Source organism: Bos indicus, chromosome 11 (assembly GCF_029378745.1).
Source record: "Bos indicus isolate NIAB-ARS_2022 breed Sahiwal x Tharparkar chromosome 11, NIAB-ARS_B.indTharparkar_mat_pri_1.0, whole genome shotgun sequence".
Taxonomy (NCBI): Eukaryota; Metazoa; Chordata; class Mammalia; order Artiodactyla; family Bovidae; genus Bos; species Bos indicus.
This window is the reverse complement of record NC_091770.1, coordinates 30,635,297-30,923,654: the sequence shown is the minus strand read 5'-3', so window position 1 is coordinate 30,923,654 and position 288,358 is coordinate 30,635,297. Positions and strand designations below refer to the sequence as shown.

Genomic DNA, 288,358 nt, shown 5'->3' with positions numbered 1-288,358 from the left:
AATTTTTAAATGAAGAACAAAACCAAGAAAAGCAAATGGCAATGAAGAACAGTGTTGCCGTGGAGAAAATGAAAACTGTGATAGAAATCTAAAACACCTAATAAAGCAATTGTTCTAGTAAACGGGAGTACAAAGCACAGATGCAAGAGCTCAGGGAATGCACAGCCCAAGAAAGAGAGATTAAGTATGGACTGGCAGTATTTGGGAATGAAGTAGAACAAATAGAAATAAAGCAATCACAGAAAGAAAGGCAAAATCATAAGGAACACCAGGGAACCATATGAGACAGAAAAGAGAGACAGGAAAAGTAGAAGCTTAAAAGGACTTGAGAGAAGATGACTGATCTAAAGAATAGCCAGAGTATGCATAATTATAATGGCAAGAAATAAAATGTAAATAATGGAAAAAATAAAAATTTAGAGACTGAATATACAAATAAACAATATTCAGACACATATCGGAGAAGGCAGTGGCACCCCACTCCAGTACTCTTGCCTGGAAAATCCCATGGATGGAGGAGCCTGGAAGACTGCAGTCCATGGGGTTGCTAGGAGTTGGACACAACTGAGCGACTTCACTTTGAATTTTCACTTTCATGCACTGGGGAAGAAAATGGCAACCCACTCCAGTATTCTTGCCTGGAGAATCCCAGGGACGGGGGAGTCTGGTGGGCTGCCGTCTATGGGGTCACACAGAGTTGGACACAACTAAAGTGTCTTAGCAGACACATATAAGAAAACAACTATGATTTACTCTCTGCAGCCCAGGATACTAAACAATTTTCCTCTTAACAAGTAGCCCAAAATGGCCAGGACCTGATCAATACTGCCAACTTCCTTAATTTTGCCCATGCTTCCAATTAGAAATAATCAGAGAAAACCAAAAATGCTCCCCTAGTCACATAGGTCACCCCACTTATAGTTAAACTACCTAAAGTTTCCCCATGCCCAAACCTTCCTCCAATCAGGGAGCATACCTGAAGTCTACCCTTTTTTCACCATAAAGCTTCCCCACTCCTCTGCCTACTTTGAGTTTTTGTCAAACACAATAGACATTTATTGACTTCCTTGTATAGCAAACTCTGAATAAATAGCCTTTGCTTGTTGTATAATTTTTTTAAAACCTGAATCTACCTATTGAGAGGTACACCATACATTAGAGATAAGTGATGCTGAATGGTGAATACTAAGACATATCCTAATAAATATTTCACTTTTAAAAACCGACCAGGTCTCCCGGGACTCCTAGGCATAGGTGTCTTTCTGTCCAGCCTCCATGACCTTCAGTGAATTCCAAAGATCAGGTTCAAATAGCTGCTGATCCAGGGAAGAGAGGGGATGCAGAGAAAGGGAGGAGCAGCCAAGAATCAAGAGTGTAGCCTTAGGGCAGGGTCCTGGTTCTGCCTCAAGGGATAACAATGTCTTTGAGCTCTTTATAGAACCAAGACCCCCAACAAATGGAATTAGCATTCTTCATTCCAGAGAAGACCCCTATTCTGAGGCCAGATTAAAGGAATCAGAGAAACTCATCAAGAGATTACCTGAGACTAGATTAAAAGAGTGCCGGCCCTGCACATACACTAATCTTATCAGCAACCCCACTCTTGAACAATTACTATAAAACTCTTTACCAAATCCTCCTGTGTTGGGACACACAATCTGGAAGGCAAGAGCCTGCTGTGTCCCTCTTTGTCCGGCAAAGCAATAAACCTATTCTTTTCTACTTCACCCAAAATTCTGTCTCTAAGATTCAGTTTGGCACTGATGCAAGAGGCTGAATTTTCAGCACCAATATCAAAGATGAAGAAGGACCCTTTAGGGTGGCTAGACAAAAAGAGTCACAAAATTCAAATGGAAAAACAGTTTGGCCTTGGATCTTTTCACAGCAAGTTCAGTTGTTGGGGGAGTTGGGGGTGCAAAAAAAAAAATAAGAGTGGTGTAACACCTATGAAATCCTTAAAAAAAAAAGAGAGACACTCAAAGATCTTTAAGTTTAAATAAAATTGTGATTTACATTTAAATAAAACAAGTAGAATAATTTGCATAAGCCTTTTTTAAGGAATTTAGTAGAAGCTAAACTTTATCCAACCAAGAGCTTACTGAAAAAATGATGGCAAAGGACTGGTGAATAGCAGTTTCCTCTGTTTAAATGCATCGCTAAGACAAATGTGAGTATACTGTTAACAGAACAAAAGGTAAATCTTATATGTCCTGACAATGTGGAATTGTAACAAAAACTGATAGAAGGAGGAAGAAAGAAGATGCGAGTTAGGTAGATATTGATATAATTATTCTGCTGAGAATAAAGGAAAGGAATGCAAACTAGTATAGCCACTATGGAGAACAGTGTGGAGATTCCTTAAAAAACTGGAAATAGAACGGCCATACAACCCAGCAATCCCACTGCTGGGCACACACACTGAGGAAACCAGAACTGAAAGAGAAGCGTGTACCCCAGTGGTCATTGCAGCACTGTTTACAATAGCTAGGACATGGACGCAACCTAGATGTCCATCAGCTGATGAATGGATAAGAAAGCTGTGGTACATATACACAATGGACTATTCCTCAGCTATTAAAAAGAACACATTTGAGTCAGTTCTAATGAGGTGGATGAAACTAGAGCCTATTACACAGAGTGAAGTAAGCCAGAAAGAAAAGCACCAACACAGTATATTAACACATATATATGGAATTTAGAAAGATGGTAATGACAACCCTATATGCAAGACAGCAAAAGAGATACAGATGTAAAGAACAGATTTTTGGACTCTGTGGGACAAGGCGCAGGTGGGATGGTTTGGGAGAACAGCACTGAAACATATATATTACCATATGTGAAATAGATCACCAGTCCAAGTTCAGTGCATGAAACAGGGCACTCAAAGCCAGTACATTAGGACAACCCAGAGGGATGGGGAAGGGGGTGGGAGAAGGGTTCAGGATGGGGGACACATGTACACCCATGGCTGATTCATGTCAATGTATGGAAAAAACCACCACAATATTGTAAAGTAATTAGCCTCCAATTAAATAAATTTTTTTAAAGTGACAAAGACCAAATTGTACAGAAGAGTACAAACAATAAAAGACAACATAAATGTAAATAGTATCAGGAGGTGGAGCAGGAGAAAAAAGGAAAAGATAATACATTAATTCTACCCATTGGCCATCAGAAAATTAATGGCTCCTATATAAAGAATAGACAGTGGAGGTATTTTATATTTATCCTATCAATAAATGTGAACAGGTGAAAATTATATTTTTAGAGAAAAATACATTCAGATTGGATCACAACATATAGTTCAAGTTTATTTGAATATAGAGGCATTATATATTGGGGCTTCCCTGGTGTCTCAGACAGTAAGAATCTGCCTGAAATGTGGGAGATCTGGGTTCGATCCCTGGGTCAATAAGATCTCCTGGAGAAGGGAATGGCTACCCATTCCAGTATTCTTGCCTGGAGAATCCCATGGACAGAGGAGCCTGGCGGGCTGCAGTCTACGGGGTCACAAAGAGTAGAACACGACTGAGTGACTAACACACACATACTAGGCAAATGCATTGCAGGAGAGCAAACTTTGCCCCCAAAATGTGTCATTGGTATAATATTTAAAGCTGCTCATCTTCTAAGAAATAGCAAACATGGGAAGAACTCTGAAAACCAAGCAGAAGTTATACTTTTGTAAGAAACATTTACATTTTTAAGGAAAGTCTCCATTTTCAGGGGTGTCTCCTTGGCTGCACTAAGAAGAAAACGGAAAGTGTTAGTCACTCAATAATATCCAACTCTCTGTGACCCCATGAACTGTAGCCTGCCAGGTTCCTCTATCCATGGAATTCTCCAGGCAAGAATACTGGAGTGGGCTGCCATTCCCTTCTCCAGGGGATCTTCCCCACCTAGGGTAGTAAGAAGAGCTTGACAGAACCTCTAGAAACTCTTACCAATGGAGACAGCAATGACTTACACCTGCATAGACCCTGTCCCTTGTTCATTGTGCTTCTCTTGTAACCTGGAATAACTGACTCTCCCTACTCTCAACACTCACTTTTTCCTTTAGCTGAGGATGGTATTTAAGGGGAAGGCTTTGGTTACACCGGCAAGATACTCAGGTTCTCTGAGTCCCTGTTTATGTTATTAAACTGAGTCTGCGTATATGTTATTAAACTCTTGTTTGATCTCCTATTAATTTGTCTTATGTAAATCTCACTCTTAGAGCAGCCAGAAGAACCTAGAAGGGTAAAGGAAAGTTTATTCCTCCCCTGCTGCTGCTAAGTCACTTCAGTTGTGTCCAACTCTGTGCGACCCCACAGACGGTAGCCCACCAGGCTCCTCTGTCCCTGGGATTCTCCAGGCAAGAATATTGGAGTGGGTTGCCATTTCCTTCTCCAATGCATGCATGCATGCTAAGTTGCTTCAGTCATGTCTGACTGTGTGACCCCATAGACGGCAGCTCACCAGGCTCCTCTGTCCACAGGATTTTCTAGGCAAGAATACTAGAGTGGGTTGCCATTTCCTTCTCCCTCTTCCTCCCCAAGAGCATATAAAATTGTTTTTTAAAAAGATCTGAACATTATACAAAGTTGGATTAAGGCAAAAAAAAAAAAGTATTTAACAAAGCAAAGAAGGATATTTTATAATGCCAAAGGGTGAAAATCTCAAAAAAGATAAAGCAGTATGAACATATATGAACTCTAGAGTAATACTCATAAAACAAATTCTCCAGGATATTCAAACAGAAGTAGAGAACAGACACATCAGCCTTAGGATACTCTAGTCTCAGTCCATGATAAATACGGGGAAAAAAATAAGGTTATAAAAGACTTAACATAATAAAGTAAATATGACTGATTATTTAAGTAGGAAATTGAGGATGATACAAAGGAATGGAAAGATATTCATGTTCTTGGATTAAAAGAATTAATATTGTTAAAATGACCATACTACCCAAAGCAATCTACAGATCTAATGCAATCACTATCAAAATACCCATGACATTTTTCAAAGGAGTAGAATAAATACTCCTAAAACTTATATGGAAACACAAGAGACCCTATGTTGCCAAAGCAATCTTGACAAAAAAAAAAAAAAAAAGAACAAAGCTGAAGGTATACACTCTGACTTCAGACTATACTACAAAGTAATCAGAACATCATGGTACTGGGGGGGAAGAAAACAGACACAAAGATCAGTGGTACAGAATAAAGAGCCAAGAAAAAAACCCACACAATCACAGTGAAGTAGTCTTCAACAAAAGAGGCAAGAATATACAACAGAGAAAAGACAGTCTCTTTAATAAGTGGTGCTGAGAAAACTGGACAGCTATATGTAAAAGAATGAAATTAGAACATTTTTTCACACCATACACAAGAGGAAACTCAAAATGCATTAAAGACCTAAATGTTAAGACCTGAAACCATAAAATTTCGAGAAAAGAACATAGGCAGAACACTCTGACATAAATCACGGCATTATTTTTTGGGGCTCTGTCTCCTAAGGCTAAAGAAACAAAAGCAAAAAAAAAAAAAAACGGGACCTAATTAAACATAAATACTTTTGCACATCAAAGGAAGCCATCAACAAAACAAAAAGACAATCTACTTAATGGAAGAAAATGTTTGCAAATGATATGGCCAATAAGGGGTTAACATCCATATTTGTAAACAGCTCATACAACTCAATATTTTTTTAAAAATCTAATTGGCCAACAGGCATAGGGAAAAATGCTCAACAGTGCAAATTATTAGAGAAATGCAAATCAAAACCACAATGAGATATCAACTCACACCTCTCAAAAAGGCTATCATCAAAAAGTCTACAAATGCTGGTAAGAATGTGAAGAAAACTACACTGTTGGTGTAAATATAAGTAGGAGCAGCCACAATGGAAAACAGTATGGAGGTTCCTCAAAAAACTAAAAATAGAACTACCATATGATTCTGCAATTCTACTCCTAGGTATTAGCCACTGAAAATGAAAACACTAGTTTTTACACCCCAATGTTCAAAGCAGCCTTATTTACAATAGCCAAGATATGGAATCAGTCTAAGTTTCTATCAAAACATGAGTGGATAAAGAAGATAACAGTGTATAAATATATCCAATGCAATATTACCTATGGAAAAAATGAAATTCTGCCGTCTGCAACAATATGGATGGACCTATAGGGTATTATGCTAAGTGAAATTAAAAAAAAAAAGAAATAATCTTATCACTCATGTGTGGAATATAAAAAATGAAACAAATAAGTGTATGTAATAAAAAAGAAGCAGACTCACAGATACAGAGAAGGAGCTAGTGGTAACCTGTGGGGAGAGGGATAGAATAGGGGCAAGCTAAGGTTAGGGAATTATGAGACACAAACTACAATGTATAAAATAAATTAACAACAAGGCTATATTGTAGAGGACAGGGAAATATATTACATTATTTTGTAATATCTTTAAATAGAGTGTAATCTATAAATATATTGAGTCACTAAGTTGTATATGTGAAACTAATATTGTAAATCAATTATACTTCAATAGAATTTTTAAAGAATGTACAAGAATGTTTATAGCAGTATTACTCATAATAGCCAAACAATGGATGCATTTTGATGTATTCACACAATGTCAAAATCAGTGAATTACAGCTACATGCAACAACATATATGAATCTCATACTTGAATCTTCCTTAGTCAAATACAAAAATATAAATACACATGATTCTATTTATAAAAAAACAAGCAAAATTAATTTAAGGTATTAGAACAGTGGTTGCTTTAAGGAATTCAGAGAGGGGAGTGGTCAGGGGCAAATATAAAAGGTATTCCTGGGATACTGGCTACATGAATGCTTACTTTTAATAACTTACTTGAGCTACAATCTTTTGAAGTAGCATTTTTCAACATGCTTGTTACACTTCAATTTTTAAAGATGATATCAAGGTAAAAATTCAGTCAAAAGTATTTTTACCTTTTAAAGTATCTTTATTTCTATCGTGCTATGCCACTAGAATGGTGGAGCTTGTTACAGCAGCTAAAACTACCCTAATACTGAATCTTAGATGTTACCAACATTCATTTTATAGATAAGAGAACTGTGGCCTAGAAAACTAAGGGATTTACCCAATATCAGAGCTAGTAATGGCACCCCACTCCAGTACTCTTGCCTGGAAAATCCCATGGATGGAGGAGCCTGGTAGGCTGCAGTCTATGGGGTTGCTGAGAGTCAGACATGATTGAGCGACTTCACTTTCACTTTTCACTTTCATGCATTGGAGAAGGAAATGGCACCCCACTCCAGTGTTCTTGCCTGGAGGATCCCAGGGACGGAGGAGCCTGGTGGGCTGCCGTCTATGGGGTCGCACAGAGTCGGACACGACTGAAGTGACTTAGCAGCAGCAGCAGAGCTGGTAAGTGATAAGCCCTGACCTCTGTTAGGCTTCAAATCTAGCATGTCATCTTTCTTTTTTCCTTCTGCACTATGTCTCACTGCCTCAATTAATGTACACACTAGTTAACACTCTCATCCCACTTGGCTTCCAATTAAGCCAATTAAGTAATAGGAAGTGATATGCATTCATTCAGCAAACAATTTCATATGATAGTGCCTACCCTAAAATTTTTCCTTAAATTACCTGAGTATCTTCCTGCAAGTCTTAGTAAGTCTGACAAACAGCACACTTTGAAAAATAATATTTTTCCCAAGACCAAAAACTTCATTAGTTTTTGAATCTCAGGTGCTTGGCTATCCAAAAACCATATATTTACACACACACATATGTATATAGTTTTATATAGTAATTTTGTTCACTTATTAGCATAAAAATAGGCTAGATTATTGTGATTAAGCCAAATTATTACCTATAATGTGTCTAAAAAGTGGTATGAAAGAAAGATCTCTTTGAAACAAACATGGCTGGACCAAAAAAAAAAGTGTGAACAAAGAAAATCTTATGTTTTAGCTGCCAAGAAAAGCAAACAATATACAATCTTAAGAACCTGTAAACTGACCCTGGTAACATTGCTGGGTATTTCTCTCCCAGTGAAAATCTCAGCCAGACCTAGTCAGATCTAGGTTTTTAGGTTAAGTGAGACACCCACTGGAGGCAAGAAAGAAACCAGCCCACTCACCATGTTCCCTAGCTGAGCTATGGGAGCCAGGTGCAGAGTCATCCAGGTGAGAGCTGGTTTTACCACAAGGAAAACTCAGCGGAACAGGTTTGTGACGTAATGATGAAGCCAGACTTCCCTACCTCCACTTTTGGTCACTTTCTGTTTCCTTATATCTTGCTGTTATGGACTGAATTCTAACCCTAAAATCCATAGGCTAAAGCCCTAACCCCCAGTGTGACCATATTTGGAGATATGGCATTTAGGGAGGTAACGAAAGTTTAGAAAGGCCATGAGGGTTGTGCCCTGATCCAATAGGACAAGTGTCCCTGGAAGAGGAGGAAGAGCAATCGAGATCTGTCTTTCCCTCCATATGCACAGAGAAAAGGCCAGATGAGGACAGCTGTCTGCAAGCCTCAAGGGAGCTCTCACCAGAAATCAAATCAACTGGCAATTGAGTGATAAACATGGACTCCTAACCTCCTGAACTGTGAGAAGGTAAATATCTGTTGTCTAAGTCACCCAGCTTATGGTATTTTGTTATAGCAGCCTGAGCAGGCTAATACACTTACCAATTGGACAACCGTGATGCTGCCAGATCATCTCCAGACAAAACCCTCCCTTGGTGGCATTGACATTTTCAGAGGGAGTGCTTAGAGACCCCAAAGGCTTCAGTGTCCACAAAGCTTGATCCCTAAAGTGAAATTCCAGGCACCAGGATACATCTTGCAGGGAGTTAGGTGCAGGAAATGAATTGGCAAGTTTGGATGGGGACAGATCAGAGAACCTTAAATGTCCAGCTAAGCATAGAATTTATTTCAGAGACAATGACGAGTCACTCCAAGTTTTTGAGAAGGATGTATCATGACCAAAGCTTCATTTCAGGGCGGTAATGCTGCCAGCAGTGCAAAAGATTTTTATTATTACTATTAATTTCAGTGACTTTTATAATAGCTAGCATTTATTGAGCACTTAGTCTTTGCCAAGCATTCTATATGCATTGCTTCTATTTAATTAAATGTGAAAAAGACTTTGAAATGGACCAAAAACATCAGTGGATTTTTTTCAATAGAAAACTGGGCATGAGCTGGGTTATGATTTTCTTTTAGCTATTCTACAACTCTGTGAGATGTTAAAACTGATAACAATGCAAATAAATTTGTCAGTTGAAATGCAAATGAAATGTGCCCAGTGGAATACAACTGATTACTGCCTTCTGGATAAACTCAGTTTGCACCTATTTTTAAATTCATCTCAGCAATCTTTATTGCCTATATTATGTATGATTCTTTGAATTCTCCTTTAAGCCAGTGGTATCATCTTACTGCTTCCCTTTTAAATTAACAAGTTATGTACAGTCTTCAACACATGTTCATTTTATATTTGGATGTCATGATTTTACTTTTTAATGATTCTTACAATAACTGTATGAAATTGGTACCCTTATTATCACCAGCTTATAAAGAACCTGAGGCCTCAAGAAGGAAAGTAACCTTCTGAAGGCACACGGTGACCTAAAACTAGGATTGGGATGGAAAATATTTGTCTTACCTGACCAAATTACCATCCTCATCCCCAATGCCTAGAGCCTGACTCTGAAGTCCCCCCCTTCACCTCTCTGTTGAGTGAGAAGCCCCCCTCCTACATCACATAGTTTCACCATCTACAATATTCCCACCATCAGCTGAGCCATCCGACCAAGTAATCTCTATAAACCAGTAACAGGAAAGTAGTAACAAGAATTCATGTTCTGTAACTGGAACTGGAAGACAGAATCTCCATCTTTTCTGTATATCGTATCAGTCACCACCTATTGGGCATATGTAGATGGAGGATGGCCATGGGACAGCATGAACGGACAGCAGAGGTGACCATTTACTCTGTCTGCTAATAAACTACCATGATCCATCACCATAACCAGAAGCTCCACTTCTCTGATTCTAATAATGGCACTGGGAGCATTGAAGATATTGTCCATGATGGTGATGCTTAATTACTCACTCTCACGTATCCCCAATGCCATGGATTTATGAGAGAAGTACTGTCAGCCTTACAAAATGAAATCATGTAATAATGATAATTTCCTAAAAGTATATAATACTGTGTGTTTAAGCCTTTTCATATCTATTATTATGAAATAGCCTTAGGAAATAGGCCAAATTTATAATAGCATTTTCATTTCATAGATGAAGAGATTAAGTTCCATACAGCTGAGGTGATTTACTCAAAGTCAGCCAGTAATATATTGCAAAAATGGGATTCCTTTTCTTAATCCAGATGAGCTCTCTCTTCACTATCCCAAACTTTCCTCATCTTTCTTCCCCCTCTCACTCACACTCTCTCTCTCTCTCTCTCACACACACACACACACACACACACCTGGGCTCACATGCACACAATATTCACCTTAGCCGTGTCAGCAGGCCAGTACACCAGCTGCTCCTCCCCCCAACCCTGCAGCTCTAGGTTAATCCCTCCTCCTCCTCTGGGGCTTAATTTACGTGTCCCTTCTTCCATCATCCTGAACTAGACTGGACTTGTTCCCATGCTACCCTTCACTTCCCTGTGAGAGCATCTGTCACACTACAATGTAATTGCCTCCTTACTTGTCTGTCACTGTGGCACGCTGAAGATGATCAATAAATGCCTATCCGCTATTGAAAAGAATCCAGATATTGCCTCAGAACAGATGGAAAATCAGGTTAGACCCAGGTCTTCCCTAGAAGTCAGATGTAAACCAACAGCTGTGCTCAGACCTGGCTGTTAGTGAAGCTGAGCAGGCAAGTCTTCTGAATTTCTAACAGGCTATGTTTTCTAAAAGAAACAAGAGAGTTCCCCCTCAGGGCCAGCATTTCCCTAGGTCCAAATGTATTCCCAAAGAGCAAATTAAGCTCTTCAGAAAACTGTTTTCCACATTGCAGCTACCCAAAGAGCCACTTATACCTTCAGGGAAGACACACGATAAACATTTTGTCCCCAGCTGTGTCACCAGTGAAACGGAATGAGTCAGGCCTCCTGCCTTGGCTTGGAGGGAATATAAATTTGACCTGAATTCTCTCTTCGGCTTCTGATATCTGGCTTCTCTCAGACTATCTCCCAGTCTTCAGTAAAAATAGCTATTAAAAATATTTATTGAACTCTTCCTAGATGCTAAGCACTGTTCTCAGCACTTGAGATTTGCCAACTCATTTAATCCTCACAACAATCACATGGGGCAAGTACCATTATTATCCCCAGTTTATAAATGAGGAAGCTGAGGCACAGAACGACTAAAAAAAATCCTACCAAGGTCACACAGGTAGTAAGTAGTAGAACTGGGATTCAGTGCCAAGCAGTCTGGCCTTAATGACCTGAAGGACCAGTTCAGGCCCTACCATGTTCTCCAAGAGGCCTACCTGACCACCCCAGGCCAGAGTTAAATCTTGCTTCTCCTCTAAAGTCCTACAGCAACAATTTATTTGGCAATTAATTCCCCATCTGGTATTCTTGTATGGAAGTCAAGGTCTAAAGATGGTGTCCCTTTCCTTCCCTCAGGTCCAGATGAAAGTCTTCCCCTTGTATAGTATGCTATGCATCACAAAGGGGATAGAGGGCTCAGAAGGTCAAGGGAAGATGGGTTGGATATGCAAAAGGAGAGCTTAGCATTACTAGTTAAGAGGATACTTGTCACCCAGCAGAAGAGGCTGGGAATATTCTTAAAGGAAAATATCTGCAAGATCACTCATCAACTCTTAGAGGAGGGAGGGCTCTAATGTTTCTCATTGACTCAAAAAAGCAAAACAAAATGTACCATGTCCTCTATTAGACAGGACAGGAGACCTGGAGCCCTGGAGGCCCGCAAGGAGGCAGTGCCACAAGAGGTTAAGCTCCAGGCTTTGGAGCCTGCTTCCTCATCTCAGTTGACAAACGCTTTGTAATTAATGATGTGGGGATGACAATCTCTATCCTATTAGGCCAATTCTTTTGCAGAAATCAATAGTCTGTCAGAGGAAATCCTTTTGGGCAGAGACTGTTTAATCATCTTCATTACCATCATCATTATCGTCATGATAACAGTTATTGAATTCTTATGTGCAAGGCACTGTATATGCATTATCACAGCTCATCCTCCCATCAGTAGAAAATGTTTACTAAATATTGGATGGCACAGACTGATCCTTCACATTCAACCAAGCTAGTGCCTGTCCTCAGATGGTTTAATTTCAGGTCCTCAACAGAAGATCCACCGAAAATACAACAACAAAACCTCTGATATGAACAATATTGAAAAGCAAGGTTTCTACATAAATGGTTGGTAGGATTTATTATGGCCTAAGGAGTGGGTGTGAATCCTTCCTCCACTACTCAGTAGCTCTGTGACTACAAGCAAGTTACCAGATCTTTCTGAGTATTTCCCCAAACATAAAATAGAATAGAATATCTCACCAGAGCTGTGATGATAGAAGGATACAATGGCTGAGAGTGCCTAACACAGTACACCCCCAGCATACTATGCCAAGGAGCTTATCACCTGTGTTCTGGGAGTTTTACAGTCTCAGGTCTTACGTTCAAGTCTTTAATCCATTTTGAGTTAATTTTTGTTTATGGTCTAATATAGTGGCCCAGTTTTATTCTTTGCATCTGTCCAATTTTCCCAACATCATATATTGAAGAGGCTGTTCTTTCCCCCACTGTGTATCCCTTTCCCCCATTATGTATTTCCCCACTGTATATCCTTTGTCAGAAATTGGCCATATATGAGTGAGTTTATTTCTGGGGTCTCTCTTCTGTTCCACTGATCTGAGTGTCTGTTTTCATGCCAGTACCATACTGTGTTAATTACTATAGCTTTGTAGCATACTTTAAAATCAGGGAGTGTGATGACTCCAGCTTGTTCTTCTTTCTCAAGTCTGCTTTGGCTATTCAGGGTCTTTTATGATTCCATACAAATTTTAGGTTTGTTCTATTTCTGCGAAAAGTGCCATAGGAATTGCGATAGGGATTGCATTGAATATGTAGATTGCTTTGGGTGGCATGGGCATTTTTAAAAATCAATTCTTCCAATACACGACCATGGAATATTTTTCCATTTATATGTATCTTCAATTTCTTTCATTAATGTCTTATAGTTTTCAACATACAAGTCTTTCACTTTCTTGGTTAAATTTATTCCCAGGTATTTTTTTCTTTCTGATGCAATTGTAAACAGAATTGTTTTAGCTTCTCTGATAGTGCATAGAAATGCAACATATTTTTGTTCATTGATTCTGCATCCTGCAACTTTACTAAATTTGTTTATTCTAAGAGGTTTTTCATGGAGTCTTCCGGTTTTTCTACACATATCATTTGCAAATAGTGAAAACTTTACTTCTTCCTTTCCAATTTGTGATTCCTCTTATTGCTTTTTCTTGCCTAATTCCTTGGGAGTATTTCCAGCATGAAATAACTTCCAACTTTTATTTTCCCTTGGACCTGCATTAGTTACTCAGTTCTTAAGCCTTTGGGGGAGGGGAGCAGGGGGAGGTAGAAAGTAGAAGAAAGAGATAGCTTTCTGATAATTATTCTTTTCCTTGTGTTCCCAAATACTTGGTTTGGGCATGTATGGCTGAAAATGGTAGGTTCTGAAACTGTACCAGTTCTCTCAAGACAAATCTTGCCTGAATTCCAAGGCAAAGACTGGTCTTTTTAATTGTTCTCCCTTGAAGCATTTTCCCTTCCTCGTTGCCGAAATAAAACTCATGCTTGCAGGCCCAGTTAAAATTCTGCTTTCCATGGAGCATTCCCTGACCAACCCTTGTACCCTGACCAATACTTCTCTGAACACCTGGCTCTTACTCATTATGCCATTCAGCTCAAAGGTACTCTACTGGACTTTTGACATGACCTTGACAAGCTTGCCTCCTACTGATATTTAACTCTTCAAGTGGGACCTTTCTTCACTGTTCTACTCTGCCTCTGACCACATATAGAGCTTACACTACCTGTATATTTTACTGTTAACCATCTTGGACAATGAATTTGTAGAAATGTCTGCTCCATCACTACCCCTACCATCTATTTAAGTAATCAAAGCTTACGGCTTTCTTGTCTAGTCTGTATGTGGTGGCACACCTAGGGGGCTGCACCCTGGGGAAAGAGGACCCTCTCCCACAACACACACACCCAAAGACCACAAACAAAGGGGAAGTTGCTGGCAGCTGAAAAGCTTTTGCCTCCAACTGCCTTCTAGTCTCCAGGGTGAGAATTATTCAGCTGGTTTGGGTGAACAACTAACTCTAAGTCAAGATAAAACTCCAGCCTTCTGGAGTGTGAAGAGCTAATAAATCCTTAGTGAATAAGATTTTCTAAATGGAGCTTCTTTTATGAGGCAATTTGTGAACATTCTGGCTTTTTTCTACTGGAGCAGCAAACTGCAACTACAAAAATTAAGATGGTACATGGGGCTGGGAGTGCAGGGCCAGGAAAGATAAGGACTCAAATATGGTTCCAAACAGGACTTCTCGGTTTAGTGAGGCTCGTTCTCACTGTCCCTTGCTCATTAATCCAGGCTGCTTTTAGGGAAGCACAATCCCAAGACAGAACCACCTGCACTCCAATGGAACAAGACAGCATGACATCGTGCTAAAACCATGGGAGCGTGGATATTATTAATCCTGTGATTGGTTAACAACTTCAAGGTCTGTCCCCAAGAAAGATTCTCCCACTACTTGGGTTGCCTGTAGAGTGTTGTGTGTGTGTGTGTGTGTATTTGGGATGAGGTTAAGGGAGCAGTGACAAGAAGGCTTGTTGCTGTTTTTGCTGGTTCATTTTGGTGAATAAAATATAGGGCACTTTAATTATTTGAGAGTTCAGATTATTTAAAATGTTTTCAAATAACTCATCTGGCAATAGTTCTTTGTGCCAAAGTAGAAACAGACATGAGGAGGGAAGGGGCAAAAAGGCGTATAGACATGAGGCCAATAACATAGTGAGTTCAGAAGGAGTTGAATATTTCTGAGTACCAGCTACTATCTGTCTGGAGGTTTCCACAATGTAATTTCACAAGAGGAATTGTTAAAGTTGTATGCCATGTGGCTTACAAGGATTTTTCTCAATTAATCTCATTGCTATTACTCCCCTGTTACAAATGGGAAAACCAAGGCCAGGAAAAAACCACCTGCTCAACATTATACAATTTGCAATTTAAATAGAGATGCAAACCAAGGTCACCTCACCCCAGGGACAGAGTTCCTAACCCCTATGTGGTGCTGATTTCCACTGCAAGGAGCCAAGAGACCACCAGAGCATGGCAGTTCTAAAGGTGTCTCCTCAGAGCTCTGCCCTGAGGTCCTCGCTCAGAGTGGAGCTCTCACAAGGTGACGTGTCTGCAATGCAGAAGGCACTTGTTGGCAAGGGACACATCCACTAGGATTTGCCAGCCCCAGGAGTCAGGCAGCCTGCACTCATCCTGGGGCCCTGCCCCCAAGAGCTGCATGAATTTGGCCCATTTTTATATTGGACTTCAACAGGACACAGTGATGTAACGCACAAGGAGCTGAGAAAAGCCCAAGTCAATGCCATGATGGAGGACATGCTTTGGAGGTTCTCTAGTGAGTCAAAGCAGTAACATCCCAGGGAGCCCCTTCCTGCTCCTGGAGGGCCACGTGCCTGTGACTAGGCTCATGAGCTGATGCTGATCCAAGGGTTATACCCATCCCTAGGAGACTGCAGTTCTCACGTGGACAAAGCCTTAGCCAAAAGATTCTATCACCACAGGAAACATCAGGTGCCCTTTCCTCCACCCACTTATATCCCCTGCTCACGTGTGCCCTTTTGGACTATGGATGTCACCTCCAAACCCCACTGCTTTGTGGCTGGTAGAGTGGGTCCCCTCAGATCAACTGCTGTCAAATCTCCTGTGTCTCCACTCAACAAAGCAGACTATTTGAAGAATGACTGCCAGATTCAGAGGGATCATGCACGGGATATTAGATATTGGGATATACTGTTGCAGTTTTGAAAGCAGGGCCATGGATATCAGGATATCAAAGGAAGTGGTACACAGAACTCCCAAGCAAACACTCATAAGGCAAGCAATTTACAGGAATGAAGGAAAGCCTAGTTTGTGATGTGTGGACCACATAACAAGATCAAGGATACAAAACTGAGTTAGAGAAGGATTTTAAGAGAAGCTGGAAGAGAGATTTCCTTGGAGAGAAGGGTTGTGAGCTGTGACTCCTGACCCCATCCTGCTCTGTTCAGGGATAGGGATGTGTGGCCTCTAACCTTTCATCTAGACAAGGGCCCCAAGGCAACCACTTGGGATGCTCTGAAGTGTGATTTCTGCCACTGGGGGTTGCTAAAGACTGGTGCGGGCCTTACTTCTAGGAAGATCACAAGGACTGTAGACTGAGGCCTGATTCCTGCCCAGGAAATGTAGAAGTCAAGAAGGTGATGCTATCTTCTCTCTCCCACACAAGTCCTGTTTCCTCTACACACTGACTACGGATCAACACACTGGGAATACACCTGCAATCCGGTCCTCCCTGACAACTAAAACTGCTCGATGGGAGCTGTGAAGGGCAGCTGCTTTAGGATGAGCCTGTACTCCCGAGGAATGTGGGAGCTCCCTGCACTCTGTGAGCCACAAGTGCGCCACCCACCAAAAAAAAAAAAAAAAAAAAACCTGGTACGCAGTCATCATGGGCAGCAAGAGGTGGGTTTGTAAGGTTTGGGAGACCTCAACTGAAAGAGGTTGGAGGTACATACAGTGTCCAGGAGCTTAGGAAGGAATCCCAAGGGAATGCCTGTACTAGCAGGACAGGGAAAGGGCCCAGCAGGGAAACCTGGAAGAGCTTACCTAAAGTACTCAACACTTGAAAGGCTTCTTTAACCTAACCTTCCTGGCCGGGGAAGACTGCAGGCATCCAGCTAATGAAAACCAGCTATCCCCTCCCCTGTCTCACACTAATCCCTGGGACATCAAAACAGCAACAGACAGAGGGGGAGCAGAGGAAAAGCACAAGGCAAGGTCCTCTTTCTATATGAGGACTTCTGGAGACAGGTCCAAGCTGTGGAGGTGGGGCAGGAGAACTGCTCGTGGTGGTCCAGTCAAGATTTAATAAATATTTTGGAGTGGATATTCTGATTCCTGAGCTGACTTGTGTAACTGATAGAGTCCATGGGACTGTATTGCCTGAAAGTGAAAGCGAAGTCGCTCAGTCGTGTCCGAACTCTTTGCAACCCCTCGGACCACCAGGCTCCTCCGTTCATGGGATTTTCCAGGCCAGAATACTGGAGTGGGTTGCCATTTCCTTCTCTAGGAGATCTCCCTGACCCAGGGATTGAACCTGGGTTTCCCGCATTGTAGGCAGACGCTTTACCGTCTGAGCCACCAGGGAAGTATTGCCTGAGGATGAGCATAAAAGCCAGGGAGCTTTCCAGAACAGTCGTTCAGGGGCTAAGAGCTCCCCACCTAGTCACATCTGAATGTGGGTGATGTGGTGTTCTGTTTCCCACACCAGTCCTGTTTCTTCCACGTACTGGCTAGAAATCGGCACACTGGGAATACACCCATAATCAGATGCTCCCTAACAACCAGAACAAAACGGTCCAGTGGGTTCTCCTCTCCATTTCAAACAGGCGCATTTGTCCTTCATTATCCCCATATCCCCACCACAAACACACCACCTGAAGGCAGCTTTCTGAAGAGCATTCATGGAGACAGTTACCACCTGCAGTCAAGAGGGGGACAGAGGACTTTAATCCCCCCAAACTGTTCTCAAACCCATCCTTAGCTTCTGTAGGATATGATTTGGGGGTACCTCCCAGAAACCCTCCTGCTCCTAAAACTTCCCACCCCTCGTCTCTCTCATCAGCCTGCCTCACTGCAGAAATCTCATCACTTGTCATAGCCACATGTTCGAATTAAATATTCTGAGAAAGGTCAGGCATTTTATGTTCAACATTCACACATCATTGTGACTTTTTATATTTCTCAACATTTTAACATATGACTATTATTTAACATTATCACAAGTATCATGACTAAAACCAAGTAATTTTAACACTGACTATGCTTTTTTTAAAAAAATACACATGCCCTCCAGAACTTGTGATCCTTCTATCTCAGACAGCTCACACACCCACCAAATCCCATCATCTAGGCTGAGTACATGGTTTAAGAAACAGAAAAAGTGAAGCTTAATACTGGTTTGTCAGAGTGCAGCGGAAAACGGGAGCAGGCTTGCTGTAGATTGTACCAGAATAACGGGGTGTCACCAGGGAAAAGCAGTCTTAGGCCAAGGAGACACAGACGGCCAGTTGGGACCTTAGGGTTTAATTTTCTACCTCCTGCTACAGAACCATAATTTTTTTCAAGAAGATAGAGAACGATATGTTTGGATTCAAGACTGCAAAATTTTGCCTCATAAAATAGCATTCCATCTATTATATAACTTATTGTTCATCTACAAAGGTGTTTTAGAAAACCAGCTGGAGAGCAGAGCAGAGAGGAGGCAGCTTTGAAATCAGACAGTCCAGCACCTTTTAACAAGCTCCATGACCCTGGGCACATTCTTTAGCTCCTCTGGGACTCTCGTCTCATCAGTAAAAATGGATAAAAATAGATACCCTGAACGTCTGCTGGGAAGCTTGGACCATCGCTAGAAAATGGGTCAGGCTTAGCGCATTGCACACACTAGGTGCCTGATGTCATTTTCAGCCATTTGTATGAAGGATCACAGAAGCTCTATCTTCAGACTTGCATACCAGGAGAAACAAAAAGATGAGGGCTTAAGAACCCCATAAGAGAAAATATAAGGGAAGCAGGGGTTTTCCCCACAGGCATTGATAATGTTGTAGTCCTGCTGCCATCTGCCTAGGGTGGAGCAGACCCAGGGGCATAAGTCAGACAGTGCCACCCTCCCCCACCCCCACCACCCTCAGCAGGAGCTGCTTCACCTTTACTGTCTTGGGATCCTAGGAGAAAATCACCCCTGGAGAACCTGGGAAAACCTCAGCCCCACCTCATCCAGGTCAACCCTGAAAGGAATGGGGTGTAGGGGAATCCCCAAAGGCCATGTAGCTGAAAAGGAAAAAGTCATGCAGAAAGGAAATGGAAAAGCCCCCCAAAACTATCCTTGTCAGTTTCGTAGTCCTCCCCATCCCCACTACCAACCAGAGACATGCAGAATTAATTAGAGTCACACAAAGCCAGTCTTGTCACACTCCAGGCTAGGAGCTGACAAGCTGTTATCTGCACCAGCTGGCTCTTCACTGGCACTAACAGGAAGGCGTCCCGCTATCTCCCCATCTTCCTTATCAACAGCCCCAGGCACAGCTGTAGCAACCCCAGCAGGAAGACTCAAGCCTGGCTTCTGATGAGCCCAGGCACTGCTGCAGCCTTCCTGTTTCTTGGGATGAGAGTCTCTCCCCCAAACTGCTTAGGGCTCTCGAAGTTAGGTCTCCTTCTTACTGCAGGGGTGGGCACTGAGGAGATGCAAGGGAAGATGTGGCTGCTGGCCCTTGGACTGAGCAGAGGAGTCACTTTCTAGTGTGTGGGGGGGTCTTGTCTGTTGGGGTAATCCAGTCCCATTATTCCAACCTAACAGGCCAAGTGTGGCCCCAAGGCTGCCTCTCAGCCTAGTGGCAAAACTCAGCCTCTCTCCTCAACCCCTGGTTCCCTGCCACTGCAGGGAGTCTCACTCTTCTCCCTTCTGCAAGGAGAGAAAATTCTACAAGGATCCCTCCCCTGCTCCATGCCTGTCATTTTTAGCACCATAACAGACTTCTTATTTAAGGCAAGGTAGGCAGTTTTGTATTATTATTATAAAACCTTTCAACTCAGGTATAATTATATACATTTTACATTTTGAAAGAGTGAAGGCTATAGATGTTAATTAACATGCCCCAAATCACAAGTTTACTAACAATAAATGAGGATTTTAACCAAATTCGCCTGCCTGAAAAATCTGTGCTCTTTTACAACAAGAAACTATTCTCTAATACCAGGCTATAGACAGGAATGTAGGTGACCACAGCTCCCAAACCTAAGACAATTAGGTGACGCCCGTTCCTCCCCCAACCCCGAGGAAAGCCTCTTCGAATTGAGGACACCTCTAAGCTTCTGTGCCACAGGTTAGGTCTCGCAACATCTGGGGAAGTTGATCTGTTGATGCCTGGGACGTAGATAAATAACCGACCCAAATGCTCCCCTTCTACAGTACACAGCCATGGCTGAGAAACAACCCGACCTGGGGCCATATCTCACAGCCTACCTTGCACCCAGAGTGGCCAGAAAGCTGCTCTTGCCGACAGAATGTAAGCAGGAGCGATGTCCACCACACACGGACTGACGGTTTTAAGAAGTAAATGCACTGTCTTCTCCGTTTCTTTCTCCTGCTTATGGTTAAAAGGAGAGGACGCCATGACGTGCAGGCGTGCCCAAACTTAGCTACACATTAGAATCACCTGACACTTAAAAAAAAAACCACAAAAAAAAAAAAAAACCAACGGAGGACCACACCAGAAACCAATTAAATCGGTATCTCTGGCGGGGGGAGCAGGTGGGAACCAAGAACTCTTGTTAAAGCTGCATAGGAAACGAGGATTGAGAACCACTGCACTACGGGGATGGTGAAGCCACACGATGGAAGAAACCTGGGTCTCTCAACACTAAGGAGAAAACCCACCCACTGACAATAAACACGTGTATGTATTTGACATGCATTTGATTGTTAATGAGCGAGGAACATCCAGTGTGTTTTAAGCTACTGATACTTGGGGGTTTTGTTTCTTACAGCCACCAGTATTACACTAGTAACTAATGTAGCCTGTTAAAACACAGACTTTTCTTTATTCCAAAGGAAACTTAAGAAGCTCTTCACTGGTCCTACCTTCCATGGGGTTCAATCTCTGATAGCTGGAAACTAAAAGGCACTTCTCTGTATCCTGAGGCCCACACGATCAAGCTAAACTATGCTGAAACCAGAAACCTGCAACAGGACTCATTCCAAGAGCTCAAATATTGCTTCTAATACCTTCTCATTCATTATCTTGTTTCATCCTCATAAAAGCTCAAGGAGGAAAACCTACGTGATATGATGGTACCCTTTACAGATGGAAAAAGTGTGACCCAGAAAGGAAAATTGACTTACCTCAAACTTACATGGCCATTGAGCAGCACAGCCAAGCCTAGATCTCAGTTATCTAACTTTCCCACCATACCCTGAACCCTCACGATCTACGAGGCAGCACGGTGAACCGGGTAAAAGCATGGCCGCAGAATCTTACCGTCAGAGTCATGCTCAACTCTGCCACCTGCTAACTATGACCTTGGGCAAGTTACATAGCCTCTCCGAGCCTCAGCTACAAATTGGGAATAATCTAGTTATTGTAGGGAATTAAATGATACAGTTCCCATAGAGGTCACTTAGACTGCTTCCTGGTACATACAAAGCATCCACAGATAAATACCTATATTACTGGTCTGTGTAACTCTCACATCAACCCTATAATACAGGCACCATCAGCATTTTGGTAATGCAGAAAAGAAGACTTAGAGAAGTAAAAGAAGGTATCTAAGGTCACACAGATGAGAAGCAACAAAGCCAGATTCAAATCAAGCCCATTCAATGCCAAAGTCCATGCTGTTAACCTCTATGACTTATGCAAAGACATAAGTCTGCTCTCTCACAGAGCAGCTGAAGGGGCTCTGGGAAGACTCCCCTACTCAAACTATCTCCCCATGAGCCAGCACAGTTGCTATTAGCCCTTCAAGATAAGGCATCTCACTCTAAGTTCCTTCTACAAAATAGGAACCCCTCCAACCAACTCATATACAGATGACTAGCTGCAAGGATCACCAGAGAATGGAACTCTGGGGTTACTGACTTTGTCCTGAGTTTTATTTTGTTGGGGGGTTGGATTGGAAACCAAGGTATCATCTAAGGAGAGCAGGCTTGAGGCTCAACAAGGAGAAGTGGTTACAGAAGGGGAATTTTCCACAAGGTCACTGCAGTTTAGGGGTGCCACATTTTTGTATTATCTGGAGCAGAAAGAAAAGGAGGGAGACATGGTGAGGAGTTAGTACTATCGCACACCATGTGGGCAGATTCAGGGAAAATGTGGCTGGGTGTTAAGATTTATCAGCAGTGTTTAAAAGTCTCTGTTTCTTAGCCTATCCTAGAAAATCATTCCATAAATGTGGGAGATTATAGGTGGATGGGTGGGTGCATAAGTAAATGGAAGGACAGAGAAATGGATGGATGGGGAGGTAAACAGACATGGATGGATCAATGAATGGATGGAATGGGTGGATCTCTATGCCACATATATTCATTCTTTGTTTGCAGACAGAAGTACTTTTAAACAGTGCTCATTAGGAATTGGTGTAGAGCATTGGAAATGGTACCATAACTAATTTAGTTTTCTATGTCACTGAAGCATATTTATACTAACCCATAGAGTCCATAGGACTTCCCTGGTGACTCAGATGGTAAAGAGTCTGCCTGCAACGCAGGAGACCTGGGTTCAATCCCTAGGTCGGGAAGATCCCCTGGAAAAGGAAATAGCAACCCACTCCAGTATTCTTGCCTAGAGAATTCCATGGACAGAGGAGCCTGGCAGGCTACAGTCCATGGAGTCGCAGAGTCAAACATGACTGAGCGAGTTTCACATACGGTCCATAGGGTCACAAAGAGTCGGACAGTACTGAGTGACTAACAGTTCACTTCATTAGCCCCATATAAGGACTTAATAGTTTTCCATCATCACATGCATCAGCTATTCTTCTATCCTCTCTGCACGCTCTCCCTTAGATACCTAATTTTATCCCATGTAAAGTACTACCCACTAGAAAAGAACTCTAGCAACTCCACCCCAAGCCCTGCCCTCTGTCCTGATCTCCCATCTTCTCCCTAGCTGCCTGCTCTGTGTGTTCATCTGGACATCCCCACATCACTTCAACATGATGCTGACAACTCTTCTCCAACTGCCTTATCTCTTCTGTTTCTAAAGACATAAGTCTCCATTCTCCAAAGTTGTAGTAATAAACTTCAAATCAGTTTTTATTATTTCCTTCCCTCCACATGTGATCAATCACCATGTCATTTTATCTTATGATGACAAAGGCCTTTTGAAAACGTTCCCAGCCTCTGATTTCACCTCTCTACAATCAGTGCCATGCACATATTTATTCATTCATTTATTCATTAATCCTACTCAAAGTATTCATGCCTCTGTACTCTCAATGCTGAGCTCTGCACTAGGGATTTAAAGACGAATAAAACACAGTCACTGACCTGAAGGATCTCAGTATCTCTGTAAATACTTCATAAAGTAATGTGTTGACTATGTCTGTCCCCTCCTCAAACAATTTTTGGCAGCACCTTATTGTCAGGAATCCATAATCATTGCCCAAAACCTGTCTTGGACTTGGCCTTGGAGGCTGGTGTTTAATGCAAATTCAATTCTGCACTCACAGAATAATTACTGTGAGTTGTAACCAGCCATATCAGAGCCTGGGCCCATGCCCCACATCTATACTCAGAATTATGATGCTGAGACTTGGGATGCTGACTTGAAGCTCAGAGAAATAGCAGAATTGGTGAAAATTAAAATATTGGTGATAAATCAGATAGTCACCTAGAGCTAGGAAAGTTCATGCTGATAGAGCAGGAAAAAAAAAGTACTGATAATAATAGTAAAAATAGTCTCCTGGAATATAAGAAATCCAGAAGTTCAACCCCAAGTTAGCAGTTCTGGCACTTCTGAACCAGGCAAGGTGTGGACCCTAAGAATATCACATTGGTTCCCAGGATGACCTCTGTGATCCATCTGCCTTAACATTCCCTCCCATAGGGGTCCCAAAGGAAAGTTCTCAACAAAAACCTTATGAAAGAACTTGAAAAAAGAAGAACAGGGACTTTCCTGATAGTCCAGTGGTTAAGACTTCACCTTCCAATGCAGGAGATATGGGTGTGATCCCTGGCTGGGGAGTTAAGATCCCATATGCCTCTCAGCCAAAGAACCAAAACATAAAACAGAAGCAATATTGTAAAAAGAAAAAAAAATTCAATAAATACTTTTAAAATGGTCCTCATTAAACAAAAAAGAAAGAAAGAGAGAAAGAAAACTTTAAAAAAATGAACAGGAGGACCAAAAAGGAAGAGAGAAAAGAAAGTTGACCCTGTACAAAGCCTCAGTAAACTAGAGAGGTAAAAGGGATCTTTTCAGATTAAGGAGAATATCCAGTCTCTAGGAAAAGTGCTCTCTCCCTATCATTCTGAAACTCAAATCTCAGAAATCTTCAGACTTAAGAAGGAGGGAAAACCACTTTGGGCATGAAATAATCTTAGGGTTGTAGTTGAGGCTATCCGCAAGGAGGGGGCTTCCCTGGTGGCTCAGTGGTAAAGAATCCGCCTGCCAATGCAAGAGACATGGGTTTGATCCGTGAGTTGGGAAGATCCCCTGGAGAAGGAAATGGTAACCCACTCCAGGATTCTTGCCTGGGAAATCCCATGGACAGAGGAGCCTGGTGGGCTACAGTCCATGGGGTCACAAAAGAGTCAGACACGACTTAGAGACTAAGTAACCAGAAGGAGGAAGCAAACTGAGTAAGGGACCCAATGCAACAAACAAAAAGCTAGATGAGCATCATAGGCTTGGTGTGTGCCCTTCCTGAATGGAGCACAGGTCCCAGGCCCAGATGGGCCAGCTTTGATGAATTCATAACAGAGATATAGAGTGTAAGAACTAGAAGAGATCTATGCTTTGTATCTGAGGAGCCCGAAGCTGATGGATGTTGATGGAAGAGGACATTAGCTTCATCCTGATTGACTGCCAGAGGTTCCAGGAACAGTCTTTCACTTTTTCCCACCCTACATGATCTTCCAAACAGAGACTGATCTAAGAGAATAATTTGCTTAATCTTCTTTAAAATTCAAGTATAGACAAAAAGTTTAAGGGTTCTTGTCCCTTTATCTCTTAAGGATAATTTTACTCTAATCAGATGCTACTAAATGTTAAACACCTAGTCCTGGGAGAGAAAGGGGACTCAAATGAGAGTCCCTCCTGGGTACTAAGGAGGAAAATAGATAGAAATAGAGATGGACAAGTGGACAGGGGCCCAAGACTCTGGACTTTAGAGAAAAATGTGAATCTGGTACTGTCACCTGCTTGGGTGCTTGATCTCCACGTTAGTCCCTGACTCTTTTTGTCCAGATTTCTCTTTTGAAGTCGAGACTTGCCTGTCTTACAGGATTGTTAAAAGAATCAACTGAGACAAGATCTCTGGCACGGGTGTTGGTTCTCTTCCATTCTTTCCCTACTCAATTTGACCTTCCCTCCAGCTAGTGAACATTATATCTCCCCTACATAACGCTGACCACCTTGTCCATCTCATGTCATGGGCTCTGCCAGTGCCAGTGAAGGTGATAGATTTAAATTTGCATTTCCTTCCCAGCAACAACTTCTCTCTTGTTCTCCCTTGGGCCATAAGAAGAGGTGGCGGAGGGCAGGGGGGCGGGGCGGGGGGCGGAGGAGGGGGGTGGCGGGGTGGGGGAGAAGCCTAAGGCTCGGTATCATCTGTTAAGTGGGTAATGGAACAATGATGGAGTATTCCATGGCCAACAGGTTACCACTTTGATCCCTCTGCCTCCACCCAGTCCTTCTAGCCTGGAAAGCGCCTTGATCACTGGCCAGGAAACCTGAGTTCTGGTTCAGGCTCGACTTGCTAAGTAATCCTCAGCATCCTATTTATTGTCTGAGAAGTGCATTTCCCAATGCGTAAAATGGAGACAGTAATACATCCCCATCCTCCATAGGGTCCGCCACACAGGCACTCACAGAGGTTACACCAGACAACAGATTTTAAAGCTAAAAATGCTTTATAAGCCTAAGACTTTATAAACATTATTTTATTCGGATGGCTGGAGGGAAGAAATGAAAACAATTTAGGACCAGGGTACTGACTTCAAGAGGAACCTGCCCTTATGAGCCCAAAGGAAGAAAGGAAGGATGGGTTGGGGCAAATTCCACCCCATGTCCTGACGAACTGCTGTTTCTTCATGTGCCTGGAAGAGTTGGGAAGATCAGAAGAAACGTGTATATTTACCAGCTAAGCAAAGAGAAAAATGCCACCATAAAACCGAGGGGGAGAGATGACATAATAAAACAATATAGAGTGTCCTATAACCACGGAAACAATAACAACGCCAAAACAGAAAGAGCTTATTAAGTTAAAACAACAGTAAATCTGTCAGAACACCCATAGAAACTCTCATCTCAGGATAGTAAAAACCCTCTTCCAGGCCTATTGTCTTATGCTTTCATTAAGCTACAGTTTTATAAGGTAAAATATTGCCAATTCTTGCTCAATTCCCAGAATAAAATCTAGTTAAACTCTTAATTTGGGAGATACATCTTCTGCAAGTGACAGATCCTTAAGGGACAGTTCCTGAAACCTGATGACTGGGGAGACAGAGAACCAAGCCACAGTGGGGTTGCCCAACAGTTTGGATTTGGGACCCTACCCCGCTGTCCAGGCTACTCTCTTACCACAACCGCTGGCCCCTGCTAACGGAGGAAGAATAGAACAAGGAAGCTGATGTTTCTTTTTCTCTAGCTAAGAGGGTTCGGATCTCAGGGGAAGCTGACGTCCAAAGCAGCCAGCTCCATTCCCTCTTTAGCAAACTAGCTCTACAGTCCCTGCAAATCCCCGTGTCCACCACTTCCATATACACCAAGCAGCATGTAACCAAGGAGTTCAGGATGCTTCCCTGGGGGCTCAGGTGGTAAATAATCAGCCTGAAATGCAGGAGACCCGTGTCTGATCCCTGGATCGGGAAGATCCCCTGGAGAAGGGAATGGCAACCCACTCCAATATTCTTGCCTGGAGAATTCCATGGACAGAGGAGCCTGGTGGTCAATCCCCATGTCGACCCAGCACCATATGTAAAAAGCAGCATGTAACCAAGGAGTTCAGTATGCTGCTGTTGGTTAAGCTTGGATTCTGAACCACTTACCTGATCCTATCCCTGGACTGAGTGAACTCAATTCTCCTTGCCTCTAAAGGGATTGCTTATTTGTTTTCTGTTCCCAGCCAGCTACTGGTGGTAGTTTGTGGTTTTCCCATACCCCGGAGTTCTCTCTCCAGAAAGCCTGTCTCTTTGGAAGGAAAGATGGAAGGAAGGATGGGTTGGGGCCAACCTCTCTGGCCATTGCAACCCCAGGAGCCTCTGCCTCCTGAGAAACTGGCCCTCCCCATCCCAGGATTGCCAAGTCTAATGGGCAGGAGCCGGACATCAGTATCTGCACAACAGAGAATGAGGAGTGACGGGAGTGGCCAGGGATTGGGGTACTGGGAGGGATCTCAGTGCCACCTGCTGCCCCAGGCCCTCGGGGCAGTAGAGAGCTAGGTGCTGGGTAAGTTAGCAGAAAAGAGCCCACTTTGAATAAAGTTATCCAAGTGACTGCTGGGTTATGACAGCCTGAATTTTTTACTGGTATCTAATGGACAGAGTCTCAGGAATGTATTCTTGTTTTCAGTGCCACCCACATACCCAGTTTCATAAGCTAAATTATTTCTACTACTTGAGAACTGCCAAGGACAAGCTTAAGTGCTTGATATAGCCACATTACATCATATTTCACACTGCTTAGCACCCCACACAGCAGCCACCACCCCTCTTCCTTGTATCCAAAGCCTAGCCCCAACTTCTTCCTCCCCAGCCTCCCACCTCCCCCAAACACAAACCAAATGTTCTCTTCCTGGCCCATCCCCCCAACCGCAGGCCCAGCTTAAGCCTGAATTACCCTTGCCTGGATCAACCTTGCCTACAGAGCAAGCTTATCTTGTCCTTCACAGCCTGATCAGATCTCACCTCTTCCTTGGAGCGCCCCCACCCCCGGTACCTCCAAGTTCAGAGCAATCTCTCTCACCTTTGATATCCCCAGACACTTCACTTCTAGCCTCATTAGAGCACAGATCCTTGTCTACCTAATACAGCCACACAAATGATCAAACTACCATGTGTCAAATAGATAGCTAGTGAGAACCTGCTATAAAGTACAGAAAACTCAGCTTGGTACTCTGTGATGACCTAGATAGGAGGGATGGGGTGGGGGTGGAGGGGGCGGTGGGGAGGGAGGTCCAAGAGGGAGGAGATACATGTGTACTTACAGCTGATTCACTTCACTGTACAGCAGAAACTAACAGAACATTGCAAAGCAATTATAGTCCAATTAAAAAAAGAAAGTAACTGGTCTGAACATTGCTTTCCCTCCATCCCCAACTGCACAAAGGAGCCAACATTGCTTTTTTTTCAAGATCCAAGTTCATCTTTACATGCATACATGCACATACATGCACACAGACACACAGAATTTATCTTTCAAACCCACTGAGGAAGACAGCTGGGGCTGCTGAAAAGGAGGCATGGATTTGAACGCTAACAGGGAAGCGAAACAAGCCACCAGCTTGAGGTGAGTGAAGTTTCCTCTGAGACAGGTGGCAAGGTGAGATGCCAGGGCCTCAGTCAGAGGCAGTGGCCTGGGTGGGTGGGGCTAGGCAATGGGTTTGGGGGTACTGGGTAGATGGCTGCAGTCACTGGGGGAGGTACCAGGGGCTTATCTCTGTGACTGTCCCAGGGCATCAGGACTGGGATACCAGCAGAGGGACAGGATCACTCTTGACAGGGCCACTGTGAAGGCAAAAGGACAAAGGTGAAGACGGGCAAACCATGGTCCAAGGATCTGATCCTCCCTGGTTTGGGGTACTATGTAAGCCCAGGACTCATCTATGATCTCAAGAGTAGGGAGGGAACCCCAGCAATGACTGAGATTTAATTTCACCAAATAGGCAGGCAGAGACTCAGAGCAGATAAATTTTGATCTAGAAAAGTAAAGGATTATGACATGGATTGTATTAAACATCCATACCTGCCACGTTTGTGTGAAATCACTGTGGGGGCAAGCTTGCTTTCCCCACTATATTGGAAACCATTGGAATCGAGGGTCTTTTCTCCCTCATCCCAGCTTTCCCCACCCTACCCCAAGCTTTCCTAGTCAAAATTATTGAAAGCAGTCCCTGAGGTTGCAAAATAAAACTCAAGGAAATGATGCCATTTCACTGGCAGTTTGCAATCCACAACCGTAAAAGGCGAGTGGCTGGGTCATCTTTCCATAAATTCCCAATTCTGCTGGAAAGGCAGACAAAGGCAGCTGGGGAGCCAGGCCATGGCTTTGTTTTTGCAACTCTTTCCATCGAAGTGCCCTTTATATATGCAGCCCGGGTGGAATGCATCATAAAAGGTGACATTTTATCACAGCAGTTTGTAAATTTTACAGAAGCAGGCTCCCTGTAAATCACCCAGCTTATTCCCTGGCTGACTTTATTACAGCAAATCCAGTCATGGATAAACTGTATGCCAGTTTACTTGAAATTTATCTTTTTTATTCAAGCTGAACTGAGTCCTTTTAATATTCTTCTCTCTTCTAATGATAAGGCATAATGATAACCTTATTTCCTATTCAGACAGCTTTAAGAACTCTCATTTCTCTGAAAATGCAGCTCCTATTCAGGGCCTCTTTTCTCCCAAAGCCATTTAGAATTCATTTGTTGAATCAGAAAACGTGGGCACCTCCCTGCGCCAAGTCTTTTCAGTCCCTGGAACTTAACTTATTTTATTCCTCATTTCCCCATAGTGCGCCTGCTTCCTTGGGCCCAGGGCTTTTCCCTCCTAAGCAGCTGCACTGAGACCCATACATTTAGGGCTAACACAGCTACATGGAATTGTCTACCCATCCTCCTGTTGCTCCCTGTGAATTTAAGGTTCTTGACTGCAAGGAGATAAAACCAGTCAGTCCTAAAGGAAATCAACCCTGAATATTCACTGGACTGATGCTAAAGCTGAAGCTCTAATACTTTGGTCACCCGATATTAAGAGCTGACTCATTGAAGAAAGATAGAAGGCAAAAGGAGAAGGGGAAGGCAGAGGATGAGATGATTGGATGGCATCACTGACTCAGTGGACATAATTTGAGCAAACTCTGGGAGACAGTGAAGGATAGGGAGGTCTGGCATGCTGTAGTCCATGGGGTCACAGAGAGTCAGACACAACTTAAGTGACTGAACACCAACTTCCTCACAAAAGAAACTGGAGATGAAGCAGAGAGGTTAAGAAAGTAAAGTGAGAGTTTATATAAGCAAGGATACAATCTCAGGGAGAGCGGGCAGACAGGTGAGGAGCTGCCACCCTGGGTTTCTCTGGCAACCCAGTTATGAGGGGCATACAAATAAAGGGGTGGAACATTCACTGAGAAAGGAGGAGTTTGGGGGTCGTCTTCCCTGATTTTCCCGAAAGGAGGAGGGACTTTTGTCCTTATTTAACGTAGATCAGAAGTGTCATGGTGTCGGTGCAAAAAGAGTATTTCTCATCTGTAAGGCTGATTTTATTGTACTGAGAGCATAATGAGCAATAGGTTACATTTGGAGACAGGCGATTCCTGTCTTTCCCCACCTTTCTTTGTCTGCTACCCAGACACTTATGCAAAATGTGTAGTTTCCTGTCATCTGGAGGTTTCTGCTTTCCTTTGGCTGTCCATGGAGCCTGCTGTTTCTAAGATGCCTGATTTCCTACCACCTGGCCCCTGGTCCCATTCTCTGCTCATACTTCGCTACCTGCCAGCAGTAACACTGCAATGTCCACTACATGTGGCTATTGAGCACTTGAAATGCGGCTGGTCCAAAGCCAGATGAGCATCACCTCTAAGAACATCAAAGATTCTGTACAGGAAAAAAACAAAGAATGTAAAATACCTCATTAATCATTTCTATACTGCTTTACATGTTGAGATAATAGTTTGGCCGTATTAGGTTAAAGAAAACACATCAAAATGAATTTCACCTAGTTCTTTTTACCTTTTTCATGTGACTACTCAAAAACTTACAATGACATTTGTGGTTCACATCATATTGCTATCGGACTGTGCTGTTCTCAGCACATCCTCTCTCCTTGCTTGACAACATCTCATTGCCTCCAAGAAGGTGAAAATGAGTCCCCCTGAAACCAAGTTCCCCTGCTGAGTTTATGATTAACCCTTCTATCCAAAATTTTATTCCCTTCCTTGTTACCTCTGACCTCAATCCTGTTTTAACTGAATAATAATCAGAGGACTAAAATTGGTACTGTCAATAACATTATGCTTATTATGCTATATTATAAGCTATATAATATATGCTATATTATGACATTATGCTATATTAACACACAGACTCAGATTGTTTCTCCAGGGTAGGATGAGCTAACAGACCCCCTAGATCATGGGTCACCAGACCAGAAACTTATAAACCACAGGCATTCTGACACATGAAGGTGATTAATCCCAGCTTCTTTGTTCCTCCTTTATAAAAACCCCTCACTCAAAGACCAAGCTTAGAGTGGCGATCTCACCATTCAGCAGGCGATTGCTAATTTTGTCATCCCAAGTCCAGAGCTTTCTCCATATAGACTCCGAGGTCCATGGGAACAGGGAGAAAACTGAGTGAGCTGAATTCTCGTTAGTGCCTTTGATAGTTCCTAGTGCAGCCCACTCCAGTACTCTTGCCTGGAAAAAAGGGACAGAGGAGCCTGTTAGGCTGCAGTCCATGGGGTCGTTAGAATTGGACACGACTGAGCGACTTCACTTTCACTTTTCACTTTCATGCATTGGAGAAGGAAATGGCAACCCACTCCAGTATTCTTGCCTGGAGAATCCCATGGACAGAGGAGCCTGGTAGGCTGCAGTCCATGGGGTCGTTAGAATTGGACACGACTGAGCGACTTCACTTTCACTTTTCACTTTCCTGCATTGGAGAAGGAAATGGCAACCCACTCCAGTGTTCTTGCCTGGAGAATCCCATGGATGGAGGAGCCTGGTAGGCTGCAGTCCATGGGGTCGCTCAGAGTCGAGCACGACTGAGCAACTTCACTTTCACTTTTCACTTTCATGCACTGGAGAAGGAAATGGCAACCCACTCCAGTATTCTTGCCTGGAGAATCCCAGGGACAGAGGAACCTAGTGGGCTGCCGTCTATGGGGTCGCACAGAGTCGGACACAACTGAAGCGACTTGGCGGCAGCAGCAGCAGTGCACAATACAGACAAGGCAATGGCAACCCACTCTAGTACTCTTGCCTGGAGAATCCTATGGACGGAGGAGCCTGGTGGGCTGCCATCTATAGGGTCTCACAGAGTTGGACATGACTGAAGCAACTTAGCAGCAGCAGTGCACAATAAGATGCTCAGAGAATGGACACAGGAACCGATGCAGGATAGACAGCTCCTGAACCTCACTGGTGTGTGACCAGGGCCTAGAAGCCAGGAACACAGCTATTTACCAGATTACAATCTTGAAAGGAGGGTCCCTATCCTGACTATCATCATATTCTCTATAGAACCTAACTGAATGCTGCAAACAAATAAGTATTTAAGTAAATGTCCGCTGAACTGACTGAGGTCATACTGCACCAGGGGAATCCAACCCCAGGTGAAGGGTTTCCTCAGCTGAAGACCCAAGCAGCCCCAGAATTAGGCTCACAGGGCAGCAGCCACCACCACGGATTCACTCCTTGACTAATGCTACCATGGCTTTCTCTCTTCTCTATACCATTACATCTACCTTCACCCCAAGTGTCTTCCCAGAACAATGCTTTGATCAGACCCCTACCTCGTTCAAAAGTCTACCATGGCTCCCTGTTGCCACAGGACAGTGTCTGAACTCTTCGTGTGTCAGTTTACCACCCCAGCCTCATCCTGCACTTTTCAGTATGTGTTCTTTCCAGTTAGTCTCCTGCCTGTTCTAGAAATAGGCCAGGATATGTGTCCAGGATGACTGGTCCTATGTTAGCCTCCTCTTCCTTCTTCAATCTCTGCCCGTGTGGGACTTCTGCCTATGCCGGGAATCTCAATTAAAACTGCACCAGCTCTTCTATGAAACCTTCCCAACTTCTCAGTCCATTCCCATCTTCCCATCCCCGAACACCTACCACCCCACCTGGAATCCCTATTGAGTTCAGCATATTGACATCATGTTGCCACAGCCAGATGGAACACCACTCATCTATCGGAAATGTAGCTCATAAACTCTTGCAGCATGCTAGATACATCATGGTGCTGAGTGAGTTTAGGCAAAATTGAATTAAACCAGTTAAAATATTACTCACTCCACAAATGACAATATCTAGTATCTTCACATGACTGGTGGGGAGGGAGGTGAGCTCTGGAAGTAGTATGAACAACAGCCGTGGCTTATCCTATGGCTCTCTGGAGGGGAAAAACTGACTTCTACCTGAAGAGGGAAACGAGCAAGGCTGAACAAGGAGCCACTGCAGAGGGCCTTTGGTGACTGCGATTCTGAGGCCACTCTGAGCCTTCTCAAGGGCCACAGCAACCCTATGGGAGTCTTTGGAACTTAAACCAATAAGGAGCCAAATTAATTACCTACCACAACCCCTCATATTATAGATGTGAAAACAGAGGCCGAGGGCAGGGGAAAAGACTCTGCCCGAGGGCCCAGGATTAAGTGGTGATAGGGACCAACCTTGACTCCTAACCTGGCATGAGGGCTTTCCTCTTGTACACATAAGGGTCCTGAAGACTGGTCAAGGAGCCAGATGTATCAGTACTACCAGGAGCTCTTCTAAAAACACAAAGTCATGTCCAACTCTTGTGACTGCATGGACTGTAGCCTACCAGGCTTCTCTGTCCATGGGATTTCCCAGGAAGAATACTGGAGTGGGTTGCCATTTCCTCCCCTATGGGATCTTCCTGCATCTCCTGTGTCTCCTGCATTGGCAGCTGGATTGGCAGACAGAGAATGGGATCCCAATCTATAGAGATTTAGAATCACTAGAGCCGAGTGAGGCTGGGAATCAGTATTTTTCTAAAGTTCCCCAAGTGACTGTGACATATTGCTAAGTCTGAGAGTCACCGAGCTCACTTGTTCCTACGGGGCCTTCCTGGGACTAATGGCCCAGGAGTCCTGTACTTTTAAGGGCCCCCTGCTATGTGAAGGGAATACCAGAAAATGAGGGTTGAAACAACACTGTCCACGGCTTATGGGCCAGACTTTACCCTCAAGACCACACAAAGACCTCAGGAATAGTTGGAGAAGGTAGGGCTGGGGCAGGGAGGGGAGGGTGAGGAGGTCAGGGGAACACCAGCACCTCTGCCCAGCCCCATGAGGTTACTTCCTGGTATTCACTTCCCAGCTGTATATGCCATGTGATGAAAAGCAAAATAACCCAAACAGGAGAGCAATAAATAAATATTAGGGAAAAAATGTTAAAAGCTATTAGGTTCTGCAGCAATCCTATTAGTGGGCATCAGATGAGATCAGATCAGTCGCTCAATCGTGTCCGACTCTGTGACCCCATGAATCGCAGCACACCAGGCCTCCCTGTCCATCACCAACTCCCGGCATTCACTTAGTGGGCATACACTGGACAAAACCACAATTCACAAAGATACACGCACCCCTATGTTCATAGCAGCACTATTCACAATAGCCAAGACATGGAGATAACAGATGAAGGGATAAAGAAGATGTGATATATATATACATTAGAATACAGCTCAGTCATAAAAAAGAACAAAATAATGCCATTTGCAATAACAGGGATACAATGAGAGATTATCATACTGTGCAAATAAGTCAGAAAGAAAAAGACATACCATAAAAAGACATACGTATTCCACACCTACATGTGGAATCTCAGATACGACACAAACGGACCTACCTACGGAAAAGATACAGAATCACAGATACAGAGAACAGACTGTGATTACCAGCAGGGAGGGCTTTGGGGCAGGGGTGGAGTGGGAGGTTGGGGTTAACAGATACAAGCTTTTACATATAGAATTGATAAACAACAAGGTCCTACTGTGTAGCACAGGGAACTGTATTCAATATCAGTGATAAACCATAATGGAAAAGAATATAAAATATATGTATTTTTTTTATATCAACTCTTTGCAACCCCATGGAATTGTAGCCTGTAGCCCACCAGACTCACCAGTCCATGTAGTTCTCCAGGCAAGAACACTGGAGTGGACAGTCTTTCCCTTCTCCAGGGGATCTTCCAGACGCAAGGATCAAACTTGGGTCTCCTGTATTGCAGACATTCTTTACCATCTGAGCCACCAGGGAAGCCCATATACACATATATGGGCCACACACACACACTGAATCACCTTGCTGTATAGCAGTAATTAACATAACATTGTAAATCAACTATACTTCAATTAATAAAATAGTAATTAAATTTAATTAAAGCTTTAGGTTTGGGAAATTAAAGAGGATTACACAGTCTAGGGCTTCTCTGATGGCTCAGAAGGTAAAGTGTCTGCCTGCAATGCAGGAGGCCAGGGTTCAATCCCTGGGTCAGGAAGATCCCTTGGAGAAGGAAATGGCAACCCACTCCAGTACTCTTCCCTGGAAAATCCCACCGACGGAAGAGCCTGGTGGGCTACAGTCCATGGGGTCGCGAAGAGTCGGACGCAACTGAGCAACTTCACTTTGTTTCTTTCTTTCACACGGTCTAGATAGTTCAGACAGAGAAGGCAATGGCAGCCCACTCCAGTACTCTTGCCTGGAAAATCCCATGGATGGAGGAGCCTGGTAGGCTGCAGTCCATGAGGTCACTAGGAGTTGGATATAACTGAGCAAGTTCACTTTCACTTTTCACTTTTCACTTTCATGCATTGGAGAAGGAAATGGCAACCCACTCCAGTATTCTTTCCTGGAGAATCCCAGGGATGGGGGAGCCTGGTGGGCTGCCGTCTATGGGGTCTCATAGAGTCGGACACGACTGAAGCGACTTAGCAGCAACAGCAGCAGCAGATAATTCAGAGAAAGTTACAAAGCAAGTGAAGAACTCTGTGACCTTTCCAACATGCTTTTGTATACAAAGTACTTTATATTTCAAAGGTTTATGGTCAACTGGACCCCAACTGACCACACACCCCGCCTGCCTGCTTCACAGCACACCTCGACTGAGAGCACTGAATGGTTATTCAGGGCCTGTGGCCTTCCAGGGTGTTATTTCCACTTATCAGCCAACAGATCTGAAATATACTGACCTTAGTGTGGTGGACAAACTCAGGATTTGGAATGAGAAGGAATGAGTGTGAAGTCTAGCTCTTTTGCTTATTATCAGAAAGATTAATCTCTTCTAGAAAGACAAATCCTTTTAGTTTCCTTAGCTGTAAGGCAGAAAAGAAAAAAAAAAATCCTGCCTCTGATATAATATGCTCAGAAATATCAGTCTCTTCTCTATATTCTTTTTCTAGGTAAATAGCATCTCCAGAGATTCACATGAATGTGCACACATACTCTGATCACTAAAATTTATCTAAAACATTTCCTCTTTAAGCATGATCCATGGGCCAGCATCAGTATAACTTGAGAACCTTTTAGAAATACAAATTCCCAGGTCCTTCCCAAGACCTACTAAATAAGGTTCCTCAGGTATTTCTCATGCATGTTAAGCTTTGAGAAGCCCTTCTCTAGAAGGCTGATTGGAGCTGGAAGTGGGACATAGCTGAAGAGGCTGGGGGCACATTTTAATCCTAAATTTAGGGGATCAGAAGACAATCCCCACCTTGGCTTTCTCAGCAAACTGCTTTTAATATAAGGGGCCTCTGAAAGACTGGGATATGGGTACTGGGCTAACCAGGCCACAGACCAGTGTGATCCACTCTGTCCCCAACTGAATTCTGACCTTAAAATAGGTGAGCTCTGGAGGTGATAATCTTCTTGCAAAAAAATCAGGTCACACTCTTCCTTCTGTTACAATGAATGCCAGGTTTAGGATTAGCTCAGATAGGAAGATGTGCCTATCCTACAACTGGAAAGAAGCCTGACTGGTGATGCACCTTGATAAACTAGCTCTTGAATTATGGGAAGGAATTAATAAAGACAGAAAGGAAATGAGGGAAGGTACTCCCAAAGCAGGGGAAAGTGAGAATGAAGGCCACGAGAAGACTATGTAGAAAGGAAAAGCCAGCACCGAGAAGACAGTTATGTCCAAGAAGAGGATTGGAGAGGGGGAGTTGTAGAAGGCAGAGAAAGGCCTTGAATGCCAAGCTCAGAAGCTTAAATTTTATTCTATAGTTCACCAGGAGCCTCAATCGTTAATGTGCATTTGTTTTCTGATTACTCTGTTTATGGGAAAGATTTTGTCTACATATATGAAGAGGTAATTTTCCATGAGTCTGATGTTTATGCACATCTCAAACTGTCTCTTCCAGAATGTTTGAATAGCAAACAACTTTGGAAACTAGAGACAGTGCATCTCTCCAGATAAGAGGAAGGATTTATTTCCTGTCCAATATAGTAAAGCTTAAAAACCCCTCCCCAGAGATATTCCAGGGTAGGAACGGTACAGATGTCTTCTTTCCAGCCTGGAGAAGATTGCCTTGCTAAATAAAGTTTGAAAACGTGGGCACAATAAAGGACAGATATGGTCCCATTTGTTTATTTTTACTTTTATTTCCAATATTCTGGGAGGTGGGTCATAGAGGATCCTGTTGTGATGTATGTCAGAGAGTGTTTTGCCTATGTTCTCCTCTAGGAGTTTTATAGTTTCTGGTCTTACATTGAGATCTTTAATCCATTTTGAGTTTATTTTTGTATATGGTGTTAGAAAGTGTTCTAGTTTCATTCTTTTACAAGTGGTTGACCAGATTTCCCAGCACCACTTGTTAAAGAGATTGTCTTTAATCCATTGTATATTCTTGCCTCCTTTGTCAAAGATAAGGTGTCCATATGTGCGTGGATTTATCTCTGGGCTTTCTATTTTGTTCCATTGATCTATATTTCTGTCTTTGTGCCAGTACCATACTGTCTTGATAACTGTGGCTTTGTAGTAGAGCCTGAAGTCAGGTAGGTTGATTCCTCCAGTTCCATTTTTCTTTCTCAAGATCGCTTTGGCTATTCGAGGTTTTCAGCAATCCCACTGCTGGGCATACACACTGAGGAAACCAGAAGGGAAAGAGACACGTGTACCCCAATGTTCATCGCAGCACTGTTTATAATAGCCAGGACATGGAAGCAACCTAGATGTCCATCAGCAGATGAATGGATAAGAAAGCTGTGGTACATATACACAATGGAGTATTACTCAGCCATTAAAAAGAATACATTTGAATCAGTTCTAATGAGGTGGATGAAACTGGAGCCTATTATACAGAGTGAAGTAAGCCAGAAGGAAAAACACCAATACAGTATACTAACGCATATATATGGAATTTAGAAAGACGGTAACGATAACCCTGTATACGAGACAGCAAAAGAGACACTGATGTATAGAACAGTCTTATGGACTCTGTGGGAGAGGGAGAGGGTGGGAAGATTTGGGAGAATGGCATTGAAACATGTGAAACGTCATGTATGAAACGAGATGCCAGTCCAGGTTCAATGCACGATGCTGGATGCTTGGGGCTGGTGCACTGGGACAACCCAGAGGGATGGTGTGGGGAGGGAGGAGGGAGGAGGGTTTAGGATGGGGAACACATGTATACTAATTAAAAAAAATAGAAATTAAAAAATAAATAAATAAATAAAGGACAGATATGGCAAGGACCTAACAGAAGCAGAGGAGATTAAGAAGAGGTGGCAAGATTACACAGAAGAACTGTATTAAAAGTTCTTAATGACCTGGATAACCATGATGGTGTGATTACTCACCTAGAGCTGGATGTCCTGGAGTGTGAGGTCAAGTGGGCCTTAGGAAGCATCATAACAAACAAGGTTAGTAGGGGTGATGGAATTTCAACTGAGCTATTTAAAATCCTAAAAAGATGATGTTGTTAGAGTGCTGCACTCAATATGTCATCAAATTGGGGATACTCAAAGTAGCCACAGGACAGGAAAAAGGTCAGTTTTCATTCTAATCCCCAAGAAAGGCAATGCCAAAGAATGTTCAAACTACTGTACAATTGTGCTCATTTCACACACTAGCAAAGTAATGCTCAAAATTCTTCAAGCTAGGCTTCAACAGTATGTAAACCAAGAACTTGGATGTGTACAAGCTGGATTTAGAAAAGGGAGAGGAACCAGAGATCAAATTGCCAACATCTGATAAATCATAAGGAAAGCCAGGAAATTCCAGGAAAATATCTACTTCTGCTTCATTGACTACACTAAAGCCTTTGACTGTGCTGATCACAACAAACTGTGGAAAATTCTTAGAGATGGGAATACTAGACCACTTTACCTGTCTTCTGAGAAACCTGCATGCAGGTCAAGAAGCCACAACTAGAACTGAACATGGAACAATGGACTGGTTCAAAATTGGAAGAGGAGTACATCAAGGTTATGTATTGTCACCCTGTTTATTTACCTTATATTCAGAATACATCATGCGAAATGCTGAGCTGCATGAATTCAAAGCTGGAATCAAGATTACTGGGAGAAATATCAACAACCTCATATATGTAGATACCACTCTAATGGCAGAAGTGAAGAGGAACTAAAGAACCTCTTGATGAAGGTGGAAGAGGAGAGTGAAAAAGCTGGCCTAAAACTCAACATTCAAAAAGCAAAGATCATGTCATCCAGTCCCATCACTTCATAGCAAATAGATGGTGAAAAAATGCAAATAGTAACAGGTTTTATTTTCTTGGTCTCCAAAATCACTGCAGATGATGACTGAAGCCATGAAAGATGCTTGCTCCTTGGAAGAAAAGCTATGACAACCATCAACAGCATATTAAAAAGCAGAGACATAACTTTGCCAACAAAGGTCCAGATAGTCAATGCTAGTTTTCCCTGGTGGCTCAGATGGTAATGAATCTGCCTACAATTTGGGAGGCATGGGTTCGATCCCTGGGTCAGGAAGATCCCCTGAAGAAGGAAATGGCAACCCACTCCAGTATTCTTGCCTGGAGAATCCCATGGATAGAGGAGCCTGGTGGGCTACAGGCTATAGGGTTGCAAAGAGACAGACACAACTGAGTGACTAACACTTTCACTTAAACATGGTTTTTCCAGTACTCATGTACGGATGTGAGAGTTAGACCATAAAGAAGGTTGAGTGCTGAAGAATTGATGCTTTTGAATTGTGGTGCTGGAGAAGACTCTTCAAGAGTCCCTTGGACAGCAATGAGATCAAACCAGTCAATAATAAAGGAAATCAACCCTGAATATTCATTGAAAGGACTGATGCTAAAGCTGAAGATCCAAAACTTTGGCCACCCGATGTGAAGAGGCAACTTACTGGAAAAGACCCTGATGCTGGGGAAGATCGAGAGCAGCAGAAGAGGGAAGCAGAGGTTGAGATGGTTGGATGGCATCACTGACTCAATGGACAGGAGTTGGAGCAAACTCCAGGAGATAGTGGAAGGACACTATCTCTGAAGGACATGGAGGCCTGGCATCTTGCAGTCCATGGGGACCACAAAAAGTCAGACACAACTTAGCAACTGAAAAACAACAACAAATAAAGGTCTAAAGAAACTAAAGAAAGGTCTTTCTTGGAAGTGCAGGATGGACAAGTTGCCAGAGGCCAGATATAGGATCAGAGCTTCCATATTGTGGAGTTCCTCTCCTATAATACATCCTATCACATGCACAGTTACTATTGGGCTGGCTAACAAGTTCATTTGGGTTTTTCCATAAGATGGGATGGAACAACTCAAACGAATTTTTTGTCCCACCCAATATCGGTCCCTCACCATATCACCATGTGCAGACTGGGGCTTAGAGAACTAGAGCTAAGAAGTTGCAGGTTTTTCTGTACATAAGAAACTGTCTTTGTGTCTGACCTAGAGGTCTTCTGTTTTCTGGTACTACACACACACATATACACCATGCACACAAATACACACAACAGGCAATGGCAGGATGGTAGAATAAAATCTCTAGCCCTTCACAGTTTTTTACTTCATACAGTGGAATTAAAATAAATAAATGGATTAATAATTTAACTTAATTATTAAATAAATAATTAAAATAATTAAATGCTGTTGATCCAGGATAGACAAAATATATGATGTCTTGTTCATCAAAACCAGATGATAAAAGAATTTCATATAGCTTGACATACTTCTACAGATAGTGATTAAACTTTCTGGCCACTGTTCTCACCTACTTAACAAAATTTAGGGTCAGTAAACACAGCAATCCATTCCAGCATTCTTGCCTGGAGAATCCCATGGACAGAGATTCCTGAGAGGCTACAGCCCATCGGGTTGCAAAGAGTCAGATACAACTGAAGCAACTTAGCATGTGGCATGCACAAACCTGTTGCCACAGCACAAATCTGAGTAGTTCAGCCCTGTGAAGGGACACAAAACCCAACAGGCTGTCCCAATATCAGGGAAGTGGCAGGCATTGTTTAAAGTGTGAATTATAAGTTTTCGCATGATATTAGGAATGGGAAATAAGGTAGCTAGAGCTTCAGAGAAGTGGTCCATTTAGAAATCCAGTCTGAACTTGAATAACTGTATATAAAGACACTGAATAGCCTCCTTAATTGATATTAAAGTCCATCATTCAATTAAAAAAAAACCTTCTAAGGCAGTTTAGTATGGAGTACAAACTGCAGGGTAGCATAGACAAGAAATTAAAAATTAAAGTGTTGAAAAAAGAGAAACTGCATAGAAATTAGAAATGTCTCAAATTTTTTCCATTTCTTAGTAAGCAGAGATAAGGCAATAAAAATCACACTGTATCATGGTTGTAGTTCTGCCTACAAGCTATATTTAAGTTAAATCCTCTGTAAATCATATATCCATTCCACAGAGTGGGTTCAGTCATCCAAAATGAATCAATCCTTTTATCAAATCCTAAGGGAAAAGCACTCTTTCCACAAATAGTAAGATAAAGTCCTGAAGCAGATTGACAAGCTCAACCATCTCAGTTAAGAGTTGGCAAATGGTAACCACTGCATAAAAAAGCATATATCAACTTATGTTACAAGAACATGATAGCCAAAGAACTTATACACCGTAGTTCTGGATCTTCCACTAACCTGCTCTACCTAAAGCCACAGAACTACCTCATTATAGAACAAAAAGCTCCTTGATATCCAGCATCTCTTCCACTGCTATAGTGATCTCACTCCTCTATTCTCAAGTCCCCAGACTACAACCCCTACACACAGCATAAGGCAGAGTCAATTCACCCCCTGCTTCTCCTCTTCATCCCAAATTTTCATAATCCACCTGAGAAACGGTTTCCTAGTTCACCAAATTCAATTCTTGCTTCCTCCTATCTTTCAGAAAAAAAAGGTACTGAGAAACATCAACATCCATATCTCTTCTAGGGAAAATGTCAACATGACAAGGGTCTGTTCTACTTCTAGAGATATATCTATGAGACAGATAATATCCCAACTCCCACCAGTACCCAAGGACAACACCAGCCATAAGTAATAAGAGTGATTGGAAAGGGCACTTGAAAAAGAATTGCATTCTAAAAATGGCTCAATTACTAGCCAACTTTGAACTTTATGCAAATCACTTGATTTCTCAGAGCCTCAGTTTGAGCCCTCAGTTGAGGGTGTTAAAGAACCCTGCCAGCTTTAAAAAGCTGCACCTATATAAATAAGAGGAGTAAGTAGTGACCTACACGAATAAAATGGAAGGACATCCCCGAAATCGCCCATACCCCTAAATGATAATAGGAAATAAAACCTAATGCAAAGATATATGCTATACCTGTGTTTTGTGTTTTCTATACCCATTGTCCATTGCCCAGGAGCTACCCCAGGTCCAAGGAGCAGTGGCTGTGCGGGTGCACGAGGACCGAGAGGAGCTACTGCACGTTCAAGGTCAGGAGAGGTGGCGGTGAGGAGATACCCCTCGTCCAAGGTAAACAGGAGTGGCTGTACTTTGCTGCAGCAGCCGTGAAGAGACACCCCACATCCAAGGTAAGAGAAACCCAAGTAAGATGGTAGGTGTTGCAAGAGGGCATCAGAGGGCAGACACACTGAAACCATACTCACAGAAAACTAGTCAATCTAATCACACTAGGACCACAGCCTTGTCTAACTCAATGAAACTAAGCCATGCCCTGTGGGGCCACATAAGACGGGCAGGTCATGGTGGAGAGGTCTGACAGAATGTGGCCCACTGGAGAAGGGAATGGCAAACCAATTCAGTATTCTTGCCTTGAGAACCCCATGAATAGTATGAAAAGGCAAAATGATAGGATACTGAAAGAGGAATTCCCCAGGTCAGTAGGTGCCCAATATGCTACTGGAGATCAGTGGAGAAATAACTCCAGAAAGAATGAAGGGATGGAACCAAAGCAAAAACAATACCCAGTTGTGGATGTGACTGATGATAGAAGCAAGGTCCGATGCTGTAAAGAGCAATATTGCATAGGAACCTGGAATGTCAGGTCCATGAATCAAGGCAAATTGGAAGTGGTCAAACAAGAGATGGCAAGAATGAATGTCGACATTCTAGGAATCAGCGAACTGAAATGGACTGGAATGGGTGAATTTAACTCAGATGACCATTATATCTACTACTGCGGGCAGGAATGCCTCAAAAGAAATGGAGTGGCCATCATGGTCAACAAAAGAGTCCAAAATGCAGTATTGGATGCAATCTCAAAAACGACAGAATGATCTCTGTTTGTTTTCAAGGCAAACCATTCAATATCACAGTAATCCAAGTCTATGCCCCAACCAGTAACGCTGAAGAAGCTGAAGTTGAACGGTTCTATGAAGACCTACAAGACCTTTTAGAACTAACACCCAAAAAAGATGTCCTTTTCATTATAGGGGACTGGAATGCGAAAGTAGGAAGTCAAGAAACACCTGGAATAACAGGCAAATTTGGCCTTAGAATACGGAATGAAGCAAGGCAAAGGCTAATAGAATTTTGCCAAGAGAATGCACTGGTCATAGTAAACACCCTCTTCCAACAACACAAGAGAAGACTCTACACATGGACATCACCAGATGGTCAACACCGAAATCAGACTGATTCTATTCTTTGCAGCCAAAGATGGAGAAGCTCTATACAGTCAGCAAAAACAAGACTGGGGGCTGACTGTGGTTCAGCTCATGAACTCCTTATTGCCAAATTCAGACTTAAATTGAAGAAAATAGGGAAAACCACTAGACTATTCAGGTATGACCTAAATCAAATCCCTTATGATTATATAGTGGAAGTGAGAAATAGATATAAGGGACTAGATCTGACAGATAGAGTGCCTGATGAACTATGGACGGAGGTTCATAACATTGTACAGGCAACAGGGATCAAGACCATACCCATGGAATAGAAATACAAAAAAGCAAAATGGCTGTCTGAGGAGGGCTTACAAATAGCTATGAAAAGAAGGCAAGCAAAAAGCAAAGGCGAAAAGGAAAGATATAAGCATCTGATGCAGAATTCCAAAGAATAGTAAGAAGACATAAGAATGCCTTCCTCAGCGATCAATGCAAAGAAATAGAGGAAAACAACAGAATGGGAAAGACTAGAGATCTCTTCAAGAAAATCAGAGATACCAAGGGAACATTTCATGCAAAGATGGGCTTGATAAAGGACAGAAATGGTATGGACCTAACAGAAGCAGAAGATATTAAGAAGAGGTGGCAAGAATACACAGAAGAACTGTACAAAAAAGATCTTCATGACCAAGATAATCACGATGGTGTGATCACTCACCTAGGGCCAGACATCCTGGAATGTGAAGTCAAGTGGGCCTTAGAAAGCATCACTACGAACAAAGCTAGTGGAGGTGATGGAATTCCAGTTGAGCTATTCCAAATCCTGAAAGATGATGCTGTGAAAGTGCTGCACTCAACATGCCAGCAAATTTGGAAAACTCAGCAGTGGCCACAGGACTGGAAAAGGTCAGTTTTCATTCCAATCCCAAAGAAAGGCAACGCCAAAAAGTGCTCAAACTACTGCACAATTGCACTCATCTCACACACTAGTAAAGTAATGCACAAAATTCTCCAAGCCAGGCTTCAGCAATACATGAACCGTGAACTTCCTGATGTTCAAGCTGGTTTTAGAAAAGGCAGAGGAACCACAGATCAAATTGCCAACATTTGCTGGATCATTGAAAAATCAAGAGAGTTCCAGAAAAACATCTACTTCTGCTTTATTGACTACACCAAAGCCTTTGACTGTGTGGATCACAATAAACTGTGGAAAATTCTGAAAGAGATGGGAATACCAGACCACCTGACCTGCCTCTTGAGAAATCTGTATGCAGGTCAGGAAGCAACAGTTAGAACTGGACATGGAACAACAGACTGGTTCCAAATAGGAAAAGGAGTACGTCAAGGCTGTATATTGTCACTCTGCTTATTTAACTTCTATGCAGAGTACATCATGAGAAATGCTGGACTGGAAGAAGCACAAGCTGGAATCAAGATTGCTGGGAGAAATATCAATAACCTCAGATATGCAGTTGATACCACCCTTATGGCAGAAAGTGAAGAGGAACTAAAAAGCCTCTTGATGAAAGTGAAAGTGGAGAGTGAAAAAGTTGGCTTAAAGCTCAACATTCAGAAAACTAAGATCATGGCATCCGGTCCCATCACTTTGTGGGAAATAGATGGGGAAACAGTGGAAACAGTGTCAGACTTTATTTTGGGGGGCTCCAAAATTGCTGCAGATGGTGACTGCAGCCATGAAATTAAAAGATGCTTACTCCTTGGAAGGAAAGTTATGACCAACCTAGATAGCATATTCAAAAGCAGAGACATTACTTTGCCAACAAAGGTCCATTTAGTCAAGGCTATGGTTTTTCCTGTGGTCATGTATGGATGTGAGAGTTGGACTGTGAAGAAGGCTGAGCGCTGAAGAACTGATGCTTTTGAACTGTGGTGTTGGAGAAGACTCTTGAGAGTCCCTTGGACTGCAAGGAGATCCAACCAGTCCATTCTGAAGGAGATCAGCCCTGGGATTTCTTTGGAAGGAATGATGCTGAAGCTGAAACCCCAGTACTTTGGCCACCTGATGCAAAGAGTTGACTCACTGGAAAAGACTCTGATGCTGGGAGGGATTGGGGGCAGGAGGAGAAGGGGACGACAGAGGATGAGATGGCTGGAAGGCCTCACTGACTCGACGGATATAAGTTTGAGTGAACTCCAGGAGATGGTGATGGACAGGGAGGCCTGGCGTGCTGCAATTCATGGGGTCACAAAGAGTTGGACACGAGTGAGCAACTGAACTGAAATGAACTGATACCCATTGTCCATTTGACCCTGACAACTAGATAAACTACGTGTATGTGTGCTCAGTCATGTCCGACTACTTGCAGCCACATGGACTGTAGTTAGCCAGGGTCCTCTGTCCATGTGACTTTCCAGGCAAGAATACTGGTTCAGTTCCATTCAGTCACTCAGTCATGTCTGCCTCTTTGCAACCCTAGGGGCTGCAGCAGGCCAGACCACCCTGTCCATCACCAACTCCCAGAGCTTACTAAAACTCATGTCCACAGAGTCGGTGGTACCATCCAACCATCTCAGTCTGTCATCCCCTTCTCCTACCTTCAGTCTTTCACAGCATCAGGGTCTTTTCCAATGAATCAGTTCTTCATATCAGGTGGCCAAAGCATTGGAGTTTCAGCCTCAGCATCAGTCCTTCCAATGAATATTCAGGACTGACTTCCTTTAGAATGGACTGGTTGCATCTCCTTGTAGTCCAAGGGACTCTCAAGAGTCTTTTCCAACACCACAGTTCAGAAGCATCAAATCTTCAGCACTCAGCTTTTTTTATAGTCCAACTCTCACATCCATACATAACTACTGGAAAACCCATAGCTTTGGCTAGATGCAACTTTGTTGGCAAAGTGATGTCTCTGCTTTTCAATATGCTGTTGAGGTTGGTCATAGCTTTTTTTTCAAGGAGCAAGTGTCTTTTAATTTCATGGCTGTAGTCACCATCTGCAGTGATTTTTGAGCCCCCCAAAATAAAATGCCTCACTGTTTCCATTGTTTCCCCATCTATTTGCCATGAAGTGATGGGACTGGATGCCATGATCTTCGTTTTCTGAATGTTGAATTTTAAGCCAACTTTTTCACTCTCCTCTTTCACTTTCATCAAGAGGGTCTTTAGTTCTTCTTTGCTTTCTGCCATAAGGGTGGTGTCATCTGCATATCTGAGGTTATTGATATTCTCCCGGCAATCTTGATTTCAGCTCGTGCTGCTTCCAGCCCAACATTTCTCATGATGTACTCTGCATTTAAGTTAAATAAGCAGGTGACGACATACAGCCTTGATGTACTCCTTTCCCGATTTGGAACTAGTCTGTTCTTCCATGTCCAGTTCTAACTGTTGCTTCTTGACCTGCATGCAGATTTCTCAAGAGGCAGGTCAGGTGGTCTGGTATTCCTATCTCTTTAAGAATTTTCCACAGTTTGTTGTGATTCACACAGTCCAAGGCTTTGGTGTAGTCAATAAAGCAGAAGTAGATGTTTTTCTGGAACTCTCCTGTTTTCTCAATAATCCAGTGGATTTTGGCCATTTGATCTCTGGTTCCTCTTCCTTTTCTAAATCCAGCTTGAACATCTGGAAGTTCATGGTTCATGTACTATTGAAGCCTGGCCTGGAGAATTTTGTGCATTACTTTACTAGCGTGTGAGATGAGTGCAATTGTGCGGTAGTTTGAGCATTCTTTGGCATTGCCTTTCTTTGGGATTGGAATGAAAACAGACCTTTTCCAGTCCTGTGGCCACTGCTGAGTTTTCCAAATTTGCTGGCATATTGAGGGCAGCACTTTCACAGCACCATCTTTTAGGATTTGAAATAGCTCAACTGGAATTCTATACCCGCCATTAGCTTTGTTCATAGTGATGCTACCTAAGGCCCGTTTGACTTCACATTCCAGGATGTCTGACTCTAGGTGAGTGATCACACCATCGTGGTTATCTGGGTCATGAAGATCTTTTTTGTACAGTTCTGTGTATTCTACCCACTTCTTCTTAATCTCCTCTGCTTCTGTTAGGTCCATACGATTTCTGTCATTTATTGTGCCCATCTTTGCATGAAATGTTCCCTTGGTATCTCTAATTTTCCTGAAGAGATTTCTAATCTTTTCCATTCTACTGTTTTCCTCTATTTCTTTGCATTGATCACTGAGGAAGGCTTTCTTTTTTTTTCCCTTTTTTTCAAATAATTTATTTATTTTAATTGGCAGCTAATTACAATATTGTAGTGGTTTTCGCCATACATTGACATGAATCAGCCATGGGTGTACATGTGTCCCCCATCCTGAAACCCCTTCCCACATCCCTCCCCATCCCATCCCTCAGGGTCATCCCAGTGCACCAGCCCTGAGCACCCTGTCTCATGCATTGAATCTGGACTGTTGATCTATTTCACATATGATAATATACATGTTTCAATGCTATTCTCTCAAGTCATCCTACCCTCTTCTTCTCCCATGGAGTCCAAAAATCTGTTCTTTACACACGTGTCTCTTTTGCTGTCTTGCATATAGGGTCATCGTTACCATCTTTTTAAATTCCATATATATCTGTTAATATACTGTACTGGTGTTTTTCTTTCTGACTTACTTCACTGTATATAATAGGCTTCAGTTTCATCCACTTCATTGTTCTTTTTAACACATTTGAATGTGTGGGGAGTTCATCTTTCAGTGTCCTATCTTTTTGCCTTTTCATACTGTTCATGGGGTTCTCAAGACAAGAATACTGAAGTAGCTTGCCATTCCCTTCTCCAGTGAAGGGACCATGTTTGACCATGTTCCCTCTCTGACCATCTTTGTCAGAACTCTCCACCATGACCCCATCCATCTTGGGTGGCCCTACATGGCATGGCTCATAGTTTCATTGAGTTAAGCAATGCTGTGGTCCATGTGATCAGATTGTTTAGTTTCTGTGACTGTGGTTTTCAGTCTGTCTGCCCTCTGATGGAGAAGGATAAGAGGCTTATGGAAGCTTCCTGATGGGAGAGACTGACTGAGGGGGAAACTGTTCTGATGGGTGGGGCCATGCTCAGTAAATCTTTAATCCAATTTTCTGTTGATGGGCAGGGCTGTGTTCCCTCCCTGTTGTTTGACCTGAGACCAAACTATGGTGGAGGTAATGAAGATAATGGTGACCTCGTTCAAAAGGTCCCATGCACACACTGCTACACTCAGTGCCCCCAGCCCTGCAGCAGGCCACGGCCAACCCATGCCTGTGCCAGAGACTCCTAGACACTGATGGACAAGTCTTGTGGGGTCACTGCTCCTTTCTGCTGGGTCCTGGTGTGCACAAGCTTTTGTTTGTGCCCTCCAAGGGTCTGTTTCCCCAGTCCTATGTACGTTCTGGTGGCTCTGCAGTGGGGCTAATGGCAATCTCCTCCAAGAGGGCTTATGTCATACCCAGGTCTTCTGCATCCAGAGCCCCTGCCCCTGAAGCAGGGCACTGCTGACCTGTACCTCCGCAGGAGACACTCAAACACAGTTCTGGCTCAGTCTCTGTGGGGCCTCTGGGTCCTGGTGGGCACAAGGTTTGTTTGAGCCCATGATTAAAGGCCTTAGGGACAAAACGATCTCAACCTATTCTCAAACTTTAAATGGGTAAGAAGCCTGGATCACTGGTGTGGAGCCAGGCTGCAGTTTTATCTGGTAAAGAATATTGGAGTGGGTTCTATTTCCTTCTCCAGGAGAGCTTCCTGACTCAGGGATCAAACCCACGTCTCTTGCATCTCCAGCATTGGCAGGAAGATTGGAATGTGAAGTCAAGTGGGCCTTAGAAAGCATCACTACAAACAAAGCTAGTGGAGGTGATGGAATTCCAGTGGAGCTATTTCAAATCCTGAAAGATGATGCTGTGAAAATGTGCCAGCAAATTTGGAAAACTCAGCAGTGGCCACAGGACTGGAAAAGGTCAGTTTTCATGAAAAGGTCAGTTTTCATTCCAATCCCAAAGAAAGGCAATGCCAAAAAATGCTCAAACTACTGCACAATTGCACTCATCTCACATACTAGTAAAGTAATGCACAAAATTCTCCAAGCCAGGCTTCAGCAATATGTGATCTGTGAACTTCCTGATGTTCAAGCTGGTTTTAGAAAAGGCAGAAGAACCACAGATCAAATTGCCAACATCCGCTGGATCATCGAAAAAGCAAGAGAGTTCCAGAAAAACATCTACTTCTGCTTTATTGACTATGCCAAAGCCTTTGACTGTGTGGATCACAATAAACTGTGGAAAATTCTGAAAGAGATGGGAATACCAGACCACCTGACCTGCCTCTTGAGAAATCTGTATGCAGGTCAGGAAGCAACACTTAGAACTGGACATGGAACAACAGACTGGTTCCAAATAGGAAAAGGAGTACGTCGAGGCCGTATATTGTCACCCTGCTTATTTAACTTCTATGCAGAATACATCATGAGAAACACTGGACTGGAAGAAGCACAAGCTGGAATCAAGATTGCTGGGAGAAATATCAATAACCTCAGATATGCAGTTGATACCACCCTTATGGCAGAAAGTGAAGAGGAACTAAAAAGCCTCTTGATGAAAGTGAAAGAGGAGAGTGAAAAAGTTGGCTTAAAGCTCAACATTCAGAAAATGAAGATCATGGCATCCAGTCCTATCATTTCATGGGAAATAGATGGGGAAACAGTGGAAACAGTGTCAGACTTTATTTTGGGGGGCTCCAAAATCACTGCAAATGGTGACTGCAGCCATGAAATTAAAAGACGCTTACTCCTTGGAAGGAAAGTTATGACCACCCTAGATAGCATATTCAAAAGCAGAGACATTACTTTGCCAACAAAGGTTCGTCTAGTCAAGGCTATGGTTTTTCCTGTGGTCATGTATGGATGTGAGAGTTGGACTGTGAAGAAGGCTGAGCGCCAAAGAATTGATGCTTTTGAACTGTGGTGTTGGAGAAGACTCTTGAGAGTCCCTTGGACTGCAAGGAGATCCAACCAGTCCATTCTGAAGGAGATCAGCCCTGGGATTTCTTTGGAAGGAATGATGCTGAAGCTGAAATTCCAGTACTTTGGCCACCTCATGGGAAGAGTTGACTCATTGGAAAAGACTCTGATGCTGGGAGGGATTGGGGGCAGGAGGAGAAGGGGATGACAGAGGATGAGACGGCTGGATGGCATCACTGACTGGATGGACGTGAGTCCGAGTGAACTCTGGGAGTTGGTGATGGACAGGGAGGCCTGGTGTGCTGAGATTCATGGGGTCGCAAAGAGTCGGACACAACTGAATGACTGAACTGAATTGAATGGAAGCAAACTTCCTAGAATGAAGAAGGAGATGATTGTGTGGTGCTGTCCTGACTACAGAGCTATTAGGTATAGATGAGAGATGCATATGTAGAACTGTATGAATGTATTAATTTGGGACGTTCGAGAACTAGATGCCAATGTGAGGTTAAACATATAACAGTTTTATGAAGGGAAATTCCTTAGGAGCTTCGTAGGGAGAGAGCCAGGGTAGGCTGGGCAAGCTGTCAGACCACAATAAAAGTCTTACCCCAGTTTCAGAAGAGAGGGGAGAAAGGTTGTGTGGAAGCATTCCAGACTGTTGTGCAGGCTAAAGAAAGATTGGCAAGGGCCTCAGGGACTCCTCCAGTCCAAGTCAGACATCTGAGCATCCTGTGTTTTTCCAGGATCCTGCATGCACTTAATCATCGGCTGGGAGCAGCCTGGGGGAGTGTGGCCTTAGTGCAAATGTGGAGGTCGATTTCTAAGGCAGCAGCTGGGGCATTTGACTGATCTAACTCCTTGTAGCTAGGAACTGGGAAACTCGTCTGGCGCTGGTAGAGGATGCCTGGGGCAGTGAGAAAATTCAACACTATACATGGGAAAGAAGAAACCTAAAGAAGTCCCAGCGGTGACCCTTATTGTTCATTCTTTAAAAAATTATTTATTTGACATGTATGTATTCATATGGCTATATGCTGAGGATCCCTGTAATAATAGACCCATCCCTTAAGGAGCTCATAGTCTAGTCGGGGCTGCAGCCCGATATGCACTGTGAAGAGTGTGTGTACAGGGAATGCTGGGAGCACAGCCTGGCAATGATGCTTGTGGTGACAGGGTCACTCGATTCCTGGAAGGCCTCCAGCTGAGTTTTAAGGACAGACTGGAAGTCTTTAGGTAGAGATGGGGGGAATGATTCCACTAATATTCAAAGAGGCATGGAATATGGGATGAGAGTTAATATTCATGTGAAAAACATGATTGTTTTGAGCCCATTGGATGAAAACTGGGGAGACAAATTTGGAATCAAAATAAGAAAGAACTTTCTGGTGGCTGGAGCTTTGTGAAGGTGGGATCAGGTGCATTTCCAGCACTACTCAGAGCCAGCTGGGCAGGTTGTTAGTAGAGGTGGAGTCAAGTTGGGAAAGGTTAGATGTAATTCTCAAGGTGATTTTTAAAGTTCATTTTGTCCTTGAGATTCTATCATCCAAAGGACTCCTTCCGCTCAACAATACCTGGAAAGTGGCCACTGGGGTAACCCTCTGCACCATCTCAACCTTAAGCTGTGAACTGCATTTCCTCTTGACTGAGGATGGGAACAAGGGACCTTATTTCTTAGAAGGGCTAGGTTCAATGCCCAGCCCAAGACATACCACAAAGACAAGGAATCCCAGACAGTGACTTCCTCTGGCTGATCAGGGGAGAGATTTCCAGCTGCACTCTTCTTATCGGCCGCTCCAAAAAAGGAAGCCAGGCCATGAATATGCACGACGCACTGTAATTATTGCAGAGACTTCTCAAGAACTCTCTCCTTCCTGGAGAAGCCCTCTCTAGAGACTTGACAAGTGTCTGAGAGAAAACAGGCTGCTAATTAACAGAGAAATCAGATTACATATATGCCTGACAATATCCATTTTTAATAGAGTTGGATATTGTTTAAATCTGATAACAGAATCTACATTCAAAAAAGTTTGTTTTTAGAATAAAAATCAGAGAAGCGTCAGTTGTACAGACTATTCATAAGACATTGTGTGTGCATGCTAAGTCGCTTCAGTCATGTCTGATATTACTTACTGGTAATTCTGAAAACTGAGCTTCATGGATAAAGCATTAGTGTTAGTCCCTGTCTGGCCTCATGCTGGTTGTGGGGCCTCGTGAAAATGTGTCTTCCTGGGTCTAACTGTCCTCATCTGTAAAATGGGGACTTAAAACTTACCTGTATGTGTTAGAGTTCTCTGCTAAAAACAATAGACTTTGACTGATGGATGCAGAAAAACGTGTATGAGAGGATGCAGGCAGCTCCTGGAATCATTTGGAAAAATGGCAGAAACTGGGAAGGGCCACGAAGCAGAGATCCCGGCCAAGGTCACAACCAGGAGCACTCTGGTGAGGATGCCCCTGTTTTAACTGCCTTCTCTTGAGGGTAGTACTCATTGCTACCCCTGGGTGACTGTCAACTGCCTCTGTGTCTGTGAGTCACTACTTACAGATTCAGAGGGCCAGGAAGGTGCATCTGACTGCTGTCTCTGAACCCTACATTAGGTCCAAGCTGGTGAAGGCAGGGAGAAAGAATGTCTGCTTTTTCGGTCTCTATAGGGTCTCCCAAAAGTCCCAGAGAAGAGAACTCCCCTCAACAGGAAAGTTTTTGAACACTGGGTGGTCACATAAAAAACAAACGGGCAATGGCCACTGTGTTATCTCTTCCTAATTTGAGAAGTTGACAACTGTGTGTTAAACTATCCCATACACACTCAAGTACACTGTAGATGCTGGGCAGTTAGAATCACCATCCTTCCATGTGTGGTTTTGCCGCCCAGGTACGACTTGATTTTTCTTGCTCCCCCATTTCTTTGCTCTAATTCACCTTTCCCAGGAAGCCCTCCCAAATTGGCCATCTCAGTGTCTAGCTCTCCCTGTACTTCTTCAGCGCGCCAGTCTTTCCCCTGTTAGATGTTGCATTTGAACTTTTGGAGGAATCAAAGAAATGGTTTTCATGCTGAGTTCCATGGAGTGCTATGGTTTAGCGTGTGTGTGTGTGTGCGCGCGTGTGCGTGCGTGCGCATGCACGCATGCACGTGCGAGTGTGTTAGTTGCTCAGTCATGCCCGAATCTTTATGACCCCATAGACTGCAGCCAGCCAGGCTCCTCTGTCTATGGAATTCTCCAGGCAAGAATACTGGAGTGGGTTGCCATTCCCTTCTCCAGGGGATCTTCCTGACCCAGGGATTGAACCTGGGTCTCCTGCATTGTGGGCAGATTCTTTACAGTCTGAGCCACCAGGGAAGCCCTATGGTTTAGCCCAGGCAGGAGCTGTTGCGAGTGGGTGGAGAGGGAGACTGAAGGACAGGCTGCTGACCTCTTTGTAGTGGCTGGGTTTCCCAGAAAGCTAACCCAGAGTTTAAAGTGGAGGATGTTAATTAAGGAGCAGCCTTGGAATTGGTCCCAGGTCTCTACTTTCCTTCTTCATAGGAGTGGGCAAGTAGGAGTGGGCAGCGGGAGCTGTCTGCTGTGATGTGACCCAACAACAGCGCCAATCAACTGAGCAGGAGTCTGGAGCTAGAATGGTTCATCACGGTCGTCCTGAGTTGGGCCAAGATGGCTGGGCCCTCTGAGGGGTCTCTCTGCAACTGAAAGCTGTCTGTTGCCCTCAGCTCCAGTACCCAACAAGTTCTGCTTTAAAGAGGTTTTTGGGAGCACACAGCAGAGTCTACCACAGACCACCTCTGTGCTTCCTCACCCAGCTTCACCAAGAGAGAAGCCCTTTGCTCTGACCTGTTTTATAGTTACGGTTTCTACATAAGAGCACCTTTGAAAGGTAGATTCTATTGCTAAAAAAGTTTAGACTTTACTGTTTTTGTCTAGGCCTCTTATTTTTTAGGGGAAGAAATGGAGGCCTGCTTCCCTGATTCCTAACATAGTATCCTTTCTATTATACCAGACTGACATCTTGTTATCTTTATTTCCTTTCTTTATATGTAACACCTATAAGGACAGACTGACCGAATGTGGCAGACACTGTTGGCTTCATAGTAGTATTTATACTCTCTTCCTATAGAACCTTGGTTAGTGCTCAGTGGCATGTACTCAGTTAAAGGATCTCATTTGCTAGCCTAGTTTGCAGCTGGTGGTATCCATGTGTCAAAGTTCTGGCTCATGAGAAGTAGGCTGAAGTCTTCTGGGAAAGCTCCCCAATATGAGCACCACCACTTCTTTCTTTCCCTTTGACTGCTTCTTGCCACCTGGAATGCAGACATGATGGACAGAGATCCAACAGCTATTCTGAGAGAAAGAGGACAAGGTTCATATCTGAAGCATGGCAGAGCAGAAAGCTAGAAGTGCCTGAGACTGCATAGGTTTTGTGGCTGCTGCTGCTGATGCTAAGTCGCTTCAGTCATGTCCAATTCTGTGCGACCCCATAGACGGCAGCCCACTAGGCTCCTCTGTCCCTGGGATTCTCCAGGCAAGAACACTGGAGTGGGTTGCCATTTCCTTCTCCAATGAGTGAAAGTGAAAAGTGAAAGTGAAGTCGCTCAGTCGTGCCCAACTCTTAGTGACCCCATGGACTGCAGCCCACCAGGCTCCTCCATCCATGGGATTTTCCAGGGAAGAGTGCTGGAGTGGGGTGCTATTGCCTTCTCTGAGGTTTTGTGGTGCTTTCATCTATTTCCCATGGACTTATGCTATGGGAAGGAAATAAAAATTCCTGACTATTTAAGGTCTTGCTATTTGGAATTTGGGTTGTCCAATCCAGTCTCAGATGGATAACTCTGAGTTAAATGGGAAAAGCAGTAGCTTGGAAATGATGTGTTCAGAGTCATATCTTCAATTGCTCTGGTCTCAGAGACATCAAAATCAGACCTGAGGAATCTATGGCTTCCTGCATGAAGGCTTAGTGAAGGGAAAGGACATTAAGCTAGAAACTTAGAAAACTGGATTCCAAGAAGACTGAGTTCTGGGTCCGTTTATGCCATTCATAAATTTTTTCACTTAGAGAAATTGGATAGCTTTGCAGGGGCTGTTTCCCCTAATTGTAAAGACCCAGAGTAGAAGTAGATCTTAAATTTTCCTTCCCTTGTTTTAAGTCACTGTTTCTCTCAACTCATAACTAAGTCTACACTGGAAGAGTCATATTTTGGGGTAGTAGTTACAGATTGAGAGGTTGTGGGTGGGACAAGTGTGAGAAATGGCTTTGCTTTTATTTATTTATTTTTTTTAGTATTTATTTATTGGTGGCTCAGAGGTTAAAGCATCTGCCTGCAATACAGGAGACCTGGATTTGATCCCTGGGTTGGGAAGATCCCCTGGAGAGGGCAATGGCAACTCACTCCAGTATTCTTGCCTGGAAAATCCCATGGACAGAGGAGCCTGGCGGGCTCCAGTCCACGGGGTCACAGAGTCGGACACGACTGAGCGACTTCACGTATTGGTTGCACCGGGTCTTTGTGACTGTGCAGGGGCTTTCTCTAGTTTTGGAGACTAGGGGCTGCTGTTCAGTTGAGGTGCACGGGCTTCTCATTGCGGTGGTTTCTCTTGTTGCAGAGCACAGGCTCCAGGCACGTGGGCTTCAGTAGTTGTGGCTCACGGGCTCTAGAGCATAGGCTCAGTAGTTGTGGCACAGGGGCCTAGTTGTCCTATGGCATGTGGGATCTTCATGGATCAGGCATCGAACCAGTGTCCCGTGAATTGCAAGGTGGATTCTTAACCACTGAACCACCAGGGGAGCCCTAGCTTTGCTTCTAAAGGCTATTTCTTGCTGTGTATAATCCAATTTACTAATGATTTTCTTCATACAAAAGTGTTTGTATTTTTTTGTGGGTTGATTATTGGCTTAATTAGTGTAATTAAACACAATTAAAAAATTAGTGCAGATCTTTTTAATCAGGTACCAAAAATGTATAATTAAGTAACTATATCTTGTAATTAGAGACTTGAAAATGCAATGCCTCTTTAGAGTCCTTGTTCTACTTTGTCAAAAAGTTTTGCTACACACAGAATATTTTAAGACATTCATAGTTGAATGGGTGTTTGGTATTCCTGGGGCTTCCCTGTGGCTCAGACAGTAAAGAATCTGTCTGCAGTGCAGGAGACTTGGTTTTGATCCCTGGGTTGGGAAGATCCCTTGAAGAAGGGAATGGCTACCCACTCCAGTATTCTTGCCTGGAGAATTCCGTGGACAGAGGAGCCCAGAGGCTACAGTCTATGGAGTCGAAAGAGTTGGACACAACTGAGTGACTAACTCGTTCACTTTCTTTTCACTTTGTATTCCTATAAATTGTTAATAACACTCTTTTTCCTTATTAGATAGTAATAACGTATTTTATTTTTAAATGAAACATCTTTTGGGGGTTCACAGAGTTAAAATAAATTTCCTTCATACTTGAAAACAAGTAGTTGTGACTCAAAAATTACGTAGGGAGATTGAGAAATGGAAGGAGAGAGGTGCTGGTTTCAACTTAAAGCATGTGAAATAGAAGCTGGCAGGCTCAAAAAGAGTGATTTGAATTCTAGAAAAGGAAATTCAGAGATAACACTGCATGAATAACACTGAATCATATCAATAGTTGTTGGAAGTAGAGTTTGACTAATTTTCCAGATATTTTATATATATTTTATTTACACCCAAACTTTTAGATACATAATATTTTTATCATTTGAAAAATTCATTACAGAGGTCCAAAGATAATAGGAATGCCCCAAATTTGTAGATCCCTAGTTTTTTTCAAATGAGTTTGGAAGAATGGTTGTCCAGAGAGCACCCAAAAAGCCTCAAAGGAAATCTGCTCCTTTTCCATTCTGTTGGGTTGGCCAAAAAGCTTGTTCGAGTTTTGCCTAACAGCTTACAGAAAAACCCAAATTAACTTTTTGACTAACCCAATAGAAACCAGTGTGTCTTATTGCTATGTGAATGGGTTAGGAGCTGGGTATAGTTGCCATATTGGTGATATAGAAAACCATAAATAGTGAGTTAACATTTGAGGAGTATTGAAGCAAAATGATATGGCCTCTAATGCTCCCCTTCCTTAGAACTTGAGGGTTGTAACTTCCTAGAACTTAGAGCCCCTGAAAGGTAGATGAAATGCCCTACGCTGGGTGTTAGTGTATACTGAATTTTGGTGTCCATTCTGCCTTTGACTAGTCTCATGATTTTTCTGTCTCCTCATCTAGGACATCAGAGAAGGCAATGGCACCCCACTCCAGTACTCTTGCCTGGAAAATCTCACGGGTGGAGGAGCCTGGTAGGCTGCAGTCCATGGGGTTGCGAAGAGTCAGACATGACTGAGTGGCTTCACTTTCACTTTTCACTTTCCTGCACTGGAGAAGGAAATGGCAACCCACTGCAATGTTCTTGCCTGGAGAACCCAAGGGATGGGGGAGCCTGGTGGGCTGCCGTCTATGGGATCCCACAGAGTTGGACACGACTGAAACGACTTAGCAGCAGCAGCAGCAGCAGTATCTAGGATATATACATAAAAATGGCTCTTTTAGTTTATCTAAAAGATAAATTTCCCAGCCTTCCCAGGGGGTGCTCAGTTCAGTTCAGTTCAGTTCGGTCGCTCAGTCGTCTCCGACTCTTTGCGACCCCATGAATTGCAGCACGCCAGGCCTCCCTGTCCATCACCAACTCCTGGAGTTCACTCAGACTCATGTCCATTGAGTCAGTGATGCCATCCAGCCATCTCATCCTCTGTCGTCCCCTTCTCCTCCTGCCTTCAATCCCTCCCAGCATCAGAGTCTTCTCCAATGAGTCAACTCTTCGCATGGGGTGGCCAAAGTACTGGAGTTTCAGCTTTAGCATCATTCCTTCCAAAGAAATCCCAGGGCTGATCTCCTTCAGAATGGACTGGCTGGATCTCCTTGCAGTCCAAGGGACTCTCAAGAGTCTTCTCCAACACCACAGTTCAAAAGCATCAATTCTTTGGCGCTCAGCCTTCTTCACAGTCCAACTCTCACATCCATACATGACCACTGGAAAAACCATAGCCTTGACTGGATGGACCTTTGTTGGCAAAGTAATGTCTCTGCTTTTGAATATGCTATCTAGGTTGGTCATAACTTTCCTTCCAAGGAGTAAGCGTCTTTTAATTTCATGGCTGCAGTCACCATCTGCAGTGATTTTGGAGCCCAGAAAAATAAAGTCTGACACTGTTTCCACTGTTTCCCCATCTATTTCCCACAAAGTGATGGGACCGGACACCATGATCTTCATTTCTGAATGTTGAGCTTTAAGCCAACTTTTTCACTCTCCACTTTCACTTTCATCAAGAGGCTTTTTAGTTCCTCTTCACTTTCTGCCATAAGGGTTGTATCATCTGCATATCTGAGGTTATTGATATTTCTCCCGGCAATCTTGATTCCAGCTTGTGATTCTTCCAGTCCAGCGTTTCTCATGATGTACTCTGCATAGAAGTTAAATAAACAGGGTGACAATATACAGCCTTGACGTACTCCTTTTCCTATTTGGAACCAGTCTGTTGTTCCATGTCCAGTTCTAACTGTTGCTTCCTGACCTGCGTATAAATTTCTCAAGAGGCAGGTCAGGTGGTCTGGTATTCCCATCTCTTTCAGAATTTTCCACAGTTTATTGTGATCCACACAGTCAAAGGCTTTGGCATAGTCAATAAAGCAGAAATAGATGTTTTTCTGGAACTCTCTTGCTTTTTCGATGATCCAGCAGATGCTGGCAATTTGATCCCTGGTTCCTCTGCCTTTTCTAAAACGAGCTTGAACATCTGGAATTTCACAGTTCACATATTGCTGAAGTCTGGCTTGGAGAATTTTGAGCATTACTTTACTAGCATGTGAGATGAGTGAAATTGTGCGGTAGTTTGAGCATTCTTTGGCATTGCCTTTCTTTGGGATTGGAATGAAAACTGACCTTTTCCAGTCCTGTGGTCACTGCTGAGTTTTCCAAATTTGCTGGCATATTGAGTGCAGCACTTTCACAGCATCATCTTTCAGGATTTGGAATAGCTCAACTGGAATTCCATCACCTCCACTAGCTTTGTTCGTAGTGATGCTTTCTAAGGCCCACTTGACTTCACATTCCAGGATGTCTGGCTCTAGGTCAGTGATCACACCATTGTGATTATCTGGGTCGTGAAGATCTTTTTTGTACAGTTCTTCTGTGTATTCTTGCCATCTCTTTTTAATATCTTCTGCTTCTGTTAGGTCCACACCATTTCTGTCCTTTATTGAGCTCATCTTTGCATGAAATGTTCCTTTGGTATCTCTGATTTTCTTGAAGAGATCCCTAGTCTTTCCCATTCTGTTGTTTTCCTCTATTTCTTTGCATTGATCGCTGAAGAAGGCTTTCTTATCTCTTCTTGCTATTCTTTGGAATTCTGCATTCAGATGTTTATATCTTTCCTTTTCTCCTTTGCTTTTCGCTTCTCTTTTTTTCATAGCTATTTGTAAGGCCTCCCCAGACAGCCATTTTGCTTTTTTGCATTTCTTTTCCATGGGGATGGTCTTGATCCCTGTCTCCTGTACAATGTCACGAACCTCATTCCATAGTTCATCAGGCACTCTATCTATCAGATCTAGGCCCTTAAATCTATTTCTGACTTCCACTGTATAATCATAAGGGATTTGATTTAGGTCATACCTGAATGGTCTAGTGGTTTTCCCTATTTTCTTCAATTTAAGTCTGAATTTGGCAATAAGGAGTTCATGGTCTGAGCCACAGTCAGCTCCTGGTCTTGTTTTGCTGACTGTATAGAGCTTCTCCATCTTTGGCTGCAAAGAATAGAATCAATCTGATTTCGGTGTTGACCATCTGGTGATATCCATGTATAGAGTCTTCTCTTGTGTTGTTGGAAGAGGGTGTTTGTTATGACCAGTGCATTTTCTTGGCAAAACTCTTATTAGTCTTTGCCCTGCTTCATTCCATATTCCAAGGCCAAATTTGCCTGTTACTCCAGGTGTTTCTTGACTTCCTACTTTTGCATTCCAGTCCCCTATAATGAAAAGGACATCTTTTTTGGGTGTTAGTTCTAAAAGGTCTTGTAGGTCTTCATAGAACCGTTCAACTTCAGCTTCTTCAGCATTACTGGTTGGGGCATAGACTTGGATTACTGTGATATTGAATGGTTTGCCTTGGAAATGAACAGAGATCATTCTGTCATTTTTGAGATTGCATCCAAGTACTGCATTTCGGACTTTTTTGTTGACCATGATGGCTACTCCATTTCTTCTAAGGGATTCCTGCCCGCAGTAGTAGATATAATGGTCATCTGAGTTAAATTCATCCATTCTAATCCATTTCAGTTTGCTGATTCCTAGAATGTCGACATTCACTCTTGCCATCTCTTATTTGACCACTTCCAATTTGCCTTGATTCATGGACCTGACATTCCAGGTTCCTATGCAATATTGCTCTTTACAGCATCGGACCTTGCTTCTATCACCAGTCACATCCACAACTGGGTATTGTTTTTGCTTTGGTTCCTTCCCTTCATTCTTTCTGGAGTTATTTCTCCACTGATCTCCAGTAGCATATTGGGCACCTACTAACCTGGGGAGTTCCTCTTTCAGTATCCTATCATTTTGCCTTTTCATACTGTTCATGGGGTTCTCAAGGCAAGAATACTGAAGTGGTTTGCCATTCCCTTCTCCAGTGGACCACATTCTGTCATATCTCTCCACCATGACCCACCCATCTTGGGTTGTCCCATAGGCATGGCTTAGTTTCATTGAGTTAGACAAGGCTGTGGTCCTAGTGTGATTAGATTGACTAGTTTTCTGTGAGTATGGTTTCAGTGTGTTTGCCCTCTGATGCCCTCTTGCATCACCTACCATCTTACTTGGGTTTCTCTTACTTTGGGCGTGGGGTATCTCTTCACAGCTGCTCCAGCAAAGCGCAGCCATTAATACCACCTAAATGGCATTCACTTTCTCAGCAGTCACTTCACACTGTTGACTCATATTGAGTATAGCATCCAGCAAACCTACTTTTGAATAAGACTAGTCTTAAGACTAAAATGCCCTTTCTCATCCTCATTACCAGTCTGTCCCTATTCCTGGTTAAGGTCCACACAAACTTCATTTCCTGTGAAAAGCTTTCCTGACTTTACACCTCCATCCCGTCCTCCTTCCGTCTCTCCTCCCTCCCTCTTCTTTCTTCCCTCTCTCCCTCCCTTCCTTCCTTAACATTCAGAACATACCACTAATTGTCTCTGCTCAAGGCAAAGACATAGGGAGCCATGTTTTTTCCCACAAGTGCCTTCCCCACCCTCCCTGGCCACAGCGTATGGGGCCAGAAGTAAACTCTAGAGCCCCAAACAACCAAACAGCAGGCTGGTCAGCAGCAGAATACTTTCTGTCTCTACAATTTAAACTAAGAAACGTGGGAAAGACTGTTCCATCACTAGTAGGAGCCAAAACTAAAAGAAAAAAAAAAATGGCTTAATGTAGAGTGGGGCCAGAGCATGCTGAAGCCATGCGCAAATCACATAGTTAAGAGGAAGAAGAAACTATGAGTAAGAAATAGAGGACCAAGTGACAAAGATGAGGTAGAACAGTCACACAGAGGGAGGTGAACGCAGCCCACAGTGGGGAGGAACCTGGTACCCAAGCCTGTGCTGTTTTCCATTCCAGACGAGGCCCAGGTACCTGGCCTTATCCTTTTTCTTCCCTGGTGCTCTGCTCCTTGTAGCCAAAAGAATCTTAATTAGACACATGCACATACACACACACCTCCCCCTACACACTCACATTCCTACAGAACTAATATCTTGTTCTGCCATCTATGTGCTCAAATTATTTATGCATATGTAAATGCATTGAAACACACATGACTGGAAAGATATATATAAGGAGCCACTTCCGGCCCCATAATATTATTTTATCAGCTTGAATGCCTGGATGAATCTGATCTTAACACATAGCCCACTGCAATAACACCTTCTTGGTAAAGCACATAAGGTACAGCAGGGTTTTTTTAAGAATGTGAAATTTTAAGAATTAATGAGTTTACATGCAACTTAAGATGTGTGTTGTTTATGGAATACATGTTATATCTCAATAAACAATTTTTTTAAAGAAAGAAGAGTTCAGAGATGTAAAAATATCAAAAATAGTATCTTAGAAATATCAAAATGACATCTTATATTTGTCTCCCATTTCAAACTTTCCTAGGTGATTTCACATTCAATGTGCTAACAAGTTTTGATTTTGATTGAGTCACCAATGTGAACCCTGTTTGTAGAACAGAAAAATGGTGACTCTTAGTAAATGCTAAGTCACAGACGTTTGTAAGCTGCCTAGGGGGTCTGTGCAGAACCACCTCTCACCCAGTTTCATGGCTTCATGGTTCCAGCTGTAAGTACCCCCGATACTGGACATCTCAGATGACCAGTGACAATTCTGGCGGCACCACAGGAAGTTCCTACCTTCTGCCATCACCATGGGAACCACTGGTGTCTCAGGAGCTATAATTCTGCAACGTGCTTTGATGGGATTGACCACTTGTGGAAGCACAGGTAAATAGGGTCCTGCATGCATTGAGTTCCCCTGATGAAAGATTCCTAGTCATCACGTAATTTTGAAAAATAAGAAAAAAAAATCATTGTCAGGAAGAGGAGAGAAGACTCAATATTCTGCTGGGTTGTCTTTTTAAAACTTTGTAACAATAATGTTGATTTCGAAGTGGATTTCTGAAAGGCGGATATTGATATAAAGACCATGATGTATTTTCCCATCATGGCTTTGTATAAAAATCAAGCCTAAAATAATAGTACTATTCAGACTTGGATAGGTGTATATTTCCCACAGAACTTCCCCACCCAGTTTCCTTTGGCCCACTCAAAGAATGTGAAGGTAAGACAAGTACCGTCCCTAGCTCACAGACGAGAAAACCAAAGATTAAGAGAGTCAGTGTCTTGTCTAGAGTTGCTCCGCCGATTAGTGACAGACAGGAAAACATCCCAGATATCAGGACTCCGACTGAATGAGTATGCAGTGCTGGTCCCCTCCAACCACATAATAAATGATCTCCAAACCTAACGACAGAGAACCCAAAATAAAATCATACAGAACTCAGCCTGCGGCTAACCTAGGATCAGCTCGACCAGCCAGAAGCACCACCACATCCAGTTGCAGCAGCAGCACAGCCCTCCACTGAAAGAGCTCTGACCTTCCAGAATCATCCTCAGCAAGCATCCCAAGGAAAGACACTAGATGCTACCCTCCACACACACAGAGACTGAGCCTCCTCAAACATTTCTTCTGCTCCACACACAAGAAAAGAAAGAGTTAAACCCTGAGGTCTTGCAGAGAAATTATCTTATTACTTGGGAAACATTTGTGATTCACATCCTCATTAGATAAAAACATTGCAAAGGCTTTTAGAGTTTTCAGGGGGAAACATCAGATTGCAGCAATAACAACAGAGGAACATTAGCATTTCTGTTTGTTCACTGGGTCCATAATCAGGAGCAGCAGCAGCTCCCAGCAATTTGTAGAAATGGGTTTTAATTCCTGAATGGCAATCCTGCCACTTAGAGTCAGATAAATGAACTCCATGTATACACACAGATAAGAACAGAGCTGTGAACTATATGCCTATACATGTATGTGTCTGGTAAGCTGAAATTACAGCTTTGTGTTACATTAGTTTTATCTCCTGGCTAATGCCCAGGATGTAGTCAGAAAGTCAACAACAAGTTCAAGTTCAGTCAACAGTTATCAGTGGTGTGTGGACATTCTTCAGAACAGATTGTCTTCATACCACTTCAGATAAGGTAAATAAAACCCAGTGCTAGATTTTATGTAGTCATCAAAGGTAACATTTGTCAAGTGGAATCCATAGACCCCTGTTTTAGAAGCAGCCTGTGTGGCTGTTAAAATTTCAGGTAACTGGGCCCCCAGCCCAGACAAACTGAATCACTGGGGATGAGTCCCAGGAAACTGCAATCTTAACAGGCACCCAGGGGATGCTTGTGCATCTAAGGAAGAGAGAGAAGAGGCTAAAACAAGGGAAAAGGCTGAACCTGTGTGCTGGGAGCAAGACCAAGAGAGAGATCCCCATCATTACCCCAGCACACCTTCCCCAGCTGCCTTCAACAAGCTTTGCTTCTGCCGATTCAAGGTCAGCCCTGCCAAGGCCCATGCCCCTAAAAGCCAGACTTGTTGATCCTATATAAGCCCCTCCCCCACCATCCAGTGGGGTCCAGGTATGGTCTGGGCTCCCACACTGCTGGCCTCTAACTTGGAGGTGATCATTTTTAGTCCCTACACACCTACATGAACATCGGCTGCCACCATCCCCACCTGCACTCTGGGATGGCCTATGAAGGTCCCTTTCAGCCTCAGCTTTCCCACAGGGAAGCCCTTGACCTCCTGCCCTAACCCTGCCAGCCTCTCTGCATCCTGGACTCCACACTGGACTTCCTGTCCATTGTCCTTTGTCAGGTGCATGAGAGATCCTGGGAGAGACATCAGAAGCTGTGTGGGGTAACATCATCACGTGGATGCTTTGACCGCTATGTGGTCAGATCTTACAAAGAAAGGGCTTTCCCTCTGCAGGTGGGAGTAACCTGCAGGCTAAGTCACTCTTGGCTTTAACTAGTTGGGGGTGTGTCAGACTGGCTCTTAAACCGGAAGTCTGGACCCTCAGGGGACCTACAAGGTGGTGAGGTGGCTGGGTTCCCTGTTGGAGGAAGGCGTTGCTGTCACCTCTTAGTGAAGAGAAACAAGGGTCTGGGAATGAGGAGCTCAGGCCTGCAAAGCTGTGCCAACCCTCCCCTCCCTTACTATCCCCAGCCCCCTGTACCCACATCCACCCCCCAACATGCACTCCTAGAGTATAGATTATCAGGAAAAAGCACAGGACAGGGCCTGAATGACTTGTGCATAAAGGACTTTGGGGCAGAATCATAAATATGAAGTATGTAAGCAATTTCTACTTGTTCTTTAACATTTAGTAGTGCTTGAAAATGTCAGCTGCTTTAGCAGAGAAGAGAAACAAGAGATGGGATTCTTAGTCTCTTGGGAAAGATGGCTTCTCATAGAATATCTGCTCAGGTCATATCTAAGTCAGACTTCAGAGAGGAGTAATGAGTATATCCATGCTTGGTATAAGTAATTTAAAGTCAGGGGATGGAGAGGAGAGTACACTCCTGAGGCTGGCAGGGTGGTGCCAGCAATAATAATTTTATAAGAACCTAAAAGGAAGGGTGAAACACACCAGGTGGGATTTGAGCTTTTTGATTCAAAGGCTTCTCCATCACCTTCAGAAAATCAGGGTTTTTTCCCTGCTTAATAAAAGAGAACGAGGAATGAGGCAGCAATGAGGGGAGATGTATGTGCCAGGGTAAGTCCACCGGTTTTATTAAGTAAAAGAAAATCCACTTATTCTCTGATTCAAAGAGAGACAGAGATATTTACTGAGGTGTCAGGTATTTTTCCAAACCTTTGCATACATCATCCCTTGTAATATACACAAAAACTCTGGGAAATAGGTATTATATTGACTCACAGACAAGAATATTGAGTCTCACTGAAATTTCAGCAAAAGTAAGCCTGAGGTCAAACATCTAGTAGATAGCAAAAATCAAAATTCAACCACAGTTCTGCCTGTTTCCCAAAGGTGTTCACCTTCAGCTCTGTTATATGGCTTCTATCAGGCATGTACTTAACCCAGAGAATCAACCAGAATCACTGGTCACAGGCATTAGACTACCTGGACTCTGACCCCAGCCAGACTAGATGGGCAGTGGTAAGAATGCCTGGAATCCCCTGGCCTGTGGTGCTAACTCCCACTGCTTGGTCAGTTTTCCTGGCCCAACCCTGTGCTTATTGGCCATTGATGTTAATTCTCCTACCTCCCCCACTGAACATCCCATCACATTCAGAAACCAGGAATAGGCAGTTCAGGACACATAAGACGGTTTCACTCATAACAGAGTTTGGAAGTTCCTCCATAAATTTAAACCTACTTATATGACCACATTGTCCAACTTCGCTAAACCTAAACTAATAGAAAATCTGCTGTTAAAAGCTTAAGCTCTGGGTTGGTTGACTTTGTTTTTTAAAAGAGAGCCACTGTGGGCAGCCGGGTTTTCTCTGGCAGCGTGTCTTCCCAGAGAGTCAGTCGAGACCATATGGAAGTAAAGAAGCAGGGATGCACTTGACTGAGCTGACCTCCTGACAGGGTGCTCCAAGTGAAGCACTCATGGACCACAGAATCTACAGTGTAACTCACCTGCCCTTCCTTCAAACCTAGACAGTGATTTCTTGCCTTAGCAGAAAAAGGGGTGTTTGAGCATGCCACCTGGCTGCACATTTGCAAGAACCATCCAGATACCCACTCATGCAAGTGCTTGGCAATCAACACCTTCACTACGAGGCTCTGGGACAACAGAGGCTCTCCATGCCCTCTTCGTCATGACTTGTGCTCCCTCCCACATGCAGGTGAGATGGCTTCGCAGCTGCCAACTTGAAAGATCACACTCTACTTTGGCTGAGGCAGAGTCCAGGCAGTCTGATCTGCAGGCCCAGGGGTGGCATCACTGGGCGGCAGTGACTCTGGTTGGTTCTCCGGGTTAAGTGTGTGCCTGACAGAAGCCATATAACAGTGCTGAAGGTGAACATATCTGGGAAACATACAGAACTATGGTTGAATTTTGATTTTGCCATTTACTAAAGGTTTGACTTTAGGCTTACTTTTGCTGACATTTTGGTGAGGCTCAATATCTTGTCTGTGAGTCAATATGATAATACCTATTTCCCAGAGTTTTTGTGTATATCACAAGAGATGATGAATGCAAAGGTTTGGAAAAAGTGGTAGCTTTGGAAATGACTAGAGAGGGAAAGGCAGGGGGTATGCTCACAGTGCTCCAGAGTGGACTATCTTGGATATATCACTACTCACGAGACTGCCTCTCCCAGCTTAAGCTGCTCAACTCTGCGCTGGGGAAGTGGTGCTAAAGCTGACTTTGCTCAGAGGTGACCCCTGACAGCACTGGAGCCCACAGGGCAGTGCACTCACATTCATTTTAGTGGCCTATGGCAGGGCTTGACACAAAATTCCACCCAACCAGGGAAAGAAGTCAATAGCTGGTTTGGGAAAATCTTTCTCATGAATCTGGAACTACATAGAGAGAATTGGTAATTGTAGTAGAGAGGAGTATATTCCAGCAAATATGTGGGTCCCATGGATGAGAAGACACCAGAGTCCATGAACTGAGCAATTTGGAGCCCCCCTGGAGCATCCCAGTCTTAGAATACGTCCCCATCTCCATGAGGCTGGAGATACACACTTAGTGTAACTGCTCTAATTGTGTAGAGATTCACATTTCCCTTATTCTCCCATGTCTCCTTACATTGCACATCCCCCTTACTAGAGGTAAACCATGGGCCTCTGGAGAAAGCTGTACACCATGACTTTCCATTGGAAGACTCACTAAGCTCAATAGTGTACTAAAGACTCTGATATCAAAGTCTTGCAGAGAACAAATAAACATTTTTACCTTTAACTCAACATTCCCTGAAGAAATTTTTTCATACACCCCCCACACTTTCTTCCTCAGGATAATTATTAGTATCCTGGGAAACCAATAGAATCCTTCCTAAAATAATAAGCAGATGATACCAACCTGTCCCTTGAAGGTAGCCACATTGGTTCTAATGAAAGCTTCCAGGGACAGGAGGGAATGAAAAGGGTTCTTTGGACTGGAGAGATCGGATGGCCCAAACATGGCTCAGAAAGGAAGGAAAAGAGGCACAAATGCAAAGTGAGCATCACTAAAGGGCAGGAAGAGGGGAGAGACAGGATCAACATCAGGGACAAGTTGACTAAAAGAAGGTGGATCCAAGCCTTGCCATTAATGCTGCCATTATGTCCACAATTTATCAAACAATAGCCTTTGATACATCTATGATACATCTAAAACAAACATCTTGATTTGTTTTAGTCTGTATTCATATCCCTGTTATTGTTTTAAATTTGCTGGGGATAATTTTAAACTAATCCTCTAATCATTTTTTCCAAGAGCCCTCATCAATAAAACTGAAACGATGATTAAAATAACCCTCTGTGTAGAACAAACTAAGTCAAAATTACTGTGGGGAGTAAATTACTGAAACAGAGATATAATGTCAATGCCATCATTTATAAAAGATTTGCTGCCAAATGCTATCTCAATTCAAAAGGATGCTTGGGTCATAACCTGGTCTTTGCCAGAGTATCCAGGGAGAAAAAAAAGATATATGAAGCCTGGATTTTGATTTCCATTGGCCCACCTCTGTCTTGGGAAAGATATGGACAGATGAATGAATGGGGATCCTATACAGGTAAGGGAAGCCCTAGTTCTCTACCAAGCCCAACTTTGTTCCATAAACCCAGTCACCCTCCCAGCTCAGCTCAGCCTCTGTTCCTGAAATGATCCCCTTTCACAGACACTGAACCCCTAAAGAAGAGGCTAATTTTGAGACATGAGCCTGGCAGAGTGACTATAGGTATCCACAGCCTCCATCAGTGGACAGAGACTGTACTCAGGCCAGAAAGGGCTTCCCACCAGGGCACCGTGTGCATTCTCTCCACCATAGGCTCCTGCACTCCACACAGAACAGCTGGTGCTTAGCAGCCAATCAGGCAACTTCTGTCTCAGAGGTATAGTCAGCGAGCAGCGTAGGGAATAAACACCAGGAAAGACCTTAGAAATCATTTACTTCATTCCCCTAAACTTGCTGAATGGGAAACTGGAGCCCAGAGATGATAAGTATTTGGAAGGCCCTGGCTACACCAGAACAAAAAAGGAAGTCTCACAATGTGTTTTTCAATGAGAGAAACTTATTTTCAAACATACACATTATGCAGTGCATATGTGACATCTGATCAAAAGGGAGGTCTTTGATAAAATCCCAGAAGAAAAGAAGAAGGACAGAGTGGCTTATTTGAAATGAAGTTGGACTATTTTAAAATCATGAACCAATCCAGTCACAGGAGAATTTGAGCATATAATTAATTTTTTTCTGGCCATCTGGTTTACAAAAAATTTTTTTAAATAATAAATCCTGAAACAAATAAGAAAGAATTAACTCTAAAGCAATGTCCAAAAGTTCTGAAAGAATGTAGCCATGGAGTCAGCTGTTTCTAACCCCAGCTCTGCCATTTACCAGAAATGGGACACTGGGAATGTTAATCTCTGAGTCTATTTCTTCATCTTCACTGTGGGAATGGAAGCCATGAGATTGTTGATGGGATTAAAGGACAAAGTAAGCAAAATACCTGCTCCCCTGTAGGTGCTCATGTCGGGCTCTCCCCACTGATGGGTCCCTAGATGCCTGTACCTGAGACCTTCATTCCCAAACTTGGAGAGGCAGTGTAATGTCCTGACCAGAAGTTCTTCATTCTGGCTGCAGTTGGACTCATTTGGGAAGTTTTGAAAAATCTAGATGCCTGGATTACTCCAAGTGAACAAAACTAGAGTCTTTAGAGGTGGGCCCCAGGCAGAAGTATTTGCTATAGCTCCCCAGATTATTCCAATGTGCAGCCAGGGATGACAATCACTGCCAAGAGTCCTACTGCTGCACAGTAAAGACTTTGCCCGGAGGAGGCAATGGCACCCCACTCCAGTGCTCTTGCCCGGAAAATCCCATGGATGGAGGAGCCTGGTAGGCTGCAGTCCATGGGGTCGCTAAGGGTCGGACACAACTGAAGTGACTTAGCAGCAGCAGCAACAAAGACTTTGCCAGAGAAGCTACATTACTGGAACTGATCAGAACCCTGAAGCTAAAACAATGGGTTGACTTTACAAAAACTAATTGCTGATGCCGAAGAGCAATCCTTCTGACCACATTCACACACTCAGAGCTGATCCATGTCTGCTGAGCACTTTCGTCATCTCATTTACTCTCAGCACAGGGATATGAGCAATCCCTAGGTGGTGATTGCTCATATCAAGCACACATTGCACACAAAGAAATGATTACTTACAGAGGTTATTTAAATTACCCGAGTGCAAGTAAATCCTAAGTAGAAATGAAACTTGAACTCAGGTCAGCGATGCCAACACCTTTGAAGGCACTGACCACATCTTCCTAATCTTTCACTGAGCACAGCTCCATGGCGCCAGCCACTGACTGACCCAATCAGCCTTCACACTGACTGATAGAAACTGTGGGTCCGAATAGAATCTGAGTTGCACAAAGTGACCAGGTCACTATAACCATCCCCACCAAGGGGAAAACAACCCAAAGAATAATCTTGCTTATGTTATCAGTCAAGGTCCTAGCAGGAAACAATTCTACTCAGATGCTTCAAATAAAGATAAAGAAAAGATTGCCCTGGGAGGAAAGGAAGGGCTAGAGAACTGACTAGGAGTTTTGAGGTCCCAGAAATTAACAACAGGAGGAGGAAGCCATTCCCACCTCGAGGCCTAAAGGAGTAAAGGAAAAAGTAGTGTGATTGTAGTCTGGTGAAGAAGGGACCAGGTTTTCCAGATGGCCTAGTGGGAAAGAACCCGCCTGCCAATGCAGGAGACATAAGAGCTGTGGGTTTGATCCTTGGGTTGGGAAGATCCCCTGGAGGAGGGCATGGCAACCCACTTCAGTATTCTTTCCTGGAGAATCCCATGGACAAAGGAGCCTGGCAGACTACAGTCCATATGGTCAGAATGAGTTGGACATCACTGAAGTGACTTAGCACACACTCACAAAGAAGGGACCACCAGGAGACCGGTGGTCGCCCAGGGTTGCAGCCATGTCCAGACCCTTGATGCCTAGCAGAGAGAGAACTGGTAAGAAAGCTCCAACTTTCTCTCCCACACTCCCAGCTCCTGCTGGTGTATCCCTCTACTCAGACCCAACCAGATGCCCACCAGCAAGTGAGCCTGGAGCAGGCAGCCCATATGGGTCAGCCTTCTGGGGCACAGAATAGAGCAGGGAAGGGAGTGACGAGGTCTGGACTAGGGGCATGGGAAAGTTGAGAATAATCCAATGAAGAGAAAAATGTGGTTTTACTGGGATGGATATACACTGCTACTGCTAAGTCACTTCAGTCATGTCCGACTCTGTGAGACCCCATAGGCAGCAGCCCACCAGGCTTCCCGTCCCTGGGATTCTCCAGGCAAGAACACTGGAGTGGGTTGCCATTTCCTTCTCCAATGCATGAAAGTAAAAAGTGAAAGCGAAGTCGCTCAGTCGTGTCCGACTCTTAGCAACCCCATGAACTGCAGCCTACCAGGTTCCCTGTCCATGGGATTTTCCAGGCAAGAGTACTGGAGTGGGGTGCCATTGCCTTCTCCATGGACATACACAGTGTAAATGAATTCTTCACTTTTCCAAAAGGATTTCTTTAATACCTTTCCTAATAACAACAGTGGTTTAAGGTGTTCACTGTGGACCTGGCACTGCTCTAGGTGGTATACAGAGGTAACAGGTATGAATCTCAGTTCAGATTCAAGGGTGTAAGAAATATTGCACCTTGGAGATAGCCAAGAACAGGGGAGTCTGGCATGCTGCAGGCCAAGGGGTCATGAAGAGTTAGAAATGACTTAGTGACTGAACAACAGCAACAATTTATTTTTTATTTTGAGCTCTTATCCTACCAGGATGACAGGAAACTTAACCTCAGTCATCACTGGGGTTTGCAAACCCAAAAGGCCACAACATTAACACTAGGTGACAAGGTACCATGGTACACAGTCCAAGGGCCCTCTAGCCTGAATTACTCTGCACACATGTTCCCTCAGGAATATCCCCTAATCCAGCTGTCATGGCCTTTCAGATCCAGTGGCTCCTTGGAGGCACATCAGCTGGGGCCCGAGCCCCTCTACTGAGACACAGAACCCCAACAAATCTCATGTACGCGTGGCCACTATTTTCTGGGGTCCTGCTAGGAAGTAGGACCGGCCCAAATACATGCAGAGTCTCTCAATAAACCTGGAGAATCTCCTTTTAATCAGAGGAAAGCCTTCCTTCCTGTTACTTTTTCTAACGACTTTGTTTCTTCCACAATGCCTGTTCTCCCTTCTAATTCCTCTGGAACCTCTATATTCTCTGATAAGCTTCCATTTGTAAAAACAAAAGCTGGCGTGTTTCTGAAGGCTACTTCTCCTTCCTTTCTGACCACTTAGCTCCTCTTAGACACTGCCCTGTGCTTCAGTGGGTGGTAGACAGGGAGTTAGAAAGTGAAATCTTGGCAGGAAAAGACATAAATCAACAGCTCAAAATATGACCCAGGTGTACATATATTTCTTTGAACTTTAAGACAACATATACTTCAATTCTTAGCAATGGGGCTCAGAGCAGTTCAGTTCTTTGCCCAAGCATGCACAGGACACAATGCTGCTGTTAGTCCTCATCCACCTGCCTCAGAAACCTACCCTTGTAACTAGGCCAGAGATGTCAAATAGATTTTCCCTTGTGGGCATACTCTGGCTGGCTGGGATGGTTCCCTGGAAGCTGTGTTGGGAAGAATTCTGATCCTTAACTAGCTCACTGGGAAACAGTGCCATGACTGATTGCCAATGACTCTGTGAGCGCAGGAGGCATGCATATTTTGCATCCATCTACTAGAAATTAAGCCATTATAATGAAATAAAACTTTTTAAATGGTTTGAATTTGTAAAAATTAATTCTGTATGAAATGACAGGAGCACATCTATCTTGTACAATGTATCAACAGGGCCGTAAAGAGACTCCTTCGAGAGGATCTCCCAAGAATCAAGGCTGCTTCTAATCTTTATTTTAATTTTATGCTCCTTTTATTCCCAAGGTGGAAGAAGGCAGTCATTGTTTCTGCCTGATGTACCCTCCATGAAGGACAACCCTAGAAATTAACTTGTGGAAGCTGCTATCTCTCTTCCTCTTTGCTTCCTTTCCCCCAACCCATCACCTATCCTAAGGAAAGGAGGTCAACAAAGCATGGATTATTTCATTAATTTTTTTCTTTTTTACGTTCTCCTTTCAGCAACTCATAAATTTCCTTCCTTTGAGCACTGTAAGTTTGTTGTTTTTCGTTGACTTATGTGAAACTGGGGATCTTTATCAGTTTAATTTAAAAAAATACACTGCTCTATATGCTTGTCAGCTTAATTTTCAGGATTTGTCTTATTTTATGTTGTGAACTTTGGGGACAATTTGTTCTGTTTTTGCTTGTTGGCTTCCAAGCCCAATATGGGCAAAAGTACTTCACATTTTCCCTTGTTTCATAACCTGAGCCTTCATGTTTACACTCACTTTCCTTTGAAGAAAAGAACTGTTTTTAGCTTTATTATAGGAAGCAGATTGAGCCTGACATAGACAAGTTCAAAGAATATTCAACACAGAGTCAAATAATCTGACTCCAGTGCTGGCTCTCCCAATTCTCTGGATTGCCTTAGACAGTCTTGCGTCTTCTCTTTTCTGTGAAGGGGGTACAACTGAACTTCACATGATAGGCGTGAAGCCCGTATTTACTTCTGAATTTATGGATCCTACGTTCATGTTCTTTGGTTGCAAGCAAGAGATTATGACTGTGGTTAATGTAAATAGAAAATTGGAAAAAGTCTGAGATCACTCACAAAATTTCAGAAAGAACTGAACTTTCAGGTGTAGGGAAGACACAAACCAAAGAAGTGTTGGAAATCCTAAGCATAAAACTTAACAGACTTTCACTCAAGGGTATTATCATGAGGTGATTCTGCACTGACAACCTTCCATCCTCCTGTACCTTGGCTCAAGATTAGCAGTTCCAAGAGAAAGCAACATAGATATCCATTGACAGATGAGTGGAGAAAGAAGTTGTGATACATATATATCAGCTCAGTTCATTCGCTCAGTCGTGTCCGACCCTTTGTGACCCCATGAATCGCAGCTCGCCAGGACTCCCTGTCCATCACCAACTCCCGGAGTTCACTCAGACTCACGTCCATCAAGTCAGTGATGCCATCCAGCCATCTCATCCTCTGTCGTCCCCTTCTCCTCCTGCCCCCAGTCCCTCCCAGCATCAGAGTCTTTTCCAATGAGTCAACTCTTCGCATGAGGTGGCCAAAGTACTGGAGTTTCAGCTTCAGCATCATTCCTTCCAAAGAAATCCCAGGGCTGATCTCCTTCAGAATGGACTGGCTGGATCTCCTTGCAGTCCAAGGGACTCTCAAGAGTCTTCTCCAATACCACAGTTCAAAAGCATCAATTCTTTGGCGCTCAGCCTTCTTCACAGTTCAACTCTCACATCCATACATGACCACAGGAAAAACCATAGCTTTGACTGGACGGACCTTTGTTGGTAAAATAATATCTCTGCTTTTGAATATGCTATCTAGGTTGGTCATAACTTTTCTCCCAAGGAGTAAGCGTCTTTTAATTTCATGGCTGCAGTCACCATCTGCAGTGATTTTGGAGCCCCCCAAAAATAAAGTCTGACACTGTTTCCACTGTTTCCCCATCTATTTCCCATGAAGTGATGGGACCAGATGCCATGATCTTCATTTTCTGAATGTTGAGCTTTAAGCCAACTTTTTCACTCTCCACTTTCACTTTCATCAAGAGGCTTTTTAGTTCCTCTTCACTTTCTGCCATAAGGGTGGTGTCATCTGCATATCTGAGGTTATTGATATTTCTCCCAGCAATCTTGATTCCAGCTTGTGTTTCTTCCAGCCCAGCGTTTCTCATGATGTACTCTGCATATAAGTTAAATAAGCAGGGTGACAATATACAGCCTTGACATACTCCTTTTCCTATTTGGAACCAGTCTGTTGTTCCATGTCCAGTTCTAACTGTTGCTTCCTGACCTGCATACAGATTTGTCATACAATGGGACATTATTCAACCATTTGAGTCAGTTCTATTGAGGTGGATGAACCTAGAGCCTATTATACAGAGTAAAGTATGTCAGAAAGAGAAAAGCAAATATTGTAAATTAACACATATATATGTGAAAGATGGTATTGACGAACCTATTTGCAGGGCAACAACAGAGATGCAGACACAGAGAACAGACTTGTAGACACAGTCCAGGAAGGAGAGGGTGGGATGAATAGAGAGAGTAGCATTGAAATATATACACTACCATGTGTAAAATAGATAGGCCCAGTAGGAATTTGCTGTATGATGCAGGGAGCTCAAACCCTGGGCTCTGTGACAACCTACAAGGGTGGGGTGGGGTGGGAGGCAAGAGGCAGATTTAAGAGGGAAGGGATATATGTATGCCTATGGCTGATTCACATTGATGTATGTTAGAAATCAACACAATATTGTAAATCAATTATCCTCCAATTAAAAATAAATTTAAAAAAAGAAATTCCAGGAGAAAGAATGCAATTGACCCAACTTATTCCTGGAAACAGGATGTGAGATACTGTTTGGAGGCCCAGCCTGGAACCGTGTCAGGGATACAGCAACTGTTAGCAGAAGAGATGGGAAGGGGGATTCAGATACTACAATAGGCAGGTGAAAATAAACTGCTGCCTTGGTCCACAGCTTGGTAGCTTCCCGGGACACAAACACAGACACATGCACATACATTTCTCTAGGTTCAGAGCTCCTGGAAAGTTCCATAATGACTGTAGCTCTTTGTCTACACTTCTAGTTTAAATTATAAACAATCCCAAATAATCTGAGGAAAAGAGAAAATAAAAGAAAGTCTTCATATACACATACAGTGCAGTAAGCAAGAAGATGCAAGTAGAGGCTGTAAGTTCACCTCCCCAGCTGACCATAAAACTACAGCTGGTGTTCGTGCTCATCACCACCTCTAATATCTGCTTCATGTTTCTCTGATCTTTGACCAGAACTTCTGAGAGAACCAGCTGAAGCTCTGTCACGACTCTTCAACCAGCTGAAGAGTCACAGGAGAAGTGACTCTTCTAAGGGATCTTGGCCCTTGATGGTCTCTCCAATAGAGCAACAGAGCAACTATATGTTGAATTTGACCACATGACACAGCACAATAAGGGCTTCCTTAGATTGTATTCATTTTCTTTTGGTAGTAGGCACCTGATTTCTTGACAATCAAGGTGAATCACTCCAGTAAATTCCATCACCACTTTTCCCCTTCTCAAATAGTATGAGGAGCCTAACATGGTCTGTCTCAACTTCTAATTCAGTGGACCCATTCCTGCCCCAGTGAAAGAATCTTGCATTTGCTTACCAAGACCTCTAAACCAGCAGAAGCCAGGTTCCCAGGAACAAGGACCAAAACTCAGAAAGTAGGTTATTACATACAATTAGATCTTCCCTGCTCACTGGGTGAACAACTATGAAGGATGAGAGAGAAGTAGGCAGATGAGAATAATAAAACTTAACAATATCTTAAGCAAGAGACAAATACATATTTCTCATGAGTAAGTCCAGGTAGGTAGCACAGGGCTAGAAAGGCATTCCATGGCTGCTATCACAGATATCATAATGCTCCCTCATGTCCAATAGGCTCCTGGTGATCAAACAGGTTGATGCTATCCAAGCCAATATGTCCAAATTATACTAAGGAGAAAGGAGAACATTCCCTCCTAAAAGGTGCACTAGTCACTCACATCCCACTTGCCAGAATTTCATCACCCAGTCCCACTGAGCTATGAGGGAGCCAGGAAATGGAATATTTACTCTGGTCAGCCATGGGCCTTGCAAGATAATCAGGAGTTCTAGCTATCTAGAGGAAAGGGGAGAAGGATATTCAAGGATAACCAGTGATTGTGGCCACTGAGACTGAGTGGGAATTGCCATTTTTCTCCCATAGGAAAGCAGTGGTGGGGTGTGTGCTAGGGCATCATGGAGATTAAATTCTCCAAATGCCCATGATCCTGTTGGAGGTCCCCTGTCAGTTGTCTAGATTCCATCCCTCCCCAAACAATGTTCTAAGTAGCCAGAGCAGTGCCAAAGATGTTAATCTAAATGATATTGTAATCCAGCAACTGCCTATCTCTGTGTTTCATTTTCAACATTCCCAACCCTGTAGAGTTACAACAACAGAAGATCCTTTCATCGTGATTGAATAAATGCTGCAGATTTAATTCTCTGCTTTGTGGTAAGAATTGTCAAATATGAACTTGTCAGAAAATCTGTCAGAAAAAGCCCCTGGCCCCAGATTTAATATTTACCATCCCCCTTGCAGAAGTCTATGACACCAGCTATCTTATCCATTCCCCCCACAGCTTCATCCTCAAAGACATGTAGTCCCAAGAGAACTTGTGTTGATAACTTAAGTAGCTCTTTTATTATTTAATAGTATGATTTATAGTTGCCATCCTAAAATAGAGAAGGAGGAAGTCTCATTTTCTCTTGCCTTTTGTTGGCCAATAACCAATACCAAGTGACCCATACGTCTTCTGCTTGCAACCCTCTTGCTGGTACTAATTTTGGCACCAATTAAAGTGAGCTTCCCTGGTGGCTCAGGCAGTAAAGAATCTGCCTGCAATGCAGGAGACCTGGGTTCAATCCCTGGGTTGGGAAGATCCCCTGGTGAAGGAAATGGCAACCCACTCCAGCATTCTTGCCTAGAGAATCCCATGGACAGAGGAACCTGGCTGACTACAGCCCATGGTCTCACAAAGAATCAGACACAACTGAGTGACTAACACTTCACTTCATTTCACTTCAAGGTGTCATAAAGAAATATTGGGAGGAAATGTCCTTTAAAGTCATGCCATTAACCTCTATAACTCTCTGCCCTCCTCATATCATTTCCTGACCTCCGAGTCACCCTCTTGATCACCAAAGATTTGTGGATAGTTGTAGGTCTCCTAAAAAGGATGTAAATTTTTATGTTTGTTATGTATTTTCCTTGAAAAGGAACCTATACTTTTTATTTTTAAGAGACACCATACACATGAGTATATGTGTGTGTGTGTGTGTGTGTGTGTGTTCAGTCGCTAAGTCCTGTCCGATTTTTTGCAACCCCATGGACTGCAGCATGCCAGGCTTCCCTGTCCTTCCCCATCTCCTGGAATTTGCTCAAATTCATGTCCATTGAGTCGGTGATGCTATATAACCATCTAATCATAATTTTTCCCAAAGATAGTTCAGAATAACTTCCCTAGATATTAAAATTGCTCTTAGTGTTTTTCACCTGTTCACAGCCTCCCATCATTCACCTTCTTTCCTTAGCTACTTCACTGATGCCTGGGGTTCCATAACCTCTTCAGTGTTTCACTTTGATTCCCTTCCAACTTAAATTCCACAATCCATTCTGTCAACAGCTCTTCACTCATTTGTCAATTCATTCAATCAATGTTTACTGAGTATCAACTATCTGTCAAGCACACAAATGCAATAAAAACAGATATTTCCTGCCCTAAGAGAGAATACATCTGATGAGAGAAAGAAAAAGAAAACAAACAAATAAGTAAATTCAAATTTGTGATTAGTGCCATGAAAGCAAACAAGAACTGAACAAGGACTATCAATGAGACCTACTTTAAATAGCATAGTAGGCAGAATATAGCCCCCCCAAAATTCTGTTTTAATACTAGAACCTGTAAAAGCACTAGGTTATAATCCTAAGGGGCATTAAGATTGCAGTTGGGATTAACATTGCTAATCAGATTATTCTAAAATGGAAAGATGATTCTGGATTACTTCAGTGGGCCCAATGCAATTACAAGGATCTTTAAAGGTGGAAGAGAGCATTATATAACCAAAAAGATGGCAGTGTGGAAAGGACATTATCCATTGTTTCCAGCTTTGAATATGGAGGAAGAGGTCTTCAAATGACCTACAGAAGTTGGGAACAGAAAGGAAGCACATTCTGCAGAAGAAATTCAGCCTTGCCAAATTTTGATTTTGGATTTCTGACTCGAGAGCAGTAAGATAGTAAATCTGCATTGCTTAAACTCAACTTTGTGTTGATTTTTTATAGCAGCAAGAGAAAACTAATACAGATAGAGTAGATAGTGAAGACTTTTTACAAAGGGAATGATATTTAAAATAGACCATCCAAATGAGTAAATGCCATGAAATGGAGGAAAAGTGTTCCAGGCAGAGGGAAGGGCATGTGCAAAAGACTTGAAGTATGATAGAGCCTGGTGTGTTTGCAGAACTGAAAGTAGATCTACGTAGCTAAAGTTTGGAAACTGAGGGAAGGATTTCCACACAGTAAGTTTCAGAAGGTTGTGGCAAGATCCTCCCCTGGACACACTGGACAGAGTGAATTTTCTAAAACACAAATCTAATATCACTCCTCTGTTTAAAAAAACTTCCAAGGGTTCCCAGAATACCTTTGTTGTTGTTTAGTTACTCAGTCATGTCTGACTCTTTGCGACCTCATGGACTGTAGCCCACCAGGCTCCTCTGTCCACGGGATTCTCCAGGCAAGAATAGTGGAATGGGTTGCTGTTTCCTTCTCCAGAATGCCTTAGGTTGATCCAAATTTCTCTAAATGATTACCACCATGTGGCTTCCTAACCCAGTTTCTGCACCACCCCAATTCTTATGTTCCAGTCACTTTTCAGTGTCTTTCTCTTCTTGTTCCAGCTTGCTTATTGTTCTATCTATCTGGGATACTCCTCCACCTCACAGCTTGTTTCTTCCTTTAGCTTTCACTTTTGGTATCATTTTCAGCAGGTCTGGGTTTGATGTTCCTCCCATACGCTCTCTTAGTATCCAAGACCTTACTACCATCCAAGAACTTATCATAGTGCTTAGAACCATTGGTATCACCTTGAACAAGCACCACTTGATGAATGAATCACCTTTATTCTTTGATTCCCTCTACTCCTAAAGTGATTATCATCAGAGTTTTTTTCCCTTTCTCTGGCAGGCCCCCAGATTTTTTTAATCCTTTTAAGATGTAATTTGGTCACTTTCAGTAAAAAATACAGTCTCAATTGAGAAAGTAGAATTTATACTCTAGTCTATTAATCCATATGTCTATCTTCCTTCATAGTTAAGACTCCTTTCCACTTCTTCACCAACTAGAAACCCACAGTATGGTAGACCTCCTGCTTTAGAGAAAGGGCATATTGTTGGCTTCATCTCCTGTTCCCTCTCTGGAGTAGGAACATAAAGGAGAGAGAATGGGAAAGGATTCATGAGGTTCTTACTTGACTGGTATGATCTTAAGGTGATGTCTTGTTCTTGCTAAGCTAATGCTTAAATCTGATTATTGTGACGTCTGGGTTCCTTGGAGATTCCCCAGCTGAGATCCCCCAAACTGCAACTCTGATCATGGGGGCAATGTCATTAGTTATTCTTCTGTTGCTTCTTCTCCCTCTACCTCGGTTTCTGGTTGACTCTGCTACCCAGATACCCTCTCCATCATTAGTGTCTCCTTGCTCTGCAGTCTACTAAAACAGGAGTCAAAATAGCTCCAGGTATGTATCACCAAAATTAAATAAATAAATTTTAAAAGCACCTGCAGACAAAAATGAAAACATAATGATCTAAAATCCACGGGATGCAGCAAAGGTAGTTCTGAGAGGGAAGTTTACCATAATAAAAGTCTACCTCAAGAAACAAGAAAAATTGCAAATGAACAACTTAAACTTACACCTAAAGAAGCTAGAAAAAGAACAAACAAAACTCAGAGTTCATAAAAGGAAATAAATCATAAAGATCAGAGCAGAAATAAATGAAATAAACTTAAAAAAATTTTTTTAAAGATCAGTAAAACTAAGAGCTAGTTCTTTGAAAAGAAAAATAAAATTGATAAGTCTTTATATAGACTTATCCAGAAAAAAATAGAGACGCCCTAAGTCAATAAAATCAGAAATGAAAAAGGAGAAATTACAACTGACACTTTAGAAATAGAAAGGGTCATAAAAGATTAACACAAACAACTACACACCAATAAAATGACCAACCTAGAAGAAAGGAACAAATTCCTAGATATGTACAATTTCCCAAGAGTGAACCAGGAAGAAATAGAAAATATGAACAGACCCATTACCAGTAATGAAATTGAATCAATAAGGGGAAAAAAAAAAAAAAAAAACCTCCCAGCAAACAAAAGTCTAGGATCAGATGTCTACACAGGTAAATTTTACCAAACATTTAGCAAAGACTTAACACCTATCCTTCTCAAACTATTGGGAAAAAAATTTCAGATGAAGGAACTTTACAAGTTCATTCTGAGACCAGTATATCACCCTGATAGCAAAACCAAACAAAGATATCACACAAAAAAGAAAAGTACGTGCCAATATCACTAATGCACATAGATGTACATATCCTCAATAAAGTACTAGCAAACCAAATTTAATGATACATTAAAAGGATCATTGTTGCTGTGGTTTAGTTGTTATGTTCAACTCTTTGCAACCTCATGGACTGTAGCCTGCCAAGCTCCTATGACCATCAGATTTCCCAGGCAATAAGATTGGACTGGGTTGTCCAATCTTATTGTTGTTCCTTCTCCAGATCTTCCTGACCCTGGGAACATATACCATAATCAAATGGGATCTATCCCAGGGATGCAAGGATGGTTCAATATCCTCAAATCAATCAGTGTAATAAACTACATTAAAAAAATTGAAGAATAATAACCATATGATTATCTCAGTAGATGCAGAAAAAGCTTTTGACAAAATTCTGCATCCATTTATGATAAAAACTCTCTTCAAGTGGAAAACATCTCAGTGAAACATAATAAAAGACACATATGATAAGTCCATAGCTAACACTATACTCAACATTGAAAAGCTTAAAGCATTTCCTCTAAGATCAGGAATAAGATAAGAATCTCGTTCATTCTTGTTCTGGTTCATAATCTTGCCATTATTATTTAGCATAGTATTGGAAATCTTAGGCACAACAATCAGACAAGAAAAAAGAAATAAAATGAATCTAAATCAGAAAGGAAGAAGTAAAACTGTCACTGTTTGCAGATGACATGATGCTATACATAGAAAATCCTAAAAATGCCATAAGAAAACTACTAGAGCTCATCAGTGAATTAAAGTTGTAGGATACAGAATTAATATACAGAAATATGTTGTGTTTTTACATACTAGCAACTAGATATCAGAAAGAGAAATTAAGAAAGAAATACCATTTACCATTGCATCTAAAACAATAAAACATGTAGGGATAAATCTAACAAGAAGGTGAAAGACTTGTATTCAGAAAACTGTAAGACACTAAAAGAAACTGAAGACAACACAAATAGATGAAAAATATACCATGTTCATGGATTTAAACAATCAATATTGTCAAAATGACTGTATTACTCAAAGCAATCTATAAATTCATTGCAACTCCTTTCAAAATACCAAAGGCATTTTTCACAGAACTAAGAACAAATAATTATAAAATTTGTATGGAAACACAAAAAACCCTGAATAGCCAAAGCAATCTTGAGAAAGAAGAACAGAGATAGAGGCACCATGCTCCCTGATTTCAGACTATACTACAAAGCTACAGTAACCAAAACAGTATGGTACTGGGACAAAAACAGACAGATCAATGGAACACAACAGAGAGCCTAGAAATAAACTCATGCACTTGTGATCAATCAATAACCTCTGCAACAACATGAATAGACCTGGAGGGTATTATGCTTATTGAAAGAAGCTAGACAAAGACATGTATTGTATGTTATCACTTAAATGTGGAATCTAAAAAATGAAGTGAACAAATGAATGTAACAAAACAGATACAGACTCACAGATACAGAGAATAAACTAGTGATCACCTGTTGGGAAAAAGAAGTGGGGAAGGGAAAGACAGGGGTAGGGAATTAAGAGGCACAAACTACTATGTATTATATATATAAGTTATAGGAATATAGTGTATAGCACAGGAAATAAAGCCAATTTTTATAATAAATGGAGTGTAATCTAAAATTTTTTTGAATCATTGTGTAACATACCCAAAACTCACATAGTATTGTAAATCAATTATACTTCAATTTTTTTTTTAAAAAAAGCTCCAGGCAGATTTTTTCTCTGTTGCATGACCAATATCTAGTCCATATTCCTTTTGCCCTGACAAATTCTGAGAGTGCAGGTTAATCCAAACCCATTCATCCTGTTTTGGTACCAGTCATATCCTCTAGATTTCTAGGACAAGATTATAGCAAAGTCCAACTCCAAGTCATGGTGCCAACCAACTTCAGGAAAAATATGTTAAGCTCTTCAGTAGTCTTACTGAAGTCCCACTCTCTAGGTTTATGGTGGCAAGATGTAATTACCTAATATTAGTTACATTAACCAATAAATCCATAAATCTCAGTGGCTTAAAACAATAGAATTTATAATTATGGATGGGAAGAGTGTCTGTTCCAAGGAGTCATTCAAGGTTCCAGGTTAATGGAGGATCTTCCATTTTCAAACACTGCTTTCAAGGTTGCCCTGGATATCTTGTTAGGAAATGAGTGAAGAGGTTGAGGTTCAAGCAAGGAAATTTACATGGATCAGGCCTAAGAGTGAGGATTCATACTTCCACCCATATTCCCCTGACCAGAGCTCAGACACACAGTCACACCTGACTGCAAGAGCAAGTGGAAAATGTAGGCTAGTTTGAACAAAAGGAGTTTGGTGTGCAGCTAACCTGTCTCTGTCACATGGGCGGGGTGATCTAGGAAGACCACTGGACTCAGAATCAGGACACCCAATTTCAGTCTCACTGCTGGCCACCTGTCAGGTCTTAGGCAAGCCAGTTCTTTTCTTCCTAAACCTTGGTTTCCACATCTGTAAATCAGGGGGCTACAGGATCCCAAGCCCCAGTTCCTTCCTTCTGTAGATCTATGACCCTAAGTATCACAGCTGAAAATGGAGCAGAGTCATAACTGAAAGGACAGCCATGCCATGGATGAGATGAGGGAAGGTGTTCTAAGTTACTGCCTTCAATAGTATCTTTTTTCCAAAACTGAAGGACACAGATCTTTTAGGAAGGGAACATATGTGGAAGCTGAGACCAGAAAGACTAAAATTTCATCTAAATAACCTTTTTCTCTCACCTTGATTATTATACTAGCTTCCTAACTGGTCTCTCTCTATGCAGCCTCTTTAAAAGTTTCAAGCTGTTGTATTACATTACTCCAGATGATACTTATTTCAATTCAATTCAAAAAGCCATTACAGAACACAACATTCTTATTTCTCCCACCATTCAAGCTTGGAATACTCACCTACTCCCCCTCATTTCAATTGCTGTATACACCACTCCTTCAACCTACCACCCAAACCATCCCACCCACTCCATGAAGTAATTCCTGACAATAAATTATCTTCCCCTGCTCTCAAATTCAACTCTTACTATTTGTCATCCACTTCTGTGCTCCTATATTAGAGCCTAGTTATTTGTGCACATCCTATCTTCTCTACTAAACTGTAAGTTCCCTGAAGGAAATATCATAGATTATACTATTTGCATTTGTACCATGTTAGGCGGTTAATTATTTATTGAATGAATGAATGACTAAGGACCATGGAGAACTGTTAAAAGGCCGAATCGAGGCAGCCCTGTTGGCAACAGCAGTGAGGCCAGTTTCGGTTTGGCAAGTGCACTGTTTGCTGATCATTTTTCTCAGAGTCCACTGTGGTGGCAACTGAACAATCTACAGGAAGAACTGTAGGTGCAAATCTTCAGCCAAGATAATGATCGCACTGGGGTCTGATTCAAATCAGTCTTGCCCAGGGGCAGTATCAGGAGGCAAGTTAAATGATAGCTCATATCCTGTCAAATCCAGAGAAAATGGCTGAGCACCTGCCAAATGAGAAATTTCAGCCTAACAGTCATTTTCCTCTTTTTCTCTCTCTTACACATGAAGCCACATGCTCTGAGACTAAACAGGGCAGGGAAACAAGAAATAATTCGAAGAATTCAATCAACGAGGATGACTGTTCTCCTAGGTTAAGAAAGCAATCTACCTTTTCCCCCTCAGTAGTGGAAACTTATGAACTAGATCTATAAACCCATTGTCCAGCTCCCATTTCCCTTGGTCCTGTCCAAATCAATGGCCGAAAGTCAGGCGGAAGCCAGTCAGATTAGCTGGACAGAGCCTAGCATTGACATCAAGTCAGCCCTGAGATGGTACTCCTGGGGGCCCATCAGCTACACTTCCTCATATGGTTCCCCAAACAATTGCCCCATTGTGGGGATCTGACCCCCACCATGCAGGTCCAATCCCGCTCACTCTCTTCTTTTTCCCTCCCCTCCTTTGTCCTCCTGAGTTGTGTGTGGATCTATATATTCCTTCCCAGGGGCCAGGGACTCCTGCCTGGTCTCAGCTAGTGTTCTGCAAGATCTTCTGCATCTGAAGATGTATTCCTGGTGCATCTGTGGAGAGAGGTACTCCACGTCCACCTACCCCTCTGCCATCTTCAGCTACACTTCTTTCACATGTGCCAATCATGCCCTCAACCACAGACAGACAGCATGCCATGGGCACAAACAGGTCCAGGCAAGGTAAAGGTCCTCACTACAAAAGAAGCAGCTCAGATTCAGATGACACCTCCTACCAGCACCAGTAGAGCTGTCCTAACAGCACTAGGCACAGTAACTTGCCCGTGGTAGGGCTAGTGTTAAGTATCCATCCGAATATGCGTTCACCAGGATCACTCTCAGAAAAATAAAGCTGTCAGATAGTGAACTTCCTCTCTGGACCATGCACAGGGCTAGGCATTTCATACACACTGTTTCTAGTCTACACACTGTTTCCAGTCCACACACCAAGCCTGGGAAGTAAAAATGAACCCATTTTGCTGATGGGAAAACAGAGGCTCTTGGTCTAGCATGTGGTCCAAGATCACAAGGTCAATACGTAGTGAAGCCAAGACTCCAACTGATGAACGACTCTAGAACCATGCATTTTCCACTTGAGCATGCTGTCCACTCATTTCGCTGGCTCTGTCCATGCCATTTTGATTTATGGTGATTAAGGGGTGCTTGCAGACTGCAGTGCTCTTCTGTGTACATTATCTTATTTATTCTTCATAGAAGCCTGATAGGTAAAGCAGATTAATACTCCCACTTCACAAATCGGGAAAGTTAGGATTATGTGAGAAAGAAGAACTCAGTCCCAATCATTCTTTCCCTAGATCCTGAGCCTTCCTACCATCAGATGACATGAAAACTCGAGACATAAGAGTGAAAATTATTTTTATTTTCACAACAATGTTACAACCCCCTATCTAAAAATCTCCCATGGTTTTCCATGGCTGCAGGGTTAAATCTAACCACATCATTGTATCAAATAAGGCCCTTCTGAGCTAACATCCCCTGCCTCACCAGTCTCCTCTTCACTTCCTTCCTGCCTCTCCAATCTTGCCCTGCTGTCTTGAGCCACAGCTAAGTACTCTCCATTCTCCAAAGACGCCGTGATGGCACACATCTGAGTTCTTGCCCACGCTGGTCCCTCTTCCTGGAAAACTCCTCCCACTTCCCAACTACCACCTTCCCCCTCAGGCTGTTCCCACTCAGCCTTGTCATCACCTCGAATGAGATGGTCCACAGTAGGGCACTGAGTGGGTATTCACCTCTATCCACGAGGCTCCCCACCAGCAGTGCCTGTCTCTGCAGCTCCCTGGATGTGAGGGCTGGCTTCCTGATGAGGGACCGAAGAGCACAGCCCATTCTAGCCATGTATAACAGCACTGAGCTTCAGGAACAGCCCCCTCCTCCCCTCGCGCTTCTCCCCTGCCCCTCTCGCTCTTCTCCAACCTTCCAGGCCAGCTCCCACCTCAGAGCCATCGTTCCTGATCTTCCCTTTGTCTACATACCTTCCTCCCAAGCAATTCACAAGGCTGACTACCCAGTGAGTGAGGCCTTCTCTAAATCCCTATTAAATTGCTACCCCTATTCCTAGCCCAATACTTTTCTCCTCTTTACATATGTTTTTAAGCAATTCTCAAAGTCTGACAGACTGTATATTTCATATAATTAAAAAAAATTTTCTGTCTTATGAATGAATGAAAGAAAATTTGGAGCCCTAACTGCTCCCACCCACAACCTAGCCCCCAGCACAATGCCTGACCACAGAGTCCATCTGTTTCCTTCCACTGCCTAGAAAATCCTAAAGAGTTAGCCAAGCCTGTTTTGTGTCTATGGGCCAAGACAAAGCCAAAGAATCACAGACAAATCATAATCCATTGAATAAGGGCAAGTTAATTGTGACTCTCAGAGCAACTGGTCCAAGAAGAACCACTACCAGGAACAAGGATGTAGGACCATAGGAGCAGAGAGCCAGGAAAGATGAAAGAAAACCAAAAACAATAAATCAAAACAGGCCAGGGAGAGGGCAGTGTGAGAAAATCACAGAAATGGTGAGCTTTGCTATGTGCCCGGTGATGAATTTCACGGGCAGACCGGAGTAGAGAAAGACAATGTTTGCTGAATAAATGAATAATCAATGGAAACGGTGGGGACGGTCCCCAGCACCTGGTGGCTGGTCCTTTCAGGCTCCTCTATTGAACAGCTTTGCTATGTGGGAGCTGTGACTCGCATCCCAAGAGGCACAGGTGCCATGCCAATGCCAGTCTCTGATTAACAGGAGCTAATGCAGGGTACTGCGAGCATTCAAAGCGAACTACTCATCTTTTTTCCATTGGCAAAAAAGGCCAACAGCCACAACAGATCCCCTGAGCAGAACTGTTCTATTTGGTAAATGAAGAACAGGCTTTAGTTCCCAGTCTGCAGGCCTGGCTCCAGCATGAAGCCAGATCGTCTTTGTGGTTCCACTAAGCAAGTACAAAGCAGAGCGGAGGACAAACCACTGTTTCACCTGGAGAGAGCAAGCAAGCGCCCTGGGGCAGCTCTGGGGATGTCTGCCAAGCACAAGAAAACTAGGCATCGGAAAAAAAAAAGTTTTAAATTGGCATCACAGAGTTATAATCGCAGGAGTACTCTAACTGTAAAAGGTGGGGAGAGGTCGAGTATGCACACATAGGTGTAGCAGGATACTCTCTACCTCCACACCTTGTAGTGCAAAATGAGCCAGGAGGTAAGGAACCAAGGCCAAGAAGCAGCCATTTGTTCCTTTCAAGCCTATTTATGTCATTTATTTCACTCTACTCTGAATGATCATTTTCTTACAATGGAACCAGAACTGGACTGGAGGGTTAGGACTTTAGAAATGTTTTAGTTTTTTAAAAAAAGGTAATTCATATTAGATGAGCATTAAATAAACTCAAAGTCTGAACCAATACAGATCAAGACATTGATGGGCATTGAAATAGATAGACTTATAAACACAGATATAAATACATAATATAAAACATAACATTGTCTCTTAAATGCCCCCACCTCCAAACACATTCTTCTTTCCAAAGATAACCACTGATAATAACTAAGGATTTCCTTCAAATTTTTTATGTATGTAATTTCAATCATATATAAACATATGCTTCCCTGGTAAAGATCTACCTGCAATGCAAGAGACCCAGGTTTGATTCCTGGGTCAAGAAGATTCCCTGGAGAAGGGCATGGCAACCCACTCCAGTATTCTTTCCTGGAGAATTCCATGGACAGAGGAGCCTGGTGCGCTACAGTCCATAGGGTCACAAAAAGTTGGACATGATTGAAGCAACTTAGCATACACGCATAAATATACACTAACATAATTGGTTGCTTAATTAATGGGATCATTATATATAATTTTAATGCCTTTTGTCACTTAACAAGATTCCTCAGTTATCTGCCTATGTCTGTACTTGGAGATACTTTTGACTTTTAATTTTAATTGTCACATGATAGCCCACAGAGCGGATATACCTTATTTTATTTAATCTCTTAAGAAAACTTTGAGCAATGTAGCTTTTCCCAACTATAAGATAATATGGCACTAAACATCCTGGGAACAACATCTTGGTAGACATGAACAAGGAATGCTTCAGAATTGTTAGAATTAGAATTCTGGGCCAACCGTGAATACAATTTAAATTTTGAGGGACTTCCCTGGTGGTTCAGTGATGAAAAATCCACCCTCCAACGCAGAGACACAGGTTCGACCCCTGGTCTGGGAACTGAGATCCCACACGCTATGGTGCAACTAAGCCTACACGTCGCAACTACTGAGACCAAGGACCACATCTAGAGAGAAGCCTGAGCACCTCGAAAAGAGCCAGTGCACGGCAACGAAAGACCAGGCATGCTGTAACAAGGACCCAGGTGCTGCAGTTAAGACCCATTGCAGCCAACTGAAATAAATACACAAATATTTTTAAAAAATAAAAAAATACATACATTTTGAAAGATACTAAGAAATAAGTCCCCTAAGAGTCTTCACCATAGCCCACATCAACCAGCACTGTATGAGACACCAGTTTCCTCCCATCTTTGCCCACAGTGAATATCATGATCTTTTAAATATGTATCCATCTCATAAATGATAAATTATAACTAGTTTTATTTTTTACTCCCATGATAATTACTGGGACTGAACACCTTTTTATATGTCTGTCGCCCATTTGGATATCTTGTTTTATGAACAGTCTGCTGCTACTCTTTGTCCCTTTTTTGTCTTTTTTTTTTTTTTTAGTAATTTGAAAGAGCAGAAATACTCTCCTTTTTCTACCTTCTTCCCCATACACATTAGAACTTCATTTTCACAATGACATTTTTCTTCTTGATAAGTTCGTTTCATCTGCCCAATTTAACTCGTAGCTTCTCGTGACGGAATATATTACTGCCGCTGTTATCTCTATACTTAGTATTGTTAATCTCGTGTATTGTCTGCTTAGCTATGTCTATGTCATATACGGCCCCATGTGCCCCAGCACAGATGTAGGCAGTGCTGGCAGAGTGAAAGGGCCTCGTCTCTGCCCCAAGAAGCTGGAGACTTAGTCATATCTCATAATCTCTCTAGTGTCCATGTCCTCACTTAGTTCTCTCAACCAACCCCCAGGGTTGCAGGTATCTACTTTGTACAAACCGAACCTTCTACAGCCAGAGTTCCAGTTGCCTCAAAAAGCATTCAGCACAGTTTTACCTTGTATCCATGTCTTTCACACCGGTCTCAAGCCTTGAACTCTGTTTTGTCATCACAAGTAAACTCTAAATAATTACTTGTAGGCTGCTCTTACAGCCCATAATAAATTTGAGAGAAACTTGAGAACAGTAACCATGTCCTAAAGTGTCAAGAAAAAAAGATTATTTCCTGATTTTTGTTCCTGAAGAGGAATTTGTACTTCAACTATCGTTTCATGCCCAATATATACCATCTATAAATCTATAAAATAATTAACATTCCTTTAAATATAAAGGACTCAAGAGTCCTCAAAATTCATAGCTCAGTTACACAAATAAGAAATCAATGCCTATGATATAATAAATTGGATTTTCCTCAACATTCAAATATTGAATATAAACTTTTTTCTCAAACTCTCCTGAACATTTAATTAAAGTCACAAAACTGATATGTCACATTCTCACAAATTCTTTAAACATATTAGAAGTAGATAAAACGACCACAAATTACCATAGGTATTACAGAATTTGCTATTAAATTTAAAACTACTTTAAGTGTTAATAACTTTAGCTTAAATTCTATATCTTCCAAGGGTTGCAGTAAGTAATTATATCAAGTCCACTCTTCTCCCTCTCAAAAAAATCTCAGACTAGTCAACTGAGTTTGCAAGTTTTATATACCTGATCCTTTGGGATTTTTTTTTTTTTTTTTGAGGTGGGGAGTAATGTAGGGATTTGTTTTGTTGTCTTCTGTTTGGGTTCGGGGGTTTTTATCTGACCTGGGGTTTGGTTAAGCAATTTTAGGAATTAAACTTCCTTTATTATGTCAATAAGGCTCTTAAGTTCACACTTTCCACACAGGTTTTAATATGTCCCATCGAAACAACGTACTGCACTCAAGTTTCACTTGGTTAGCATGAACCTTTGTCCATCATTGCACTACAGTAACCTGGCTCGTTAGTATTATTAGAAAAGATTACATTCTGAATTACTCTATTACTATGATCAGTAAGGCCATCCAAGTGTCTTGTTTCCTAGGAGATGAGAGACTGAGTCTGTGTAATTACCTTCACTCCTTAGTACATCTGCACAATTGAAAACCTTGCCCACACAATATTAACCTCTCTCTCAACTTGGTTACTGTGACTTATCATTGTGCCAATTAAATATTGGGCCCTCCATGTCATTTTTATTTGAGACAATGGATACAACCAATTTGTCCTGTTCTTAATGGTTTCTACTATTTTTCCCTAGATTATTTAGGAATGCATTTTTAACAATAGCTCTAAGATGCTGTAAGAACAGATTAAATACAATAGAAAAAACAAAATATTCATATATATTAACCCCTCCCCCCTACCATTTGATCCTCTGGAGAAGGCAATGGCAACCCACTCCAGTACTCTTGCCTGGAAAATCCCATGGATGGAGGAGCCTGGTAGGTTGCAGTTCATGGGGTCGCTAAGAGTCGGATACAACTGAGCAACTTCACTTTCACTTTTCACTTTCAAGCATTGGAGAAGGAAATGGCAACTCACTCCAGTGTTCTTGCCTTGAGAATCCCAGGGATGGGGGAGCCTGGTGGGCTGCTGTCTATGGGGTTGCACAGGGTCGGACACAACTGAAGTCAGTTAGTAGCAGCAGCAGCAGCAGCAGCATTTGATCCTCAAATTGTTACAACTGTGTTCTATAACCTGTTTCCTTTTAGAGCCACCTGACATCCTTGAAGAAACTTTTTTCCAAGCAAGCACAGAATATTCTTGAATTTTCCTGTGCCAAGACATGGAATCATTTCCCCTCCATGAAGTTTTGGCTCCTCCTGGGGTTTTCCTGTGCCAAGACATGGAATCATTTCCCCTCCATGAAGTTTTGGCTCCTCCTGGGGGCCAATATCAGAGAAGGCAATGGCACCCCACTCCAGTACTCTTGCCTGGAAAATCCCATGGATGGAGGAGTCTGGTAGGCTGCAGTCCATAGGGCCGCTAAGAGTCGGATACGACTGAGCAACCTCACTTTCACTTTTCACTTTCATGCATTGGAGAAGGAATGGCAACCCACTCCAGTGTTCTTGCCTTGAGAATCCCAGGGATGGGGGAGCCTGGTGGGCTGCCATCTCTGGGGTCTCACAGAGTTGGACACAACTGAAGTCACTTAGCAGCAGCAGCAAGGGGCCAATATTTGGGAACCTAAGAGGGTATATGAGAGTCAGTAGTGGCCAAAAGGCTTGCTTCTGCAGCTGGGCCACTTTTGGAAGTGACAAAACTGGAAAAGATACTTCTATTTGAGTTCATGAATTCAAAATGATGTTTTTTTAAATTTAGCACATTATATTGACATACCCTACTTTTAAAGAGAGAGGACTTTCTATCACCTTGACAACAAATACCCCTCCAAGGCCTAGTAAGATATCCCACAAATGCTTGTTGAGTCACATTAAATTGACAGTCTTCTGCATAGAGGTGTGGCTTCCCCCATCCCACTATCCCTGATGAAAGGCTGATGGTGACTAGCCAAGGCTCTCTTCATCACACGCTGCCCCACTCCCAACCTCACACAACCTAGTCCTTACAAACAGAATTATTTCATCAAATAACTAATTTTATTCTAGGATATAGTGAAAGTGTCAGAATCCATTCTCATCTTTGGAAAAACTGTGGCACAACTCATGGTCATCTTTGCTTCTTATATAGGTGACCTCCTTCCATTCCATGCCCTCATCCTGCTCCCAAGGCAACCTCACTCCAGGGACATGACAGAGTTGCCCAGAACCCCACAGCCAGAATTTCCCTTCCCCTCTTCTTGCATCCAGATGAACTTAATGTCTGTCCCTCACCTTTTTCTTTTGTTGTAGTTTTTGATCACACTCACCCATTTCCTCCACCCAACCTCCTGCCTCTGGCAACCACCAACCTGTTTCTTCAATTTTTTATGTCACACTCTTTACATAAGTGCTTACTGGATCTAACTGATTCACTTTAGCACAAAATAGTAATGGTTAATGAAGAATTAAGCTATTAACTCTTCCAGGAAATCATGAGCACCCAGATAGGCAGTGGGGGAGGTTACTTATCCCTCAGTACCATCATGAGTGAGCAGCCAAGCTAGCTCTTATTTCGAGCTTGCACCAGGAAGTTATCCCTTAAAAAGAAAGCCCAGGGAATCATCCATAATCATCCAATATAAAGATGATGAAAAGAGCTGTGGCAGGACATAAGATTGGAGTGGTAGACTATCATTCTGTTCACAACATATGGCAGCATTTTCATGCAGTATATAGAAGTTTGAACTTTATCCCTTTAGAACAGGGTTCTATTGAAGGTTCTTTATCAGCTGAGGTTTGTATTTCAGAAATAAATTTTAGAAGCTGTGTAGAGAATGGGCTGAGAGTGGTTCTGTGCAGAACTATAGCCTAAGCTAGAAATGACAAGAGCTGAACTAGTTGTGGAAGTAGAGAAGAGTAAAAGAATTAGCAATACATCCAAGAGGGAGAAGTCAGTCAGATCTGTGGATGAACTAGATGCAAGGAACTGAAGAAGGGACAAGTCTAGAGTATCTCCCAGTTCTTTGATAGGGTATCTTCAGGGATGGTGACACCATTCACTACCTCAGAGATAAATGGGGAGACACAAGTCTGCAGGGAAAACTCAGACTCCGAATTGGAGGTCTTGAATGATAGAACCTATGGGCTTGTGGCACAGAATTGGAATCAGACCTCGAGATGTAACTGGACACCATGAGATGACCTGGGTGGAGAGGAGGGTGGCCTAAGTAGAAGAGAAAACAAAATAAGCTTCACCACAGGCCGGAGGTGACAGATAACAAGGCACAAAATTACTGTGTGGGCAAGTGGTAAGAATATTCTCCTCTGTGAAGGATCCACATTTACTTTTTAATTAACTCATTTACTGACATTCTCATTCCCATTAAGAGAGCTTGAATCAGCTTACAAAACAGAAGACAATTTGGTAAAGAAAGAAAGTAGATAAAGAGAGGGAACAAAGACAAAACAAGGGTAAAATAGTGTTAGAAACTATAAGCAAATTGAAAATATAAAAGCATGGATGTCAGAATGTCATATACAAAGGTTAAATGTTCCAAGTTTACTCCTAAGTGTCACAGCAGCCAAACTTAGAGGAGAACAGTAGATTTTCCTCGTATTTAGATCTGGAAAAAAAAAACCTAATGATCCTCATAAGGGTCATGATGTAATACAGTTGAAAACTCCTTTAATAAGTACAACAGGAAACTTTCATATGGCTTCTCCTTACAGCATCCTCACTGACTCACTCCAAAGTCCAGCTCAATAAAAGCAGTTTATGAGAGACCAAAAAAAAAAAAAAATGTGTTCCAAGTACATATTTCTTTGATGGTCTGGCTTGATCTGGAGATAAATTTTGGGCTACTGGAGGAATTGAAAACCTTCCAACAATCCTCTAAGAGTTTTATTTCTTACAGTTGAGCTTTCAATAAGAACTGAACAACAGAGTTCAAAGTTATGGTCTCCAGAATGGACCTGGAGTACAGCTATCCCAGGAAATATCTGTATCCTTTAATAATCTGTTGAGTGGGAACATCCTCTCCATATGTCTCTTTCATAAGAGACATTCTCTTATGAAAACCAAAGAGCCTGAGCAGAACTGCATCTGAAAAGAGGGTTCCCCCTTCTCTCCCCTCCCCTGCCAAGTGAATACCAGCTGGACAGAACACGGTGCTTCCTTGGCAGACTGCCCTATTACACAAAGTAAATGGCTGATAAGGACTTGGTATTCAGACAGGCCATGTTTCATTGTGATCAAGAATTCCAGTAACATTACATTCAGGGTAGATACTTTTTGTGCTGTTAGGACCCTAAATGCGGAGGGACAGCAAGGGAGATTAAAGCTAATGGAAGTAGGAAGAAACAGTCTAGAAGGCAAACAGGTCGATTTCACACTGCAAAGATGATTGAAAAAGAGAAAAATGATTTCTTCTGTCACTGAAAACGACAAAACAGAAAACCCTAACGTAATTCAGCCCCAAATCACACTGACTGCTCTCTGCCTTGTATTGCACGTGACACACACATTCTGCTCTTCTCCCAGGTAGCTTAGCCCAGCAGGCACTGCCCCTTGTTGGCAGGGCCCTTCAGCCAGACTAGGACCAGAAGTGAAGCTCTGCAGAGTTAACTGACCAGTGGTCTAAGCTGTATACCTTCAACATGGTTTTATCAATAAAGCAGGCATGTGATCTTCATCTTTCAGACTCCTCAGAACTGTTTGAGAATAGAAGGGTGTCCTTTACTGGCCTCTTAAAAATCCCTGTATAGGGTGGGGATAAGAAAGGTGAAGAATGAACTTATGAACTACAAATTCATTCCTACTAGGCTCTGACAGACAACAGGAAATCGTTACAGTACTGCAGCCCTAGACCAGGAAGAGAAAGACTGAAATTAACCAATGAGCTGCTGGCTGCTCTGTTGTGAGTTAGGAAGGGGGGACATGTGTATATGTTATAACTTTGTAATGAGAGTGAGGTGTCAGGTTTCTTCATTCTTCAAACTACAACTTAAGGTGACTAGGCTATAAGTTCTGTTACTATTTAGCAATGGGTCTTACTCTCCAGAATCTTCTCTGCCTACTTTTAGCTGCTATTCTCAATTTCAGACAGGAAACTCTGAAGCCTCTCAGAAAATTCCATACACTGATGAGGATGAGTAGGGTCAAAGCAAGCAAAACAGCAACCTTTCCTGCTATTTCGAAGTTTAAATAGAACAAAGAAGCGTCCTACAGAGTCTTGCTACTTGCTTCTGAAGCACCAGGAGGCATCTGAGTACCAATCTGATGCTAAAGGAAAACAACCTGATTACCTCCACTTACCAACTTGCTGGAAAGTAATCAACAGCTGTCTCTGGAACCAATAACCCCTACCCAAACCCATGCCCAAGACTTCAAAGGAATTGATCTTCCTTTGGGAAAATACTCTTATGCCTTTCTGTTTCCTTTCAGAAAACAGTGATCAGATTCATCAACAGGCTGCTCAAGGCTTGAGTCCTACAATGCTTGAGTCAGAAGAAGCTTACAGAACTATACTCTGTCTGGTTGCAAGCAACAGAAATGGACTTTAGGTAACAAGTAAAAACAGCATATTCTAAAAAGCCATGGGGCTGCTCACATGATTGAAGGTAGAATTAGGCAACAAAGCATGGAGCAGATAGGTACAAGGAGGCTCCAGATGGTTTTGTGGCCATGCAGCTGGAATGATGAGTGTCAACAGCTTCTTTCTATTTGGTTCACTCTGCTCAAGAGTCAAAATCCCGGGAGAGAAACAACCAATCAAGCTTAGGTGTACCCTGCCTATAAGAAGAAGTTTGTGGAAACTGAGACAGGAGAGTCTGCCTCAGCTGCCACGATGAAATGGAAAGTCCCCAAACTTGCCCACCTACCATCACTGCACACAAAGGAGGGAAGCAAATTCCCCAGAAGAAAATCAAAGTGCTGTTAGGAAGGGGCAGTCCATGCTTGGTAGAAAAATATATAAAATGTTCTTCTCAGGATTCAACCCAATTCTCTTCTTTTACAGTTAAGGAAGCTGAGATCCAGAAAGGTAAAATAAATCTTAAAGGTCAAAGATCAAGTCTGAGGCAGACATAGAACAATATTTAAGACAACTATTACCCAAAGTGTGGTCTAGGGGCCGACAGCATCTCATCCTCTGAGAAATGCTGACTCTCAGGAACCAACCCCCAGAAGCAGTGAGTCAGAATCTGCATTTTAGCAAATTCTCTGGGTAATGCACAGTAGAGTAATGTTTGAGAATTACTGCTCCATATTATAGATCTCAACCTTGAATGATAGTTGAACACAGGTATTTCTTGCCTGAACTTGATCTAGGACAGTTTTTCCCCAGTTCACAGGAAAAGTCTGGCATAATTGTTTCTTCCTCATCTTCTAGCCTCTGGGATCTATTCCCATGTGCTAGTTAGTACACCCAGACAGAGGGCAGGTTACGTGATCACCAGAAGCTTAACAGCAGGGTGTACACTTAAGCCGGATTCCAAGACGGTAATGAGAGGAATTCTTAAACTCAAGGCTTTACCAAGGCAATCTGAAAAGTTTAAATTCTTAGATTCAGGACTTGACTTTACTCTTGTTGAGAAAGAATAGTTCCAACTGTGAAACAAGAACCAAAAACCTATAGTGACATGAATTGCTTCATGGCATATGGGTGTGAGTAACATCCCATTTCCTTATTGTTCTGAATCAAACTAAATCTTTTTCAGTCCCAACTGGTGGGCAATAAATCTACTTGCAGTTACTCAACCTTCCCTTGATTGAATTAGAACCAGGAGGCTTATGTGGTTTTACAAAAACCAAGACAGGGCCCTTTGTCTGCAGTTGGCCATGACCACTGACTTTGCCCAACGTTCACTGCTCCGTGAGGATGCAGGCATCATACCTGTTATTTGAAGACCTCTGGTCTCTGTATCAGCAGGTGAGACACCAACCTCCCCCTCCCCCTGCCACAGAGGTGCTGTGCTTTGTTTTATATTGGTGGAAATGTGCTTTTGTTACTCAGCTTTTATTGCATACATATAATATAGGCAAGGTTTCCTTGTTTGCCTGCTAGGGGAAAACATATCAACATTTTATGGTGCTCCATAAACAACATGATAGAAGTCCAGAGCACCAACCTGTCCGAGGGCTCCGCGACCTGGACAAGTTTGAGGGATGGCTCTCTGGCCTCTGTGCTGGCTCAGGCCTACGTGGCCTGTGCTGCTGTTGCGCTTTGTAACTCAGACACTCCCACGTGCTATTTCTATACCTACTCACACTTACTCTATACCTGGCTCATCCAACTTCTTATCACCTTCCCTTCTAGTGCATACTCCTTCTCTACTGGAAAACATAATGAGGTGTGGTGAAGCAGTATGGCTCAGATTATCTGGGGGACTTGGATAATGAGGATTTCCTCAATGAACGATCAGTGTTATTAAGACTGTATAATTGATTAAACAGAAGCCAGTTCTGGTCATGAGAGCATGAGTGTGTGTGTGTGTGTGTGTGTGTACATTGTGGGGGTAATGAGAAAAGGATGGAATAGATGTTAAATTATATGGCTTGATTTAAGTATGAGTCATTGGCCCCCAAAATTCCTTGCATATTATCAGATCCCTAGATTTATCTTTACTAGAAAACTAAGTTTTTCATGCCATAGTTAGAACTGTGTGCATGTGTGCTAAATTGCTTCAGTCATGTCCAACTCTTTGAGACCCTATGGACTATAGCCCACCAGGCTCCTCTGTTCATGGGATTCTCTAGGCAAGAACACTGGAGGAGGTTGCCGTGCCCTCCTTCAGGGGATCTTCCCAAACCAGGGATCAAACTCGAGTCTCCTCTGTCTCTTGCTTTGGCAGGTGGGTCCTTTACCACTGGCACAATAGTTAAAAGAAAGACTTTGTAAATAATTCTGAAATAAAGAATAGAAAGCCTACTATTCAGACTAAAGACTAAATAATTTACAGCAAATATTTTCCTGAGTACAGATTTAGGTTGGGAGAGGAGATACCTGAGGAACAAGATGTCAGGGAAGATGGAGTCTTGAAAGTACATCAAGGATGCATTCATCATCTTCACAATTTTGCCAAGATCTCATAGTAAGTGCCAATGCTTTACTGTACCCCAAAATGCCCTTAAATATCAAGCACGGCCAGTTTCCTTCACTCCTTCTAAACCAGAGATCTCAGGCCAGTGGCTACTCTGGTAACCATTCCAATCAAGTTACAGATCAAGAGGCCTTCACAGTCATCAGGTTCTGGATGACTTGCGTATAACAGAGGCCCTTCCAGAAAATGTACCACAGCAACCAACCAAAATGGAAGAAGAAAACACTGCCCCTTTGAACTCCTGTATATGCCTGATTGTATTCTTGGACCAACAAAAGCAACATGCACTGATTTATATACAATTCCAAGAGGTATGTGGCAGGGCCTTGCCTTCAAGGAGCTTTTAGTTTACAGGGGGAAACAGAGCTCATGCGAAGAAAGAAAACAAATAATACACAGAGGTCTTCAGTAAGTATCAAATGAATGGAAGAGATAACTTCAGTGGAATTCAAGTGAGAAAAGAGGGGGTCAGGGAATTCTCATCCTTAGCCCGAGTGATTTAGGAAGGCTTTCTGGAGGACTGAGGATTTTTAACTTTACCTTGAACAACAATTCTTAATTTAAGGTCAGTGTTCTCTTAATGGGTACATAAATCGAGCTTCAAGAGTCAATGAACCCTTTGGATATGCATTTTCCTGGGATAAAAGATAGCTTTCATCAGATTCTCAAAGGGGTGACTAAAAAAGTTACAAGCCATTACCTTGCAAGAAATTGCATGAGTAGTGAGGAAGAAAAGCAACATCCTAAAGAAGAGGACAAGTAAGTGAAAAAAGTAGTGAGGGAATGAACAAGCCACATTTAAGTGGAAAATGATCAGTGTCCACCTTGTGATGGCAGTGGTCCCATGCCCGTCTGGGGCAATGTCAAGAGACGGAGCTGGGAACGCAGGTTAAACTGGTTGGTAAAGGGCCTTAACTATCAGGATTGTGTTATGGGTTGTGCTCAGGTGAGGGTTTCCCTCATGGCTCAGCAATAAAGAATCTGCCTGCCAATGCAGGAGATGTGGGTTCAATCCCTGGATCAGAAATATCCCCTGGAGAAGGAAATAGCAACCCACTCCAGTACTCTTGCCTTGGAAATCCCATGGACAGAGGAGCCTGGGGGCTACAGTTCATGGGGGTCACAAAAAGTCAGCAACTTAGTGATTAAACTACAAAAACAGGTGCTTAGGTAAATGACATCATGATGTGGGACTGAGGATGATTAATCTAGGGGGTAGGATGAAGGTGGGAGCTGGTGAGCCTGAAGTCAGAGAAACACCAAGGCCAGTGACTGAAGAGAATCAAGAAAGTGAGTTGAGCTGGTAGCTGTAGCCAGGGAATGAATGAGAGGGATTCTGGAGCATTTGAGAGATAAAATTTAGTAACTTTGAGATGTGGGAGGAGAGAGAAAGGAACCAAGGATGACTTCAAGCCTCAAGCCTGGATGTCTGGAAGAGCACAGAGTCGTTTGTAAAAATAAGGGACAGTGAAGAGAAAGCTGGCTCCCAAGAGAATGGTAGAGACTGGAATCCCCAACATGTGTAGAGTTTGAGGGGCCGTCCCCGTGACTGTTGAAAAACCCTTTATCGATGGCGCCAAATATCCACAAAACCCAAAATAAGATGGGCGCCATCGCCAATCACATTCTTCCAGGCTAGTGCCCTATCTCAGACAACTGATTGTCTGACTACTTGAGGAACTCTTAATTTGCAGTCGTATCATTTTTGTTTTTTATTAGCAATCTTCCCTAAAGCACTTTCTGGGAATGACGTTACCACAGTGTGATTAGGAGACGTGCAAGGACATAAACATTCCAATAAGATAAAAGCAGCCTCGTTTTCCCAGAACTCTCACAGTACTTCAACTTCATTAGGCTCCTTGTTGTTTCATTAGAGTCAATGCCATTTAAATTTTTATGTTCATTTCAAGGCTATTTGTTTTGACAAAGGATTTTAAGAAAACGCAGTAGGAACTTTCTGGGTTTTATTTAACTTTATAACCGTCTAATTTACTCCCCAATAAAGTGGTAACTAAGCATCCCTGTTATGCTGCTAAAAACCTCTTTGCGTAAGTTTGAAATACAACACAAGACTGCAAGGAGGAAATTCATGGTAAGAAAATGCTGACATGAGCTACCCAATGTTTGGTGCTGGGTTTAGGGACTCAATATTTCCTCTCTCCATTAGCACCCACACACCGTATAGGATCCAAAGTCACTTCCTATACTTATACATTGTTCCTTTCTAAATAAGCTCCCTGCCACTTATAGAAGAGATGAAGCCCCACAGCCTAGGCATGCCAAAAGACAGAAGATAACAGTGACTAACGAGGGACAGGGTGATTTAAAGGGAGAGAAGCAGGGATGTACAGTTTTTAAAAAATCATTCTTCATTTCTCCCAAATATCACACTCTGACTGATTCATATAGATCTTCTCACTCACCCCCTCATGAATCAAGCCACTGCTCACCTCTTCATATTGTTCAATGTTCCTCCCTGGTTGGCAGGACTTACCTCTTATCCACTTAACTGCAGCTGATCTTCCAATATCCAGATTAAAGCCTGCGTCCTCCCTAAACCTCTTTATTACAACCTCTTTATTTATTATAACCTCTTTATTAGAAGATAAACATGCTTATTTCATGCCTCTAGATCATCGTCTCCTCTCAATTACCCAAGAAACAATAACTTTTGAGCCCCTGTTAACTACAAATATGAGTGTACATGGTACTCAGGCCTTGTGTTCCCCTCTGATTATTGGAGGATATTCACCTAATCATTGTCACCCTAATCCAGGAGATTTTCACTTCTTTTGTATTCCTCTAAGTGCCAAACCAATTCTTAGGCAAACTATCAATTAATGCATGTCTTCAAAATGTGCCTGGTGTGCTCTAAAGAGGAAAATAAGAAACAAAACACTTGGGCCAATTCAGTACCACCTCTCATTTCAGCACAATTAGAAAATTTAGAATAATATACATATATTTTCTTTAGGCAGAAGAAACAAGAAAATGAGCCCACTGAAAAGTGTTTCTAATACAGTAATTTGGGAATGTGTTTCGATGGCTTTGTGACGTACAATAAGGGAGCAGAACTCATTTCCACCTGGATCTCACCAAGAGTCACTGGTCCTGAGAGGGTTGAATGGCTCAAGCGGCCCTTGGATGTGAGCGACAAGGCACTCACTTCATCTATGATAACAGCCAGTATGTGCTTCCACAAATGGGCTTACAATTCACAAACTCTAAACTCGTGTCTACAGAACTTCCCCTGAGATCACCTTCAAAACCCAAAGCTTGAATTCCCTGAAAAAAAAAAAAAAATAACATCATAAGCAAAAGAAAAAAGTCATTATCCTTAAAATAAAAGGATATTCTAAAACAGGAGACTTGTGTGTTGGTGTATCCTCACATTTAGCTTTTTCCTAATTATGAAGTCAGTGCCACCACACTCCTTCCCCAATACAGATGAGGGTCTTTTTTTCACTTCATGACTCCCCATCAGCTCATATGACTCTCCAGGAAGCAATAAATCCTCACCCACCTGAACTGCTAGCTCCTCACACAAACATCTGGCAAGCTTTGTGGGTCTCTCAACTATTGAAATTCCATATCAAACACATTTTCTATTTAAATCATTTATTTATAACACTTCTGTGTAAATCCAAACCAACAGAATATACTCTGAGGCAGAGATTTTAGCAGATGAATAAAATTTTTAACATTTATAACTTTTATAGCATGACTTTTATAACTCAGGGAAATAAGCAGGGTAATTAAAAATATTGTCTATGGACTCAGAATGAAGGAAAACATAAAAGCCTTTATTAAAGTAGCCACTGAAGGAACATCTCCTCAAACACATGATTTATCCTTTTCCCAGAACAGTACCTAACGTACATGAGTGGGCTCTTTAAATGAGAGCAAGCTCTGTGAAATGGTTGCAGACGCTTATCTTTGGTTTCAGCTCTAAGAAGCCACAGATATTTCAATGATTAGTTGCAGACACTGAGGAAAAGCTTAACAACACATACACCCATGGGCTCTAAAATAATATGGTCCTGGGATCAAATATCAACTTTGTCTGGTATTGTATGAAATGGACCCATTTAATGATAGCTGGATGGTCTGTGTGATGATGGGAAAGTTTCACAGCCTCTCTAAGATTCTGCGCAAAGAACATAAAATTACTAAACGCACAGTAATAATATGAGGATTTCACAAGATTATATATAATCCCTGCTATAGTCTCCGGCTGTCTGGCATACAACAAAAGCACAATAAATGTTGGGTTTTTTCCCTTCCTAGAGATGCATACCTCTCCTCCCATACTATGGGCCCAAACTGCTCAGAATTTAGGGACTCCATTCATGTACACCCTAAAAGAGCATTTACTAAAAGCATCCTTGAACACATCTCTTCACATCAGTTTCTCCATTCATAAAATGGAGATATTCCCTACCCTACCCACCTCATAAGAGGGCTGCAGCATCTTCGAAAAGTACATAAGACGGAAAAGAATGTTAATGAGAAAAGGGAAAGCCCTGGGCTGCCCTTCAGAAGACTAGATTCTAGTCATGTGAACTTGTGCAAGCATCTTAACACCAAGGTCCTCATGTTCCTTATGCTTAACATTATAAATAATGATACCTGCATTATTTGTCATAAGATTGTAGTAAAACCTTTATATCCATTATCTATCTTTATCCTCACACCTTTGAAGCCAGAAAAGGTTTGGCTGATGATTCTGTGGATCATAACAAACTGGAAAATTCTTAAAGAGATGGGAATACCAGACCACCTGACCTGCCTCCTGAGAAACCTGTATGCAGGTCAAGAAGCAATATTTAGAACTGGACATGGAACAACAGACTGGTTCCAAATTGGGAAAGGAGTATGTCAAGGCTGTATATTGTCACCCTGCTTATTTAACTTATATGCAGCGTACATCATGAGAAATGCCAGGCTGGATGAAGCCCAAGTTTGAATCAAGATTGCTGGGAGAAATATCAATAACCTCAGATATGCAAATGACACCACCCTTATGGCAGAAAACAAAGAGGAATTAAAGAGCCTTTTGATGAAAGTAAAAGAGGAGAGTGAAAAAGCTGGCCTAAAACTCAGCATTCAAAAAACTAAGCTGATGGTAACCAGTCCCATCACTTCATGCAAATAGATGTGGAAACAATAGAAAAAGTGACAGACTTTATTTTCTTGGGCTTCAAAATCACTGAAGATGGTGACTGCAGCCATGAAATTATAAAATACTTGCTCCTTGGAAGAAAAGCTATGACAAACCGATACAGCATATTAAAAAGCAGAGACATCACTTTACCAACAAAGGTCCATATAATCAAAGCTATGGTTTTTACAGTAGTCATGTATGGATGTGAGAGTTGGACCATAAAGAAGGCTGAGCACCTTATCAAAGAATTGATGCTTTCAAACTGTGGTGTTGGAAAAGACTCTTGAGAGTCCCTTGGATTGCAAGGAGATCAAACCAGTCAATCCTAAAGGAAATCAGTCCTGAATATTCATTGAAAGGACTGATGCTGAAGCTGAAGCTCCAATACTTTGGCCACCTGATGTGAACAGCCGACTCGTTAGAAAAGACCCGAATGCTGGGAAAGATTGAAGGCAGGAGAAAGGGACGACAGAACACGAGATGGTTGGATAGCATCACTGACTCAATGGACATGAGTTTGAACAAGCTCTGGCAGATGGTGAAGGACAGGGAAGCCTGGTGTGCTGCAGTCTATAGGGTCACAAAGAGTCGAACATGACTGAGTGACTGAACAACAAGTTCTTTGAAGGTAAAGAAGATGCCTTTCTTCTTAACAGCTATACTCTAACCTCAGCAAGAATCTGTATTGTACCTTATACAATCAAATGCCAATGTGTTTATAAACTGACTTTAATGCATCCTCCTTATATATAAAAATTTTCATGTAGAATTATGAATGGATAGTCATTAAATTAGATATACTGAGGCAATCCAATGTATTGGTAAAAGCATGGACTTTATTTTTAAATTAATTTATTTATTTTAATTGGAGGCTAATTACTTTACAATATTGTAGTGGTTTTTGCCATACATTGACATGAATCAGCCATGGGTGTACCTGTGTTCCCCATCCTGAACCCCCCTCCCACCACCCTCCCCATCCCATCCCTCAGGGTCATCCCAGTGCACCAGCCCTGAGCACCCTGTATCATGCATCAAACCTGGACTGGCGGTCTCTTTCACTTATGGTAATATACATGTTTCAATGCTATTCTCCCAAATCATCCCATCCTCGCCTTCTCCCGCAGAGTCCAAAAGACTGTTCTTTACATCTGTGCCTCTTTTGCTGTCTTGCATACAGGGTTATCATTACCATCTTTCTAAATTCCATATGTATGAGTTAATATACTGTATTAGTGTTTTTCTTTCTGACTTACTTCACTCTGTGTAGTAGGCTCCAGTTTCACCCAACTCATTAGAACTGATTCAAATGCATTCTTTTTAATAGCTGAGTAATACTCCATTGTGTATATGTACCACAGCTTTCTTATCCATTCATCTGCTGATGGACATCTAGGTTGCTTCCATGTCCTGGCTATTGTAAACAGTGCTGTGATGAACATTGGGGTACATGTGTCTCTTTCAATTCTGGTTTCCTCAGTGTGTATGCCCAGCAGTGGGATTGCTGGGTCATAGGGCAGTTCTATTTCCAGTTTTTTAAGGAATCTCCACACTGTTCTCCATAGTGGCTGTACTAGTTTGCATTCCCACCAACAGTGTAAGAGGGTTCCCTTTTCTCCACACCCTCTCCAGCATTTATTGTTTGTAGACTTTTTGATAGCAGCCATTCTAACTGGTGTGAGATGGTACCTCGTTGTGGTTTTGATTAAGCATGGACTTTAAAACCAGAGCAGCTAAAATCGAATCACAGCTCTGCTCCTTATTATATGTGTGACTCTAGGAAAGAGACCACATGTCTCCAGGCACTGGTTTCTTCATCTACCATGTAGAACAAACTAGACCTGCCTCATAAGGTAATATGGAAATTAAGTGAGATATCAAATGCATGTAAAAAAGAAGACACTTTGTACTTTCATATTCTGTGCATGGAGGGGGCATAAGTAGAGAGCACAAAATGGAAGGTAAGAGTAAAGTGGAAATTCGGGCAAGCAGAAAATTACAAGATAATCCAGAGGAACACAGGGAAGGGTAGAGAGAGCTTTAAAGGCACTGGGGAGGGAAATGATGCTGAATGTCACACTTTGACAAAGAGATGAGCTGAAGAGCCAGGTTAAGAAAAGGAAGGAAATATTCCACTGAGACATAATATCACTCCAAAAACTTGCAGGTTCCTCCTCTTCCATGTTTTACTCCCCATGCTTCTAATTTTTCACTCACTACCTCAAGCCTACTTACAGTTCCTTGGCTAACACACTTGTACTCATTTTCATACACATGTACATATACATCTCATACATAGCCTCACACATACACAGAAAGAGACACAAACAAGCACATATGTACATATATCCTTTACTCTTGACCTCTAACCTCCAGACAGTTCAAGGACCCACATTTGAGCAGTGCGAACAGATGATATTAATGTTAGTAAAACCAGTTAGCCCAACTGGGAGGGCTTCTGGTTAGATGTGACAGATTGGACGTTTGCATTTTACTCCACTTTTCCTCAAGTCCAATTAAAATGAGGACAATGCTTAAACCGTGGATGCTAGATGGGCGAAGTGGATGCTAGAATGCAGTGGTAAGTGACTTAGCAGACCAGAGAAGCTGAGACCTAAACTAAAAGGCATGCAGTTTTGTGCTGCAGACCCTAGAAAACCTGACTTAGAATCATTAGGAGCCTCTGAAGACTCCTTCTCCAGGGCAGAAGAAAGGAAAGGCTTGCCCAAGAGAGGATGAGGTGAGTCATTGCACTAAATGCAAAAAGTTATGTCCATTATACTTCAGCAAATCTGTTAAATGAGAAAAAGCAAAAATCACACCACCACACACAAAATCGTACAAAAAAAGGGAGATTAAGTAGAAACCTGGCTTTTCAGGTGGCATTAGTGGTAAAAAAACCCGCCTGCCAATGCGGGAGACACAGCTTTGATCCCTGGGTCAGGAAGATTCCCTGGAGGAGGGCACTGCAACCCACTCCAGTATTTTTACCTGGCGAATTCCATGGACAGAGGAGTCTGGCGGGCTACAATCCATAGTGTCACAGAGTCAGACACGATTGAAGCAACTTAGCATGCACACACGCAAGTAGAAACTAGCATCTTCAATGGTAAGATATCACCCTACTACCAATTCCCGAACTCTGGCTGCCAAGCTTATACCTCCAGGCAGAAAATACAGAGAACTGCTCTACAGAAGCTGACCAACCCAAGAACAAAGGACTACAGATGGTGGTATTTAGAGGTCCTCCAGTGAAACAGGTAAGTCCCCATGTGATTAGCCGTCACTTGGTACAATCCCTGTTCTCTCGTGTGAGTCTTTCAATCGTCTTTTTAGCACTTCCATCTTAAATAAAATGGAAAGCCATTTGCGAGAAATTTCACACAAAAAGTAGAGATATTGGAACAAAATAAAAAGAATTCAAAAGAAAAGAGACAAAACAAGGAACAAAAGAAAAATTTAAACACTCCAAAAGCCTTATTTTGAAGATACAAGTATTCATATAGTGCCTAGAAAAAGCCTGGGAGAGCACTGGAAAAGTGGAGTCAAAAGAGTGATTTATCCTTTATTTCCTTCATGGTTCTGTGTGTGTTAATGCATGTATGTGTGTTGTTTCACATTGTATTTATATATGATTTTTTTTTATTCTGTACTTAATTGATAACTAACTAATAAAGAAGATAATTGGCTTCCTTGGTGGCTAAAATGGTAAAGAATCCATCTGTGATGAGGGAGACCTGGGTTTGATCCCTGGGTTGGGAAGATCCCCTGGAGGAGGGCATGGCCACCCACTCCAGTATTAGAGAAGGAAATGGCAACCCAGTATTCTTGCCTGGAAAATCCCATGGATGGAGAAGCCTGACTACAGTTCATGGGGTTGCAAAGAGTCGGATAAAACTGAGTGACTAACACTTTCATTTCACTTTCAAAGAAGATAATCAAAGCTAATAAAAGGATCCAAATAAGGCATTCATTAATAAAAAAAAAAAATTCCACTGAAGGTAGAGAAAGAATTTTTTAAATTCTGTTGACTAGAAAACAAAGTTGAAAAAACATATTACATTAAAGCAAAAAGAGAAAGAAATGGAAAATAGGAGAGAAATGAGAAAATAAAGGATCAATCCAGAAGATACAACATCAGACTGGAAGTTCCAGAAATCAAGCATAAGAAGTTCAGTAGAGAGAAAATGGTCAACGACATAACACAAAGAACTTATTGGAACAAAAAATACCTATATTTAAAAATTTTCCAGATTAAAAGAATCTAGCAAATATTCCATACAATAAACAAAAAAATACACAAACTATCCTCATGAAATTTCAGAACAATGGGAATTAGGGAAGATGCTAAAAGTACCCAGGAAAGGAAACAAAAAGCAAAACAAAACCGAGTAAGACAAATCATATCCAATTTTCAGAAACAGAAGAAATTAGAAGATGATAAAGCAATGACTACAAAATTCTGAGGAAAAATAATCTCCAGCCAAGAATCCTATGCCAGCCTAACTACGAACCAAGTGAGAAGGTCAAGTAAAGGTATTTTCAGACACATCAGATCAGATCAGTCGCTCAGTCGTGTCCGACTCTTTGCAACCCCATGAATTGCAGCACGCCAGGCCTCCCTGTCCATCACTAACTCCCAGAGTTCACCCAGACTCACGTCCATCGAGTCAGTGATGCCATCCAGCCATCTCATCCTCTGTCATCCCCTTCTCCTCTTGCCCCCAATCCCTCCCAGCATCCGAGTCTTTTCCAATGAGTCAACTCTTCGCATGAGGTGGCCAAAGTACTGGAGTTTCAGCTTTAGCATCATAGATTCTTTAAAAAAAAAAAGTATTCTTTCTTAGAAAGCTTCAGGAAGATGTATAGTAGCCAAACAACAAGAGTCCAGGAGCAGAGACTCCAGCACAGGAAGGAGGCCAAGAGAAAACCAGGATGGCACTGGAGACAGCAAACTGTGCAGCAATCAGAAATAATAATGCACCCACATGCAGGAGTCGAATGGAAGGCTCCAGGGGAGATGACTTCTAGAGAAAGGAATTATTACTTCATGTGTTTAAATGGAAAAAGAGTTTTACCACTCCAGTGGAATATATGGGGTCCATATTAATTCCCATATTCCATATATGGGAATGAATTATTGATAGACACATAAAAAATGAAGCAAATGAAAAAGCAAGTCAATTAACAATGCCAGGAAAAGAAGTTGCCAAAGAAATGGAATTTTGGAACACTGTGACTCAGCTGTGAGTGATATTGACAAAGTCATGATGAACAAAAATAGTGAGATAGCTAAATGGAGATAGAAGAAGAGACATTAGGGAAGTGTGTAAAGGAAGTGATTTAAGAGAACAAAATCCTCAAAATTTGATTTTAGGTATTTAGAAGAATGGCAGAGGAAAAGAGCTAAGTGGTGAAAGTGGCTTCCTGTAAGAGGTAGAATAAGGATGAGCAGGCAAGAGGCAAAGGACTATTGCTTTCGTTTAACTAAATTAATGAAGATGCTTTTGGCTACCAGCAGCAGGAAACTAAACTAATAGTGGCTTATCACATAGGATATTTGTTGTTTATTTTAAATATATGCAGAAGTAGATGGCCCCAGGGTTTTGTCATCCTCAGTGTGCTACTTTTCACCTTTGAAAACTCAGGGTCACAGAATGGCTGCCAGAGCTCTGAGCATCATGTTTTCAGACAGGACGTGGAGAGCTGAGCAGTCAATGATGAAGGAAGAAAGCCGTCCTCATGTAACAGGATTAACTTGGTAGTGAGAACAGAGATACAAAGAGTGACTAGAACCAGCAGAAAACTGCTTCATGTAAGAGTAGAAGTAGGTAGTCCAGGGCTGCTGTGAGGGCTCTGCTCATTATCTCCTCAAAGAACAAGGCTCTGTTTCTCTTGTTGCTCCTCTAGACACAGCCCCTATTCCCAAGGCCACCTCATGGTTCTAGATGTTGCTCCCAGCCATTATGTCAACATTTCAGCCAGTGGGAAGGAGGAAGTTACAAATAAAAGGGCAGCACAGGAGAGGTTTCTTTTAGGGAAATTTCCTGAAAGTAGCCACAAAACACTTCTGCTTTAGACTGTTGGCCAGAATTTACACACAAAGTCACCAGTAGCTACTGGGGAGGCTACAGAGTATAGAATTTATTCCTCGTAGCCACATGCACAGCAAAAGGGGGCGGGGGTGGGGGCGCGGCGGGAGGGTGGGGGGAGGTTCTAAAAAGGGAAGAACAAGACAGCAAATGACTCCCAGTTTCTACCACAGTTCAAAAGGGGAAATCTTTCCTGGAAGAGCCCTGCAGAGTTGTTCTTACATTTCATTGGCCAGAACTGGGTCACATGGGCACCCTCAGCTGACAGAGGCCAGTAAAGGGAAGGTCTGGGTTTTCATCCTCCGTGATGCAAGCAAGCAAAGGAGAAAGGGGTTGAGAAGGCTGTGTAGAAATGCATAACAGAGTCTCCGAAATCTTCTAGTACAATTTGACCTTAAAATCTTCAAACACATATTGCTTTTATTTTTTAATGTATATAAATAATAAATTTAAGTTTCTATGAGAAATGTTGTTAAGAACACCTGCCCCCTCCATCCACCTTCTTAGCAATAAATACAAAGAGAGAAAAAGTTACAAGGTCAAAATACATACACATAAATGATAGCGAAGGCTACTTGAATAGTCAATTTCATGCTTTGCCAGACTGATTTTGTCATTCATTCAACAAACGTTTATAGAAAACACCTGCTGTGTACTAAACAACTATGGACATGACTGAGCCTTGGCCTTCAAAAGGTCGCAGCTTAGAAGGAAAGAGAGAGATGGAAACCATTTTTTACAATGTGGCATGCTAAGCTCTGTGATAGAGGAGTGCACTGTGATCCCTCGTCAACCTGAAGCAGGGCCATATGAGCCCTGGAGATGTTCTCCTACAGAGGTGATTTTTGAGATGTGCTTATAAGTTGTGGTGGCTCAGATGGTAAAGTGTCTGCCTACAACACGGGAGACCCAGGTCCAATCCCTGGGTCAGGAAGATCCCCTGGAGAAGGAAATGGCAACCCACTCCAGTATTCTTGCCTGGAAAATCCCATGGACGGAGGAGCCTGGTAGGCTACAGTCAGTCCATGGGGTCACAAAGAGTCAGACATGACTGAGCGACTTCACTTTCACTTTGAAAGAGAGGCAGAAATTTGCCAGGTGAAGAAATGCATGGAAAGTACTCTAGCCCACAGATGAGTAAGCACCAAGGTATGGATTATATTATAGGTTGGAAAAATTCCTATATATTCCTTACATATATACAATGGAATACTACACTGCCATCAAAAAGAATGAAATAATGCCATTTACAGAATCACAGATGGACCTAGAAGTCGGCATATTGAGTGAAGTAAGAAAAGGAGAAGAAGAAAAATCATATGACATCCCTTATATGCAGACTCTAAAATGAAATGATATAAATAAATGTATTTACAAAATAGAAACAGACTTACACAGACTCAGAGAAAGAACTTATGGTTGCTAGCGGGAAGGATGGGGAGAAGGGATAGTTAGGGAGTTTAAGATCAACATGTACACACTGTTATTAATATATTTAAAATGAATAACCAACAAGTACATATTGCATAGCATAGGGAACTCTGCTTAATGTTATGTGGCAGCCTGGATGGAAGGGGAGATTGGAGAAGAATGGATACATGTACCTGTATGGTGAGTCCCTGTACTATCCATCTGAAACTATCACAACATTGTTAATTGGCTATACTCCAATGTAAAATAAAGCTTAAAAAAAAAGTCACATTCTTATCTTGACTACATATGAAAGACTGAGTACATAGTTGGCACTCAATAGACATCTGGTGGATTGAATCATAATGAGAGAAAGTCTCTTAAATTGCCAATTTATTGATATTCTAGACAAGGAGTTGGCAAACTATGGCCTTCAGGCCAAATCCCATCCACTGCTTGTTTTTATAAATGAAGTTTTATTGAAACATTTCTATACCAATTCATTTACACATTGTCTATGGCTGCTTTTATGCTACAATGGCAGAGCTGAGTTCACAGATACAGAAATTATATGATCTGCAAAGCCCGAAAATTTACCATGTGGCCCTTTACAGAAAGCTTTTTGATAACCTTCTATTCCCTTTAAAATATACAACACTCTGAGCTCAAAGCTAGCAAATAATAAGTAATACACTATTTCTTCCCACCAACTGAGTTTTATACTTTCCAAGAGTAAATGGTTTCCAAAAGTATTTTGGCATTTACTGTGTTCATGTACCATTTAAGTATCTTAACATGTAACTTTTAAATGTAACATTTATGTGTTAATTTTAAGTATCTAATTCAATGAAATATTGTACATACTGATAAAATATGAGTATAAAAAAAGAGTTCTTTCTATAAAAACCAAAGCAGGATGTTTTTAAAAAATCTCAAACATAACTTGCTAATACAAATTGTTATTGAGTTAGATATGAATGAGACAACTGCAAAAGACTGGAGGTGGAAGAAATGGTAAAATTTTAAGAATCTACTTTGTAAGCATATACTCTACCTTGAATATAACTTTCACTCCATTTTTTAAAAAACCTAAAATTAGAATCAGAGCTGATACACTGGGGGGACTGGTTTATACAAGAAAGAAACACAGAATTCTAATCAGCAACATGTTCTCAAAGAGAAGTCTTGGCCCAGAGACTGGGGTCCACCTAAAAGTTCATATTAACATAAGAATAATTGCTTTAAGTAAGTGAATAAGTAAATATGTAGGTATTGGAGAAGATTCTTGAGGGTCCCTTGGACTGCAAGGAGATCCAACCAGTCCATCCTACAGGAAATCAGTCCTGAGTATTCATTGGAAGGACTGATGTTGAAGCTGAAACTCCAATACTTTGGCCACCTGATTCAAAGAGCTGACTCATTTGAAAAGACCCTGATGCTGGGAAAGATTGAAGGCAGGAGGAGAAGGGGACGACAGAGGATGAGATGGTTGGATGGCATCACCGACACAATGGACATGGGTTTGGGTAGACTCCGGGAGTTGGTGAAGGACAGGGAGGCCTGGCATGCTGTGGTTCATGGGGTTGCAAAGATTCGGACATGACTGAGCGACTGAACTGAACTGAGATAGATAAATAAATATAAATGCATATTTTTATCTTGTTTTACAATTATCTAAAGACCAATTTTTTACCATGAGGTAAGAAAAGAATGAAGTATATACCTAAAAAGTTTTGGGGGGCAAACAGAGACACAAGATTACAACGTCTGAATTTTGATGAGGCAAAACTGGTTTTGCTAACCTCAGCCTTCACCCAACTGCTGCCTTGGTGGTCCAGCATTGGGCACCCATTTCAGAGCCCAGTACTGGTCCCAGGAAGGTTAGAAAATTAGGACTCAGATCTCACACTACTGGCTCTGGATCAGGAAGGAAGGACAAGCCTATAAGAGCATACCTGTAAGAGCAAAGATTAACTTAAAAGTTAGCTTGAAATTGCCAACTCATTAAATCCCCAAACTGTGACATCTAAGGTCTGACGAGCCAGCCTGGGAATAAAATGAAGACAGTTTTCCTCCCCTTAAAAATCACACAAATTCCAAGGTCAGAAAGCCTTTAATTTGGTCTCTGTGCCCATCACCTCAGAGAACCCTAGATCTACCTTCAATGTGAAGCTTCAAACAAGTTCCTGATTCCTTGGGACCCTAAAAATAAGTGTGCACCTTGGAACTCCTTACAATACGTAGCGAATTACATTCAATTAGTTTAAAACAGCTGGTTTCCAGTCCAGGTTCGACGCATGAGACAGGGTGCTCAGGGCCAGTGCACTGGGATGACCCTGAGGGATGGTATGGGGAGGGAAGTGGGAGTGGGGTTCAGGATGGGGAACACATGTACACCCATGGCTGATTCATGTCAATGTATGGCAAAAACCACTACAATATTGTCAAGTAATTAGCTTCCAATTAAAATAAATAAATTTTTAAAAAATAAAATAAAATTTTATCTAACTAAAATAAATAAAACAGCTGGTTATTTCTTTGAGATCCTTGATTAAACATCATTTCTCTGAAGAAGAAACTGTTTGGTTTTCAACCAGACAATTAACCTGTTGCCCCCAGAGATGATCCCTTCTAGGAAAAGAAAAGGATTTCCCTTTCTCTGATTTAACCAACTTAATTTAGTTCAAAGGTGAGTAAGGGAAGCTGAATGGGTGCCCCAGGAAACCTGGAAGGAGGCCTGTGTTCTTCGAGGTCACTACTGGCTCTTGGCTTCTCCATTGCCACCCACTGCAAAGCTATGCAGGAAAGAGACACCCCAAAAACACACTGAAGATGAGGAAGAAGACAATGATGGAAAAGCCAGGTCCCACACTGCACAGACACCTGCTCTCCAATCTAGTCAGAAGCCAAAAACAGCTCTCCTCTTCCCTCTTCAGAGCCCTGCCTGTGTTGGTGGACAAACAACCAAATGTATCTGAAATTGTCCACCTCCACCCTGACAATTCCAGATACAGCCAGGTCTCCCCTTCTCTTCATGTTTTCCCCCAATACTAGATAGGTCCTTCCAACACTGTGCCCTGCCCACCCCTATGTCCACCACCAGTCTTTGGTATAAAGAGCATTTGTTGTGCACGTTAGTTTAAATTCAGTCCATTTTCTATTCTATCTCCTAGCGTCACGCCAACTTACCCATGTCACTTCTGTGCCACTGGTGGCTCAGCAGTAAGGAATCCACCTGCAATGTGGGAGAGCTGGGTTCAATCCCTGGGTCGGGAAGATCTCCTAGAGAAAGGAATGGCAACCTTCTCATGTATTCTTGCCTGGAGAATTCCACTGACAGAAGTGACTGGTGGGCTACATGGTTCATGGGGTCACAAAGAGTTGGACAGGACTAAGTGACTAAATACACACACACACACATAGCCTATTAATGATGTGATAGTTTCAAATGCACAGCAGAGAAACTCAGCCATACATACACATGTACCCATTCTCTCCCAAACCCCACTCCCATCCAGCCTGCCATACAACACTGAGCAGAGTTCCCTGTCTTATACAGTAGGTCCTTGTTGGTATCCATTTTAAATACAGCAGTGTGTACAGGTCGATTTCAAATTCCCTAACTATCCCTTCGCTTCACCTTTTCCCCTGGTAACCATAAGTTTGTTCTCTAAGTCTGCAGTTGTTGCTCAGTTGCCCAGTCATGTCCGACTCTTTGCAACCCCATGGACTGCAGCACACCAGGTCTCCCTGTCCCTTACCATCTCTCGGAGTTTTTCCAAGTTCATGTTCATTGCATTGGCGATGCTGTCCAGCAATCGTCCCTTCATGGATCACTGCCTTGTCATGATGAAGAAGCTTGCATAACTCAATGAAGATGTGAGCCATGTCATGTAGGGCCACCCAAGACAGACAGGTCATAGCAGGGAGTTCTGACAAAACGTGATCCACTGGAGGAGGGAATGGCAAGCCACCCCAGTATACTTGCCATGAGAACCTCATGAACTCTATAAAAGGCTGAAACGATAAGTCTGTGGACTTGCTTCTAATTAATAAAACTGGAAAAAGCCGTGGACTGTCATTTCTGAGACTGGACTTTGAAAACACTATACTTCTGTCTAGGATCTATTTCTTTCTCTCTCCCCCATCTTATCTTGTCTTTTCCTTTTCCCAGTTTCCTTTCCTCCCTCCCTCTCTCTCTCTGTCTCTCTCTCTCTCTTTTTCTCTCCCTCTTTGCTCTGAGGGAATCAGTTGCCCTCCTGTGAACACAGCCCTGTGCAAGGGACCACAGGGCAAGAATGCAGCATCCCCAGCCAACACCCACAGGAGACCGGAGGCCTGCCTACAGCCACATGAGCCTACTAAGGACCAGCTCCTCCCCTCTCAGGCCCTGAGATGACTTCTCCCAGAGCTGATACCTCGACTGTAGCCTCAAGAGACACCCCGAGCCAGAAGCGCCCAGCTGAGCATTGGGTTGACTGTACTAACATGCTAAAACTTGCAGTAATTTGTTACATAATGATAGATGATAATATACAATTTTTTCAACAATTACCAAAAATTTTTTCTATAAAGTTAAATTGAATGCAGGCCTCCTTCTCCTCTTTCCCCTGCCAGATTGGTAGGAAATAACCTTATTCAGGCCTATAAATCTCTACCCACATCAACTCCTCTAGGGTCTTATCAAAGTCCTGGGTGTTTATGACAGAATATTTGGGAAAGCCTCTAGTTGCTGGCTTGTACTGTTCACCATTAATCAATCCATTGTCCAGCTATGCGTGACCCGTGGAGTTAGGACAACGGGAAGCTCCACACTTTCTCTGCTAAGCCTCAGCCTGGCCCCTGCTGGGATTTTTGCCAAAGTTGGAGCCCTTCTGCAGGTCTGTAAGCTCCCAGTTGGGCCCCCTCATACCTCTCCCTCTCTTCCCAGGTTCCGGGATTTTCCCCTCTCTCACCACTTCCACCCTCTTCTCCACAGTCCTCCATCCCCCCATACACACACACACCCGTAACTTTAGCATAATTTCAGAGTTCCAGGTTTTGAAGAAAAAAAAAAAAAAACAGAAAATATTGGGTTGGCCAAAAAGTTCATTCCAAATGACCAATAGATTATCCAACTCAATAGATTATCTTCAAGATGTTATTAATACCACAAAAAGGAAACAGAATGACCTTCTCCAAATTCAGAAAAATATACAAATAGTTCTCACTGTTTCTAATCCTACAACTGCCTCCAAAACAAAATATAAATGTTTCAATAAATAATTATACTACAATTTTCCCCTAAATATTTAAGAAAATATTTATGCCCTAAGAAGAATTGTCATGCATACCCTAAAGCTCTGAATACCTCCTAGCAAACTGTAGCAAAGCATTACCTACTGCTCCCTCCCCTCCACCACAGGCAGCCCCCTAAAAAGAAGCTCAGTAATGGAGGAACATGACGCTTTGTAGCAGGAACTGACTTTCCCTCACTCTCTCCTCACTCTATTACAGCCCAAGCAGCCAACCATGAGACGGGCATCATGCAGGCATGACTGAAATAACCTGTTACTTCCATGTATGATTTCAGTGGAACCATGGAGATCTTTTTTGGCCCAAAATATCTTCCCAGTGTTCTGCAACAGTGACTGAAAGCCACCTTTCGAGCTTGGCTCATTTGGGTTGAAAGCACTGTTACTCCAAAGTTGAACTACCCACTGAGCTGTTTTTAGTCAGGAGCACCTTCTGACAATTTAGCTTATCAGTTCTTTACCAATAGGCAGCTTATTGAAAAAAGTGTTTAGGTTCGTATGTGAGTGGAGGAATAAGAAGAAAGATTTTGAATAGCAGGAGCGAAGGCATCTTGAATGCAAAGCTCAAGGAAGCCAGAGGAGAGAAAGAAATAGGAAAATGCCTCCTTTTACTGTGACATGACTACTGGGGTTATGACAATATGTACCATTATGGTTATTCTGTGCAGACCAGAAAAGATGAAGGCCCCCCTGGGACTAGATAGGTGTCATGAAGGGTCATTGTTATGTACTAGATACACTAACACTGTCAGTACTAGGAGTACAGGCTAGTCCTTGAGTCTATGGTGCCCAGGGCATCTCCATTTGCATAAAAGAGAAGCCCATTTAACTCCAAGGGGGAATTATTTCCCTACCACCCCCATCTTCACCCACCCAGAACTCCCACATCTCTGCCCCTAATTACCTAAAGGGTGTAGTCTACTTCCCTTCTCCTAGAAAAATGAGGGCATTCTTTCAAAAATTCTAAGATCCAACAGACGAAACACAGAACAAAAATACATTCCTGTCTTTCTCTAACTTTGTTTTAGGAGAAAGAGGATTAAAAAAACAAAGAAAACACTTTTTTTCAGTCACCTGTTATTGTTTGATATAACTAATTTTGTTTTCTTTTTTCTTTTCTGTTGTCCTTTCATTTTCTGTTTCTCAGCAGACTACTACAATGAGTGAGACAAAGTGCACATTTTGAGAATACAGTCCTCACAAGACTGCTCTCGCTTCAGACACCAGTCACAAGTTTGAAGTCCCCAGGGCCAACCTCACTTCATACCAGCTGACTAAAACTTCAAGGATTTCCATAGCAGTTCTCAGGTTTGATAATCTGCTAGAATGACTCACAGAATTCAGGAAGGTGCTATGCTTACGGTTTTAGTATAGCAGAAGGATCAAATTAGAACCAGCTAAAGGCTATGGTTTTTCCAGTGGTCATGTATGGATGTGAGAGTTGGACTGTGAAGAAAGTTGAGCGCCAAAGAATTGATTCTTTTGAACTGTGGTGTTGGAGAACACTCTTGAGAGTCCCTTGGACTGCAAGGAGATCCAACCAGTCCATTCTGAAGGAGATCAGCCCTGGGATTTCTTTGGAAGGAATGATGCTAAAGCTGAAACTCCAGTACTTTGGCCATCTCATGCGAAGATTCATTGGAAAAGACTCTGATGCTGGGAGGGATTGGGGGCAGGAGGAGAAGGGGACGACAGAGGACGAGATGGCTGGATGGCACCAGCGACTCGATGGACGTAAGTCCGAGTGAACTCCGGGAGTTGGTGATGGACAGGGAGGCCTGGCGTGCTGCAATTCATGGGGTCGCAAAGAGTCGGACACAACTGAGTGATTGAACTGAACTGAACTGAACTGAAAGGAAGACAGGCATTGTGTGAGGTCTGAGAAGGTTCTAAACACAAAGTTTCTACCATCCTTATATGCATTACCCTCCCAGCATTGATCTGTGGCAGTTTACCCAGAGTATTGCCAATCAGAGAAATTCACCACCCCAACCATCCAATCACATGCTTGGCCTTTTGGTGTGGCCAAAAGCCACCCTGAGTTATCCTGTTAGCACAAACTGCTTGAGGACCCACCTAAGTCTCTGCATTAACGTAAACCATGATCTGGTGTGCTCTAAGGGGCCCCCATGAAGAGCAAAGACTCTCTTGTCATTTTGGAGATTTCAAGAGTTACGAGCAGGGACAAACATGAGACTTCTCTTTGGGGAAATTTAATTCTTCACTAGATAATTACCAAAATGTATCTGGCAAGTGTTAAAAATGCACAAGTCACTGATAGCAGACAGGAAGTTCAGATGCATAGCACAGTTTAGGAATTTGATAAATGTCAAACATCCACTGAAAAAAACTGAATGGTCCCATTGCTTAACCAGTGTTTTGGGAGGGGAAATGACCTGCTTCAGCTGACTGTACCGAGGGCCTTTTTTTTTTCTTCCAAGAGAGGCAAACCTAATCCTTTAGCACTGACCTCCCAGATTAGCTGGGAAGGATGAGAGTGGTAGAAATATGTGCTATTACCTTGAAAACAAATAGTTGATCTCAACTAAAAACTGATAAATCTCTCCTAAAATAGTCAAGGCTTCTCTCATTTTTTCCTGGCAAAGAAAAAAAAAAAAAAACAGTAATAAAACATAAAAAAATGAAATCATGTGTCCTTGAGTTGACACTAAAGAGAGATGCCCACTGTGCTCTACTAGGTCCTGGAAACTGCAGGTTCCCTCCTTGCCCTGTGCGGGGCTGTCCACCACAGCCTCTCCTCCATGGTCCTTCTCCTGTCTGATGATGCCCTAGAAGGATATGAAAATTCCTGTCATGACAAATACTCAAATTAGATTTACAATGCTTTTGTGAGGAACAGCAGCAGCACTGAAAAGCATTGCTCCAGCAATTTCAAAAAGCCTATTCTTTCTCATCGGTGTATTTTTAAAGAAAAATAATGATCCCAGCTTTTCTAGAAATCATTCCCTTCCTTAGATTTTGCAAAATTTCAATTCAACTAGATGTATATGGTGTCCCTGTAAGTGAAAAGTGGAAGTTGCTCAGTCGTGTTCAACTCTTTGCAGCCCCATGGACTATACAGTCCATGGAATTCTCTAGGCCAGAATCCTGGAGTTGGTAGCCTTTCCCTTCTCCAGGGGATCTTCCCAACCCAGAGATTGGGAAGAACCCAGGGAAGAACCGGGGTCTCCTGCATTGCAGGCTGATTCTTTATCAGCTGAGCCACCAGGAAAGCCCAAGAATACTGGAGAGGGTAGCCTATCCCTTCTCCAGCAGATCTTCCCGATCCAGGAATTGAACTGGGGTCTCCTGCATTGCAGGCTGATTCTTTACCAGCTGAGCTACCAGGGAAGCCCACAGAGATGAACAAGGAAACCCACAGAAAGAGAAGATATGGTCCCCACCTTCAGGGAGTTTCCAATCCAGTTAAAAGAAAAAAATACTAACATATATAAATCCTATATTCAAGGTACAGAGACACTGGTACTCAATTGAATCTGGAGAAAGGTTTCTGAAAGGATATGAAATTTAAGTTAAGCTATGAAGAATGATAGAAATCTTAGCCCATGAGAGTATGTTGCGAGGAGACATTCTAGACAGATGGCTAGGACAAGGGAGGGTATAGACATAGGAAAGAGGAAACTGTTTGATTATTGGGGAAAGTTTTTATGGGTATAGACTGTTAGAGAAGTATAAAATATTATCTCTGCCCTTGAGGACATAAAAATCTATTTTTTTTAATATTCAGATTAGAAATAGAGAAAAAGGATGTCTAACTAGTTGTCTTATTACTAAGATAGATCTGCAAGTGTGCGTGTGGCACAAAAAGAATAAGCAAATATTTGAATACGTATTTGAATAAGATTATATCCTGTCATTCTATCATGAAAGAAAATTACTTCTTAGAGAAACTATATTCCTTAATTATGTGTTAGCTCAGAAGACGCTTTTTTGACTCCAAGTTCCTGCTATGAAAAACAATACTGGGTGAAATTTCAACACATAAACAGGTATTCACAAGGCAAATGGCATCACAGGAAAAACCACCTACAAGGAGAATTCTAACTAAACAAATATCCTTCAAAGTTCCGGTCATACTTTACAGGCCAACAACTCAAACCAGCATCGTTCTGATGCCACAAGTCTGAGACGACCAGAGAATACATGGGTGCCAGGACTGGAATCCAGAGTAAAACACAAAACTGTATGGTGACCCCAACATAACCATATATTTTTTCTACAGAAATAAATGTAACTTTTAAGTATAACATGTAGAAGATATAGCTTAATAACTAAAGGCAAAAACTAGGAGTCACACATACAATGTGACTACCCCAAGAGACAGCAAAAGCAAACTGGGCTGTGCCAAAAGCAAGTCAGTGTCCAGAGATAGGGAGGGGAGTGTCTGATCCAGTCTACGCATTAAAAACAGAGACATTACTTTGTCAACAAAGGTCCGTCTAGTCAAGGCTATGGTTTTTCCAGTGGTCATGTATGGATGTGAGAGTTGGACTTTGAAGAAAGCTGAGTGCTGAAGAATTGATGCTTTTGAACTGTGGTGTTGGAGAAGACTCCTCAGAGTCCCTTGGACTGCAAGGAGATCCAACCAGTCCATCCTAAAGGAGATCAGTCCTGGGTGTTCATTGGAAGGACTGATGTGAAGCTGAAACTCCAATACTTTGGCCACCTCATGTGAAGAGCTGACTCATTTGAAAAGACCCTGATGCTGGGAAAGATTGAGGGCAGGAGGAGAAGGGGACAACAGAAGATGAGATGGCTGGATGGCATCACTGATTCGATGGACATGGGTTTGGGTGAACTCCTGGAGTTGGTGATAGGACAGGAAGGCCTGGCATGCTGCAATTCACAGGGTTGCAAAGAGTGGGACACGACTGAGCGACTGAACTGAACTGAACACAGGTAGATGTGCCAGTGGCACCACACACTTTAAATAGAGGCATAGAGATCCAAGGATGAGCGTAAAAAACATCCATGAGACTCAGCCTGAAAAGTACTAGTCTAGAGAAAATAGGGACACAATTCTTGCACCAAGAAGAGTCATTAGACTGTGTAGTTCCCAAACTTTCCAAAGCAAAAATCAGAACACATTCCATGACAAAGGATATCTGTGTCACTTTCAAGTGTGAGAAACAATTTAGGGCATGAGTTTGAATATGCAAAATTGAAAATTTCTAGGACTTTGCGATGCTTTATAAAGGCAGTAAATATTTGAAATCAGATATCGTGTTCTAGAAAATCTGGGACTTATGATTATATAATATAATTACAGTGAATAAGGACAAATTCTAGGGTGATAAATTCTAGGTCAGTGGGAGGGAAAATATTTTAATAGAAAGAGTTATCCAAAGATGACTCATTGGATATTCTACCTCAAATATTCTACCTAAGGAAGAAGAGACTTTTGTAATAAATATTTATTATGAACCTGCTGCTCATAAAAAAATAAATAAATAAAAGCTATTGTTGTTGTTTGGGCTTCTGTTATAGCTCAGTCGGTAAAGAATCTGCCTGCAGTGCAGGAGACCTGGGTTCAATCCCTGAGTTGGGAAGATTCCCTGGAGAAGGAAATGGCAACCCACTCCAGTATCCTTGCCTGGAAAAATCTCATGGACAGAGCAGCCTGGTGGGCTGCAGTCCATGGGGTCGCAAAGAGTCGGGCACAACTGAGTGACTAACACTTACACTTACTTACTATCATTGTTATTTAGTCACTAAGTTATGCCCAACTCTTTTGTGACCCCAGGGACTGTAGCCCACCAGCATCCTTGGCCTAGTGATTTCTGAGGCAAGAATATTGGAGTGGGTTGCCATTTCCTCCTCCAGAGGATCTTCCTGGCCCAGGGATCAAACTCACGTCTCCTGCATTGGCAGGTGAATTTTTTACCACTGAACCCCCAGGGAAGTCCATAAAAACCACCCTGCCCTTATGTCATTCAAGGTGTAGAGTGGAAGCCAAGCAAGGGGATAGGCAACTACAATACCCAGGGTGAAAAGTTGTAGAGATAAGAAAAACACAGGATAAAAACCTGGGGAGTGGAGGGTGGGGCAGAAACATTTGAGTTTAATCTCAAGCTTTGGTTGCAGATTGGAAAATCTTAGATTGCAATCACCCAGAAATTGGAGCTCATGGAGAAAGCAATGACACCCCACTCCAGTACTCTTGCCTGGAAAATCCCATGGACGGAGGAGCCTGGAAGGCTGCAGTCCATGGGGTTGCTGAGGATTGGACACGACTGAGTGACTTCACTTTCACTTTTCACTTTCACGCATTGGAGAAGGAAATGGCAACCCACTCCAGTGTTCTTGCCTGGAGAATCCCAGGGACGGGGGAGCCTGGTGGGCTGCCGTCTATGGGGTCGCACAGAGTCAGACACGACTGAAGTGACTTAGCAGCAGCAGCAGAAATCAGAGATATAAGTGGAAAGGGCATTGCTCTAGTGCAGGAAATATATGGCAACAGCCAAAGCTAAGGCAGAAGTAATGGGGATAAAGAGTACCGGATACATTTAATATTCATTAAGGAAGTAGACTCGATGGACATGAGTCTGAGTGAACTCCGGGAGTTGGTGACGGACAGGGAGGCCTGGCGTGCTGCAATTCATGGGGTCGCAAAGAGTAAGACACGACTGAGCGACTGAACTGAACTGAACTGAAGGAAGTAGAATAAATAGGGCTTGGATTGGGGGATGAGGAAGAAGAGTGTCGATGAGAATTGCATTTCCTTTCATTTGGTAGCACCATTCCCCAAGACAGAGGACAGACGGAAAACATGCAGTTTTGCTGAAGATGAATTCAGTCCTGAACTGGCTCAATTTGAGAGCAGATATTAAAAATAGCCATGTCTGATTCTTTGTGACCCCATAGACTGTAGCCCACTAGGCTCCTCTGTCCATGGAGTTCTTCAGGCAAGAGTGTTGGAGTGGGTAGCCATTCCCTTCTCTAGGGGATCTTCCCAACCCAGGGATCAAACTCAGGTCTCCCACAGTGCAGGCAGATTCTCTACCATCTGAGCCACCAGGGAAGCCCCATAAAAACATGTCGATATCAAGCAGGCAGCTAGAATTCAAATCAAGAAAAAAGGCTGGAAAAGAAACTTAAGAATATCTTGTCTTAGTTTGGGTTGCTATAATAAACTAAGTGGTTTAAACAGCAAATATTTCTTTCTCACAGTTCTGGATTTTCAAGATCTAGGTTCCATCAGATTCAATGTCTGATGAGGGTCCACTTATTGGTTTATAGATGGCTGTCTTCTTATTAGGTCCTAACATGGCCCTTCCCTGGTGCACCCAGGTAAACAGAGAGAGAGACCTCTCATGTCTCCTCCTCTGTTTAAAAAGGCTTTAACCCCAGCATGAGGGCCACTTTCTGACCTAATTTAACCTCAATTATCTCCCCAAATTCCCACCTATAAACACCATCATATTGGGGGGTAGGATTTCAACATATGTATTTGGGAGAGACATAAACATTCAATCCAGAGCAAAACTCATAGAAAGTAAATCAAAAAGGTAAATAAATGAAAACTACGAGATCTAAGAGGACCAATATCCCAAGCAAGGAGTTCCAAATAGAGTAAACAGAGAAAATACAGAGGAGGAAATAGTCCAAGAAAAAAATACAAGACTATATGATATGCATTCTAGAAGGAAATGAGTTTCCAGACTGAAAAGCACAAAGGCCCAAAATAATGATGAAAAAGATTTGCATCAAGGACATAATTGAGAGGCTTCAGAATCCAAAGGATAAACAAAAGATTCTAAGAAGAAAGAACAAATGATATGAAGACTTGGGAATAAGAATGGCATCAGACCTCCCAATAGCAATATTGTAAATTAGAAGATAGTGAGGTATGTCTTCAAAATGGTCATTAAAAATAATGCTGAAAAAAAAAAAAATAATGCTGAGCTTATAGTTCTTTACTCAACCAAACTCTGAATCAAAAATAAAGATAGACGTTTCTTTACATGCAAGGTCTTAAAAAAATACCACCTAAGCATGCTTTCTCAAAAAACTTCTAGAGGATAAGTTCCTGAAAAAAAAAGAGTTACAACAAAACAAGGAAGAGGAAGAAGTGGGAGCCATATAACTGAAGTCTAAGAGTGAGAGAGGTAAAGAGAATCTCTAGTATGATGGGAAAGTCCCACGACAGCAGCTGAGCCGCCATATTAGAGGGCAACCGGTCCAGACTGAAGCAGAAGGGGGAAAGCCACTGAGACAGAGGTTTCCAGAAGAAAATAAAACTGACAGATCTTCTGACAGGTTTATGGTGTGGAAAATTGGATTGAGAGTCACTTTATAAAACCACTGGAGGATATAGGAAAACTTAGCAAAAGATGAATGAAACCTGAGTTTAAAAAATGTTAAGAGGAAAAGAACTATAGGCAAACCAAAAGTTGAACGAGAAAGGACAGGCATTCATAACATACTTCTTGGCTCAAGAAGTGAACACTGTAACATAACGATTAATTGTGAAAATAATGAATGTGGATAGTATCAAATTACGGTAAAGTTATACTAAAAGATACAGGGAAATGAAATATGTATGACTGATGGATGATTATATCAGATATCTATTTCTGTGTGGGCTTCCCCAGTGACTCAGTGATAAAGAAATTCACCTGCCAATGCAGGGGCCACAGGAGATGTGGGTTCGATCCCAGGATTGGGAAAATACTCTGGAGAAGGAAAGAGCAACCACTCCAGTTTTCTTGCCTGGAGAATCCCATAGACAGAGGAGACTGGCCAACCACAGTCCATGGGGTCACAAAGGGTTGGACACAGCTGAGCGACTAAGCATGCACGCATGCTATTTCTGTGCAGCAAACCACCCCAATGTTTAGTGAGTTAAAATAACTGCAATTTTATTTGCTTATGAGTTTGTAGATTAGCAATTTGGACTGGGCTCACATTGGCAGTTCCCCACTCACATGACTGCAGACATCTGAGGACTCAACTAAAAGAGTGTCATGTCTGGGGGCTGGTACAGGCTCTCTTCTGATGGTAGGTCAAAACACCTGCCTGTTTTCTTGTAGCCTGTCTCCCTCTGGTAGGTCAGATCAGGCTCGTGTACCTAAGAGCCTCAGGGCAGTGTTTTCAAAGAGAACAAAGGTGTAAACTTCTTACAGGCCTAGTTCTGAAATCTCACAGCATCACTGCCGGTACAACCATTAGTCAAGGCAGGTCCCATGGTCAGCCCAGATTCAGAGGGTCAGGAGATAGACTCTTCCTCTTGATATGGAGAGCTACAAAGGCACACTGCAAAGAGGTATGCATACAAGATGAGAGAATGTGAGGTGGCCATTTTTTCAATCACTTTTCTACAATGGTATATGAGCGTGAAGTCTTTGTCTTCTGTAGAGGGAAATCAGTATAATGTCTAACGTGGAAAAATTAGCAAATCAGTATGTAATTTAGGAATATGGCAAACAGAACAAACAGCAGAAGAGTTTAAAGTGGTTGTTTTTGAAAAAGGGATCTTTTACAGGACAGGTAACTGCTGTCCTTGTTATAAGCTGCAGTGTTTGACTTTTAAAACTAGATATATGACTACTTGAAAAAGCAAACAAGGGACTTCCCTGGTGGTCCAGTGGGTAAGACTGTACTTCCAATGTAGGGAGCCCAGGTTAGATCCCTGGTCAGGGAACTAGATCCCACACCCCGCAACTAAGAATTTGCACACTGCAACTACAGATCTTGCATCCCACAACCAGGACCTGGTGCAGCCAAATAAATAAGTAAAAAGCAAACAAAGGTAAAAGTTTGGCTATATCAATAATTTCACATATAGACATATACCAAAAGAATTGAGAGCAGAGAAGATAACAGATACACCAACCCTCAGAGCAGCATTATTCACAATAGCCAAAGCTGGAAACAACTCAAATATCCATCAACAGATGAGTAGGTAAACAAAATGTGATATATACATACAATGGAATATTATTCCACCTTAAAAAGGAATGAAATTCTGACACATGCTACAACATTGATGAACTTTGAAGACATTATACTAAGTAAAATAGCTAGATATAAAAGGAAAAATATTACATGATTCTACTTAGCAGGGACCTAGAGACAAAAAGTAGAAGAATGGTTACCAGGAAATAGGGGAGGGGGGAGGATAGTGAGTCATCGGTTAATGAGTACAGACTTTCAGCTTGGGAAGTCAAAAAGTTCTAGAGATTGATGGTGGTAGCAGTTTCATGACAATGGAAATGTACTGAATCCCACTGTGCGTGTGTGATCAGGCATGACCGACTCTTTTGCAACTTCAGGACTGTAGCCCGCCAGATTCCTCTGTCCATGGGATTTTTCCAGGTAAGAATACTGGGGTGGGTTGCCATTTCCTTCTCCCAGGGATCTTCCCAACAAAGGGATCGAACCCACATCTCTTGCATCTCCTACATTGGCAGGCAGATTCTTTACCACTAGCACCTCCTGGAAATCCCACTAACTGAGCACTTAAAAATGACTAAAATGAGTTGGAGGGAAGCTCAGGAGGGAGGGGATATATGTATACTGATTCACACTGTTGTACAGCAGAAACTAACAAGACATTGTTAAGCAATTATCTTCCAATTAAAAAATTTTAATGCTAAAATGCTAAGTTTTATGCTAAGTATATTTTACCACAATAAATAAATACTATCAGGAAACATTTGGCTATGGAGGGAAGGAAAGCTTTTGAATGGTTGATAAAGGAAGACAATGTCTGGTTGATTTCCTTGTGCTTAGTTGTTCAGACATGTCTGACTCTGCGACCACATGGACTGTAGCCCGCTAGGCTCCTCTGTGCATGGGATTCTCCAGGCAAGAATACTGAAGTGGGTTTCCATGCCCTCCTCCAGGGGATCTTCCCAATCCCGAGATTAAACCCAGGTCTCCCGCATTGCAGGTGGATTCTTTACCATCTGACCTACCAGGAAAGCCCATTTATTTTCTTTGCTTTTTTTTAAGGTTAGGGAAGAGTTGGGGCTTCCCTGGTGGCTCAGTGGTAAAGAATCTGCCTGCAATGCAGGAGACCCGGGTTCGATCCCTGGGTTGGGAAGATCCCCTGGAAGAGGGCATGGCAACCACTACAGTATTCTTGCCTGGAGAATCCCATGGACGAGGAGCCTGGTGTGCTACAGTCCAGGGGGTCGCACAGAGTCAAACATGACTGAGCGACTAAGCAGCAGCAGGGGAGACTTGAACATATTTAGAAGCTGAATGAAAACAATCTATGTAGATTTGGGGTTTGACAAAGCTGAGAGAGAGGAGGATAACTGGTAGAGAGCCATGCGTGCAAAAGAAGGGGGTCTCTCAGCCAGGCGGTGAGGATGTTAAAGATAGTTTGAATCAGCCCTTGTGGAGATATCACAGACAGGAATTGATGACTCCCTTCCATTCCTGGGAGCCTAACAAAATCATCCTATATGTCTCAAAAGTTCCTACTGAATAAAATCTGTCAACTGACAAGAGCATTCACCAATTAATTCACATTTATGCAATCACCAATTACTGAACAAGTTGGAGGAAAGAGTATTTTTAAGTAGACTAGATTGGGACTCCCCTGGTCATCCAGTGGTTAAGACTTCAACTTCCAGCGCAGGGGTGTGGCTTTGATCCCTGGTTGGGGAGCTAAGATCCCAAATGCCTCACAGCCAAAAAACCAAAACATAAAACGGTAGCAATGTCACAACAAATTCAATTTAAAAAAATAACACACAGAACTCTTTAAAGAAAAAAAGTAGACTATATGGTCAAAATCTTGGTAAGCTGTTTTCATTGCAAACTTGACTGCATTTTTTGTTGCTATTTTTCTAAAGGGTAGAATATAAACACTTCCTTCATCTTCTAAGACAGCATGAACAGCAAATTCTCTCACCATCACAGAAAGAGAATCAGTTTTAAATGATTTGGGCTCTGGGCTTCCGGGGTCACTGGAATCTAATTGTGAATGAACAGCAGGAAAATTGGCTTGGGGATAGTGTGTAGAGCAAGAAAAGGAAAGAGGAGTGTCTCTGAGAAAAACTGAAAGAAAGATGATCTTCCCTGCATTAACAGAGGTCAGAATTCAGTGAATTTTGCTTACTTGTCACCATCTACTTCGCCCATTACTTCTGCCCCTGTCTAGAAAAGTAGAAAAGCCTCCAAAAGAGGTGATACCCTCATCACTACACAGAACACTGGAGAGGAAGTCCCCATACTTGTGTTTTCATTGAAGAGAGAGGAAAACTGAACACTCTGGAACCCTGGCCTGAGACAGGGATGACACCGCTGTTAGCTAAGTTAAAATAGTGAATCAAAATGAAATAACCTCAAACAACTTGATGTGCTTTACAGATGTGATGTTATTGATTTGCGGGAAACAAAGGCAACTTTGGCATCTCAAAAACTAACTAATCTTTTTTATTCTACTGAAATAGTAATTCCTTGCACCAGGTCTGATAAGAGAGAATAGGCAGAAAATTCTTCAGACTGTCCTCAGAGACATGAACCATATCATTTTATAAATAAGGAATCATCAGGAAAATACTTCCCTGGTGGCTCAATGGTAAAAAATCTGCCTGCTAAGGCAGGAGACACAGGTTCAATCCCCGATCTGGGAGGATCCCACAAGCCGCGGAGCAGCTGAGCCTGTGCGCCTCAACTGCTGAATCTGTCTGTGCTCTAGAGCCTGGGAACTGAGCCTGCTGAAGCCCATGAACCACAGGAAAGAGGAAGCCCTGCTCACCACAACTGCAGAAAGAGCCCGCACAGCAATGAAGACCCAGCACAGTCAGAAATCAATAAATAGATTATTTGTTTAAAATGCTGCAATTATTCTGTATCTTTTCAACGTCTTATACTCACCACATTTACTTATATTGTTAAGAGCAAACATGATCATGGACAGTGTGAAACAGAAGAAATGTGGACACTGACCTATACCTTATATGAACTTGTATCTTCTGGCTTTCCTTATCCAGAAATCTCAAGGACAGCCTTGGCCTCTGACCCAGGCAGGATCTGATCCTAGATCACTCTGGCAGGATTCAAGGTCTTGGCGTTTGTATGTTTCCATGACAAACAGCCAACATTACACAGTCTGCCTCTCTGGAAGGCATTTTACAACTTCTTTCTGGAGGAAAAGTAAAGACAGCAAGGAGAGGATGGAAGAAGGAGGAAAAGAAGCAGGTGGGGAGAGTAAGTGGGGAGGAAAAGCAAGAAGAGGGCATACGTCATGAGCAGGAGGTGAGAACCCATGAACTATGGAGCCAACACACCAAACAGCCTTGAAAGTTTATAAACATTACTGACAATCAGAAAGACTTTGGGGGGCCTTTCTGTTATAATTATTTTCTTTCTCTCTCTCTCTTTCACCCTGCCTAGCACCCTGCCTTTTCTCAATAAATTTTATCTACAGGAAAGTTCTTGAAATTTCAATTAACCAGCCCTCCCTTCTCCCTTTCCTTTTTAACATTTAATATATAAAAATGAGCAGGGGGTCAAGTACACCTGGATGAAATCACTAATCATTACAGAGCTCAAATCGTAACCCCCTGTAGTACAGAAAACTGTTTTTTTTTTCTTTTTTACTGTGGCTGAACGTGTGAAGGGTTCATCCAGAGCCTTATTATGAAGGGAGCACAGGTATTCATCATCCCACAAGCTCGTCAGCAATTTTAAAGAACTCATGAGACTGGGATGGATTTTCAAGATGCTGCAGAAACAGACACAGTCACACACACACACACACACACACACACTTTGTTCTCTGAGCAGTTTCCCCTGTCACTTAACACCACCTACTCGCCCTCCTTTTTGATTGATTGGAAGTGAGAAGGTGTTGCTCCAAAGTTCTTTAGTTCTGTGTTTCCACTTACAAGAAATCACTACCAAAAAAAACTGTATAAAAACTGCAGTAAAATACTGCTCAATTTTTGAGAATCTGTTATATCTCTTCTGAGGGGAGGTCAGAGAATAGGAGGATGGAAAGCCCACCAGAATTCTCTTCTGAAAAAAATCTGTGCTGATTAGCGTGAGGTGAGAAATATGCGCCTCGCATTTCCTAACAGTTAATATTCTTTTCAGTCGTGTCCCTTTATATTTCTAAAAAAAAAAAAAACGGAGAGCCTACTTTTGTTTGGTTTTTACAGAGAAATCTGAGGACATCTGATTTGATGATAAAAGCAAACGTTTAGGACCCAATTCACTGGTTACATTCTACTCTGCCCCTCATCACCCCAGACCTCCCACACAAAAGTGCTGAAGGAAAAGCAAACGAGAAAGATGGAGACTTGTGAATCCGTCCCCACCCCAAGTCTGCAGACACAGGGAACCACTGAATCTTCCAGGGAGGGGATTCAGGGCAGAAGGAGATGAGGAAGAGGAGGGAGGCAAGCCGTGAGAGCGTCTGAGAAGGATGGAAGAGTTTTAGAAAGGGAAAGAAGGTGGGGGGACAGCTGGTAAAGGCAGAGGCGGGTGGGGAAAAAAGAAAACAGGGAAATGGGATTCTTTTTTTAAAGGAAGGGAAGGGAGAAAGCAGGAGAAATGAAAGGAACAAAGGTGAGAGAGAAAGAAGCAATAACAGTATATGGAGACAGAAAGAAATGATCAAAGGAGAAACGGTAGAATTGGGCAGATGGCATTAAATCTCTGACACAGCCGTGCCTGCCATTAAGTCCCTGCTCCCATCTGAAATGGCTGGCACAGGAGCCTTCCTGCTCTGGGGTCCTTTGGACACTTGAGCCCGGCGCCCGTGAGGATGATTTGATTAATGAGTTGTGGCAGGACCTCATTGCATCTTAATGATTTAGAACTCTCCTTTCACTTCCTGCATGTGGTTATGGATCTTTTATCTGCTTTATCTTTGGAGCCTAATGAATTCCTGTTAAGTCTTTATAGCCATTGTCCCCTCTACTTAAATCTTCCCCTGATCCTATTTACCAGAGTTTACAGTTCAGAGTGTTGTGTGCTAAATTGTTTGTGTTTTTACAACCATCACTAAGTGCTGACTCTGAAAAGTGGTTAAGTTGCCAAAAGGAGAATCCATAGATAAAGAGGACACAGAACTGGATGGATACGTAGTGCCTCCTTTCTTCTTCACCTGCTCTGTCTGTGGTCCTGGGAGTACAGCTTCAGTGTACACTGAGGGGGCTTTCTAGAACCCCACCTCCCTATGTTTTGAAGGGCAGAGAGGTCAAGGAAATGGACGGTCAGGAGGCTGAAATTTGTCCCCACTTTGCCATGACTAATCAGATAGCTCGGGCAAGTCATTTAAGCTTTCTAAGCTTCTGTTTCTTCATCTGTAAACTGGGATCAGTGCACTGTCCTCTCTTACATCAGGGCTAAGAGGGGAATCCTGTAAAACTGGGGAATGATTTTTCTTTTTTTGTGTGTGATTGCTGCAGAAGATGATACTAAGGTACTATGGATACTGAGGAACAGAAAAGCTGGAGCCAGGGAAGAGATACCTTGAATCTCTCTGTGCTTCTCAGTTCCTCACCTGTCAAGTAGGAATAAATTATGCCAGTTCTCTCTTCACGGGCAAGTGAAGTTGAGAGATTACTTTAGGTCTTTGGATTAAAAAGTGCTAAGAAACACAGAAGGACTGTGTCCCTGCTCTAACCGTCCATACCCTCCCCTATAGCACTAGCCCAGCCCTTCAATGTCTTGTCTCCAGAATTCCCCTAGTTCTGCATATGGTCCTATCTCTGTTACAGCTAACGAAGCCCCAAGGAAATCTCTGACTCATCACAGTGCCTCTCGCTACAGGATATTGGACATCATTTTATCACAAGGTCTAGGATCCTTAAAGAATAAAGCCTGTCATATAGGCTTGCTATTAAAACAGAGACTTCTCAAGACAAAACAGCAACATTTGGGAAGATGTGTTTGGTGTGCTGCCTTTACTGTGTCTCTTTTTCGTCCTTGCCTTCAGAGATGATAAGGTTTATAACTCTGATGACTGTTGTTAGGCATTTCAATGACAGTGATATTTTCAGCTAGGAAGGGTACCCCGATAAAGTAAGTTGTAACATACTACTAAGATAACTCAAGTATCTTACCATGTCTGTGTATTTAGGTTCAAATTCAGGTAAAATTTCAGGAATATCAGACCCCCAACTTTAAACTTAATTTTTTGCTTAATTTTTAACTGTTAACATAGTTTCTGGATTATATACAGTGCCTCCCCTCAAAAAAATATCCATTGATATGGAATAAAGGAACGAATGATTATGCTATCTAGAATGACATGCAAATGCCACAAAAAAATGGTAACTCATTAAACAGTCTTTTTAATGCCATGTTTTGAAAGTGAGTTTATGAAAGGAGAAAAAAGGGGAAAAAATAAGGAACAATTATTGAGTGTATACTATATGTTTAGAACTGTGCTAGACATGTTATACATATTTTTATGTAGGACTAATATATTTAACCTTCACAATTACACAGGAGATCGTTAATATAATGCTCATTATACATCTGAGATGAGGCTGAGAGTATTTACATGACTTGCCTAGAAATGAAAAAAGTAAGAGGGTATTAGATGCTTGAGTAAAGGTATATAGCAAGGAAACACTGAGAAGGATAATGTCCTGGACCCCTACTTTACCACCCACAAAAATTATTCCAAATAAATAAAAATGAGTGTAAGACTTGAAACCATAAAACTCCAAGAAGATAACACAGGGGAAAGACTCCTTGATACTGGCCTTGGCCATATTTAGATATAATACCAGAAGCACAAGCAACAAAAACAAAAATAAATAAGTAGGATGACATCAAACTAAAAGTTTCTGCATAGCAAAGGAATAATTAACAGATGCAAAACTAACCTACTGAATGGGAGAAAATATCTGCAAATCATATATTTGATATGGGGTTAATATCCAAAATTTACAAAGAACTCACATAACTCATAGCAAAAATTTAAAAAAAAAAAGTAATCCAAATAAAATAAGGGTGGAGGAACTGAGTAGATATTTTCCCCAAGAAGACGTACAACAGGTACCTGAAAAGGGGCTCAACATCACTAATCACCAGGAAAACACAAACCAAAAGCACAATGAGATATCATTTCACACCTGTTCAAATGGCTACTACAAAAAAACAAGATATTAATGCCCGCGGGATATGAAAAAAAAAAAAAGGGAACCCTTGTGCTCTGTTGGCAGGAATGTAAATTGATGCAGTCATTATGGAAAACAGCATGGAGGTTCCTCAGTTAATTAACAGAACTACATTTGATCTGGCAATTCCACTTCTGAGTATATATCCAAAGGAGATGAAATCACTATCTCAAAGAGATATCTGCACCCCCATGCTCCCTGCAGCATCATTTACAATAGCCAAGTCATGGAGACAACCTAAGTTTCCATCAACAGATGAATGGAAAAAGAAAATGGGAAAATATATATATTCGCATACATGAAATATTATTCAACTATAGAAAGGAGGAAATCCTGCTGTTGGAAAAACATGAATGGATCTTGCTAAGTGAAGTAAGTCAGACAGAGAAAGACAAACACTATATGATCTCACCTATACAGACATGGAATTGAAGAAAAATTGAACTCATAGAAACAGAGAGTTGATTGGTGTTTGATAGGGGCTGAAAGGAGGGATTTTTGGATACTGGAGTCATGTGAGCACCCTCCCAGGCAGAAAAGAAGTAAGACAAAGGGAGCAACTGAAGGCATAAGAAAAAGAGAACGCCTGACAGCTCTTTATAGAGCACACACTAGATAATTCATGGGGAGAGCCACCTTACATTTAAAATAGACTTTAACTTGCAAACGTTTCATTTTCTGGAAAACACATGTTTCCTAAAGCAAGATATGCCAGTACTAAGTGCTTTGATGTCTTAGCAAGTGACTGAAGGGCAGCATAACCAAAAATTAGGTAATATTCTCCTGTCAAGAGTCACGGTATCCTGCCAGGATCTGCCATCTAATGTGTAAGCTGGTGCTGAGTGTTTAATCTTATGTAAAAGTGTAAGTCAATAAAGAATGACTGATGGTAAGCTGACTCAAAAAAGTTTTCAGTGAGGCATTTCTATCATGCCTGGTTAGAACTGTGATTGTCAGCCAAGGAACAAAGTTGTTGAATGAAACTGCTATTAACTGAACAAGAAAAATGAAAAGGTTTTATTAAAGGAACAGATCTGGAAATTCCCACTCTCCCATTTTTATTTAGAGAGATAGAGAAAAAATACACACATGTTCCTGTGCAAATATTGCCACTAATTTAATCACTTTAATCTTATTGTGGTAACAGAGATTACTGTCTTAAATATTTGGGGCTCCAAGTTTTATTAATTTAAACCCAATATGTTCATTTGGCATTCACTTTTAATCAGCCTCTATAAATGAACCTGATTACCTTGAGTATTAATAATAATAATCAACTTGCTAATGATTTCTTTTCCCTCTTGAGTTATAGGATTAAGCACAGCCATTTAATCATATTCATTAGCATTTTTTTCAGTGGAGAAACTAAATCAAATGCAAATGCAAGAGTTTGCACACACTTGTCAATAAATTTTTCTCTTCTTTTCTTCTTTTTCCATTTTTATCTCCAGGTTCAAAAGCCACTTACTATACCCTCAAAAATACACCAGATCCTATGTCAGAGAATTATTAGGAGAAAGTGAAGGGGCCAGCACATCTGTGCCATCAAAATTATCATTGATTATAGCAACATCTGCTGTTGGTCACTCAAGGGTCAGACACTGTTTACAAACTCTATATACACCTCAGGAAAAACTTAGGTGCATGCGTGCTAAGTTGCTTCAGTCATGTTCAACTCTGTGCAATCCTATGGACTGTAGCCTACCAGGGTCCTCTGTCCATGGGATTCTCCAGGCAAGAATACTGGAGTGGGTTGCATGTCCTCCTCCAGGGGATCTTCCCAACTCAGGGATCGAACTCATGTCTCTCCAAGTCTCCTGCATTGGCAAGCAGATTCTTTACCACTAGCACCACCTGGGAAGGCATTCAGTATTTCCATTTGGCAGATGAGGAAACAGAGACTTAGAAAGATTGAGTAAATAGCAAATGACAACACCCATGGCTGATTCATGTGAATGTATGGCAAAAATCAACACAATATTGTAAAGTAATTAGCCTCCAATTAAAATAAATATTTTTTTTTTAAATAGCAAATGACAGAGTTTGTCTCTCTGATTCCAAAGATGGTGCTCTTAATCATTGGACTGCTGTACTCATTCATAAACATTCACATTAGGTCACAAGATCCCTGGCATAAGACCTTCAGAAAGGAAATAATCCCAGGCCAAGAGCTTCCTTGGACTAAATTAATACAAGAAAGTGGATGTCATCCTAAACCTATCTATAGTCATGCTGAGAACCATGCAGAAGGGCCGGTGGTTGGGAGAGGGTGTTGAAAGAAAGCCAGTATTATTCTAGATGAGACGCTGAGACCACAATGGTTGAAAGCCTAGATGGATGATCAGTCCCAGGTGAGATGGTACGCAAGCTGTAAAACCACATTGCCTCAGGTCCTATCTTCTTACTTCATCAACTGTCCCCCACTCCTTTTTTGCTCTCCTTTCCACTCTGGTCGTTGCCCAAATGCAGCTCTGTGCAATTGCCTGTGAAGCTCACTCACGTCCAGTCATGAATCTCAGGCCACTTATGATTTCCTAGTTCTAACACCTTGACCACGCACTGGATTTACCCCTGTTAGTTCCACTTCTGATTCCTTGGATAAGACAGCTATCCATCTCACTGCTCCCTGTCTTAAACCCTTTGGGCTGCTATAACAAAAAATACTAATGACTGGAAGCCTAGTTCTGAAAGCTAGGAAGTTCAAAATCAAGGCTCGGAAGATTCAGTGTTTGGTGAGGGCCCACTTCCTGGTTTAAAAATGTCTGACTTCTGTTTATGTCTTCAAATGAAAAAAAAAAAAAGAGGCAGGAGAGCTCTCTGGATTTTCTTTTATAATAACAATAAACCCAGTATTCTTTGGCATTGCCTTTCTTTGGGATTGGAATGAAAACTGACCTTTTCCAGTCCTGTGGCCACTGCTGAGTTTTCCAAATTTGCTGGCATATTGCATGCAGCACTTTCACAGCATCATCTTTCAGAATTTGAAATAGCTCAACTGGAATTCCATCACCTCCACTAGCTTTGTTGATAGTGATGCTTTCTAAGGCCCACTTGACTTCACATTCCAGGATGTCTGGCTCTAGGTGAGTGATCACACCATTGTGATTATCTGGGTCATGAAGATCTTTTTTGTACAGTTCTTCTGTGTATTCTTGCCACCTCTTCTTAATATCTTCTGCTTCTGTTAGGTCCATACCATTTCTGTCCTTTATCGAGCCCATCTTTGCATGAAATGTTCTCTTGGTATCTCTAATTTTCTTGAAGAGATCTCTAGTCTTTCCCATTCTGTTGTTTTCCTCTATTTCTTTGCATTGATTGCTGAAGAAGGCTTTCTTATCTCTTCTAGCTATACGTGAACCGTGAACTTCCAGATGTTCAAGCACGTTTTAGAAAAGGCAGAGGAACCAGAGACCAAACTGCCAACATCTGCTGGATCATCGAAAAAGCAAGAGAGTTCCAGAAAAACATCTATTTCTGCTTTATTGACTATGCCAAAGCCTTTGACTGTGTGGATCACAATAAACTGTGGAAAATTCTGAAAGAGATGGGAATACCAGACCACCTGACCTGCCTCTTGAGAAATTTGTATGCAGGTCAGGAAGCAACAGTTCGAACTGGACATGGAACAACAGACTGGTTCCAAATAGGAAAAGGAGTATGTCAAGGCTGTATATTGTCACCCTGCTTATTTAACTTCTATGCAGAGTACATCATGAGAAACGCTGGGCTGGAAGAAGCACAAGCTGGAATCAAGATTATCAGGAGAAATATCAATAACCTCAGATATGCAGATGATACTACCCTTATGGCAGAAAGTGAAGAGGAACTAAAAAGCCTCTTGATGAAGGTGAAAGAGGAGAGTGAAAAAGTTGACTTAAAGCTCAACATTCAGAAAACGAAGATCTGGTCCCATCACTTCATGGGGAATAGATGGGGAAACAGTGGAAACAGTGTCAGACTTTATTTTTGGGGGGCTCCAAAATCACTGCAGATGGTGACTGCAGCCATGAGATTAAAAGACGCTTACTCCTTGGAAGGAAAGTTATGACCAACCTAGATAGCATATTCAAAAGCAGAGACATTACTTTGCCAACAAAGGTCCATCTAGTCGAGGCTATGGTTTTTCCAGTGGTCATGTATGGATGTGACAGTTGGACTGTGAAGAAAGCTGAGCACCAAAGAATTGATGCTTTTGAGCTGTGGTGTTGGAGAAGACTCTTGAGAGTCCCTTGGACTGCAAGGAGATCCAACCAGTCCATTCTAAAGGAGATCAGCCCTGGGATTTCTTTGGAGGGAATGATGCTAAAGCTGAAACTCCAGTACTTTGGCCACCTCATGCGAAGAGTTGACTCATTGGAAAAGACTCTTATGCTGGGAGGGACTGGGGGCAGGAGGAGAAGGGGACGACAGAGGATGAGATGGCTGGATGGCATCACTGACTCGATGGATGTGAGTCTGAGTGAAATCCAGGAGTTGGTGATGGACAGGGAGGCCTGGCGTGCTGCGATTCATGGGGTTGCAAAGAGTCAGACACAACTGAGCAACTGAACTGAACTGAAACCCAGTATTAGAGCTCCACCTTCAAGACATGGTCACCTTCCCAATACATGGGATTAGAATTTCAACATATAAGGGAGGGGACACAGACATTCATCCCATAACACCTCCAAAGGATACACAGCTGTCAGATCCCAGTTTCTCCTGGGACTGAATCCCAGGCTAGGCTAGGAAGATAATTACACACAGTCACCTTTAGGCTGAGCCTAATTCAAAACCAAAATCACAAAAAGCAACAGAAGATAGCAGCCAGGCTTTTCCAACTTTTTCATAGCCTCCAATTAAAATAAATAAATTTAAATTTAAAAAATAAATAAATAAACTGAAAAAAAAAAAAGGAAAAGGGAATTTCAGTGTTGGTTTAACACCCATATTAATAAAATAAAGTATTTAAAAACCACATGATCATCTCAATAGATGCAGGAAAGTATTGGACATAAACCCAACATCCTTGTATGATAAAATAAGCACAAAACTTATTACAAAGCAATCAAGACAGGGTAATATTGGCACAAGGATAGATATATTGATCAATGAAACAGAATTGAGAATCCAAAGATAAACTATCACATTTATGGTCAAATGATTTCCCACAAGCATGCCAAGACAGTTCAGTGGAGACTGAATAGTCTTCTAAGACACAGGGCTGGGACAACACAAATGTTGGACCCTTACTTTACACTGTGAACAAAGATGAACACAAAATGGATCATAAACTTATCTGTAGAAGCTAAAAGTGCAAAACTCTAAAGAGAAAATATAGGAATAAATCATCATGACCTTGGGTTATACTTAAATATCCTAAATAAGACACCAAAAACAAAAGCAACAAACATACATGAATAAATTGGGGTTCATCAAAGTTAAAAATTTTGTGCATCAAATGATACCATCAAGAAAGTGAAAAGATATCCCAGAAAACAGGAGAAAATATTTGCAAGAAATACATATGACAATACATGTTTGATCTACCCAGAACACTTACAACTTACCAATAAAAAGAAAAATTTTCCAATTTTTAAATCGGCAAAGAATTTGAATAGCTACTCATCCAAAGAAGATAGACAACCAATAATTACATAAAAAGGAGCTCAGCTTCAGCAATCAATAGTAAATATAAACCACAACCACAATGAGAGACCACTTACCATGAGCTAGGATGCCTGTAATCAGAAAGAGGGACAGTAACAAATGTTGGTGAGGATGTGGAAAAACTGGAGCCCTTACACACTAGTGGTGGAACTGTACAATGGTGCAACCATAATGGAAAAGAGTTTGGCAATTTCTCAAAAGGTTAAAGCGTAACCACATAACCAGCAAATCCACTACTAGGTATATACGCAAGAGAAACAAAGACTTTCATCCATACAAAAACTTGTACACAAATGTTCATAGCAGGATTATTCATAAGAGTCAAAAAGTGGAGACAACCCAAATGTCCATCATATCATAAACAGATAAACAAAATGTGGCATATCCCTACAACCTAATGTGATTTGGCAATAAAAAAGGATAAAGTGCTGATAGATGCTATGACATGGAGGAAACGTGAAAACATTATGCTAAATGAAAGAAGCCAGACACACTAAAACCACATATTATGACCATTTGTGATTCCAAACCACATATGATTTCACTTATCAGCAATGTACAGAAGAAGCAAATGCACAGAAACAGAATGTAAATCAGGGCCTAGAAATGGACCCGGGCAGTGTGAAGAGGGAGTGGTAACAAATATTAACTATTAAAGTATATAGTTTCTTCTTCTGGAGGTCATTTAAAACATTCTAATATTAGATTGTGATAATATTTTTCAAAAGTTTTCAATTTAAGAAAAATGCAAAAGTAAGGATGGAAACCTAAAAAAATGTGATTGATGATGGCATGCTGAAGTTTAGGTTTGTCCACCAGATTGAAGACTAGGAACTAGAAAGAATATGCAAAAAGGAGTCCACCAGTTTACATTTAAACCCCTTATAAATTTATACAGATTCATCCTATATAATCACAGGCTTTCTGAAATTGACAGAGTAGCAAACCAACTTGGGTCCGTTGGAATCTGGAAACTAAGCTCACCTCTATCAATAGTTTGCTGTGGAATTTGTCCACATCAAACCTGTATATCATTTCCTCATTAGTAATTCATCCCTGTCTAGTGTGCCTGCACAAGTGTCAAACAAATGGACATGGGGGGAAAAGCGGAAACCTTTCCTGTGTTCTGAATATCGTAGATAAACCCATCTAAATGTGTCTGAAAAGCTGCTGAAAGCGCCACCAGGGTGTACTGGCCAGGTGCAGGCTCATTCCATCTCTCAAAAGCCAATCTTGCTCCTCTCTTCCCTATCCTAAGTTCACTGACATCACACTGGTAGTTTGAAATCAGCCACAGTGGAGGTTTCAGAATGTATCCATTTTCTTGGTTATCTTAGTCTAAGATGCCTCTTTGTTTATTTAACTTACATGCAGAGTACATCATGAGAAACGCTGGACTGGAAGAAACACAAGCTGGAATCAAGATTGCCGGGAGAAATATCAATAACCTCAGATATGCAGATGACACCACCCTTATGGCAGAAAGCAAAAAAGAACTAAAGACCCTCTTGATGAAGGTGAAAGTGGAGAGTGAAAAAGTTGGCTTAAAGCTCAACATTCAGAAAACGAAGATCATGGCATCCAGTCCCATCACTTCATGGGAAATAGACGGGGAAACAGTGGAGACAGTGTCAGACTTTATTTTTGGGGGCTCCAAAATCACTGCAGATGGTGACTGCAGCCATGAAATTAAAAGACGCTTACTCCTTGGAAGGAAAGTTATGACCAACCTAGATAGCATATTCAAAAGCAAAGACATTACTTTGCCAACAAAGGTTCATCTAGTAAAGGCTATGGTTTTTCCTGTGGTCATGTATGGATGTGAGAGTTGGACTGTGAAGAAGGCTGAGCGCCAAAGAATTGATGCTTTTGAACTGTGGTATTGGAGAAGACTCTTGAGAGTCCCTTGGACTGCAAGGAGATCCAACCAGTCCATTCTCAAGGAGATCAGCCCTGGGATTTCTTTGGAAGGAATGATGCTGAAGCTGAAACTCCAGTACTTTGGCCACCTCATGCGAAGAGTTGACTCATTGGAAAAGACTCTGATGCTGGGAGGGATTGGGGGCAGGAGGAGAAGGGGACAACAGAGGATGAGATGGCTGGATGGCATCACTGACTGGATGGACGTGAGTCTGAGTGAACTCCGGGAGTTGGTGATGGACTGGGAGGCCTGGTGTGCTGCGATTCATGGGGTCGCAAAGAGTCGGACATGACTGAGCGACTGATCTGATCTGATCTGAAGATGCCTCTTTGCTTGGGCCGTTTTCTTCCTGGAGCCCTTACAGCTGAGGGTCTTGTGAACTCTTGTGTTTTAGAAGCAAGACAGTCCAGTGATTAAAAGCACCTGCTTTGGAGTCTGACTGACAGAGGCTCTAGTCTTTGCTCTGCCATTTGGGACTTAATCTTTTTTCTGGAGAGCTGATTTATGGTCACAGCACTAGTAGCTTCCAAAGAAGCCTGTCATTCTGTATCATGGTTCACAAGTGGATTTCAGGATCTCCTTAAGGGAGGGGCCATCTTGAAAACAAAACAGTGTCTATCATTTAAAATGGTCCTCCAACAGAAACTGAGTCCTAGAAAAAGAGCGGCTAAAATAAGAGCAGATGAAACCTGAAAGAGATGCTTTATAAAGATCTCTGAGCCACGTGGAGCAACAGCCCAGGAGAACCCTGGGGCTCCCTCACTTAAGTACAGCTAGCAGGAGCTGGGGGGACTTGAGCACTCCACACAGGTGGACCCCACCCAAGCTGCATCTGAACCAGCCCACGTTTGGAATAGATAGGAAGGAAAAAGGGGATGGCCATTTGCAGACTTGTGAATTGGTTGGTTCACACACACGAGCTACTAACATGAACAACTTGCTGTAAGGGTCTATTGGCTACCTCTTATTCTCTGCATCCTCTCTTCCAGAGCCCTTAAACCCTCAGATCAAGTGATTGACTCTTTTATTTTTAATAGCAGCTCTACTGAGACACAATTCACTACCATACAATTCAGCCTTTTAAAGTGTATAATTTAATGGGCTCTAGTATATTCACATACAACCATCACCACTATTTGTTAATACTTTTAGAACATTTTCATCACCTCAAAAAGAAACCCTGTATACATTGGCAATCACTCCCCACTGCTCCCTTCCTCAGGCCCTGGCAAATACTAACATACTTCCTATCTCTATGGATTTGCCTATTCTGAACATTTTATATAAATAGAATAATTCAAGATAAGACCTTTTCATATCTTGACTGGTTCTATCACTTAATGCAATGCTGTCAAGGTTCAGGCTATAGCATGTTCTTCTATGTCATTCCTTTTTATTGCCAAATGATATTCCATTATATAGGTACACCACCGTCTGTTCATCCACCCATCAGTTGATGGAGATTTGGGTTGTTTCCACTTGCCAGCTATTTTGAATAATGATGCTGTGAACATTCATGTTTAAGCTGGTGCCTAACTCTTTCGACATTTGAGTCTCTCTCCTGGCTGTGCTCCTGGCACTATGAATGGACCTGTATTCTCTCAGGCTCCCCCAGGACTGCTTTCTCCCCCAGCACTGCTTTCTCCACTCTGTACTTTTTCAAACCGACTCACATTCATTCCTTGCTGGTCTCATGGCCTCCAAACTCTCTCCAACCCTAGGTCTCCGCATATTTTGACACCAGGTCTACTTTTCTTGGCATTGATCGTCATGGTTTCCATTCCATGCTCAAGAGCCTTGGCTAAGGGCCTGCCATTCATGGTGTGGCATCCCCAGTACACCCTACCAGCTTCATTCCCTTCTATATTTTGTCCTGGCAATTGGACTGAAAGCCCCTGTCTCTTCATACCACTCATTCCTACCTTCATCCAATATCTACCTACCAGGGTCACCTTATACATCCCTCTGCCATCTTATGCTCACCTCTTCATTCATCCAGCAAACATTATTAAATTCCTATTAAGTGCCTAGGCACAGTGCTGGGAATTGGAGACATCAAGATGAACTAGTCTTAAGGAGTTCATATTCCAGATCTGAATACAGCAACGGGAGGTGGGATTGGACAGGGTGAATAACCTGTTAACAGACAATGAAGAACCAGTGTAGCGATGCAGAATGGCCTATTTGTCCCATCCCTTTAGTGACTCATCCAAGGTTTGCAGAGTCTTGCTCCATATGAAGTTTTTGATAGAATTTTTTGTTACAGGGGTTTTATAATTGAAATTTTGAGAACTCTTTTTTTTTTTTTTTTTTTTTTGCAATATATAACCCAAAAAAGGGTAAGCAAGCCCCATTTGCCCCAAGCAGTGACTGAGGCTGGAGAGAGAGTAGGAGGCATTCTTGGATTGCCCTGGACAGATACATCTGCACTCTGTCAGGACTATCAAAATTGCCATGACAATGACCTTAGGCACTTCCAAGGATAAATCCTGTAAACACTTGGCTGATTTCAGCAAGATCCAACTGCACATCCTTGAAATTTGCATGCCATGAAAGAAAGAAACAAAAAAGGTAGTTGGAAGGGGAATGGAGGGAAAGGAAGAAGAGAAAGCCTGAAGTAAGGAAGAAGTCTGCTCAATCTTGGACTAGTACTCAGCTCACATGTGAAGAGAGCTCAACTGACATGCTGACTTCACCTTCCTTGAAATCACTGAGGTACCTACGCACAGTTCCAGATCAAACTCCAAGCACTTCAAGGTCTCAGAACTTTTCCTCACTATTGGCCAGACCTGTAAAGAAGGAAGGAATGTATGGAGTTTATTCCCCAAGGGTTCTTATTTATACCCTATAGGTAGGGCTTGGCCTCTGCTAGACTGTAATGTTGGTACATTTAGACTTCAGAGTCCTGGCCTCTGCTTTCTCATCTCTCCCATTCTCACCCTGGGCCCTGATTCAAACTGAAGATCAACTCTCCTAATCATAAAGACGGACACACTGAGGTCTAAAACTAGATAGATCAGATACTCACCAGGCAGGAATATTGTAGAGAAATACCTTTGTTCACAGGAGGTTAGACTAACTGGCCCTTAATTCCATTCCGACACAAAGGTACAACAATTCCAAGACTCGTCGAAAGGAACCCAGCAGCTTAGAGGCAAAGCCTGGACCAGAACCCAGGTCTGCCACTGCCAATCCAGAAACCACTGGAGAGTGAATCTCAGTTTATCTTTGCTGATGAGTCTACCATCAATTTGGATCTTTCAACTCAGATCTTAAACATATGTTAAGCCTATAAACATCTTCACGATTTTTATGGGAAGAAGAGAATACTAGGGGAGGGTTGAAGAAGGAACAGAATAAGACATTTAGAACTCCCTTTATGCAACTGGCATTTTCATTAGAAGCTAAGACTGCAGTCACATTTTGAAAACCAAATTCCACTTGTAAATGAAAAGCAACTGACCTGTAAATTTATTTTACTGTGAATTCTCATAAAGGGGACAATCCTTTTTGCAAAGTGAATGATACCCCTGAATGTGTTAATGTAGAATATTTAGATGTTTGTGGTTGGTTTTGATCATAGCTTTACCTATATCTTATACTCATTTTATAGATTTAAAAAACAAGCTCCAAAAGGGAGTCGTGTCTCATCCAAGAATAGCCCAGGACAAACCCAGCTATTTGTTTAGATCCAGCCCTCCAATTCCTTCCCCATTCACTCAACCTCATGGCCTGGATCTCTACAGAACTTCATCTGATCTCTTCATCTTGCCTACATCAATGTCCAGAGCTGCAAGTTGGCCATAACTTGAGATTTTTTTTAATATTTTTTAAAAATTATTTATTTATTTGGCTTTAATATTTCTCTATTTAATTGCTCCACATGGTGTGCAGGCAGCATGTGGGATCCTAGTTCCCCAACCATGGATCGAACCTGTGTCCCCTGCATTGCAAGGTGGATTCTTAACCACTGGACCACCAGGGAAGTCCCAACTTGAAGTTTTTTTAAGCAAGGCTTTCAAACAACCGTGTGCTAGATACAGGCATGGAAGAAAAGACTCATCTCCCTGACATACAAAGCCACTTTGAGTTTCCCTAATCCCCAAGCAATTCCCTGCCTGCTGGCTCTTACTGCTTAAAAGAAACATAAGCTCCTCTGACATTGACCGGGACAAGTGCTATGTATTTGAGAAGACAGGGGAAAAGGACAGCAGAAACATCTTTAAGTGCATTAGCAGCCTGCTTGATTTCTGCAGGCTGTTCTAGTCGGCCTGACACCCATCTCCAGAGGAGGGACCCTTGAGACCACAGGCTGGCAAAGCATGGGTTCCCTGGGAAATGGTGAGCTGCAGAAACAAATCATTCTTTTTCCTAGAACAAGCAATCCTGCAAACTCACCCTTACTGGAACAAAGAGCATTATTTTTTCTTTCTTTCTGCTGACTTTCCTTTAATGTCACAGCCAGTGAATTCATAGTGCTTATTGACCAGGCCACTCATTCACTAGTTAAGCACAAGTGTCTGTTTTAGTTGCTCAGTTATGTTCAACTCTTCACAACCCCATGGACTATAGCCCGCCAGGCTCCTCTGTCCATGGGGTTTTCCAGGCAAGACTACTGGAGTGGGTTGCCATTCTCTTCTCCAGAGGATCTTCCTGACTTAGGCATAAGTGGTAGACCCTAAACTGTCAGAAGCTGATAACTACCTCTTTAAGGATATATAACTTACCCCCAACTATTTAAGTCTTCTCTCTCCAACTGAGGCAAAGCCCTATATGTCTTTGCTTTACCCACAGAGTCTTGCTAATGTTTAGGAGAGACTTGGCACTGACTACACTCATAAATCTATGGATAAGAAATTTTTAAGGATTAGAGTCATTATGAATCTCAATCTACAGAGACATACAAAAAAATGATCTCTTCATTTTCATTAAATCTAATTTCTTTTTTGAGTTCACATCCTCCTAAATTTGCAAAAATTTCAACCTCAGGTATTGCTGGAGTCTCACTCATCCTCAGGCCTCCCCAGAATCCAGTAGGCTTTCTCAAAAAAGGAAGGGAAGGGACTCAATTACCCTGCCCATCATGGTCACTGCTGACATCCTCATTGTGCCCTGCAGTAAAGTCTTTAAGTCTGGTATCTCTCTGCTTCCATGCCCAGCCAGAAGAAAAGCTTTTTTTTTTTTCTACCACTGAACAAAGAAGCCTAAAGTTAGCCTCCCTAGATTCATCATTCACCCCTCCCAAAATCTTGTCACGGTTTTGGGCCAAAAGCCCTCACATTGTTGAGCCCAAGCCTTGCCAAGCTTTCTCCCTGCCGCCTACCAGTCCTGGTGCTTATTAAAGTCTGAGGGAATCACTCTCCCACTCCTCTCATTGTTCCTGATGGCAACCATTAGAGTCTCTTCAATGAAGTCACCAGGGGATAAGCACTGTGTGTGGAGGAGAGAAAAAGACGCTCACGTGAACGGCACAACTCTTACATAACCTTGGAAGATCTGCAGATGTAAAAACCAAGAGCTTATGAAAAAGAATATCAGCATTAATGTAAGAACATGATCAACCCCAGAGCAACTGTGTGAGAAAAGATCAGGCCACAACCTATAGGGTGAGGGTATCTGAAAACGCTTGCAGAAGAAAACCACAGAGCACACCAAAAAGAGAAACGTTTTCTTAGGGATAAAGATTTCATTAACTGTCTTGAAAGACGCTACTTAAGATTTATTCAAGAATCTTACTCCAAAAGCAGGCGCCAGTGTTGTATAAAAGTATGCTTCAGCTAACTGTGTGATAAAATACACATAGTCCTCATAAGTACATGTGAGTTCAATCATCATCAACTAATTTCTTTACGGACTTCACAAAGTTGCTTCTTAAAGAATTCATCCTGTAATCATTAAATATTGGTATCGTGACTGGATATGACTTCAGGGAAGATTCTGAGGGCACAGCGGGCAAAACCAGGTAACCACTGCCACGTGGAAATGGTGTCTCAAGACTTATTTCTCTGTGTGTGCCCTGCACAGCCACGAAGCCTGACACGTAGAACTTTTTCTTTCCTTGTTTTTTTTTTAAAAAGCAACATCAGGGCAGCATTTCTCAAATTGGTATTCTATAACTTAGCTCTTTAAGATCTTCTTGAGAGGGGAAATAGAAAACAGGGTTCCATGAATTAAAAGAAGCAGAGACTAGACCAGAGACTGGAGGGTTAATAGTTCATTGGTCACATATTGAGAATCACGATGAGGAAAGTACTGTGAAAGTAAAACAAAAAACAAAAGAAAAGAAAACAATAAAGTATAGAACAGCTAAGTGAGGTATCCCATTTAGGAACTAAAATCGTCAGAGAAGTATCTAAGGGTGACCTGAGAGCCTAGAGGTCATACCCCCTTTGTTCTCAACCATGAGTTTATCTCTTTTTTTCAGGAATAAGGAGTTTAGCAACAACATGGATAAATCTCAAAATAATCAATGCTGAATGACAGAAATCAGACCAAAAAAAAAAAAAAAGAGCATAAGTTGTATGATTCCATTTATACAAACTTCTAGCATTGGCAAACCAATCTGCAGTAATGGAAAGTAAATTAGTGGTTGATTGAGGATGGGGTTATGGGACAGGTGGCAAGAGGAGGACTGAGTGACCAAAGGAAGGGTATGTTCATTCTGTTGTGATAGCTTTCCATGTGCTGATGTCAAAACTCACCAAACTGCACACTTTAAATATGTACATGTTCCTGTGTATCAATTATATCTTGATAAGGCTGTTTAAAATAAAAGCTCCATGTCATTCATGGAGCTTAATCTGTAGCCCAGTTTCTCAGTGTCAGCATTAATGACATTTTGGGCCAGCTAGGTCTTTATAGGAGGGGCTGTCCTGTGCATTGTAGGATGTCCGGCGGCATCCCTGGCCTCTACCACTACATACCAGTAGCACCGTGTGATATTATGATTTATCATAAGACATAAACATTTGATCTTTATCCACTCTTCTTATCACGTATCTCCTAAAATCCTGAGAATTTCGTAAGTAATGAGAGTGACCAGAGTATCTATTGTTAGGTTAATAAAGTGACTTCTGCAAAGCACCCAGGTAACCTAAGGATGGGGGCTGGTTACCAGGGGACCCAACCATGGGACTGGAGGGTCGGAACTTTCAGTCCTCGCCTTCACCTCTGGGGAAACAAGAGAAGCTGGAGGTTGAATCAGTCGCTGAAGACCAATGATTTCACCGCATATGCAATGAAGGCTCCATAAAAACCTAAAGGGAGGGTTTGGAGAGCTTCCAGGTTGGGGAACTTGAATACTTCCAACCACCACCTTGTGCGCACGTTCAGTCCCTCAGTCATGTCTGACTCTTCACAACCCCATGGACTGTCGCCTGTCATGTTCTTTTGTCCATGGGATTATCCCAGCAAGAATACTGGAGTGGGCTGCCATAAACTGCACAAGGATACAAGCTCCTTTGTTCACCCTATGTATCTCTTCATCTGACTGTTGATTTGTATCCTTTAATATCCTTCATAATAAACTGATAACCCCAGTGAGTATACAGGTTTCCTGAGTTCTGTGAGCCACTATAGCAAATTAATCAAACCTAAAGAAGGGGTTGTGGAAACCTCTGATTTATAGTCAGTTGGTCAGAAGCACAGGTAACAACCTGGGCCTGAAATTGGCATCTGAAGTGGAGGGGAGTCTTGTAGGACTGAGTCCTTAACCTTTGGAATCTGATACCATCTCTGGGTAGACAGTGTCAGAGTTGAGTTGAATGGCAGGACACTCAGCCAGTGCCAGACAGTGGCTTAATGTGGGAGAAAACAGCATAGAAGCTGGAATTGGTGAGGAGAACCATTAACCACTCCACCAATAATAATGACCACAAATGACAGATGTCAAATGTCCCCTCATGGGAAGGGGTGGAAGGGAAGAGAGTCCCCTAGAGGTGACAGCCATATGTCTAGAGGGATTTAGCAAGCTACAAAAGAAGTAAAGGAAGGGACTAACCTGAGTCGAATCTGTGTGGACCAGGAAATCCATTCAGCCCTAATAATCAGTGCTGTGGATTGAACAGAGCTTCAAGCTGCTAGCAGGAGCAGAAGGCTGGCTGGAGGGCTATAAGGCGCCTGAGAGAAACGTCAGAAAGTGCCAAAGTCAGCTGCTGTAGGAGCAGAGAAGCCTTAAACAATAGCAAAGAAAGATTTGAGGGGAAAGTAAGAAGAATTTAAATAATATCCTGAATTTTTTTTATATTTCCCAGAGTACTATTACTCACCTTACTGGGTCCTTACAAAGTCCACGCAAGGAGGAAAGCAGTGAATATTGTTCTTCTTGTTTTTCAGAGAAAGAAACTAAGACCTAGAAAGAGTATCCATCAGCTTCTGAGTTCCTAGGTGTCTGAGCCCAGCCTTAGCAAAGGAAAGTTAGATAACCTCTCACCTAATTAGAGCTTCCAGATAAGAGTTCTAAAGGTCTATGAGGCTATGATTAAGGCTTCTCAACCTCTGATGGCATCCAACAAGAAACAGGCTGTAACTTGCAGGTAAGAAATTCAGATTAGGAAGTTTAGCTTATGGAAGCATTTCTGGGGTGAGTCTTGCCAGACAGAGAATGTATGATTGAGCGATATTGAAGAACATGCTCTTCTGGTGTTTAAGAATAGAGATACTTTCTTCCCTGGAATGATTTCAAGTTGCTGATAAAAGGCAGGGGGGTTAATTTGAAGCAGTCAGAGGAGAGGGAGAGAATTAAAGAGTGACAGACCAAAGGTCATTTGAACTGGGGTCTAGATTGAACCTCAGCACATTCAGGAATGGGTTAGATTTCAGAGAATCCAGTCTCTCCTTTTGCATACTTTTTCCCTTCACAGATATTGAAACGTTTCCTTTAGAAAAGCATAAACATTTATATGTAGTGTGAAGGTTTCAAAGCCTCTTCTGCTGCAAAGGAAAACATTCCTCCCTCCTCCCCACCTCCCAAAAAAGAATTGCAGACCTGTGTGGGAGGTTGAGAAATACTTGGGAAAGAGGCCCTCAGCTATCACATAGGTGACACCATGGGGTCCACCCTTCCCCAGCCCCAAGAAACCTCACTGCAGGCTAACCATTGCAAGAGGATCCAGAGAGACTCAGTCAGCTTTCTAATTGCAACCTAGCTAGTTACCAGAATTTAATGTACGTTTATGATGTGATAATATTTTGATGACCGTGTTTATATTTATAGACTGCCTTTCTTCTAGGTGAGCTTTAAAGAATGTTCCACAGGGGCTCTTTAACTTTTTAATTATAAGTTAACAACTTTATAGTGAAATATAAACAGAATCCTCAAAAAGAAAAATCCATACAGCAGAAGAAACAATCAATAAAGCGAAAAGACAACTTACAAAATGGGAAAAAAATATATGTAAACCATATATCTAAAAAGGGGTTAATATCCAAAGTATATAAAGAACACATACACCAAGAACTCAGTAGCAAAAAAAAAATGGGCAAACAACTTAAATAGATATGCTTCCAAAGAAGATATACAAATGGCCAACTGGTATATAAAAAGATATTTAACATCAAGTCACCAAGGAAATGCAAATTAAATCCATACTGAGGTATCACTTCACGATTATTAGAACTGCCATCATCAAAAAGCCAAGATAACAAATGCTGGCAAGCATGTAGAGAAAAGGGAAATCTTTCACATGGTTGATGGGATGTAAACTGGTACAGCCACTGTGGAGAACAGTACAGAGGAGTCTCAAAAAATTAAAAATAGACCTACCATATGATCTCAGCTTCCCTGGTGGCTCAGACAGTAAAGAATCTGCCTGCAATGTGGAAGACCTGGGTTTGATCCTGGGTTAGGAAGATCTCCTGGAAGAAGGCTTGGCAACCCACTCCAGTATTCCTGCCTGGAGAATCCCCATGGACAGAGGTGCCTGGCAGGCTACAGTCCATATGGTCGCAAAGAGTTGGACACAGCTGAGTGACTAAGCACAGCATATGATCCAGCAATTCTACTTCTGGGAGTATAACCCAATGAAGTGAAAACACTAACTTAAAAAAGATATCTAGACCCCCATGTTCATAGCAATATTATTTACAATAGCCAAGACATGAAAGCAACCTAAGTGTCCATCAATGGATGAATGGATAAAGAAAATGTGATATATATATATATATATACATATATATATATATATATATATATACATATATATACATACACACACACACACACATATGATAGTGGTTTAGTCACTAAGTCATGTTCAACTCTTGCAACTCCATGGACTGTAACCTGCCAGGCTCCTCATTCAATCCCTAAACCAGGGATTGAACTTGGGTCTCCTGCATTGCAGGTGGATACTTTACCAACTGACCTACCTAGGAAGCCCATATATATATATATATATATATATATATATATATATATATATAAAACATTTATATATTTATATTTATTATATATGTACAAAATCAAAAATTATTCAGCCATAGGAAAACAAGGAAATCCTGCCATTTCCACAACATGGATGAAACTTAAGGGCATTATACTAAGTGAAATAAGTCATACAGAGAAAGACATACTGTATGATCTCATCCATATGTGGAAACAAACAAACAAAAAAACCCACCAAACTCAGAAAAAGAGATCAGATTTCTAGTTGCTGGAAGGGCAGGTGGAAGGCAGCTGGGTGGTGGAGGGCAGCTTGTAGAAAAGTGCTCAAAAGGTACAAACTTCCAGTTCTAAGATAAATAAGCACTAGGGATGTAATGTACAACCTGATGCCTGATGATACACAGGAAAGTAATTATGAGAGTAAATTTTAAGAGTGCTCATCATAAGAAAAAAATACTTTTTTTATGCTTTTTCTATGTATTGTATCTATATGAGATGATGGATGCTAACTAAACCTATTGTGGCAATCATTTCATTATGAACGGAAGTCAAATCATTTAGCTGTACACCTCAAACTTACACAATTGTATATGTCAATAAAACTGGGGAAAGGAGAAGAAAAAAGGAAAATCCCAGGCTTCTTTACCATAAAATCTAAACTAGTATCAAGACATAAGGATCCTTCCTTGCTTTAATATTGTACAAATATAATTTTTCATAGTTGCTATCAATGTACTCCTATTATTTTAAGATTTTATTTACTTAACATCACAGAATCTAGATTTTTTTCATGTCCTGACTTCATTTACATAGTTTTAAAAAGTCATGTGATATTCAGTTTGTTAGCATACCAGATTATTTAAACAAATCATCATAGTTTGGTCACTCACACTGTTGTTCACTGAAAGAGAAAATTCCTCAATTTTTTTTTTAAGAATCCATATGAGTAGCATTTATTCCTTAAAAGATGTTTACTACGATTCAGTCTATGGGTCAAACATTAAATGAGAAAAGTCTTAATAGGAATGTGATACTTATCTCCCGATATTTTGCTCATTCATTCATTCATGGAGCAAGATGAAGCAGAAAGATGAAAGGATCTTGAGCCCTTGGCAGCCTCTTACTGCTATCTGTCATCTTTGCTCTGAACTGCCTATCACATAAATCCCTACTTCCAAAACCACAGTAGTCAAGTTTCTGCCTCTTGTAGCTAGAAGCAATCCTAACTGATAGACCAGCGAAACATTTCTTTATGTCTGCACCGCCCTTCCTCCTTTGCTCCCACCTCTCTGCTTTCTGAGTAAGCCCTGCAAATCCATTCTTGATCCTATCCCTGACCCCTGCTTCCTCTTAGATCCTGTTCATAATGTCTTTTCTTATCTGCACCCTTTATCTCTGCCTCCATTCTGGCCCTTTATATCTACTAATGAACTTGTTAGGAGCTCCTTTCCCTCTACCTAGCTCACCCCTGGGTTAACTCTCTCTTCCTCTCCCCTTCACCACCAGACTTCTTGACAGACTTGTCTACACCTACTCACTCCTCAGTCTTGTTAAGCTGACTTTCACCCCCACAGCTGTGGAACCAGCAATAAGCTCACCCACCAGCGACTTCCTAGTCAGCACATCACATGGCCTTTTCTCAGTCTCCATCTTTCTCCAGCTTTCTGAATGTGACAATTCTGATCACCTTTACCTTCTTATTTTAAACTTTTTTTCAAATAGAAATATGTTAAGTTTTGGAGAAAGTTATTTCAAATGATTGAGAAAATGAATATGGAACTACACCGACCCATTTCCTTTCCTTTTCTAGATGCCACTAAAATATAATAAGAATATTTTTTAAACACAGTCACCCTACTCCCCCAAAAAAGGAATCATCCAAAGGATAGAGAGAATGAGAAAAGAAATAATTTGTGGCATCCATGAGACTGCTCAGGCTTCCATTTATGGGCGTGTAATTGACTAAGGGCCCTGCTGCTGGGCTCTGAAAGTCACCTACAACCCGTAGTTGAGTTTGGGCCAATGTCATGCTTCCCCGGGGCTGCTCCCTACTGATGACTGAGTATGGCAAGGAACTAAGCCAAAACCATTCCAAGCAGACACCAGACTCTTCCAAAAGCCAACTTTGGCTCAAGGACTCCTGCCTGCCTTGCTGAACACCCTTGCATTGCACCATGGTCTGGGGTGCTCCAACCAGCCTTATTCCCTCCTCTCCTTCATTCTCATCTCAGTCTCATGCTCTCTTGGCCTTTTCTGACTCCCTCCCCATATTCTCTCAAAAAGGCAGTTCTCTAATAAAACCCTTGCACACTTAATATCACCTTGAAATCTGCCTCTTGGGAGACCAGACTATTGCATAACTGCAAGTAAAAGATTTCAGCAAATATTTGGAAGATAACAAGCTGATGGAGGAGCAGGAGCTGATGTAAGCTGTGTGACCCATAAGCGCAGTGGAATGGAAAGGTGATAGGCATTGAGCCAATTCCACCAGCAGATCCAGAAACAATTGGGACTTGGAGATGCAACTTATTGCAGAAGGCGGGAAGAGGGGTGCAATGAGGGGGTAAAAACAGCTTCATCCCGTAAAAATCTGAATCCAGAGAGATCAGGCCACCATCTCCTCTCCCAAATCCTGCCCAAGCTCCATAAGCTAAGCCAGGCCCAAACTCCTGGTCCGCAGCAAGTGTGCAATTACAAATACGTGTTGTTTTATGCTGCTTGGTTTGTGGTAATCTGTTACACAACAATAGATAATTAAAGCACACAGAAAATATAAAACAAAACACACAGCAATTATTTAGAAAGGAAGCAAGTGCAAAGGCTGTGGATGGGGGAGGGATATGAGGAAGTATTTTATATTTTAATATTAGTTGTTTAAAGCCATTTGAATAATTTTAGCAGGAACATTACTTTGATATAATCTTTTAAAGTAAAAACTTAAACGCATTAAAGGACCATTGATGTGGGGGTTAATACCTGAGATGGTCTGATACTGGAACAACCAGTCACAGCAGGGCCTGGGGGAAGATGAAAGTCAGGAGCAGAGCTAGCTGCTAATATAAAGTGAGGAGGCTTGGAGGTGGCACTCTAAGCTTGATAAAGAGGCAAGAGTTGGAGATTCCTTTAAAAACTAGGAATAAAACCACCATATGACACAGCAATCCCACTCCTAGGCACATACCCTGAGGAAACCAAAATTGAAAGAGACACATGTATCCCATTATTCATTGTGGCACTACTTACAATAGCTAGGACATGGAAGCAACCTAGATGTCCATTGACAGATGAATGGATAAAGAAGTTGTGGTACATATACACAATGGAATATTACTCAGCCATAAAAGGAACGCATTTGAGTCAGTTCTAATGAGGTGGATGAACCTAGAACATATTATACTGAGTGAAGTCGGTCAGAAAGAGAAAGATAAATATCATATTCTAACGCATATATAGGGAATCTAGAACAATGGTACTGAAGAATTTATTTACAGGGAAATAATGGAGAAACAGACAGAGAATAGACTTATGGACATGGGGAGAGGCGGGGAGAGGGTGAGATGTATGGAAAGAGTAACGTGGAAACTAAAATTACCATATGTAAAATAGATATGTATTGAGCAGACTTACAGGTGTAGGATTGGGACAGAAAATAACAATTGCTTTTCTCCTCAAAGGAACAGGAATACATTACTGGATTTACAGTTCAAACATGACTTTGTAATCTGACTTTTTAACACATTAACTTTCCTATGTCTCTCAAAGTATTTTGTGACTGCACAGTAACATTGCTTAAATGAATCATCATTTCTTTAAATCACTGCAATATTGCTGAATATTCAGGTTATTTCAAATGTGTAATGTAGAATTGACCATATTGAACATCTCCATTCTCATGGCATTTTTAGTCCATTCAATTATTTCCTTGGAAAATCCTCAATTCTAGGATCACTGGATTGAGGAACATATACATATGCCTAGATCGATATGCAGATGACACCACCCTTATGGCAGAAAGTGAAGAACTAAAGAGCCTCTTGATGAAAGTGAAAGAAGAGAGTGAAAAAGTTGGCTTAAAGCTCAACATTCAGAAAACGAAGATCATGGCATCTGGTCCCATCACTTCATGGGAAAAAACAGTGGCTCACTTTATTTTTCTGGGCTCCGAAATCACTTCAGATGGTGATTGCAACCATGAAATTAAAAGACGCTTACTCCTTAGAAGGAAAGTTATGACCAACCTAGACAGCATATTAAAAAGCAGAGACATCACTTTGTCAAAGGTCCGTCTAGTCAAGGCTATGGTTTTTCCAGTAGTCATGTATGGATGTGAGAGTTGGACTATAAAGAAAGCTGAGTGCCGAAGAATTGATGCTTTTGAACTGTGGTGTTGGAGAAGAGTCTTGAGAGTCCCTTGGACCGCAAGGAGATCCAAATCCAACCAGTCCATCCTAAAGGAAATCAGTCCTGAATGTTCATTGGAATGACTAATGCTGAAGCTGAAATTCCTGTACTTTGGCCACCTGATGTGAAGAGCTGACTCATTTGAAAAGACCCTGATGCTGGGAAAGATTGAGGGCAGGAGGAGAAGGGGATGACAGAGGAAGAGTCGGACACAACTGAGCAACTGAACTGAGATGAGAATTACCATGTTGCTTTCCAAAAGGCTTAAACCATTTTAAATGCAGGAGTATATTTGTTTTACACTTATTTCTCCACCATTTGGTGTTTCCTTTAACTGACCTTTCTATTGACTAGTTTAGCAGAAGTAAAGTCATGCACAGGATTTTCTTTAATTTTCGGTATCTTTAAATTCAAGGTAGAAAGCCTCTGCCTTTATGTTTGATTATAATTTGTCTCAGTCCCTGTATGGATCGCCTGTTCTCTGCGCCTGCATGGATCATCCGTTCTCTGCTGCAGAGCTGGCTCCAAGAGTGCCTTTGATTCCTCCTCCTTCCTGGTAGGGATCCCACCATGCTATCCTGAGCCCACGGCTTTTTTCTTCCAGCAATCTCTCCCAGGGTTTCATTAATCACTCTGGAGCAATGTTTCTCAGAGAGTAGAACAAGGTCCCTTCTCCCAAAAAAGTCACTTGAGACACCTTCAAAGCGCACATTTCCTAGCCTGATGCCAAATGCACAGAAGCAGAAGTTCCCTGAATCTGCCTTTCGAGCAACTTCTCAGAAGTGATTCTGAGACTGACAACCACTGAGGTAGGACACCCAGATTTCTCTCTCCCGTTTCAGTGTTTTCCTTGCTCTGCACCAGTGCAGTTCAGTGGCCTCCTGGGTCTCTCCAGCCTGATGTGGCCTCAGACTCACATCCTAATAGCACTGCTCGTCTGCAGCCTGGCTCTTCTCTCACAGGCACCCTCCGCAGATCGGCTCCCGCTGTATTCCCTTTTGATGAAAACAGAACCACCACTCTTCCAGTCTTGGGCCCCATGTGCACAGTTCAAAACTGACGGCCATTTCCAAACTATTCTTTGAAGGCGATTCCTCTTTGGATAAAGGCCTGGGAGACCCGAGGGTAATGACTGGCCTTCCTGTTTGTCTGCATGCCACATCATGTTCAGAAAGCATAACTCAGTGTGACAGATAGCAGCAGCAGGCAGACAGATGGGGTGGCTCTCTGTGCATCTCTAAGAGAGCCGCACCCTAGGAAGCGCTCTCTCAGTGCGCCTGCCAGCCCATCACCATGCCCGCCCAGGACAGGATGTGAGCAGAGGGGTGAGAGAAGAGGGCCACCTCCTCCACACAAAGCAGCTCGGAGCAAAACAGAGGTTTTCTTCACCCTCCAGGCCCTGATCTCTGTGTTTTAAGTGCATCTGAAGGCAGATCAGAGTCCAGGTTTTTGACGCAGCTATAATGGGAAGAAGCTTTCTGCAAACGCTTCCCTCTCTGCTAGCGAAGTGCATCTATCTCCTACACTCTCCATAAAAAAGTAGTCTTGAAAATTAATAATTCAGGTGAAGATGCAATCAAATCAATGTGCCCTCACCCTGTGCTGTGTTTTCAGTTTTAAAAGAGGCCTGGGGAAGGTGATGCTTAACCTAAAATAATACATTGATATCTAGACCTTGAGTATATCCACATCATAGGGAGAAGAGGGATCCAGGCAACCTTGCCTTTCACTACCAAAGCCGCACGTTAGTGGGCTCATTCCATCCTAATGTCAGCTCTGCCTTCTAGTTCAGTGAAGGGATTCTTTGCCATAAAAGTCAGGTGCCTGAACATTTGTGAATAAATCAGTGTTCTCAACCTGTTTTCCCAAATCTACATTCTCAAAACATGTTCCACAGTCACAGGGCCATATACTATGACCCTCTTGGAGATTTAGAATGCATGTTAAAAGTTCTGAGAAACTGTCTAGTAAAGAACATTATTTAACTTTTTAATCCAATTTTTACCAAATTTCTTGAACTTTAACACATTTCCCCTAAATATTTCCAAGGAGCATTGCAGGCAACCAGTATCCTATAGTACACAATTTGATTACTTCTACATCTGCTTTTAAAAAATCAAATCCTGTTTCCTTGTGGATTTATTTCATTATCTCAGAAAGTTTTCTCTCCTTCCTTATATAGACTCTAGCTAGTATTTAAGTTTGAAATTTAATTTCTAAACCAAGGTCACAGTTTGCTAGGAGGCATTGCCTAAAATGCAAAGAATGCCATGTGAATTCTTTAGCCAAATGCAGCTTCTCTAGAAATAATAATGTGGTTCTAGGTCACTGCCTCTTTGTTCACTCATTCATCATTCATTCATTTGTTCACTCACTCACTCACTCCACTCATTTATTCCCTGAAGCACTGTGATAAGTTCTGCCAGTGTAAAGGGGGAAAATTCACTGGTGTTTGTGATGAGGCCTATGACAGATATAAAAAGAGAAAAGTCCTATTTCTTTCCCAACTGAGAAGGGGTGGTGGAAGCATGCAGTTCAAATAAAGGTCATGGCAAGGCTGACAGTGGAGATTAGGAATTTTGACTGCAAATGAGTGAGACGCTATTTCAATTAGCTTTTAAGCAAAAGAGGGGATGTGTTGGCTTATTACATTGGCAAGTCCAAGGGAGGTGCTAGCCTCAGGTCCGCTTGCCCCATCTGTCTCTCATCTCTGTTTTTCTCTCTGTAGCTTGAGTCACGGCCAGAAAAGACAGGCTTTTGCCAGGAGACAAGAAAAATAGCAGTTCTCAATTTATTCAGTCTTCCAGCAACATAATCATAAAAGCAAGGCCCCCTTCTCTCACTGTCTCTCTCTCTCTCTCTGTCTGTCTGTTAGCCTTGGAGAAGGATTCTCATGTGCCAGATCAGCCTTCACCCTCTATTTCCAGATCCGTCACTAGGACCAGGGCCCAGGTGCTCATCAGCCTCTAGTTCTGAGTTCATCTCAAGGCCCACAGGAACCCCAGGGCCACCCTGGAGGTGGCCCACAGCTGACCACATCTCTGTTTTCACACCATACAGGCAGTGATGAAATTTCTAATCAAGCAACAAAGAGGTTTCACAAAGTTTCAGAGTATAACTTTCAGGGGTCACCTTTTAAAATTTTGTTTGTTTTGTTTTTCGTCTCAAGTAGCAAGGGTGGATCACTCACAGACATCATTCTATGTTTTTTCTTTTCTTATACATTTTTTTTTTCCTTCCTCTGCCCTTACATTCACCTTTCTTCTGAGGAAAAGGTTAACACCACTGCTTTTAATAGGAAGAAGTACAAGTTATAGTACTAATGGGTATGTGTTCAAAAGTCACAAAATCTTGCCTATTCTACCGGAGGTGTTTTGTTTTGTTTTGTTTTGTTTTTTCTACTTTGCTGACTTCTTCCAACTCCAGTGTCTTAGTATGACATTAAGTGCTGTTGAGTTAATCTAGTAAGACATGGAGAAAAACAGCATCCATGATCTTCTAAAATTACTCGCTTCCACCAAAAAAGAAAACACTTAAACCAATTGCTACTTAAAAGGAAAAAATCTTCAGCATTACAACCAACTGAGCAGTTTTGCGCACATGCACTCACACACAGACAATAGTATTTGCATGCATGTTACACCAGGTTTCTTTAACAATGCATCACAATTCTTAGGCTTCACCCTGAGTTCTTAGTAAAGATTCTTGAACTTTGTCTTCTCTAGCAATTCTAGAATTTCCATCTTGGAGTTTCACGAATTATGCTGTGGGGACTCCATGCATCAAAATTATATAAGGTGCTTGTTAAAACGCAGACTCCGGGCCCCAGTCTATACCAATAGATTCACAATCTTTTTAGATAGTGTACCAGGGACCTTTGTTTTTAAAACTTCCCAAATGTACTTCTGTAACCCCACATTATGAGAAGTTCTGTTCTAGAATTCTGGAGAGCTTTACTAGGATTTCTGAGTTGTAGTGTCAGATATTTTTATATCTCGAAGGTAGAATTAAAATTCTTATGAATTTCATGAACTTTAGTTTGTCAGCAAAATATAATTAGCAATCCTTGTGGGTCATGCTCCTTTGAAGTTCTGTGACAAAAGTAACTATGAGCAGAGTTATATGACACAGAAGTCCTTCAGATTTAAAAATATTCACTCTAAATAGGTCACGTATTAATGAACAGGATAGGTAAATTCCATTGTAACAAACTTTCATGATTACAGCAAACAATTCCACAAGATTTGGTTGTAATAGGTACATTGCAAAAACTAATGCAATGATTAAGATTCAACTGAAATTAATTAGAGATAGAAACATTCTATGAAAACTCGTTATAGCTGTGAGTTTTCTTCCAAATAAACAATTGCATCTCTTCACAAACAGGATTGTATTTCCAGTCCAAGACAAGCAATAAGAAATCAATGTACCCAATCCAACTCCTTCCACCACCAATACATAAGTGCTAACCACAGAATCTTTGTGCTTCAAAGCTAGAAGAGACTTTGGGACTGTGAACTCCAACCCCTTCTCCTACAGATGAGGAAACCAAAGACCAAGTCACACTAGTGATGACAGTCAGGATATCCTGACTGCCCAAGACTTCTCCTACTGGAATGTAAGAAGTCCCAAGGATATCCAAGCAGCGAATCAAATGACTCTTCAGGGGTGGGTGGGAACAGCCATTCATTTTACATAACAGATGTGCTTTGAAGTAAAAAAAAAAGAAAAAGCCACATAAAACATAAGACTTGAAACAAATGCCACTTGGCCACCTTGAGTTATTCATTTCTTCTCTCCTTAATTCAGCCTATATGGTGGAAACCTTTGAAAAATCCAGTGCTACCCCAACTCCCTTACCAAAATCTGGCAAATTAAAAGAGAGGAAATGTGATCTCAAAGTCATCAGTTCATTCATGTTTGCTAAGTCGTTTCAGTCATTCTGACTCTGTGTGACTCTGTAGACTGTAGCCCATCAGGCTCCTCTGTCCATGGGATTTCCCAGGCAAGAATACTGGAGTGGGTTGCCATGCCCTCCTCCAAGGGATCTTCCCAACCCAGGGATCAAACCCACATCTCTTACGTCTTTGGGACTGTGAACTCCAACCCCTGCGTTGGCAGGCAGGTTCTTTACCACTAGTGCCTCCTGGGAAGCCCCAGACATGAGCATACTTTGTACTTACCAGATAGATCCATAATGGTTGAGAATTAATCAAGCAAGTCTGTTAACTTCATCTCAGATTATCTACTAAACATCTACTATAGATTTGTGCTTGGGTTTCATTTATTCATTCTGTTATTCAACAGATATATACTGAGCAGCACCTACTAGGAGCTAGAAACTATGACATGTCCTAACAATACTAAGATGAATAGTCAGGGGGAAGCAAAACTAAAGCAGTAAGTGTTATCGTTGTTGTTGTTTAGTCACTAAGTCATGTCTGACTCTTTTGTGACCCCATGGACGGTAGTTCACCAGGTTCTCTGTCCATGGGATTTCCCAGGCAAGCATGTTGGAGTGGGTCGCCATTTCCCTTCTCCAAGGGATCTTACAGAGTGTTATATCATGGGCTATAAGATCAAGTGCTATGGGTATAACTACTCAGCTAAGTTGGGTTCAAGAAGGTGTTATGGTAGAAATGACTTTGGGCTGAATTCTGAAGGACAGCCAGAAGTTTACCTAATAGAATATGGAAAAGGAAGAGAAAATCATTCCAGGTTAATGAATAGCATATACAGTAGTATGAAAGGGTGAGGAGATCAGGTAAGCAGTAAAAGAGAGGGGCCCAATATTATACACAGAAGCTTTGTTTTTTCATGCCATCCAGCACAATGTGGCCAAAGCCAAACGATTTTTTTTTTAATCTACTTTCCTCAGGCAAGAGACTCACAAGAGATGCAGATTAGTGATTTAGCCACTCTGACCTTGAGAGTTAGCTTCAAGTCAGAAAGAATTCCATTCTTTTATTTCCTGTCCGTAGTCTTAGACATCTTCCCAGCTCTCAAAATCTCAAAGTTTCAGAGTCCAAACAGAGCCCTAGGAAAGAGGAAAGGTCAAGGGTTCTAATGATGAAATTATATAGGGAAAATTTTACATCATGGCAGTTAACCATAAAACATCTCCTTTCCAAGTCCTTGGTTTGCAGATCATACACTTAATTTTCTTTATTGGCAAGATAAAGTAGGTGATAGACATGAGTTCAAACACGTTTCTACCACTTAAGAGATGTGTGACTTCAAGGAAGTAACATCACCTCTCAGGACATCATTTTGCTCGTTGCAAACACCCTTCCAGCTTATGGTGAAACTTAGACATGATGTGAGGAAGAGAGCCTGTCACAGGGTCTAGCCTATCCTGGGCCTCCCACTGGGGCAGCTTCTGTTCATTATTATAGCAGTTTCATTCATTCAGCAAATCTTTACTGAGGAATTACCATGTAGAAACCAGAAATATAAAATAAACCCAAACTGGACTTCACAATCTATAGTGAAGATAGAGAACACACTCAAATGCCTGTACTATAAGGAGAAAAGTGGTTACTACTGAGAGAAATACAGAGACATTACTGGGGATGTTGGGAGGACACAGATTAACTATAGGATGAGAGAGCTGGTGGGAGAAAAGGGGAACGGATTTGGGGGCTGAGAATCAAAGACAGGAGGAGGAGGAGCGTCTGAGCTCGGCACTTCTCCCGCTTCTGAGGTGGACAGAGCTGGTATGGACTATCAGTGTGCCCCTCTCACGGATGAAATGAGTGGTTCTCCCTGGACTTCACACACAGTTGCAGCAGAGCCAGAATTCAGAACTCCGTCCTCTTCCCTTATCCAAAGCATTCACCATTTCCACATGCTGCCTCCCGTACCTAGGGCCACTTGCAGACGGACAGGATGGGCCAGGGAACAGAGCAGAAAGGAGGTGATGGAGTCCCTCCGGCCACTGTCGCGAGTCGAGGGAGTGCGAGACTCAGCGGCGGGGCGCCATCCGGGGAGGGGGGCCAGGGCGGGCGGCGAGGGAGGAGGGAGGGCAGGCCAGGGGGCGGGGAGAGGGGCGCCCGCCGCACTTGTTGGGGCGGCGGCCCGCCCTGCGGCAGGAGCCCGCGCTCAGGCTCCGGGCCATGGGACGGCCGTCCCTCGCGCTGAGGCTGCTGCTGGCGCTGCTGCTGCTGCCGCCGCCAGCGCCGTTGCTCTGGGCGCTGCGCCCGGCGCCCTGCCCAGAGCCCTGCAGCTGCCCGCCCGACGGCGCCCTGCGCTGCCCCGGCCCGCAGGCCGGCCTCAGCCGACTGTGAGTATGCGGCGCCCCCGCCCAGGCACCCTCCGGCCTCCTGGCCTCCCTGCTCTTTGACCCCCTTTACCTGGATGCTTGGAGAAAGACGCGGTGCCTGTCGAACTCCACCACCTCTCAGGGTGATGAGAAACCCAAGCTTGGGAGCTGTCCTTGCCACCCTCTCCCGCGCCTGGGCCCCGTGCACCCTCCAGCCCCTGGCGGCCCCAGACCCACGCTTTCGCCCTGGTTGGGACCTTGGCCAGGGGCGTGGAGCTGCCCACAGGCCACATGGGAAGGCCTCTCCCTGCAACTGCTGAAAGGGGATGGGGCATGAGACACGAGAAGTCTTGCGTAGTCTTTGAGCCTTGGGCCAGCCAGGCTGGCGAGGGTTCCTGTGAGGACCCTGTGGTCCTCTAGAAATGGGGTGTTCAGACCTGATGGCCAGAGGTGACCTGGTCACTCATTGGGGTCTGCTGGCCCACCAGGGCCACCTACAACTCTGAGCATACCAACCACGGCTCCACCCCAACCTCAGATGTACTTGGGTTTCAGCCTGGCTGGCTGACCAGATGTGCCTGCATTTCAATCTGGTTGCCTAATCAATGAGAGGCCCTGAGTCCCAGCTCTGGCACACCACCACCCCTTAGGGAGCTGGACACATTGGCAGGCAGGCAGAGGAAGCCGGGGTAAAGACTGATGGGGTAAAGAGGAGACAAGTATACAAGTGTATCAGAGTGTCAGCAGACTTTTTCGATTTGGGAAAAAGGTAGCACAAGGTACATGGTTCTATTTATATGACATGTCCAGATAAAGAGAAAGGAGATTAGTAGCCATCCTGCTGGAGTGAAGGCCCAGTGACTGCTAACGGCTGTTGCTTTTTGAGGTGATGAAAATTATCTAAAATTCGATGTGGTCATGGTTGCACAACTCCCTGAACAAACTAAAAAACATTGCATTGTACAATTAAAATGGGTGAATTGTATTGTATATAAATTACATCTTGGTAGAGGTGATAAAAGAGAGAAGGAAAGAGAAAGAAGAGGACTGTAAAGGTGTACCAAAGGCACCAGGCTGGTGGAGGGCTTGGTTCTGTTCTAACCAATAGTGTGATGGAATTCCATGCTGGGGGAGGAGAGAGATCCCCCTACCCCATTTCCATGGGCTCCCAGAAGTCTGTGAGGAGCCCACTTCTCCTCAAGGGCATGAGGGGCTGAGCTTCTCCTCTGGAAGAGTTAGTGGCCTTTGGAGAATATTTGTGGTTGAGAGATACAGTGTAAAGGTTGAAGAGTTTATATTAATTGGTTTCCATTAATTATCTTGTCAGCTCAATTCCCTGAAGGTAAGGACCATGCTGATAGAATTTGTTTCAATCAATAAATAAATCCATGAAAACTGCCTTCCAAGTCCCAGCCCCTGTCCTTCCCTGACAAGCCTCCCATCTTGCTTTTATGGATGACTGTGCCACTAACACTGTGCCTTTCTCACTCACGCATTACTTAGCATACAGGTTATAAGAGGCTGAGACCCAAAGACGTATAAAAACCTCCCCAGGTCCCACAGCTACTGAGTTGCCAAGAAAGGTCTTAACTTGCTGTTAATATTTCCTCATTTTTGTAAGAAAATTACCCCTTCCTTAAAAAAAAAAAAAGTTCTCAGTTTTTCCAAATTGGCATTGAGTAGAGAATCTCCTGTGGGTTTCCTTAATGGCTCAGTGGTAAAGAATCCACCTGCAACGCAGGAGACACAGGAGTCATGGGTTTGATCCCTGGTTCAGGAAGATTCCCTGGAGTGGGGCATGGCAACCCTCTCCAGTATTCTTGCCTGGAAAATCTCATGGACAGAGGAGCCCAGCGGACTACAGACCATAGGACTGTAAAGAGTCAGACACGACTGAAGTGACTGAGCACGCACGCACAGAGAACCTGCTGGTGGAAGACAGGAATGAGAGAGTCAAGTCCCAGCTCCTTTCAGATTCAGCTTTTCACTGAGCTCTCTCAACAGTTCCTGCTGCCACACCCTCACTGGTTTCAGGAAGGTAGTACCTCTTCCCTGGAGTAGGCTGAAGTGAAAAGACTAAAACTCAACAGATTCTCTCACTGCCCCACAGCACAGTTTAGAGAAGCCTCGAACCCCTCAGAAAGATTTATAAGGTTGACTGGGTTTGGGGATGAAGGTGGGAAGCAGGCACAGTATAAGCGCTGTTAGCATGCTGGGGCCGGCTAGTCCTAGTCGCATTCCCCAAAAGGAGCCAACTGCCCGGGCTCTGAAGCCCTGACCATCCCTGGGGAATGCTACAGAATCCTTGACCTTCCTCCCTTCACATGCACTGTTTTGTCATACACCCCAGCAGCAGCTTCTCCTAGACTTTTAAACCCCTTAGTTCAGCACACATTCTGACCCTCACAAGGCCAGGCTTCCCGAGGATCAGATAATTGAGAGATGACTTCAAGGGAGAACCCTATGGAGGTGGAGCCTATAAAGGCCAAAAGGGGATAAGTTTCTCAGCATGATAAGGTGATTTAAACATGCATATGACACGAGAGTTGCATAAGAATTAATAGGAGTGTAGCTTCTTTAAGCGGAGAAGGCAATGTCACCCCACTCCAGTACTCTTGCCTGGAAAATCCCATGAACAGAGGAGCCTTGGAAGGCTGCAGTCCATGGGGTCGCTGAGGGTTGGACATGACTGAGCAACTTCACTTTCACTTTTCAGTTTCATGCACTGGAGAAGGAAATGGCAACCCACTCCAGTGTTCTTGCCTGGAGAGTCCCAGGGACGGGGGAGCCTGGTGGGCTGCCGTCTATGGGGTCGCACAGAGTCGGACACGACTCAAGTGACTTAGCAGCTTAGCAGCAGCTTCTTTAAGACAATGTTCCTCAGACCAGCAGCATAAATATCACCTGGAAAATGTTAGAAATGCATGCTCTCAGCCCCCAGCCCCAATCTACTACATCAGAAACTCCGAGGGTATAGTCCAGCAGTCTGCATTTGAACAACCTCCCTGAGAGATTCTGATAGATGCTAAAGTTTGAGCATCAAGGTATTGCTCGCCAGTGCTCAGTCACTCAGTCATGTCCAATTCTTGCGACCTCGTGGACTGCAGTCCACCAGAATCCACTGTCCATGGAATTTTCCAGGCAAGAATACTGGAGTGGGTTGCGCATTTCCTATTCCAAGGGATCTTCCCAGCCCAGGAATCAAACACCATATCTTTTGCATCTCCTACATTGGCAGGCAGGTTCTAAAACTAGCACACCTGGGAAATCCCAGTTGCTCTCCATGGAGGATATGATCTTCTGGAAAGCAAGAAGAATATTTAGAACTTCTATGTGCCATAAACTTCTCTTCTCCATCTCCTCCAACATCCACTCCAGCACACACACACATACATAGACAATATCTATTTATTAAAAAAAAAAAGGCAGTTGTGATCAGATTAAAACCTCAAAGTCTGAGACATATGGAAAAATTAACATGATTAAGAAAAGTTTTTTGTTTTATTTTTCTGGTGTTGTCTTCAAAAAGGAGTAGAGGAAGGAATCTATGGAGAAGGACTGATTGAAGATGCAAGGAATGATGGTATAAAATATCAGTGTGAGTGGGAGGAAGGCACTGGCATCAGATTAAAGGGGAAGGGGTAATTCTTAAAATACAGGGATACTTCTGAGTCTGAGAGAAGACAGATGGATAAAGGTGTAATTTAACACTGAGGCAAAGGAAAGAAAAAGTGAATGGGTTCATGCTGAAATCCTCTTTTCTTAATGATGAATGAAGTGGTAAACAGTAATTATGAGACAGAAAATGACACAAATAACAAGTTATTGGGAGTTCATAAAAAGAGAATTAAAATTATGAGATAAAGGATAAGAAGGATGCAGTCTTGCACTAAGTCATCCACAGGGTTTGATTCTGTGCAGTGAGGGGTGGCTCTCTCAGTTCTGGGGGTTGGACAGGTGAGAACCACAGAGCACCTTAGAATTAATCACTGGTCCATCAGTAGATGCTAGTTTATGTTTCAGTCATTTCAGGCCTTGGTAGTCCTGCCTTTGGAGAAGGCAATGGCACCCCACTCCAGTACTCTTGCCTGGAAAATCCCGTGGACGGAGGAGCCTGGTAGGCTGCAGTCCATGGGGTCGTGAAGAGTCACACACGACTGAGTGACTTCCCTTTCACTTTTCACTTTCATGCATTGGAGAAGGAAATGGCAACCCACCGCAGTGTTCTCGCCTGGAGAATCCCAGGGACAGGGGAGCCTGATGGGCTGCCGTCTCTGGGGTCGCACAGAGTCGGACATGATGAAGCAACTTAGCAGCAGCAGCAGCAGTCCTGCCTTATAAGACTTCCATCTGAAGTCCACTATTCGGTTTAAAAAAAAAAAAAAGGAACGTAGATAATAATTGCTTATCATTAATAAGCCCACTACTTGCAAATTTTGAAAATGGCATCATTCTGTTGTTCAGATCTTTCTAGCCCAACAGTATTTTATTAAAAACTTAAGAATTTAAAATCTAAAATATAATACAAAAAAAAAAAAATGCCTCCCATGTGTTCACTCATTTTAACTGGAGAAAAAAAAATCTAAAAGAATTAATTAAAAATTTTTCCTTTTCCTTTTCTTATTAGTTCCAGACAAGTAGAAGGAGAGAAAGAAAAAAAAAAATCTCACCTTGCCTATGGTTATATAAAGATATTTGTCTCTATGACAACAGAAAGGTTGGTCTGCTTGATATAGAAACAGCTTCTGAAAAATCTGTTAGTAAGAAAATGCTAATAATAATAATGACAGTTTATTTTTTGCATGTTGTGCCTACTAAACAGAGATTAAACTTTTAGACTTTATTATAAGACACAATCCAGAGACTTTAGAAGGAGAAAATATGCTGTATCTGTCAGTCCAGTGTCACAGGAAGATGTTAATTTTCTGAACATCTTTCCTGAATGTCTTTCTCCTTCTCCTACCTTGAGTGTAAATCGAGATCCAGAGCATGTTCTGTGCTGTAGAGGGATATACCAATGGAGGGGGTGGTCCCTGTCCTTGAGGAGCCCACAGTCTAGGCAGAAACACACTCACACCCAGGAGAAGCGTAGGCAGCGAGGCTCTGAGGAGTTCAGGGAATAGACCACTCCCTATGCATGGAAATCTCCAAGGGAAAGCATCATGGACTAAGGGTTATGAGGCTAAACCTTGAAGGAGAGAAGGAAAGGCGAGTCCAGGTGAAAGAAAAGCACAGCCCAGAGTGGACTAGAGATTTCCTTGCTGAGAAGCCAAGAATAAGGTTGAATGTATTCTTCCCTATTTATACCTCTCCCTGGTTCTTTGGGGAAATTTTTTTGTAAGGGGAAATATAAAGTTATCAGGAATGTTTGATTAAATTACCCAGAGTTGTGCAAAAAGAAAAAAAAAAAAAAATTCCCAATATGTAGTTCTCGACTAATAAACTTTCAGAGTCATTCTTGGATAGTTGATTACAAAGGCATTAAATAAAAATCATGATTTGAAGTCGCTTCCCAACAAGTTTTCCCCATGGCCCTTCTGTCCCATATACCCTTGCTCTGATACTTTGTACTTATATCTGCTTTTGCATATCTCCCATATAAACTGTTTATTCCACATGGACCTCTCTGCAACAGCAGGCTTCCTCAACCTCAACACAGCTGTTCTCTGGGGCCAGATAATCATTTGTTGTGGGCAGCTGTTTGGTACACTGCAGGGTGTCAGGCACATCCCTGTCCTCCACCTGCTAAATGCCAGTAGCACTACCCTCTCAGATGATGACAAACAAAAGTTCTCTAGACATTAGTCAAATGCCCCTGCTGACAGTGTGTGTTGGGGCGGGGAGTGGGTGTCCCCACCTTACCCCACCATGGTTTTGAATCATTGTGCTAAAGTGAGAAGCACCTGAAGGGGTCTTACTCAGCTCAGGATTTCCAAAAGTAGTAGTGTGATTAATCACACAGGTAGTGTGATTAAAGTGTCTGTTGAACTATATGATGATCAAATTGAGCTGAACAGGAACAATGAACCAGTGCAAAAGGAAAGCACGTACCGCATCTAACTGTTACTTTAAAATCTCCATCCTAGAGACTTGTTAAAAAAAAAAAACAAAAAACTAGGAATAAAACTACCATATGATCTAGCAATCCCACCACTAGGCATATACCCTGATAAAACAATAATTTTAAAAGACACATGCACCCCAATATTTATTGCAGCACTATTTACAATAGCTAGGACATGGAAACAATGTAGATATCCCCCTATGGATGAATGGATAAAGAGTTATGGTACATATATGCAATGGAATATTACTCAGCCATAAAAAGGAGCAAATTTGAATCAGTCCTAGTGAGGAGTGAAGTAAGTCAGAAGGAGAAAAACAAACATCATATATCAATGCATATATACGGAATCTAGAAATATGGTACTGTGGACCTATGTACAAGGCAGGAATAGAGATGCAGACACAGAGAACAGACTCGTGGGCACAGCAGGGGAAGGAGAAGGGGGACGAATGGAGAGAGCAGCACTGAGACACACATCACCACGTGCAAACAGATGGCCAGTGGGGAGTTCCTGTGTAACGCAGGGGGCCCAACCCAGCGCTCTGTGACAGCCTAGAAGGCTGGGATGGGGTGGGGGCTGGCAGCAAGGTTCAAGAGGGAGGAGACATATGTGTACTTACAGCTGATCCACATTGGTGTATGACAGCAATCAACACAACACTACAAAGCAATTATCCTCCAATTTAAAAAATGAATAAATGAAAAAAAAAAATCTCCATCCTAGAAAATGGGAAGGTGAGGTGCTATGAGTATCAGAGGCGGTTCTTTCTATTATATCAACATCCAGGTCCCAGATTTTCTGTCCTTTAAAAGGACCATCCAGAGAAGCAAGACTGGAAGCTTACCTATATTATTGATCGTGTATCCCAACAGTCCCATAGATTGTTCTAATTTTTGTTGTCAATTTGTTTTAACTCATTCACTAGAAAAAAATCAATTCCCAGCCCAGGACCCATGAAAACAAAACAACCACCAGGGCAACGTGAATTGAGACCTATTGGTTCCCGGGTCAGGGCACCAGGTAAGAGTCCATAGGACAGAGGGAAGCCTACTAAACTCTTTCAAGTAAAACAGCTTGGCCCTACCTGCAGCTGAACCAGACTCAAAAAAAAAAAAAAAACTCAGAATTCTGAAAGCTCATGTTCCACCTTCCTACCTCACTCCCACAAAAACAGAAAGAAAGGCCCAAGATAGAGGTTGATCTTGAACTTCAGTTCTGACTCAGCTCTCCCAGTTATTATCTTCAAGACAATTCTTAAACCTGGCTGTGCCTATAAACAGACTCCCTGGGAGAAGCTTTGCAAGGGCCAGATTTTATTAGTTTAGAAATCATCCTTTTGGGGAAAGTGAATGATGGCCCCTAGAAGGACACTAAAATGCAAGCAGCAGAGCTCCCAGAATCTCAGTGGAAGTGTGGAGCCAAAAAGCTCCACACACAGATCCCTTTGGCATTGGATCCAGCCTTCCCCTTGCAGAGCAATAATTCCTTGGATTTTCTCTACATTATCCTTTTTCTTATTTCAAAAGTAGTGTGTTAGATTAATTCAGGGCTCCAGTTCTGCTCCTTCACCCACCTCTACCTTCTTTCTAATCTCCTCAATTTGGCTACTTTTCATGTCTTAAAAAATGAGACACAAAAGCTTTCTTTCCAAAATATAATCTCCCAGGTTGGCGGCACCAGGCAGTGTCTTGGCCATGTGTAACTTTGATCTTACACATGGAATTTTAAAGCCAGGGTCATGGTGGTGGAGAGAGGCCCTGCTGCTCTCCAACCAGACCCAAGAGGGCTGGCTCCATGGGAGCATATGTGTTCCATTCTGGCAGCTCCCCTTAATGTGCAAAAAAATCACATTTAATGCAGATTTTAACAAATTTTACACCAGTTCTTTTTTTTTTTTTTTTTTAAGAAGGAAATTAAAATAATCCCACCCACCAGGCAGGTGGGCTCCCTGACTTAGTGGAAAGCTTCTAGCTGCTTCCCCACATGGTCCTCATTTACTCTCAGCTTCTGCCTCACTAGGAGATGCCGCCCCCTCCATGCTGGCACACCACTCACAGCTGTTCTCTGGTGGCCCTGAACCACGAGTCTTGAATGCCACCTGAGCCAGAGTCAGAAAAGTCCAATCTACAAGTAAAACTGAACTTTCAGAAGGAAAGCTTTATCCCTTGCTGCTGTTAAGTTTGTCCTTGACGCTGATAAAATGAGGTGACTCCCGGGTTCATAATTCTACCTCGGGAGCAGCAGTAGAGAGCATTTCTGATCCCACAGGGGTGAAGACACCCTGGTACGATGGGGTAAGGCCCAGCACATCCCCCAAATTATCTGAATTGATCAACAGGACATGGACCAGGCAGACGTGAGTCCTAGCACCAGGTCCCCCTTTCTCTAATTTGCAGTGTGGACTCAGGACAGCAAGAAAACCTCTGTTCTGTCTGTAAAAGGGGCATCATGATTCTTACCCCTGAGTGGGGTCGACTGTGGTGAAGAAAACCGAGACAGCAGGGCCAAAAGTACTTGGAAATAAAGGTTTTCCATAACTGCAAAGGATTATTGTAATAATCTGATGATGCAGAGAAGACCTGAAAAACCCACAGCCTGTATGTGAAGTTGAACAGTAAATATCTATTACTGTTAAGACAGCCTTTGCAAAGGCTGATGGAAGCCTGATGGAATAGTTTTGCTCCTGTGAGGTGTTAATTAGAGAAAATGACCCACGGGGTCTTCTCAGCCTGGAAGGTAAATAAGTTAGAATCCTGAAACACCAGAGCTCATTACTGCCTGGAACTCATATATGCTGGTCTTTTCAGCACCGGCTAAGCGGCCTCTCAAACACGTCACATAATACATGATTGTACTCTGTTTTCTATCATTCAACTGGGCCAGTCCTACCTGTCCAGCTAGAGCACCCAAGCCTATTCTAGGTCCTTTCCCCTTCCCTAAGCCTGCGGCTGGACACACAGAAAACCTTCAGGTCAGACTTGCTGACCACTCAGGAACTAGATACTGACATGTATAGGGCGATGCACAGGATCCACAGACCAGCCCCTGCCCCCCAAAAGCTTACAGTCTTCCAGCCATAGGAGGGAGAGGACTCATTCTCAGGTAACTGACAGAAATGCAGAAGGTGATAAAAGCCAGATGAAGGTTACACACACAGTCTAGTGAGATTTCAGAGAAAGATTCTGTCCCTTCTAGCCAGAGTAACAAAGACACCTCGGTGAAAGGATTGTTGAACTGTAGTTCTTTAAGCCTCACTCTCTGCAGGGGCAGTGGGATAACATGGTTATCCCACAGGCTCCATCTTGGCCTTTGAAACCAGCTTAGTGAGGCCACCAGGGAATCACTGTTCAAAGCCTTCTGCTCTCTCATGGACCACCAGGCATGTGCCCTGTCTGTGTCATGGATCATCAATGGAGAGTGGATGACTTTCCCCTGGAAACAGTGGGTGTGGCTCTGATGAAGGCTTTTCTTATTTGCAGGCATCAGAAATCAATTCTGACAGATTTAATCATAAGAGATTAACTTAACAGAAGAATAAGGAGCTAGAAAGATGTGAGCAAGATCCAGGGAGAATTTGGCATTTTAGCAGCAAGAGGTCAGGGAACTTTTCTCTAGATTCCACCTTTGTAATGAATCAGCTCCAAAGACCTATCACAAGTTTCAAATTCCTAGAGGGAGAATCTGAGGGTGCCCCATCCCACTGCTGAGACTGGAGCACAGACAATGAGATGCTTCCACGCTGCTGCAAGCAGCACTGAGATGCTTCCAGAGAAGGGGCCTTTGTGAACCAGGCAACCACACAAACGTGTCTACCAGATCTGAGGAGCTAGTGAAAAGGGAAGGTACACATGCCAATAATTTCAGGCAATTCAAACCCATTCCATCAAATTAATTAAAAGCATGTAGTTTATCAGTTGCATCCAGCTTTAACAGGCTCACCAAAAAAATAAAAAAGTGTCTGGAAACAGAATCTTGTAATGAAAGAGGCTCCCGAAGCATAGCTGCAATGTGACTGCCCTGACAACATAATGTTCTCTGCTTCTAAGAAATATTTTTGAGAAATCATTACAGAAAATGCACACCTTCCCTGGGGAAGATTCAACATGTAGTTTTATTTACCAGAGTTATTCCTGTCATGTTATATTATTGCTAGAAGAATTCGAGTTTGGGGGTAGAGATTGGGTTATTTTGCTTTGTGTCTTTAGAAATGGGTCTTGAGTAAGGGCTTAGATGTGTTGACCATTTTTCTCTGAGACTTTACATTTTTAATTTAGTTGTTGTACAAATGATTTGGAAAATCCATCACCCAGGGAATCTTCTTGAAACTCTTGGTTCACATTGTAATTCATAAACTCCTCAAGCTTCTCGGGTGCTTTGCAAAGGCTGTCTTAAAGAAGAGTCACTCAAATTGTACTTTCCAGCGGGAGAGTTGCAACTGACCACACTTTTTAGAATCAATGAGCAAATGAGAACTCTGCAGAGTGGCTCCCTAGAGTTGAAATGTTTAATGGAAGGTTATTCTTTATCATTTCCTTATCATTTCTTTAAAAGGCTATCAGACACAGTCTATAAGGAATACCTGAGCTCAACGGAAAGGTGCCAAGTGGGAATGTCCACCCTCTCTCTCAGTTGTCCTATGTATAATCTGCGGAGTAAAGAGTTGGAGACAAGTCACAGGCACTTTGTCAACGTAAGGGTTGGACAAACAATACAAGAATCCATTCCAAAGTACAGAGTCCACCCTACCCCATCCCCAGCAAGGAGGCAGAGTTGTCATGAGGCATGGCTGGGGTAACCTGAACCCTTCACAGCAAGCAGCTGGGAATTAAAAGTACTTATTGAGCTCTAATCTTGTGAAAGATGCTGTATTAATATTACATAAACATTTTCTTACTGAATCTCAAAAATCTGTGCAGTAGTTAGTATCATCATCACTCTATACATGTGAAATGCACCCAGGCAGTCTGGCTCCTGAGTCTACATTGTTACTTTCCCACCATGCTGCCGCCCAGAGAGAAAGCACATGCACATGGCGATGAAGACACATTCCATAGAGTACACAGCACCCGAGACAGACCTTAACCAAGGGTAGAATCTAACCAGCAGAGAAGGGTGGATGTGCCAGGCGGCAGAAACAGTGTGAATGAAGGCAGGGCTGCTGCTGCTGCTGCTGCTAAGTCACTTCAGTCGTGTCCGACTCTGTGTGACTCCATAGATGGCAGCCCACCAGGCTCCCCCGTCCCTGGGATTCTCCAGGCAAGAACACTGGAGTGGGTTGCCATTTCCTTCTCCAATGCATGCAAGTGAAAAATGAAAGTGAAGTCGCTCAGTTGTGTCTGACTCTTCGAGACCCCATGGACTGCAGCCCACCAGGCTCCTCCGTCCATGGGATTTTCCAGGCAAGAGTACTGGAGTGGGGTGCCATCTCCTTCTCTGGAAGGCAGGACAATATGAGGCAAATTCAGGAAACATGAACGTCTGATTTGTCTAGGGAAGCACTGTCTAGTAGAAATATGTTAGTCACAAATGTCATTTTAATTTTTAATAGCCACATTTTAAAAGGTTTAAAAAGGTGAAATAAAGTTTCAGTTCAATTCAGTCGCTCAGTCGTGTCTGACTCTTTGCGATCCCATAAACTGCAAGCACACCAGGCCTTCCTGTCCATCACCAACTGCCAGAGTCTACCCAAACCCATGTCCATTGAGTTGGTGATGCCATCCAACCATCTCATCCTCTGTTGTCCCCTTCTCCTCCTGCTCTCAATCTTTCCCAGCATCAGGGTCTTTTCAAATGAGTCAGCTCTTCACATCAGGTGGCCAAAGTATTGGAGCTTTAGCTTCAACATCAGTCCTTCCAATGAACACCCAGGACTGATCTCCTTTAGAATGGACTGGTTGGATCTCCTTGCAGTCCAAGGGACTCTGAGGAGTCTTCTCCAACACCACAGTTCAAAAGCATCAATTCTTCGATGCTCAGCTTTCTTTATAGTCCAACTCTCACATCTATACATGACTACTGGAAAAACCATAGCCTTGACTAGACGGACCTTTGTTAACAAAGTAATGTCTCTGCTTTTTAATATGCTGTCTAGGTTGGTAAAATATTTTATTTAATCCAAATGTACAAAATCATTTTTGTTGGAAGGCAAAGTTGAATATTGAATTTTGAATATTCAATTGAATATTGAAATTTTGAATATTCAATGTTGAATTTTTGTTGGAAGGCAAAATTATTATATTAAATAATGTCTTCTAAACTTGAGATTGAAAAACAAAACAGGCATCTTCATGAAGTGCAACTATGAAGCTTATTGAGGGTAATTTATATACAGGTGGGATTAAGTGGACAACGTGCACAGTTGTACTCCATACTGCAGGGTGTGGAAAAGGGTGTACGGGGGCTTTACAGGGACCAGAGCTGAAAATAGAACCTGACTGCCATGGAGAAGCAGGTCCACACCAGATGGGAACCAGGGGTTTTTCCTTCCGCTTGGGGGTTTCATGACCATTAATCATCTGCATCAGCAGGAGGCATTCTTCCAGTTTTCATTTTGGATGAAGACAAGGGTAAAAGGTGACAGGAAACTCATCCAATTTGGGTGCATTCCTTCTGAGTGCACTAAAGGTCAGCCATGCAGAAAGGAGAGGGGTAAGACTGTGGGCCTAAGAGAAAGCTGAGAAAAACAGAGTCAAGGGGGTTCAGCCACATACATCTCAACGTCAATCGATATAAAAATTATTAATGAGGTGCTTTATTTTGCTTTGCCAAGTCTTTGACATCTGGTGTGTATTTGAAACTTACAGTGTATCTCTGTTTGGCCTGGATGTATTTCAAGTGCTCAATACCCGTATGTGGCTGGCGGCTGCATTTTTGGACAGTGCCAGTTTGGTGTATTGGTTATATGAGGGGAAGTGTGGCTGATAGGCCTGGCAAAGGAAGTTTAAGCTTTTGTTTCAGGGGCCTCGAATGCAAGGCTGAGACATTTGTAGAAAAGTAGACAGGTCAAGAGGAGGGACAGAAGAATCTGAGCATTAGAGTGACGTGGTGGGAGTTACCAGGAAAGGCCCTACTAGGCAGAGGAAACTCAGGATGGCGTGAAGAGAAACCAATATGTGGACTACGGAGCAGCCAAGGGGAAGAATGGCCAAGGAGAACGACAGTGGGGAAAGAAGAAAGGGGCTGTGACACTAGGAGTTCAATGGTGAACAGAGGAAACGCTCATACAAAACACCTGGTGAATTCTCAAAAAACAGTGCAGAAAAAGAGAAACTATTTTTAATGTAGCCATTAGTGCTGAGGAAGACAGGGGAGAGGAAGAAAGAGCACTCTGGTAGGCTCTAAAAGCTTCATGGGAAAACAGGAAGTTAGGGGACTTCCCTGGTGGCTCAGATGGTAAAGAATCTGCCTGCAGTGCAGGAGACCCAGGTTTGATCCCTGGGTTGGGACAATCCCCTGGAGAAGAGAATGGCTATCCACTCCAGTATTCTTGCCTAGAGAATTCCATGGACAGAGGCGTCTAGTGGGCTACAGTCCATGGGGTCACCAAGAGTCGGACATGACTGAGTGACTCACACTTTGAAGTTAAAGACTGTGAGCACATACCCTCAAGAAGCTGGTGGCTCTAACAGAAGCAAGGTTTTTGCAGAAGAACCAGAGGACTGTGTAGTGGGGTGTATCAACACACCCCTAAGGAACAGGATTGCTGTGATTTGACTAACGTAGGACATAGCACTGGGCCAGGAACAGAGTAACCCATGTTCTAGTCCCGGTCTGCTGCTGAACTGCCCTGCCGTTTCGGGGAAGTCATTTCACTTTTCCCCACTTAAGACTCTTCATCTAAAGTGAGGGGTTGGACCAAACCACTTGCAAGCAATCCTTTTTATTGTGATTCACTGAATCTAATGCAGGAAGTGCTTAAAAGTGTATTCCCAAATTCTCTGATGTAAAACTTTAACATATTGGATGCCCATCTATACTGACTTCATATTTCAGTTAACATTGACATCTCGGTTTCCTCCAGGTAAATGCTAAAGACAAGAGGCCAATAAAAGAAGACATACTCAGTAATGAAGTTACCAAATACATTAATGCATTTGAAAGCATAATGGTTTAAAATCATTTGTGAAGGGGAAAGCCACTTTTATTTCATTCCAAGATGAAAGCAAGTTTATTATAATGACTGACTTTGAAAAGAACGCAGGAATTCTCAAGTCTCTGTTCGATGTAGAACAAGGTCTTATGTAATAAATACAAAAACATTAACATTCTTTTAAAGTTGAACAATTCAGTGTTTAATGCTCCCATTTCTGAGTTCATTTGCAAACATATCTTTGACCATCCCGGGTTTATGTCTTTTTCTCTTCCTCTGATTTTTCAGTGTTTTAAAATTCAGGGTGTGTAGCTATGCAAAATGGCTGGATGTTTGTAGCTTTCTTAAATTGGTAATACAGATGGCTTTTCTAAACAATTAGAGGGAAATGAATGAAAACATTTCATTTCTGCCATTCTGAGCAGAAGAGGTAAAGGCTCCAGCAAGGTGAACAAGACCCCATCCAGGCTTTGAGGACTCCAGATTAGCATGGGATTTCTTCCCTGGCTTTTGTCTTCCTCTGGTCCTGCTCAGCCTGTGGGCTTCAGCAGGTGGTCCTACCCTGGAAAGCATCTGTGCACTCCAAGCTCCTAAAATGCAGGGGGAAGTGGGGGAACCTACAGTTGTAATTGGTTTGAGGCAATACCTATCTTTAAAAGGAGAGTGTGTCAGTTAAACCATGTTTTTCATTCACCTAGGGAGTTTGCTATTTAAAGGAGCCTTTCATCAGATCCTCCTGTAGAACAAAGAACTCTTTAATAACACAAATGTCTCCCAATGGACAGGTTTTTATAAGCAAGGATTTCTAAATCTTGGGCTTCTTTAAAGGGGGACAAAGAAACTCCTGATTCTGAAACTCTCCTGCTAACATTATGTTGAACGTTCATTAACAAACCAGTGAGCTGGACAAACTGGCTTCTTCCAAGGTCATCTGTATTATTAAACTCAGAAGAAAAAAAAAATAAGAGGGGCCCAAGCCCCACCCTTGATCCCTCAAAGAGACATTAGGAACAATTAAGGAGGACCTGATAATCTTCTTCAAGGGGACTAGGTTCATCTGAATGCTATTTGTTATCTGTTGTTGGGCTCTGACAGAAGGTGAGCTGGTGCCTTGACAACTGGGGCTGGCTAGGAAGGGCATTGAGTCGGGGCCCAGGTGAAAGAGTTGATGTAAAGGAGGTCTGAAAGCAGGATGGCTTTCATGAGCAGTTCCACATTAGGCAAGACAAATGGGCTGGACCTTTAGTCTATGCATCCAGGCTTCCCCGATGGCTCAGCAGGTAAAGATTCTGCCTACAAATGCAGGAGATGCCGGTTTGATCCCTGGGTCAGGAAGACCCCCTGGAGGAGGAAATGGCACCCACTCCAGTATTCTTGCCTGAAAAATCCCATGGACAGAGAGGCCTGCCAGGCTATATAGTCCATGGGGTTGCAAAGAGTCAGGCACAACTAAGTGTAGGCATGACCAGTCACTGGATACCCAGGAAAGAAGGCCTAATATTGAGTGAAGTGGCAATCTAAGGCTGACAGGAATTCCAGAAGGGCAACTCAGCCAAGAACTTCAGTTGCCGACTCTCCCAATATCTGGGGGAATGGCTGCTGTGCTCAGCCACTCAGTCATGTCCAACTCTTTTGCAACCCCATGGACTGAAGTCCGCCAGGCTCCTCTGTCCATGGGATTTTCCAGGCAAGAATACAGGAGTGGATCACCATTTCCTTCTCCAAGGGGTCTTCCTGACCCAGGGATAGAACCCATGTCTCCATGTCTCCTGCATTGCAGGTAGATTCTTTATCGCTTCCCAAAATGCACCTCAGTCCTAAAAGAAGACTGTGGCAGCCTACCACAGCATCCACTAGAGGAATTAACCCAGCTGCACTGGGTGGCCCTAGCAAAGGGTCAGCATCTACGCCATGGGACCCAGTTTGCAAGTGAGAACCCAGCAGTGAGAGATATTATATTGATCCTAATCAGATAGCAGAGGATGAGATGGCTGGATGGCATCACCAACTCGATGGACATGAATTTGAGCAAGCTCTGGGAGTTGGTGATGGACAGGGAAGCCTGGCATGCTACAGTCCATGGGGTTGCAGAGTCAGACACAACTGAGTGACTGAACTGAGCTGAACCAGATAGTACCTAGAAACCTATCCAGGTCAGCAGTGTCTTCTGAGAGGCAGAAATACAGGGCTCAAGATCTGGCGATTGGCAGAAAGGAAGGTCAGAGGCTTTCCTTCTGGATGGACTTTGGGGAGACCAGGCAGGGTACAGGATAAGAAATCAAGGCCAAAATAAGTACCAGTGCAGGGGGAGCATAGTTTCAGGTACTAAGGTGCACCATAGGCAACCATCCTGACGTATGTTCATATGTTTTCTAATGTCTGGTGTGCCTGTATTTTAATTCTGCAAGTAGTATTGTGCATATATGTCATTAATTTCTTAGGCATTTCTCTTTTTTATTTTTTTTAATTTAAATTTATTTCTTTTAATTAGAGGCTAATTACTTTACAATATTGTACTGGTTTTGCCATGCATCAACATGAAGGCATTTCTCTTAACACCATGATTCTAAGATACACACACACTGCTCCGTGTACCTTTACACACTTGCTCCTACCTGCCGACCCCTTAGGTAAGTGTGCACATTTCACCATTCCCTCAAGAAAATCTTTGTGAAGGTTTCCTTAAGTATCAGTGTGAGAACTTCTCTGGGATGTATACAGGAGTAGAACCGCAGGGTTATTGGGACAATTGTCCACGTTGCTAAGAGCTTCTGGCTTCATGGGTAGAATCACAGAAGCATCAAACAGGAAAAGGATCGCCTCCAAAGGGAGTACATTGAGATGGTTATTAACAAATCATGGGCCACATGAACAAACATTTAAATACAGGATACAGACACGTTTATGCTTCGGAACTGCTGCCCTTGGAAAATGAATCAGGAAGGAATACATGACGTCACTAAAATAAAAATGTGTCTGTGGAGGAAACAGTTCAGGATTCATAGGCCCACCTTCCCCATATCACTTCATGCCAATACTTCTGTTGTGAAAAGCTTGGTGCACCTGTCTCACCCCATCTCTCCCTCCATCCTCTGACCCCCGGGCCTCTTTTCTGGGGCCAGCCACATCCATAAAGCTACCTGCTGTTCACTCGGTGTCTCTTTTATGGACGGCACTCTGTTTTCACTCTCATCACTAGCCTTTCCTGCTCTGCAGCATCAACATCAACTCTACAAAATTTCATCTTGCACCAGGGCTGTTGCACAGTCACTGGGAGCAGCCAGTGATGATCTACAGCTTCTCTCACTTCTCTCCAACCCTTGCTCCTTACCCCTCATCCCTCCATCAGTCAAACACTCAGGTGTCCTCCCTGGGTCAGCTCTGAGCCAAACTGCTCTCCTGGGAGCCACACGTGCTCCCTTTTGGAGGAGAAGGCTGCCTGCTAAGAGGCTTCAGCTTCTGAGCTGCATTTGCATGAATAAACAGCTCTGAAGGGTTCAGTTGAAGCTTTTATGTAAACACTCTCCAAAATATGTTCTGCACTGCATTATCCCCAGCAATAAAGATTCTGGAATCAGAATTTGGCTGTCAGTTTTATTGATGTTGCATGGGGTACAGTAGAATACAGCTTTCTCCTCTGGAAATTTATTGACTTGGCAGTGCAGAGAGCAATAAAACTGTGTTTTTAATCAGTAAGCCAAGCAGACATGATTCCAGAAGAAATATAGGAAGCAAACATGCCATCATAAGAAGATTTCTCCCTGTCCTGTCCCTGTTCTTCTCAGATGTTCTGTCAAATAAGTTTGGGTACTGAAGGATATGCTTGGTGGGGCTGTCTTCAGGAATAAAATTAGAGGACCAAGTTTGGATTACTTGTTCTAGGTTGTAACACCTCTAAGAGATTGTTGAGTGCAAGTGTTTTTCTGCAATGAAATTTCTTTGCATTAGCTCCTAGAGAGGAATTACTGGTAAGCTGCTTTGCAGGAGGAATAGCAAGAGTGTAACATGCTTCTTCTCAAGAGAAGCGAGGGTCCAGTGCCTGTCCTTTCACTGTGCTCAGTGAGAAAGAGTGAGTGACCTGGCATACATCCGAAGGAAGTGAAATCACTACTCTTGGAGACATCTGCATCCCATATTCCTGGCAGCATTATTCATAATAGCCAAGATATAGGAACAACCTAAAGTTATTTGACAGATGAATGGACAGAGAAAATATGGTGTGTGTATATATATATACCTTGTGTGTGCATATATATACACAACAGAATATTTTTCAGACATAACAAGAAGGAAGTTTGCCATTTGCAGCAACATGGATGAAACTGGAAAGCATGATGCTAAGTGAAATAAGCTAGAGAAAGACAAATGCTACATGGTATTATTTCTCTCTGAAATCTAGGGGGGAAAAAAACAATTTCATAGAAACAGAGAATAGAAATGGTGGTCACCAGTGACCACAGGCAAGGGAAAATGAAGATACAAGTCAAAGGGTACAAACGTTCAGTTATAAGAAGAATAGGTTCTGAGGATCTAATGTACCGCAAGGCGGCTATAGTTAAGAATAGGTGGCTATTCAAAAGAGACACAGATGTAAAGAACAGTCTTTTGGACTCTGTGGGAGAAGGTGAGGGTGGGATGATGTGAGAAAATAACATTGAAACATGTATATTATCATATGTGAAACAGATCACCAGTCCAGGTTCGATGCATGAGACAGAGTGCTCAGGGCTGGTGCACTGGGATGACCCTGAGGGATGGGATGGGGAGGGAGGTGGGAGGGGGTTTCAGGATGGGGAACACATGTACACCCGTGGTGGATTCATGTCAATGTATGGCAAAGACCACCACAATATTGTAAAGTAATTAGCCTCCAATTAAATTAATAAAAAAAAAAGAATAGGTGACTATTGTGTATTTGAAAAGTTGCTGAGCTGAATACTCTTACCACACACACACACTCACACATACATGTTAACTGAGATGTGACCGATCTGTTGAGGTGACAGGATGTGTTCATTATCTTGATAGTGGTAGTCATTCCACAATGTATGTATATATCTAATTTGCATATGTCTAATTATCATGTTGTACCCTTTAAATATATACAATTATATTTGTCAATTATCCCTCAATAAAGTTGGGAAAAAAGAAGAGAGAGTGTGTGGGTTAGGAGCCATATACTTCAGCCCATATTGCACAGTGGAAAGAACATTTGGACTCTGTCAGCTTGGTCGTGTCACCTGGTCCAGGTTACTGAATTTCTTCGGATCAAGTTTCTTCGGCTATTGAAGGGAAATACCTGCCTCACACCATTGTTAAGTGGATAAAATAAGGTTAGAAGTGGGTGTGCATAGTTTATACAGCATGTTACAAGTCCCAGGAGCAAGTCCTTTCTGGAACTGTAAGACATCTCACTGATTCTTACCTGCTCGTCATGGAGGAGGTGCGCTCTCCCAGCAGGTAAGCCAGGCTCTGCTGCATACACAGAAAAGCAAGGCAGCATCTCCACTTCTGTTCTCCGTACTCTCAATACTCACTTCCCTCCTGAAATGCCTGGTCCACTCCCCGCCTCTCTTCCAGTCCCTGGGCCAAATCCTTCAATCAGTGTAGATGCTTGATAAATTCCTGTTAACCTTCATCTCTGCCTTGCAGATGCTTTCTCCTGAGTTATCTTAACCCAGGCTCCTTTATCACTCGTACGTTGTCCTATTCTGGTTCTGCTCTCGCTGAGTGGTCACTCTTTTCTCAACTTTTTGTAATGCGTAACTTTGATCTCAATTCAAGAACACTCAGATTGTTCTTCTGGATATAAGTAAGAGCCTGAAGGAGTCTCTTTAGATGTTTCCCTCAAATGGCATGAGATTAAATGGCATTAAATCAAAATGGTATTTGATTAACCATAGGAGCAAAGTGGTCTGGTTGAGATAGTATTAAAATGGGCTGCCTGGGGAAGATGGTATAGAGTGAAATAGGAGCATGCTGTTAGTGAATCTTCCCTTCTCCTACCTGCCTGGTTTTCAATTGTATTTTCACCATCCATTTCTCCACTCTACCCAAGACAGCTTCTTTTCTATCCTCCCAACAAGCCTATATGTCCACTCTAAAACTATGTGTTAACTGCTTACTTGGTACCAAGCCCGATTCTTTATACAGGTTATCTTGATTAATTTTCACAATGACCCTGTGAAATAGGAATTATTATTTCAATTTTATAGACAAAGGACCTGAAATAGAGGATCTAAATAGTATGCTTAGGGTCTTGTAGCCAGGTAGTAGAAGAGTGGAGATTTGACTCTGGGTGCATCTGATCCCAAGGTTCACTATCTTAACCACGAAATTACACACTTTTTGATAAAGACCAAGAATTAGTCATGGCACATTTCTTTATTGATAGAAGTTAGAATTTTCGACCTGAATCTAGCTATTGGGAACTCTGCGATCACACACATACACACACATTTCATTCATGAACTTACAAGGCACCGAATCTTAAATCTTAAACTCTTGGCTTTCCTTTTTTCTTTTCTAGATCACTCACCTATCTCCCTATCAAAGTAATCCCATCTCAAGCTTTCAGAGGACTTAATGAGGTCATAAAAATGTAAGTAAGATACTGCATATCAAAAGACATTCATAATTGAAATAAAATTTTTTCTCAGAGAACACATAGTTGAAAAGTGGTAATTTTTCTAGGAGAGAAACTGTGTTTAGGAAACCCTAGTATTTTTATCTTTAAAATACAAATAATATCCAGGGACCTTTGAAGAAAAGGGATGATTTTCAAGAGTCATTAAAATTCAGATAATTAACCTTGTCTCAACAAACTGAATGCATTTTGATAGGTGATGATAAACTACTCCAATAAAAAAAAAAAAAAGATTCCAATCATAAAAAACTCCCTCTGCTAGAGCGGCTGTTCCCTCATGTCACATTTTTAGATAACACCCGCATAGAAGAAAATGTGTTGAAAGTTTATTGTGCATCAGAAGACTATCTTTGTATCTAAATAATAAGTATATAACAAATACAGTATTTGTATCTATATTGATAAAAGGCGTTTATCAAAAGTGTAAAGCAGCCTGACAATGCAATGTGCTCTCAGTGCAATGTATAACTTCAATCCTATGTTCGTGGGTCAGCTTCTAGGACACAAAAGCCCATATATGGAAAGGGAGTATGGAGTCCAGTATTCCAGCATCCTCCTTAATGTCAGTCTGAGTCACAGGACCTCAGAGGCCATTTAGATGCTTCCAGAGAGCATCTTAACAATTTTCAGGGCTTTGAAAACAGATCTGCATCTCTGAAGATGCTACATCATCAGTCCTGGTTCTGCGGGGGAATCTCTGACTGCTCTTAGGGTATTAGCAAGCAATCAGATCAGATCAGATCAGTCGCTCAGTCGTGTCCGACTCTTTGTGACCCCATGAATCGCAGCATGCCAGGCCTCCCTGTCCATCACCAACTCCCGGAGTTCACTGAGACTCACGTCCATAGGAACATTAAAAATAATTTGTTAAGAATTAGTGCGTATTATAGGAAATTCATTGCAGGTTACAGAAATGTCAGTTTGCCTGAGGCTAACCTTTACTCTTCTGCTCTCAAGAATTTTAAATGTTGAGTTTTGAAAACTTTGAATGCATTAAGACCTCCTAGTGAGAAAAGCAGCCACAGTTAAATAAGCAAAACTATTAGGTAGGAATAAGATGAATCAGCCTAGAACTATCCACTACTGTGTTTTCATAAAAGATCTTAACTGCCTTAGACTCAGCCTTCCTGTGGGCTAAAGCTCATCAAGTCTGAAACCTTCAGTGAATGTTAACCTTAGAATTTGAGACTCTTTTCTCAGCTGGCAGCAAATGATAGCTTATATGGGGATTTTAGGGTAACATTAACATTACCCACATGCTTGGGGGTGATATATGGCAAAGTTGGTTCCTTTACTTTTGTGTTTCTTTTTTAAAAAAATTAATTCATTCACATATCTACTCATTCATTGATACCCTAAATGCCAGACTATACGAAGCCACTAGGGATTCAGGAGTGACTGGGACATAGTCTCTGTCCTTAGTTTGCTAACAAAGTGAGGAAAATGGTCAAATACAAATAGACAGTCACAACCCAATAAGGACACTTCATTCAGGAGTTGACCACTCTGCAGCTGCCTCAGAAGAGGATTTGGGAGAGGGGTAAAGAGTCAAGAAACCAGGAATCCTAACCCAAATTAAAACCTCACTAGAGTGATGGAGTTGGGAACCCAGACATTTTGATCCTGATCCCGAATCTTCTTATAAGCACTATTTGCCTCTCCTCTCAGAATTTTAATGCCCAAAGCTATAAAACAAGGGAATCCAACTGGATTTCCCCAGAGGACATGTCTACTTCCAACAATCTGTAACTCTGAGTCCACAGATAAATAAGCAAAATGGTCACATTAACGGGAAATACTGAAACTTGCATTTCAACTGCATCTGGGTTGTAGGTGCCCATTCGGGCTCCTAGAGGGAGGTGTGAGCACGTTATGATGTGAGGACAACTTAAGGCATCCCTATTCTTTTTTAAAAGGACACACCCCCCCACCCATTGTTGGGTCATGCATACAACTTATTATCATGCAGAAACAATCATTTATTTCATGCTTCTTTTTCCTTTTTTTTTTTTTTTCTCTCTCTCCCCTAGTGAAATCTCTCAGAGTGATTCCCTGGAAAAGATAGAAGCTAATGCCTTTGACAACCTCCTCAATTTGTCTGAAATGTAAGCATCAGCTAACAGATAGTTTATTGCTGTACACTATTACCCTCGCTGGCTGGAGCCCACTCAGTATTTGTATTCAAGCATCCATAGCTAGGAATCCAAGAGGAAAAGACTGCAGCAATTACTAGGTCTGGGCAGGCACCAATTTCTGTCACTGCAGTGTCCTGCAGGTTGCCATGGTGACAACTGCTTCTCCCTGGGAGCTGTATAAATTCTGAAACATCACAACACAAAGTTGGAAATTAAAATTGACATTGTGGAGTCCTGCCAAGTAGCTCTTACCTTGGAAGGAAGGGTATGGAGTCCTTGAGGTGGTGGAATATTTAGAAAGGAGCTTAGAGTCTTCCCTGGTGGCTCAGAGGATAAAGTGTCTGCCTGCAATTCAGGAGACCCGGGTTCAATCCCTGGGTTGGGAAGATCCCCTGGAGAAGGAAATGGCAACCCACTCTAATATTCTTGCCTGGAGAATCCCATGGACAAAGGAGCCTGGCGGGCTATAGTCCACGGGGTCGCAAAGAGTCGGACACGACTGAGCAACTTCACTTTCACTTTCACTTAGAGATCATGAATTAGTTCACTGGGGACTATTTGGGCATATTCACTTATTTAGTAAATGGTTCTTAGAAACCTACCATGTAAAAGTGTTTGACACGTGTATGTTGGATTTGTTGTTGTGACGTTTTTGAACTGATTCTTAATAATAATCCTTTCCAAATTATCATTTTCTTCCAATTTACAAAAAAGGGGGAATGGGAGAAGACTAGCTTGATTCAATTTTCAGATGTCACACAGCAAGTTAGCGCCAGAGTTAATAAGACTAGAAATCAGGTCATGTGACTCCTAAACCAGGCTTCTTACTGCTGCCCAGTTTGACCCAAATCTGAACTTCTACAAGCTGCATCAGCAGAGGAGTTTCCAAAGTTAAGGAAGCAGAAAAGATATTAGCAACAAATATATTTTGAGCACTCGTTCTCAGCCTTTATTTCCTCTAGGTTGTGTCATTTAATCCTTGCAGCTGCCCTGCAAAGTGGGGTAATTATCCCTTTTGTTCACAGGAAGGAATGGAGGCTCAGAAGGGTCGGTAACTTGACCAAAGTGGCACCTTCGACAATGCCAGGGCTGGAATTCAACCCCAGCCCATGTCTTCAAAGCTTGTGTATTTTCCACTGTACCACAAGGCCCCCCTATGAATGGTCCAATTAGCAATCATCTAGAGAGGATAATGAATTAATAAGTATGTGGGTACACATGTCCAACTAAGGGTCAAATGATCCTGGAATACAGAGGAGGTAAAATTTACATCTCCCCCAAGAGATGACAGTGTAACCAGGGAAGTAAGACTAATTCACCAAACAGAGGGAAATCCAAAATAACAGGTATTTAAGTGCAAAAGGTATAGTCTGGACTTCGCTGGGAAGTAGAATTTCATGGTGGGAGTGGGGTAGGGGAAGGTCATTTCTGTTACATCATTTCCATTACCAGTCCTACCTGGACCTGGAAATCTGAAAATCTGTAGTTTTTTTTTTTTTTTTTTTTTTTTAATTTTATTTTATTTTTAAACTTTACATAATTGTATTAGTTTTGCCAAATATCAAAATGAATCCGCCACAGGTATACATGTGTTCCCCATCCTGAACCCTCCTCCCTCCTCCCTCCCCATACCATCCCTTTGGGTCGTCCCAGTGCACTAGCCCCAAGCATCCATTTTAACAGACTTCCCAAGCAATGTTGAACCACAGCAGCTTGAGATAAATAAAACTGCTCATGATGTAAAGCAGTTTTATTTAATAGATAAAGATATCTATCTTTATATAGATGTAAAGATAAATTATCAATTTATAGATAGATAAAGTATCAATTTATTAATACAGAAAGAAAAATAAAGTGCTCTAAGGAAAGGAAGGCCCTGAGACTAGAATGTCAGCTCCCCACAGCTCTCTTTGCCTTGTTTACAGCTGGATCTCCAGCACCTAGAACAGTGCCTGGTACATGGAGGTATTCAATAAATGTTTGTTCAATGAATGGATGGATGAGTGGTCAGATTCCAAAAGAGTCTTAAGAAACAGAAGTTCTTTCCATCCTACCCACCTAATGTCTTATATGGCCCAAGACTGCTTGACTTAGTTGTTGTAAAGTTAATTTCAACAAAAAGTCCCTCACCTCTAAAGAATCAAAGGGATGTAAAGGACAGAAATCGACACCATGATGGGAAACTATAGTAAGGTGGAATACACGCTAGACTTGGATTTGGAAAAGCTGTGTTCACCTCCAAGCTCTGCTACTTCTCAGTTCTGTGATTAGAGACCAGTCATTCAGCGTCCTGATTTCATCCACTGTTGTCAACACTGGAAGGCTCACTGTGAACCAGACGCGCACATTCACCGTTCAAAACCCACTCTATGAGGAAGTCAGGCTTCAGGTGATGCATCCAAGGTCATACGACTAGTAACACCAGCCTGTTAAACCAAGCTGACACCGGAGTCCATCCACCTAACCAATACTCTAGATTTTCTCTACAGAACAAGAGGAATTATCATTTCCTTCCGTGGCTGTTGCCTGGGTTTAAAAAGCCAGAGACATTTACTGACCTTTTATTGAATCCATAGTAGACAGTAAATGTAGCTGCTTTTCAAAGTCACTGGGGAACTAGGAGGAAAGGCATTAATACCACTGCAGTGCTGTGCTTTTCCATTTTGCCAAGCCCTGCCTTGTGCATTATCTCTACCTGCTATGTTACTCCCTACCAACCTGTGAGGCAGAGGAAGTGCTATTATTATTCTAATTTTACAGTAGGGAGCACTAGGTCAGGGACGTTAGAAGGCCTGGCATCATCACACAACCAGTTATCTATAGAATGGATGTAATAACCCCCAAATGCAAGCCCCTAGCATCAGCCCTGGGCTATTCCAAAGGCTGAGTGCCCATCTGAATAACCGGTCAGTGTGACTGCCAGCCACTACGAAGATGACCAGTTTGTCTCCAAGAGCAAACAGCCAATTCATTCATTTCTCTTGAGAGTGAAATTGCCCGTCACCCCCAGTGTGCTGGCTCCATGGTTGGGCAGGATCTAGCTGGCCAGGAGCCCTGGATGTTGGTTATTACTCGGGGGCAGGAAGGAGAGCAGGCAGAATGGAACAGACTCCCAGCTATAATGCTTACACTTATCTCAGCAAGATGTTGAAAGCAGAACTCCTGGCAGTAGCCGGCGGGCTCTCATCGTCCCGTTTCTACCCCGAGGGTCTCGGGAGCACCCCTCAAGCACAAGAAAGTCACTTGATTTTCTTGGTGCCATTTTCAGCCAGCACCCTCTGGTGACCACGGCCTTGTGCAGTCCAAATAAAGCACATCTATTAAACTGCTGCCTGTTTTTCCATTTCTCTTTACAGACTGATCCAGAACACTAAAAACCTGGTGCACATTGAGGCTGGAGCGTTTACAAATCTCCCTCGGTTAAAATACCTGTGAGGAATTTTCCTTTTTAAGCAATAGGGGCAGGGGATGTGGGCATCTGATGAAAACTTAAACAGTTAAAAGGTTGGGAAGAATTTTTAAACCACATACTTAGCATTATTTGCATGTCTGTCTTCAGCTTTCTGATTAAAAGCTAATCAGCACTTCCTATTAACCACTATGCTGGGTGCTTTTGAATACATGTAAGTGGTTCCCGACGTTTTCTTTGTCCCAAACCTCCAAGAAGGATATCACCCCCTTGCAATGATTTTCAAAGTGATGGTGGGCATAGGGCAGGGAGGTCAGGACACTTTAAAAAGGGTAAGTCGGACTCTCTAAGGTGAGGTGGTGATATAGACAGGGCACAGGTGAAAGTGGAGAGGCAGTTCTGATTTGACCCCCATCCATGGTTAAAAATTCCTGACCTCATTTCCCTCATGTGTTCATTCATTCACTCAGCGAATTTTAAAGTATTGCCTTGAGTAGGCCTTGTGCCATAGAAACCAAACCATTATTTTCTATTTCCCATTAAACCTTATTAAGCCCACTAGTTAGCATTACAAGTTGACTACCACTGTAGCCTAGCAGATTCATCACCTTGCCAGCAAAACAAGAATCCCTGTAACGGGATACAAATCTATAAACTAGTCACCCTGGATCTTTTCACATATCAAGTAATCATTTATTCACAGACAAAAAAATGAACATTTAACCCTCTGATATAGATGTCCATTCTCTCTTCCTCCTGATGAATTAAATTTCATAAAATCCCCAGAGGAAGCAAAGTCCACCACCTCTAGCAGCCCTGCCCTGGGCCACGAGCATAGCCCCTTTGGCTGCTCTAACTCTGGATGACAATTCCTAACTCAAGTGTACTGCTTTTCCAGACCTCCAAGGGATCTACAGGATGCATAAGCATCTGCAGTATCAAATACATTGGAAAAACATAAGAAAATCCCCAAACCAAATTTGACCACTGCAGCCCCTTGTTATCTAAGAATCACTGCTTTTATTAAACAGCATCTTCACCCCTAAAATACAATATTCCCCCAACCCAGTACACACTGCAGTCCAAGCCCACACTGCCTTCACCAGTCACAGAGAGGACAAGGATTCCATGTGATCTGGGGTAACAGGTAGGGAGGAGAACCAGAGAGAGCCAAAAGAGAAACCTGGACTCCTTTCTTCATCACCAGAGTGCTGGGCAGTTCAGTTCAGCTGTCCACAATCCATGACTGGTGAATTTAAAACTCGGCTGGGAAGATCCAGACGCTGGACTCCTCTCAAGGAGTCCCATTCTTGTGTAATAAAATATCCTTCAATCTAACCTATCACTGAAGTCTCACTCCTCTTTGAAGGCTAAGTAAAAGGTGGGAGGAAAAGAGGAAGAGCCTTGAGTAGCTCCAAAACCAAAAGAATGTTCCATGATCAGTGAAATACAGGGAAGAACTCCCTGAATTGTAAGGTAGCTAAATAAAGGGAGATTTTTAATAATGAGGATATGATTTCTCACATGGAGATTAATCTTCCTGAAGTGTTTGAGTTAAAACCTGTTCTAAAGTGAGAGATGCTTTCTAGAATCATTAAGAACACAGAATACACTAATTAGCAAAAGGAAATGGAACGCAATACAATAGGAAACTGCAATTGATGCAATAGGAAAAAGACAAGCTGGAAATACAAATGCAAATGAGAAAGACAGAAGAGTTTGGCCCCATCCCTTAGATCTCTAAAAGGAGCAACTTCCCCCATAGTGTTAGGGGCTTTTAATTCTGATCCTCAACAGCCAGAAGTGTTACTGAGAGAGCCAAACTCCACATTTTAGTGAAAAGAGTTATCTGCATAGTGTCTTTCTACTGTTTTTATCTTTATTCCTTAGTAACAATCCCCTATACTCACTCTGCCCACATTCCCATCCTGCCCCAAATCACAGAAGCATCTGTAATACAGGCATCCACAAGCTTCCAGATGTTACGAAGATCTTCTCCTCTGAATTTAATTTCATTCTGTAAGTACCAGGCTGATTGCTATGCATAAGAGTTTCCTATTTGCAGCTGAAATTTAGAAAGTAAATATTTCTCATTTCATTCCTCAAGGGAAATTTGTGATAACTTACACATAACCACCATACCAAGAAATGCTTTTCAAGGGATGAATAACGAATCCATAACGCTGTAAGTAAATGCGCAAATTCAGGCCCTGCCATGCAGCTCCTACTATTCCCACTTCTAGCTTGAGGTGGGCTCTTTCTTATCTTTCATCACGTTCCTAACTCACTGCTGACATTCTTTCTGACCTAAAATGCCAAGGGTGAGAGGAGTCATGTGGGATGGCAGCTAGGTCATCTGTTCCTGTGACAGCCAACCAACCCATTAAGTTCAAAATTAATCAAATGGGCCCTGAGGATTTACAGTGACCGAATTTCCAGCTGATGAAATTGTTCACTACATCGATGGACTGCTTTGAAGCTAAAAACAGACAGCCTGGAGAGCAGTGACTGCCCTGGTAACAAGAGAGCACAAAAATTTCAAGTTTCAACTGAGAAGAGGTTGGAAGGATATTCTTCAAGTAGGTAGAGTAGCTGATCAAAGGACCCTGCTCCTTCTCTCTCTCTCTCTCTCTCAGTTATTTTTCACCTTCTCCTTGGAACCTGCTTACTTTGTTTCTGAAGGAACACCAACTATGCCCATTCCCTACATCCTTTCATACTTGAAAATAATGTCTTCTCATCTGGCAGTCACTCATCAGGGTACCAGGCACACAAGCCAATCCCTTCCATGCTCTTTCGTAAGGCCTCACTACTAAATATATGGTCCATGGACAAGCATCTATAGTGTCTTCTGAGAGCTGGTAAGAAACGCAGATTCTCAGGCTCATCCCAGACGCACCGACTCAGAATCTGCATTTTAATAGATTCGAAGTGATTCACATCACATTAAAGTTCGAGCTAAGATAACCCAACTTATTCTCTTCACTGTACACCTGCCTGACTTCCTTCCCGTTAGATCCCTGCCCTCTTCACATGAACCACCTTCCTTGGCTCCACCATTCAGAGGCAGAATCCTGGACACCATGTCTCATTTATCTCCAAAGCCCGGTGACCCGTGTTCAATTCTGCTCCCACATCCACATCTTCTCACTCATTCTGCTTCGGTTACATTCCATGGCAGGATCATGATAAGACAATCAATGACCTTAAATGTCCTTAAAGAAAGAGAGAGCATGTGCTGATGATGCAGAGATGAGGAGCTAGTTGTGAAACAAGAGAAGAGACCATCTCAGAGGATTGTCTTTTATACAATGGATTCTAGAAATTGCTATCAATGGTGCACTGCATTTGATTAGTAATTTTACTGTCAGATCAGATCAGATCAGTTGCTCAGTCATGTCTGACTCTTTGTGACCCCATGAATCGCAGCACGCCAGGCCTCCCTGTCCATCACCAACTCCCGGAGTTCACTCAGACTCACGTCCATCGAGTCAGTGATGCCATCCAGCCATCTCATCCTGTCGTCCCCTTCTCCTCTTGCCCCCAATCCCTCCCAGCATCAGAGTCTTTTCCAATGAGTCACCTCTTCACATGAGGTGGCCAAAGTACTGGAGTTCCAGCTTTAGCATCATTCCTTCCAAAGAAATCCCAGGGCTGATCTCCTTTAGAATGGACTGGTTGGATCTCCTTGCAGTCCAAGGGACTCTCAAGAGTCTTCTCCAACACCACAGTTCAAAAGCATCAATTCTTCAGTGCTCAGCCTTTTTCACAGTCCAACTCTCACATCCATACATGACCACAGGAAAAACCATAGCCTTGACTAGATGGACCTTTGTTGGCAAAGTAATGTCTCTGCTTTTGTTTTTTTTTTTTTTAATTTTATTTTATTTTTAAACTTTACAATATTGTATTGGTTTTTCCAAATATCGAAATGAATCCGCCACAGGTATACATGTGTTCCCCATCCTGAACCCTCCTCCCTCCTCCCTCCCCATACCATCCCTCTGGGTCGTCCCAGTGCACCAGCCCCAAGCATCCAGTATTGTGCATCGAACCTGGACTGGCGACTCATTTCATATATGATATTATACATGTTTCAATGCCATTCTCCCAAATCTTCCCACCCTGTCCCTCTCCTGTCTCTGCTTTTGAATATGCTATCTAGGTTGGTCATAATTTTCCTTCCAAGGAGTAAGCATCTTTAATTTCATGGCTGCAGTCATCATCTGCAGTGATTTTGGAGCCCAAAAAACTAAAGTCTGACACTGTTTCCACTGTTTCCCCATCTATTTGCCATGAAGTGATTGGACTGGATGCCATGATCGTTTTCTGAATGTTGAGCTTTAAGCCAACTTTTTCACTCTCCACTTTCACTTTCATCAAGAGGCTTTTTAGTTCCTCTTCACTTTCTGCCATAAGGGTGGTGTCATCTGCATATCTGAGGTTATTGATATTTCTCCCGGCAATCTTGATTCCAGCTTGTGTTTCTTCCAGTCCAATGTTTCTCATGATGTACTCTGCATATAAGTTAAATAAACAGGGTGACAATATACAGTCTTGACACACTCCTTTTCCTATTTGGAACCAGTCTGTTGTTCCATGTCCAGTTCTAACTGTTGCTTCCTGACCTGCATACAGATTTCTCAAGAGGCAGATCAGGTGGTCTGGTATTCCCATCTCTTTCAGAATTTTCCACAGTTTATTGTGATCCACACAGTCAAAGGCTTTGGCATAGTCAATAAAGCAGAAATAGGTGTTTTTCTGGAACTCTCTTGCTTTTTCCATGATCCAGTGGATGTTGGCAATTTGATCTCTGGTTCCTCTGCCTTTTCTAAAACCAGCTTGAACATCAGGAAGTTCACGGTTCACATATTGCTGAAACCTGGGTTGGAGAATTTTGAGCATTACTTTACTAGTATGTGAGATGAGTGCAATTGTGCAGTAGTTTGAGCATTCTTTGGCATTGCCTTTCTTTGGGATTGGAATGAAAACTGACCTTTTCCAATCCTGTGGCCACTGCTGAGTTTTCCACATTTGCTGGCATATTGAGTGCAGCACTTTCACAGCATCATCTTTCAGGATTTGGAATAGCTCAACTAGAATCCCATCACCTCCACTAGCTTTGTTTGTAGTGATGCTTCCTAAGGCCCACTTGACTTCACATTCCAGGATGTCTGGCTCTAGGTGAGTGATCACACCATCGTGATTATCTGGGTCATGAAGATCTTTTTTGTACAGTTCTTCTGTGTATTCTTGCCATCTCTTTTTAATATCTTCTGCTTCTGTTAGGTCCATACCATTTCTGTCTTTTCTTGAGCCCATCTTTGCATGAAATGTTCCTTTGGTATCTCTGATTTTCTTGAAGAGATCTCTAGTCATTCCCATTCTGTTGTTTTCCTCTATTTCTTTGCATTGATCGCTGAGGAAGGATTTCTTATCCCTCCTTGCTATTCTTTGGAACTCTGCGTTCAGATGCTTATATCTTTCCTTTTCTCCTTTGCTTTTCACTTCTCTTCTTTCACAGCTATTTGTAAGGCCTCCCCAGGCAGCCATTTTGCTTTTACTGTGCGTAAGTATAATTCTACACATACAGTTATCATGTTACAAAACTGTGGCCAATACAGCCTGGACTCAAGAGTGTTGCAATCAAAAGAATACAGAGCAGCAACCAGAAATAATTTCAAAATAACTCAAATTCTTACTTTGCATCTCTTACACATCAGAAAGGAGTCTAGATCCTAGAAAAACTTCTCTAGAGTCTTTCTACTCCTCCACTTCCCTCAGGTACTGTAGCTCTTCTAGCTGTTCATAAAGCCTTTCTGACTCACCATCACCTATGGATCAGGAACTACTCATTCATCATGTCCCCTGTCAGGAACAGGGCATTTACAGAGCACTGCATGCCTTAGGATTTGGGGTCTTTCCATGTCTTTACCGAAGACACAAAAGACATATAAGACCCATGTCTTTGGGAAGCTCACAATCTCAATGGGAGAAAACATGAAAGAATAATACAAGCCAGTAGACATTCACTGTGAGTGTGTGGTACACAGAAATGAGAAGTCTTGGAGAGGTTCTCTTAGGCTGAGAAGTCAGGCTGCAGACCTGAGTGAGACCTTGCAGAATCAGTGGCACCTGTATGAGTAAATATGATAAAAGTGGCTAATATTTATATAGCACTTATTAAGTGCCTGCTGCTGCTGCTGCTGCTAAGTCACTTCAGTCGTGTCCAACTCTGTGCGACCCCACAGACAGCAGCCCACGAGGCTTCCCTGTCCCTGGGATTCTCCAGGCAAGAACACTGGAGTGGGTTGCCATTTCCTTATCCAATACCTGGAAGTGAAAAGTGAAAGTGAAGTCGCTCAGTCGTGTCTGACTCTATGCGACCCCATGGACTGCAGCCTACCAGGCTCCTCCGTCCACGGGATTTTCCAGGCAAGAGTACTGGAGTGGGGTGCCATTGCCTTCTCCTATTAAATGCCTACACTGTTTAAAAGTACTTTTTTAAAAACTCATTTAAATCTTGCAACCCTACAAGGTAGGGACTGTCCACCCCATGTTTAGATGAGGCAACCAAGACACTGAGAAGTTAAGTAATTCACCCCAGGTCAAGCTTTAGTCTCAGACAGTCTTGGCTCCAGAGTCATGGTCTTAACCATTAATGTGGTACCATATACAGAGAAAAAGGGGGTGAACATTCCAAGTGAACATGAGCAAAAGCATGGCAGTGGGAAGGAGGAAAAGAGGATGAGGCATATCTATTGGCAGTTGGAAAAGACATTTAGATGAATGGGGGGGGTGGAGGAAACACTGGATTGCAGAGCATTTTCAATGCAGGGTTAAGGGGCTAACAGCTTAGAAATAACCCTGAAGAAAAAAGTATTAAGAAGAAACCACTCAGTAGAAGAGCTTTTATTCAAAGATCACAAATAGCCAAGACTTCCTTTGATTCTGACCTAAATCTGAAAGTAATCAGGAAAACAGTAGCAAGTACTCCTCCCAGATATAAGCACAGCCATGGGAGAGGAGTGCAACGAGAATGGGAGGAAGAACAGAAGATGGGGAAGAAGACCAATAAGAAAATGAATGTTGAGATAAGCCATGGGGCTCTATGAGTTCACACGATGGGGCCGCCTCACAAAACCCAAGGGGAAACCAACGATTTCTTCTCATACGTCACATTTCAGCATCTTGTACAGTGTACAGGAGCTGCACAGTGTTTTTATTAGGGGCCATTAACTTATTTTAGTTATGATTTTAAGAAGAATAGTGCCTACCAGCAGGGCCTAATTGCCCCACTTCTGAAGTTAACGAGGACTGCAGCTCCATCTCACCCAGGGAGCCCATGAGGGATTGTGCCTCCATCTCCCTCCTCACTCTTGGCCCTTCATCTGGAAGGGAGTGATTAGTCATTTGCTTGGCACTTATTCTCAGCTGAATGGGCCTTTCTGTACATGAAGAATCATGTGGAGCACCCCGCTGGAAAAGGGTATTACATTCAAAGAGGAAAACCTTATTTCCTCAGCTATAAAGTTCAACTCTCTAATTAGAAAATAATGAAGGCAAGCCTTCTCTTCTCATTATTAGTTGTAGTTGAGATTTCGCTTTTTATGGAAGGGTTCCTGCCCTCCCCCCACCCAGATCTTTACCAACTGTGAGCTCTTTTAATGAAAACAAAACACTTCACTTGATGCTGGAGAAGCTCAGTGGGGCTAATGCTAAAACTATGCATTATGCTCTTATGTCCCTTTAAAGCCATTTGCTTTTCATTAAATCTCCTCAAGAGGCTACCTTGAAATGCCCCCCACCCTGAATGAGCAGGATTTGGCTGTACCACCTTTACAATATTCTAAATGACTTGTCATACCAGGCTCAAAAAAGGAGTCAACCTTGATTCACATCTGAACTCCTCACAGAGAAGGAAAGGTCATGGCAATCAATTCTCTAAGACCCTTCAGAGAAGGGTGGCCCGGCAAAGGAGGACAAGATCCCTGGCTGCACCCGCGATGAGCCGCAGTGAGGAGATTGTTGGGCCCTCAAGTAGAAAAGCCTGGGCATTAGCCCTGGCTCTAAGTCCACCTGGTTTAAGCCAAGTCACAGACCCGCGACAAACTTTCCAATGGGACTACTCATACCTCCTCGTGCAAACTCAATTCAGTCACATTGTGACAACCACACTGTATCACCACTTAAAAGCTCATATTTAGCAAGCCGATTATTTCACACCATCATGAAAACGTGTCTCATCATCTCTTTTTAAATACTTTTTTTTTTATTTTGAAAAATTTAACTGACAAATAGAATCACTTTTCATTTGTCTTTCCACTGACGAAAGGAAAGAGCAGCACCATGAACACCCCTGCACACCCTACCTAGCTTCACCTACTATAATCGTCTTGCCACATCCACGCCGTCCTGTATATGTAAATATATACAACACATTTCCCTTTTGCCAAACCATCCAAAAGAAGTTTATAGACATGATACTTCCAAATACTTCAGCATGTATTTCCCTAAACAGAAACATTCTCTGGAACTACAACACCATTACACCTAAGAAAATCAACATGGATTTAATGACATCATCCAACTTACAGTCTGTGTTCAAATGAAAACGTCTTTGACAGATTTTTTTTAAAACTCAGAATTCAAACATTATCCATAGCATTTTTGCTGTTATGTCCCTTAGTCCTCCCAACCTCACCCCCTGAGAACTGCCCTCCTGACTTCCTCTGCTCTGCAAAACACAAATTCCTTTGAGGGCTTAGGCCAGTTGTCTGGACTCCTCCAACTATACTGTCCTGATTAGATGTTAAATGTCTCTCTCTGCATCAGACCAGGAGGTGCATTATGTCACGCGATGCCACTCCTTGGCCATTTGGCTATGGAGGTACTGCCAGACCTCTTCATTGTAAGGGCATGTTTCTCCCTTTGTCATAATTCAGCAAACCATCATGGGATACTTTGAGTTCATGTGACCATCCATTGGCCAACAACCTTTCACCTAATGGTTTCAGCATTCATTCATTATTCAGTTATTATAGAGAGCTATAAAATGGTAATTTTAAATGTATCACTCCTCTACATTTATCAGCCAGCACTCTTCTGTATAAAAAAGGGGTTTTTTTTCCCTTCATTCTCCTCTCTTTCTCTCTTTTTAAGTATCACTACAAAACATGGATTTTTCAAAAATGTTATTCAATGTATTGTTCTCCATTGCTATCATTATTATTTTGAATGCATGTCACCTTTTTATTGTTGCATATGGTAAGCTGGCACAAACTTGGCCGTAGTGGAGGGAAACATAAAAACTCAGTACTGCTGAAAAGCAAGAGGTGTGCTCATATCAGAGGGAGGAATTCCTTGCTACAGAGAATGTGAGTCCCACAAATATGGGAGAGTTCTGATGAACATCCAAAACTAGGGTCATGGCAGCATCCAGCAGTGACCAGAGACAGTTATCCACATGACCACTGCCAGGGCCCCCACTGAAGCAGTGTCTTCATGCATGAAGAAGTATTCAGATATAAAAGGATTTCAGCAAAGTATTATAAGAAGAAAGTGGTGATTTTAGGATCCCTCTTCTTTAGGATGGTGTTTGCATGGTCATCTGATAAAAATTTGCTTACAGATATACCACCACAGGGCAGATTTTCTAGAAGAGTGTGTTAGTGATTCCACAAGGTCTGAGTCCACCATGCAGCTTCTCTGACTTCTCTAACCCCAGAGAACTTCTCCAAGACTTCTCATTTCTGCACACCACACATGCTCACAGGGAATGTCTCCTGGTTTGTATTATTCTTTCATTACTTCATGTTTTCACTCACTGAGATTACGATCCTCTCAAGAACATGGATGGAGGAGGAAATAGCAACCCACTCCAGTATCCTTGCCTGGGAAATTCCATGGACAGAGGAGCCTGGCAGGCTACAGTCTATGGGATTGCAAACAGTCAGACACGACTCAGTGACTAAGCATGCAAGGACATGGATCTTATGTATCTTGTGTCCTCAATAAAGACATGGGAGGACCCCAGATCCTAAGGTATGTGATACTTCCCCATTCAGTGGGGGCACTCTTTGAGACCCTGAGGATCTATAAACCTAAGCTAAGCTTTCTTCTTTGAAATCATTCAAAAACAAGTTGGCTTCATGATCTGAGTGGGAACTATGGCAGAATGTCTGAGACTGCTACTATAACCCCAGAAATACTTTTAAAGCCCCAGGAATAGTTGGGGTTTGCTATAAGGCAGCATTCAGAATTAGAGTGTCATCTGTGATGAAGTTCTAAAGCCCGAATCTCATTTTGAATAAAAAGGTGCCACTCTTTCTGAGTCACAATTTCTGACATTTGAATAGAGAACCTAGACAATGCTTTAAAGTAAGGTGCAGTTATTGTAATAGATGAGAGAGAAAAATTCATTTCTATGCCTGTGACAGCATCCTCAAGGCAAAGGAAGCCCTCCTCATTTAATTCTGACACCATGATGCTTTGGAGAAAACGATCTGAAGTGACTCTCCAGATGTTTTAAAGGGCATTTAAAGCATTCTGCAGGCTGACAGCATGAGGTTTTCCACTCACATCTGTAATTTCTCCACTCATTTAATCAAAACAAGGCAGCACATTCTATTGTCTGCAAATGTTAAGAACAGAGCTGAAGAACAGCAGCTGAAAAGGAAATAGTGAGCCAGATTCTTTGGAAAGTTGGAAGAAGCAGAACCCAGAGTATAAAAAAAAAATTTTTTTTTAAGACAGGAAAAATGTTCAAGTACGAAAATGCAATGATGCCAACATAGACCAGAGGTGGCTGAGGGGCCCCAGGGAATGAGTACATTTGGAGCAGCCCAGGCCATTGAGCTGACCTGCTCCATCCAGGAGAAGAAAGGCCCCCACCTCAGCAGAGGAGAATGACAGTTCAATTTAACAGGTCACTGCATTTCAGGACAGGCTGTTCAGAGCATGGAAAGGGACATCTTTCCCTCTGTTCTGCCAGAGATCTGGAAGCCACTGTTAAATATGATAATAATAATTATCATAGGAGCAACACACTAAGCATTTACTTTGTTCCAGAACCTAGTTCTAAGCACTTAATGTATGTATATTGTTTTAATCTATACAACAGTGTTTTGAGCTCAAGACTATTATTATCATCCCTATTTTCAGATCAGGAAGTTGAGACTCGGAGAGGTTAAGTAACTTGCCTAAAGCAACTCAGTTCATAAGCAGTAGAGCTAGGATTCAAGGCCAGGTAAGGCTTGGGTTTGGGGCTTGCAGACTTACCTGCAAGGCTGTGCTTAGAGCAATGGCACTGTAGGCCCCACAAAAAAGTCAACTGGAAGATCCTAAGATGTATCAAAAGTGGTGAGGACTGGGCATTCAGACAAGTGCTGGCAGCTTTGCTTTGCAAGAAGCACAGTAGGGACTACCTTTCCTACAATGGAGCTCCACCACTAAGAAGGCAGGACCAGACTCTGGACTCAGTGCTGTCCAACAGACCATCTGATTTGCACCATGAAAACAATGAGAGCTGCAGTATCCTATTACATACAGCCTAGGGCAAGGGGTCGCAAAGTGGCATGCCCAAAGCTCACTGGGAGAGCTTGCTATGAAGGTGCCTTTGCAGACTTCTCTGGTGGCACTGTGGTTAAGAATTCGCCTGCCAATGCTGGAGACATGGGTTCAGTCCCTGACCTGGGAAGATCCCCCATGCCGCGAAGCAACTAATTCTGTGCACCACAGTTATTGAGCCCGTGCTCTAGAGCCCAGGAGCCACAACTACTGAAGCCCGCATGCCTGTGCTCCACAGCGGAGCAAGAGAAGCCACTGCGATGAGAAGCCCGTGCACCACAACTAGAGTAGCTCCTGCTTGCTGCACCTGGAGGAAGCCTGTGCACAGCAGTGAAGACCCAGTGCAGCCAAAAGATAATTACTTGTTAAAGAGGAAAGTAACTCATGACAAAATAATACGCACTTCCAAAAAATGTGCATGTTACTGGCTACCACAGCCAGATTCTGACTCTAGGTCTGCAGGGCACCTCGTCAGTAGGTCTGAGTCTGAATTTCTGGCCAGCAACTCCAGATGATGCTGAGTCAATGGATGGAGGAGGCAGATTCGACAAACAGTAGACTAGACTCTAAAAGATCCAATTTCAAAAGTTCAGAGAAGAGACAGGTATGATTTCTTCATCTAAAAGAGATTATTATAAAGGCATTCAGCCCCTAAGATGACAAGCGGGTGACAAAGTGTAAAAGAAAAAGAGAATTCTAGTGGGATTGTGTGGAGGAGGTAAGAAGGTTGTGTGTAATTGCACAAGACAACAGACATAATCCAAATACCAATCCCCTCAGATTCTACAATATAAATGGTGAAGGAAACCATTGAAAATGGCATCTGATCATCCATTACCAAACACAGTTAAGAGCTCATGTGTGAAACTGGAAACAGGAGAACTGTGAGAGCAGAGGGAGCCAGACAAGGCTCTTTCTCCCGTGGCAGGGCAAGGCTACTGCTGCCGCCAGCCTGTTGACTGAGCTCCTGCTAGATAATAGCATTATGAGAGATCTGGGCGGTTTACAAAATGAATTAAATACGATCCCCTGCAATTTCTGAACTCATTATTTTGTAATCTCTATATTTTCTGAATTTCAGTCTCTAAATACCATGCTTCAACACTGAGTCCCACCTATATTTACTTATATGCTGGTTTGTCTCAGCTGTGTTGATGGAAAGGAAGGGACCCTCCCCACCCCCCCACACACACTATATACATACATATTACACACAGACAGATACAATGAAGTGAAATCCTGTGCTAGTTTTATTTAACAAAGGCTAGAGAAACCTTGCCAGAGAAGGCGATGGCACCCCACTCCAGTACTCTTGCCTGGAAAATCCCATGGACGGAGGAGCCTGGTGGGCTGCAGCCCATGGGGTGGCGAAGAGTCAGACACGACTGGGCGACTTCACTTTCACTTTTCACTTTCCTGCATTGGAGAAGGAAATGGCAACCCACTCCAGTGTTCTTGCCTGGAGAATCCCAGGGACGAGGGAGCCTGGTGGGCTGCCGTCTCTGGGGTCACACAGAGTCGGACACGACTGAAGCGACTTAGCAGCAGCAGCAGCAGAGAAACCTTGCAGACAGCAGCCACCTGAGGAGTAGGGGGAGACTGTCACGTCACCCCTTCCAGGCTGTCCCTGACACAGCCCATGCAGCTGCCAGCAACACTGAAAAGCAAAGTGAGCATCTTGCCAGATGCAGAAGCTTAATTTTATGTCACACCACAGCCCTTTCTTACTTGAGTCTTAAGCCATTGTTTATGGAGAACATACACAAACATTTCCATTTGAGACTGTGGCTTTCCAACTTGCTTGGCTATGGTTTACACTGAGAAATTCATCTTATATATTACCATTTGTCCATTCAATTCATGTAACATATATTCACTGTAATCCTCCCAGGTCCTAGGCACTGTTCTACATACAGGTAATCCTGTAGTGAACAGAATAATTTGAATTTTTGTTCTCATAAAGGTTACATTCTGCTGGGAGAGGTAGACAACAATATAATCATGGGTCAGATGCTGATAAAGTAAATCAGAGAAGGGAGAGGGAGAATGCTGGAATGCTGCGGAAGGGAAGGGTGGTAAATAGGGCAGTCAGGAGAGGCCACACCAAGAACATAACATTAAACATAGTTCTATAGGAGGAGGAAGAGGGGCCATGTGGATATTTCAGGGAAGAAAAGGCACATCAACCAGCAAAAGTGATGTGCTAGAAGTAGCCCCAGTCAAAGTGTGTTCTGGTCTCATTTCCACCAACTGTGGACTTCAGACAGGCCACTTTCTTCTCTGAGCCCCGTTCCTTCTTTGTAAAGCGAAAGGATGCGCCTTGCTCCTCTCCAAGTTCTTTTCTGGCTCTAACATTTCCCAGCATCTGTGTTCTAAGGCGTCTTTGAACTCAGACTAGAACTGAGTCTTAGTCTTAGTCTGGGCAGACTAATATATATGTATGTATACATATACTTTTACGTACATAACACAAACAGTGGTGGCACAAAATGTCATAAACAGCACTGCCCTGATTACATGCAACATACTCTAATATTTTCCGGTTTGTTCTATTTCATTTTGTTAAATGCTGATTGCACCCAACTAAATTGATGTCACTATCCAAGGGGTCTTAAATAACTATTCACAGACCCTGAAATCTTGGTTGTGGAACAAAATATGGCATCACTAACACCAAAGACTCATCTAAGAAAAAGAAACAGTAACTCGGTACTGGAGCCTTCTTCTGCCCTCAGCTTTCAGTGATCCGGAAAGCCCATACACCCACACTGGCCTGGACAGCCAGAGGGAAGACTTAAGTGTTAGATGGCTCAAGCCTCCAGTTCCAGTTCTGCCACTGTTTTCTCTGACCTTAAGCAAGCTGCACGGCAACACGAAGGCTTAGGTTTCTGATCCGAATGGTGGGAATGACGATGAGGATTAACGCATAAGACATATGCAGAACATTGTGCATATATTTTATTAAGTGTTTATTACCAACCATTTAACAGATTAGTAGTGGTGCTGGTGGTGGAGATGGAAGTAAACTGGAGCAAGGAAACAGTCTCATCTCAGTGGGCCCTGAGGATCTAAAATGCTAGAAAAACTGAGCTACGTATTGTAAATGCCAGTAATTATCTTAGTAATAAATGTCACAGAAAGAAGACTGTGTGATTCCAAACTGTGTTTCTTTCGTTTCTAAAATCTCTCTCCTCCCTCTTCAGAAAACTATATGGAAATGGATTTGAAGAAATACAAAGTCATGCATTCAATGGGACAACGCTGATTTCCCTGTAAGTATGTGCTTGTTTCCCCAGCTCATGAATAAAAATGAAACATTACTCTGGCTACCAGATCACATTCAATCTTCAGCAACTAACTCAGGACAAAAATAAACTTTCAAGTGCCTGGTCCTCAGTGTAGCACGAGTGTTACTAGGCAACTGGCTGACTGGAAACCCCAGAGCACCCTGATATCAAAAACAGATGCAGCCTGGATACATTGAAGTTGACAGTTTGCTGAAATATTCAACACCCTCCTTTAAGCTCCTCCATCTCACAGCCCCCCTCTCTAGTCCCCTCACTTGGGTTGATGATGTGTTAGAGGCAGCACGATTTCAGTGAAGAAATTCTTTCTCCTGGCCCCACTGCAAAGATGTTGGATAAGGCCATTTACCAGCCTAATCAGCCTCAACAGGCCCACACAGAATCCCATCTCCCTGCTGCGGGGGCTGGGGGCAGGGGTGGGTACGGAGCTCATTTTTCACAAGGTGAGGGAGCCCTGCATTTTCACCACACCCTACCCTGGTCCCCATTGTGAACAGCCTTCAACTCTAGAGAAGCATCCCTGTTGCTTCCTTCATTGTCCTCAGCCTCTCTTTCTTTCTGTGGCCCCTTTACTAAAAAAAGTGGCTCATTCACAAAGCTGGTGGTGCAGGGGGTGGGCAGGGAGGGGTGCACTGCTTGAACCTTAACAGGTACCAAGTAAGATGACCATCACCCTACAGTTGTCGAGAGTAAACCTTACAACATGTGAAAGGCACAACTAAAGCCAAAGTTGAGGAAAGCAAACGGATGGAAAGGCTTTTATCATTAATAAGTCAGATGTATAAACTTGGGTTCCCCTGGTGGCTGAGACGGTAAAGAATCTGCCTGCAATGTGGGACACCCAGGTTCAATCCCTGGGTCGGGAAAGTCCCTGGAGGATGGAATGGCATCCACTCCAGTATTCTTGCCTGGAGAATCCCATGGACAGAGAAGCCTGGCAGGCTACAGTCCGTGGGGTTGCAAAGAGTCAGACACAACTGAGTGACTAACACTTTCACTTATCATGTGTAAACCATGGTCTTCACCAGTGCTTCTCCAACTTTAACAAACATAAGAATAACACGGAGATTGTTAACACAGAGATCCCAGGCCCCACCCCAAGACATTTTAATTTAGTAGGTCTAGGGTGGGGCCTGAAAATCTGAAATTTTAACAAGCTCCCTGGAGATGCTAATGCTGCCAGTCTGGAGTTGAGTAGCACAAGTCTAAATATAGTACACTACATACTTTAATGATAAATATTAATTAAAGACCCTATTATACTGATACCATGTTATGTAGCTTGGTGGCTAAGAAAACAGATCTAACAGTCACTAACTGGGACTGAAATTCCAATTCCATCATTTATCACCTTAATCTTGAGCAAGTCACTTAACCAGTCTAAACCATAGTGTTTCATCCATAAAATGGAGCTGCTAATGGGTTTGTGTGGAGGATAGCCCACCAAAATGAAAAGCTCTGTGTTGTATCCTCAGTACTTAGCACAGTGTGTAGCATAGAGTAGGTGCTCACTTATTATCTGTATTACATAATTAATTATGAATGAATGGTACTAAATATGATTATGTTTTCATGCACTTAACACAGGTCTGGCACATTCTAAGTGCTCAAGAAATGGCAGCTTTTTAAAAAGCTGTCCTTCCTATCATGGAGTAGATTTTTCCTCATTTTCTGGTGGACTTGAATTCAATGCAAGTTTCACTCTGGCCAGTTGAATCTGTTTCTGCTGAATTAAAATCAGAGGCCTATCCTCTCCGGGCACAGCACTCCCAGAGGCCTCATACTGGTATTGACGAGTGTTTGCCAGGCTTCAGCTGTGTTTGAAGGAACCTGCTATATTTTGAGATGAAACGAAGATGACTAAGCCCTGGTGTTTGCCCTGCAGGAGTTTACAGCCTAGGAAGAAACACTCCTAAATGGTATGTAAACTGTACACTAAGTAGTTACTAAAACAGAAGGCAAAGTATGGTGCCTGGCTGGAGAGAGGTAAAGTCCTCTGGGATTTCAGGGGCAGAAGAGAAGGGAATTAGAGAAAGCCTCATGAGAGACGCAGACCTTGAGCTGGGCTTAACTTGGACAAGCAGAGATAGAAGGAAAATGGACTATGTTCAGAGGACAAGAAAAGCCCAGAGGAAGGTGCTTAGGATGTGCTCATAGCCCAGAAAATAGTAGCATTTAAAAAGTCCTAGATGTGGATCAAGGACAAAGCAGGAAGGACCTTCGATGCTGGGGTAAATAATTTGGACTCTGCTGTAGAAAACAAGCCTTTGAAAGTCCTGGGGTAGAAAGTATGAGAGGGCTGCTCAGGGAAGGTTGGTGGATGGGTTAGCAGAAAGGGCAGAGGGTTGGAAGAGCAGAGGGAAGGGGCAGACCAGGGCAGACACAGAGTCAGAAGTCCCTGAGGAGAGGGGGTACGTGAAGTTCTGTGTGGCCCTGGTCAGCTGCACAAGGAGGAAAAATTGGAGGACTGAGGGTACAATTAAGGGAACGCAATAGATGAGGAAAAGAAGCCAGAGCAAAGTCAGAGGTGAGGAGGCAGCCAGCAGGGCGCAGCTTTGGGCAGTGAGGGAAAGCAGGGCATAAGGAGGGAGGTCCTGGTCAACCCCTTTAGAGGCACTGAAACCAGTGTGGACTTAAAAAGTTCCCAAAGTCCCATTAGTATGAATGCCCCATACCTCATAGTTTCAAGAAAGAGGAAACCAAGATCACAAATCAGTTTGCCAAGAACACAAACCTATTTCATTCATTTATTCATTCAACACGTCACATCTATTGAGCATCACCAATATATGAGGCACGGTGTTAAGGGCTGGGTCTGCAGCGGTACAGTGGGAACAGTCCCTGCCCTCATGAAGTTTCTAGCAGAAGAGATGGACCAAAAGGCAAAAAATAAATGAACTCATTGTAGGCAGTGATAAATACCGTGAAGGAAAATAACTCATTACTGAGATCTGAGAGACCACAGTGAGGAGACTGACTCTAGGTGAGGTGCTCAGGGACAGCCCTCACCAAGGATATAACATTTAGGCTGAGTCTTAAGGATGACAAGGGGTCAGCCCTGGCAATCATGAGAGGAAGCACATTACAGAAAGAGGGACCAGCATGTGCAAAGGGCCTGAGTTAAGCAAGAAAAGAAGTTGATAAGCTCCAAGAATTGGGAGGAGGCTGGGGCTGTCAGCAAGAGGGACACTGGATGAGATCATCATGGAGATGTGTCAGGAGCAAGGCGTCAGGACTGAGGGGCCATGGGAAGGGGTCTGAATTCTCTTCTGAGGGGAAGGAGACCCACTGAAGGGTTTGAGCAGGGCAGAGGGAATAGTTTTCAAAAGAACTGGGCAAAATGTTCCAACTATAAATCCAGCCCCATTTCTGACCCCTTCCTCGTGTAGAGGCCTGTCCAGAGCTGTCCAGAACAATGACACCAGAGCACTGAAAAGTCCTCAAATATGCTAGTTACTAAGGCAGATATGCTGGAGGGGAGCAACCTCAGACGGTTACCCTCAGATACCTCCAGGGGTCCCAGAGTCCCTCCCTACCATTCCCTGGGCACCCACATTAGGGAAGCCTTGGCTGGAATCTGGGGGTTCTCCCACTGTACCTCACAAGGTCATCCTGCCTGCCTGTGTCTCTCATGCCTAAATGGCCATGCCACTTGGGAGAGTTCCCAAAGGAACCTGCAGGAAACGTGGTAGATAAATTTGATTTCTTTTTGGCCGAGTTACATAACGCAGAGTTATCATTATACAGAAAGATCCGAGTTTTAATAAAACATGCGAAAAGCTGTCATAAAATTTGAACAGTTAATTTGACCTGGCTGACACGAGGATTATTTGCTCACAGAGCCTGGTTTCCATGATTTATGACCACAACTGAACATAATTAAAACAAACCAAATCAGGAAGAAGAGCCAGGGAGGTTTGGGAAGGAAATTTTCTTTTGATTTAGATTTTAAATACCAATTGACTCTGACAACCTCATTGCTTTGAAAGTGGAAATATACCCAGGGGATGGGACGATGTGAGACGGACGGGTGCATTGTGATGAAAGGGCTGAGGCTTCCCAAGGAAAATGCTTAGTAGAAGCATATGGAAAACAGCCACCAATGGGTGAAATGCAGGGGCTTTTGCAGTTCTTAAATGGCAAGGGTGAGGTGGAGTCTTGCAGAAAGATGATAAAGAAGATGTAAAGCTATGAGATGAGCTGCCTAATTACACAGGATCTTGCAAGGGAGGGGCAGCGGGTGTTGGCATATTTCTTTCACCACTGTAACAGTGCTACTAGAAGAATCATGTCCCATGTTCAGAATCATCATGCCAAAAACGAATGTACACTGTGCCCGTTGTCCAGGGTTTTCCAGAAAGTTCTTTGAAATACCACCCTTCTCTTGTAGGAAGAAAGTGATCAAAAGTTTGATCTGGCAAGTCTGAGCCCAGGGACTCCTTTCCCAGCTCCCTTGTCCATCCAGAAGGGCCTGTGCTTGGAGACAGCACCGTCAGGGCCCAGATGGGAGCTGCTCAGTGGGGCCAGGCCAAGCTGGTCCTGAGAAGTTTACTCTAAGCTGTGGAATTCTGCAGGCAAGAATACTGGAGTGGGTAGCTGTTCTCCAGGGGATCTTCCTTGACCCAGGGATCGAACTCCAGTCTCCTGCATTACAGGCAGATTCTTTACCATCTGAGCTACCAGGGGAGCCCTAAAAGGAACAAAAGCCCTCAGGTGGCTACTCCCATTGCAGCTTTTGGGTCCCTTAAGAGTAGTGGCCTTCAACCCTTTTTTTCCTACAACACACATACCTAGTGATGATCAGACACATAGCCGAGACTGGTGTAGGAGGCAATTTTCTATACAGACTGTTCTTCTTCCCCTTTGTCACCCACCAAAAAAATGTACATGCATGTATGCTCAGTCACTTCAGTCATGTCTGACTCTGTGTGACACTATGGACTGTAGCCCACCAGGCTCCTCTGTCCATGGGATTCTCCAGGCAAGAATACTGGAGTGGGTTGCCATGCCCTTGTCCAGGGGATCTTCCCGACCCAGGGATCGAACCCCAGTCGCTTATGGCTCCTGCTTTGGCAGCCAGGTTCTTGAGCACTAGCGCCACCTGGGAGGCCCAAGGAGAAATACACAGCTGCAAGAAAAAGTCCAGTTAACACGGTGAAAGGGGGTAGCTTTGAACGGACGCTGCTTTTAAGATTTGCAAACCTCAGTATATTACTATTAATAGACACTGAGCTCTGCAAGGTCGCGATGGCTGCGAGCCTGGTCCAGAGCGCGCTGCACCCGCACCCTTCAGCCTTGAACGCTGGAGCAGCATTTCTGCCCTGCCCAGCTGCCTGGAGTAAACGTGCACAGCTCCAGGGCAGCAGTGGGAGTGCTTTCAGTGGTAGGACAAAGGGTTCCACTGAGAGAGGGGGAAACTGCAGGGAAAGGGCAGAGTCAAACACCCAAGATTTCACAGTTGTGCCAAAGACAAGAATGCCGTTTTTGCATTTTACCCACAGCCCCTCCTTGTCGCCTCCACCCCCGAGCACCACATACATGGGCTGGCCCGAACGTGCATGCGCACAGCTTTGACTGTTCACATATGAGCTGAAAAACCCACTAAGGGCTCTGTCCTTCCCCACAGGGAGCTGAAGGAAAATGCACGCCTGGAGAAGATGCACAACGACGCCTTCCGGGGGGCCACGGGGCCTAGCATTTTGTGAGTACACTGGTGCTGCCTCCCCTCCTTGCCCGGTGCACCCCAACAAGCCTGCTCAGGGTGTCCAGTCACATCATCCCCAGCTGGGTTTGCAGGGGAACCAGTCTCTGCATGGGAAAGGACTACCCTAACAAAGCACCACCCACTAGGGATTGAAACAACAGAACTGTGCTGTCTGCAGTTCTAGAGGCTCAAGTCTGAAACGAGGCTGTCAGCAAGCCGGCTTTCTCCTGCGGGCTGCGAGGGAAGGACTTATGCCAGACCTCTCCTGGCTCCTGGTAGCTCCCTTTGGTTGTGGCAGTAGAACTCCAGTCTTCACAGAGTATTCGATGTGTTTCTCTGTCTCCAAATTTCCCCCTTTGTATAGAGATACCAGTCATATTGGATTAGGCCCCATCCTCACGATCTCATTGTAACCTGATTACCTCTGGAAAGATCCTATTGCAATTAAGGTCACATTCTGAGGTACTGAGAGTTAGGACTTCAACATATGAATTTGGGTGAGACACAGTTCAATCAGCATCAAATATGGCGGGCCTCTTCACGTGCTGGCAGAGGGGGTCCGGTGTTCCCTGGTATTCCCTCCTGAGAATTAAGGTTGAGTGAGCTGCTGTTGTGTCAGGCTCTCTGAGGATGCAAGGAGCAGAGCGAAGTTCCCTCAGTTAATGGGCATTGAACATAAGGACACATGGGAACATCAAGACGAACAGGAGATTGAACCAGTAGTCTCCCGACAACGCCTTGGGAAGCCAGAAACATCCTATAGAAAACAATTGCAGCTGCAGCCAGACTTCAGGGAGAAATGCAAGAGGGCTCCACACCGCAGCTCTCACAGCAGAGGCCGCCTCACCTCTCCGCAGAGGTGCCGGCCCACTACTTCCTACTCTGGCACCCCATCACTAATGCCTTCAAGCACGGCTTGAACACATCCTGTTTACCAGGCACCACGCTGCAGAGACAGTGGTGGGCTCTGGTTGATGCCCTATAAAAAAACATTACACTATGGAGGGGAAAGAATGATGAACAGGCAAAGTGATAAACAGGCACATGACTTTAAAATGAGACAAGTATTAAGATGAATGGAGAGAGTAGCATGGAAGCACATACACTAACATAGGTAAAATAGAGAGCCAATGGAAATTTGCTGTATGACTCAGGGAACTCAAACTGGGGTTCTGTATTAAACTAGAGGAGTGGGAAAGGGTGGGAGGTGGGTAGGAGTTTCAAGAGGGAGGGGACATAGGTATATCTATGGTTAATTCATGTTGATGTATGACAGAATCAAACCAATATTATAAAGCAATCATCAATCAACTTAAAATAAATAAATATAATTATTAAAAATGAGAAAAGTACTAGAAAGACAGTGAGCAGTGTAGTACAGTTCATCTGTTTATTCATTCATTCATTGATTTTTCCAATAACTGTATGTCCATACTATGTGCCAGGCACTGAATTAGGCATCAGGGAAATGGCAGTGAGTAAGAAAAGACAAATGTCTCTGCCTTCATAGAGTGGGGAAGATGGACAAGGATCAAATGAGTAAAGAAAATATGTACTACACCAGATGGTCGTGGAGTGGAGAAACTTAGCTGGCTGGGCGAAGAGAGTTCTCAGGAGGGGCAGTTAGTATTTTCAGGAGGATGGTCAGGGAAGACTGTCCTGAAAAAGTGATATTTAAGCAAATACCTGAAAGAAAGGAGGGAGCAAAGCTGTGTGGGCATCAGCAGGAAGAGCATTCCAGTTGGAGGGAACTGGGCAGGATCTGCACGTGTTGGAAGGACAAAGAAGAGAACAGTGTGGCCAAGTGAGCCAAGGGGAAGGGCCCAGGGCAGGGCAGAGAGGTGGCGAGAGCCAGGTCAGGGGCCTATGGCTACTCTTTGAGTGAGGTGAGGAGGCGCTAAGGTTTTGATGAGAGGAAGGAATGAACTGACCCAGTTACTCTTTATACCCCAGCTCCTGCCAGTATCTACTCATGATCTTGTCTACTTTTCTATATTCCCCCATTATAAGCCCCAAACTCTACTTCTTAGCCCCTGCCACTCTCAACTCCTGACTCCTCCCTAACTCCTCTTTCCTATCAACTCCTGACTTCCTTTGGTTCCTAGCTCCCACCACTATCAACTCCTGTTATCAGTCTGACTCTACTTCTTTCCTATTACCCTGAGTCTCTTGACATCCTAACTCCCGCCACCAAAACTCCTGACTTTCTCCACTCCCTAACTTCTGGCATCATCAGTCCTACTTCTCTGTTCTCCACTCAGCCTCATGATTTCTGCTTCCTCATGGCTTCCACTTCCTCATGGCTCCTGCTCATTGCTTTCTCTGCTGTCTCTCAGCTTCTGCCATCCTACCATAGGGGTTCCTGTCTACATGTCTTGTATTCAAAGTACTCCGGGCTAGCACACCCTACAGGCAGAGTTCTTACAGCAAACTGGCCACCTACTTGGGCAATGAACAGCTAGGAGAGTTGCCTTTGGTCAGGTACAAGAATGAGTGAGCATGGTTGTAAGACACTCAGCGTGACAGTTTTTCCCTTGAAAAGCTGCTCAGCCCGCCTGCTTGGAAGTGACTGTGAGCCCTGCGGGCATTTACTTTGACTTTTTCAGAACAGTGGAACCAGGCCTAGGTCTCTTTACTACCCAAATGATTATCCGCATTATGCCCTTAGGGTTTATAAGCATCCCTCCCATCCATACCCCCAAAATATTTCCCCCATAAGTCACTCAGTGAAACGGAAAATCTATCATCAGAGATTTACTCCTTTGTAATGAGACCTTGACATTTATAGAATCCTAACTTAAAACATATTACTTCCACTCCAAAATAATAAAAACAAAAAAATTCACCAGTCCTGTAAAGAATCAGGTACTCAATTCCTAATACATCTAACAGAAATACTCTGTAAAACGGAATGAGAACACTGGTTACCTAAATCAATAAGGGCAGAAAAGCAGTAAGAGTCTGCCATCCCGGAGGCAAATTCTGCCACCCTGATTACTCCACCAAGGACCAACCCTGGTCATCACTCCATGGTGTCAAGTTCATCTGTCCATCGATCACCCACTGATCCCATCCCATGCGCTGGGCACTAAGTACTGGGTCAGGGTGCTGAAGGGGGTGGTGCTGCCTGAAAATCTTCACAGTGTATCAGCAGGAAGACAGGAAGAATTTTTAAATGCCCACTTATTCTTCCTTCTCACATTTAATTTGTTTGGAGGTTTCTTGCACATTGCCTCAGGTTTAGAAAAGCTAAGGGGTTCAGGACCTTGTTTGAAAAACCCTGAGCTTTCCACACAATTCTGCTTGCATGAGTATTCGCTTGCTTTGGACTGATGAATCCAGTTTGCCTTTAGAGAAGGTAGATGATGGCTAATGCCACACAGTGGCTCTTAATAGCATAAGCAGCCTGTGCGTCCTGAAAACCTACTCTGTGGAGCTTGATCCACAAAGAGAGAGGCATCTGAAGCCCTAAATACTTCCCCCTGGGCTAGAGCACAAAGCTGGTGTCACTGCATGTGCCTGCTCTATCATAAAGCAAGTGGTTATTTTACTTCGGCTAAGTGGCGGGAAGGAAAGGGAGGGAGAAAGGAAGCAGGAGAAGGGAGAAAGGAAATTCTAATGAATGGATAGTGGGGTCAATATGAGGGAAAACACAACGTAGCTTTTTTGAATTCAGATCTTAATGAGAGTAACTGAAACAGAGAATCAGGGAGAAAGCAAGATGGAGAAAAAATGCCTCAGAACCTAGAATGATGCTATTGTTGAGACAAAGTTTCATTCTATGAATCAAGTATATTAAATAAATAAGTAAGCCTTTCTCTTTTTTTTTTACTTTTCAGGGATATTTCTTCCACTCAACTGCAGGCCCTGCCTACCTACGGGCTAGAGTCCATTCAGACACTAATTGCCACATCATCCTATTCTCTGAAAAAACTGCCATCGAGAGAAAAATTTACCAACCTCCTGGATGCCACACTGACTTACCCCAGCCACTGCTGTGCTTTTAGAAACTTGCCAACAAACGAGTAAGTAAAAAAACAAAAGGTAGAGCCTGCCAAGCGTGGCAGAAACTCAGATCTGAAAAGAGTCCGCTGGTCAGCAGCATCCTGCCCTTTCACTGCCTGCCGTCTAAACCAGCTCCACAATCACCTGTGGTCATGGGGTCGCTCTCAGACAGACAAGAAGAAAACGAACTGTCCTGTGCCTCCTGAAAACTGACTCCAAAGAGTCGATTCACCCTGCAGCTAAAAGACCCTTGTCACTTATTCTGAGCTAATTCAATCAGAGCCTTAAATCAGGCTATAACTACAGTTGCAAAATGAAGTACAAAACTGGTACCTCAAAGATCAAGTAGCTCTAATCCTTATCAAAGAGCATCATTTCTAAAGAAGTGGGGGAAGTAGGCCCAATAAGGTCAATTTTACCTAATGTCTTAATCTTTAGTTAAAAAAAATACACAGAACACTACAGAAGGTTTTCACTGCTTTTTTTTAAAAAAGCTATTTCTCTCCCGGCAGAAGACTATCTTCTATGATAGAACAGAATCCTAGCTCCCTAAGGATTAGCTTGGTATGAGAATGGAAAAGGCAGAAGCTCCTGGCTGGTTTGTGGGTTTGTGACCAGTGCTGGCTTCAGGGAGGTGGGGTGGTCTTACTGATTCAATTAATTCACTTCAGTCCGGAACGGAATGGCAGGGTGTGAAGGATTTTATTCTTTCCTTAAAGCACTCTCTTCCAGATTTTTTTCCCACTGTAATGCATACAAAGAAGTACTTTTTTTTTACATTGCAACCAGTAAACACGACACATGTAACTGAAATAAAACAGAGCACTACTTAACTGTTTTACATGTGAGACACTGTTATTCTTTTTTTCTTTCTTTTGCATAATTTTATTTTTTTTAACTCTTTGTTCTATATTGGGGTATAGCTGATTGACAAACAACGGTGTGATAGTTGCAGGTGAACAGTGAAGGGACTCAGCCACACGTATCCGTGTATCCATTCTCCCCCAAAACCCCTCCCATTCGGGCTGCTACCTAACACTGAGCAGAGTTCCATGTGCTATACAGGAAGTCCTTGTCGGTTATGCTGGTTATCCAGCATACACTATGTTCTCTTGTCTATTTTATTTCATGTTTGTTTGCTTTCAACGCTAGTCTTGATTCACCTTATTGCTTTCATGACCCACTAATGGGTCACAACTCACAGCTGGAAAAACATTGCCCTAAAAGAATATTATACAGCCTAAGAAGATTCTCAAAGAATTAATTAGATGAGGCATTAAGAGAGTGTCACCAGGAGGCAACTGTTTTGGGGATCAACCTATTTACAATTAATCAACCAGCACGTTATCTTCGTACACCCACTTCATACCTCGAATAGATAGGGAGGTATGGAGCTACCTGAAGTTTTCGGGGTAACCAAGAAGACAGGCCATTCGCTGTGCCCAGAAAGCTGTGTGCCACTAACTGAGCTTCAGAGAACATTATCTGAGTATTCACCGTGTTCCAGAAAAACACTGTGCAAAAATCTGAAGCTACAAAGATGAGTAAGAGCTCATCCCAACCATCAGAGCCATAAGCAGCTATTTGAGGACAACACAAAAGACAGCCAATACTTAGATGCAGTCCAGCAATTGTTATGATACAGCTGAGAACAGAACACAGGACTCTGCGAGAACAGAGGGAGAATTTCTAAATGGCAACAGGGCTTATGGAAGACTTCCCCAGGAAGCTCAGTCTTCTGCTGAGCTCTGAAGAACAGGTAGCAGTTAGCTAGACAGGTGTGACAGAAAGCATGCCAAGAAGATGGAAGAGCTTTTGTGAAGGCACAAAGGCAAGAGACCAGGGAATGAAAGTCATTCAGAAAAACCAGAACAAGGCAGCTTATGGTTACAGAGAGGAGGACGAGTGAGCAGAGGAGGCCAGGGAGAGGTGAGCTATGATCAGTGTAAGGCCAAGTCGCTGAGAGGGTGAGGAGCCACTGGAGAACTCAGAACAGAATCACTCAGATTTGCTTCTGTAAAGCAGCGCTCTGGGCTGTGAGTGAGCAAAGCTGGTGAGGGAACGACGGGGACACCACACAGCACAGATGCTGGCTTGGGATAAAGCTGATTCTGGACATTTCCACTTTTGTGGGAAAGGAGGCTGCATCCCTTCTGAAGTCATTGACATGTTAAAGCTTTAGTTCAGGGGTGTTTTATTCCAGCAGATGAAAGAAGAGACTACCACCTATGGGTTAAAATAAAAGCAGTGGCGGGTGGCGGGGGGGGGGGGGGGGGGGTGCATTACACAGCTGTGGGCCAGCACCAAGTGAGAGGGTAATGCAGTCACACAGCAGTTGTCTTGATTAGGATGACAAGTTTCAGCTGACCCCCTCTCTATCCCTGAAGTCAGAAACCTTGGATGCTAGTGAGGATGGAGAGCGTGAAGCTGGGCCAGTGGATGTTTGTGCAAACTCTGGGTCAGCCCTCTGCCCTGCAGCTGCGGAGCCTGGATAACCCACACAGCTGCCCAGGCAGATGGCCCCCAAACTCTCCTTGGTGTCTCTGATTAAAATTCCAAAAGAGAGAGAGTAGACAGAGCTGAAGGCCAAGAACAACCACATTTCCTGTTAATTGCAGATTGGTTCATGTGGAGCATCTCTAAGTATCAGATGCAGAGTCAGCATCAAACACACACACAATCTCTCTTTCTCACTCCCGCTTTCTCGCAAAGGCGAAATAATCAGCTGAGTAACTTCTGAAAGTGAGTCCAGTAGGTCAAACAGTCCTTACGTATTCCCCACCATCCTGCTTTTACACAAAGTCATTCCTACAAGGGATTGCCTCAGTAATATCGCTAACGTGCTAAGTCGCTTCAGTCCTGTCCAACTGTGTCAGCCTGTGGATTGTGGCCCACCTGTAGGCTGCAATTGTAGGCTCCTCTGTCCATGGCATTTTCCAGGCAAGAGTACTGAAGTGGGTTACCATGCTCTCCTCTAGGGGATCTTCCCAACCCAGGGATCAAATTGGCAGGAGGGTTCTTTACCACTAGCGCCACCTGAGAAGCCCTGTTAATGTTGGAGAAGAATAATAAATAGAAATATCCATCTTGAATTACATTCCTCTTTCCTCTTCAGGAAAGGCTGGAATTTGCACAGCCTGCTCTTCTTCTCTCTGTTTCTCCATCCAGTTTTCCTTTGTGCTTCACCACGGTTTCATCTTAGGAATACAAGTATAGCCTTCTTTTAATTTCTTGACATTTACCCCTTTCCACAGGCTAAAGTTCTTAGAGGGAAAGATGGAGGAATAGGGAGCAACCACATTATATTTCTGCACATAAGCCAAAAAGGCTGAAAATTCACATCATTTTAAAGCCAGGTCCAGAATCTTCAAATCTTTACAAGAGAGATTCCCAGTTATAATTCAAAGCCATGAACTCTGAATGGTTATTTGTTCATCAAGGCCGATGTGGGGAGGAGAGTGGTGAGTAGAAAACCTTAATATGCCACAAAGTTATCTTTTAATGAGCACTGAAAAATCCAGGATTCAATGAGACAAATTTAAGTTTTTTCATCTCTAGAGCCCACACAAAACACTTAGCATTCAGAAGCATTTTATCTAAGCTGGAAGCACTCTAATGACAACTCGGAAGCCTTCACTCTCTCCCCTGGAAGTGTTTCAGTTAGGACAATGGTACAGAACACAACGCAGGTGTAATAGGGAAAGAATTTGGAAGAACAAAGCATAAACAGACATGAGCAGGCTTAAAGACCAAAAGCTCAACTGGTTTTTTTGTTTGTTTTTTTTTACCTCTTTCAGGCAAAATTTTTCATTTTCCATTTTTAAAAACTTTTCCAAACAATGTGAAAGCACAGCAAGGAGACCAAATAATGAAACACTGTAAGTATTTGCATGGAAGGAAACTCGGGGAGCCATGTCTCATTCTGTGGGCACCTTAGCGTTATCAGTGCCAACGATTTTCTTTTCATAAAAGTCTTGGTTGGGGCCATGTTTGCAGAGCATATTTTAATAGCTTTAAAATGGGGGGTGTGTGTGTGTGTGTGTGTGTGTGTTTTACAAGGCAGTCCAGGTGATCAATTATCTCTTCAACTGTTTACAAAAATACTTGTAAAAACATACCTACATATTCATTTTACAGTCATATTAAATTCTCTTCCAAAATTAAAATTTTCTTTGCAGGTATTCTGATGTCACTAAGGACTTGTTTAATGATAGCCTCACTTGTAAGGATTTTTCACTAGTCATGTGGTCAGCATTCCACAAAGATTAACTGATTGTAGACAGCTTCTAGAAGCAGCCACTCCCCTTCGGAGAGACTTAGGCCACCTTGATCATTATGCTCTAGAGCTTAAAATTATTTAGACCTAACACTATCACTGACACATATTGGATGGGAGCTGCATTTCTATTCTACTGACTGATATTTTTTAAAAGATTTATTTACTTGGGGCTGTACTGGGTCTCCGTTGCTGCTCGGGCTTTCTCTGGTTGTGATGAACGGGGCCTACCCTGCTCGTAGTGGGCAGGTTTCTCACTGTGGTGGCTTCTCTTGTTGCAGGGCACGGGCTCTCAGATGCACCAGCTTCAGCAGTTATGGCGCATGGGCTCAGCAGTTGCGGCCTCCAGGCTCTAGAGCACAGGCTCAGTAGTTGTGGCACACGGGCTTAGTTCCTCTGCGGCATGTGGGATCTTCCCAGAAAGGGATCAAACCTGTGTGCCCTGCATTGGCAGGCAGGTTCTTAACCACGGAGCCATCAGGGAAGCCCCTGACTTAAAAAAAAAAAAAAAACGTTTTCCTACTGCCTTGGCATTTCATATACCTTCAATTGTAAAGGAACCAGTGAAGTTGTTCGGTCATGTCTGGCTCTCTCCTCCATCCATGGAATTTTCCAGGCAAGAGTACCAGGGTGGGTTGCCATTTCCTTCTCCAGGGGATCTTCCCAACCCAGGGATCGAACCCAGGTCTCCCGCATTACAGGCAGACACTTTACCATCTGAGCCACCAGGGAATCCCACTGATACGAGAATGAGGCTCAGTAAGTCAAGGCACATTAAAATAGAAAAGGCTATAAATTATAACTTAATATGCTGGTTCTTTGGGGGGAAATTTAACCCAAAGGCATGACACTTTGGTGCAGCAGTAAAGGTGCGTGCCTCAAAAGTGTCCCGATGCCACAGTTGCTGTGATTTGCGAGTGTTATTACTTCCCTTCCACTCCCATCCCCCCCTCCATGCCCCTCAGGCTACAAAACCAAACCAGATGCCCTTCTAAGGCACCCTTCCAATCTCCATTCTCTCTTCTACATCTTTTTGTCTTTTCCCTTTTTTTCCTATCAATCTGCAAGATATATAGAGGCACAGGGTGGTATGATGGAAGGACCCTGGGCTCTGGAGCTCCTCAGACTTGGATATGAATTCTTGGCACTAATGTTCCTGTAACATTAGGTTTCCCTTGACAATACTTATCTTTTCTGAGACTTTTTTCCTCAACTGTAAGGGACAATAGAAACATCATTTGGCTTTCAGAAGCATGAGAGTAAAGGGAGTTTTTAAAGACTGTGACAGCTAGGGTGCCTTATATTATAGTCTCTATTCTTCTATACTTTTTCCCTTTCATTTAGGTCTGACACCATCTATCCTCCAGCATTCCCTTTCCTCACCCTTCCCACTCCTCTCTCGCAATACTCTCTCCATTATCACCTTCCACATAACACTTTTGCAATCATATGGGTTTTTTTCATCAGTAGGAAACGACTTTTGGGTATAGTCTGTGGTACCATCAAGGGGTGTTTTAGGGGGAGGGGAGACTTTAGCTCAGTCTCAATAACCATCAGCCCCTACCACTCCACGCCTTCCCAAGTAAGCATCCAATCTTGAGTCTGCCATGCTAACACTGCAAGTCCTCTAGTCTTCAGCATTGGCGAAGGCAATGGCACTCCAATCCAGTACTCTTGCCTGGAAAATCCCATGGAAGGAGGAGCTTGGAAGGCTGCAGTCCGTGGGGTCGCTAAGAGTCAGACATGACTGAGCGACTTCACTTTCACTTTCCACTTTCATGCATTGGAGAAGGAAATGGCAACCCACTCCAGTGTTCTTGCCTGGAGAATCCCAGAGACGGGGGAGCCTGGTAGGCTGCAGTCCATGGGGTCGCTAAGAGTCAGACATGACTGAGTGACTTCACTTTCACTTTTCACTTTCATGCATTGGAGAAACCTGGTGGCCTGCTGTCTATGGGGTCACACAGAGTCGGACATGACTGAAGCGACTTAGCAGCAGCAGCAATCTTCAGCATCCCCCAAAACTACCAAAAATTAACACACAATCTAAGTAAAAAGAATGTGCTCCCTGTGAAAACATTTCTTGTGATAAATCCCCTTCCTTCCCTTCCCACCAGATTGCTATTCCTGAGTGTCTGGAGTTCAGAAATTCTAGAGCCAGCCACTGAGTCTTATCTGCTCTCCTTAAGATATTTTGGTGTCCTCACTGCTGTGGTTGGCCCCACTGTCCTCCTAAAACCCCCGTCTTTTTTCCTGTCTACTGATTGCTGCTGGAGCAGTGGTGCTACTGTTGCTCCTTCCTCTGCCTCAATGCTGCTAAGCCCATCCAAGTCCATTCACACTCTCTGCACAGCCTTCAGTACTAAAGACAGCTCCATGCAGGGTTTTGCCAACAAGCATGTTGATGCCCTCAGGAGTCGTCCCAGGGCACAAATGTAAGTAGCAGCAGATAGGTATTCAGTCCGAAGACAAATCAGCAGGGAGAAAAACCTAGATGAATGCCCAGTAGGGCAAAAAGAGAAAGAGCGAGGGACCAGGGGAGTGGAAAAGAAAACCTGTTTGATCTCTTAGTGACGTAAGTTTATTCAGAAACCATGGCAGAATTGTTAACGTCTTTAAATTAGTGCTTCTAGTAGCAGCTGGAGTTATTTTGATAAGGGGAACGTAGTAAAGGAAACCAAGGCAACAATAGTTGGAAAGTTCTCATGTGATGTAATGAAGGTGATTATTTTGTAGGAATCATCCAGAAAACTTGCTTACAATGCACATTTCTGGGCTCTGTCCCTAGAGAGTTTGATTCAGGGTCTGAAGTGAAGCCAAGGAATCTGCATTGTAATGAACACTCTAGTGATTCTGATGGAAGTGGTCCAAGGACCACACCTTGAAAAACCCTGAGAGATGGTGGAGTAGAAGAAAGTCCCCTGGACGATGCATATGAAGACCTCGTGTTGCCACTAGGTCAGTGCTGAGGGGCCTGGGCAAGGCACTTACCTCCTTTAATCTTGGTCTCCTTACCAATAAAATGAAGGGCTTTTCCCAGGTCCTTCATCACTCTGATAGCCACCATTATCTCTTTAAAGATTTAAAAATTAGGTAATTATACTGATGTGCATGGGATGAGTACAAACAAATATGCTAGGTATATTTAATAATAAAACGAGTGAGTTTCCTACGCAGTCTCCTGTGAGCGGCAGTAGTACTTTTCCAGTCTCAATCTGGTTTCTATGACACTGTAGCACATTTTTTGGTGTCCCAGGTCATAGATTTCTTTTCCCTTTTTTGGAAATCTATGTTCTTTCCCTTAGGTAATTGTGTTGCTCAAATATATCATTTTATCCAGTAACAGTATTAGGTACACACTCCCTTCTACAGAAAATGAGAAGTTACGTTTTGAGAGTAGAGAAAAATGCTCTTTTAATGTGTGAGAAACTCTGGGGTGAGATATATATTTGTAATGGCCCCGACAGAAAAATTACGCCCATTTCTCCACCTTTCAAGATTATGTTAGCTGACTGTGGGCAAAGAGAAAATTTGTAAAGCCTACATGCATCATGGGGCTTCCCAGGTGGTAAAGAATCCGCCTGCCAAGGCAGGAGATGTGGGTTCAGTCCCTGGCTTGGGAAGATCCCCTGGAGAAGGAAATGGAAACCCACTCTAGTATTCTTGCCTGGAAAATTCCATGGACAGAGGAGCCTGGTGGGCTACAGTCCATGGGGTCACAGAGAGTCAGACATGAATGCACAGCACACACACGCATCATCCTGTATCGCTCACTGTTCCTGCAGCCTCACGATCCCTTCCCAAGCCAGCATCACCCCGGTTTATTCATCCCACGACATTTATTGAATGAATACTCTGGGACAAAACTGTGTGAAGCACTGAGAGTTCAGACATAAACAAGATGGAGTCCCCTGCCTTCATAGTTATTAAAGAATAGTTTCATATACTGTTAAATAAGCCATGTATCATCACATAATGGCCATGTTAGTTTGAGAATTACAATAGTAAATGCAGCTTAGAGGAGGGGTGATAAACTCCTTAGAGGTGTAGAATCAAGAAAGGCTTCATAGAGATGATTATCTTTGAAGATGAGGAGGAATTCTCCAGAGAAATGAGGGAGACGGGGGAAGAAAAAACAACACATTCAAAGACAAAGGGACAAGACAGCAAAACCTGTTCTGAAAGCCACAAGTCTTTTCATGTGACCAAAGGGTTGCACAAAGGATTTGCAAGAGATAATTATAAGGATCTCTAACAGTCACTGAGTACTTACTAGGTATCAGGCATTATCCTAAAAATTTTACGTGTTTTAATGCATTTAATCCTTTAGCACAATACAGTGAGGGGAGGTGTGATTACTATCCTTATTTGACAAATGAAGAATTAAAGAACAGAAATGTTAAATAACTCTCCCAGCTGGTAAAAGCTGGAACCCAGGCAGTCTTGCTCCAGAGCCTATGTTCTGAACTGTATGGCACTATGGCTTCTTAAGGGCTTCCCAGGTAAGCTACATGTACAGAACAGGTCTGCCAATGCAGAAGGCAGAAGACATGCAGGTTTTATCCCTGGTTTAAGAAAATCCCCTAGAATAGGAAATGGCAACCCACTCCAGTATTCTTGCCTGGAAAATTCCATGGACAGAGGAGCTTGGTGGGCTACAGTCTATGGGGTCGCAAAGAGTCAGGCACGACTGGGTGTGCCTGCGCACGCGCACACACGCAGCTTCTTCGCGATGAGGTTACAAGAGGAGACAGAATGCAGATCAAGGAGAGACTCAGAGGTCTTCACAAGGAGTCTGGAGTTCATCCCATAGCCAATGAGAAACTAAGAAATGTTTGAATTAATGTAATGTGCGTAAGACAAGCCATTCCAGTAGGAATATACAGATGGACTAGGAAGAGGGCTAAAATTGGGGGAAGGATGCCAAGAAGAAAACTAATGTAACTGTCCCATTAGAAAGAATGAAAATCTGAACTCAAGCAGTAGCAGTGGGGTTGGGAGAAAGGGAGTGCCAGAGTGGAATCATTCCTTCACTAGGGACACAGTCCCTCTTCAGTCAGTCCACTCTCTGAATCTGACTCATATCCTAAGAATTATCTATTTTCAATTATTTCTTTCTATTGTTCATGACTCTGTTCTTCCTCTGCTCCTAAATTTCTTCTGAGTAACCTAACCTTGGTTCCATTTCTCAACTGGGCTGCCTGATTAGCCAAGGACTTCAGCATGTCCTCCCAAAGCTGATAATCTTCAACAGTGTGAGCCTTTAAATCCCATTTGTGTTCTACTGCAGACAAACAGCTTGATAGCAATTTGGTTAGCAACTAAAGGAGATAAATAGCTAAGAAAATGCAAGAAAGTTTTTTTAGATTGAGCAAGCATAGATTATGTCTCTAAATTTGTTTTCCAAAGAAAAGAATGCTCTGTAAACAGCTTCATTAAATCCTTGCATCACTGTGTAAAATCTGCATATTAAAAAAAAATCTAAATGGCTTTTCATTCCCTTCTTAAGGAACTCCTACGCCAATTCAGAGTTCTCAGATAACAAATAAATATAAGATTGAGGCTGTTTTGACTTCGTTTCCTTTAGTTTGCTCTCCTTAAAAAAAAAGAAAACAAAAAACCACTAGGGGCGATTTCTAAATGTTTTTCAATACCCAGAATCATAGAAAATCTCTTAAGTTTACACTGAGTCACAATATTCTTCTTACAGTTATTCTGCCATCTTTGCTGAGAGTGAACTGAGTGGCTGGGATTATGACTATGGTTTCTGCTTACCCAAGACACTCCAGTGTGCTCCTGAACCAGATGCTTTCAATCCCTGTGAAGACATTATGGGCTACAACTTCCTTAGAGTCCTGATTTGGCTGATTAATATCCTAGCCATCACGGGAAATGTGACTGTCCTCTTTGTTCTCCTGACCAGTCGTTACAAACTGACAGTCCCCCGCTTTCTCATGTGCAACCTCTCCTTTGCAGACTTCTGCATGGGGCTCTACCTGCTGCTCATTGCCTCAGTCGATGCCCAGACCAAAGGCCAGTATTACAACCATGCCATAGACTGGCAGACAGGGAGTGGGTGCAGCGCGGCTGGCTTTTTCACTGTGTTTGCAAGTGAACTCTCTGTCTACACCCTCACAGTCATCACACTAGAAAGATGGCACACCATCACCTATGCTATTCAACTGGACCAAAAGCTGCGACTGAAACATGCCATTCCAGTCATGCTCGGAGGATGGCTCTTTTCTACTCTCATTGCCGTGTTGCCTCTTGTGGGTGTCAGCAATTACATGAAGGTCAGCATTTGCCTCCCCATGGATGTGGAAAGCACTCTCTCACAGGTCTACATCTTAACCATCCTGATTCTCAACGTGATGGCCTTCATCATCATTTGTGCTTGCTACATTAAAATTTATTTTGCAGTTCAAAATCCAGAGCTGATGGCTACCAACAAAGATACAAAGATTGCTAAGAAAATGGCAGTCCTCATCTTCACCGATTTCACCTGCATGGCACCAATCTCTTTCTTTGCCATCTCAGCTGCCTTCAAAGTGCCCCTCATTACAGTAACCAACTCAAAGTTTCTACTGGTTCTCTTTTATCCTGTCAATTCATGCGCCAATCCGTTTCTGTACGCAATTTTCACAAAGGCATTCCAAAGGGATTTCTTTCTGTTGCTGAGCAAATTTGGCTGCTGTAAATATCGAGCTGAACTTTATAGGAGGAAGGATTTTTCAGCTTATATCTCCAACTGCAAAAATGGCTTCACTGGATCAAATAAGCCCTCCCGGTCTACCTTCAAGTTGACTACATTACAATGTCAATATTCAGCTGTCCTGGACAAGACTTGCTATAAGGAATGTTAACTGTGATATCAGTAAACACATTACTGAATTATACTTAAATATGGAAAAAAATTTATCTCCACCAGTAATATTAACAAAGAGTTGGTTTCAGGAAATTATGTGTTAGGCACATCAGGCAAAAAAAGACTCTCTACCTAGCTCAAAATGTGGTCCATGACCATGGCCCGTCTAAAAACTATTTGTCAAGAATACTGTTGGTAGCTTGATAGGGATTGCATTGAATCTATAAATTGCTTTGGGTAGTATACTCATTTTCACTATATTGATTCTTCCAATCCATGAACATGGTATATTTCTCCATCTATTAGTGTCCTCTTTGATTTCTTTCACCAGTGTTTTATAGTTTTCTATATATAGGTCTTTAGTTTCTTTAGGTAGATATATTCCTAAGTATTTTATTATTTCCGTTGCAATGGTGAATGGAATTGTTTCCTTAATTTCTCTTTCTGTTTTCTCATTATTAGTATATAGGAATGCAAGGGATTTCTGTGTGTTGATTTTATATCCTGCAACTTTACTATAGTCATTGATTAGTTCTAGTAATTTTCTAGTGGAGTCTTTAGGGTTTTCTATGTAGAGGATCATGTCATCTGCAAATAGTGAGAGTTTTACTTCTTCTTTTCCAATTTGGATTCCTTTTATTTCTTTTTCCTCGAATAGCCAAAGCGATCTTGAGAAAGAAGAATGGAACTGGAGGAATCAACCTACCTGACTTCAGGCTCTACTACAAAGCCACAGTTATCAAGACAGTATGGTACTGGCACAAAGACAGAAATATAGATCAATGGAACAAAATAGAAAGCCCAGAGATAAATCCACACACATATGGACACCTTATCTTTGACAAAGGAGGCAAGAATATACAATGGATTAAAGACAATCTCTTTAACAAGTGGTGCTGGGAAATCTGGTCAACCACTTGTAAAAGAATGAAACTAGAACACTTTCTAACACCATACACAAAAATAAACTCAAAATGGATTAAAGATCTCAATGTAAGACCAGAAACTATAAAACTCCTAGAGGAGAACATAGGCAAAACACTCTCTGACATACATCACAGCAGGATCTTCTATGACCCACCTCCCAGAATATTGGAAATAAAAGCAAAAATAAACAAATGGGACCTAATTAAGCTTAAAAGCTTCTGCACATCAAAGGAAACTATTAGCAAGGTGAAAAGACAGCCTTCAGAATGGGAGAAAATAATAGCAAATGAAGCAACTGACAAACAACTAATCTCAAAAATATACAAGCAACTCCTACAGCTCAACTCCAGAAAAATAAATGACCCAATCAAAAAATGGGCCAAAGAACTAAATAGACATTTCTCCAAAGAAGACATACAGATGGCTAACAAACACATGAAAAGATGCTCAACATCACTCATTATCAGAGAAATGCAAATCAAAACCACTATGAGGTACCATTTCACACCAGTCAGAATGGCTGTGATCCAAAAGTCTACAAATAATAAATGCTGGAGAGGGTGTGGAGAAAAGGGAACCCTCTTACCCTGTTGGTGGGAATGCAAACTAGTACAGCCACTATGGAGAAGAGTGTGGAGATTCCTTAAAAAACTGGAAATAGAACTGCCTTATGATCCAGCAATCCCACTGCTGGGCATACACACTGAGGAAACCAGAAGGGAAAGAGACACGTGTACCCCACTGTTCATCGCAGCACTGTTTACAATAGCCAGGACATGGAAGCAACCTAGATGTCCATCAGCAGATGAATGGATAAGAAAGCTGTGGTACATATACACAATGGAATATTACTCAGCCATTAAAAAGAAAACATTTGAATCAGTTCTAATGAGGTGGATGAAACTGGAGCCTATTATACAGAGTGAAGTAAGCCAGAAGGAAAAACACCAATACAGTATAATAACACATATATATGGAATTTAGAAAGATGGTAACAATAACCCTGTGTACGAGACAGCAAAAGAGACACTGATGTATAGAACAGTCTTATGGACTCTATGGGAGAGGGACAGGGTGGGAAGATTTGGGAGAATGACATTGAAACATGTATACTATCATGTATGAAACGAATCACCAGTCCAGGTTCGATGCATGATACTGGATGCTTGGGGCTAGTGCACTGGGACGACCCAGAGGGATGGTATGGGGAGGGAGGAGGGAGGAGGGTTCAGGATGGGGAACACATGTATACCTGTGGTGGATTCATTTTGATATTTGGCAAAACTAATAACAATTATGCAAAGTTTAAAAATAAAATAAAATTAAAAAAAAAAACTATTTGTCACTGGCACATGATAACAACAGATTGTTTAGAAGCTTTTACAGCGATTTTGACAGATTAATTTTATGTCTGCGGTATCTACTATTTCAAAAATGAGATGGTGTTTTGCATGACTGTAATTTTTTTTCTCATTTCATCCTTACAGTAATTTTTACTGCATTTTTACAAAAATATTAGTCCATAAGAGATTTGAAATTTGAAATAACTAGTCCTTTTCCTCAGACAGTTTGAGAAATATAGACTCTGGAGATGCACTGTCCAATCTGGTACCCACAAGACACAGGCAGCTATATTAAGCTAAATTAAAAATGTGTCTTTTCAACTGCACTAGGCAACATTTCAAGGGCTCAGTACCCATACGTGACCCGTGGTTACTATACTGAACAACACATTTACAGAACAGTTTCATCATCACAGGAAGTTCTATTGGACAGTGCTGTCCTAGATATCTATTTATCCCACATCTAGATCCTAAACTTAATAATTATTAAAATTTTAAATTATACTATTAAAATTAATGTAAAGTAAGCATCTAAAGGCATATTTCATCCTGTTGGTCTGGCATTTAGTCTCTAAAGAGCAGTGAAGCATTAAATAGTAGGCTGTGAACTCCTTGTGGGTAGGAACCCTGTCTCAATTTTGCTTCCTTATCTCCTAGCTCAGGATCTCAGCAATAGCATGCAACAAATGTGCTGAATGACACTGAAGTTAAGAAATCTATAAGAAAAAAAAATGTTTTATTTTTCTTTCTAGGGCCCTATCTTTTATGGAAGTAAAAGAAAATGCTTAAATATTTTAAAATATTTAACTTTCATAGTTTCTATCTTTGAAGGTATTGAAAAATATATCCAATATTTGCTAGAAGGTATTTTATTTATCAGAATTGACTCTTATAGGACAATAAAATTATGGTTTTAATTGCAATGCTTTTGTAAGTTTTTTTGACCCTTTAACTTATTGAAAGTTTATTATATGTCAAGCATCTTGATAAGTATTTTATATAATTCAACCCACTTAATCTCATAAAACTCTATGATGAAGATATCATTCACATTTTAGAATAGAGGAAAGCCCATTACAATTTGCCCAAGTTCTCAAAACTGATAAAAGCTTCAACTAATAGGATTCAATCAGGACGCCAGCCTTTTAACACTGTTTTCAGTTCAGTTCAGTTCATTTCAGTTCAGTCGCTCAGTCGTGTCCGACTCTTTGCGACCCCATGAATCGCAGCACGCCAGGCCTCCCTGTCCATCACCAACTCCCAGAGTTCACTCAAACTCACGTCCATCGAGTCCGTGATGCCATCCAGCCATCTCATCCTCTGCCGTCCCCTTCTCCTCCTGCCCCCAATCCCTCCCAGCATCAGAGTCTCTTCCAATGAGTCAACTCTTCGCATGAGGTGGCCAAAGTACTGGAGTTTCAGCTTTAGCATCATTTCTTCCAAAGAAATCCCAGGGCTGATCTCCTTCAGAATGGACTGGTTGGATCTCCTTGCAGTCCAAGGGACTCTCAAGAGTCTTCTCCAATACCACAGTTCAAAAGCAATCAATTCTTCGGCACTCAGCCTTCTTCACAGTCCAACTCTCACATCCATACATGACCACAGGAAAAACCATAGCCTTGACTAGACGAACCTTTGTTGGCAAAGTAATGTCTCTGCTTCTGAATATGCTATCTAGGTTGGTCATAACTTTCCTCCCATATTGGTAAATCATAGCCATCCAAAGGTTTAATATGTATTCAAAGTTCTTTTAATTTCCCCCAACATTTTATTGTGATATTTTTAAATATATGAAAAGTTGAAATAATTGTACAGTGCACACCCATATACTGAGACTCAACATTTTACTATATTGGTTTAGAAAATATCATGATAAGAAAAATAATTCTATATAATTATTAATATCTATCCAGTATTTACCCATCCATCAATTCTGATGCAATTTAAGTTACAAACATCAGTATTTGTCAGCCCTTAAACCTTTCAGTATGCTTATCATTAACTGAAGTTTAATATTTGTTTACATATTTAAGGTAAAATTTAAATATGATGAAATAGACAAACCCTAAGCATACCATTTAATGCATTTTGAGAAACGTATACACCCATGTAACCCAAACCTTCATGAAGATACAGAACACTCACCCTCAGAAAGTTTTCTCATGTCACTTCCTAATTAATCCCTCACCTCTGCCCTGCTGCTGCTGCTGCTGCTAAGTCGCTTCAGTTGTGTCCGACTCTGTGCGATCCCATAGATGGAAGCCAACCAGGCTCCCCCATCCCCAGGACTCTCCAGGCAAGAGTACTGGAGTGGGTTGCCATTTCTCTCTCCAATAAATGAAAGTGAAACAAGAGTAATAATGCATTCATGCTAAGCTATTTTAACATGTCCAACTCTTTGCAACCCACAGACTGCAGCCCTACAGGTTCTTCTGTCCACAAGATTCTCCAGGCAAGAATACTGGAGTGGGTTACCATGCCCTCCTCCAGGGGCTCTTGTGTCTTCTGCATCAACAGAAGGGTTCTTTACCACTAGCACCATCTGGGAAGCCCAGGATAATAATGGTTATAATTTTTTTCCTAAGAGATGAGTTTTTGCTGCTCCAGAATTTCATATAAATAGAATCATATAGTTAATATTCTTCTGTATAAAGCTCTTTGACTCAACACAATGTTTTTGCTATTCATCATTGCTGCTGCTGCTTGAATCAATAGTTCATTCCTTTTCATTGCTGAATAGTATCCAATTATATGAATATAACACTGTTTTCTATTTTCTTATCAATGGATATCTGGGTTATTTTCAGTTTTTCACTCTTCTTTGGCATTTGTTAAATAAATGTAAAATCACAACTAGACTCTCCACACATTTAGTCTGCTTTCAATCATTATGCCATTTTGTAAAGTATTTCAAAGTAGATTATAAAAAAGTATAAACTTTATAAAATATCTCTTTTCTATAATGTGTTTTTTGTATTTCTGACTTTTCTATTCCACAACTAGTTGCTTGTATTTATTCAGATGCTGTTCTCTCTCTTGTAAGCAAGTGTTCTAGAATTTGTCTCAATGATGAGAGAATGCTAATTAGTCATGTTGCTATATACACACCCACATACACACACACAATAAACTTTTTGATTGATAATAAATCACAGAACCAAAACAACTAAGCAAGCAAAACAGCAGAAAGTAAAAGAAAAAATAAAATATATCCTTATAGATAACTTTAAATTATAAATTATACCTTTATTGTTTTAGCCTTACTTATACCTATGCTCTGAAAATAACTTTTACAGCCTTTCCCATAAATACTGATCTTTACTTTCTACATTATAATTTAAGTTTTAACACGTAAGAGTCATAGTGTACTATCTTCCTCATCCTCACATCCTTTCATTCATTAGTTATCCCTTCAAATTGTCTTCCACATCAGTTCTTTATTTTGCATTCATATCACCATTCCCACATCTCAGGCCATTTCCCCTTCCCTCTCGAGTATTTCTACACCTCCCTCATTTTTATTCATATCTAACCTTTCCTATGGCCACACTCTCATACCCACCACCACTGATTCAGTTTACTTCAGTTCAGCCGCTCAGTTGTGTCCAACTCTTTGCAACCCCATGGACTGCAGCATCTCATGGACAGGTTTCCCTGTCTATCACTAACTCCTGGAGTTTACTCAAACTCATGTGCATTGAGTCAGTGATGCCATCCAACCACCTCATCCTCTGTCATCCCCTTCTCCTCCTGCCCTCAATCTTTCCCAGCATCAGGGTCTTTTCCAATGAGTCAGTTCTTCTCATCAGGTGGCCAGAGTATTGGAGTTTCAGCATCAGCATCAGTCCTTCCAATGAATATTCAGGACTGATTTCCTTTAGGAAGGACTCGCTGGATCTCCTTGCTGTCCAAGGGACTCTCAAGAGTCTTCTCCAATACCACAGTTCAAAAGTATCAATTCTTTGGCCCTCAGCTTTCTTTATCGTCCAACTCTCACATCCACACATGACTACTGAAAAAACCATAGCTTTGACTAGATGGAGCTTTGTTGGCAAAGTAATGTCTCTGCCTTTTAACATGCTGTCTAGGATGATCATACCTTTTCTTCCAAAGAAAAGTTCTTCCACCACTGATTAACCTTCCTAAAATCCTATCTCATCTTATTATATACCTACCAAAAATTCAAGATTCCCTCCCCAATCCACTAAAGTCAAGACACTGTCTTTACTTCAAACAGAGCAGGGCATACATAATATGTAATCCACAATGGTTTATCTCTTTAAACTTCTTTAGCACCTATCATCTGTATCACTTCTTTTTGTTCTACACTGACGGTATTATTATCTTGCATGTATATCTCTTATTTCACACACATTATAAATTCCTTTAGTAATTTCTCACCTACTTCTTTGTTTCTCCCACTATATCTATTCTAGTCTTACATGTAAGGCAATTAATATTTTTAGCTGATTCACTTTCATAACTGAAATATAAAACAATCTTTGTTAAGGAGCATTTTCCTTATGAGATGGTCTCATAGAAAGTGTACGTTCCTAATTTACATAATCTCTCATACATAAAACATCAAATGCTCAAGAAATTTATATTTCTATCTTGTATTTTTGGGGTTTTTATTACCATGTTTGATGTACGCTGCAGAATGACTAAAAAGATTTAATCAATTTGGGGTAATTCATCTAAACTTACAAAATATTTTTAAAAGGCATTTTGTCCAAAAGTTATAACATTTGTGATAAAGAGCCTGGTTTTAGTTTTTTCAAAAATGTATTAAGTTCACATGCAAATTAAGAATCTTTATGCCACAAAGATTTCAATAAAACATGTTCACAACTGGAAAAAGTTTTTTCATAATGTACAACATTTTTATTAATATCAAGTTACTTCCTAAGAGTTGCTACCATGAGCTTCCTATTTATAATTTAGCTTTCTAGTTACAAATTATAAAATTTCCAACTAGCTCAGAGTATATTTACAGACAAACAGCACTGTACTAACCTACTAACAAAATTTGAAATAAATTCCCCCACTAAATTCCCCTTCTCACCGCCCATTTAACCACTGCTATAAAGTAATGCTCAAAATTCTCCAAGCCAGGCTTCAGCAATATGTGAACCGTGAACTTCCTGATGTTCAAGCTGGTTTTAGAAAAGGCAGAGGAACCAGAGATCAAATTGCCAACATCCGCTGGATCATCGAAAAAGCAAGAGAGTTCCAGAAAAACATCTATTTCTGCTTTATAGACTATGCCAAAGCCTTGACTGTGTGGATCACAAAAAAACTGTGGGAAATTCTGAAAGAGATGGGAATACCAGACCACCTGATCTGCCTCTTGAGAAAACTGTATGCAGGTCAGGAAGCAACAGTTAGAACTGGACATGGAACAACAGACTGGTTCCAAATAGGAAAAGGAGTACGTCAAGGCTGTATACTGTCACCCTTCTTATTTAACTTATATGCAGAGTACATCATGAGAAACGCTGGACTGAAAGAAACACAAGCTGGAATCAAGATTGCCGGGAGAAATATCAATGACCTCAGATATACAGATGATACCACCCTTATGGCAGAAAGTGAAGAGGAACTCAAAAGCCTCTTGATGAAAGTGAAAGTGGAGAGTGAAAAAGTTGGCTTAAAGCTCAACATTCAGAAAACGAAGATCATGGCATCCGGTCCCATCACTTCATGGGAAATAGATGGGGAAACAGTGGAAACAGTGTCAGACTTTATTTTTTTGGGCTCCAAAATCACTGCAGATGATGACTGCAGCCATGAAATTAAAAGACGCTTACTCCTTGGAAGGAAAGTTATGTCCAACTTAGATAGCATATTCAAAAGCAGAGACATTACTTTGCCAACAAAGATCCATCTAGTCAAGGCTATGGTTTTTCCTGTGGTCATGTATGGATGTGAGAGTTGGACTGTGAAGAAGGCTGAGTGCCGAAGAATTGATGCTTTTGAACTGTGGTATTGGAGAAGACTCTTGAGAGTCCCTTGGACTGCAAGGAGATCCAACCAGTCCATTCTGAAGGAGATCAGCCCTGGGATTTCTTTGGAAGGAATGATGCTAAAGCTGAAACTCCAGTACTTTGGCCACCTCATGCAAAGAGTTGACTCATTGGAAAAGACTCTGATGCTGGGAGGGATTGGGGGCAGGAGGAGAAGGGGACGGCAGAGGATGAGATGGCTGGATGGCCTCACTGACTCGATGGACATGAGTCTCAGTGAACTCTGGGAGTTGGTGATGGACAGGGAGGCCTGGCATGATGTGATTCATGGGGTCGCAAAGAGTCGGACATGACTGAGCGACTGAACTGAACTGATTCATTCTAAAGTTACTAGTTTTGCTACACAACTTAAATGACTTCAACTGAGTTCCTCAGCCAGAACTGGCTTCTCATTGCCCTATGAAGTCTGAGCTATACAGATGATTTTTTTACATAAATTATAGCACGTTGAATGAAACAGGTAAGAAGGTAATCCAGGCAAGGTCAGCTGGTCAGTCCCTAAGAGACTAACTATGCAAACTCAAGATCTTCGCAGTCAACAGGGAGAGGTGGAAAGTATGTGTAAAAGAAAAAAACTCTATGGGATGCATGCATGAGAAAAAGTCTGGGTTAGGAATTACTATACATGATACGTGAATTTCACATAACACAATAAACTGTAACCTCTTTATTAGGGACACATTCACCATCTATAAAAGGGTGTAGGATGGTATTTACAAGAACATATAACTCACTTCATGACATTTTGCTAAAATATGTAACAAGAAATGTTAAGCTTGGACATGATAAAGAGGTTCCTAAAAGTAATACCATATTAAAGCCAGGTCTCAGATACACTCACAACTTACAGGATTTAGAGAATAATCTTCTCTTTTAAAATAGATTAATATGTTTCATTTTATCTTTAACACATGGGTTAAAAAAAATTTTTTTTTAATATGACCCATCAGTAGGTAGTGAAACAACTTATAGGGCCAATACCATCAACAACTTTTTTCTAATGAACAGAATAGAATCAAATATAGGAGGCTATCATGTTAAAAGCAGATATGATTTTCTGATACTTCTATTTGTGCTATATGTATCTATGTACATGCAAACGCATACTGGTTGTTAAAGTTTACTTCTTAGTGGGTGCTTAGTCACTCAAAGCCATGTCCAGCTCATTGCAACCCCATGGACTATAGCCCACCAGGCTCCTCTGTCCATGGGGATTCTCCAGGCAGGAATACTGGAGTGGGTTGCCATGCCCTCGTCCAGGGGATCTTCCCCACCCAGGGATCAAACCCAGTCTCCTGTGTTGCAGGCGGATTCTGTACCATCTGAGCCACCAGGGGAGCCCATTTCGTAGTGTGGCACTGGCCAAAATAACATTTAAACCATTAATTTACACAACTTTTCAAGACTCAGGATTCTTTTCTAGTACTATTTGAGACCAATAAAAGGGCACCTAGGCCCACAATAATTAGGACTCTTAGTTCTCTGTGCATTCACCACCCAAACTATCATCATTTATACTATCATGCAAAGGTAATCATTACAGAGCTTGTTTTGTTTTGTGGTAAGTCTATTTTAAATGGATGCTTTTACATTTTTACAGAATCAGAGGCATGAGGGCATGCAAAGATACAAATGAGACAGTGACTTTTTTCTCTGATAAAATGTACTGCATAAATAAAGAGGACAACATAGTAGTATTTGTAATATAAATTTTTTAAAAAATCACTGAAGCAAAGTGAGAATTTGGAGTATTACTCAGCAATTAAAAAGAATACATTTGAATCAGTTCTAATGAGATGGATGAAACTGGAACCTATTATACAGAGTGAAGTAAGCCAGAAAGAAAAACACCAATACAGTATACTAACACATATATATGGAATTTAGAAAGATGGTAACAATAACCCTGTGTACGAGACAGCAAAAGAGACACTGATGTATAGATCAGTCTTATGGACTCTGTGGGAGAGGGAGAGGGTGGGGAGATTTGGGAGAATGGCAGTGAAACATGTATAATATCATGTATGAAACGAGTCACCAGTCCAGGTTCAATGCACGATACTGGATGCTTGGGGCTGGTGCACTGGGACGACCCAGAAGGAGGGTATGGGGAGGGAGGAGGGAGGAGGGTTCAGGATGGGGAACACAGGTATACCTGTGGCGGATTCATTTCGATATTTGGCAAAACTAATACATTATTGTAAAATTTAAAAATAAAATAAAATTAAAAAAAAATAAAAGCAAAATAGGAGAAAATATTTTAAAATAAATAAATAAAATAAAATTCACCACGGAAAAGAGGAAAGGAATTTTAGAAACAACTATTATCACCTCTCCCAAACACTTAAACCAACACATTAAAGCCCAATTTCCAAGTGAACACACCTTGTCGATAAATTCAGCACTTAATACAGGGTGACTGAGAGCACCTGAAGTCTAGAAAGTGTCCTCCTCTACACTGGTGGGGGTGAGGGAGTACATTTCAGAAATGACACAGAGGATAAGCGCCCTCTTTCTGCCTTCCATGTAGAGAAGATGAGCATTTCCTGGTGGGTAACATCCATGAAGGGAAAAGATGAACATTTCCTGGTGGGTAACATCCATGAAGAATCCATAGCTCCTGGAAGTTCTCAGGAGCCAGAGCAGGATGTGAAATAGCAGAGGTGGTGGTGAAAAGGACAGTGAGCCTGAGGACAAAGAAGGCACCAACCCACCCAACTAGTACTAACTAAATCCTCATGCAGCTGCCACCTTGAGGCCAAAGACAGTGTCCCACTCATGTCATCCACGGTCCAGATGAGCTTTACCCAAATATCTCAAAAGACCTAACAGTAGCTGAGTCACTTGGGTAGAACAGAACAAGCACTGGAATAAATTAACCTAAGTAGGGATGCCTCTCTCTGAAAAAGAGATGGGGAATTCACCCTGTGACCAGCCAGATGCAGGAATCTAACCCTCAAGGAGCTTTTCACCCATTCCATCTCGGAACTTCTTTTTGTTAAAGAATTACTGTCCTGGAGAATACTAGTGAGTAAGTGAAAGTCGCTCAGTCATGTCCGACTCTTTGTGACCCCATGGACTATACAGTCCATGGAATTCTCCAGGCCAGAATACTGGAGTGGGTAGCCTTTCCCTTCTCCAGGGGATCTTCCCAACCCAGGGATCGAACCCAGGTCTCCCTCATTGCAGGCAGATTCTTTACCACCTGAGCCACAAGCGAAGCCCAAGTGGAGAACACTATTCAGGGCCAAAAGTAGGGATCCTAGACTTAGAGACCATGTTTCTCTGGTGGCTCAGACAGTAAAGAATCTGCCTATAATGCAGGAGACTTTCGGTTCAATCCCTGAGTCAGGAGGATCACCTGGACAAAGAATGGCTACCCACTCCAGTATTCTGGCCTGGAGAATTCCATGGACAGAGGAGCCTGGCAGTCTCCTATGTCCAAACCTATGGCAGTCCATAGGTTTGCAAAGAGTCAGACACGACTGAGTAACACACACACACACACTCCATCCACTAAAAGCAGCAGTATGATGGGGAAAGTTTCCTTTAAGGAATTTGAATCTATTACTAAGGAAGAGAATATTGCAGAATAGTTTACTGAAATATTAATTTGCTCTGTTTTCATTGGTGTTAAGAAAATAAGAGCTATTTTGTTTCCGCTCTCTGATTTTAAGAATTATCCAGGTCTTCTGTTTTCAAATGAGATTGTCTCACCAAAATAGAAGGTTCCTGAAGAGAACATCTCTTCTTGACTTTTGATTTAGAAAGCCTAAACTCAATGAGGGAATTCCCTGTTAGGAAAAATGAAGAGAGACATTATGTTTGATGTTATAAGACTGCAAAGGAGTCTTCCACTGTAAGAAAAGTAGGAAAAAATTAGAGATGAGGAAGAAGACAGAAATATGAAGTTCTAAGAATTAAAATGGGAACCTAACCCACTCCCTAGAATTCCCCAGGGAAATATCAGGTACAAAGAAGAATGGTCTGGCCACAAGATAAACCCAGAGGCTAATCCTTGGCTCTAGGGATCCTGGCATCGACAAAGATTTTCATGTTCTAGTGTAGGCTCAACTGAGGCATCTGTCTCCAAGGACCCATCTGGGCTTGCACAATCAGCATACTGTCGGTGATGAATGTAGACTAGTTTTGTCTAGAGACGCCTTCCTGGATATCTAGGTACTCACAAGACTCCAGGGTCTTTTGTAACATGGTTTGCTGAGTGGTGGGAGGAACACCAGCCCCAGTCTCATAACTGATACTGACCTTGCCATATTGCAGAATTGGAGTCTGACTTAAATTTTACTTCAGAATTAAAGAAATATGAAATTTCTTCATGCTACATCACACCTAATACATCTGTGCTTTGTAATGGTACAGACAATGAGGGTTAAAAAATAAAAACCTGTTAAACAGTTTGAAATATAAAATGAAAGAAATGTAACATTGTATATTTGTATCTGCATCTGAATTATAATTTTATTAAATTCCATACAGTGAACAATATGTGATATAGTTCCTCTGATGTTTATGATGTACTGAGCTCGTAAGTTTCACCACTCTGCATCACCAATGGCTTTTGCAAATACATAGTCTCTCCCTCCAAAACACATAACACCATCTTTCAGATAGAATTTCCATTTGTCCTTGCTTCGATGAATCTGGAGGGAGAAAAACAGTCTAAATTAATCAAATTAAGAAGTTAAAAGATTATTTACATTTCTTTGCATATCCCATGGGATTATTGTGACCCTAAATGGGAGTTCTTTTTTTTTTTTAATATTTATTTATTTACTTATTTATTTGGTTGCCTTGGGTCTTAGTTGCGGCATGCAGGATCTTTACTGTGGCATGCAGGACCCTTTGCTGCAGTGCAGGAATCCTCCAGTTGTGGCTCACAGGCTTAGCGGTTGTGGTGTGCAGGCTCCAGAGCATGTGGGTCTCAAAAGTTGTGACATGTGGGCTCTCTAGTTGTGAGCCCATAGCATATGGGCTCTTAGTTCCTGACCAGGGATAGAATCCACATCCCCAGCATTGGAAGGCAAATTCTTAAGTATTGGACCACCAGAGTTCTTTATAAATAAAATCTCTTTCAGTTCAGTTCAGTTCAGTTCAGTTCAGTCACTCAGTCATGTCCAACTCTTTGTGACCCCATGAATCGCAGCACTCCAGGCCTCCCTGTCCATCACCAACTCCCAGAGTTCACTCAGACTCACGTCCATCGAGTCAGTGAGGCCATCCAGCCATCTCATCCTCTGCCGTCCCTTTTTCCTCCTGCCCCCAATCCCTCCCAGCATCAGAGTCTTTTCCAGTGAGTCAACTCTTTGCATGAGGTGGCCAAAGTACTGGAGTTTCAGCTTTAGCATCATTCCTTCCAAAGAACACCCAGGGCTGATCTCCTTAAGAATGGACTGGTTGGATCTCCTTGCAGTCCAAGGGACTCTCAAGAGTCTTCTCCAACACCACAGTTCAAAAGCATCAATTCTTTGGCACTCAGCTTTCTTCACAGTCCAACTCTCACATCCATACATGACCACAGGAAAAACCATAGCCTTGACTAGACGGACCTTTGTTGACAAAGTAATGTCTCTGCTTTTGAATATGCTATCTAGGTTGGTCATAACTTTCCTTCCAAGGAGTAAGCATCTTTTAATTTCATGGCTGCAATCACCATCCACAGTGGTTTTGGAGCCCGAAAAAATAAAGTCTGACACTGTTTCCACTGTTTCCCCATCTATTTGCCATGAAGTGATGGGACCAGATGCCACGATCTTAGTTTTCTGAATGTTGAGCTTTAAGCCAACTTTTTCACTCTCCTCTTTCACTTTCATCAAGAGGCTTTTTAGTTCCTCTTCACTTTCGGCCATAAGGGTGGTGTCATCTGCACATCTGAGGTTATTGATATTTCTCCCATCAATCTTGATTCCAGCTTGTGCTTCCTCCAGCCCAGCGTTTCTCATGATATACTCTGCATAGAAGTTAAATAAGCAGGGTGGACAACATATAGCTTTGACGTACCCCTTTCCCAATTTGGAACCAGTCTGTTGTTCCATGTCCAGTTCTAACAGTTGCTTCCTAACCTGCATATAGGTTTCTCAAGAGGCAGATCAGGTGGTCTGGTATTCCCATCTCTTTCAGAACACCGTTTATTGTGATCCACACTGTCAAAGGCTTTGGCATAGACAATAAAGCAGAAATAGATGTTTTTCTGCAACTCTCTTCCTTTTTCCATGATCCAGCGGATATTGGCAATTTGATCTCTGGTTCCTCTGCCTTTTCTAAAACCAGCTTGAACATCTGGAAGTTCACGGTTCACATATTGCTGAAGCCTGGCTTGGAGAATTTTGAACATTACTTTGCTAGCGTGTGAGATGAGTGCAATTGTGCGGTAGTTTGAGCAATCTTTGGCATTGCCTTTCTTTGCGATTGGAATGAAAACTGACCTTTTCCAGTCCTGTGGCCACTGCTGAGTTTTCCAAATCTCTTTAGGATAGTTTATTCATTCATTCAGCAAATATTTGCTGAGTTCCTATGTATCAGGTATTGCTTTAAGCACTAGAGATTTATTAGTTTTTTAAAAAGGAAAATATATAATTTTTTTTAGAACAGGAGAAAAATTGCTGTCTTTGAAGAGTTTACATTTTACTAAGGATGGAAAAAACAAAGCCAATAAAACCATAAACTCCACAGACTAATAAAAAGTGGTGTGCATGCAAGCTAAATTGCTTTGGTCGCATTTGACTCTCTGTGACCCTATGGGCTGTAGCCTGCCAGGTCCCTCTGTCCATGGGATTCTCCAGGCAAGAATATTGGAGTGGGTTGCCATGCCCTCCTCCTGGGGATCTTCCCGACCAGGGACCAAACCCACGTCTCATATCACCTGCACTGACGAGCAGGTTCTTTACCACTAGCACCACCTGGGAAGTGTTATGAAAAATAGATCAGGAAAAAAGAGTATCGCAAACACAGAGATGGGGTTACAATTTTAAGTAGAAGCATCAGTGGGAGCTTGAGGCAAAATCTGAGCAAAGACAGAAAAAGAATATGTTGACTAGAGAGCATTATAGGCAAAGAAAACAGAAGTCCTGAGACGGGCATGCCTGGATTGCTCAAGAACAGCAGAGGTCACTACATCTGCAAAGGAATAGAGAAGATGCAGTTAATATCAAGAATGAAAAAAATGGTTGTGTTTCATTTGAAGAAGAAAGTCAATAGTCCTAAAGAACACACTGAGCAAGGTCAGAAAATACAGCTTATAATCTATCAGATTCTATTGGCTATTCTTTAGATTCAGTAAACTAGACTGATACAAAATAAAAACTAGAAAATTTTACCATCTTAATAGGTAAGAAATCATACAATTATTGTTACTTCCGGGTAAATCACAAGTGACTATTTAAAAAGCTTAGAAATACATGATCTGAAATCAAGAGTAAAAATTAAACCTAGTTGTTGACTGCAAATAGTCAAACTGAGGAAGAAAACCCTGTGTCTAGTATTCAGATGCATTTGGGGAGGCACAAGAAAATATAAAGGATAAGTCCACCATTTGTGTGGGGAGGGGGGAAATGTCCTAACGATGGAAAATTTCTTCTCTGGGTTTTGATTTTCTAATTTTCATGTGCACTTATCTTTGGTCTCAGGGAACACAACCATGACGACAGAATCCTTAACAGAAATGATAAAATCTGACCAATATCAGGAAAAGAAAAATAGCAGAAGCAGCAACAACTCTTCCCATTACCTTTATCAAGTGACTATATTTATTAATTATTTTCTATATTTATTCTAGAAATGCAACGATGGTTCAACATTAGGAACTTATTAGTATAAAAACTGTATTACTAGACCTAAAGAGACAAATAATATAATCATCCCCAATGATGCTGAAAAAGCTTTTGATAAAATTCAAGCATTTTAAGAAAGACTATGTCCTACGAATACACACACACACACACACTCTCTCTCTCTCCCCTACCTCAACCCAAAAGCTGTGACTTAGTGCTTAGTGAGGAAAATCCTAAAAATATTCCCACTCAAGTCAGAACATAGACAAGAAAACTATTATCTAACTTTTCACTCTAGAGGTACTAGCCAATACAGTAGACAAAAGGAGAGTACAATTGGTACTAGACAACATAATTAGAGGGATTGGGGGCAGGAGGAGAAGGGGACGGCAGAGGATTAGATGGCTGGATGGCATCACTGACTCGATGGACGTGAGTTTGGGTGAACTCCGGGAGTTGGTGATGGACAGGGAGGCCTGGTGTGCTGAGATTCATGGGGTCGCAAAGAGTTGGACATGACTGAGCGACTGAACTGAACTGAAGAGATATGAAAACTGAAGAAGATGAAATAAATTTGCAGACACAATGACTGGATATCTGAAAAATCTAAGATAATCAATTAAAAATGACTAAACAAGAATTCAGTATTGGTGCAAAATTAATATATAGAAATTCACAGCTTTCACATATACAAGCAACAGTTATAAAGAGCCTGTTTCCTGTAGCAAAAAAAGACATAGAATAGTTAGGAATAAATTTTACAAATACTCGACTACCAGCAACTTACACTCTCCTTTTTGAAATGTTTTCCTCATTTGGCTTCCAGAACATTCCTGGTTTTCCACTTCTTTCTATTCCATTTCTTTGACCATTCCTTTGTTCCTTTGTTTTCTGTACTGATTTCTCCTTCTCTCTCCCTCGCCTCACTTTTAGAGTGTACCAGGACTCTTCTTCCTGTTTATATCACTCTCTTGGTGATCTTATCTAATCTCATGGTTTTAAATATCAACTATGACTCCCGCAATTTATATCCCCAGCTCATACGTCTCCCTTAAAACTCTGATTCTCATTCAACTGCTTCAACACATCTTCCTGAATGTCCAATAAACATCTCAAGCAAGTTTAAAACAAGGACACTGATATACATTCTCCCCTGAACTTCACAGTCTTCCCCATCTCAGTGGGGAATGGCCACTCATTCAGACAAGAAATCTTGGACATAATCTTTACTCACACCTCATACACCTGTAAGCCATATTCATATTCCAACCATTTCCACCACCTCCGTGACTATTACTCTTGTTTCAGCTACCATCCCCTCTCACCTGGACTGATATGTTCCATGACTCGTTTCCCTATTTTCACCCTTGTCCCCCACTAAGTCTACTCTAAACATGGTAGCCAGAGTTGCCCTGTTAAAAACATAAATCAGATATCATTTCTATGCTCAAACTCTCCAATGACTTCTCATTCAAAAATAAAGTCCTTAAAATGGCCTAAAAGATCATTCCTCTCACTTAATGTTCTTCCCCTCACTTAACGCTCTGGTCTCCTCACTGTTCCCTGAACACACAGGTATACTTCTACCTCAGGACTTACGTATTTATTGTTCCCTCTGTCTGAAATGATTATATCCAAATATCCTTATGGCTCATTCTCTTACATTCTTTCGATCTTTACGCTATCACGTCAGTAAATCCCCCCCTGGACATCACATCCAAAACTGCAACCCACTCCTCCTTAATATTACTAAAATACCAAATTTTATTAATGTGATCTCAGTGAAAATCTCAACAGGTTTTTTTTTTTTTAACCAGAGAAGCTGATTCTTAAGTCAATACAGAGAAATAAATAAGAATGTCCAAGAAAACTCTGGAAAAGAATATGAAGAAATACCAGCCCTACAAGATATTAAAGCTGTGGTACATATACACAATTGAATATTACTCAGCCATTAAAAAGAATACATTTGAATCAGTTCTAATGAGGTGAATAAAACTGGAGCCTATTATACAGAGTGAAGTAAGTCAGAAAGAAAAATACCAATACAGTATACTAATGCATATATATGGAATTTAGAAAAATGGTGACGATGATCCTATATGCAAGACAGCAAAAGAGACACAGATGTAAAGAACAGACTTTTGGATTCTGTGGGAGAAGGCAAGGGTGGGATGATCTGAGAGAATAGCATTGAAACATGTATATTATCATATGTGAAACAGATCGCCAGTCCAGGTTTGATGCATGAGACAGGGTACTCGGGGATGGTGCACTGGGATAACCATGAGGGATGGGATGGGGACGGAGGTGGGAGGGGGATTCAGGATGGGGAACACGTGTACACCCATGGCTGATTCATGTCAATGTATGGCAAAAACCACTACAATATTGTAAAGTAATTAGCCTCCAATTAAAATAAATAAATTTAAAAAAATAAAGATATTAAAAACCTCAAAACAATTAAAGCAATGTAGCAGAGGTTAATGGACAACCCAATGAGACAAAACAGAAAATCAAGAAGTAAATTCAAAATACTGAACTTCAGTAGATATAAGGAAATCATTCTCTTTTAAGTGGAGACAAAATAGACTTATCAATAAGCAATATTAAGAAAACTGGGTAGCCATCTGGGGAAAAAAAAAAATCACCTGTCACACCAAGAAAAATGGCTCCATCAATCAAGACTTACATTTTTTAAAAGAAACCAAAGAAATACTAGAGGAAAACATGGGTGAATCCCTTTAAAATCCTGAGGTAAAAAAGAACTTTCTATTCATGATTCAAAATTCAGAAGCCATAAAATAAAGGTTGACAAGTTCAACATCTGCTTGAAAGGAAGAAAAAGCATTGAAAGCAAATAACTGAGGAACAAGTATTTTTGCACTGCTGCTGCTGCTGCTGCTGCTAAGTCGCTTCAGTCATGTCCGACTCTGTGTGACCCCATAGACGGCAGCCCACCAAGCTCCCCTGTCCCTGGGATTCTCCAGGCAAGAACACTGGAGTGGGTTGCCATTTCCTTCTCCAATGCATGAAAGTGAAAAGTGAAAGTGAAGTCGCTTAGTCATGTCCGACCCTCAGCGACCCCATGGACTGCAGCCTACCAGTCTCCTCCGTCCATGGGATTTTCCAGGCAAGAGTACCGGAGTGGGGTGCCATTGCCTTCTCCGACCAAGAGCTAATCTCTCCTAAAATAATACAGAACTCTTAGGAATCAATAAACTGACTAATAATTCAATTTTTTAAAACATAGAGAGTGGGACGAATTGAGAGAGTAGCATTGAAATTTACACATTACCATATGTAAAATAGATACCTAATGGGAATTTGCTGTATAACACAGGGAGGTCAGCTCAGTGCTTTATGACAACCTAAAAGGGTGAAAGGGAGGCTCAAGAGAGAAGGTATACATGTATACTTGTGGCTGATTCACGTTGTTGTACAGCAGAAACCAACACAACGTTGTAAAGCAATTACCCTCCAATTAAAATAAATACAAATAAAACAGACAAAAGTTATGAACAAGCAGTTCACATAAAATTAAATATAAATGGCTCATAACACACAAAAATGTCACCAAAGTATCATTTTTCACCTTTCATAATAACAGAGATCCAAATGTCTCATTACACTCCATTGGCAAAGCTGTAGAAAAAGGAGGACTCTCAAACACTCTAATAGGCATATGTACTGGAATAACCTCCAGGAGAGCATTCTGGCAATATCTAACCAAATATATTTGCCCTTTAACCCAGTAATTCCACTTATAGAGATTTATTTAATAGATAAAACTGCCCACATATGAAATGTTTTATGTACATGGTCATTCAATAGCAAACAACTGAGAAATAGCTCAAATAAGAGATGAGTTAAAGAAATTTTAATAATTCCACAATGGAATATTGTGGAATTTATAACACAGTTATAAAAATATCCAGATGAAGATTTCTAAGATATATTGTTAATCTCTTAAAAGACAAGTTGCAAAATATAGTGTTGTCTATGCTACCCCTTTAGGCTTTACTGGAATAAAGATACTAAATATATAAAGAAATTAATGTAACTGGTTACTTATTTGCACTGAAGGCAGTGACAGGGAGCTACTGGTAGGAAGAGCAGATGGAGAAGGACTGGGTACCAGAGTCCTTATGGTATACCTTTTATAGTATTTAGGTATTTTAACAATGTGTATGTGATATCTATTCAAAAAACAAAAGCGAGAGAGAGAGAGAGATACTGTGCTACACACCTAGTAATTACCCACTGTAATACAAGTATCTAAGGGACAAAGTCAGCTAAACTGTTAAATGAAAATGGAACATATTTAAATAGTTTCACATTCCACTATAAATAGTATCCTATTTATAACACAGAACACTCCTAACTATAGTAAAATGTTTCATTTTGCCATTAATCTTCCCTATAATATCTTTATTATTTTAATCTTTATATTAATCATGTACATTCTCTCTGCCTCTGAAATAGTATGTCCAGAACTTTCATTCAGCATGTTTATCAGTGACCTTCATTTAACCCTTTTTCACTGCACATCTTAATCTCAAAGTTTTTCCCTTGACTGTTAGCTTATAAATTTTAAAGTTAAATCTCATATGATAATCAAAGTCAGATAAAATATACTGAAAAGCAAACAAAAAACCCAGCTCTTCTCAAAGTTTAATGAGCATGAAAATCACCTGGGAGTCTTGTTAAAATGCACTTTTGATCCAGTACTCCAGGATAAGACTCAAAATTCCTTATTTTTAACACTCTCCAAGGGAAACTGATACTACTGGCCTTCAAAACACACTAAGCAGTAAAGCTCTTACAAGACTACTACTGAAGTTTTTCAATTTACTTGAGTTTGGTTACATTCAATACTTCTTCAAATAAGACAACTAGTAACCAGAACTTGAAAGTTATTCTTTCATAAAATTTCACTAAAACAATGGTTCCTCCCACCCCACTTTGATTGCAGATACATTCTCTTTGCTAGCTATCTTCCAACTTTCTCACTTCCTTTTCAAAAACTTTTCAGTAGTTCCCCCAATGTCCTGGTTTTGTATTGTTCTTAAAATATTCACTAGTTAGAGTGCCCTCAGACAACTAGATTTATTAACATGCTACATCCTCAGTCGTGTCCGACTCTGCAACTCCGTGGACTGTGTAGCCTGCCAGGCTCCTCTGTCCATGGAATTCTTCAGGAAAGAATACTGGACCAAGTTGCAATTTCCTACTCCAGGGGATCTTACTGACCCAGGGATCAAACCTGCATCTTCTGCATTGGCAGGAACACTCTTTACCACTGTGCCACCTGGTAACACTAAATATCAAACACCACTCTTTCTATCTACCTAACAGGTTGTTGGCAAAAGACAATGTATAAGAAAATACTTTGGGGACTTCCCTGGTGGTCTAGTGGTTAAGAATCCACCTTGCAGTGCAGGGGACATGGGTTCAATCCTTGGTCGGGGAACTAAGATTACACCTGCCACAGAGCAACTCACCCGGTACCACAACTACTGAGTCCATACACTGCAACAAAAGATCTCACATGATGCAGAGAAATCCTGCAAGCCCAACTAAAACCTCAAACAGACAAATACATACTTTTTAAAAATACTTTGAAAAATATAAAGCACTGTGTTAATTAACTGCAAGCTATTTTCCACAGTGCAGTACCACTAAGGATACTGGATCCATAATGGTCTAGAAAACTATTTGTGACTCTGTGGAATGCAAATATAATTTAATGCCTTATATAATGCAACACACTGTTTATAGAATGCAATACACTATTTATAAGAATAAGAATCTAAACAGTTTCAAACCAAGACCAGTTCCTTTTCTATTACCTCTTCCTTCTTATGTTTATGTTTACTAGCATATAAATTGCCATTTTCTATATATATAAAATGTTATAGGAGAGAAGATCCTATTTTTAGAGAAAAAGATTTATTTTTACAGCAATTCAAAATATCATCTTCTGTTTGACCTGAGTATATTGAAATTGTTACTGAAAAAAAGTGAAAGGTATAAATATGTATTAGTCATCAGGGAAATGCAACTCAAAACCACCAGATACCACTTAATACTCACTAGGATGGCTAGAATCAAAAAGTCAGATAACAAGTGTTAGTGAGAATGTGAAGCAATCTAAACCCTCATACACTATTGACAGGAATGAAAAAACAGTACAGCCATCTTGGAAAATAGTCTGATAGTGCCTTAAATTATCACTGTATGACCCAGGAATTCCACTGCTAGGTATATACCAAGAGAAATGAAAATATATAGTCACAAAAAAAACTTGAATATTTATAGCAAAATTCTTCCTAATAGCCAAAAATTAGAAAAAACTCAAATGTCACTCAGCAGATGAATGGATAAGCAAATTGTGGTATATCCATTCAAAGAACTAATATACATCAGTAAAAAGGAATGAAGAACAGTTACAAGCCATGATATGGATGAATCTTGAAACACTGTGTGTGGCAGAGGAAATCGGTTATAAAATACCACCTATTATAAATTCTTTTCATATAAAACTCCAGAATAGGGAAATCTACAGCAACAGAAAGTACATTAGTAGTGCCTTACTACTGAGCACGGGAGGAAATGGAGCAGTATGGGAGTGAGAACTAAAGGCAATAGGCTTTCTTTCTCAGGTGATGAAAATTTTCTAAAATTGACTGTGTTAACAGTTTCAGACTGTGGTGCTAGAGAAAACTCTTGAGACTCCCTTGGACAGCAAGGATATCAAAGCAGTCAATCCTAAAGGAAATCAGTCCTGAATATTCATTGGAAGGACTGATGCTGAAGCTCCAATATTTTGACCACCTGATGCGAAGAGCTGACTCACTGAAAAAGACCCTGATGCTGGAAAAGATTGATGGCAGAAGGAGAAGGGGGTGACAGAGGATGAGAAGGTTGGATGGCATCATCGACTCAATGGACATGGGTTTTAGCAAACTCCGGGAGACAGTGAAGGACAGGGAAGCCTGATGTGCTGCAGTCCATGGGGTCACAAAGAGTCAGACATGACTGAGCAACTGAACAATAACAATGGTTACACATATCCATAAATATACTAAAAATCATTGAATTGTACACTTTAAATAGGTAAAGTGTATAGGGCATCTTCAACTCTCCCTTGTCAATCATTCTCTCATATCCAGCTAACTACTAGATCCCAATGATTCTTTTTTCTTTTTCTTAATTTTACTGAAGTATAGCTCATTTATAGTGTTTTTCTTCTGTACAGCAAAGTGACTCAGTTTATACACACACACACATATATATTCTTTTTCATATTCTTTTCCATTATAGTTTGTCACAGGATATTGAATACGGTTCGCTGTGCTATACAACAGGACCTTGTCATTTATCCATCCTATGTATAATATTCTATCTCTGTTAACCCCAAACTTCCAATCCTTCCCTCCGCTACCCCCACTCCTTGGCAACAAGTCTGTTCTCTACATCTGTGAGTCTGTTTTCATTTCATAGATATGTTGATTTGTGTTGTATTTTAGATTCCATATGTAAGTGGTATTATATGGTATTTCTTTCTCTGTATGATTTACTTCACTCAGTATGACAATCTCTAGATCCATCCATGCTGCTGCAAATGGCATTATTTCATTCTTTTTTGTGGCTGAGTAATATTCCATTGTGTATATGTACCAAATCTTCTTTATCCATTCCTTTGTAGGTACACATTTAGATTGTTTCCAAGTGCTGGGCTATTGGATTGTAAGCAGTGCTTCTATAAACATTGGGGTGCAGGTATCTTTTCGAATTACAGTTTTGTCCAGATAAGTGTCCAAGAGTGGGACTGCTGAATCATAGGGCAACTCTAATTTTAGTTTTTTGAGGAACCGCCGTACTGTTTTCCATAGTGGCTATACCAATTTACATTCCCACCAACAGTGTAGGAGGGTTTCCCTTTTCTCCACACCCCCTCCAGCAATTGTTATTTGTAGACTTTTTAATGATGGTCATTCTGATTGGTGTGAGGTGGTACCTCACCGTAGCTTTGATTTGCATCTCTCTCAAACAAAATCCAATAACACGTAAAAAAGGTTCACACACCACAACCAAGCTGGACTCATCCCAGGTGCGCAAGGATGGTTTAATACACACCAATCCATACGATATACACATTAACAAAAGACAGGACAAAAACCATGTGATCCTCTCAACAGAAAAAGCATCTGATAAAATTCAACACCCATTAATGATTAAAAGTGATTACCCTTATGAAAGGGCGTATAGAGGGAACATGTCTCAATATAATGAAAGGTATTTATGACAAACCCACAGCCAATATAATACTCCACAGTGAAAAGCTGAAAGCCTTCCTGCTAGAATCTAGAACAAGACAAAGATTCCCACTCTCACCACTTCTCTTCAACATAGTATTGAAAGTCCAGTGATTCTTCCAACATAATCTCTTAATTCTTCTATGTTCTATGCTTCCATCTTTAGTCTGGGCTCTGTTACTTTAGGTACCATCCCTGTTCTTCTTACTATTTGCCACTTCCAAATTAATAAAGCCAGTTTTTAAACCCAATTGAAATTTTCTCAATATCATCCTTAGAGGGCTAATGTCCACCAAATCAAGTTTGAATTTTCCCTACCAGGATTTTGGGTTTTCCAAGCTGCTTCAACCTCTGTCCCCCACCCAGCCTCATTTCCTAAAATATTCAAAAGGAAAACACTTCATTCAAGGCAGAGTTGTCTCTTCACTCTTCCTTATAATTCTACATGCATTCATTTCTCTGCCTTTTATTAGGCTATTCTACTCTCCTGAATGCCTACTCTCCATACTTATCTACATCCTACAAATCATTCAAGACCTATTTAAAAGCCCCACATCACCCAGGAAGGATTTGTGGAGAACTCCAACTACAAATGATTTCTTGCATTTCCCAGCCACTTCTAGGACTTAACTGTCTGTGCCACTTATCTTAGCATTTGATTTACATGCCACTCATCTTGGTATTTGATTTACATGCCATGTATTTTAGTATTTGATTTATCTGTCACATATTTTAGCTTTTGATTTACCTACCATCTTATTGTATGCCATTCTATTATTCCATACAGAAACATCTTGCTTCAATAAGATTGTCCCCTCTTTAAGACAAGGACTGTCACTTTTTTGGTATCACTGAGACCACACAGCACAGTGTTAGACCCAAAATACCCCTCAAATTTATAGAATTAACTATCTGTTTGAGATTAATTTAACTGAATAAAAACTCATCGTAGTATTTCCTGTCATTTTGCTTACTTTCTCCTATAAATGCAATTAATCAATCCAAAGTCTAAAAGGTGAGTACAGTACCTTATCATACTGACAGACAATCACATTATCCATGTCAAACAGGTCTGGCACATCCTGCTCACTAACATCATCTCCAGAATTTAAAGGGTCCTAAAGATGAAAGATAGTCACATTAATGAATTTTATGATACTCTGAATTTTTTAAAGATAGAGGGACATATTCTGTCTCTCCCAAGTGCAAAGAATAGTACTATGCTTAAAAGTCAAACAGCCTGAGTTTGACTCCCAGTTTGACCACTCAACAACCACAAGACTGACCTATTTGGCAAGCTATTAAAACTCCTCATATCTCAGTTTTCTCATTTGCAAAATGAGAACAGTAATAAGAGCCATAGGGCAGTGGAATGTTAAATAACAAAAGGCAATACGATTTAGTATGGTAACTGGCACATATGTAAGACCACCATAAACGATAGCTAATAACACTTATGCTTCTTAATTATCACATTCCACGAAGATTTCATGGCGTATATTAGGATTAGAGCAAAACATTATGCTTCTACCCTGGCTGCCTTCTTTAACTTCACTCCCATCCCTTCAAACTCCCACTACCTCTAGTTAAGACTAACAAATATAGTAACTGATTCCTAAATACTGATTTACATTGCAGCTTAAGGTCAAAAGCTTAAATACAAGTACAAATACAAGTCTCACTTTAAAGATTAAAGACAGCATTGATCTGAACTGTTATTTCTCTTGGTTCCAAAGTATATTAGAACACAAATGCTATAAATTTTTAAAACTTTCAACTCAAAAATAATCCTTACTTCTTCCAAAAGGTCTATCTCAGGGTCTTCATTATCACTACTGTTCACACTTGAATCTTCATTTGATACACTGCCAGTTTCTTCTTCAGTTACCTTCAGGTCTCCTGCATCAATAATCCCAAGCAATCCATTCTCATCTACATCTCTTGTATTTCCTATTTCATCATTGGAAGATGTTTCTCCAGTTCCACCTATTTGAATTATCTCATTAACGTCACCATCAGTTACCCGAATGCTTAAATCCATCTCAGAACTGGAATCCTAAAAATAGAAAGAAATGCAATAAAGTTTTGTAAGTCAAAGGAAGTATACAAAACACTGAATCAGCAAAATATAAAATTACATAAGCATTTCGTAAGTGGCTTCTTAAAATATATTTCTCCCTAGTCAGGTGATGTTCCCTAATTTTGAATTTTAGAACATTGCTAGCATTTCTACATAATATGGGGATAAATTTATATTTAAATTGTAAATAAACTCGCAGTCATACATAGACAGAAATCAGTTGTCTGCTTTCCAGTAATATTTATCAGTTTTTATACATTTCTAATTTTAAAAAGATATGCAACAAGCAACAAAGGTTAACTGCATAGCACAGGGAACTATAGTCAATATCTTATAATAACCTATAATGGAAAATAATTTCAAAATTAACATGTTTATACATACAACATGTGTCACACAAAAAAGAATTCTACTTTCTTTTTGCCAGTTCTTCTAAATGTCCTGCTGCTGCTGCTAAGTCGCTTCAGTCGTGTCCGACTCTGTGCAACCCCATAGACGGCAGCCCACCAGGCTCCCCCATCCCTGGGATTCTCCAGGCAAGAACACTGGAGTGGGTTGCCATTTCCTTCTCCAACGCATGAAGGTGAAAAGTGAAAGGGAAGTCGCTCAGTCATGTCTGACTCCCAGCGACCCCATGGACTGCAGCCTACCAGGCTCCTCTGTCCATGGGATTTTCCAGGCAAGAGTACTGGAGTGGGGTGCCATCGCCTTCTCTGCTAAATGTCCTGTGGACATCTAATAACAATCTATGAGATACAAAATTTTAAATACATTTGTGTAGAATATGATTAATATAAATTAAATATAAATCTATTACATTTAAATTATAAATGATATTTCAAGATGCTCTTATTCTTATTTTTTCTGCATTTGATAAAATATTCTCAGAGAAATGTTCATATGTCTTACTATGATTATATATTTTTTTTATTTTCCCTTATATTTCTTCTGATATTCTAGTGGTTTATGATGTCTATCTTCTTGGTGAACTGTACCTTTTATTATTAAAAATATTCATCTTTGTTTCATTTAAAATAAGTAATTTTTTAAAAAAAGAAAGCCCAGAAAAAAAAGTATCAGCTTTTATACAAACTAATGTAAAATTAAATAATACCTCTAAAGTTTTAACTGTTTTATTTTAAACAATAATTCAACAAAGTAGAAAGGACAAGTGACATCACGTTTAATGGATAAATTAAAAATATAAAGGACTGTACTAACTAGAATAAGCCAAACACTAAAAGAAAATATAAATCAAAACTGACAGAAATGAAAAGATTAAGACAAATCCACAATTATAGTTTGAGAATTCAACATTCCTCTCCACAGTAATCAATTTAAAAACTAGACTGAAATTCAGTAAGAATGTAGAAAATCTGAACAACACAATGAACCAACATAACCTAACTGGCATTTACAGAAAACTACTCCCAAAGAGCTAAATGCACATTCTTTTCAAGAGTACACAGAATGTTCATGAGATGTATCATATTCTGGACCATAAAACAAACCTTGACAAATATAACACATACAAAGTATATGTTCACTTAGCAAAAGGAATTATACCAGAAATCAGTAATAGAAAGATCTGGAAAATCCTCAAATATTTACAAATTAAACAACACATTTCTAAATATCCATGGGTCAAAGAATAAGTCACAAGGAAAATTAAAACATAATTTTAACTGAATGCAAACAAAACCATGACATTGTAAAACTTGAGATGAACCTAAAGCAGTGCGTAGAGGGAATTTTATAGCATTAAATGATTATATAAGAAAAGAAGCAAGTCTCAAATCGCTGACCTAAAATTCCACTTTAAGAAATTAAAATGAGAAGACCAAATTAAGCTCATAGCAAACAAGGAAATAATAAAAAGGAGCAGAGTAATTACATGAAATTAAAGTTGATATCAGTTCAAAATAGACTGTTAACAACTTTAACCACAAAGAAAACATGGAATACACACAAAAGAAATGAGAAAGGAATCAAAATGTGTCATTACAAAAAATCAACTACACACAAAAGAATATAATAAGGGAAGAAATGAAGGTCAAAAAAGCTAAAAGACACACAGAAAATAACAAAATAGCAAGAATAACTCCTCCCCTATCTGTAATTACTTTAAATGTAAATAGATTAAACTCCCTAATCAAAAGTAACAGTTTGGCAGAATGGATAAACAGTACCCAGCAATATGCTGTCTACAAGAGACTCAACTTAAACGGAAGACACACACAGGTCAAAAGTAAAACTATGGAAAAAGACATTCCATGCAAATAGTAACCACAAGGGTTGGGGAAACTATGCTAACATCAGACAAAAAAGACTTTAAGTCAAACACTGTTAAAAACAAATAAATTATATTATGATAAAAGGATCAATTCATCAAGGAAATATAACAATTATAAACATATATGCACCAAACATCAGAGCTCCTAAATATATGCAACAAAAAGGGAGAAATAGCTCTGCAATAATAGTAGGACATTTCAATACTCCACTTTCAATAATGAATAGAACCACAAGACAGAATATCAATAAGGAAGTAAAGAACTTGAACATGACAGACTAATTACACCTAACAAACATAAACAAAATATGCAAAGCAGCAGGACACACATTTTTCTCAAGTTCACACAGAACATTCTCCAGGATAGGCTGTTAAGTTAGGCCACAAAAAAGACTGAAATCATACAAAGTATCTTTTTTTAATCACAATGGAATGAAACCAGAAATAAAAGCAGAAGGAAACCCAGAAAATCTACAAGATAGAGAAGTTAAAGAACAGTCTAAAAAAAATTCAATGGATCAAAGAGGAAATCAAAAGAATCAGAATCTTCTGTCAAAAGATAAAAAATATCTTGAGACAAATGAAAACACAACACACCAAAACCTATGGGATACTGCAAAACAGTGCTCAGAGGGAAACTGATAGCTGTAAATGTTTGCATTAAAAAAAGAAGAAAGATCTCAAATTATTAATAATAATTTTAAGAAACTAGAAAAAGAAGAAATAATAAAGCCCAAAGCTAGTAGAAGGAAGGAAATAATACCAAGTAAAGCAGAGATAAAGAAAAGGAAAACAATAGAGAAAATAAAATCAGGAGTTATTTCTTCAAAAAGATCAATAAAATTGATAAATATATGACTCAACTGATAAAGAAAGCTAAAAATCAGAAGTAATGAAATTTTACTACTGATTTTACAGAAATAATAAGAACTGTAAGAGAATACTATGACTAACTGCATGCCAACAAGCTAGATATCCTACATGAAATGAACAAATTCCTAAAAACACATAACCTGCCAAGACTGAATCATGAAGAAAGAGAAAATATACACAGACTTACAATCAATTATGAGATTGAATTTAGTCATCAAAAAATCTCTCAACAAAGAAATGCCCAGGACCAGATGGCTTCACTAAAGAATTCTACTTTTATAACCTCAATCCTCAAAAATCCTCAAGCAGGGAATTTCCTAATGGTCCAGTGATTAGGACTCTTGAGTTCTCACTGCAAGGGCTAGGTTCAATCCCTAGTCAGGGAACTAACATCCCACAAGTAGCACAGAACAGCCAAAAAAAAAAAAAAAATTCTCAACAAAATACTAACAAAATTCAATAGCACATTAAAAGGATCACACACCTTGGCCAAGTCAGATTTATTCCTGAAATGCAAAGGTGGTTCAAAACATGAAAAAGTAATATTAACACATTAACAGAATGAAGAGGTGGAAAAAACTACACAATCATCTAAATTAGTGCAGAAAAAGCATTTGAGAAATTCAACACCTTTTCATGATTTAAAAGAATTCAAACTAGGAATAGAAAGAAATTGCCTCAACATAATGAAAGTGAAAGAGGAGAGTGCAAAAGTTGGCTTAAAGCTCAACATTCAGAAAACTAAGATCATGGCATCTGGTCCCATCACTTCATGGCAAATAGATGGGGAAACAGTGTCAGATTTTATTTTGGGGGGCTCCAAAATCACTGCAGATGGTGACTGCAGCCATGAAATTAAAAGACGCTTACTCCTTGGAAGAAAAGTTATAACCAACGCCTAGACGGCATATTAAAAAGCAAAGACATTACTTTCCCAACAAAGGTCCGTCTAGTCAAAGCTATGGTTTTTCCAGTAGTCATGTATGAATGTGAGAGTTGGACCATAAAGAAAGCTGAGAGCCAAAGAATTGATGCTTTTGAACTGTGGTGTTGGAGAAGACTCTTGAGAGCCCCTTGGACAGCAAGGAGAGCCAACCAATTCATCCTAAAGGAAATCAGTCCTGAATATTCTTTGGAAGGACTGATGCTGAAGCTCAAACTCCGATACTTTGGCTGCCTGATATGAAAAGCCAACTCATTAGAAAAACCCTGATGCTGGGAAAGACTGAAGGCGGGCTAAGCGGACGGGACGACAGAGGATGAGATGGTTGGATGACATCACTGACTCAATGGACATGAGTTTGAACAAACTTCAGGAAATAGTAAAGGACAGGGAAGCCTGGCATGCTGCAGTACCTGGGGTCACAAAGAGTCGGACACGACTTAGCGATTGAACAATAATAATCATGATGGCAGGGTACATCTTCTTTAATTCTTAACAGAAATTGAACCAAGTACCTCCCATAAAGCAATGGCAATGATTATTTATTACCTAGCTATGTACAAGATCATCCTATGCCACTCTACTCTTACCTGGGGTGAAATACATCTCAACATATTTTGACAAATACAAAAAACAGATTTTGTTAAATTGGCTTTTTCCTACAAAGAAATAAAAACATCACATCAGGTCAGTTCAGTCACCGAGTCGTATCCAACTTTGCAACCCCATGGAGTGCAGCATGCCAGGCCTCCCTGTCCATCACCAATCCCAGAGTTTACTCAAACTCATGTCCATTAAGTCAGTGATGCCATCCAACCATCTCATCCTTTGTCTCTCCCTTCTCTTCCTGCCTTCAATCTTTCCCAGCATCAGAGTCTTTTCAAATGAGTCAGTTCTTCATACCAGGTGGTGAAAGTGTGGAGTCTCAGCTTCAGCATCAGCCCTTCCAATGAATAGTCAGGACTGATTTCCTTTAGGATGGACTGGTTGGATCTCCTTGCTGTACAAGGGACTCTCAAGAGTCTTCTCCAACACCACAGTTCAGTTCAAAAGCATCAATTCTTCAGTGCTCAGCTTTCTTTATAGTCCAACTCTCACATCCATACATGACTACTGGAAAAACCATAGCTTTGACTAGACACAACTTTGTTGGCAAAGAAATGTCTCTGCTTTTTAACATGCTATCTAGGTTGGTTATAACTTTTCTTCCAAGGAGCAAGTGTCTTTCAATTTCATGGCTGCAGTCACCATCTGCAGCCACCACCTGCAGTGATTTTGGGGCCCAAAAAGTAAAGTCTGTCACCGTTTCCACTGTTTCCCCACCTGTTTGCCATGAAGTGATGGGACCAGATGCCATGATCTTAGTTTTCTGAATGTTGAGCTTTAAGCCAACTTTGCGCTCTCTTTCACTTTCATTAGGAGGCTCTTTAGTTCTTCTTCACTTTCTGCCCTAAGGGTCATGTCATCTGCATATCTGAGGTTATTGATATTTCTCCCGGCAATCTTGATTCCAGCTTGTGTTTCATCCAGTCCAGCATTGCTCATGACGTACTCTGCATAGAAGTTAATTAAGCAGGGTGACAATATACAGCACGTACTCCTTTCCCGATTTGGAACCAATCTGTTGTTCCATGTCCAGTTGTAACTGTTGTTTCTTGACCTGCATACAGATTTCTCAGGAGGCATGTAAGGTGGTCTGGTATTCCCATCTCTTTCAGAGTTTTCCACAGTTTATTGTGATCCACACAGTCAAAGGCTTTGACATACTCAATATAGCAGAAGTAGATGTTTTTCTGGAACTCTCTTGCTTTTTCAAGGTTGGCAATTTGATCTCTGGTTTCTCTGCCTTTTCTAAATCCAGCTTTAACATCTGGAAGTTCATGGTTCACGTACTGTTGAAGCCTGGCTTGGAAAATTTTGAGCATTACTTTGCTAGTGTGTGAGATGAGTGCAATTGTGTGGCAGTTTGAACATTCTTTGGCATTGCCTTTCTTTGGGAGTGGAATGAAAACTGACCTTTCCCAGTCCTGTGGCCACTGCTGAGTTTTAAAATCTGATTAAGAGATATTCATTTTGAAGTATCATATAGTGACTTAAAAAATATGTGCTCAATTAACTAAATCAATTCAAATAACTATCAGTATGATGATTTATCTTAGAGGAATATCAGGATGGATTTGGAATTTTTTAATGTCCCAATAATTCTAATGGGTGTCCCAAGTGGCACTAGCGTGGGAGAGGTAAGAGGCGCGGGTTCCACCCCTGGGTCAGGAAGATCCCCAGGAGGAGAGCATGGTGACCCACTGCAGTATTCTTGCCTGGAGAATCCCAACTACAGAGGAGCCTGGCAGACTACAGTCCAGAGGGTCACAAAGAGCCAGACACGACTGAAGCAACTTAGCATGCATGCACACAATAATTCTAATATTTAGCCAGAGCTGAGAATTATTGAGCCAAATAAACTCGTCACAGATCCTCCCTTTTAAAGTTTATATTCTAATATACATATATATCTTTCCCGCTCAGGTGCTGGGTCCGCAGATATTAATAAAATATACCTCTCCATGCACAGAGGACATTGTAACATATCTTTTAACTACATTATGACAGATACATGCTTAAGGGGCTATGATGATACAGAAGAGATACATCCAAGCTAATAATAAAAGGGGAGTGGTTAGGTAGAAAGGTATTAAAATAAGACTTCTGGAGAAAGTAATAGATGGCTAAGTAGGAATTAACCATAAGGAAGGATGGTGGGAGAAAAATCCAGGCACAAAGCTGAGGGGACAGCAAAACCAAAGAGAGGCAGGAAACAACAAAGTCAACACAGCTAATTGCTCGTGGTTTGTTGTTCCCAATAAAGCAGTAGGTATGAAAGGAAGGAAGAGTAAGAAAGAAACGCAGAAAACATGGAGTCCTTGTGCGCCACACTGAGTGCTGGCCTAGGAGAAGGAGACTGCCAGGGATTTCTCAGCAGAGACAGGGTTACTCAGGATCAGCAGAGATGTGGGGTGTGCAACCATGGGAGGCTTTGCACAAGTCCCCTCGAGGTAAGAGAGCTTATAGAAAGAAGGCAGTTGGGAAAGCTGCAGTAAACAAAGATCCCACTGCTTTTCATTGCTTAAGTTGTTGTCAGGAAACAAGAGGGGTCTTTCTTCTGGCTGGGCTCTGCCATCGTCACTGGGTGTGAAGAGTGCCCCCTGTAGGTCTCCCAACAGTATTTAATCAAGGTTTCTATTAATGTTTTTTCACAAGGAGTTTAAATTTTATCCTGTAGCTTGATGGGCAATCAGTGACATGGCAAGCGGGCTGTATGCTGGGTAAATCTATGGTAGAGAAGAGGAGCAGAGATCATAGCAAATGTGCACTGAGTTCTTACCATGTGCTAGGAAGTACACTGCTGAGCACTTCACACTGATTTTCTCACATAATCTTCCCACCATCACAGTTCTACGGTAGATATGATTATCTTTATTTACAAATGAGGATATAGAAACTTGCCCAACTCACATGGTTATTAAGGGATATAAAAGGAATCCAAAACATTTCTCATCCCTGAATCTTTTAAGTTCTAGGATGGGTGGATTGGGAAGAGTGGAATAAGAACCCACAAAGACTATAAGGCTAGTAATTAGTTAGAAACTATATTATCCCAAGTGAGAGACAATTAAGGCAATAGATGGAAAAGAGGGAATAGACTCCAGAAATACTTGGTTTTAAAGGATGTCAAAAATCATATGATTCAGTCTTTAAAAGGAATGAAATTCCTTTATATGCTACAACATGAATGAACCTTAAAAATGTGCTAAGTAAAATAAACCTGTCACAAAAGCACAAATATCGTATGACACCGTTCACAAGGTACCTGCTGCTGCTGCAGCTGCTAAGTCGCTTCAGTCGTGTCCGACTCTGTGCGACCCCATAGACGGCAGCCCACCAGGCTCCCCCATCCCTAGGATTCTCCAGGCAAGAATACTGGAGTGGGTTGCTGTTTCCTTCTCCACACAAGGTACCTAGAGTAATCAAATTCATAGACACAGAAAGTAGAATAGAAGTTACCAGTAGCTGAATGGAGGGGGTAATGAGAAGTTATTTTCTAATGGGTACAGAATTTCAGTTGGGGGATGATTAGAAAGTTCGAGAGATGCACAGTAGTGATGGCTGCACAACAACGTAACATACTTAATGCCACTGAACTGTACACCTAAAAAATGGTTAAAATGGTAAATCATATGCTATACAGTGGACCCCTGAACAATATAGGTTTGAAATGTGCAGGTCCATTACACATGGATCTTTTTCAATAAATATGTACTACAAGATCTGTGATTGGTTGAATCCATAGATACAAAGGGCTTCCCTTGTGGCTCAACTGGTAAAGAATCTGCCTGCAATGAGGGAGATCTGGGTTCGATCCCTGGGTTGGGAAGATCCCCTGGAGAAGGGAAAGGGTACCCACTCCTGTAGAGTCAGACATAACTGAGTGACTTTCACTTTCATGGATACAGAGGGCTGACTATAAACTTGTACATAGACTCTTCACTGCAGAGAGCTCAGGGTCCCTAACCCCTCTGCTGCTTAAGAGTCCACTGTATGATAAGAGAACAGACTCTATATGATTTCAATACTTTCAGTTCAGTTCAGTCACTCAGTCGTGTCCAACTCTGCTACCCCATGTACTGCAGCACGCCAGGCTTCCCTGTTCATCACCAACTCCCAGAGCTTACTCAAATTCATGTCCATCGAGCTGGAGACTGAAGCTCAAGAGAATAAGAGGATTGGAAATGCACTTATCAATAAGAAGATCATCGTTAAAACCATGATATTGCATGAGACTGCCCACGGAAAACATGAACTAAGAAACGAGCTGAGGATAGAACCTTTAGGAAACAGGAAGGGCAGATAAAGAGGAGTCATGAAGGAGATAAGAAGAAGCAGTCAGAAAGGTAAAAGAGAAGGCAGCAGAAATAATATCTGGGAGAGGGACAATGAAGATGGTGGGGAGAGAAGCAAGAGATGAAAAGGAGCTGGAGAAGATACACCATCATACCCATTTCTCTCCTTCTACTTTTGGGAGTTACAATGAAAACCTGAGTTCCTAATTTTCTATAGCATTGTAAGATTAGAAAACAAAATTCCTCCACTGAGGAAAAACTTAACATAGTAATATACAATAATATGCACCTTAAAATAGGAGCATGTCAAAAACTGTCAGGAATATATTTTATGCAACAGTAATGATGTTAAACCTACATAAAAACTTAAGATCTTTGGCAGTCTACACAGGAAAAGCAGACTAATTGTACACGAAGGGCTAACTGTAACTTGTTTTCAGCAACAAGAATTTCTGAAAGCTACTTATAAAGAGTTATTTATAAACTTTTTTGAAAATTATATTAGTATAAATTTTACCAGATTACTATTTTAAGATATCCTACGGAAAAAATTTTTAATATAAATTAAATTCCTTTCAATGTTTGTGTTTTAAATACAGATATATTTTAAATCAACCAACAAGTTGTATGAACCATTATCCAATATGTCACATGCCCATAAAGCGTAACAGCACTAATCTAAATCTTATCATGGTGACAGAAGCTATTAAAAACTCCATAAACATCTCTGATAACTCTAAAAATTATGAGGCTGGTTTTATGCCCAGTCTACAGCAATCACTGAATTTTAAAGAGCAACATTACATAGTTTGCTTTTAAGAGGCAACCCTGGAATTTGAACCTGTTGTACTTAAGCTCTTAACCACTACCCTCTAAACAATCCTTGCTTAGTCTTCCTTAACTGATCTATTTCTCCATATCAAAACAAAGTACAAGATGACATCTAATAGGTGACAGCAGAATAAGTCCTTGAATCATCACTCCAGAAATCTTTAAAGGTCAGAGCCCAGGAGGAAAATGCCTCTAAAATTATAAGTGATGAAAACACTTACAGTCATTTTCTCTGAAAATCAACTGTTTCATAATTAGGAATTTATCCTACATTTTTTAAATTTTATATGGTTTGTGAAAATATGATAAAACATGCTCAAAAAGTATTTTACCCTTAGTGTGTGTACTTAGTCACTCAGTTATGTCTGACTCTTTGCGACCCTATGGACTGTAGCCCGCCAGATTCCTTTCTCCGTGGGGATTCTCCAGGTAAGAATACTGGAATGGGTTGTCATTCCCTCCTCCAAGGGATCTTCCCAACCCAGGGATCAAACCCAGGTCGCCCGCACTGCATGTGAATTCTTTACCATCTGAGTCACTAGAGAAGCCCTTAATACATTATACCAAACTAAACTAAAAACACTTGCTAAAAGATTTTGAACAGGCTTCATCAAACATCTGAAATACTCTAATAATAAGTCAAATGGTTTCTGATAAACATGTTCTTTGTTCATTATCCTTCACTGTACCCTATAGGATACCTTGGGCTTCCCTGGTGGCTCAGACAATAAAGAATCTGGCTGCAATGCAAGAGACCTGGGTTTGATCCCTGGGTTGGGAAGATCCCCTGGAGAACGGAACGGCTACCCACTCCAGACTAGATCTGATAGACAGAGTGCCTGATGAACTATGGATGGAGGTTAGTGACACTGTACAGGAGACAGGGATCAAGACCATCCCCATGGAAAAGAAATGCAAAAAAGCAAAATGGCTGTCTGGGGAGGCCTTACAAATAGCTGTGAAAAGAAGAGAAGTGAAAAGCAAAGGAGAAAAGGAAAGATATTCCCATGTGAATGCAGAGTTCCAAAGAATAGCAAGGAGATATAAGAAAGCCTTCCTCAGCGATCAATGCAAAGAAATAGAAGAAAACAACAGAATGGAAAAGACTAGAGATCTCTTCAAGAAAATTAGAGATACCAAGGGAACATTTCATGCAAAGATGGGCTCAACAAAGGACAGAAATGGTATGGACCTAACAGAAGCAGAAGATATTAAGAAGAGATGGCAAGAATACACAGAAGAACTGTACAAAAAAGATCTTCATGACCAAGATAATCATGATGGTGTGATCACTGACCTAGAGCCAGACATCCTGGAATGTGAAGTCAAGTGGGCCTTAGAAAGCATCACTATGAACAAAGCTAGTGGAGGTGATGGAATTCCAGTGGAGCTATTTCAAATACTGAAAGATGATGCTGTGAAAGTGCTGCACTCAATATGCCAGCAAATTCGGAAAACTCAGCAGTGGCCACAGGACTGGAAAAGGTCAGTTTTCATTCCAATTCTAAAGAAAGGCAATGCCAAAGAATGCTCAAACTACTGCACAGTTGCACTCATCTCACACGCTAGTAAAGTAATGCTCAAAATTCTCCAAGCCAGGCTTCAGCAATATGTGAACTGTGAACTTCCAGATGTTCAAGCTGGTTTTAGAAAAGGCAGGGGAACCAGAGATCAAATTGCCAACATCTGCTGGATCACCAAAAAATCAAGAGAGTTCCAGAAAAACATCTATTTCTGCTTTATTGACTATGCCAAAGCCTTTGACTGTGTGGATCACAATAAACTGTGGAAAATTCTTCAAGAGATGGGAATACCAGACCAGCTAACCTGCCTCTTGAGAAACCTATATGCAGGTCAGGAAGCAACAGTTAGAATTGGACATGGAACAACACATTGGTTCCAAAAAGGAAAAGGAGTTCATCAATGCTGTGTACTGTCACCCTGCTTATTTAACTTATATGCAGAGTACATCATGAGAAACGCTGGGCTGGAAGAAGCACAAGCTGGGATCAAGATTGCCGGTAGAAATATCAATTACCTCAGATATGCAAATGACACCACCCTTATGGCAGAAAGTGAAGAGGAACTAAAAGCCTCTTGATGAAAGTGAAAGAGGAGAGTGGAAAAGTTGGCTTAAAGCTCAACATTCAGAAAACTAAGATCATGGCATCCGTTCCCATCACTTCATGGGAAATAGATGGGGAAACAGTGGAAACAGTGTCAGACTTTATTTTTGGGGGCTCCAAAATCACTGCAGATGGTGATTGCAGCCATGAAATTAAAAGACGCTTACTCCTTGGAAGGAAAGTTATGACCAACCTAGATAGCATATTCAAAAGCAGAGACATTACTTTGCCAACAAAGATCTGTCTAGTCAAGGCTATGGTTTTTCCAGTGGTCATTATGGATGTGAGAACTGGACTGTGAAGAAAGCTGAGTGCCAAAGAATTGATGCTTTTGAACTGTGGTGTTGGAGAAGACTCTTGAGAGTCCCTTGGACTGCAAGGAGATCCAACCAGTCCATCCTAAAGGAGATCAGTCCTGGGTGTTCATTGGAAGGACTGATGCTGAAGCTGAAACTCCAGCACTTTGGCCACCTCATGTGAAAAGTTGACTTGTTGGAAAAGACCCTGATGCTGGGAGGGATTTGGGGGCAGGAGGAGAAGGGGACAACAGAGGATAAGATAGCTGGATGGCATCACTGACTCAATGGACATGAGTTTGGGTAAACTCCAGGAGTTGGTGATGGACAGGTAGGCCTAGTGTGCTGTGATTCATGGGGTCGCAAAGAGTCGGACACGACTGAGCGACTGAACTGAACTGAACTGAACCCACTCCAATATTCTTGCCTGGAGAATTCCATGGACAAAGGAGTCTGGCAGGCTACAGTCCATGGGGTCGCAAAGAGTCAGACATGACTGAGTGACTTTCTCTTTCATAGTAAACTTTATACTATACCCTTCCCTTTTATCTAGAAAAGTATTAAGGTTGCAGTTAACTACTATATTGCTACAGATTTGTACAGCATTTCTAAAGGACTACTAAATCATTAGTCAGAGACACAAGTTTTCAATTATTTGTCATATGTCACTAAATTGTATAAGTGGAGTTAGCTGTAAGACATTTTACATTTGTAAAAAAATAACACAAACCACTTGTAAAAGGATGAAACTAGAACACTTTCTAACACCTTACACAAAAATAAACTCAAAATGGATTAAAGATCTCAATGTAAGACCAGAAACTATAAAACTCCTAGAGGAGAACATAGGCAAAACACTCTCTGACATACATCACAGCAGGATCCTCTATGACCCACCTCCCAGAATATTAGAAATAAAAGCAAAAATAAACAAATGGGACCTAATTAAACTTAAAAGCTTCTGCACAACAAAGGAAACTATTAGCAAGGTGAAAAGGCAGCCTTCAGAATGGGAGAAAATAATAGCAAATGAAGCAACGGACAAACAACTAATCTCAAAAATATACAAGCAACTCCTACAGCTCAACTCCAGAAAAATAAATGACCCAATCAAAAAATGGGCCAAAGAACTAAATAGACATTTCTCCAAAGAAGACATACAGATGGCTAACAAACACATGAAAAGATGCTCAACATCACTCATTATCAGAGAAATGCAAATCAAAACCACTATGAGGTACCATTTCACGCCAGTCAGAATGGCTGAGATCCAAAAGTCTACAAGCAATAAATGCTGGAGAGGGTGTGGAGAAAAGGGAACTCTCTTACACTGTTGGTGGGAATGCAAACTAGTACAGCCACTATGGAGAACAGTGTGGAGATTCCTTAAAAAACTGGAAATAGAACTGCCTTATGATCCAGCAATCCCACTGCTGGGCATACACACTGAGGAAACCAGAAGGGAAAGAGACACGTGTACCCCAATGTTCATCGCAGCACTGTTTATAATAGCCAGGACATGGAAGCAACCTAGATGCCCATCAGCAGATGAACGGATAAGAAAGCTGTGGTACATATACACAATGGAGTATTACTCAGCCATTAAAAAGAATACATTTGAATCAGTTCTAATGAGATGGATAAAACTGGAACCTATTATACAGAGTGAAGTAAGCCAGAAAGAAAAACACCAATACAGTATACTAACACATATATATGGAATTTAAAAAGATGGTAACAATAACCCTGTGTACGAGACAGCAAAAGAGACACCAATGTATAGATCAGTCTTATGGACTCTGTGGGAGAGGGAGAGGGTGGGGAGATTTGGGAGAATAGCATTGAAACATGTATAATATCATGTATGAAATGAGTCGCCAGTCCAGGTTCGATGCACGGTACTGGATGCTTGGGGCTGGTGCACTGGGACGACCCAGAGGAAGGGTAGGGGAGGGAGGAGGGAGGAGGGTTCAGGATGGGGAACGCGGGTATACCTGTGGCGGATTCATTTCGATATTTGGCAAAACTAATACAATATTGTAAAGTTGAAAAAAAAAATAAAGAAAGAAAATAAATAAATAAAATGCATACATAAAAAAAAAATAACACAAGATTTTTTAATTTTACCATGCAAAATTCTCCATGAATCTTTCTGCAATCACTATGAATTAGTAATGTGAACCTATTTTTAATATGGAAAGTTAATTAGGAGCTATTTTTTAGTGGTTTGAATTCCAAAAGAAATTAGTATTTTATCAGAGAAACAAAATATCTACCAGAAAGATACTTCCTCTTGCAGAGAAAACTTTCATATGGAAATTTAGGAAAATTATGTAGAACAGAGTGACTAAGCACAAAGGTAGAACAAGAAATAAGACTTTGGATCTCTTTTGAACATTTAATGAATTACCTCAAAATACTCATTTAATTACTAGGATGCACTTCTGAATCTTAAACTTTATCTGCACACAAAAACAATCCTCACAATGTAAGGGAAACATAAAACAGATTGAAAAGTGAAGGTTGCTCAGTTGTGTCCAGCTCTTTGTGACCCCATGGATTATGCAGTCCATGGAATTCTCCAGGTCAGAATACTAGAGTGGGTAGCCGTTCACTTCTCCAGGGGATCTTCCCAAACCAGGGATCGAACCCAGATCTCCCGCACTGCGGGCAGATTCTTTACCAGTTGAGCCACCAGGGAAGCTTAAAACAAATGCATTTTCTTCAAAGAAATATTCTAATTCACTCATGAAAACTAAAAGTTTAGAAATGTTGAGCATGAATACTTTTAAAAACTGATAGGTGTGTTTAAAGAAAATAAAGAAACAATCTTCTAAACGAAAAAGCAAAGCATACTTTTGAATAATGTTACAGGTTAAAAAAAAAGCCAGAGGGAGGCGCCAAGATGGCGGAGGAGTAGGACGGGGAAAACACTTTCTCCCCCACAAATTCATCAAAAGAGCATTTAAACGTCGAGTAAATTCCACAAAACAACTTCTGAATGCCGGCAGGGGACATCAGGCACCCAGAAAAGCAACCCAACTCTTTGAAAGGAGGTAGGAAAAAATATTAAAGACAATAAAAGAGACAAAAGAGGGAGGGACGGAGTTCCGTCCCGGGAAGGGAGTCTTAAAAAGAGAGAAGTTTCCAAACACCAGGAAACCTTCTCACTGCCGAATCCGTGCCGAGCTTTGGAAGCACAGAGGGTAACATAACAGGGAGAAAAAATAAACAAACAATTAAAACTCGCAGATTGCGAGCCCTACGGTAACTCCCCCAGCGGAGAAGCAGTGCAGATGCCTGCATCCGCCATTAGCAAGCGGGGGCTGGGCAGGGAGGCGCGGCGTGGGCTGCATCGCTGAGAGTGGGAGTCTGGCCTGAATACCCTGAGCACTATCTGAGCGAAATAATTTGGGCTAGCAAACCAGACTGTGGGATATCTACCATGCGAAAAGCCGGCCCTAACCTAGGACACCGCCAGCCCGCGCACGGAGCAAAGAACTGAACAGAGATAGCCGGCTGCGGACCTTCCCCCTCCGGTGACAGGCAGCCAGAGCCGGAGGGGGGCAATCGCAGCCCCAGAGAGACATTATCTATAAAACTGGCTTCTTTGCTAACTAAAATTTATTGGGGGTCTGAACGGTCAACATCTGCCTGAGAAGGTGCACCGGTTTTACACCCAGATAACCGAGTGGCGGGGAGGCGATAAGTCGCAGCATTGGCGCTCGCCAAACACCTCATCACCTGAGCTGCTCGGACCTGGGAAGAGCACAAAACGCAGGCCCAACTGAGTCTGCGCCTCTGAGGACTACCTGAGTGCCTGAACCTGAGCGGCTTGGACCTGGGAGGTGCATGCAACCCAGGGCCAGCCTCGGATTGTTCCCGGCGGAACAACCTAGAGCCCGAGCAGTGTGGGCAGGGAGGCTACACGCGCCGTGAGCGGGGGCAGACCCAGTGTGGCTGAGGCATTGCGGGCGCACGCCAGTGTCATTTGTTTGCAGCATCCCTCCCTCCCTCCCCACAGTGCGACTGAACAAAGAGAAGAAACACAGCTCCACCCACCAGAACACCAACACAAGCTTCCCTAACCAGGAAACCTTGACAAGCCACCTGTACAAACCCACACACAGCGAGGAAACGCCACAATAAAGAGAACCCCACAAACTGCCAGAATACAGAAAGGACTCCCAAACTCAGCAATTTAAACAAGATGAAGAGACAGAGGAATACCCAGCAGATAAAGGAACAGGATAAATGCCCACCAAACCAAACAAAAGAGGAAGAGATAGGGAATCTACCTGATAAAGAATTCCAAATAATGATAGTGAAATTGATCCAAAATCTTGAAATTAAAATGGAATCACAGATAAATAGCCTGGAGACAAGGATTGAGAAGATGCAAGAAAGGTTTAACAAGGACCTAGAAGAAATAAAAAAGAGTCAATATATAATGAATAATGCAATAAATGAAATTAAAAACACTCTGGAGGCAACAAATAGTAGAATAACAGAGGTAGAAGATAGGATTAGTGAATTAGTAGATAGAATGGTAGAAATAAATGAATCAGAGAGGATAAAAGAAAAACGAATTAAAAGAAATGAGGACAATCTCAGAGACCTCCAGGACAATATTAAACGCTACAACATTTGAATCATAGGGGTTCCAGAAGAAGAAGACAAAAAGAAAGACCATGAGAAAATACTTGAGGAGATAATAGTTGAAAACTTCCCTAAAATGGGGAAGGAAATAATCACCCAAGTCCAAGAAACCCAGAGAGTCCCAAACAGGATAAACCCAAGGAGAAACACCCCAAGACACATATTAATCAAATTAACAAAGATCAAACACAAAGAACAAATATTAAAAGCAGCAAGGGAAAAACAACAAATAACACACAAGGGAATTCCCATAAGGATAACAGCTGATCTTTCAATAGAAACTCTTCAAGCCAGGAGGGAATGGCAAGACATACTTAAAATGATGAAAGAAAATAACCTACAGCCCAGATTATTGTACCCAGCAAGGATCTCATTTAAGTATGAAGGAGAAATCAAAAGCTTTTCAGACAAGCAAAAGCTGAGAGAATTCTGCACCACCAAACCAGCTCTCCAACAAATACTAAAGGATATTCTCTAGACAGGAAACACAAAAATGGTGTATAAACTCGAACCCAAAACAATAAAGTAAATGGCAACGGGATCATACTTATCAGTAATTACCTTAAACGTAAATGGGTTGAATGCCCCAACCAAAAGACAAAGACTGGCTGAATGGATACAAAAACAAGACCCCTACATATGTTGTCTACAAGAGACCCACCTCAAAACAGGGGACACATACAGACTGAAAGTGAAGGGCTGGAAAAAGATTTTCCATGCAAATAGGGACCAAAAGAAAGCAGGAGTCACAATACTCGTATCAGATAAATTAGACTTTAAAACAAAGGCTGTGAAAAGAGACAAAGAAGGTCACTACATAATGATCAAAGGATCAATCCAAGAAGAAGATATAACAATTATAAATATATATGCACCCAACATGGGAGCACCACAGTATGTAAGACAAATGCTAACAAGTATGAAAGGAGAAATTAACAATAACACAATAATAGTGGGAGACTTTAATACCCCACTCACACCTATGGATAGATCAACTAAACAGAAAATTAACAAGGAAACACAAACTTTAAATGATACAATAGACCAGTTAGACCTAATTGATAGCTATAGGACATTTCATCCCAAAACAATGAATTTCACCTTTTTCTCAAGCGCACATGGAACCTTCTCCAGGATAGATCACATCCTGGGCCATAAAGCTAGTCTTGGTAAATTCAAAAAAATAGAAATCATTCCAAGCATCTTTTCTGACCACAATGCAGTAAGATTAGATCTCAATTACAGGAGAAAAACTATTAAAAATTCCAACATATGGAGGCTGAACAACACGCTGCTGAATAACCAACAAATCACAGAAGAAATCAAAAAAGAAATCAAAATTTGCATAGAAACAAATGAAAATGAAAACACAACAACCCAAAACCTGTGGGACACGGTAAAAGCAGTCCTAAGGGGAAAGTTCATAGCAATACAGGCACACCTCAAGAAACAAGAAAAAAGTCAAATAAATAACCTAACTCTACACCTAAAGCAACTAGAAAAGGAAGAAATGAAGAATCCCAGGGTTAGTAGAAGGAAAGAAATCTTAAAAATTAGAGCAGAAATAAATGCAAAAGAAACAAAAGAGACCATAGCAAAAATCAACAAAACCAAAAGCTGGTTCTTTGAAAGGATAAATAAAATTGACAAGCCAGACTCATCAAGAAACAAAGGGGGAAAAATCAAATCAATAAAATTAGAAATGAAAATGGAGAGATCACAACAGACAACACAGAAATACAAAAGATCATAAGAGACTACTATCAACAATTATATGCCAATAAAATGGACAACTTGGAAGAAATGGACAAATTCTTAGAAAAGTACAACTTCCCAAAACTGGACCAGGAAGAAATAGAAAATCTTAACAGACCCATCACAAGCACGGAAATTGAAACTGTAATCAAGAATCTTCCAGCAAACAAAAGCCCAGGTCCAGAAGGCTTCACAGCTGAATTCTACCAAAAAATTTAGAAAACAGCTAACACCTATCCTGCTCAAACTCGTCCAAAAAATTGCAGAGGAAGGTAAACTTCCAAACTCATTCTATGAGGCCACCACCACCCTAATACCAAAACCTGACAAAGATCCCACAAAAAAAGAAAACTACAGGCCAATATCACTGATGAACATAGATGCAAAAATCCTTAACAAAATTCTAGCAATCAGAATCCAACAACACATTAAAAAGATCATACACCATGACCAAGTGGGCTTTATCCCAAGGATGCAAGGATTCTTCAATATCCGCAAATCAATCAATGTAATACACCACATTAACAAAATGAAAAATAAAAACCATATGATTATCTCAATAGATGCAGAGAAAGCCTTTGACAAAATTCAACATCCATTTATGATAAAAACTCTCCAGAAAGCAGGAATAGAAGGAACATACCTCAACATAATAAAAGCTATATATGACAAACCCACAGCAAACATTATCCTCAATGGTGAAAAATTGAAAGCATTTCCTCTAAAGTCAGGAACAAGACAAGGGTGCCGACTTTCAGCATTACTATTCAACATAGTTTTGGAAGTTTTGGCCACAGCAATCAGAGCAGAAAAAGAAATAAAAGGAATCCAAATTGGAAAAGAAGAAGTAAAACTCTCACTATTTGCAGATGACATGATCCTCTACATAGAAAACCCTAAAGACTCCACCAGAAAATTACTAGAAATAATCAATGACTATAGTAAAGTTGCAGGATATAAAATCAACACACAGAAATCCCTTGCATTCCTATACACTAATAATGAGAAAACAGAAGAAAAAAAAAAAAGCCACTCAGGACATCTAATCACTGGCTACTGTTTATCTGTTAATATCAGTAAGTTAAACACAGTACTACCTTCTCTGAGACAGGTAGGCTGCTGGGCTCCTCTGTATTTCTTGGTTGCTTTACAGAATCACATCCACACAGCCTGTTTTTAAGAACACTAGGCTGAGCCTCAAGCACATGTTGGTGCTGAGCTCCCTGAGGGCTAGTGGAAAGGGGCCCATGCAGATTTTGAGTCATGCGAGCTGAAACCCAGAGCACTGGCTCCACAATGGAATCTGTTTGAGAGACCTGTGGAGTAAATACACCACCTGGAAAGCTGATGTACTGAGAGCTTACCAGCTGATTCAATAAAGCTTCAGATATGGTTTTATGCTCATTTCCAGGAGGTACAAGAATATCACTGGTAGTGTTTTCTAAATGTTTCCTATCCACTGTCTCAGAAGGAAGAACTATAGGTTGCTGGAGCACAGTTTCCATTCTCAGTGATTTTTCAGTAGTTGCTTGAAGAAAACACGGGTTTAATTGTGGAATACTGGTCTGTATTATTGACGGCTGCCCAAGCAGCTGAAATACTTGCTGAACTGGATGCTGAAGAATACTTGCTCTTTCAGAAGTCTGTGTCACCATAAATGGTACACTGACTTTATAAAGGTGAGCTTTAAAAGGAGAAAACAAAACTGTAAGTATAACAGAATCCTAATCTCCTTTAAAAAAACAATCTCATGCACAGGAGGCCAGGAGGAAATATATCAATAGGTTAACAGTGGTTATCTCTAGGAGTTTTTTTTTCCAGATTTTTTTTGTGTGTCTTCTACCATAATAATCTATTACTCTTATTTCAAAAAATTAAATATATCTTGCTTTAACTTTAGGCTTTTCCCACTATTGCTTATATGGCACATTTGGAGACATACACAGGCCACCAATATTTATTCCATGAGCCTTTCCCACTGTGTAATAAATTACAGTGTTAATAACCTAAATTGGGATTTTTAAGAAACCTAGTCATGGAGAATGTATACTTTAGATATAAGATACCATAGAACAACTATAAGACAAGGCTGTCCAAAAAGGATTTAATAATTTCAAAAGTTAACAAATTTTCCCCTTCTTTCCTTAAAATAATACTAAAAAGAAGAAAGACATTTACTTTTTGAACACTGAGTCAGGTACTTTGCTTAAACTCTGTAATGACCAAAAAAAAAAAAAATAGGTATGATTCTCTTTCAAATAAAGAAACAGTTCTCTGAAAAGCAGACACAAGTTAAACCTCCAAATTTTTCAAATATTCTGATACAATCTCCAATAAGAAAGGAGGCAAAGGTTGATAAATCTAATCTTTAGTTTTTCCTGATTAGACCTAGCTGGGACATGTGTATAAAAATTCCGGAAACTAGCTTAAAGTAGAGAAAACCTACACAAAGCATCTTATACAATGTTGGGAAAGAGAACTGGAAGTGAAATGTGGGGACAAGCTTAGTGCCTGTCTTAATAGAGAGGCTTAGTGTATTTTGCAGTAGCTTGCTTTCATAACAACTACTATTTATTATTACTTTTAAGTAAGGCTTATCAAAAGTTCCTATAACTTCAATGACTTGAGGTATAGTTAATTTAAACTCATGGAAGTTAATATCCAGAAGTCAGTACCAATGCTAAAAACAAAATATTCGTAAGACTATACTCTTACCAGATGCAGTCTGCTGTGTCACACCCACCGGTACATGAATAGGATAACCAGGAAAAGTAAAGCTTGCACTGGAGTTTGAGGTGCCCTAGATATGAGAATTTTACATTCGAAAGTTAGAAAGAGGCTTTACTTGAAACTTTTTTCCTGATCTCATAGAGGATACAAAAAAATCTGATTAAGGTCAACAGGACAATAGTAACCCAACATTAGGGCTGAGTACTCTTGAGTAAAACAGCTTTTTAATATTTGATGTAGATCATCTCATTAAAAATAAAAGGAATTTCCTCCTATGGCTATTAGCAATGAAGTCAGTAAGTCTTCATAAATAACATGAACACTGACTCATAAAATCTGCCCACAGCATAGCTTTAAAATGGGTACTGATCCTCAAGATGTCAAATATAAGAACCACAGTTGTTTATAGGAGTCCTCTAGTCTGTAAGTTGATCACTAATATTATTTTAAAGCAGATTAAAGTGTATCATTTTTATTTTAGAATAATTAGACCTTAGGGTTTTAAAATTTTTTAAAAACTAAATGAAAAGATAAGGAAATATGTTTGCCTATCTGACATGCAAAAATTTAAAAGACTGATTAATATTACCCAGTGTTGCTAGAATATGATAAAAATCATATTCTCTCACACCACTGCTTATATGAGCATATATGGTACAATCCTTTTGGACGGCAATTTTGCAGTATATACCAAAACTAAAAACATGCATTATCTTTGACTCAGAAATTCTACTTCCAGAAATTTATCCCAATTACCTGATTATCACAAACACACCAAAACATTATCTACAAGTATCACCAATGTAAGTCCATATTAGAAAAATACTAACAATAATTTAAATGTCCATAAACAAAAGACTGGTTAATTAAACTGTGACACATCCACTAAGGCTAATCAATATTTACCTGGCATTGAAAAGGGCCATCTATATTACTAAGTTTAGAAAAAAGAAATGACAGAAATAGTCCAGAGAATGATCCTACTTTTACTGTGAAAATTAATACAACTTTCTTTAATGAAGAAGTCTAAATGGATATATATCATACAGTTAAAACAGCTACCTTTGGGATACAATCCTGTAGGGCCCTATCACTTTTTACTTTCTAAATCTGATTTTACTCTTCATGTGTGCGTTAGTTGCTCCAGTCAAGTCCAACTCTTTGTGACCCCATGGCCTGTAGCCCACCAATCTCCTCTGTCCATTGAATTCTTCAGGCAAGTACTGGAGTCAGTAGCCATTCCTTTCTCTGGAGGATATTCCCAACCCAAGGAACAAACCTGGGTCTCCTGCACTGTAGGCAGATTCTTTACCATTTGAGCCACCAGGGAAGCCCATCATTAATGAGAACTTATTTCCAAGAATTCCAAAGATAGAAATATTTCTTCACTGGTATCCTATCAAAAGCAGCACCATCCTTTCTAAAAATTGTGGTAAGGACTATGATTTTTGTTTTTAATGAAGAAACAGAAATAAATGGTCCACTAAGTGAGTCAGCTGTAAAGCACCTGCCTGCCAATGCAGGAGACACAGGTTCTATACCTAGGTTGGGTAGATCCCCTGGAGAAGGAAATGGCAACCCACTCCAGTATTCTTGCCTGGAGAATCCCAAGGACAGAGGAGCCTGGAGAGCTACAGTCCAAGGAGTCGCAAAAGAGTCAGACACAACTTAGCGACTAAACAACAGCAACAACAAAAGTCTTGTACCCCAGAAAGGTAACTCATGGGCTGAAAGAAAATGAAGAACAGTTAGTGGATCATATATCATCTTTTGTCGTTGTTTAATTGCTAAGTCGTGTCCAATTCTGCGACCCCATGGACTGTAGCCCGATAGGCTCCACTGTCTATGGGATTCTCCAGTCAAGAATACTAGAATGGGTTGCCACTTCCTTCCCCAGGGGATGTCCCTGATCCAGGGATGGAATCTGCACTTCCTGCATTCGCAGGTGGATTTCTTACCACTAAGCCATCTTAAAAAAAAGAGAGAAAGAGTTCTATTTTTCCCCACCTGAAAACTACTCAGTTTTCTATATGTAAGTTTTAAATTTTATCTTCTGTCCCCAAATCCTAGGGGGAAAACCGACCTCTATTATACAAAGGTAAAAAATAACCAAAATATTCCACTTAAATAAAAGGAAGAACTATGATGTGCCTCAACGCTAGGGGGGAAAAGTCAGAAAATGCAGCAGATCAAAATCATCTACTTAGGAACCACTAAGTATGTAACATTATACAGTGTATTAAAACTCCATACAATGTAACTTTAGAAATTTCCTAATCTTGTAGGTACAGTCTTGGCAGATGCTAACAACTGCTCTGGAAGATAGGAAAAGTTGGTGAGAAAATATTACATCTGAAACTCCTGACTTTTTCCAACACCTATATTATAGAAGCTATTTTTGTCTTCCCATCCCTTACGACATCTTTCCTCATTCAACTAAAGTTTTACAAATTACATCTCTGCCCAGCCTTCAGCCACCATTCACTAAAACTGGGGCATCTCTTTTAAAAATATATCTTAAATAAGCTACATACCAGTTCTGCTGCGGTAAAACTGGGACGAGTTCTACCAGCAGGAATAACAAATGATGCTGTATAGAAAACAAAATAAATATTACGTAGTCATTAGATTTTACCAATTTAATAAAATTGCTCTAAGTATACCTTATTTTTTTTTAATGCTTTCCATCACTAACATTTCAACCATGATAAATTCTATACTTTCTGATTCCAAGTGAGGTAAAAATAGTTAATCATATCTTTTCCCAACAATTTCAGACAAAGACTTTACAACTAAGTCTTTAAGTACCAAAAGAAAATCCCATTGCAATCAAGTATATTGTACTATAGAAGTCCATAAGAAAACAGCTAGGTTGTCTTTAGGAAGTCAATGTACCTCCATCACAACTTTTCATAACAGAAAAAAGTAATTTTATGGCATTTTTCCAAGCAACTATACTTTGAGCAAAAAAAACCAAAAATGTAAACTACCATAAACCATTCTAAGTTTTAATAGGTTCAAAAGAAATTTCAATTCATTTATTTCATGAAAATTTATTTATAGTACTTTAGTCAAGTAATTAAGCAAACACAGATACACAGTTTTAAGAGTAAATCTAAAAGAACATGTCTCCTGAAGTCTCTGCAGTACTTCAGGTAAACTGCGAAGAAAAATATGACAATAAATTCTTAGAAGAACACCAACTCAACCTGCATTAAACCTGTCATCTCATTTATCTTTATTTGCACCAATTTCCTATGCTAACTGTCCCTTTGGTTATTGTACATCTAGAAGGTTGGCCAAATGGTTTTAAATGCAATTGTTTAAAAATAAGTCTAAAAAAGAACAAAATAATGTCATCTGCAGCAACATGGAAACCTAGAGATTGTCATACTGAGTGAAGTCAGACAGAGAAAAACAAATATATAATATCATTTATATGTGGAATCCAAAAAAATGGTACAAATGAACTTATTTACAAAATACAGTCACAGATGGGAAAACAAACTTACAGTTACTAGGGTGGGAGAAGGTGGGGGAGGGATAAATTGGGAGAGTGGGAATAACATATACATATTACCACATATAAAATAGGTAATTATTAAGGAGCTATTGTATAGCACAGGAAACTTCTCAAAACCCTGTAATGACCTATATGGGAAAAGTGAAAAGTGAAAGTGAAGTCACTCAGTCGTGTCCGACTCTTAGCAACCCCATGGACTGCAGCCTACCAGGTTCCTCCGTCCATGGGATTTTCCAGGCAAGAGTACTGGAGTGGGGTGCCATTGCCTTCTCTGCTATATGGGAAAAGCATCTATAAAAGAGTGGATATATGTATATTTATAACTGATTCACTTTGTTGTACAGCAGAAACTAACACATTTTCAATCTACTATGCTTCAATAAAATTTATTTAAACATCAGTCTAAGAAACAGTTACTAGAAGGATCTTAGTTGACCAATATAACCTTAAACCTTATCTCAAGTTTCATTGTATCTCCTTGAACCTGACTGTTAGAAGACCATCTCTTTTCTTTAATGAAATAGAAAACATTTTTGCATGTTTAAGCAGGCATTTTTTTTTCACATACTGTATTAAGGAAGACTTGGAAATGGCAACCCACTCCAGTACACTTGCCTGGAAAATCCCATGGACGGAGGAGCCTGGTACGCTACAGCCCATGGGGTCGCAAAGAGTCGGACACGACTGAGCAACTTCACTTTCACTTCCCCAAAGATCCATTTCTGACATAGAGTGGCTCCATCACACACAACAAACAGCTCAGAAGAGCAAATTTTTTTAACTAACCATTCTTGTCACATTAAGACAACAGAAGTGAAGCTACAGAGACTGATAGTTAATGAGGTACAAAATTATTTTTATCCTCTGCCATCTATGGCTTTGCTTATTAGCAGGCATTCTTTTAGAAAGGCTCAATTAGAAAGAATTGGAGTGGCAGGAACACAATGGTATTAGTCTTAATTAGCTGAAGTGAGCAAAGCTTAGGCTGGTACAGCTTAAGTCACAGCCTGAGAGGAAACAAAAATCTGTTAACATACTGTCTGCAGCAATTAAAAGAATTTCTTGAGGAAAAATAGCAACAATTCTCCCCTTTTAAATACTCTGAAATAAATCCCAGAGGATAATTCTCTCTACTCATGTAAATCAAACAAAGCTATAAGAGAGTTTTAAGAGTTTCTTTATAGTCATCAAAAGAACTGAACGAACAAAATTTTATAGTAAAGTTTCACGCAGTTCCTACTGAATTTTGATACTAAATTCACAAGTTAAATTCACCATTCATACACATTCACAAGCCTGAGCATTTGGGGCAGGGTATTGTTGACATCTGCACTGTGGCACAAAGCCACAGTGATTAAAACTGAAGGCACTGTCACATGAAGTAAGCCTGGAAGCACCAAACCCTACTAGTGCTCACTGTATTTACTCTCCATGGCTGTTCACTCACAACTAAAAAATAAATAAAACCAACAACAACAAAACGGTTTCACTTAAGAAGTTCCTTGCTGCTAAGTCACTTCAGTCGTGTCCGACTCTGTGACCCCAGAGACGGCAGCCCACCAGGCTCCCCTGTCCCTGGGATTCTCCAGGCAAGAGCACTGGAGTGGGTTGCCATTTCCTTCTCCAATGCATGAAACTGAAAAGTGAAAGTGAAGTCGCTCAGTTGTGTCCGACTTCTAGCGACCCCATGGACTGCAGCCCACCAGGCTCCTCTGTCCATGGGATTTTCCAGGCAAGAGTACTGGAGTGGGGTGCCATTTCCTTCTCCAAGAAGTTCCTTAATGTAACTATAAATAATTATTTTTACTAAATTTCAACCCTCAAGTATACTTCCTTTTAATATTCTGTATGAGGAAAGTGGAAGAACATATAAAGCATTTCTGTAGCATACAGAAGTCCAAGGAAGTACAATGAGATGCAGTGGTGCTATTGTTTAAGTTGGGAGCTGACATAGCTAATTTCTTTTTTTCAAGAAATACTACTTTCACTTGAAAGAAAAACTGACAGTAACCATGCTTCTTCAAAGCTGGGTATATGGCAGTTTTCTGAAAATGAACTAAGTGTGCCCATCACTTCAAAGAAAAGCAAACTGACAATGTTTGTTTAGGAATGATAAAATTCAAGTTTTCAAGCAAAAATTAGAATTTTGGAAACTATATCCGCAACAGTGAGCTTCATTGCTTTCTGATACTTAGAACACTTTTCTGATGAGATGTGGGGGGATGATAATGACTTTTTATCCTGTATCATGAACAATGTGTCAAATATTTAACTCAGTGAACCAACATTTTCCAAGTCATCAACATATGTTACAAAATTACACAGGGGTTAAAGAGTCATTCAAAGTGCAAGATACATCAGGGAACTTTAACAAAAAGTCCACTGATATGGTTTCAAAAAGTCCACTGATATTGATTCTACTTTGCACCTAATCTCTCAAAAGCTACCACTTGTTGAGTTTTACCTTAGTACCAAATTACCTGAAAAAGCTATTAAAATACTCCTGCTTTTTCAATTATCTAACCGTGGAATTCAGACTTAAATTGAAGAAAGTAGGGAAAACCACTAGACCATTCAGGTATGACCTAAATCAAATCCCTTATGATTATACAGTGGAAGTGAGAAATAGATTTAAGGGCCTAGATCTGATAGATAGAGTGCCTGATGAACTATGGAATGAGGTTCGGGACATTGTACAGGAGACAGGGATCAAGATCATCCCCATGGAAAAGAAATGCAAAAAAGCAAAATGGCTGTCTGGGGAGGCCTTACAAATAGCTGTGAAGAGAAGAGAAGCAAAAAGCACAGGAGAAAAGGAAAGATATAAGCATCTGAATGCAGAGTTCCAAAGAATAGCAAGGAGAGATAAGAAAGCCTTCCTCAGCGATCAATGCAAAGAAATAGAGGAAAACAACAGAATGGGAAAGACTAGAGCTCTCTTCAAGAAAATTAGAGACACCAAGGGGACATTTCATGCAAAGATGGGCTCGATAAAGGACAGAAAGGGTATGGATCTAACAGAAGCAAAAGATATTAAGAAGAGATGGCAAGAATACACAGAAGAACTGTACAAAAAAGATCTTCACGACCCAGATAATCACGATGGTGTGATCACTGACCTAGAGCCAGACATCCTGGAATGTGAAGTCAAGTGGGCCTTAGAAAGCATCACTACGAACAAAGCTAGTGGAGGTGATGGAATTCCAGTAGAGCGCTTTCAAATCCTGAAAGATGATGCTGTGAAAGTGCTCCACTCAATATGCCAGCAAATTTGGAAAACTCAGCAGTGACCACAGGACTGGAAAAGGTCAGTTTTCATTCCAATCCCAAAGAAAGGCAATGCCAAAGAATACTCAAACTACCACACAATTGCACTCATCTCACACGCTAGTAAAGTAATGCTCAAAATTCTTCAAGCCAGGCTTCAGCAAAATGTGAACCGTGAACTTCCTGATGTTCAAGCTGGTTTTAGAAAAGGCAGAGGAACCACAGATCAAATTGTCAACATCCGCTGGATCATGGAAAAAGCAAGAGAGTTCCAGAAAAACATCTATTTCTGCTTTATTGACTATGCCAAAGCCTTTGACTCTGTGGATCACAGTAAACTGTGGAAAATTCTGAAAGAGATGGGAATACCAGACCACCTGATCTGCCTCTTGAGAAATTTGTATGCAGGTCAGGAAGCAACAGTTAGAACTGGACATGGAACAACAGACTGGTTCCAAAGAGGAAAAGGAGTACGTCAAGGCTGTATATTGTCACCGTGCTTATTTAACTTATATGCAGAGTACATCATGAGAAATGCTGGACTGGAAGAAACACAAGCTGGAATCAAGATTGCCAGGAGAAATATCAATAACCTCAGATATGCAGATGACACCACCCTTATGGCAGAAAGTGAAGAGGAACTCAAAAGCCTCTTGATGAAAGTGAAAGTGGAGAGTGAAAAAGCTGGCTTATAGCTCAACCTTCAGAAACGAAGATCATGGCATCCGGTCCCATTACTTCATGGAAACAGTGTCAGACTATTTTTTGGGCTCCAAAATCACTGCAGATGGTGACTGCAGCCATGAAATTAAAAGACGCTTACTCCTTGGAAGGAAAGTTATGACCAACCTAGATAGCATATTCAAAAGCAGAGACATTACTTTGCCAACAAAGGTCCATCTAGTCAAGGCTATGGTTTTTCCTGTGGTCATGTATGGATGTGAGAGTTGGACTGTGAAGACGGCTGAGCGCCAAAGAATTGATGCTTTTGAACTGTGGTGTTAGAGAAGACTCTTGAGAGTGCCTTGGACTGCAAGGAGATCCAATCAGTCCATTCTGAAGGAGATCAGCCCTGGGATTTCTTTGGAAGAAATGATGCTAAAGCTGAAACTCCAGTACTTTGGCCACCTCATGCGAAGAGTTGACTCGTTGGAAAAGACTCTGATGCTGGGAGGGATTAGGGGCAGGAGGAGAAGGGGACGACAGAGGATGAGATGGCTGGATGGCCTCACTGACTCGATGGACGTGAGTCTGAGTGAACTCCGGGAGTTGGTGATGGACAGGGAGGCCTGGTGTGCTGCGATTCATGGGGTCGCAAAGAGTTGGACACGACTGAGCGACTGAACTGAACTGAACTGAATCGTGGAATATTAGATTTTCATCTTATATGTAGTTTTGCTAAAACTACATATCAAAACAGATTAAATTTAGAAATAGATAAGAGAATCCAGCTGTCTTGAATTAAGCCAGACATTAACTAGAATTGCAGAAAAGTGAAACAATACCAATCTTCCCACTAAATACTTTTTGTTCTAGAAAACAGTTATTTTAAACAAATATATATTAACATGCAATCACTTTTTAAATAAATAAATCAACATTTTAAAAGGTCTCAGCTTTAACTTCTAATATGCCAGATATCTATAACCCAAAAGAAAAGTACTTTGAGGTTCTCGATTTCAAAGTGTAAAGCATTCCTGAGTTACCCCCCCTAAAAAAAAGAAAAAAAAAGCTGACAATTGAAGATACAGCAAATTATTAAACAAATGGATAATACAGTCAAAGAAAACATAATAAAATTTGTGGAATAGACAAAGGCAAATGACTTATTCCATTGTAGATTTAATTAGAACTTGTTATCAAGAGACGAAAAGGTTGTAGAAGTTTAGGTTATCTTAATCAGGCTTTTAAAAGCATACAATGAGAAGACATAAAAAGCACTTCCAATTTTATGAGGTTATTTACTAGGTACTAGAGTACCTAGAAATGAAGATGGAAGGCAGTAAGGCCTATAGTGCAGTTTTACAGGACACACGTGCTTCCTCTTCACTTCATTATGAATGAAGCAGGAGAGAATAAGAAAAACTATCTTGTTTAAATGTAATTATGTCTATTATTCTAACCTCTAAGAAAGAAATCAGAATGTTGAGTGAAAGTCAGCTAGATATATTAGTTGCAAGACTATTTTGTGATTTAAATCATTGGTAATATTACCATCTTGCGGCAAAATCTAGTATTGCAATTTTGAATGACAGAAAGTGGAAGTGTTCTGGCTATTCTTTTTTCAAGAACTACACTTTTGATAAAATTCAGTCAAGTATATTACTCCTCCACATTGACCACACTCCAAGCCACTCCTAAGGAAAAAAATCTTTAAAGTTCTTTAATGATGAAAAAAAGAGTAAAAGAATGTTATTTAAAGGCACAAATAAAAGGAATGCCCTAATAAAACAGTAAAATTAAAAATGAAAGCATAGCCAAAAAAAAAAAAAATTTGATGGAAAATGTTTCAGTGTGTCAACTAAGTAATTAAAACTGCTATGGCTAACTCTTACAGCGCAATATTCTACATTTTAAGCACAGAGTCAGATAAAAGCTGTTTGGTAACTCAACACTCTTTGCTGGTTTCATTTTTATAAGTTATAATTGCTACCACACTTGAATTCTCTCATCTTGTTATAGAGAAGGTACAAGCCTACTTACTATTGTCCCTTTGCCTTGGCCCACACCAGTTTGTACTGACAATTTAATCCACCCTTACAGACATTAATCTATCAAATTCCAGCTAAATCAAATAAAACCTACTTTGTGTGTGTGTGTCTGTCTGGGCATGTCTGTATCTAGGCGTGTCTGCTGGTGTGTGCCTCTGCGTCTGTCAGTGTCTCTAACTGCCTGCTTCTCTGTGTATCTGTGTATCAACAAGAAAATGTATACACATACATATATCAGGACAGCATAATGATCGTAAGAATCAGGGGAGAAAAAAGAAAGAAAGGCTAGAAAGACATAATAGTATTGCTAACAGCTAATCTTTTCCAGTGTAAACTAATAGACATATTATGGACAAATATTTCCCTTAAAAGCAGAGATCTAAATTCACTAGGATCAAGATTAGTGACAATACATGTAAGGTCCATTTCTAGCCATCTTCACAAAAGCTCCATTTTGCTTCCAATTCAATGGCAGATTTATAATACATACAGACAGCAAGAAAAAAGAGTGCATAAGCTTGCAAGTACCCATCTTTCCCTCTGCTTCTTTACCAACGATGGCTGGATTACTCCTTGACTACAGCCAATTAAATTTTCTGAAATAACCAGAGGGCACTCCCAATAGCCCATGAACTATATAACTGTTCTTCTGAAGTATGGCTTTGTCACCTTTTGGGACTACAGAATTAAAAAAAAGAAAAATAGTTTAAACAACCTAATTTTCTTATCAATAATTACATGGCAGTTATGACTTATCCTGCATTCATTTATTTAACAATGATTTTTGAAGTCCAAGCCCTCTTACCTTAAGAATATTACCCTAATTCAAAACCACCACCAAAAGAGAATTTGTTACAAAGACAAATACTACTAATTTACTAACTGTATCCAACCTGCTGATGATTGCAATGTTTGGTGCAAGCTGTGTGGCAACTGAAGAGTGAACAGAGGTGAATGAACACTATTTCTGAAGAAGTCTTCTGTGGCTTTAGATTGCAAAACCTTTGTTTCCCAGAGCTGCAGAGAGAAACAAAATGTTTGCTTTAAAAAAAAATAGGATATTTACTGCTATTCTTTTAACTTTTAAATTGTCAACTGAAATCTCAATAAGTGGGTAAGTGTTAAATGCTAATTAAGAGCTCTGAATTATAGTTTAACCATTTTTTAAGCTGAAAAAACAAAAGACAGAAACTTTTACTGTCTACAAACCTGCTTCAAGTCTTTTAAGACTTGTTCTTCCACACCTTCTTCAGCAAAGAGATCCCTCACTCCTTCAATCACATCTTCAATTACAGATCTGTAAAGTTTAGCCTACATAAAAGCAATTGTTAAAAGTTTTACATTCAAGTTTGAGCATGCCCAGCCTTAAAAAACATGAAATGTACACTTTCTAATCTTACACTTAAAGAAAAGCCACCACAAGGATTTTCACTAAATGCATCCTATTCCCAGTATAGTCTTAGCTTTTCATAAATTGTGTTAATTTCAGATCCATAGTCTCAGTCTATCTATAAGGCTGAATCACAATGAGTGTGTAGGCGGCTCACTCAGGTCTGACTCTCTGTGACCGCAGGGACTATAGTCTGCCAGGTTCCTCTGTACAAGGGACATTTCAGACAGGAATACTGGAGTGGGCTGCCACTTTCCTCCTCCAGGGATCCTCCCAGCCCAGGGATTAAACTGGCATCTCCTGGGTCTTCTGCATTGCAGGAGGTTCTTTACCTGCTGAGCCATCAGGGAAGCCCTGAATCACAATACTACAAGAAAATACAAGGTACAAATCTCATCAAGACGTATGCTTGTTTTTATGTTCCCTGACTTCTGTGTCAGTATTTAACCTCCCCAGTCCTTTTTAAAAGGAAATGAATTTAAGGTAGGTGGAAATGAACCTTTTGTTTTCAGTTTACTCTTTTCTCAAACAGATCAAAAGAGAGTTTTTAGAGTTTATTATTTCCACAAATGTAAATAAATTCCAACTCATAAATTTGGGGCAGGCATTTACAATAGTCACCAAAGTGCTTCCCACTTCCAAAACACACATAATCCAAAAGATATCCTGAACCATGGTCAAGTAAACTGCAACAAAAAAAATTTCCTAAGAGGGAGAGAAACTAAGAAACTAAATGAACCTTATCCTTCCATAGTCTGCAGAGAGTAAGTAACATTCTAAAAGCAGATTTTTATCAGATTAAAAATTGGTCAATATCAATAGAAAAATAGCCCTTGTGAAATAAATTCAGTCCTTCAAATCTATGTAAACTGCGCTTCACTTCCACCATAATCCTGGCAGTCCAGTGGTTAAGACTCAATGCTTTCACTACTGGGGGCACGGGTTTAATCTCTAGTCAAGGAATGAAGATTCATTGCAAGTCATACAGCATGGCCAAAAAATAAAATAAAATTTAAAAATAAATAAAATTTAAAAATTAATAAATGCAAAAAAAAAAAAAAGAGCCACGCTAAGTATTCTAACAATACTGACCTGACCTAGTGGACTGATAGGAAATGACAAAATAGGAATGTAGTTGAATTGCTCTTATTTCAGCAATTAACAGGCCAAATTGAAAATTCTGTTATTCAAGGACTGCTTTTTCATACCACTCAGTAAATAAATACGTTCATGCCAAGAGTAGTTAGTCTTTACATTTATCCTTCTGAGGATGAAGGGTAAGCCTATAAATAAGCCAATCAACAATATTTTAAGTAATATGTTATTCACAAATATAAACAGTAAGATTAGGTGCTCTAGATTAGTCACTTCTTCTAAAAGAGTTTACCCTGATAAAGGAGTGCTAAATTGAGGCTTCGGTGTTGGTCTCAGCTAGTGTGATCACATTTAAAGCGAGGGGGAAAAACTGCTAGGGATAAAAACATCTTTTAAGATCTACCCTCAGAATGTAACAGCAGCCATCAAAAATGACCCATTACAACACAAAATTTCAAAAGCAAAGTAGGAACTGAACGTACTTTCTCTTCTAGGACTACAGTTAGACTTTATGTTTATCTTCATTATAATCAAATGGTATACATGGTAAATTCAAGTATAATTATTTTACATATCTTAAAACACACTAAAATCAGACAATGGATACACATTATGATAATAACTTTTCTCAAGACATGAACCCTTTTATGCTGTATATGTATAGGTGGAACCCATAAAATACCACAGATCTGGACAAACTACATTGCCTTTAACCAAATGTGAACTTTTGACTTGAAATGAACTGAAAATCAACATGACTCCTTGCCTTTATCTTTAATTCAGGTTTTTAAGATTGATAGAAAGTCTCACAAGGCCATTTAACCTATCAATTCTCATGTGAGGTTTAGGTACTCCTTAGCGGTAGGAGAGCAACGTCTCCGTTTATCAATTTCAATTCTACACTTACACATTAAGATACTTACGGATGGGAAAATGGAAGGATGAGGGAGACCTCTAAAAATATGTGTTGGGGTAACAAAGTATCACATTACCTGTTGTATCAGGTAAATAATACAGCTTAGAATCAACAGCGGCCATACTAAAATTAAGGGCTACAATTAAAAGTACAACTGAATTTAGTAATTCTAAACACATAGGAAACTGGAAGGGCTAAGGTGCATTCCACCTCTAACCACCATCCCACATCCGTATTCTAGAGGACCTCAGTTTGGATGAGAAGCGAGAAGGAGAAGAGGAGGGACATCTGCTCTTCTGATGAGAGCCAGATCCAACTTCCAGGTGAGCTACTAGCTCTAATCCGTGTCCTCCAACACGGAGGCGAAGAACAGCCGAAGCCCCTACGAGAGAGGGCCTCTGAATGTCTGTGAAGGGCCAGGAGGAAAAAAAGTGGTGTGCGGAGCTCCACTTCCATGACCGCAGGGTCACACTCCCCGCCCACGGGGCGCAGGCCAAGAGGCCATGCTGATGATCCTCACTTACCACCCAGTTGACGCAATCCATGACACCGGCTCCAGCGCCTTGCTGCTTGCGCCTGCGCAGCACCTGCGGCGCATCACTGAGGACGGCCCCCTGTGGGCTTTGAATGTGGGTGCACGTTGTCCGTGCAACTACGTCAAGACGCTGCGGGCGGGGCAGGGGAGGAGAGAAGGTTAAGAAACCGATCAGGGTTAACTGGAGATTCTGTGCTGAGGTAGGGGAGAGGTTGGTCTGCTGGAGCAAAGAAACCACCGGTGTAATCAGCTTTGGGCTGTTCACATGACCCTTAAAGAGCCTTTATTTTCTCAAGTTGTAAAATAAAGGCTACCAAAATAGGGAATGAGCAATGCAGTGGTAGATCCCAGTTCACTTTACCTTTGAAAAGAGAGGAATTAGAGGTGTCTGTCTTCTACTAATTTTCATTCCTCTCCTTAGGCCCCACTCACAGCTGAACTCCAGTATGTAACAAGAATCTAACTCTTCTAAGATGGGTTCTCAAAGTGTGGGACAACAGCAACCGCTTCATCTGGGAAGCTCTTAAAATGCAAATTATTGGGTCCCACCCTAGACTTGACTGGGCTTCCCTGGTAGTTCAGCTGGTAAAGAATCTACTTGCAATGCAGGAGAACCCGGTTCAATCCCTGGGTCGGGAAGATACCCTGGAGAAGAGTTAGGCTACCCCTCCAGTATTCTTGGGCTTTCCTGGTGACTCAGACAGTAAAGAATCCGCCTGCGATGTGGGAGACCTGGGTTCAATCCCTGGGTTGGGAAGATCCCCTGGAGAAGGGCGTGGCAACTCACTCCTGTATTCTTGCCTGGAGAATCCCCATGGACAGAGGAGGCTGGTGGGCTATAGTCCATGGGGTTACAAAGAGTTGGACACAACCGAGCGACTAAGCACAGCACAGCACAGCCAGAT

General features: G+C 41.7%; 2 protein-coding genes across 4 annotated transcripts; one reads left to right on the top strand and one right to left on the bottom strand.

Annotated features, from left to right (window-relative positions):
• The first annotated feature begins 163,888 nt into the window (after positions 1–163,888).
• Positions 163,889–226,539, top strand: LHCGR (luteinizing hormone/choriogonadotropin receptor). 2 transcript variants are annotated; one of them, XM_019969469.2, is made up of 11 exons: positions 163,889–164,079; positions 184,745–184,816; positions 186,892–186,966; positions 190,353–190,427; positions 192,350–192,424; positions 192,513–192,590; positions 205,177–205,245; positions 210,905–210,979; positions 214,822–215,007; positions 218,785–218,865; positions 224,974–226,537. In XM_019969469.2, the coding sequence occupies exons 1-11, from the start codon at positions 163,913–163,915 to the stop codon at positions 226,124–226,126; spliced, it is 2,106 nt and encodes a 701-aa protein (XP_019825028.2). In that variant the 5' UTR covers positions 163,889–163,912; the 3' UTR covers positions 226,127–226,537. The 2 variants fall into 2 exon arrangements, with proteins under 2 accessions (XP_019825028.2, XP_070654720.1); XM_070798619.1 differs by lacking the exon at positions 218,785–218,865 and having other exon boundaries at positions 224,974–226,539.
• Positions 226,540–238,864: 12,325 nt separating this feature from the next.
• On the bottom strand, positions 238,865–287,678 carry GTF2A1L (general transcription factor IIA subunit 1 like). 2 transcript variants are annotated; one of them, XM_070798617.1, is made up of 9 exons: positions 287,443–287,678; positions 284,727–284,828; positions 284,411–284,534; positions 276,551–276,606; positions 274,002–274,086; positions 272,384–272,970; positions 252,328–252,588; positions 251,561–251,650; positions 238,865–239,085 (listed from the first exon to the last, which is right to left on the bottom strand). In XM_070798617.1, the coding sequence occupies exons 1-9, from the start codon at positions 287,461–287,463 to the stop codon at positions 238,978–238,980; spliced, it is 1,434 nt and encodes a 477-aa protein (XP_070654718.1). In that variant the 5' UTR covers positions 287,464–287,678; the 3' UTR covers positions 238,865–238,977. The 2 variants fall into 2 exon arrangements, with proteins under 2 accessions (XP_070654718.1, XP_019825683.2); XM_019970124.2 differs by having other exon boundaries at positions 238,867–239,085; positions 272,651–272,970; positions 287,443–287,546.
• Positions 287,679–288,358: the final 680 nt, after the last annotated feature.

Excerpts from the sequence above, each read along its gene's own strand:
- LHCGR (XM_019969469.2), top strand. The coding sequence starts at position 163,913 with ATGGGACGGCCGTCCCTCGCGCTGAGGCTGCTGCTGGCGCTGCTGCTG. Across the intron at positions 192,591-205,176 it reads AATAACGAATCCATAACGCT|AAAACTATATGGAAATGGAT; the intron begins GTAAGTAAATGC and ends CTCCCTCTTCAG. Across the intron at positions 210,980-214,821 it reads GCCACGGGGCCTAGCATTTT|GGATATTTCTTCCACTCAAC; the intron begins GTGAGTACACTG and ends TTTACTTTTCAG.
- GTF2A1L (XM_070798617.1), bottom strand. The coding sequence starts at position 287,463 with ATGGATTGCGTCAACTGGGTG. Across the intron at positions 284,535-284,726 it reads TCTTAAAAGACTTGAAGCAG|CTCTGGGAAACAAAGGTTTT; the intron begins GTTTGTAGACAG and ends TTCTCTCTGCAG. Across the intron at positions 251,651-252,327 it reads AGATAGACCTTTTGGAAGAA|GACCCTTTAAATTCTGGAGA; the intron begins GTAAGGATTATT and ends TTTCATCTTTAG.